At 54.5% G+C, this 243,793-nt stretch overlaps 6 protein-coding genes and 1 long non-coding RNA gene across 23 annotated transcripts; 4 read left to right on the top strand and 3 right to left on the bottom strand.

Annotated features, from left to right (window-relative positions):
- Positions 1-30,145: 30,145 nt before the first annotated feature.
- Positions 30,146-81,391, top strand: Slc38a10 (solute carrier family 38 member 10). Of its 5 annotated transcripts, none has more exons than XM_075989869.1 (17): positions 30,146-30,516; positions 33,677-33,794; positions 40,439-40,484; positions 41,299-41,392; positions 42,959-43,102; positions 44,153-44,277; positions 47,203-47,305; positions 49,944-50,126; positions 52,509-52,620; positions 53,448-53,554; positions 69,975-70,131; positions 74,770-74,937; positions 75,070-75,543; positions 76,076-76,180; positions 77,213-77,236; positions 79,295-79,471; positions 79,899-81,391. In XM_075989869.1, the coding sequence occupies exons 1-17, from the start codon at positions 30,418-30,420 to the stop codon at positions 80,939-80,941; spliced, it is 3,279 nt and encodes a 1,092-aa protein (XP_075845984.1). In that variant the 5' UTR covers positions 30,146-30,417; the 3' UTR covers positions 80,942-81,391. The 5 variants fall into 5 exon arrangements, with proteins under 5 accessions (XP_075845984.1, XP_075845988.1, XP_075845985.1 ...); XM_075989870.1 differs by having other exon boundaries at positions 30,156-30,516; positions 79,298-79,471; XM_075989873.1 differs by lacking the exons at positions 79,295-79,471; positions 79,899-81,391 and adding an exon at positions 77,531-79,276 and having other exon boundaries at positions 30,152-30,516.
- LOC142859654 (uncharacterized) lies at positions 81,385-87,641 on the bottom strand. The gene is made up of 3 exons (XR_012912226.1): positions 87,442-87,641; positions 84,450-84,508; positions 81,385-81,525 (listed from the first exon to the last, which is right to left on the bottom strand). It is a non-coding gene; the product is annotated as an uncharacterized LOC142859654 (long non-coding RNA).
- Positions 87,642-88,113: 472 nt separating this feature from the next.
- Ndufaf8 (NADH:ubiquinone oxidoreductase complex assembly factor 8) lies at positions 88,114-89,014 on the bottom strand. Its single transcript, XM_075989874.1, has 3 exons — positions 88,889-89,014; positions 88,693-88,803; positions 88,114-88,331 (listed from the first exon to the last, which is right to left on the bottom strand). The coding sequence occupies exons 1-3, from the start codon at positions 88,970-88,972 to the stop codon at positions 88,317-88,319; spliced, it is 210 nt and encodes a 69-aa protein (XP_075845989.1). The 5' UTR covers positions 88,973-89,014; the 3' UTR covers positions 88,114-88,316.
- Positions 89,015-89,215: 201 nt separating this feature from the next.
- Positions 89,216-98,304, top strand: Tepsin (TEPSIN adaptor related protein complex 4 accessory protein). 2 transcript variants are annotated; one of them, XM_075989875.1, is made up of 13 exons: positions 89,216-89,304; positions 90,785-90,857; positions 91,113-91,204; positions 91,289-91,382; positions 92,030-92,097; positions 92,642-92,717; positions 92,826-92,897; positions 93,688-93,879; positions 94,152-94,326; positions 94,824-94,937; positions 95,028-95,106; positions 95,924-96,058; positions 96,858-98,304. In XM_075989875.1, exons 1-13 carry the CDS (start codon positions 89,257-89,259, stop codon positions 97,326-97,328), a joined length of 1,689 nt encoding a protein of 562 aa, XP_075845990.1. In that variant the 5' UTR covers positions 89,216-89,256; the 3' UTR covers positions 97,329-98,304. The 2 variants fall into 2 exon arrangements, with proteins under 2 accessions (XP_075845990.1, XP_075845992.1); XM_075989877.1 differs by having other exon boundaries at positions 89,241-89,304; positions 91,289-91,398.
- A 3,854-nt stretch (positions 98,305-102,158) lies between these two features.
- On the top strand, positions 102,159-124,483 carry Cep131 (centrosomal protein 131). Of its 2 annotated transcripts, none has more exons than XM_075989878.1 (26): positions 102,159-102,346; positions 103,796-103,989; positions 105,749-105,843; positions 110,907-111,021; positions 111,263-111,384; positions 112,098-112,211; positions 112,695-112,841; positions 114,906-115,023; positions 115,471-115,587; positions 115,710-115,869; positions 116,230-116,324; positions 116,793-116,975; positions 117,234-117,410; positions 117,901-118,026; positions 118,124-118,249; positions 118,426-118,542; positions 120,407-120,509; positions 121,072-121,273; positions 121,927-122,034; positions 122,124-122,220; positions 122,331-122,405; positions 122,952-123,094; positions 123,197-123,374; positions 123,449-123,612; positions 124,075-124,135; positions 124,211-124,483. In XM_075989878.1, the coding sequence occupies exons 2-26, from the start codon at positions 103,813-103,815 to the stop codon at positions 124,283-124,285; spliced, it is 3,195 nt and encodes a 1,064-aa protein (XP_075845993.1). In that variant the 5' UTR covers positions 102,159-102,346; positions 103,796-103,812; the 3' UTR covers positions 124,286-124,483. The 2 variants fall into 2 exon arrangements, with proteins under 2 accessions (XP_075845993.1, XP_075845994.1); XM_075989879.1 differs by having other exon boundaries at positions 102,182-102,346; positions 116,793-116,979; positions 117,238-117,410.
- A 15,080-nt stretch (positions 124,484-139,563) lies between these two features.
- On the top strand, positions 139,564-179,019 carry Aatk (apoptosis associated tyrosine kinase). Of its 4 annotated transcripts, none has more exons than XM_075989882.1 (14): positions 139,564-139,898; positions 165,178-165,311; positions 167,454-167,601; positions 169,802-169,881; positions 170,176-170,294; positions 170,418-170,505; positions 170,970-171,103; positions 172,617-172,701; positions 172,788-172,909; positions 173,435-173,584; positions 173,868-176,472; positions 176,550-176,697; positions 176,826-177,026; positions 177,917-179,019. In XM_075989882.1, exons 1-14 carry the CDS (start codon positions 139,817-139,819, stop codon positions 177,955-177,957), a joined length of 4,137 nt encoding a protein of 1,378 aa, XP_075845997.1. In that variant the 5' UTR covers positions 139,564-139,816; the 3' UTR covers positions 177,958-179,019. The 4 variants fall into 4 exon arrangements, with proteins under 4 accessions (XP_075845997.1, XP_075845995.1, XP_075845998.1 ...); XM_075989880.1 differs by having other exon boundaries at positions 139,664-140,183; XM_075989883.1 differs by lacking the exon at positions 139,564-139,898 and adding an exon at positions 144,760-144,778.
- A 514-nt stretch (positions 179,020-179,533) lies between these two features.
- Positions 179,534-242,330, bottom strand: Baiap2 (BAR/IMD domain containing adaptor protein 2). Of its 8 annotated transcripts, none has more exons than XR_012912228.1 (15): positions 242,163-242,330; positions 227,451-227,526; positions 224,987-225,073; positions 204,877-204,938; positions 204,231-204,302; positions 203,604-203,741; positions 192,085-192,237; positions 189,458-189,682; positions 189,088-189,169; positions 188,514-188,715; positions 187,673-187,741; positions 186,987-187,149; positions 185,478-185,512; positions 180,758-183,271; positions 179,534-179,967 (listed from the first exon to the last, which is right to left on the bottom strand). XR_012912228.1 is itself a non-coding variant. In XM_075989887.1 (15 exons), exons 1-14 carry the CDS (start codon positions 242,214-242,216, stop codon positions 183,244-183,246), a joined length of 1,566 nt encoding a protein of 521 aa, XP_075846002.1. In that variant the 5' UTR covers positions 242,217-242,330; the 3' UTR covers positions 179,828-179,967; positions 183,224-183,243. The 8 variants fall into 8 exon arrangements, 6 of the variants coding, with proteins under 6 accessions (XP_075846004.1, XP_075846000.1, XP_075846002.1 ...); XR_012912227.1 differs by having other exon boundaries at positions 189,088-189,289; XM_075989887.1 differs by having other exon boundaries at positions 179,828-179,967; positions 183,224-183,271; positions 189,088-189,289.
- Between the last annotated feature and the right edge of the window lie 1,463 nt (positions 242,331-243,793).

Below are 243,793 nucleotides of genomic sequence, written 5' to 3' on the forward strand. Positions count from 1 at the left end.
GAAAGCATTCTCCTTTATGGATATAATAGATTAGATTTCACAACTTAATTCTCCGCAATGGCTCCGTTTAAGGGAGCTCCGGCTGATTTTATTACGCCGAGCCAAATTGGATGTTTGTGGTCTTAACGAAAAGTGATTGTGACATAAAATATATAATTTTAAAGTAAAAAACCAACGGGTTCGACCCTGTCCCCTCCCTCTTCGTCTTCCTCCTAACCCCTGCTTTTATTCCACAGTTTGGGAAATAGGGAATCGTTGGTGTTGGTTGGTTTCTGCCTGGGAGATAGGCGACCCCGGCGGTGCCGGGGCGGCCTGGAGAGTCAGGCACACGCGGTGTAGTTGAGAATATGGACACAGGCCGGGGAATCTCCGGGTACGCAGGACCTGAAGCCTCTGTCCACCTTGGTGACTTCACGGCTTTCCCAGGCTGGCGCAGAGCGCCGAGGAAGCGCGCTCTTTAGCCGCACCGAGCTCACCGTCGTAGGGAGTCTCCTCTCGACTGTTGCGGGTGTGGAACGTCTGTCCTCCACACCCAAGGCCATCGCCAAGGCTCTCTCTGCAGGCTGCCTGCCCAGAGCCGGCCCCAGCCGCTCTGTGTACCCCCACCTGAGCTCTCTCCACCTACAGCCAAGTGTGACCGGTGGGGACTGGGCGGCGGCTCGAGGAGCTCTCCAGCCCCCTCCTCTGCGCCCGGAGCCAGCCCTGCCAGCCGCAGCCGACAAGGACAAGGGTCTTTGGGCTCCAGCCGACCTGGCCTGCCAGCGCCCGCGGCCCACTCCGCCGTCACTTCTGATTAAGGTCGGGCTGTGTTCTCCTGACAGAGCCCCTCATTTCAGTGTGCTTTGTTGGCGGCTGATTTAGCCCCCCAGAAGCTCGGGGGCAGCAAGCAGCCGGAGTGAGGTCCGCTCACGGCCCCAGGCGACTGTGGGCCGGCCCCAGACTCCCTGCTGAGACGTCTGGAGCTTGGTCTGGTGTGCCCTACTCTCGGTGGCTGCAGAGACAGCCGGGTGCCCCCGGGTTCCCACAGGCTTCGACCCCCGCGCTCGAAGGACGCGTGCGTGCTGGTGCGTGGCCCGCAGGCCGCGGGGGCGCACCTTAAATTAAATCTTTGCAGCGCCTGACCTTGTTTTTTCCTGGGGCGATAACGGCAGCAGCTGTTTTTTTCCAGAATTCCTGCTGCTGGGGGAGGGGCGTTATTATTATTTGGGCTTGTCACTGCCTCCTGGAAATCTTCCATGGTTTGGGAAAGTGCAACAATAGCCCAGCGGATTTTTAGAGGAAGCCCCCTCCCCTGCATACTCCAGGGACCACGATATCCTCTGACTGAAGTTGGAGCCGCCCCTACTAGGACCAGTCTTCTCGGCTTTCAGACTCCAGTCAGGGTCCTAAGTCCACCTTGTCCCACTTATGCCTGCTGGCCACTGGTCACTCTTGGATAACGCTCTCAACCAAGAAAACGGGGTAAAGTTAGCTGTGCTCTCCAGCACCTGTGGGGGTATCCTATCCTGTGTCGGCTCCACGTGGTCCCCCCCTCCAGCCCTCTCTAAGAGGTCCCTTTCCAGCCCCTTTCCCAAGGGAGGTGCCTAGAACTGGGAAGAGCCGGCCCTGTTTGTTTCAGGGGTCAGGGTTAGCCCCGAAGCAGTTAAAGATTAAGAGGCCTGGGGGAGGGGAAGAGGCCTTCCAGGGACTCTGGCTCAGTTTTTGTCCCTCCTAGGCCCCTCCCTAAGAAACCTGGCCTCTGCCTACAGTCCCCCAGTTCCCCAGTGTCACTGCCCCCAGCCCCACCTGAAGAACTGAGCAGTGTGGACCCAACAGTTGCTGGCCCCTTGTGGGTGGTAGGGAGCTGGTGGCCCTGGTTATTGACCACCATCATGTGCTCCTGGTAACTCCAGCATGCCGGTCGTTGTGTGGAAAGATGCCTTGGCCCTCCTGGCTACTCCCCCACACCTGGTCCTGCCTGGGAACTTATTTACAATGTCTCACCAGGTTTGTGGCTGGATGGAGGATAGGGAAGCCAATTTTCACTAGAGATGCTGATGGCTCTGTGCGTCATTAATGGTTGTGTGGTAACAAAAGATAAAATGGCCCCAATTTGCAACTTAAAAACACTGTTCCCTCTCTGAGTACAAGGGAGCCTTTGGAGCTTGGTGACAGGGACCAGAGGTGAAGTGACCAGAGTAGCAGGATGGGTCGAGAATGCTGGGGCATCCCTGCCCTGAGGCAGCTCGGAGGAGACCATTATGGACTAGAAAGCAGAGAAAGGCTCTTCTGTGGGTTGCTCGGCAGGCCTGGGGTAGCATTCCTGAGCCAACATCGGGAAGACAGCGGCCCAACAGATACTCAGACCTTGGGCAAGGTGGCTTGCCTTTCTCGCCATAGGCTGCTGGGCAGGGTCCTTGGTCCAGAAGTAGCTGGAGAGATCTCCTTCTCTCCCATCATCAGAGACCTCTCTTGGATCTGAAGGGGTGAGGAGAAGGGGATAGCTCTCAGTCCATACCCTACTTTGCGATTCCATCTTGTGCAGTTAAATTGGATTGTTGGTTCCTCTAGTCTCTCAGAGAAGTCAGTGTCTCCTTCAGGGGCTTTTGCCTGGCCAGGATGCAGCATGCATTTCTGGGGCTTAAGAGCCTCTGCAGGTGTCACATTGGTCTCCTTGACACTCTGGGCCACTCCTGGATTCTGTTGGGAAGGGAGCATTGCCCTCTGAACCTGCCCCAACCACACACGAACCCTGATCGTGGCAGCAACGTTTAAACTCTGGCCATAGCGCCAAAGCAAACTGTCCCCCAGCAGTCCAGAGAGGTGGGGGGTCACCTGGAGAGCCTGGACCAGGGCTGGAGATGCTAAATAGTCACACAAGAACCGGAGAAAGTGAAGCTGGGGTTGTAGCTCAGAGTTGAGCGCTTGCTGGGCAGGACCTGGATTCTAATCCCAGCACCAAAAAAAGAAAAAGAAAAGAAAGAAAGAAAGAAAGAAAGAAAGAAAGAAAGAAAGAAAGAAAAGGGATAAAGTGTATGAAGGGCCAGACTGACCTGGAGATTGTTGGGTAGGTCATCCTTAAGTGCCTAAAGTACCCTGGCCATGGAGGTCATAGCATCTGAACCATGGTTGGTTCCAGTATTACAGACCAGCAGTAGGCCTGTCTTCAGTAATATCCACAGAGCCGTGAGAGCCAAGGGCCCCAGCCCCCCTCCTTTTCATTTGCAGAGTATCAGAGCCCTGGAGGAGCTGGGCTGGGGCAGCCTTACCCTTCCTTATCTGCTGTGGACTGGGACAACCTCCTCACCAGTGGCCTTGGCCTTGTCTGACCTGCTGCCCCTACCCCCGGGGCTGGTCTGGGCCTCTGCCTCCTTTTCCCTCCTACTCTGGGAGTCTTGGTGTGCTGAGTTAATTGGCCAACTTTCCCAGAAGTAAACTTGAGGGATGAGAATTAATAATTTTCCCGGTGTTTTACCCACTGCTAATCAGGGCAACTGGGGGAGGGGGCCTGCGCCTACGAGAGGACCCTGGAAAAGCCATTAACATGAGCAAGATCTTCCAGGGTTGAGGAGTCCCCCGTGCAATTTAGCCGTTCCGCAGCTCCAGTGCTGGGCACAGCAACATTGGGGGTTGGAGTGCTTTGGAATGAGTCCAGCCATCCCTGCCCCGGGGCCAGACAGCTTGTTTTCCCGGCCACATGATCTGGGTCAGCAGGTCACCTCAGGTACTTCCAGTTGGTTCTCTCCCTGACCCCAGAGAACCCCTCGCCAGTGCCAGCAGACAGGAAGGAGGGGCCCTGACAAGCTGCAGGCTGGGTACGGCTGCGCCCCAGAAAAGGGGCTAAGGAGAGCCAGAAAGACGCCCCCCCATACACTCAACCCTTGCCCCTCCTTCCTGAAACAGACGACCTCTTCCCTGCTCCCCAAGGCAGATGCATGAGGTGTGGCAGAACTGGCCTCCAGTCATCTGTTCTGCAGGGCGCACTGCCCCAGTGACTTGCATCCTATCCCTGACGCATCAGTACCCACTGGGCCTCTTAGCGCAGCCAGCAGGAATGGAGTTGTGTATGAGGCTCAGGTGGCCACTTCTCCGTGCCCTTAGGAGCCACAGCTGAGTTCCCAACAGACGTTTGCAGTCGGCTGCTTTGCCCACTCCCGGCTGCACCTTTTATATCCTCAGGGACAGCTTCTCAGGGACACATCTGGACAATCCGGCCTATCAGACACAGGTGTGGAGACTAAAGAACCTGGGTAGTTCTGACCCAGGCGGTCCAGGAGCCACCCCATAAGACCTGGACTGGACTGGACAGGACACCAGCATAGGGAGGGGAAAATCACACATATACATTGCGTGAGAGTGAAGGGTGGATGCATGGGTGTATGGATGAATTTTGTTTTGTTTTCCAAGACAGGGTTTCTCTGTAGCTTTGGAGCCTGTCCTGGAACTACCTTTGCAGACCAGGCTAGTCTTCAATTCAGAGATCACCTGCCTCTGCCTCCCGAGTGCTGGGATTAAAGGTGTGCACCACCACTGCCCGGCTATGGATGGATGGATGGATTAATGGTGGGGGTCTCTGAGGCCTGAAGGTGACCCCCTCCCCTGTTGACGGGCTACTCTGCTTGTTACCAACCAAGCTGACCTCCAGGCCTCAGCTGGAATTCTACCAGATACAGAGTCAACCTTTAGGGGATTATTCTGCGTGTTTACAGGGACAGAGTGCAGGCATGTGGGTGGCCTGAATGTAGCTCCACCTGGGTAAATGTGACCCTGCAGGAATTGGGACGTGCTCTTGGAGGCGGGAGGGAAGATCACCTCAGGTGTGGTTAGAGGTTTGACCTCCAGTTTCAGGCTCCAAGTGAGCACCACAGCAGGGCGGGTCATGACCTCAGACGTGCCGGTCCACCCCAGGCAGTCCCAACCCTCCTGGGATCTGCTGGACTTGCGGCAGCCCAGAGCTTTCTGGAGACTGGCAATCCTGTGTCCGTCAGCCACAGGGATACAAATATGAAGAAAGAGAAAGCTCTCATTGACCACTGCCTGGCTTGATATATCTACAGCAACAGAACCCCAGGGCCCCGTGGCTGTTCTGCAACAGAGACGTATCACTGCACAGGAGTACGGAAAAGGTCAAGTTACTTGGCCAAGGCCATGCAGTAGAATTTGAAGCAAGTCTGTCTGGCTGAGAAATGCCCCCTTTTTGCATGACACAATCTTAAAGATTAATTGGGATCATCATTGCACCTGACATATCCCTTCTTTCTAAAAGATGTATTTATGTGTGTGTGCGCGCTTGCGTGCAGATACACGCGTGCACACGCACGTGTAGCCTGTGGAGGCCAGAAGAGGGTATCAGATACCCTGGAGCTAGAGTTGGCAGCAGTTGGGAGCCACCTGACATAGACGCTGGGATGCAAACCCCCATTTCTCTGCAAGGGCAGCAATCACTTCCAACTGTCGAACCTCTTCAGCCCCCCAACAAATGCTGGCTCCTGCCCAGTACTGCATGTGGCCTTGGGGCCTCCAACTTTCCCAGCTTCTAAGCTAAGACGGTCTGGAACGGCATCCCAAGGGACAATAGCTCACACCCTGCCTGTCAGCTCTGGGGCCTGAGACCCCTGGGGTAACACAGCTGAGTTCGGACCTCTTCCCATGCTATGCCACCAGATCTGGAGGAGATCCCCTGACAGGCGGCTCTTGTACAGCGTTGGCTCCAGACCACAGAGACTTTGGTCTGCCCCTCTCTCACTCACCCGCTGCCCTGGGTGGCTGAAGGTCTCTGTGTCTCCAGCCTCAAAAGGATACTTGCCACTGACAGGCACTGGCAAATGCTGTAGCTCAGTCACCATTCCTAGAGGACATTAGAGCCCAGCCAGACCAGGACCCTAAGACCAGCCCAGCCCTCTTCCACGCTGGGGCCTCCCTGTCCTTATCTAGCCTCTGGTTTTGCCCCTGTTGTCTCTTTACACTCAAGGTCACTTCTCAGCCTTGTCTCTCGTGCCTCAAGGAGTCAGTGCCCCACTTGGCCCTGGCTTCCCTCAAACCGCTCCATGGCACTGGTCTTCGGTCCTGTCTGGCTTTACTGACCCTCCCTAGGCGCAGGAAGATCTTTCCCATGTGAAAGCACAGGGCAGCAGTGCTGGCCTGGCTTGTCGAGGAGTCTCAGGAACCGAGTGGACAGAGGAGACAGGCTCAGGTCATCCCCTCCCACCCTGTCAATGCTAGCAGGCCTGAGCCAGCCCATGTGGCTGGAGCCCTGGGTGCTGAGGAGGCAGCAGTGGATCCTAGGGCTTGGGAAACTGGAGCTACAGTTGTGAGCTACCGTGTGGGTGCTGGAAACTGAACCGGGGTCCTTGGCAAGCCTCCCCTCTAGTCTCCAGGATTAGACCTCTTAGCAAAAGTCAAAAAAAGGTCAAAATTCAAAGAACAGCTTTTGAATGTACCCCACTTTCACACCATCAAGAAGATAAAAATCCTTCCTCCCTCCCCTACTCCCTCCCTCCCTCCCTCCCTCTCTCTCTCTCTCTCTTTCCTCAAGGCGGGGTTTCCTCTGCAAAACAGTCCTAGCTGTCCAGGAACTAGCTCCGTAGACCAGGCAGGCCTTAAACTAACAGAGATCTGCCCTGCCTCCTGAGTTAAGGCACCTTTTTTCTTTTTCAAGGGGCCAGAATAGGGCATTAGATTCCCTGTACCCAGAGTTACCCATGGTTGTGAGTCACCATATGGGTTCCGGGACTAGAACCTGCATTCTCTGGAAGATCAGTCAGTGCTCCTGACCACTGAGCCTCCTCCCTCTCCAGCCCCAAGATGAAAATGTTTAAGTCAAACCATCATTAGTCTGGCGCCATATGCTTGTTACAGGTATTCCCAATTCAAAAACTAGAAAGTTCTCCAGGCAGTGGTAGCTCATGCCATTAATCCCAGCACACAGGAGGCAGTAGCAGTCAGATCTCTGTGAGTTCAAGGCCAGCCTGGTCTACAGAGCAATTCCAGGATGACAGAGATAAACCATGTCTGGGAGAAAACAAAAGAAAAAAAATCAAAACTAAGATCAGAAAGTTCAAGCGTCAAGATTTACAATACAGTGCCCAAGGATCCCAGCAAGGAGGTAGGGGCTGAGTTCTGTGTGGTCAGCACCCCCAAAGCCTGCCTACTTCTTCTAAGGAGGGTCAGCCTCTGGAGTGTGCTTTCCCCCACAGTGATGTGCTCTACCACCTCTGTTCAGTCACTGCCAGGTTTAAGCTGGGGGCCTTCAGCTCCTTCAGTTCACAGTGAGCGTGGAGAAGCCCCTAGCCCTCCGCAGGGCCTGGTCATGCCAGGATTGCCTTTGATATTTGTCTGATCCATGATGAGGCAGAAAGATGCGTATGGTAGGTCCAGGTCCAGCCTCCAAGCCTCCCAGTGTTTTCTGCAGGCTTCCCTGAGGCCAGCAGTTTTGGGCAGGTATGTGGCATCCTTACTCTGGGTTAGTCCTGTGACATGTGGGGTGTCCTTCTTCAGGACCACTCTGCTTGCTAAGGCCACACCAGCGGCTGACCACCTGGCCTCACCCCTCCCAGTCTCTTCCTAGTCCACTTCTGGTAATGCTACTGAGGATCTCAAGCCCTGGTCAGTGCCCTAAACAAGTAGGTATTATTTCATGTGTGTGTTCCCCTGGCAGCACCTGGCAGGCTCAGGAGAAAGCTTACATTCCTATTATTATGTGTGCATGCAAGGTGTATGATGTGTGCATGCAAGGGTGCATGGTTGTGTATGTGAGGGTGCTTGTGTGTGCATGAAAGGGTGCATGGGTGTGTGCATGAAAGGGTGCATTGTGTGCATGCGAGGGTGCATGGTGTGTGCATGCAAGGGTGCATGCAAGGGTACGTGCATGAGATGAACAAAGGTTAATTCCAGATATCTTCCCTTATCCCTCTCCACCTTATTTATAGTGTGTGTGTGTGTGTGTGTGTGTGAGAGAGAGAGAGAGAGAGAGAGAGAGAGAGAGAGAGAGAGAGAGAGAGAGAGAGATTGATTCCCTGGAGCTGTGAGCTGCCTGATGTAGGTGCTGAGACCTGAATCCTCAGGAAAAGCAGCAGCAAGTGCTTTTAGCTGCTGAGTCATCTCTCCAGCCCCCACTCTATCCTTTCTTCTTAAACATTTATTGATATCAAAATCCCTTTCTCCCGTTTTATATAATGATTAACCTTTGCTTTACCTAAATTTTTTGAGGCAGGATCTCTCACTGAATCTGGACTGGGGCTCACCATTTCACCCAGACTGGCCGGCCAGCAAGCTCCTAAGAACACACCATCACCCTGCCCCCTCCACCTGACTCCCACAGATCACAGATATTCTGCCATGCCTGGCCTTCACATGAGTGCTAAGGACTCGATCTCGGGTCTCCATGCTTGCTCGGCAAGCACCTCACCCACTGGCATCGTCTCCCCAGGCAGGAGTGTGTGTTCTCTGAGTGGCAGCCAGGCTGGAACCCAGGAATATAGTAGCTGCCCTGAAGTCATGGGGTGCTTTCTGTACTGGTGACGGAAGAGAGGCAGGGACAGAACACAAACCTAAACCCATCTCGCAGTCTGAGTCCTGCCTCTCTCCTCACCAGGAGTTAGGACACCCTATCACTGGATGCCCTAAAAATATTAGATTAAACCTGGGAGAGGGAGATGCTGGGCATGGGCCAAGGCAGCCGATAGGCACTGAGCAATAACCGTCCCCCACGGTCCCCAACTTGATCCCTGCAGCAGGCCGTATCTGGGCTGGGAGGAGCCTGTGCTTTTCCTCTGTGGAAATGCGGTCTTTGTCCTGCTCTCCTTTTGAAGGCTCCAGCTCCCTGGAACCTGGTGGTCCTAATACTGCAGGGTCTTGGGGTACAGTATCCTGGGGTGCTCTGCCACTTATCACCCCACAGTTTAGACACTGTTCCTGACCCCTCCACCTGGCACTGGCTTGGTTTCCTGACCCAGAACACCTGCCCTCATGATCCAGGGAAGGAAGGTGCCTGATTTCTGGGTTTGGGGGTAGGAGGAAGGAGCTCTGGGTCTTAGGGGCCCACAGGTGATTATGAAACCAATAAACCACCCAGAGGTAAGACACTGAGGCCCAGAGAAGGGGCAGAAGCTGTCCAAGACCACAGAGTTCACAGGTGGAAGGCCGCTCTAGTCCCAGGTCATGGCCAGAAGTCAAGACAGGTGGTCCCAGGAGAGGTAGAGCCTGCGATGAGTGCCCGAGGCCCACCCAGATTTCTGTTCCAGGCCTGGGGAGAGGCAGCTGGCGTTTCAGAGCTTGGGAGACAGGCAAGCTGGCCCCAGACACTGGCCCGAGGCCTGTGTGGGTGTGGGAGGGAGGCTGCAGCCAGCCACACCTGTCCTGCCGCAGGCTCCTCTGCTCCTCACTTCACCTGGGGCAGGGGTGCAGGGAAGGGGGCACCCAGCTAGCCGTGAATCATCCATCCACTAGCCTGACAAACAGGCAAAACCAGTGGGAAGGGTCTGCAACCTTTCTGGGGGCTGGGCGGTGGGGCGGGAAGCTCCCGTGGGACAAGTACCCTCCTCCCACCCCAGCCAGGCACCTGCATCATGGGAAAGGTGCCGAGCTGGAGGGGAGCCTCCCACATCTACGGTTACCCAGGCCTTGTGGCCTGCAGGTACAGGCAAGGCCTTGTGGTACATGCCTGTAATCCCAGCGCTGCAAAGGATGGAACCTAACAATAAAGAGAAAAACCAAAATCTGGGTTGACAAAAGGTTTGGTGTCACCTAAGAAATTCAACATAGAATGATCACAACTTAACAAATGCCTCCTGCGTGTAGCCGCCCAGACCTCACTGTCCTCTGCAGAGCTCCTCATTCACAGAGCTGAAAGACAGAAACAGCCTTCGTGCCCACCCACGGAAGAGAAGATAACAAATGTGGTGGTCCAGACACGGCAGTCAGGGCTGGAGAGATGGTTCAGGGTTAGAAGTGCAGACCGCTTTTGCAGAGGACCTGAGTTTGGCCCCCATCACTCTCTTGTGGGGCTTGCCTAGTTTGAAGCTGATGTGCCTGTACCTGTTTGTAATCCCAGAATTTGGGAGGTAGAAGCAAGAAGGTTAAAAGTTCGAGGCTATCCTCAGCTATATTGGGAGTTTGAGGTTAGTCATGACTACGAGAGCCTGTCTCAGAAAGGAAAGCAGAGGCCCATGAGAAGCAGGGGTGCTGCCTGAGGCATTTGCCTGGGTTCCCTTTAAGGGCTGGAAGTCCAGAGCCTCCTCCTAGCCCACCCCAGCTTTTATCTCTGCTTCAACAGGAGATCAAAGCAGCCCTGCCTGCTTTGGTTTGTGTCCAGAGACTGGAAGCGAAGGGGAGTTTGCCAGTAGCACAAATGGGGGTCTGGGGCCTCTGTGATTTCTCATGCAGTGTCCACTGCTAGGGCTCTGTCTTTGCTGCCACCCCAAGCAGCTTCCAGGACACTGGTCATGGACCAGGCTGGTCTCGAACTCACAGAGATCCGCCTGCCTCTGCCTCCCGAGTGCTGGGATTAAAGGCGTGCGCCACCATCCCCCGGCTGCATCTCTTTTCTGTATGACCCACATCTCACTGTTACCCACTTGCAAGGCAACCTCTTTGAAGAGGTGCTCAGCTCCATCCATGTGAGAGTTGCCTGTGGTGATCCCGAAGGCTTGTCCTGGCCCGTGACTTTGGGAGGCAGACTCCAGAGTGTGAGCTGCATCAGTGCCTCCTCTGTCTCTGCCCCCTGTGTGATGCCGAGCCGTGTTACAGCCCTTCTGGGCTGCCTAGTCTGCACAGAGCTGTTCGGATGAATAACTACCTCCACGTACAGACCCGAGACACATAGACTCACGGTGGCACCTGGAGACATTGTTCTCCTCTCTGCCAAGCACCCATGCCCATATTTCCAGCACCTGGAGGCACCAAGCTTCTATTGGTAGTTTTCAGACTTTATCCTGCAGCAAAGCACAGACCTCAAAATCAGCTGCTTCCTGGCTGTGCTGGTTCCAGGTGGATCGCTTAGCATCTCTGAGTCTCACGTAAGGATTAAAACCAAAAACAAGCAAAACAAACAAACAAAAAACCCCAACATTATCCTATTTTACACACGTGTATGCGCACCCATGCACACGCAGGTGTGTCAGATCTCCTGGAGCTGGAGTGTTTGTGAGTTTTCTGACATGGGTTCTGGGAACTGCACTCTGGTTCTCTGTAAGAGCAGCAAGGACTCTGAACTGCAGAGCTGTCTTTCTAGTCTCTCGCTTAGGGATCTTGAGATGAGGTCTTGCTGGGTCAGAGTGGTCCTTAAATCCAGCAGGACATGTTCTAATAAGGGGAGAGACGGAGGGAAGGGCCACAGCAGGAAAGAAGGCTGCGTAAAGTCTGGGGCCAGGGCTGGAGTGCCGGTGACAGGACCCAGGGTACTGGAGACTCTGAGATTCTCCAGATGCTGGGATAGACAAGAGCAGGTCTTCCTGGAGCTCCCCAGGGGCCGGCATTATCATAGCACCCTAATGCAGGACTTCTGCTCCATGCTCCTTAGAGGACAAATCTGTGTAAGCCCCCTGGGTTCCACATCCAGCCCTCCTTCTCAGCACGGTCCCCCAGCTCCCCTCCACAGCTTGTGGCCATCGCTGCTCACTCTGATGGCGTTTCCTTCTGGAAGGTCCCAAGTCCCTGTGAAGCGCTGGGTTGTCCCTCACCACCTACCAGTGTCTGTTTGTGACCTGTTTGGGTCATTGTTTTCTTGTTTCTCACCGCCTCTCACACCATTAGAGCTTAAGGTCTTGCTCTCTGTCCCCAGGAGGACATCAGAGGTGCTGGCCACTCTACCACTTGCTGGTGTTTCCTGTAACCTGTGCCCCTGCAAGTCAAGCTTCCAGGCTCCTTTATGGGGGCCTGTGTCTTGGGAGTGCAAGGTACCAGGCAGGGTCCTGGTGTTTACCACCCCAGCCCTCCTCTGTCATTGGGCCTTCCGTGGGCCTCAGTTTCCTTCTTGGCTAAGTAGAACTGTCCTCAGCTTACTCCAGCCATGAAGAAGGTCACTCCAGTCTTAAGTATGGATCGAGAGCTCTGACTTGGGGACCTTAGCAGCCTGACTTCCTGCTACTGCCAAGGACATTCAGGTTCAAGATCCTAACACTGCCACATTGGGATGGGTTGAAGAAAAAACAGTGCCATTCCTGGGCCACACAACCTGGACGTACCTTTGCTGACCAAGTTTGAGTTGTACTGCGGTCCCTGGCTCCCTCTCCGACCCTCTGAGACTCAGAGTGTTGAATTTCTACACCACCACAGGGCTAAAGGACCACAGGGAGAGTAAGAGCCCAGCCCCTTGTTTTGACCAGCCCTGCCCTGGCAGAAAGTAGGCCAGACAGAGAGCCCAGCCGTGGTGTGCAGAGCCCAGCCGGGGTGTGCAGCCCATTTATCCGGTAGCTTTGCAACTGATCAGTTGCAGGTGAATGGATGGCACGTGGTTTGTGTTGTAACAATATTTTGGGACAATTAGATTGAAACCACATTGTTGGCGGCCCTGCTGGCGGCTGGCCGCCACACTGCACTCTCTCTGCCCTTTGCGGCTCCTGGGCTGTGGAGCCACCCCCAGCTCTCTGGGGCCCAGGGCCAGGGGGGCAGAAGGGGGGAGTCTCCCACCCTGGTGGCCTCTTGGTGACCTCAGCCTCCAGTTGTTCCAGAAAACAGCTGCTGGAGCCTATGCATGGCAGTGCAAACCTGTAATGCCAGCGCTCAGGAAGCTGAGGCAGGAGGATTGCTGCAAGTTCCAGGCCAGGCATCACTGGGAGTTGCTTGGGACGTGTGGAGACAGGCAGCCAGGGGGCTTGAGTAGGATTTGGGTGTGGAGAAATGTCTAGCTCTCAACAGTCACACCACGGCTCCATCCCCCGCCCCCAAGATGAGAACACTAAACTCCTTCCTGCCCTACCCAGTGTCCCCATCCCACCATATCTTCCCAGGAAAGTGGATCAGAATCCTGCAGTGGAGACAGACCAGATGTCTGGTGGCATCTTCTCCTGCACACTCTCTTTACCCCTAGCACTGGGCAGAGGGACTGGAAACCGTAGGGGAGCCTCCTTTTCTGCTGTTTCTTCAGAGGCTCTGTCCTCTGAGGAGGGAGGTCCTTGGAATTATAGCCAACAAGTACTAGGCTTAGGGGTCTGAGTGGGAACCAGACCTGCCCCAGGCAGCAGGATCAGTAGTAATACCAGGACAGGGCTGCTGCAGTTGGGGTTCCAAACCCAGGGACCACAAAGCCCACTTGGATCTGTGGACCCATCTGAGGCAGGTGGAGGGATCTAGGGATAGAGGGGGTACTGTGGAGCAGAAGACAGGGGTGGGAGTCGGGGGGAGGGCAGGGAGTGACTGTGAAGGGGTCTAAGGTGTCAGGACAGGAGCACCCTGGGATAGATCCTGGGTGGAGTGTGGGAAGTTTGATTGCTTGCCAGGGAGGTCTCAGCATCCCCAGCCCCAGGCAGGTTTAGCATGGTGTTGGCTTCCAGTGAGACTCAGGCTTCTCCTTAGGTCTGGTGCTCGCTGCGGTCACTACGGTGTCCCGAACAGTAGCGACACTGTGGAACGGGTTTTTCCTGCAGTCCTTCATGTCCCCACCTCAGCCTTGGCCTCCTCTCCTCAAGGGTCTGCAGCTCTCTCTGCCCTTCCTGCCCAGAGAGCCTTGCTGTGTGACACAGACCCACCCGACCCAGAGGGAAAGTATGGGGAGGAGTTGAGGTCAGATGTGGGGCAATGGTGGGCTGAGCCTGTGTGTCACCACGGGGTTCCAGAGCCCTCACTCCTTGCTCCGCTATTCCCTCCTGCCTGGGGGCGACACACTGGCTCCATCTTGAGGGGCCCCTGGCTTTGGGGGCACAGGGCTTGGGCTGTGGAGCCAGCCTGCCAGCCTCTAGCTATCCTAACTTCATGAGATGCAGTAGGATCGGTATGGACATCGACGAGACTCCACTCAATCAGTCTTCAGGCCCAGGAGCAGCCTCCCTCCGTGAGACAGACTTTCCCTTCCCCAGCCTGAGCCTGGGCCTTTTCAGGCCTCCTCCAGGTGAGGGCCTGATGCTAACCCTGTAGAGCTGGGACTCCATACTGGGCCTGAAGCTTCCTTGAAGGCTGGTGAGTAGGGCTGACCTGGCTGTATCCAGTTCATCTTGTCCCTGAGTGCTACAGGGCCTGATCAAGTCTGACTTGTTATTTGAGGGTCCAGATCTGGAGACCCACTCAGGACCTCACGGCAGCTTATGAGACACTGATAAACTCTATGAGACAGCCCGAGTCCTGCTGGCCCTGCTGGCGTTCCATGAACTGAGCGCCATAGTCTAGGGTCATGCGCTAGACTTGACTGGGCCACCCCATTTCTGGGCCTGAGATTTAGGATGTGGGATCTCTGCAATCCTTGCCAGTCCCAGATCTGGGTTGGGTCTCTGCCTTCCTGAACCCCACCCTGACCACTGTCTGAAGCCTTGCTGAACTTGAAGGCCTATTTGACAGGTTCCGTTTTTACTTTGTGTAGGAGCTGGGACAGGAGGTGGGATGGGGACTGTGGGTAGAGACTTAGGGCCATCCGCTGAGGGTCAGGTTCCTAGAAATGGGTACGACTTGGTGAGTGAGGCAGCACTTCTGTGCTCCTCTACCCTGGGGACCAGAACACAGAAAGCTGGGGGATGTTTGTCCCTCTTAACAGGGAGTTCAGCCTGGAGGAGCCTTGGTTGGAACAGGACCTGCACTGCAGACCTGGCAAAGAACCCTTCCACTCAGATCTCAAAGGAGGTGATTCCCAGTGGCATAGGCGAAGCCATTCTACACCCCCGATGTCTCTAGGACTCCCATGAATGAAACTAACACCACCTCCATCCACACCCTGGTCCAGGAAGTAGATTCCATTCTACACCCCCGATGTCTCTAGGACTCCCCATGAATGAAACTAACACCACCTCCATCCACACCCTGGTCCAGGAAGTAGATAGCCATCCCCGGGGACAGAACCGCCCATTCTCTATCCCACAAAGTGGAGGAGTGTTTGTCACACTGCCTGCTAGTGTACAGACACGCTGGGTGTCCCAGGTACCCCACACTGCGCAGGAGAACAAGGAATCAGAAGTGGTAACCTAGGTCCGCTTTTGCATGTAGTACCCTGCAATGCTTTCTCCTCTGGACTGGAAACCAAACAGCTCTCTTGGGGTGGCTGTGCCCTCCTGACACTATCATAAACGGAGCATGCTTAGAGGCTTCTGGGTCAGAAGCACCTCCAACTCTGACTGGCCAGGGCTGGCGCTGCACAGGTGGGAAGGAGAAAGGCTTTCGCGTCCACAGGAAGAGCTTGATCCAAACAAGATAGCCACAAGACTGCTTTTCTTACTGACTGCTTCCTGGCTGTCCCTCACGGTGTCCTAGCCCACCAGCCTAGTGTGACCAATCAGAGCCAACTATACTTGAGTCCGGAGCCAATTAGCCTTTCCGCCAGAGATTGGGGTGGCCAGCAGAGGGCGCCATTTGCGGGTGGGTCCAGTAGTTTTGGGGGCTGCAGAGATAAGGCCTATGGTGCCTTGAATTCCATCTTCCTTTCCTGCATAGCGGAGTGTTGGATTTCTGGGGGTTCTAAGGATGCCCCCTCCCCGACCACCCCAGCATAGGTGAAGAGGGGATATTGGCAGGACCACTGTGCACCGTGTTGACGGCTCAGAGTATCACCCAAGCCCTGTTATTGCAGGCTCCAGTCTGCTCCCCAGACCTACGGAGTGGAAATGGCTGGGTGGGCCTGTATTTGGGCTTTGGTGTCGTTCAAGTCTGAACTGTGTTTGGGTGACAGGTGGGGCCCCTTAAAGTCCAGAAAGACTTCCAAGGGGCTGAGACTGGCGAGGCTGCACGGAATAGGCAGGTATTTTTGTAAGATCCAAACACAGGGCCAGGAAATTAAGAAATAAACATGTCTGAGCAATGCTCTGTTTGGCCAGTGTCTGGGGCCAAGGGAGGTTTGATTGGTTACCACAGAATGGACTGACCATAGGAATTCCTTCTTTAAGTTGGTTTTGTAAGCGTTTACTTTGTCTGTTTGTTGCTGTTATTGTTGTTTTTGAGACAGGGTCTCACTACATAGCCTCGGCTGTCCCAGAACTCGCTGTGCAGAAGATCAGTTGCTGTATGGATGCTGGCCAACTGACAATGGGTATACTTGGAACCGGTGTTTGCAGGCCTCTTGGGAGACTGAAGCAGAAGGGTGGAAAGTTCAAGGCCTTCCAGCTGCAGAGAGTTCAGGCTCAGCCTGGGCACCTTAACAAGACACCGACTCCAAAGAGAAGGTAAACAGAGAGGAGGGACAGAACTCAGTTGTAAAGCGCTTACCCAGAACCCGAGAGGCTCTGGGCTGATCTCTAGGACCAGAAGGAGAAGAAAGTAAGTTAAACAAAACCAAACACCAGGTTGTCAGTGGCGGGTAAGTGGGGTCAGACACATTCAAGGGTTCTTGCTTACCCCGTCCCCCATTTACAGAGAGAATGCCTAGGTGCTGGAACAACAGGCTCTCCACAGAGTTCAGTTCCTATTTTCTGTCTCATTGTGCTATCAGACTCACTTTGTGTGTATATGGATTTTATAATTTAAAAAATACATATTTTCTAGGAAGTGTGACCTTGATCTGCAGAGGCAGGTGGGTGGGGCCTCTGATTGACAGCCTCAGTAGGCAGGCTGCAGGGCGGGGAGTCCAAGGCTGAAGCCTTCCAGCAGGAGAGGAAGGCGGGAGGAGAGGAAGGATGTGTTAAGTTCAAGGTTGGGCATGGAGGCTGGAGATTTCTGTTCTCCTTTCTTTCCTGGGAGGTGGATCGGGGTCCTGGACACACCTTCCGGAGGTTGGCCCCTCCTGCTGCCGGCAGCCTTGGGATTGTTAAGCAAATTGCCTGGTGGGGCCCTGGGCCCGGCTAATTCCAGCGTCTTAATGAGCGGGAAGATGAGGTTTTATTCATCACTGGGGCCTTAAAAATTGCAGTAAAGTGGCCCACTTTATAAAGAAAAAATCAATCGCGAAAAGAAAACAGGAGTATGTAAATGGACGGGGTGACAAAAAGCGGGCCAATTACCCCCAAAATGAGCCGCAGTTATGGCTCCATTAACTCAATTATATTTTCTAAAGGATTTCTTACGAGGCCCCCACCCCACCCCAGCCGTGTGCCTGTAATTTTTACATCAACTTCAAGCCATTAAGTTGCATTAAACTATTTGTGGGAGAGAGCTGTGTATCTGGGAAGAAAGAGCTCCGGCAGCCTTGTCCAGACCCACTGAGGAAAAGGAGTCAGGTGTAGGCAAGGAGGGGCCCGGTGGCTAAGAGAGAATCTCAGGCTCAGATCTTCAGTCCTGAGAGAGGAGGGGAAAGAGCCCCTTGGTCTCCCTCCCTAGTGACTGAAGCAGAGACCACTACCCACTATGGTTCAGATCTTTGGTCTCAGCCTCCTTACCCACCACCTGCACTGAAGCCTCCCAAACCTGAAACACCAGCTAACGTGAGCTCCAACCTTGCAGGTTTCCTGAATTTTCTTTTCTTCCATCAGTTAGAAAACTTACAATTTTTGAGACGTAGAAAAAAATTAAATTTAAAAAGAAAGAAAACAAAACAAAAACAAAATTTGGAACCAGATGGGACTATGTCCTAGAGCCCTGGGCTGGCCAAGGACACTCAGGAACTCAGAAGGTCCCCAGTGACCTTGGCATGACTGTTTGTTCAAGCCCAGTCACCTTTGGGTTTTCTCAGACAAGCTGGACCGGCTCCACGTCCCAGGGTCTGTTCATGGCTATTCATTGTCTCTTAGCACATGCTGGCTTCAGGCGTGGTGGCTGAAGCCTGCTTTCCATGTCTGGGGCCCCCATGAGCAAAAGCTGCCCTACATAAGTCTATTCCTGGGCTGTGGGGAGTCCGGAGGCTGCTTAATATCCTGGAATTCAGATGGAGCTGAGGAAGAAGAGGAGAATGCGCAGGATGAGGTGGTCTGGCGGAGAAAAGGGGGCAGCTGGACTGACAGAAGGACAGTGACCACTGTGGGCATGCGTTTAGTCCTACGAGGTTCCCTCCGGCATTCTATTGACCAGAGGCTGGGCAAGAACGGAAATGGAGGAGGAGGGAGGAAGATAAGCAAAGGAATCGCCTCTACCCTGCACCCCAAGTAACCATCTTGTGGGATAAATGCATAGGCTTCATAACTTCATTGCCTCCAGAATATCCCATTCTTGTTGAACATACATACCCGCAAGACAAGTCTCCACGAACCTAAGGACACCCTCAACCTATGTGTGACAGCCTAAGAACAGGGAGCAATGGGTGTGCGGGTGTGCATACATACATGTATGTGCACATGTGTGCACTTGTATATATGCATTCTCTTTGAGAGAAGGATGCACACCCACTGGGGTCTAGGCAGAACCATGTGGCCATGTGGCACTGGGGAAAGAGCTGAGGAAGGAGAGTGGGTACCACAGGAGAGGCTAGGTGCTTCCAGGAAGATGGAGAAGCTGAACCTGGAAGCCAGGAGATTAGGGCTGTTTCAGGGTCCCAGAGACCTCAGCCTGGGAAGCTGGGAATACTAAGGATGAGGTATCAAAACCTGGACGTCTGGGGACCTTGCAGGTCAGTAATTAGGGGACAGCATTGGAAAGGCTGGGAGCCTATGGCTATGATGAGATGCCCTAGGCAGGTGCTAATCACAAGACCAATCAGATCTTAGAGCATCTGTGGAGAGAGCCTATGTTGGAGGTGCCTCCTTATTCTTGGCTGAGGGATGCAGGAATGAGACGATGGTGTGTGTTTGGTCCCCGGTAAGCACCTGCAGAGAGTCCAGGCTCAAATCTGGTGGGAACGCTGGTCCCGCTGAGCCCTGAGAGGGACGTACCTCAGCTCCCTGGGTGGAAGCTGTGTCATCTTTGATAATGCCCTCCTGACTGTACCTTCAATGTCCTACACCCAAGCCCCAGGCTGGTTCCAGAGCCCTCCATATCCAGACAGGGAGGCTTCAGGAGACAGGACGGAGAGGAGGGCTAGGCAGCTGTCTCCTTGAGTCTTAGAGATTCATCCAACACACGCAGGCTTGGGAGGACTGGGTTTGTGTGTTGAATTCTGCACCTGGGAGGGCACCTGGGCTGACTCTTGGCTTTGCCCAGCCCTTGCCTCTTGAGTTCTCATCTGTCTGTGTCTCTTGGTAGATCTTCAACTCCAGCTCTTTTCTGGTCATGTGGCCTCCATGGTCCGTTGCTTTGGTCACCCAGTCTTGCCTGGAAGATCATGGGCTCCATGGTTCCCTCTCCCAAAGTCTGGGAGCTTTGCTCTAGTCTGGCATCTTTCTTAGACTAGTCCAATACAACACTTTCTTCCTGATCTCTGGTCCCGAGGGAACCCTTGTGCTTCTAGGTGAAGGGTCTTCTCTCCCATCCTTTTGGGTTTTGTCACCTGGCCCCCCTAGAGGGTGAGAGGTGTATGAATATGGCCTCCTCAGGCATTGTGGGCCTTGTGGCTGTGACCTAGTGGCTTGAGGGATCAGCTAGGCACTCACAGCAGTGGAGCGCTGAGACCCTGGGCATTCATGAGGGACACAGATAGATACCACTACTAGCCACGGGCAACCTCCAGAGCTGCCTTTTCTCTACCTGAAAGGGGCTGAGAGCAAACAGCTGGGCTGCATTGGTAGTAATTTGCAAGAGGCCAGGCCCAGCCCTGCCGAGCTCCTGGAGTCCAGAGGTGTCAGCCTCCATTGTCCAGAGGGGTACATTGCAGAAGGCCCCTGCCCTTCACTGCAAGCCTCAAGGGCTCCATCCTAGGTGTCCAGGCCCTCGCACTGGGCAGCCGCAGGTGGTGGGTCACCTTGGAAGGGGAGGCTTCTTGCCACACCACAGACTGCCACCTTCTGCTCCCACAGTGTAAGCAGGCTCCCAACACAGATATCCAAGGTGAGAAGGGCATCCTTGCTGGCTGTAGCTGCCGCACGCCGAGGTCTGGGCACCAAGGTCACCTCCAGCGGCACAGGAAGCGAGGAGGAGTGACTGGAGGTTACGGTCTGGAGGGAGGGAGGGCGGAGTGGGGGAAATAGAAAGAGATTACATTTTTTAAAAGGCACTCTAGCTGTCTCCTGACACCATGCCTGGTCTCCATCCAGTTTACAGCTCGCAGGCTCAGCAGCTGGGCCTGTCTGCCAGGGGCGGGTGGAGGGGCGAGGGTTGGGAGCCAGGCGCCCCAGGCTGCCTGGGCCTTGCCACTTCTCCCTAGCGCCCGCTGGGCAGTGGCGGTCTGCTCAGTGTGGGGGCACACAGTGCAGGTGGGACCTCAGGGTGACTGGGAGCCACTGTGGAGGTGGTGCCGGGACTGCCCATCTATCCCCCTGACAGGTCAATTTTCTCCCGTGTTTTACAGGAGCTTTCAGGGCAGGAAATGTGATAGGGCGGCTGATTTATGTCCTCACCTGGTCTTTGTTCACAAACCCTCACTCCTGCCCCACCCTGTCAAAGTCTGAGGGCTCTTCTCCTGAGGGAATTCCTGCCCCAGCTCCTTCCAGGGACAAGCCCTGACGGCAAGGTGCAGAGGTCACTTCTGACACGGAACATGATAAAGCATCCACGGTGGCCCTCATGGCACGTTTTCTTTTTCTTTTCTTTAAAAGAAAAATTTTAAACTTTATTCTTATTTTTAGTGCATTGGTGCCTTACCTTCTTGTGTGTCTGTGTGAGGGTGTCGGGGTCTCTTAGAACTGAAGTCACAGACAGTTGTGAACTGCCATAAGGGTGCCGGGGATTTAAACCCCGGTCCCCTGGAAGAGCAGCCAGTGCTCTTAACTGCTGAACCATCTCTCCAGCATCCTAAAAAATTTGTTTTCAGTCAGGGTTTTGCTCTGTAGCCCAGGCTGGCTTTGAGTGTTTGTGGATCCTCCTGTCTCTGCTCCCGAGTGTGGGGTTACAGACAGATCCTACCACATTTTGCTTTGCAACTGTGTATTTGTCCAGGGGGTGTTTTTTTCTCGATAGTGCCTGGGATTATGTCACAGTCGGATTCCCCTTTAGCCTGGCCTGTGGGGAGTACTGAAGAAATGGTACGGGGGAAGTTTCTGTTCCTTGAACTCGAGCTCTCTGTTCTCCTGCAATACCTGGCCCCTGCCCATCAAAAGTGATAGACGAGCCGGGCGATGGTGGCGCACACCTTTAAATCCCAGCACCCAGGAGGCAGAGGCAGGCGGATCTCTTGTGAGTTCGAGACCAGCCTGGTCTACAAGAGCTAGTTCCAGGACAGGCTCCAAAACCACAGAGAAACCCTGTCTCGAAAAACCAAAAAAAAAAAAAAAGGGGGGGGAGGGGCTGGAGAGATGGCTCAGTGGTTAAGAGCATTGCCTGCTCTTCCAAAGGTCCTGAGTTCAATTCCCGGCAACCACATGGTGGCTCACAACCATCTGGAATGAGGTCTGGTGCCCTCTTCTGGCCTGCAGACATACACACAGACAGAATATTGTATACATAATAAGTAAATAAATATTTAAAAAAAAAAGAGTGATAGACGGACTCTTTCCACTCTTCTCTGAAGTGGGCAGCTCCCAACTACTCCCGAGAAAAAGGCAGTCCTTGGTTGGAGGCTCTGATCTTATTTATTTATTTATATTTATTATTTATCTTTGATTTTTCAGATCAGTATTTCTCTGTGTAGCCTGGCCATCTGGAATTTGCTCTATAGACCATGCTGACCTCAAACACAGAGATCAGCCTGCCTCTACCTTCTGAGTGCTGGGATGAAAGGTGTGTGCCACTACTGCCCAGCTTCTTTTTAATTTTTTAATATTTATTTTTTGTGTCTGTGTGTGTACCTGAGTGTATGTATACCACATGTATGCAGTGCCCCATGGAGGCCAGAAGAGGGCATCAGATTCGGAAGGAGTATTAAAGGCAGCTGTGAGTGACCTGACTTGGGTTCTGGGGATGAAACCCAGGTTCTGATGTGGGATTTCCCTCTGTGTGCTGTGATTACCATTGATTAATAAAGAAAGTTCTTTGGACCTATAGCAAGGCAGAACTTAGGTAGGTGGGGAAAACTAAACTGAATGCTAGGAGGAAGAAGGTGGAGTCAGAGAGAAGCCATGTAGTCGCTCCGGAGAGGAGACAGACGCTGGAACTTTACCCAGTAAGCTACAGCCATGTGACAATACACCGATTAATAGAAATGGGTTAAATTAATATGTAAGAGTTAGCCAATAAGAAGCTAGAGCTAATGGGCCAGCAGTGTTTTAAATAATATAGTTTCTGTGTGATTATTTCTGGGCTGAGCAGCCAGGAACCAACAAGCAGCCTCCTCCATCACTTGTCCTCTGCAAGAGAGTAAGTGTGTTCAACCACTTTCTACTGTGGGTCTAATTTCTTTTCTTTTCTTTCTTCAAGACAGGGTTTCTCTATGTAACAGTCCTGGCTGTCCTGGAACTTGCTTTGAAGACCAGGCTGGCCTCTAACTCACTGAGATCTGATTGCCTCTGCCTCCCAAGTGGTAGGATTAAAGGCGTGCACCACCACTGCCTAGCCCCGGTTCTGATTTCTTATGGAGCGGCACAGTCCATACTTAGAAAGTTATTAAGTGGATACCGGGAGGGAAAACGACTTGGCTCTGGGCAGACCCTTGCACAACCCTCTTCTGCTAGCGGATGCCCTAATTTTTCTCGAGGAGAATTCTAGAACGTAGGATGAAGATCTTATTTCTCCCGTAGCGGCTAGCTCTCTGTGGCTTGTCACCTCCTGAGGTGCTGAATGGGATTGTACTATTAAAGAAAAAACAAAAAAACTATACCAGGCGTAGTATGATTTCGAGGTTAGCCTGGTATACATAGTGAATGCCAGGACAGCCAGAAATACACAGTGAGACCCTGTCTTGAAAAACAAAAAACTAAAGCAAAAAAACAAAAACAAAAGAAGAAGAAGAAAGGAAGGAAAGAAGGAAGGAAGGAAAGAAGGAAGGAAGGAAAGAAGGAAGGAAAAGAAAGACAAAAAACAAAATAGGATCTCATGAAGTCAAGGCTGGCCTTGAACTTTTGATCCCTCCACCCCACCTCAATAATGCTGCTAGGGTTATAGACTTGAACACAATGCTCACTTGACTATCTTTCCCAGGCAGGGGAGACGCCACACTCAGCACATTTCCCTACGGCCTGAGATTCTCCTGGAAGGAGCTGTCTGTGTGCCCAGGAGTCCATAACCAACCAATTTCTGTCCTCTACTTAGTCATCTAACACTGGGGCTTTGTGGGCATATCCAAAAGGAAGGTTCGTTCCCTGCAGGGCTCCCTGTGAGACATAACAGACTGTCTGTCTGGAGACCCCACTATGGGGCACTGGGTTCTGCCTTGGGGACTGAAGGGGAATTCCTGACTATGAGAGGACCCTTGTAGCTGTGGGGTGTCTAGTGGGAAACAAGCAAGTGAGATACTGGGCTCACTTCCCTGCCGCTAGGACTCATATGTGACCCAGGCCTTTGCTGGTGGCAGATGTTCCATGGCTCCTGACTAAGCCACTAGGTGACATACCAGACAGAATACAGACCGGACAAGAGTCAGGGCAGGCCTGGCATAAATAATCTCCTGACATAGACTTTGCCGCTCCTAGGCCCCCTACCCACTGATCACACCCTGCCCTAAGCCTCCATACTTGCCACCTCCCCTGTTTCTCCAGCCCCGACCCCAGCGTCTTGGGGCCCTGTGTTCTCCAGGCTCCATCTGCTTTCCTATTCTGGCTCTCATACCAGCTCTATCTGCGTGGTCCTTGGCACATCTGGGGAGGCTGGGGAGCTGGGCCTGGGCCTGCTACATTCCTGCATACCTCCCTGGGGCTACTGTGCAGCCACCTTTGAGAGCAAGGGGAGGTGCAGGGAGCTCAGGGCTGCAGTTGCTGCTGCACAGGGACCTGGATGCAGCCCAACTGTGCCCCAGGACTCTCAGTTGTGTCTGCTTGATCCGTGGACCCCCATCATTGCCCCATCTCGCAGTCTAACAGTGAAGGGGCACCTGGAGAAGGCCTGAGGGTTTGACACCAGACGCTCTGACAGTGAGGATCCAGCAGACATTCAGGAATTCCCTCACAAGACTGGATTCTCTGAGGTCTAGCCAGCCACTCTGTACCATAGGGTCATTCCTTCCCTGGAGCTACAGGACTCAGGTTTTCTAGATGAGTCCTGACTGGGGCACAATTTTGTGGGAGACAGGAGAGCCAAGAGAGCTCTCTGCTCTTTGTAGATGGGATGAGCCAGAACTCAGCAGAATGAATCTTTCAAGGTCTGGAATATAGTTCAGTATAAAGTAGGTACCTAGCACAAGGTGAGACCCTTGGTGGGGTGGGGTGGGGGAGGAAGTGGGTAGGGACCCCAGGTTCTCCCCACCCACACCTCAGGAAACCTTGAGCAAGGCACGGGAGGCATCGGTAACCGGTTCTTTCTTAAATGCAGCTTCACGGTTTCCATCCACGGCCAGAGAGCCCTTGGGGCACTCCTGGACGTGTGTGTGTGTGTGTGTTGGGGGTGTCCACTATTACTTTCTGATCCCTCTATTCCACCCCACCGTCTGTGGTGCAGTTTGAGGAGTAGGAAGTCTCAGTTATGATTTTGTGATGTTTCCTCCCTGGCATTCCTGGGCCACAGGGTCCCTGGTGGGGGATGGGAGCAGGACACGGAGTGCATGCTGGATCTCAGCTATGACAACCAACCCCTCAAGCTCCGAGACCGAGGCTGGGCCAGGGTGGCCCAGCTGCCCCAGCCTGCTGCCCTAGCATGGGTAGGACTGAGGTTTCTGCTGGAAGCGGTATTTCTGGGCCACGGTTGTCCCTTGCTGAGGTTGTCAGGAGGAGAGTGCGCTCATACTCTGTCCTCTCCAAACCTGTGCCCCTGAGGCTCTGCCTCAAGACTCATGGCATCTGAATTTGCTGGGGCTGGGGCGGGGAGCTGAGATGGCACCCCTTCTCATCAGGATCTGTCTGCAGGAATCTCAGGGGCAGCTGCGTTTATGCACCGTGTTGTATCTCCGTGTCCAAGGAGCGGACGGCAGGCTGACTACACTGAGCCCAAGCCTTCTCCTTTCTCTCGCCTGGAATTTTAAGAAAAGGAGAAAAACATGTAGATGAAAGCAAAGCAGGTTTTCCATCTTGTGGAATTCCCAACGGCCCCCCACTAATTACAGCGTGATAATGGAAGGTTCAGGGGACATTTCTTCCTGGTGGCCAAGATTATAATCTGCAGCCTTTGTCTGAGCAGGGACATCTGCAAAGGTCACACTGTCAGGCTTCCCCTGTGTGGCTTTCTGGGTAGGAGTGGGGGAAGGCCACCCAAGCTCTCAGGCCCCACTTGGAAAGACAAAGACTTGCATCCTCTGGAACACAGCAACCTCCCACCCTCTGGGCCTGGCAAGGGCTTGCACCTTAACACCCCTGCAGAGGAGGCTGTTTAGGGCCCAATTCCCACTTCATTTGGAGGCCCAGGAAGTTGGGCCCCAAGGTCCTAGGCATTGCTCCAGACCAGCAGGATGGAGTCTGAAGGGTTAAAGGTGCATTCACTCTGTCCTCTTCTTCCCAAAGCACAGGGCACAGCCAGTGAGCAAGTGCACAGGGCAGCAGCCAAAGTCACTGGAAATGTGCTCAGTTTACGGAGAGGTTAGATGTGGGTGTCCCTACGGGGACGGCAACTGTAGAATCAGTGACCTGTGTGGTTAGAGCAATTTCTTAAGCTTCAGTTTCTCATCTATAGACATCGGGGAAGGACCCACCAGTGCAACTGGGGTGGAGGTGGGCTAGGCGGGGAGAGGATGCTGGGGACATCTTGGGGTGGACCGTGGACTGTGCAGGACACCTGCAGGGCCCTAGCTGGGGGTGTAAGGACGGAGACTAATGCTGGCTATCGTGGTGAGCAGAAGAGGCCCTGCAAAGCGAGGGCCAGTCCTAGAGAGGTGGACCTGTGCTGGTCAGCGTCCCATTACTGTGCAGTACATCCTGGATTACCAACCTGAAGGGTTTGTTTTTGGCTCCTGGTGTCAGGGGGTTCAGTCCATGGTCACTTGGCTTTGTTGCCTTGGCCTTGTGGGGTAAAGTCAGTCATAGTGTACCCCGAGACAAAAGGCATGTGCAGCCTTGCTTGGCTTTTTATGTGTTCTAGGGATTTGAACTCAAGTCCTCATGCTTAGTACCAAGACCTCTTACCTGTTAAACCATCTACCCGGGCTCTATTATATTTATTTATTGACTCATTCATTCATTCATTCATTCAGTGTGTGTGTGTGTGTGTGTACAGAGCATACATGTGCGTAGATCAGAGATCAGCTTTAAGCGTTATTTCTCAGGAGCCGTCCATCTTTAAAAGAATAAAAAATTTAAACTTTATGTTTCTGAGTGTTTTTCTCGCATGCGTCTGTGTGCACCATGTTTGTAATTCCCACAGAGGCCAGAGAGGGCGCTGGAATCCTTAGAACTGCTGTTACAGATGGCTGTGAGTAGCCATATGGGTGTTGGGAGTTGAACCTGGGTTCTTTGGAAGAGAGATTGGTTCTCTTAATCTCTGAGTCACCTACCCAACCCCACCTTGTGTTTCGAGATAGGGTCTTATTGTTTGAACTTCGGCACAAGTGGTTGCGCCCTAATCTGCTCTTTCAGCCAGCAATTGTGACTCCAGTTACCAGCTGGCTTCTCTAGAAGTGGCCTGGCTGCTCAGGTAGCCGCCTGGCAGGAATTCTGCTCCAGCAGGCACTGGCCCTGTTGCTGCCGCTAAAGGTAGCTTTAACTAAATCTCTATCGTTCTAATTATAAATAGGACTCGAGATTCAAAGACTGGGGTGAAAACCTACAAGCTCAGAGAGACCAAGAAGCAAATAGCAAACCTTCTCTCCTTGCTGGCTTCTTCAGCTCTGCCAAACCAGAAAAAGCTGCGACTCCTAATCCCTTTCTACTACTTCCTGTGTCTCTCTATCTCTCCCCATGCCCTCTGGTGCTCTGTGATTACTTTCTGTCAACTAGTTGCTCACTCAGCCTCCTGACCCAAGGTTAATTTTATTTAATTAACTTGGGGCTTACAGTGTGATCTAATATCCGCCCCCCTCCCCATCAGGGTCTCTCAGTAAACCTGATTTTAGTTCATTGACATAAATCCCAGGGATCTTCCCTCTGCCTCCCCGCTACTGGGGTTACACGCATGTGCCACCCCCACACTTCAGTAACTTTTTTACAATGGTGCTAGAGATTGAGCACAGCTACTCGTGCTCGCAAAGCAAACACTTTACTAACTGAGCTATTATTCCCCAGTTCCCAAGCCTCTTTGTTTTTATAAAGGTACCAGTCACACAGCAGGTAGCGAACACCTTAATTTAGAATGACCTGGTGACCTCATTTTAACTAAGGACATCTGCAAAGAACCAAGTTCCCGGAGAAGGTTGTATTCTGAGGTAACAAAGAATTCAGTGTGTGAATCCGGGGGTGCAGGTAGAGGCTCCTCATCAATGGTAGACCCTTGCAGACCGGATGGCAGGAAGCTTGGGGTGAGTCCTGTGGACAGGAGCCTGTCAATAAAACGCAGCAACCTTCCAGGAAAAGGACACAGCCCAAATCATGTCACAGGGGCAATTACAGGAGAAGAGCGCCTGGAAAATATGCACCCTTTAATTCCCAGAGCCCGTGAGAACATGTCCATGTGCTTTTGCATGCAGATTTTGCATATTTGAGGTGCTAGGCCCTGGAGACAGATTCTCTTGGATCATCTGACGATTGCAAGAAACCCTGAAATCAGAAAACTGCCCCCAGCTGAGCCAAAGATGTCATATAAAAGACTTGATTGTCTCTCCTTTGCTGCTAACTTGGAAGGTTGTGGTAGGAACCCCTGTACTAGGTACACTGGTAAATTCCTTCGGCTTTCAGTCAGCAAGAAAACGGCCCCAGACCTTAAGGAAGGAACCGAGCTCTGCCAACAGCCAAAGGAGCAGGAACCAGACTCTCCCCTGGGCTTCTGAGGGAACAAATCGTGCCAGCACTTTGATTTTAGTTCAGTGATACTGAACTGATTGCTGACTTCCAGAATCAAGAGATAATAACCTTGTAACCAGTTGCTAAAACTGTGTGTTCACAGTCACGTGCAGGTGGGCACACTTGTGTGAGGGTGTGTGCACGCATACCAGGTGTCTTCCTTCTCTTTGCCTTTTATGGCGCGTCAGCTTCTTACCTGAACCCAGCGTGTGTTGGTTTGGCTAATCTAACTAGCTATCTTGTTCTGGAGATCTCCTGTCTCTCTTGCCAGAGGGCTGGGATTACAGGCGGGCCTAGGGATCTGAACTCTGGTCCTATAGCACTGCTACATGCACTTTGACCCGCGAGTCCATCTCCCCAGCCCCTTGGTTACTGAATTTGCGATTGTCTGCTATAGCAACAATGAAAACCTAATGTGATGTTGGGAGACAGCAGACAAACCCGCACGGAGGCCACAGGGTTAGTTATCAAGTACATAAAAGAACTCAAAATTCCAAAAAACAAATTGCTAAAAAGAAAAAAAAAGCATGCATTTCACCAAAGAACAATGAATAGATGGTAAAAATATGAATAGATGATTAACCTTACTCGTGATTAGAAAGAAGAAATTCAAAGAACGAGATTCTGTTTGGTTCCTCAGATTGGACAAACTGATGGTGACAAGTGTTGGGGACACTACAGAGCTGGGGGCCCAGAGCCTAGAGCCCTTAGGCCAAATCGGGCAAGGCCTTGTTGTTATAAATAAAGTCTTACCTGCGTAGCCACCCACTTGTTTATGTTGCTTGTGGCAGTGTTTGAGCTACAGAACAGAATAGACCTTAACATCTGAGGGGCATACGACTCTTCCCAGGAGGCCATTCCCAAGGCAGTCCATTTCAGTGTTGAATTAATTGCTGTGCTGGGATCAAACCCAGGACCTAGTGCATGCAGGGCAAGTGCTGTGCTCCTGAGCTACTGTGGAAGGAAGAGGGGCAGTACCCATCCAACTTCAGCAAGACCAAGCGAGGTCATTATCATGCATGCTCTTGAGTCTGCAACTCTACTTCTAGGTTTACCTGAGACAAACTAACAGCCACACATTAATGGGACAAGTACAATTTCTGTTCACTTACAAAAAATGAATACAGACATTTATTTGTATTTAGATATACATTTATTTGTTTTCGATTACTCCTTACCCTGGTTTTTCCTCTCCCATCTGAGGAGAGTACAACTCTGTACCCAGAGGCTGCTCGCCTGATGCTTGAAGAATTTGCTCCTCGTCTAAGATGCATGCATGGCCTTGCGAGGGCGGCCTAGCGACTCTAGCCACTTGGAATTATTGTGGGATCTCTCAGACCTCAGATGCTGCCAGGTGCCAGTAACCCACAGACGCGATGGATGGATTTCTTTCTTCTCTAAGTCTCCTTAGTGTCCATTACTCCAGGAAGAATTATCAATAGTCCTTCAAGTCCAGAAGCCACCGTCTCTTGAAGTTCTAGCTTTCTCTGGTCTCTCCTCCCTTTCCTTTGCTTTTTTTCATATTAGGATAGCAGATTATTTCCTCTTGGTGCTCTGGGTACCAAGCAGACACATTCCCATGTTCCCTTCTACAAGTTGTTTGACTTTGGCGGAGTCTCTGATCCTCTCGGTGTCTCGGAGATTCATTCGTAGTAAAACACACATGCTAATTTTATCCCAATAAATTGGTTTTCAGTCTAGACAGTTACGGTTCCCGCCAACCGCGACCCAAAAATCCTTCCTGTGGGCTAAGACCTGAAAATAAACCCTTAAGATCCCACTTCTCACCCGGAGGTTAGTTCTTTAATTTCTCTCCTGTTCTTCCGGCAAGAGGCTGTGCCCCGCAAATCACTTGTCCTCCAGCGCCCCAGACTCCAGAGAAGGAGCAAAAGTTCATAGACTGAGCGTGGAACCCGGAACACTGACGTGTGGGCCCCGCCCTGACTCAGGGCCCGCCCACCGCAACAAACCCCGCCCATCACCTCCCACCGCCCCGCCGATCTAACCCCACGACCACGCCCATAAGCCCACAGGTCCCGCCCCTACACACCTCTTATTGGCTAGAGTTCATCCCGCCCCGCCTCAGGCTCCCACTCAAGCCACGCCTCCTCCCACCCAAGCTCCCTGCGTACACACACTCGCTTCTTGTTGGCTGGCGTCCCGCCTCATACCGCCCATGACACCGTCACTTCCTGGCAGCGGACACTTGGAAGGCGGAAGTTTGTGCGCCGGAGGCAGCGAAACGGAGCTGAGGTGTCGCTGGCGTTGCCTGCGGCTCTTCCGGGTCTCTGCTGCACTCCCGCGAGGTGGAGGCGGGAGCCTGGAACCATGGCTGTCAGGCAGCTGCGTAGCCTGGCAGGGTCTGGAGGCTGATCTCCGCGACGCCTGTCCACGGACCCCGTGCTGCGGGTGTAGGGTTAGCTAGGGTCGCGTTAGCTGTCCCGGCCCCCAGACCCTCAAAATGACCGCAGCTTCCACCTCCAAATGGGGGCTGATCACGAACGTCGTAAACAGCATCGTGGGGGTCAGCGTCCTCACCATGCCTTTCTGCTTCAAACAGGTGAGTCGGGATGGGGGGGGCCTTCGGTTTGAAGCGCTCGGCTGGTGGAAGCGTGTGTGAGCCCAGCGGGCAGGGAAGGGGCTCCCGGGCAACGTCCTCGCCGCGTGTTGTCGTCTGTATCTGTGCGCTCCGTGTCCACTAACAACACCCCACGGAAGGGCACACTGGAAGAGAAATTAGCGGATTAATGGTGTTTTTGTTCATCCTGTTGTTAAGTGACTCTGACCGACTGCACGGAAGCACGCCGGTCCTCGGCTCCGGCTTCCAACAGGGTTAATCAAGGTGATTTAAAGCATTGCCTAGGTTTGACTTCTTCTAAGAGCTCTGTTGCACAAACCCTGTACGTTTGGTCCGCTCTGTGCTTATACCACCCTAGTTGGAAAAACAGGCATACCGAAAAGTTTGGTGTTATTTCAGCGTTGAGCGCCACACGAAAAGATGGCCATTTCTACGTGGCTCTGTTTAATCTACCAATGCTTTGCGGAAGCCGATGGAAACGTCACATCGTGTAAAGACGTGGTGGGGCTTAGCCGTCTGCTCTCCACTCATTGATGCCACGTGTGCTGTGGTCCTCTGCTGTGGAGGCAGTGGGACCTCAGGGCAAAGACTCGCTACTTCCACCTGATGAACCGAAGAGGTGATGTGGAGAATGATTCTGTAATAGACGTTTGGAAGTGAAAATGGGTTGTTGATAATTTAATATTAGATTAAAACCACTTTGAATGTCTTCCATTTCACATCTCCAGGGTTAAAGAGAAAAAAATTTTTTTGATCCTCTGTATACTCTCCTGATTGAGACGGCATTGAGGTTCCCGTGTGGGGACTGATATGGTTGATGAATGTAGAAGGACAGAGCTAGACCCTCTGTGCTGTCATCTGTGTTGTGAACCCCAGTGTTGAGTCAGCCACTTCTGGGTGTTTCTGAAGTGTCTACGTGTCCCAGTGTCCATGGCAACTGGCCTGTCAGCAGAACTGCATCCTGGGATAGGGAGTGTTGGCTGGTTTCAAATCTCCACGTGAACCCTGTCATCTTTGCTGCCTGTCTGTGTAGTGTGACCCTTCCCTGGGCTCTGTGGTAGATGCCTGAGAAGGTAGATGTCCCGGGCCGTGGTGACTGAGCAGATTCGAGGCTGGACCATTGCTATGCATGGCTGCTAGGCCACTGCTGGAACCTGTGAAGATGAGCCACCTGGAGACTACTTGGAAAGAGCTTGAAATGTAGTAGGGGAGCCCGGTGTGCAAACCAAACTAGAAACAGTCACACCACTTGTGCCTGTCACCGGACTGGTATCTCCTCCAGGGACCTTGGGGCACAGCCATCTGATCCAGGGGAGAGAGTATTGGGGATGTGTGTATGTGTTAAAAAAAAAATCTAGGATTTAATGCTAATTTATTTAGTGATTCTGGCCATTTAAAAAAGAGAAACACTTTATGGTCATTCAGTGTGTAGAAAACAGCATACGCTTTTGGTGTACTCTTGAATTTTCATGAAGTGAAGGGAAATAGAGCACCTTGCTGTACACGAAGGAATCCCACCACGCTGGCACACTTACCAGTTGCTCCTGCCCGCCAGAGAACCACCACCTACCACGGGCTTGTGCCAGAGGTTGGTGGTTTGACCTGGAGGAGGTGGGATCATGTGTAGGAGTCAGCATCTGGTTGTCAGTTCATGTTGTGTGCAGACCACGCCTGTGTTCCTTTGGGAGACACGGATCTTGCCCTAGGGACCTAGGGGGTGAGGGTGGGGAGGCTGCCAGCACAGGTGTCCTCCGCAGTGTTTGGAGCCATACTGGTGAGAATTGGGTGTTACCTTGTGGTTTGTTGTTTATTTATTTGTTTATTTATTTTTAGCAGTTTCAGCTTTGTGGCCAACTGAGTAGAAAGTACAGGAAACTTTCTTCCCAGTTCCCCTTTTGGTAGCAGATTGAACTGGTCTAGTGGTGTTTTGTCTTGTTTAATTTTTTTATTTTGTTTATTTATTTTTTAAATATTTTGTAGTGTTGAAACTCTGATCCCAGGCAAACATTCTAGTGCTGAGCTGCACCCTCAGATCACTGATGTCGAGACAGGATTTCCTCTGTGTAGCCCCGCTGTCTTGAACTTTATCTGACGACCAGGCTGGCCTCAAATTCACAGACATTCTCCTGCCTTTGCCTGCCTCCTGAGTGCTGGGATTAATGGCATGTGCCACCACCAACTGGCTTTTTTTTTTTTTTTGAAACAGGGTCTCACCATATAGCCCTGGCTAGCCTGGTTTTGGCTATGTAGACCAGGATGGTCTCAAACCCACAGAGAGGGTTTTGTCCTCTGAGTCCTGGGATTAAGACTGTGGACCATCATGCCTGGCCCAGACCCCTGATGCCTTGAGTGTTAAGAGTTATTGAGGGTTAGTTTTCTTGCACCTGTTTCAGGGTGTGGTTTCTTGGGTTTTGATGTATGCATACAGTAGTGTTACTACTGTGGTCAGGACATGGAACAGAGTTCTGTCATCCCCAAATGTCACCTCTGCCCCTCTCTAGTCAGCAGCTCTCCCTCCCTCAGCTGCACGACATGTTGTCTGTCCCCACTATTAGTCTTTCCTGTATATGTGACAACACACTGTACACTGCCTTCCTGGCCCCTTCTCTCCTACAGCGTGGTGTATCCGTGCCATGGAAGGGTTGGGGGTTCTAGACCGAAATGCTAAGTGACATTTCTCTGCATGGCTGGGCTACTTGTTTTTCCATCACCTTTGAAGGCCATGGGCTTGCTTTCTTGTTTCAGGGTTATGGCTACTAAACTCACTGCAGATGTACAGGTTTGTGTGTGGACATTTCATTTCTGTTAGGGGAAAGGCCTGAGAGTTCGGTTTATAAGGAAGGTACACTCATTCCTAGTCCTTCTAGACCATGTGAGCTGGGTGTAGGGAGCATGGGCTGCTCGCTGACGGTCTCACCTGGTTGACCTGGGACTAACAAGCCTCTTTTAAAACAGTACTCCATGTTCGGGCTTGTATTTTAGGGAACCGTTTTCAGGTGCCACCCACGGGAAGTCAGGGCCTCCCATGGATGCAGACGGAGCAGTGAGGTCCTGCATGAGCACCGACTGCTATGGGTGTATGAACTGGAGACTTGAAGAAGGTCTGATTTTGCAAATGTGTCTTTTTCTCTCCACCCTACAGTGTGGCATCGTCCTGGGGGCCCTGCTCTTGGTCTTCTGCTCCTGGATGACACACCAGTCATGCATGTTCTTGGTGAAGTCGGCCAGCCTGAGCAAGAGGAGAACCTATGCTGGCCTGGGTAAGGCCCGACTTTCAGCGTGCTGGCGAAGGCGATTATTCTTTCTTGGGGAGTCTAGGGAAATCTTATTCCTCTGGTTTAGTTATTGTTCTTCTATTTCTTCTTCTTTTTTTCTTTTTTTTTGAGACAGGTTTCTGTATAGCTTTGGAGCCTGTCCTGGAACTAGCTCTTATAGGCCAGGCTGGCCTCGAACTCACAGAGATCCACTTGCCTCTGCCTCCCGAGTGCTGAGATTAAAGGCATGTGTCACCACTGCCCGGCCCTTCTATTTCCTCTAAGGAGTTTTTTGTTTTGTTTTGTTTTTACGAGACCTAGAACTTGCTCTGTAGACCAGGCTAGCCTTGAACTCACAGAGATCCTCCTGGCTTCGTCTCCCAAGTGCTGGGATTAAAGGTGTGCGCCACCACACTCCGGTTTTTTTTGTTTTTTTTGTTTTTAATTTTAATGCAAAGTGGGCATGATGGTGCCTGTCTGGTAATCCTAGCACTTGGTAGGGAAAGGCAGGAAGATGAGACATTCAAGGCCATCCTATGCTTGGCTTCACAGCCTGTTTGAGGCCAGCTTGGGCTCTGTGAAACGAAGTCAGGGCTGGTGAGATGGTACGTCAGTTGCTGCACAAGCCTGGCAGCCTGAGTTCAATGCCTGGAACCACACACAGGTGATAGCGGTAGGAGGTGAGCACCAGCTCCACAGATGTCGTCTGACTTACACGTCCAGCATGGCCCAAATACAGACATACATATGCACACACCATAATGACTACAACTAGAGAGGGTTTCTCTGTGTAACAGTCCTGGCTGTCCTGAAACTTGCTGTGTAGATCAGGCTGGCCTAGAACTCACAGAGACCTACTTGCCTTATATATATATATTAATATATATATATATAAATATATATATTAATTTTATTTCATATATATATATATATATATATGAAAGAAAATTAAAGCCACTTATTTTTTTCCTTTCCTTGTATTTTCTTTTTTTTTTTAATTGTTTTTTGTTTTATTTTGAACTATGGACCTTATCCATAGTTTTGATTTGGTTTTTTAAGACAGGTTTCCCAGTAGCTATGGAGCCAGTCCTGGAACTCGCTCTGTAGACCAGGCTGGCCTCAAACTCACAGAGATCCGCCTGCCTCTGCCTCCTAAGTCCAGGGCTTAAAGGTGTGCGCCACCACCGCCATGCCGTTTTTATTGAGCTATATATATTTTTCTCTGCTACCCTCTCTCCTCCCCCTCCCTGCCTTTGCTGTTTAAGTATTGAATAAAATAATTTTTTAAAACTTACAATTAATAACACTGTTCAAAAAGTTAAAAAAACAAAAAAACCCTGGCCGTCACAACTTAAATCCTAGTACTTAGGAGGCAGAGACAGGTGGATCTCTGAGTTTGGGGCCAGCCTGGTCTACAGAGTGAATTTCAGGACAGCCAGGGCTTCACAGAGAAATCATGTCTCAGAAGTGAACCGAGGCGAAGGGTACAAGCAACAGGCCTCTTTCTCGCCCTTGCACTCCTGCCTCTTTTGCACAGACAGATGCAATACCTGCCCTCCAGGTCCGGTAGACTCACTGTCCCTTAGCCTTCTGCTGCCTCTAGCTCCCAGTACCCTGAACCCTTCCTTGGGGTTGCTGAAAGGAACACCTCCAACTCCTAGAACTCCACGGTGGACGCCCTTCAGTCAGCTGTGGCAGGGACTCGGTGCCCACGGTGGACGCCCTTCAGTCAGGTGTGGCTGGGGCTTGGTGTCCACGGTAGACGCTCTTCAGTCAGCTCTTCAGTCAGCTGTGGCTGGGGCTCGGTGCCCACGGTGGACGCCCTTCAGTCAGCTGTGGCTGGGGCTCGGTGTCCACGGTGGACGCCCTTCAGTCAGCTGTGGCTGGGGCTCGGTGTCCACGGTGGACGCCCTTCAGTCAGCTGTGGCGGGGGCTCGGCGCCCATCTGCCCGAGGGGTAGGCTTTTCCCCCAGGACTGGTGATTGCGTTCTGTCCGTCTAGATCTTTTCAGTTAAGCAGTTTCACCCACAGGACTAAATGCTGCACTCCGCTTTTCTCTGGGTAGTTTGGGTTCAAGGGCACTGAGGGTGCCTTTGCTTCTTTCTGCCCACCAGGTTTGGACTTTCTTGCTGTCCAGCTCATTCTGAGATTCCTTGACCTGGGGGTCAGAGGGCCACTCTTCTGCTGTTGGAACTCGTGGGGGACAGTGAGAAGGAAATTCCCGGCCTCCTGGGGATGTTCCTGGCCCCCAGCCAGCCTCTGGACCGCTGTTCTTACCTGGCCTCTGTCCAGTGAGGAAAACGGTGCAGGGTTTGGAGTGAATGAGATGAAGTTGTTCTTGAGAACCGAATTGGAAGTGCAGAGAGAGGCGGGAGGGGCCACACCTCCACCTGTCCTCTTCTGGAGGTGCACAGATGGGCTTCTGCAGTGTGGCCGCTTTTTTCTTCCCAGCATGCTTTGCAGTGGCACCAGTACCCTGATGTCCACTCCTGGCCTCAGAACCCAAGGGATGAGTTCCTTCTCTATTGAGTTGACAGTGGTTTTCTCTTTTCCTGTCACTTGAGGAAGTGAGGTTTGTCAGTGGAACTTGATCCACACTGAGGCAGCCAGTTCTGCCTACCAGGACGCAGGGGTGAGATGGATGGGCATGCCCTTGGTGGTAGGGAGCCATGTTGCAGTGTGTGTTCCTTTCCCTCTGAGATCTCTGTCCATGTTTTGTAGCTGGGGTTCCAGCTCCTGTGTCCTCAAAGAAGACGTGAGGCCCTGGGCTGGGGAAGCCATGGCTTCTTACATTTGGCCGGCCAGCCAGTCATTCTTCGAAAGTCCCTGAGAGCTCAAACTGGTTTGTCTAGATGTGGGAGATGGAGGGAAAATTGTCAAATGGACACCTAAACGCTGGCTTCCTAGGGCTCGGGCTTTGATTGACTATGTGGTAACTTACTGGAAACAATAGAATCTAAATTCCCAGTAGTCTGACTTGTGCTTTTTTTTTTTCTTCCTTTTTTCTGTTCTTTTGAGACACAGTTTCTCTGTGTAGCCCTGGCTATTTTAGAACTCACTCTGTAGACTAGGCCGGCCTTGAACTCAGAAATCTGCCTGCTTCTGCCTCCTGAGTGCTGGGATTAAAGGTGTGCGCCACCACTGCCCAGATCTTGGACAACGTGGCTTAGTTGTGTGGGCTCCATGTGAGTCTCTTAGACTTTCAGTCTCTTTCCTGGGCCCTCAGTCTCCCAGGACCCCAGATAGTTCTGTGGGCCCTCAGAGCTCTCTGAACCCCTAGACAATTCCTTGGAATCCTGGTCTCCCTGGTCCCAGTTTCTAGGTCCCCAGACAGTCTTCAGGGCTGTCAGCTCAGCACTGTTTACCTTTGTCTATGAGGCGGTGTAACTAGGTGTGTGGGGGCCAGAGCAGCAGGGAGGAGGGTCTCCTGTGCCTCTTCCTGCCATGGCCGGCCCTACCAGCAGTGTGGAGCTCTCTCCCGTGTCCTTTGTCCTCTTGTTGGGCCAGGAGTCCCTGTGTGCTTATGCTATCACCTGTCAGGGTGCTCGGACAGTGAGGCCCTCATTCCCTCAAGGTATAGCAGACCCGACAGATGGCCTCTGTCTGGATGCATGAGAGGACCCTGGTTCGGGTCACAGACTGAGGCTCTGTAGATGAGGTGCGCAGATGGCCTGTGTCCTCATGTGGAGGCCATGGATGAAGGTGAAGAATGTCCAGGGTAGTGGGCGTGTCTTCAGCAGGAGCCTGTTAACCATTTGTGCTGCAGGGGAGTCTGGGGACCTTTCTCTCACATGGGCTCCTTTGCATTTAAGTCTTAGGTGTCACCAGCTGTGGCAGTGGCCGCTCTTATCTGACAGACACCTTCCCCTCCAGCCCTGGAGAATGATGTCTACAGGGTGGAGAGCCACAGCACAGTGGGGGTTGTTGGTGATTTGGGCACCAGTTTGTTCTTGCTGTTGCGATTGTCGGGTGGCTTCTGTGCCCAGCTTGTCACGGTCCACATGGCCTTTTGAGTTCATCTCATTTCAGAAGGTGTATTAGGGTTGCTAGTGCATGATAAAGCACCTTGGCCAAATCAGCTTGGCGAGGAAATGGTTTATTTTATCTTTCTGGTTTTCTGAGACAGGGTTTCTCTGTAACTTTGGAACCTGTCATGGAACTTGCTCTATAAACCAGGCTGGACTTGAACTCACAGAGATCCACCCGTCTATGCCTTCTGAGTGAAGGGATGAAAGGTGTGCGCCACTGCCCGCCCCGTGGGCGTGTTTTATTTTACAACTCTCAGGTTGTCTCTATCACTGAGGGAAGTCTGGGCAGGGACTGAAGCAGAGACCATGGTGGGTGCTCCTTACTGGCTTGCTGAGTCTGCTTTCTTATACAGTTCAGGACTGCGTGTCCGGTGTGTCACCACCCACAGTGAGCTGGGTCCTCCCACATCAATCGTTGACTAAGCAAATGCCCTCAGACTTACTGCGGGAAATCTGATGGAGGCATTTTCTCGACTGAGAGTCCTTCTCCTAGATGTCGTTGTGTCAAGTTGACAAAAAAAAACCCAACCATGATGGAAGATAACAGAGACACACCAGGGACTCCTGGGACACTCGAGCTTTAGACCCTGCCCTGGGAGTGTGTGCTCTGGCGGGGGACGCCACCTCTCTAGCAGTGGAAACTGTGTTCCAGTCCCCTGGCGTCTGGAGTTTTCCACGTCAGTTGTGGATGTTGCTGGAGCTGTGTCTCCATGACTCCTGGTCAGTGTGCATCTCAGTCTTCGTGGGCCTAGAGTGGTACCTGCAAGGGCATGCTGGGTCAGTGTCTCTTGCACGTCCTTGAGTGCCGTGGCCTATGTACCTGCCCTTTGGGCTGGTGAGCAAGACTGCCAAGTGGAGCTCTCTGACACCTGGTTTTTTATGCTGCCCTAGCCTCCTGGAGCTAAAGGTGTTTACTGTGCACCTGCCCAGTTCTGCTGGCCCCGTGCCCATGCTACAGTGGGGATCCTTCTTCAAGGCTGTTCCTCCTACACTGTGCCAGGAGTGGCTTAGTTAAAGTCACTGGCCAGCCTTCCCTGCCTTGTATTGCCCTAGTCATGAACAGCAGCCTCTTTCCTGCCTCTTCTGTGTCCCATCTTGAATAGCACTTCTTTCTCGCTTTGCTGTTGCTGGATATTGTGGGCAGGTGGAGGTAGAATCAGTTCTGCCTGGTGTCCTGTGGCCCTGTTTCTTAGGAAAGTTAGGGACAGGCATGGTGGGCAGAAAGCCTGGTCTTGGGCTGGGCCCTGTTGAGAGTGGTCTGGGAGAAGAGAGCGCTAGCTCCCTCTGGTCTTTTGGCTAGCTGATGACGGGAAGCATGTGTGTTCTGGAATTTTCTAGGGCAGGCTGTTCTGTATTTGAAGTGTGCAGTAAGAAGGCTTTGAGAGTGGCCGTTGGAATGACTGTGTCCTGTGCTGAGTGTTCTGGCCCAGGGCTTGGAGGGTGTCCTTTGACATGACAGGCAGCTGTGAATATCATCGCCTCTGGAGTTTAGTTTTTTGAAATTCTTGGTCTAGACCTTGGGTAACTTTCTGAACTGGGTTTGATGGGTATGCTAGGTTCTTTCCCAACTGAGTCTGGGAAAGGCCAGAGTGACCCCTGGAGGCCGAAGTCTTTGTTGTTCCCAGGCCAGGCTGAGGCTGGTGCCAACTGTCTGGCTTCTGCCAACTCTGCCTCCTCCTCAGTTAAAAGTAGCACGGATTTTGTTTGGTTCATTCATACCCAGTGGATGTGTGTTTCCTGCTGCTCAGCCTCAGAGGACTGCTGGCCCAGAGTGAGGGAGGAAATGGGCAGGAAGCTGGGGCTGTGACAAGGTTGAGGCCATCCTGTCACATGCGCTGCCTTTGGCTGCTCCCAGAAGAACAGAACTTCCCTTTGCCCTCATCTGGCTGGACTATGGGGAAAGCACTGGGTGACCGGATATCTGCTAAGGTCCTACGAAGGACCTTGTTGAGTCAGCTTTTGATTTCTCCTCTGCTGGAAACAGTTTTGGGTCAGGAGTGAAAGACAGAGCCCCTTCTCCTGGCGACACTGCTGTGCCATGCATGTTGGCCATGATCAGCGTCCTTTTACTGGCTGGCCTGGGCGCTGGCGAGTCTCAGAGCTCCTGTTCCTTCCTCCCGGAGCATCATGCTTGCAAAGGCTCCATTTTCTGTGAATCATAACCAGAGGACAAATACGAAGCCCTTGGCAGTATCCCTGTGATGCAGGGCACAAGTACCAGTTCTAGAGCAGGGTTGAACCTCCTGGGCCCCTCTTGTGGTCTCCCTCTTCCCCTGCCTTTAAATGGGGCTGTATTGGCACTGCTCCAAGCAGGCTACTCCAGCTGCCGTGGGCAGAACGCACTACTTTAGGGTCCTGGGTTCCTCTCCTCCTCTTAAAATCTCACGTGAAACAACGGCGAAAACCCCTGCCCATGCTTCCTTTGCTTTGTTCTGGTTCACGTTGTTTTATTTGAGGTTGGCAGTCCTAAAAAAGTCTAGGGACTAGAGTTTTAATGTATTTCCTTATCCACGAAACTTCTAGCTTACGATGCTTGTCGAACTTCATCCACAGCTTTCCTCGGCAGCTTTTTTACCAGTCTTTCTCACTGTGGATTGAGCTTTCTTCTCTTCTCTTTCCCAGCGTTCCATGCCTACGGCAAGGCCGGGAAGATGCTGGTGGAGACCAGGTAAGCAGTGAGCCGTGTGGGGTCCCACCCCTCTTCCTGCAGCAGTGGAGGGGCTGGAGCTGTTGGGAAGCAAGCGGCTGCTTCCCCTTGTGGCTTGACTCACCACTTCTGCCATGCTCCTGAAGAGTTACTTAGAGAATAGCTGGAATCCCTTCACTGTACCCCGAAATGATAGCTGTCAAAGCTGAAAGCCGTAGTTAAGTCTTGCTGAGACTTAGTACGTGAGAATGGGAAACTTGGCGAGCATAGCGAAACGTTTCTCCTGGTATAGCTAATCTCAGTGCTGTTCTTTAAACTGTGTCCCCAACTCTCCTGCAGAAGGGAGGCACTAAACTGAAATGTCACATTGTTTTCATTGAGAGTAAAATTTTATGAGTTGAAAAAATTGTCGGGGAATTACACTTTTAGGCTTCTAAATCAGGGAATTGTAAAAACAGAAGAAAATATTTTTTGGAAGCAGCTGATTATTCCTTTAACTTGTCTGACATCACTGTGAGTTTTTGTTGCACCTGGAAGACTTTCTGAAGCTCCTGTGGTAGGAAATTAGGGTACCCCGCAGAGAATAGTTGAGGGTGACTCAGTAGTCACCCCCAGTGCAATGGAGAGAGCCCCAAACAGCCAGCCCTGTGCGTGTGGACATATAAAACTGCCTCTTACTCAGCCAGTTTTCTGGCAGTGCCATGTCGGCACAGCTCTGCCCCAGGTGCCAGGCTGGCTGCGCCTGGGTCGTGCGTCTTGCAAAGGTGCTGTGTTCTCATCACCAAGCAGCGCTTTCTTTCAAGTCGATCCCAAAGCCTGGTTTCTGTCTTTGCAGCATGATTGGGCTGATGCTGGGGACCTGCATTACCTTCTACGTCGTGATTGGTGACTTGGGCTCCAACTTCTTTGCTCCACTGATTGGATTACGGGTAAGGCACTGTTAGCTGTCTGGTCTGTTTAAATGCTTGTGGTTGCCGCCCAGTGTCTCCTCTTCTGAAACCAGCTGAGACCAGTGTATGTGGCCCAGAGAAACTTCCCATGCCTGCCAACTGTTACTCAGGTTCCTGGCCTGGATTTCAGAGACTTTACTGGGGTAGTGTCTGAGAGGCTCCAGGAGAGGGAAAGCAGGCTGTGAGACAGCCTGTAGTGTGAGGGGCGGGAAGGAGGAGAGGCATGACAGGTCACACTGCTGTGCAGCTCAGGGGCCTCAGCCTTCCGCTGCTGCCCATCAAATGGCAAAAGAGGCCAGGTCCTCATGTGGCTGCTGTGCTTGGCCGTTGACAGTACGCTGAGTCAGGGAGCTGAGTCACCACCCTGCTGAGGAAGGCGTGAAGACACTGCCAATCCGGGCCTATGACGTAGCTCTGTGCATTCTCCAAACCTGCCGTTCCCTGTCCCTGGCGGACCCCACCTGTGAACTCTGCCCCACATGGTCTTCCTCCCCTACTGGGCAACAGCTGTGGCCAGTGAGTGGCTAGGGAGGGTGCACATGGCCCTGGAGGGTCTCTCCTGTGAGAGTCCTTCACACCTGTTTACCAGATATGACGATGGTAGAGATGGATTTAGTTTGTAAAGATGACAGCTGAGGGGAGGCCCTACTCTGGAATGCAATGTGTTGGATTTACACGGTGCTGGAGAAGTTTTCAGTGAGTGTCCTGTGAGCCTAGCCCTGGTCTGTGTTCTGAAGGTATCTGCCCAGTTTGCTTTCCATCCCCCCACTCTTCCTGTGGGTCCAGCGGAGCTACGGAGCAGACCCTCACACAGATGCTTGGGTCCTTTCTCAAAACCTCCTGACCTGTGCTGGGGCCAGGCATCTGAGAGACTTGCAGGACGGACAGTATTTCCCTCTGCAGCCTTGCAAGCCTGTCTGCCTCTTGCTCCCACGCTCAGCCGTGGGGTTGTTTTGGATACGCAGGCATTTGTAGCTGGAGAGTGGATGCTTCAAGGGTTTGGCAGAGTTCTTCACCTGCACCTGTGCCGTCAGCTGTGCAGAAGGACCCCGTCCCGGAAGTCAGAGTGCTGGCTGCAGCTGACTTAGATGGTAGATATCCCCAGACCTTTGCTTGCTGGCAGATGCTGTCTGGGGTTTTGCGATGAGTTTTCTGGATCAGAATTTCCTTCTGCAGCAGAGTTGGCTCTGAGTTATGTGGAGAAGTGGTGGTTCCTTCCCCCAACCCTGGGCGCTAGCTGTGCAGGGAATGCCCAGAGCAGGATGGTTCCTGCCTGCTCTTGTGTAACAGGGGAGTCTCATTGTGCAGCTTGGCTGGTCCACACCGGGGCCAGAGGTGGTTAGCACTTAGGTCCACATGGCACAGCTGCTGGGAGGGGAGCTTTCAGAGTGACATGCCAGGCTTGACCCCGCCACCTTCTGTGTAAGGCCTCAAGGTGCTCTTCGGCCTGCAGCGGCTCCTGTCCTGGCGCCACTGGCAAGCTGAGCCTTGATAGCGAGTAAGCTCAGGCCGCAGACCCAGAGGACTCTGCCGGTTCCCTTCCAGGTGACCAACAGCTTCCGCGTGTTCCTGCTCTTCACAGTGTCCCTGTGCATCGTGCTCCCGCTCAGCCTGCAGAGGAACGTGATGGCCTCTATCCAGTCCTTCAGCGCCATGGCGCTCCTCTTCTACACCATCTTCATGTTTGTGGTGAGCGCCACACACACTGCTAAGGGGGTGTCAGTGGCTTAGCCCTTCCTGTAACCTTAAGCGTTCATGCCTGAGTCTGGGGCAGCTATCAGCTACCTGTGGGGATGGGAGGGGGGACTCCGAGTCTTACAAGATGAGTTACTGTCATGTCACGGAGGCCGTATGTGTGTCCGATAGTGAGCATCTGAAGCGGGGCAGTTGAACAGCAGGACCAGGGGCTCTGAGACCACATCTCTCTATCAAGGCTCTGGAAAATGCAAGTGTAGCGGCTGTGTGTTTTATGGGAAGATCTTTCATGTGGAACATGTAACCAGATGTATGATGCCACCATGGTGGCATTTGTCATTTTCCTAAAAGCTTTGTGGAGGACAGCGTGGAAGATGACGTGTGGGGACCTCCGAGAGGGTCCTCACCCATTGCTGCCCGATCTCGCTGAACCCACAGGACTCCTTTTCACTGGCCAGGGGAGAAGCCGCCCCTCCTGAGAGCAGGGTCATGTGTCCTTGCAGGAGGTCTGTACTGATGGAGGCTGTAGATTTCTCACTGCAGCCGTGGCCTGCCAGTGCCCCTCACCCGCCCAGTGACAGTTAACTCCTCACTCAGGTAGCCACATCCTCAGTGGCTGACCTCCTAGAAGATGACTGTGTCTGCCTGGGTCAGGGTGAGGAGAGGGAGGACATGCCCTATGAAGAGGTCTGCATTCTGTTATTTGAGAGAGACATCAGGGCTGGGATGGTGAGTGAGGTTTTGCTTCTGTCTCCACTGAGAGACCTGACAGGAGGAGCTCCACCAAGTGCAGAGAAAGCCCGGCAGCCGGGTTCACCCCTCAGCAGTGCTCAGCTTGAGGTATGGACTGAGTATGAGCCAGGGTCCAGAGAATCAGATAAGGGGTGTCCCTGCCCTTACACACAGCTCAGCTTACAGAACAAGCCATCTCTAATGTAGAGAGGAGCTGCGTGTCTCCTGCCTCCTCTGAGGCATGCTGTCTGTCTAGTGGGCAGAGCTACACACTGACTACTGACCCTATGCCCTTGTTTCTCCTCGGTCTAGATTGTGCTGTCCTCCCTCAAGCATGGCCTCTTCAGTGGGCAGTGGCTGCAGCGGGTCAGCTACATCCGCTGGGAGGGCATTTTCCGCTGCGTCCCCATCTTCGGCATGTCCTTTGCCTGTCAGTCGTAAGTGCCACTGAGTGGAGGGGTGGGTATGAGGATGTGGAGGGGTGGAGAGCCCTGCTTTGCTTGTTTCTTGGGTTGCTTACTCCTGACCACTGAGGAATGATGACTTTTTCTAGTGGCCTGTTTCGTTTCCTCTAGGCTGAAGGAGAGTTTGTGCTCTCTTGGGAGTGAACTCTGCTGGACTAGCTGGCGAGGGCACCTAGTTTCCCAGCTCCCACGGGAGGAGAGCTGGCTATGGGGTGCGGCAGCAACCCAGCCATCTGATTGTGCAGAGTCCCAAGGGTTTTGCCAGAATTTAGCTGTTCTTCTTCCACAAACATTGACTTCAGGCTGCTGCTCGGATGGCTGAGGCTGTGTATGCAGGCGGGCGCTGGCATGTGGAGCTCTGTGAGCACAGAACGGGCTGCTCCACCATCGCAGCCGTGCTACCTTCCCCATCAGGGTGGCAGGAGCTTGTGACGCTTGCCCGGGTGGGAACAGTACGTGTAAATGTGACATCAGTGGGAAAAGACCATCGGCATGTGTGCTGGGGGGCTGGCAGAGAAGCCCCCCCTCCTGTGGTGTCAGTGAGCATGTCTTGTGCCAATCGTAAACCAGTGTGACAGAAAATTTGCTCACACTGCTGTGTTTACACCCACATGCGAGTTCCAAATCGTCATTCCCACTCACCGGCTCCCTCTTGGCAGCTCTGCCTCCGCCAGACGAGCTCCAGCCTCGCTGTGTAATGTCCCCATTATCGTCGGTGACAGAAGTTACATTCTTGTGCAGCGTACCTAGTTACCACTTGTCCCTTCTGCCTGCGTGTTTGCTTTTCAGAAAACAAGCCTACGGTTGGGCTTCTTTGGCGGTGGCCACCTAGCAGGCCGCGCACATCTGTGGGGTTGGTTCTCAGTGCAAATGACGGGTTCCTGGAGTGTGGACGCCCGCCACTGTCTAAGTGCAGGGTCCATCTTCCTTCCACGAAGGCCTGGGCTCATAAGTGTGCTCTCTTCTGCGCTGGTCACCTGCCGTTCCCAGGCTATAAGCCCTGGAGTGTTTGCTAGGTGAGGTGACAAGAGTTCTTCCCCAGTAGGCCTGTCCCTCCTGGGATGGCAGCCAGTGGCCCCCTTGCCTTCTGCCTGGTATAGTTCTTGCTGTCATCATCTGACCCTTTGATCTTTCTTGGTGGTCAGTGAATCTTGTGTTACTCAGAACCTTGATCATGGGTCTGGAGAAATGTCCACATAGGACGCAGAAAGCCTCGGTAGAAGAGAGTGCACCCAGAGATCTCACTTGCAGCCTAGGAGTAGTGAGGGCACCTCAAGAGTTGTGTGGTGCCACAGAAGCTGCTCTCTGTAGAGGGGGGTGAGGTGGGAGGGCAGCTGGGACCCAGTGGAAGCCTATGGGTCAGCTTTCTCTCTGTGTGAGGCACATCCACCGTGTCCCAGCACCGCAGTGCCCTGGCCTGTGTGTGCGTGTGTGTCTGTGTGTATGCACACATGCATCTGTGTGTGTGCACGTGTGTCCGGGTCAGCCAGAGGAGCTGTTGCTGGCCTCCGAGCTGAGACAGGGCTCATGCGCTAGCTTCCCTTCACTGCCCCTGAAGCTGTGTGGAGTGCGGCTGCCTCGTTTCCTCCTGGCTGACGACTCTGGTGGCCTCTTATGCTGAGGTTGACTTGGAAGCCTGGGGTAGACGGGATTGCAGCCTTGCCCTCCCACTTATTCTTGCTTGCTTTTTGATCAAGCTGGTTTGTCTCTTTGTTTTTCTTGGACTTTTTGAAGACATTTTTGGGCATGGCTCCACTGATCCTTGTGCCGATCTGTTATTGGTTGCTGGTTTCCAGCATGCAGATGTCTGGTTGCACACATGCGCAGACCCATTTGCCTGGTTGTTCCTAGTCCGACTTCCTTAGTGCCTTTGATCTTGTCCCGGAAAGCTATAGCCACCTGGGAAGTGCATGAGGGTGGCTACCAGGTTTTCCTCCTGTTCTAACTTAATTCTTTATGTGGTGTCCTGACCCGAGCCTTCTCAAACGCAGCTCCTGCTTCTCCTCTTAGGTCCTTTCTCCGGCCTTGGCTCCCCACACCTTGCAGGTGCCCCGGTTCTGTATGTGCTTATATGCTCCTCAGTGTTTTTTTTTTTTTTTTTTGGTCCCAAGTCCTCAGACATGCTGTTTTCAGAGTGAGAACCTTCATGAGGTTATCCCTGTCCTGCCAGTGATGTGGGTCCCTCCCACCTGTCCAGCGGAAGCACACTCCTGGCACCGGACCTAGGACAGAAGCCAGTTTTCTCGTCACCCTGATGAGAGGCTGTGAGTCAGGCAATGTGCATAGGTTGTTTCCTCGTCCTGCTCATCTTTGTGGCCGCGGCCAGCAGATTTGTGTCTGCTCACAGCCGAGGTGGCCGCGGCCAGCAGATTTGTGTCTGCTCACAGCCGAGGTGGCCGTGGCCAGCAGATTTGTGTCTGTTCACAGCCGAGGTGGCCGTGGCCAGCAGATTTGTGTCTGTTCACAGCCGAGGTGGCCGCGGCCAGCAGATTTGTGTTTCTTTAACTTTCCCATCCCTTGGCAGAGGTACTGCAGTGGCTTCCTGTTTGCTGCTTACAGATCTGCTTTCTGTTTTTGTGGGGGTGGTGCTTCTCTGTGCAGCCTTGACTGTCCTGGAACTCCCCTCTGCCTCCGGAGTGCTGGGATTAAAGGCTAGCTGTACAGGTGTCTGTGTGGAACCTTCCAGGGTGTAGGTTTGGGGTTTTACCACGATGCCACCCTCCGTGGTGTCACCCGACTGCTGCCTGTGGCACCATGGTCTGTGGAGAATGTTTTGGGAAGGAAGTGCCAGGGGCTTGTTGCCTGGATTGTTGTAGAGGGCCTAGGAGTTGCCAGGAGAGGGTGAGGCTCTGGAACCTGTTTGTCTGGAGTCTGTGTAACTCGCTTGTCTTTACACAGCCAGGTCCTGCCTACCTATGACAGCCTGGATGAACCATCGGTGAAGACCATGAGTTCCATATTTGCCTCCTCCCTCAACGTGGTCACCGCTTTCTATGTCATGGTAGGAGCCGTTCCACATTTCTCCTTGATGCGCATTAGCACAGCACACTGCCTCTCTTGCATGTAAGACCTCATGTTACCTCCACTGTCCACGTGTCCTCCACTGTCCACGTGTCCTCCATTGTCCACGTGTCCTCCACTGTCCCTCCATCCTCCACTGTCCACGTGTCCTCCACTGTCCCTCCGTCCTCCACTGTCCACGTGTCCTCCACTGTCCCTCCATCCTCCACTGTCCACGTGTCCTCCACTGTCCCTCCATCCTCCACTGTCCACGTGTCCTCCACTGTCCACGTGTCCTCCACTGTCCATGTGTCCTCCACTGTCCCTCCATCCTCCACTGTCCATCTATCCTCCACTGTCCGTCTGTCCGGGTTGCAGACATACCGTTCTCTCTCACCTTTTCCATGCCAGTATCTGCAGATGCAGACCCAGACCCAGAGCAGCTCAGATCCTCCGGCCCTGGCCTTCTGGCCTGGGCACCCATGAGCGGCTTCTGCCCTGGACCACGCTGCATCTTTTTTTGGTTCTTAAGACTGGGTCTTACTTTGTATTCCTGCTGGCCTGAAACTTGCTATGTATATGAGACTGGTCCCAAACTTGGGGTGCTCCTACTGCTTTTGCATCCTCAGTGCTAGGATCATAGTGAGCACCACCATGCCCCATTGTGTTGACATTAGTCTGAAGAGCTCCGGCATGTTAGTCAGGCCTCCATGTCCATTCTTAATTCTCTACCGAGGAACATTCCAGTAAAAAGAAATTAGGGTGCACGAGATACCAGTGTGAGAGAATATCCCAGTTCACAAACATTATAAACATCTCACCCCCCCCGCCATCCCCAAGACAGGCTTTCTCTGCGTAAGCCTGGTTGTCCTGACCCGCTCTGTAGGTCAGTCTTGCATTCAGCTCAGATCCGCACTGGGATTAAAAGCCTGCACCACCACTGCCTGGCTCTTATTAATAAACTGTTTTCTTTCTCTCTCCCTCTCATTCTGTATTTATTTATCTGAGACAGATTCTCGTAGTATAGCCAAAGCTGGCCTGAAGCTCACTATGTAGCTTAGGTCTTGAACTCATGATCCTCCTGTCTCGTCCTCCCAAGAGCTGGGATTACACCAGTCTGCCTTCCACAGGGCCAGGTGCGCAGCCTAGTGGGGAGAGGACTTGCCCAGCGTCCCTGCCTCCCTGGCTTTGACCCCCAGAGCTGCAGAGGGAAGATGCTGTCTGAAATGAGGGTGTCAGTGCTGTGGCTCAGTCCCTTCCTTTGCTGTGGTGTTGGTCTTCCGAGTGGTCACTGGAGCATCATCCAGCTGTGGGGGACGGGGCGTCTTCTGTCCTCTTCACTCCACAGCTGTTTGACTGAGGCAGGGTCACACTGTGTGGCCCAGCTTGGTGTGGATCTCTCTCTAACCTCCTGTCTCTGCCTCCCGAAACCTGGGATCACAGGCCTGTGCCCTACATCCAACTCCTGATTGGGTTTGAAATCAGATTAAGAATGGCTCTTCTGCTAGCTGATGGTGGTGCATGCCTTTAAGTCCAGCACTTGGAAGGCAGAGGCAGGAGGATCTCTGTGAGTTTGCCACCAGCCTGGTCTACAGATCAAGTTCCAGGACAGGCTCCAAAGCTACAGAGAAACCCTGTCATGAAAAGAGAGAGAGAGAGAGAGAGAGAGAGAGAGAGAGAGAGAGAGAGAGAGAGAGAGAGAGAGGCTCTTCTGAGCTAGGCTCTGGTGATACACAACTTTTTTTTTTTGGTTTTTTTTTTTATATTTAATTTATCTTATTAAAAGTAAGGAAAATATAACTGTCTTTTTTTTTTTTTTGGTTTTTTGAGACAGGGTTTCTCTGTGGTTTTGGAGTCTGTCCTGGAACTAGCTCTTGTAGACCAGGCTGGTCTCGAACTCACAGAGATCCGCCTGCCTCTGCCTCCCGAGTGCTGGGATTAAAGGCGTGCGCCACCACCGCCCGGCTGATACACAACTTTTAATCCCAGCACACGGGAGGCAGAGACAGGCCGATCTCCATAAGTTTGAGGCTAGATTGGTCTACAGAGTGAGTTCCAGGACAGCCAGGACCATACAGAGAAACTACCTTGGAAAACCAAAAAGAAAAAGAAAAACAAGGGAGGGGGGGGGCTGGAGAGACGGCTCAGAGGTTAAAAGCACTGACTGCTCTTCCAGGTGTCCTGAGATTAATTCCCAGCAACCACCTGGTGGCTCACAACCATCTGTAATGAATCTGGTTCCCCCTTCTGGCGTGCAGGGTTACGTTCAAGAAGAACACTGTATACATAATGAATAACTAAATCTTTAAAAAAGGAAAAAAGGCAGCTCCTCTGAAGGGCTTGGGGGCATTTTAGAACCTTCCTTTCCATATAGGCAGCTCCATTTATGCCTCATTTATGGTTGTGTTGACGTTACACTTCAACAGTTCACCTCTGGCTGTCAAGAATTTCATGACTGGGGAGCTGAGCAGGGCTTTTGTCCCCAGGCAGGTGGATCTTGTGCCAACTTCCTTGGGGAGGTCCTCTGAGGCCGATTTGGGACAAAGGCAGACAGATAATCAGGCAGGCAGGCAGCAGAGTGGCTGGTGGCGTTCTGGCAGACTGAGCTAGCCACATTGCTCTTTCTCGTCCTCTGACAGGTGGGGTTTTTTGGTTACGTCAGCTTCACCGATGCCACTGCAGGCAACGTGCTGATCCACTTCCCCTCCAACCTGGTGACAGAGATGATCCGAGTGGGCTTCATGATGTCCGTGGCCGTGGGCTTCCCCATGATGATCCTGCCATGCAGGCAGGCCTTGAACACACTTCTGTTTGAACAGCAGGTATGAGCTTTCATTCCCATGGGCTAACTCTGTTTTCATGACAGTGGCAGGTGGAGCCTTTTCTAGTTGTCAGTAAACTTTTATTACTGTTGTGGGGCTAGAGGTTGAACCCAGAGTTTGGTTTGTGTGGCAAGTGCTCTTCCCTGCTGGGCCGTCTTGCTGACCAATGAAGTGAAATGAGGTCTGGGGTTATGAGAGGAGTCTGCTAGTTTTCCAGGCTGGCCTTGAGCTCAGGGTTCTCCTCTCTCTCCTAGCACCACCTTCTAAGTGCTAGGATCACAGGTGTGTCCTCCATGCCCCGGGGTTTTTGTTTGTTTGTAATTTAAATTTTTTCTTTATTTAGTGTGGTAGTGGGGCTTACAGGCCTTGGTGTGTGAATGGAGGTCAGAGGGAACTGGTGGGATCCAGTTCTTTCCCGTCACCAAACTCAGGCTGTCAGGGTTGGTACCAAGTGCTCTTACCTGCTGGGCCTTTCTTGCCGACCCCAGCAGGAAGCTTTCAGTAGAGACCGTCATTCCTTCCTTCCTTTCTTTCCTTTTCTTCCTTGTTGCTAAGGATTGAGCCTAAGGTCTTGTCTATGCTCAAACACACTCACTGCTCTTGAGCTGTGTGTATTCCCTGACTAGGCATGGCTTGATTAGCCTTGGTAAAAGGAGCACAGAGGAGTGCCCTTTGGGCCATGCCGCCTATGTAGGCAGCTCAGTTCATCTCTGGCCTAGCAACCTCAAGTCAGGGAGACCCTGAGACTTGAGGACCGTTGTGGAACAGTCCTGGGGAGGACGTAGCAGGGTCACAAATCCCTTGGCTGACGTTGATGACAACTGGTGTCATGGGATGGGCTTGTGCTGTGTCTGTACTTTGTAGTGACTTCTGTGCGGCGCGTTGGTAGAGCCCCTGTACAGTGTGTGTGTGCACACACGCGTGTGTATGTGTGTGTGTGTGCCCTTCACAGGAAACTTTTAAAAATAATTTCGTGTTTGTGTGAAGATACAAAATGTCCTGTAACTGGAGTTATAGACAGTGATGAGCTGTCTGTCCTGTGGGTGCTGGGAATTGAACCCAGGTCCTCTGGAAGAGCAGCCAGTGCTCTTAGCCACTGAGCCATTTCTCCAGCCCCCACAAGGAGCTTTCAGATTACAGGGATTGAAATTGAGAGGCTCTGGTCCTTGCTTGCTGTTGCCCGTCTCAGCTTCCCACCCCTGTTCACAGGACCCCCTTTCCTGAATCCAGTAAAGCAGCCTCACTGGCTCGCCTGCTTCTTGTGATGACGTCTTTTACTCCAGTGTGTGACATCTTAGCACCTGGCTTGTCTGATCAGCCAGGACTCCTCGTGGCCACAAATACAAGGTCCCTCAAACACTTAGGGTCAGGGACACAGTGTTGGTCCCAGAGTGTAAAGTTGTGTGTCCATGGAAACCACAGCATCTCTATCTGTTGTTCTTCCCATCTTTAGATGCTCTCCTGCTGATGGTGTTTCTGCCTGTCTGCACACAGGTTCTCTCTTCCTCCCTTAGAGAATTTCTTCGTCACCTTCCAGTGCTATGACTGGGATTCCTGGGCTATGGATAAGCTCATCCCTATTTAACGAAGGATCCAGCCACTGCGGTTCATCCTGCATCATTGTCTGTTATGAAAATAGACTGCTTTGGAATTCTAGTCCTGGAAGGTTCATTTTTCCTAACCCAAGAAAGATCATTATGGTCATCCCTTCCTGTGTGTGTTCACATGAGGTTTAGCGGCTCGATGGGGAGATACGTCTGTTGTCAGAGAGGGGACAGCACACAGCCGGTGCTGACAGAGCCAGGGTCTCAACCAGGCTGCTACACCTGAGATGACTGTCCTGCACACTAGGTGTGGTGGGGTGCTGGGCTGTGCCACAGCAAATCCTTCTCCACTTTCCTCCTTCCTGAACTTCAGAATTGTTAAGTGCCCAGCGTGGATCTGTTGGGAATGGTGATAATAGGTAAGCGTGCATGTGTGCGTGAGTGCAGGTATGTCGCATGTGTGTATGTAGGGCTTCAACATGGACTTGGAAGCTGCACGCTGGTGATAGGCTGACTCACTCCGCAGGCCTGTCCCTCTGGAGTTTACTCTGCTGTCCAGTTTGTGTGTCTTTGCACTAAGAGAAAATATGAAAATGAAGAGCGTAATACTAACATTTCAAACCAAAGTTGTGAGATGTACTGCCCATGCCTGGAGCAAAGCTTATGGCTTCTTGGCAGTCTGCAGGCTCCCTCCACTAAAGCTGCTCAACCAAATCTGATTGTGCTGGAATACTCACCTGTCAGGTAGCTCCCACTGGACTCAAGCGGAGACAGGCTTGCTCGGTAGAGCCCTGTGTGGTCCTTTCCAAACTGGTTGTTTTTGCTTTCTTTCATGTAGCAGAAAGATGGAACCTTTGCTGCAGGGGGCTACATGCCCCCACTCCGGTTTAAAGTCCTCACCCTCTCGGTGGTGTTTGGAACCATGGTCGGTGGGATCCTGATCCCCAATGGTAAGCCCTGCAGCCTCTGGCCCTGCTGCCTCTTGTCTGCCTTTGGTTTCCCTCATTCTTCTTGTTGCGTGGGGAGCCCAGGGATGTCCCTAGCCTATGCTTAGCATTTAGCTAAGATTACTCCACAAAGTCTATGCCATTTTCTCTGGTGTGCTAAAAACTGCCTAGAAATTCAAGGTCCTACCCATTCCTCTTGTCACCAAACACAGGAGCAATGGCTCTAGCCAGCACGTCGTGCCCTTTGTCACACATCTTAGGACAAGGCACTAGGTTACTGCTGAGTGAAGACAGAGCAATGCAAGGCCGTGTGGAGCCAGCTTCTGATTTTGGTTGGAAACGCCCTGTGCTTGGCCTTTTATTTATTTGTTTATCTGTCTGTCTACTTATTTACTTTTTTTTTTTGAGTCAGGGTTTCTCTGTGTAACCCTGGCTATCCTAGAACTCACTATGTAGACCAGACTGGCCTCGAACTCGGAGATCTGCCTGCCTCTGCATCATTGCCTAGTTTGTTCTTGACCGTTTAAAGATGGGCTGTCAGAATTTCCCAGGCTGCTCTGCTCTGACAAATGTTAGTGTATGAGGAGGAGGAGAAACATGGAGGTGGTAGTGGACCCCATGGGTACCGTGGATGTCTGCTCACGGGCTCTCAGGCAGCCTTCACAGTGGTCCTGTCCACCTGTATGCCCAGTGAGAGGTGGTAGTGGACCCCGTGGGTACCGTGGATGTCTGCTCACGGGCTCTCAGGCAGCCTTCACAGTGGTCCTGTCTACCTGTATGCCCAGTGAGCACCATCTCCCAGTCACACCTTGCTGTCTGTTCATTTGCAGTGGAAACTATCCTTGGCTTCACAGGGGCGACCATGGGGAGTCTCATCTGCTTCATCTGCCCAGCTCTGATCTATAAGAAAGCCCACAAGAATGCCCCCTCAGCCCAGGTGAGTGTGTCCCTCCCCTCAGCTGTGTGCACCTGTGCCTTGGATGCAGGTGAATGTTGACCACACGGCCTGGCCCCTGGCCGTCAGTCTAGTCAGGGAGAGGTCCTTTGAATAGTCACCACCTGGGATCTTTAGACAGGTTCCTCCCCTCATTTTCAGTGTTTTATTACCAAAAGATACTTGGTCAAGGAGATGCGGGAAATGGGCCAGACAGGTGGCTCAGTCTCTGCCCCGTGTGTATCAGGGCTTTCCCCAGAGGGGACGATTACTCTTCCTTACCTATCACAGGACACTAACGTGTGTTCATGCTGTGACTCTCCGCCGCCCCTAGACCGTCTCCCACAGCGAGCACCACTGCTAGATTGGTGGCGGTCCCAGGATGACAGTGTACGTGCACACGTGTGGGCATGCTCCAGCGTTTTTGTTTGGGTTTGGTTTGTTTTTAGTAATACAGCTTCCTGCTGTCTTTGCTCAGCACCCATAGCCGGTTGCTGCTCAACCGCAGGTGTGAGCGTCCCTGCTGCCTTCTATTGTAGCTGATGCCCAGGAGCTCCTATAGGGAAATTCCATAGCCTAGTCTCCCACGCAGCCGTCCAGCCCTTTGCTGTTACAGTGCACAGGTGTTTCCATACACGGGACTGCGTTTATAGAAAGTATTCCAGAAATGAGACTCCTTTTGCCCTGTGCCTGGTGAGGTCACAGTTCCACAGTGTGTCTGTCACCATGTCTACATTGTCCTCTGCACTTTTGGCTTCCCTGAATGAGTGGAAGTGTTGTTTTGTGGACACAAATGCCACGTATGTTTTTTCTCTTTGTACTGCCTGTGTTTTGCTTCCTTTTCAGGGGAGTGTTGAATGTTTCCTTATTGGTGCATAGTCATAGTGCTTACGTGTGTGCCACTTGACAGTTCACACCTGTTTGTAACTCCTCTTCCAGGGACCGACACGCTCACATAGACATGCATGTAGGCAAAAGTACCAAAGAAATAAAATAAAGACAAATTATTTATTAAAAAAGGAAGAAATAAGGTGTGGGCTTGGACAGTGGCTTAGCGGTTAAAGCACTGTGCAAGTCTGAGGCCTGGGTGGGCCAGGCAGCTGCAATCCCAGCACTCAGAAGGCAGAGTCGGTATCCCAGGAGCACGCCAGGCACTAGAGTAGTTGATCAGAGAGCTCCAGGCTCAGTGAGAGAGACCCTGCATCAGTAAAGTAGAGAGTGGTTGAAGAAGACTCACATCTACGAACACGGAAGAAATGTACATGTGTGTAGAAAAGCATAGTTCTTACATGTAGCTTGACCTATCTTTGCAGGGTCAGTGTGACCCTAGCCAAAACCATCCAGGCAAGCTGGATATCCTGCCTCCCCCAAAGCTCCCTGTGAGCCCCTCTCGTCATCTCACCCGCATCTCACAGGTGACTGTTGTCTCTTCTGGAGGCTCCAGCCTGAGGAAGTGGCATCTCGTGCCTGTGCTGTGTGGTGGTCAGAGTCACTGCAGAAAGCCTTGGGCTTGCTCACTCGCTCACCGCGTTCACCCCCTGGAAACCTCTGGTAGGATGATAGTCTAGAGAAGGGAGCGTATGATAATGGCCACAGCTGTGTCTGGGTAGTCAGTCCAGCAGTGGCCGATCCAGGGAGAGCCAGGAACCTGGTAGTTGTTCAGTCCCTGAGGATGGCTGTCTCTGCAGTCCCAGTCCTGGGAGAGCTGCTGCTGGTCTGCAGTCTTCGAGGGAAGCCTAAACACTAAGGAAGATGAACTTGCCTCAGGGTGAGGGCCGCCAGAGGGTGTGGCACAGATTAGGGCGGGTCTTCTGCTTCAAATCTGATTAAGACAGTCCTACACAGGAGTGCACAGGATTTGAATTTCAGTCGATTCCAGACACAGCCAAGCTGACAACTAGATCGACCCTCACACCCACCCACTGCCATGTGACATGTCGTATATAGTCAGACTCTGATGCTAGGCTGCTCCCTTGGGCGCCATGGGTGAGCAGCTCTGTCACTCCGTACTTTCCAGAAGGTACCTGGGTCCTGTGGTGTCATAGTTAGCTTTTGTAGATTCTGCAGTGTTTGGGGTTCCAGCAGTGGTGCCTGTAGGTATAGCATTAAGAGTGACCCCGATTCCACACGTACCATTGTCCCCTTTAGAAATTGCCGGTGATGGCGCACGCCGTCAACCCCAGCATTCGGGAGGCAGATGAAAGTGGATCTCAGTGAGTTCGAGGCCAGCCTGGTCTACAGAGCAAGTTCCAGGACAGCCAGACGTATTACACAGAGAAACCCTGTCTTCAAAAACAAAAACAGACCATCTATTTTCCCCCTTAATTCCATTTACATATTTTGTCTGCCTGAGTGTGCATGTGCTCGTATGGGAGGCTGGAGGGTTTGTGGAGCTGTTTGTCTCCTTCCACTCTCTGAGGGTCAGAGTTCAACTCAGTTGTCAGGCTGTGCACCTTTGCGCAATGAGCCATCTCACTGGCTTCATTTAAGTTTTTAAAATTTATTATTGATTAATATGTATGTATGGGCGTGCCTAGTGTACATGGAAGCCAGAAGGTGTCAGATTCCCTGGAACTGGAGATAGAAACGATTGTGAGCCTCCATGAGGATGTTGGGAACTGAACCCATGTGTCCCTAAACTACTGGGCTTCTTTAAAACTTATACACACACATATAGTTTATTTATTTTTATTTTATGTACATTGATGGTTTGTGTGCATGTATGTCTGTGTGAGGGTGTCAGATCTTAGAGTTCCAAGCAGTTGTGAGCTGTTGTGTGGGTGCTGGGAATTGAACCCCGGGCCCTCTGGCATAACAGCCAGTGCTCTAACCACTGAGCCATCTCTCCAGCCACCCTACTGAGTCATCTCGGTGGCACCATCTCATTTTGTAGCCTGGGTGCTGGGTTACAGGGTTAGTTTACTTCACCTGGCATTGGACATCTTTTGGTGACAGAAGTTGTGAATTTTACTTTGGCCCAGTTTATTGACTTTTTCCCCCTTTGGTGCTTTTTTGGTTCTATTTAAGAAAAGTAGGAATATCTGCTTACCTTAAATTCTAAAGATCTATTCTGGTGGCTTTTATCTTTCACCCCACTTGGGATCAGTTTAAGTGAGGCAGGACTCATGTGGCTGTCCAGTTGATCCACTCTGACCCCTGCTGTGTCCTTCTCAGTCCCTGTTGTCTGAGACTCTTGGGGACGCCTGTGTTCACTGATATGCTGGTCCCCCATACCAGTTCTGCCTGCTTCATGTTCTGAGCCTTTGTGCTCCCCCCATGGCTGGTGGTGGGAGGCATACCACCCCATCCCTTCAAGATCTTCCTTCTCATCTGTGCTCCTTTGCATGCTTGGCCAGCTCCTGCAATGGCCTTTGGTTCTTCCAGAATAATTGCTGACATTTTTATTGGGGTTGCATCAAGACTAGATCGAAGATGTGACTTCATCCTTCAGCTTACAGTATTTTTAGAGATTTATTTTATTTTAAGTTATGTGCATATATGTGGGTTTGTGTGTGTGTTGAGTACGAGGGTGAACAAAGGCCAGAGACATTGTTTCCCCTGGAGCTGGAGTCACAGGCTGTTGTGAGCTATCTGTCGTGGGTGCTGGGGACAGAACTCAGGCCTCTGAGAGCAGTGTGTGCTGTAACTGCTGAGCCGCCTCTCGGCTCCTCACAGTGTTTTCTGATTCCTGCTGATTTCCTCTTGCCCACAGCCTCTTAGACTTCTCATCATTGCGACAGATGCCTCAGAGAGCAGCTTAGGAGGAGGGAGATATATTTTGTCTCACAGTCTTGGAGTTGGGCTGTGGCCCTCGGCCTCATCTTTAGGTATGAGCTACAGTTGTTGCAGTGATGGCAGGGTGTGCCGGAGGCAGAGAGGGCAAGCGAGATAGAGGGGCAGGGGCACCACCGCCTGGTGTTTCCACCACCTCCATAATGCCACCAGTGTCTGTCAGCGGATCGCCTCATCCCGATAGGGGCAGAAAGCCTTTGTGAGCCTGCTGTCCTTCATGGTCACCATCAGAGACCAAGCATTCAGCTCATGAACCTTCTGCGGGGATACTTCAAATACAAACCATAATAAGTCCTAGACATTTGGGGGTTTTTTAGCGCCTCTTAGAATGCACGCTGGAGAGTTTCGGCCCGTTACATGGGTTGAAGTGAGCTCTGTGGTCTGATATGTGGCCTACTCTGTGGATGCTTAGTCCTAAGGTCACACACTGAAGTCTTCAGTTTTGACATTTTGGTACTGATATTTTAAAAATCTTAGCTGGGCGGTGGTGGTGCATGCCTTTAATTCCAGCACTTGAGAGGCAGAGGCAGGCTGATCTCTGTGAGTTCAAGGCCAGCCTAGTCTATATAGTGAGTTCCAGGACAGCCAGGGGTACACAGTGAAACCCTGTCTCCTAAAAGAAAAAAATCTTATCAGTTATGAGAAATATAAAATAATTCCTAATTGTAGATTTATTTCTCCTTGTAACTCTTCCAGTTTCTGTTTTCAGCCGGAAGCTGTTATTAGTTGTGCGGTGCCTGTGAAGCATCCCTGTATCTGGGAACCCTTCCTCTGAGGCGGTGTCGTAGGTGCCTTCGTTCTGCTCTGCCCAGCTTAGCCTTCTCTGATTAAAGTGACTGTCAACAGGATCTAGAATCATCCACGAGACAAACCTGGGTGTGGCAAAACTGATGTGCCAAGAGCCACACTCTTCCCTGCCGTCTGTGGGCCGGGGGTCTGCGACTGACAGGGTCTGGGACCCACTGTCGAGGCCTGGGGCCGACGGAGTCTGGGCTGGACTAGAGAAGATGAGTGAGCTAAGCATCAGGCCTCATCTCTCTGCCTCCTGGTGCTAACACAGTGTGCCCAGTCGCCTCACGCTCCTGCCACCATGCCCTCTGCTGTGTTGGCCTACCCTCCATCTAGAGCCTCGATGAATCTTCTTGTCATTAGGGTTTTATCCGGTGCTTGTCCCAGTGACAGGGAGAGCAGCATAGGCCTCTGTGTCTCCTTCCTCCTCATACTCTGCTGTGCAGGGGCAGACGTGTGAGGGCCAATGTTGGTGCCCTGCCCGCTGCCTACAGAGCCAAGGATGCTGACTGCCGTTGCGGTCCCTGATTTAGGCTAGAATTTCCATTTGCTTTCTTTGTTTTGTTCTGTCTTTTGGGATTGGGTTTCTCTGTCATTACTCTGTAGACCAGACCACCTCTGTCTCCTGATTGCTGGGCTCAAAGGCAGCTCCAGCCACACCAGGTCATTATTCATCAGTGTGGGAGGTGGGGTGGGGGTGTATACATATGTGTGTGCTGTGTTTGCTAGTGTGTATGCAGGTCAAAGGTTGACTTCCGGCATCTTCTCCTCCATCTTCCTCTACCTGTTCTCTTACTGAACCTGGACTTTGCTGTTTGGGGAAGACCAGCCAGGATCGCAGTGCATGCCACCCTGCTCAGTTTTTACAGTTTCCAAACCTAGCACATGCTTTATCCACTGAGCCATTTCCCCTCTTGTGAGTGTGTATGTGTGTGCATGTTCACACTGTGTGTACATATGTGTGTGTGTGCATGTTCACTCTGTGTGTACATGTGTGTGGAGGCTAAGGCTGACATTGGGCGTCGTCCTCAGTTGCTTCCACCTTATTTTTGAGACAGGTTCCCCCACTGATTTGGGGATCCATATGTCTCTGGAGGTGGAAGTGTGTGCCGTTGTCTCCGGCCTTCCCCTCACTGCTGGAGTTAGAGCCCAGGCCCTCGCGGTTGTGCAGCAAGCACTTCACCAGCTAAGCCCGCTCACAGCCCCGCACTGTTACTGTTTCTGCTGTGGATGGGTTCTCCCAGCAGCCCACACAGCCTTTTGATTTCAGTGGTGTGAAGGTCACACACTCAACAGAAGCTGTGCTTGGAAGTTTGCTCTTCCGAAGCCAGTGATCTGCAATACCCTCGTGGCATTGTGTGAGGAGTCTTTCTTTGGACTGCCAGCTCCCAAGTGACAACACAGAGACTTCTTATTTATTAAGTGTGAAAGCACGAATGCTTGGCCTTAGCTTAGGCTTGTTCCCAACTAGCTCTTAGAATTTAACTTAACCCGTTTATATTAATCTTTGTTCTGCCACGTGGCTCGTTATCTCTCCTGGATACTGTACATCTCACTTCCTCCATGTCTGGATGGTGAATCCCCACCTCTCAGATTCTTCCCCCAAGTTCTTCTCTCTCCCCAGAAGTCTCCACATCCTCTCCTGCCCAGCTATTGGCCGTTCAGCTCTTTAGTCAACAAACCAGAAGGCAAGGAAGGACAGAGATACATCTTTATGCAGCATGGTCACATATCCTACAGTAATACCCCCCCCCCCCCCCCCGCTCGAGACAGGGTTTCTCTATAGTTTTGGAGCCTGTCCTGGAATTCTCTCTGTAGACCAGACTGGCCTCGAACACAGAGATCCACCTGCCTCTGCCTCCCGAGTGCTGGGATCAAAGGTCTGCACCACCACTGCCCCACTCCCCCCTTTTGATCTAAAATAAAAAGTAAAGCTCTTAACTCTAACACAGTGAAACCATACACAATAAGGACAATTATCAGGCAAGAATTACATTCCCAATGTCCTGTCCATTTGTATGTGGCAGATTCAGAGAAAGTATTCTATTATATATCCTATCTTGGTGAGTCCAAAGTTTCGTACCATAATTTGTGTCACCAACCTAAAAATATGCTTTAGGTCATGAAACATTTTCTTATATAAACAAGCTTTTATATCTCTTAACATTTATAAATTTTACATCTCTTTTGTGAGTTTCTTTTTTGAAGTTGGTAACAAAGAAAATGTTAAAACTATAACTATATCATCTTCAACCCCATCAGAGACCTGAGAAGGATATGATATTACCTGAGTAAACAGGAAGTACAGAGCAGGCAACTTCTAAAACTGTAGAAATGTCAGAGACAGTCACCCAAGCTTCCTCTGCAATTTTGGGGCATCCATCTTCAGCCTACAAGCCTAGGATATCTGACAGACTTTTCTGTGAAGCAGGGATTTTGAAAGACTGGCCTACCCTGTCTTGGCAAAGCTTGACAGTCAACTTCCTTGTGTACTGCTTGTCCAGTTTGCAGTTGAGGCAAGGACAGTTTCTTGCCCAGTGGCTAGCTTTGCCATATTGAAAGCAAACTCCATATGGAGGTTCTCTGATGCCCATCATCTTCTCTGGAGTAGATTGGTGCTGCCAGGAGCAGATGTATCTCACTGTCATGAAAAGCCTTATGTTATTAAAACATTTTAAACCCACATTCTGTAGATCTCTGAAGTGTTTGAAGATTACCTCTCTAACTAAAAATATCTGTTTAACCTTGAACACATACCTAACATAACTACAGGTTTGAGTGTCATAGATTAACTACTAACCTTTTTAAAAATAATTTATTTAAATTTATTCTGTGTCTATTGGTGTGAAGGTGTTAGATCCCCAGAACTGTAATTACACAGTTGTGAGCTGTCATGTGGGTGCTAGAAATTGAACCCAGGTCCCCTGGAAGAGCAGCCAGTGCTCTTAACCACTGAGCCATCTCTCCAGCCCCTAACCTTCATTTCCTAATTATCCCAAACAGTTTGTAATATGAGCTTTCAAGGACTAGAACTTTAGATTTCATTTTTAAATGAGCTGCATATGTACAATACCTTCAACAGGAGTAGATATATACAGTATGTTATAACAAGAATAACCTTAAATTTGTGCCAGTATACAGAAATCCATTACCAATGTAAAATATTTGAGACTGGTAGTTGCTTTTATTAGATTCAATAATCCTACCATTTCTGTATTCCCCTTTTCTTTCTTTTCATCCTTCATCCCCATCCTCACACAGTGTGGGCAACAGTGGCTGCAGCTCCCTCCTGGTCCAAAACAGAGAAGTCAGTGACTCTCAAGACCAGGGTGGTGTGACGGTTAGTGCTGTCAACTCAACAGCATCTGTAATCCCCCCCCCCACTCTCTCACTCTCTCATGCACAAACGCATGCATGCTTGCATGCATGGTGGGTTACTTAGGTTAGGTTAGCATCTGCATGCTTGTGAAGGATTCTCTCTCTTCAGTCCCAGTCTCCTTGCAGTAGTGGGCCAGGACCATCCTGGTCTTGGGTACTGGACTGCATGGAAGGGAGGAAGTGAACTGAACAAGAGCACTGTCCTCACTGTGCTCCCTGCCCCAGGATGGGGTTGATCAGCTACACACCTTGTTACGGTGGACCATACCCGAGAACCACGCGTGAGTCAGGATAAACCCTCCCTTCAGCTGCTCTAGTCAGGGCTTTTTATCACAGCAACAGGAAGGAAACGGAAGCAGGTGGTCAGCCCAAGGTAAGCTGCTATTCCAGCTTTACGTAGTTTCAGGTGATGTTGGCTTCATCACAACATAACCCATTGTAAATCTGGGAGCGGCTGCCCTCAGTTCCAGTTGATGTTTCTTTGCTGGTCCTTAGTCCTGTCTGCTGGCATGGTTGGTACTTTTCAGTCATTGTGTTGAAGAAACCATGCAGGCTCTGAGTGGTGTGGCCTCTGGTGTGCCCGATGACAGCAAGGTGGAGGTTGAAGCTGGGGTAAACAGGGCTTGGGTGGACTCCCTTTGCTAGGACCTTGGCTGCAGATTGTTGGCCCTCACTTAGCTTTCATCTTGTAGCTACCCTGTTCCCTATGTGCTCTGCGCGCTGCTGGCTCATACCTCAGAAGAATGGCATACACAGGGCCGCACACTTATGTGGGGTTGTTTCCTTCTTCAGGCTGCGGCTGCTGGAGCCCCCGCTCCCTGTTCTCAGTGCCAGCCTGGTGAGTCACTCTGGAGTCTAGACTGTAGACTGTGTTGTCTGGCGCTCCTGACTGAGTGTCCTGGATGCAAGTCTGGCCTCTCCTTGCATGTTTACCCGTGTTCCCTGGAGTTGTTTGCTCATGTCTTCAAGCGGGCTGACCTTAGTATTTTCGTCTAACATTGTAGTTAAATGGGAAAACCAGCACGGCACCGCTTTTCTGCTGTAGCTTGATGTAGCAATTTGATAGTGAGGTTAGGGAGATTAACCCATTGCCTGTCAGACTGCAAATGGTTTTCCTCGATTTTTTAACCCCATCATGTGGTCTGGGGAGAATGGGGTGCGAGGGAATCCTAGTTAGAAAGACTTTCTAGGGGCTGAAGAGCCGGGCCAGCAGAAGAGGTTTGTGGCTTTTGCAGAGGACGCAGCACCTGCATGGTGGTTCACAACATCTGTAACCTTCCGACCCCACAGAGCATGGGGCATGCACATGGTGCACATATGTGAAGGCAAAGCCCTCATACATAAAATTTAAAATATAAAAATTAAAGAAAGACTTTCTCAGGGCGGGAAGGTAGTTCAATGTTTAAGAGTATTTATTTCTTTTATTTATTTATTTTTTTTTTGGTTTTTTTTTCGAGACAGGGTTTCTCTGTGGCTTTGGAGCCTGTCCTGGAACTAGCTCTGTAGACCAGGCTGGTCTCGAACTCACAGAGATCCGCCTACCTCTGCCTCCCGAGTGCTGGGATTAAAGGCGTGCGCCACCATCGCCCGGCAAGAGTATTTATTTCTTGTTGGGCGTTAGTGGTGCACACAATTTAATCCCAGCACTTGGGAGGCAGAGGCAGGCAAATCTGAGTTTGAGGCTAGTCTACAACTACAGAGTGAGTTTTAAAAAAAAAAAAAAAAGGTCTCTTCCAGTGGACCTGAGACTGGCTCCCTGGTCCCCAGCACCCACATGGGCGCTCACAGAGAGAACTCTGTGTCATCTGATATATTCTTGGAGAGCGGGGTTAGTGGGGACATTGTTGTTTCCCCTGCACGTATGTCAGTGTGAGGATACCATATCCCCTGGGAGTACAGTTACAGACAGTTGTGAGCTGCCATTGGGGTGCTGGGAATTGAATTCAGGTCCTCTGGAAGAGCAGCCTTCTCTCTGGCCCTAGCAGGGACTTTAGTTTGCTGGTTGGACTCCCCTTTCTCTGTTGATTTTGTCACTGTGGCATCACAGACCTAGGGACTTTAGTTTGCTGGTTGGACACCCCTTTCTCTGTTGATTTTGTCACTGTGGCATCACAGACCTAGGGACTTTAGTTTGCTGGTTGGTCTCCCCTTTCTCTGTTGATTTTGTCACTGTGGCATCACAGACCTAGGGACTTTAGTTTGCTGGTTGGTCTCCCCTTTCTCTGTTGATTTTGTCACTGTGGCATCACAGACCTAGGGACTTTAGTTTGCTGGTTGGTCTCCCCTTTCTCTGTTGATTTTGTCACTGTGGCATCACAGACCTAGGGACTTTAGTTTCTGGTTGGTCTCCTCTTTCTCTGTTGATTTTGTCACCGTGGCATCACAGACCTTGCTGCATTTTATTTTTACTATTCTGGGTTTTGAGATAGGATCTTATATACCGCAGGCTGGCCTCAAACTTTCTGTGTAACTAAAGATAACCGTGAGCTTCGGCTCTTCCTGCCTCGGTCTCCCAGGTGCGCACCATCGTGCCTGGTTCACACGGTGCTAGAGACTGAGCCTAGGGCGTCATGCGTGCTGGACTCGATTCCTAAGTTGAGCCACATCCTTAGCCGGCTTCCTGCGTTTCCCTCTGTCGTTTGTTGTCTAGCCCTGCCTCCTCCTCTCTGTTTTGAGATAGAGTTTTCCTGCAAAGCCCTGACTGGCCTGGAGCTCACTCTGTAGCCCAGGCTGACCTCTGCCTCCTCAGTGCTGGGGTTAAAGGTGGTCGCCCCCAAGCCTGGCTCTTTAACACTAAGGTCTCCTCTTTCCTCGTTGTTCTTGTTAATAATGGTCTGGATGCTGTTGGATTTTTTTTATGAATGAATCTTTGTATCCGCAAATCTAAGAGATCGCAGTTGGAATTCCTGACTCTGCGGAGGAGCTGAGGAGCGTGTGCCTGTGTGGCAGCTCCTGCCCTGCACATTGCAGCTTCCTGTGCAGCAGGTGGCCGCGGTTTGATGACTCAGCTGTCAGCTCAGGTCTTCTGGACTTGGCTTCTGTGTGTGATCTGTTTTGTTGGCGTGCTGACTGGCTGTTTGTGTGCAGGGAAGTTGTGGATTTCCTGCAGTCATTTTTTCCTGCTCACTTCATTGAGCCCCCCCTGGATCTCTTGGTGCACTTCCTTCTTTCCCGTCCCTACATTTCCATTTCTTTTGTCCATTCTGTCAGAGTGTGCCTGTTGTCATGGTGCCTGTGGCAGGAGCGGGCACTGTGGTGTTGTCCTTACCCAGCTGGGCCTGCCTCAGTTGCCTGGCCTTTTGAGCTCATGTACAGGAATGAGCAAGCATGGCCACAGCTTGAGGTGCCACAGTTGTAAACACACTACATCATGCCAAGGCTTGATCTGTGCCTGTGTAACTATGTTTCTTAGGATTGAGAACGCTTGAAGTATCTTCTGACTGAGGTAGGAAGATACTGGTAGTTCTTCCATGAACGCACGCACATCCTCTATACTCTTCTCAAACAGGCCGGCTAGGGCACGTAGTAGCTGCCATACTGTGAGGAACACGCTCTGGGAGTGTGGCTGGGTCTGAGACACTTCTGGGAGCCAGGCCCTGTCCTGGGAACTCTAGCTGCTCTCTGCTTAGGGACCTCACAATGAGCCAGAAAAGGAGTCCATGTCTGCTGGCAGCTGGCGTGAAGATGGTGGAAGTAAGAATAATCAGAGAGCAGGACAGTGGGGACAACAAATCCTGAATGAGGCTGGGTGGCCTTGTCCTCTTCTGTCATGAAACCAGCAGAGGGTGCTGGAGCCCCAGGGAAGCTTACAAGAGGAGTAGATTCCTCTAGCAGGGAAGGCCCCGTAGGGGAGCACCATGTGGGTGCCTGCGGCCCCTTGGGCGAGTGTGAGTGGTGTGCACTGCACATAAAGCCGTGATCTAGCCTTCTGACCCACAGCCAGAGTGAGCTAGCCTTCTGTCCCACAGCCAGAGTGATCTAGCCTTCTGTCCCACAGCCAGAGTGAGCTAGCCTTCTGTCCCACAGCCAGAGTGAGCTAGCCTTCTGTCCCACAGCCAGAGTGAGCTAGCCTTCTGTCCCACAGCCAGCGTGAGCTAGCCTTCTGACCCACAGCCAGAGTGAGGCTGCCTGATCCTGGGGGCATAGACACCCACACTGTTGACTGGAGCCTGGTCTCGGCTGTATGTTCTGTCTCTGAACTTCTTTATCCTGAGTGAAAAAGTATGTCCCCTGCCTGTCCACTTCTGGGGCTCTACTGGGTTAGGAGTCAGGGCTCCTTGTGGAGCCACAGCTTCGGGTAACTGGGGGGAGGGGCTGTAGGATGTTTGTGGACCGCGGCCTTGGTCAGACCTCTTTTTCCCAAGCCTGAGTAGTGAACGGTAGGGGGTGGATTTGTGTCTCTTCTGCTGGCCGGCTCTGGACTACATTAGGATGGATCGATGCCAGAACTGCAGTCAGCAGGGCGCTCTGAAATCAGATGTCTGGCACACCGGATCCTGCTTATCGACCGAGATCCCGCTTCCAAAGCGGCTCTTCCGCTGCAGGAAGCAGTAGCAGAGCGGGAGCTAGGCTGGCTCTGAGGCCATGCCAGTCTCTCCCCGAGCCTGCGGCTGCCTGGGATGGAATCCCCTCCCTGACTTTTCAGTCTTCCTTGCAGCTGCTAGGCTGTTAGCAGACAGGGCTGGAGTCCAGAGGACTTCATCGTACATGGTCGGCAGTGAGGGGTACCGACCCTCAGCCTAGGACGGCTTCAGGAGAATCTGGACCCCTGGCCTCCCACACTGCCCCGGGAAGTTAGTTCCTGCTTGGCTGCGTTCACTAAGGGACGCCTGTGTCTGTGTCAGCGGCACTGAGTGCTGTCTTTGGTACGTTCTGCTCTGGCTGTGGCTCTGGCAGAAGTGTCGTCAAGAGCTCCCATAGGTGTTTGCTGATAGGTGCTGTCACCCTGGGTGAGAAGACAGCCTCTGTCTTTAGCCTTGTTCCCTTGGCTCTCTCAAGCTCTAGAGCTCTCTCTTGGGGTCTCACTGTCAGTGGTGAGGCAGTCCTGGCCAGCAGTTGCCCACAGAGCCAGCAGTTGGCAGCTTTGTGTAACAGGAGGAGGACAAGCCCAGCAAGGGGAGGCTGGAGACCATCAACGGGGCGTGTGTGTGGTGTCCAGCATGCAGAGCCTGTTTCCCTAGACTCCAGAAACAGTTTGATGTGCATCCCGCTGGCCTGTGCCCTGGGCTTACAGGAGCCAGCATCTGCTTTCAGAATGGAGCTGGGGGTATGTTGAGGTGGAGCGGAGTCTGTTTTCTGGGTTCCCTAGATTGTGGTTGGAATATACTGCACAGTGCCCTTTCCTGTACGGCCCCGGGGTAAGTTAACCAGAACTTGCTACTCTCTCACTGTGCCTGTCTGGTCTGAGCTGGCTCGCCAACCTGTGCCCAGGAAGTGGAGGGCAAGTGGGGACTGGGGCTTCTTGTCAGCTCTACTCGGTCGTGGGAACTTTGTACTGTGAACTCATTTTCCAAGGCAGATCCTAATGGGGATCTTTCATTTTGTTCTCGAGACAGAGTTTCTCCATGTAGTCCTGGCTGTCCTGGAACTGCTCTATAGACCAGGCTGGCCTTGAACTCACAGAGATCCCCCTGCCTCTGCCCTACCACACTGGGCCTTTGATGGAGTTTTCCAGGAAGCTGTCTCCCAGCATCCGCAGAGTTAACGTTTCTTATTTCTGGGTGATTTTATTTTTCTTCTTTTTGGTTAAGCTCAAAAAGCTGAAGGTTGAAATAAATCATTCAAAGTCACGGAGGAAATGTTTTCTTTCCTCGTCGGTCTCCGTGGAACTGGTAAATGATAATCCCCATTGAAAACAACCGACATAACATGACCAGCAGGTGCTTTTCTCTTTGGTTCAGAGCATTTAGGAGAGCCTACTTCACTGGGTCCGTAGAGGCAGAGCACCAGGGCCTACCAGAGTCCCCTGGGCTCTGTTCCCGTCAGGGATCTCTGACCCAGGATGCAGCAGCAGTCCGTTGTCTTCCAGCCCACGCTACGCCTCAAGGTCTTGCCTTGCCCACTGCTTGGTGGGAAGTGCATCTGGGGAGACGCGACTTTCCTTGTGGCTTCAGCGAAAAGTCATTTCTGCTGGAAGAAATACGGAATACATTGAGCTGGGTTAGAAAGTGACCTGGGAGGCTGGCTCTGGTTCCTGCAAGAGTTCGTGCCCATATGGAGAAGGGCTTTCCGGGCCCGTAGACCATGATGGGAAGGAAGCTTCTCTAGACTCCTTCAGTGGTTGATTTAACTTCCATCCAGGTCCTGGCCTCTGTGTCCAGAGCCTGGTTTCTGTTCCCTGCCATGGCGGTGCTAGGGGACTGGAGCCTTGAAAACGAGGGTAGCCTCGATACAGGACAGCCCATGGGGGCACAGCCGGGGTCATCAGGGCTCTGATGACAGCCTCAGCACCAGCCACCCTCAGTTGTGCAAGCTTTTGCCACCGGCTCCTTATGGAGCAGATGCCTGTGGAGGTTGTGGCCGGACCTGTTTTACTGTGCTGAGATTAGCCATCCCCATAAGCATTGTTCCCTGAGTCTTTCCTTTTTTGTGAGAAGGATTAGGATGCTGAATCTCAGGAAGCTGGGGCTGCACAGAGCTTAAGCAAGGAGTTTAGGGTGTGATGGGGGTCAGGGGCCCTGAACCCAGGTACTGTAGGACATAGGTGCTGACTTAAGGGGACACAGGTAAGATAGCATCCCCACATGGTTCCTGACAGAAAGGTCAGGGCTTCCTAAAGAGCCCCACACATCTATGAGGCACACCAGGCTCTGGCCTGCTGAGGTGTCTGCCTCTGCCTCCAGGGGACCTCTGCCTCCAGGGGATTAAAGGCGTGCGCCGCCCGCCACCACCACCTGGCTTCTTTGGTGCTGATTTTATTGATTTACTTTAAAGAGTAGGCCAGAGATGGCTCAGTGGTTAGGAATGCCACTGCTCTTAGAGAAGACTCAGGCTCCATTCCCTGGGGGCTCACAATTGCTTATAACTTGAGTCCAGAGCTACCTGGCACCTTTTGTCTTCTGCAGGTACCAGACATGCATGTGCCACACACACACGTGTGTAGGCACTCACACATGTGTGTACAAATAAATCTTTACAAGTCAGAAGCCATTTTTGAGTTTTGGCTCTTAGATATCAAAGCAGGGAACCAGTAAAGGTCCTGACTAGGCATGAGGCCACCTCGCTATTTCCTCTCACAGAATTGTGGAACCAGGAACCAGTGCCTCTCAGGAATCTTGAGGAGGCCAGGCCAAGTCAGAAATAGCAGCAGCTGCACTGGGGTCATCCCAGATGCCCAGTGGAGAGGGGCTTAGGTGGCGCCTGGGGCATGACGAGGGTCTGCAGTGCGGCAGAATCCATCGATTGTAGGCCCGTCAGGAGGAAAAGGCCCTAGGAAAGCCAGCAACATGATCACCCCACCTCGGGTGAGAGGTGAAGTTGTCTTAGTGTTTGGTCCGGTAGAGTACCCCCCTCGCCAGCTCACGTGTCCAGCTGTTATTGGCACTGCTGTGGGTAACATGATGGCTGGATGTGCAGTCTGTGTAACCCAGATTCCCTGCACAGCGCTGTGCTGTGTGGGGTCCTGTGGGAGCATGCACCCAAGAAACAGTGCACAAGGGCGCCCAGAGGGTCTTGCTTCCCGTGCCACAGTAGTTGAGAAACTTGACCTCAGCCTGACCTTGTGGTGCACAACTAATCCTCACACTCAGGAGGGTGACACCGGAGGACTGTGAGTTTGCCGCCAGCCTGGAGTGTGTAGCAAACCCTGTGTCAGGAAAATAAAAAGAGAGCCCCACTCCTCTAGGAAGCTTCAGCCTCCCCAGCTTCCAGCTGGGTCCAGGGACTGTCCTGACTCCCTGTCTTAGGGTCTGTGGTTCAGGGACTGTCCTGACTCCCTGTCTTAGGGTCTGTGGTTCAGGGACTGTCCTGACTCCTTGTCTTAGGGTCTCTGGTCCAGGGACTGTCCTGACTCCCTGTCTTAGGGTCTGTGGTCCAGGGACTGTCCTGACTCCCTGTCTTAGGGTCTGTGGTCCAGGGACTGTCCTGACTCCCTGTCTTAGGGTCTGTGGTCCAGGGACTGTCCTGACTCCCTGTCTTAGGGTCTGTGGTCCAGGGACTGTCCTGACTACCTGTCTTGGGGTATCTGGTCCAGGGACTGTCCTGACTCCCTGTCTTGGGGTATCTGGTCCAGGGACTGTTCTGACTCCCTGTCTTGGGGTCTCTGGTCCAGGAACTGTTCTGACTCCCTGTCTTGGGGTCTCTGGTCCAGGGACTGTTCTGACTCCCTGTCTTGGGGTCTCTGGTCCAGGGACTGTTCTGACTCCCTGTCTTGGGGTCTCTGGTCCAGGGACTGTCCTGACTCCCTGTCTTGGGGTCTCTGGTCCAGGGACTGTCCTGACTCCCTGTCTTGGGGTTTCTGGTCCAGGTTGTGCTCTGGGTCGGCCTGGGCGTCCTGGTGGTCAGCACACTCACTACCCTGTCTGTGAGCGAAGAAACCCCTCTGGACCTGACCCAACAAGCCCAAAGTGGCCAGCGAGGAGATGCCGAGGGCGGGGTGAAAGTGGACGCGGCCCGGCTGTCAGGTACACACACAGGCCCCACCCATGTCCCCTGAACTTTTCTCTGTGTGTATCCACGGCATGAACTCAGGATGGGGGTAGGTGGTGCTTTCCAAGAATCCCCTTAGTTTCTCTTCGAGGATTTTGCTTCCCTGTTGATGACCAAAGTGCTGTGAGTGATGGAGCTAGTGGGAGGTTCTAGCCTTGGGCCCCACTAATTCCATTCCATGAGGGTTTGCTCTCGACACGGGAGCTGGCCAGTGTGCTGCCACCTCTGTGCAGGTGACATGGGGATGGCACAGAGCCAGCTTGGGTTCAGATCTCCGCACCTGGCCATCATGGACACTAAAAGGTATGTAGATTTACGAGTGTTACCCACATTTTTTTTTTTTTTGAGGCTGTAAGTTTGAGCCAGTGTTGCCCTTGACAGGACCAGCTAGTAGTATATCTCAGCTTCTTTGCTGTTTCATGGTTTACAGTCTTGGCAGAATCACGAGTTCATCACACGGTGGCAGGCTACCTCAGCACGAGTCTTGGTGAGGCTCCATCACCCCCATCTGTGGCCACTGGGGTACAGAATGGATACTTCAGAGTGTCACTTTCTGTGTGTCTGTTTGGGGTGCATCTGATGTACCCCCAGGCCTTCCTAGGTAACACAGGGCCAGCATTAGCCATTGGGCTGAGCCCCTTGCCTGCCTAGTGGCTGTGAGTGGCAGTAGCTCTGGGCATTGCAGTGGCTATAGCCTTGGGTAACAGTAATCTTGGGCTTCTGTCTCTGGCAGTGGTGGGTGTCATACATTAGACTAAAGGTCAGTGAGGTTTGGGTCCAGATTTATGGAACACCTGTCTAGTTCTGGCTCTTGGGAGGCATGGGTAGAGAAAGACCCATCCTTCCTGGCAAAGTTGAGGCTGTTGTGTGGGTGCTGGTTAGTCGCATGTCCTGAAGACAGTGCCTGTAGTGTGCAGAAGAGAAGGTCCTGTTGAGTCCTCTGACAATGTGATGCACTTGCTGGATGCTCCTGAGATCCTCGGATTTCTGTCCTCTCTGCCGTCGCCTTAGTGGCTGCCCAAGGCGCTCTCCTGGGCCACCCTCTTCGTGCAGCCCTGGACTGGGAAGTAGCTGTGGATGCTCTCTCTGTCTTCTTGGATTGGCAAAGGCAGAGAAGAGTCCTCCTGTCCCAGATCCCGTGAATCAAGAGGCAAAGAAACACACAAGGTCACTGAAGGACCCCGGTGGACAGCTGGGATTCTCAGAGGTTGAAGACGGAATGCTGAGAAGCTACACGCTGTGGCAGTGGGTTTGGTAATCTGGACTGGGAGGAAGTCTGCTTGAGGAAGGAGGTGCGTGTGCATGCCCTCCCTGGCTAATGGACGTGTGCTTCTGGAAGAGCCGACCTGATGTCACCATCCATGCCACCGGGCAGAGGACAGGTGCTGGCATGGGAACAGCAACACGAGAGGAAGAGGTGTGTGGTGGTGAGGGTAGCGTCCTGAAGAGCCAAGGCGAACGTGGTGCCCCACTGGGGTGGTGGAGAGTTTCTCTTCAGTCCACACCCAGACTCCTGTGGCTGCCGCGCCGTGCAGCAGCTGTGTCCCATCTCCACAGCACGCATGGGCCACTGCTCACCTGTGCGCTCCAAGGCCACATCTGGTTTCCATTTCTTCACAAGGCTATAACAACACACGCGGCTCCTCTGAGAACCACACGCCGTCTGTTTTTAGCTAGCTCTGTTTTCTAGCCACCCAGCCTCTCCACTGAGGGCATGCCTCATTTGGCAGGGCTAGGGCTGGGGCTTCTCTGGCTCTCCTGTCAGCTGCACCGTCGTGTTTACTGGTCTCTTTGATGTTATGGGGTCACAGATAGTCTGCTTGCTCTGGTGAGAGAGCCCAGCATGTGCTGTGCCTGGCTGTCCCCTCTCAGGGCACACGTGACCATCAGGTGCAGCCTGGGGCCTTTGGTGAGCCTGGCTGAGCCCATCTGAAAGCTCGAGGAGACAATTATCCATTTAAAAAGTCTAATTAGGGCATTTGTCTCTGTGCCTGACGATTCCCTAGACGGTCCTGGGATGGATTTGGATTTTGTGGTGCCCCAGCTCCTTCTCTGGGTGCCACCGCATCCTGTTGTCCCCTTTCTTGCCCACCCACCCACCGTGTGTACCGTGGGGCAACAACACCCAGGCCTGCACCCCAGTCCCTTTCCCAGCATGGGAGCAGCACTGGTTAGCTGAAAGTAGAAGTTACGGGGACATGCTGTGCAAGCATGGGGTGACTTCAGGAGTCCTCCAGTGGGTAGACCTTTCCTCTGTCTTGCTATCATTCCCTTTCTGGGACCTTCCATGCTTTCTGTGTTTGCCTGCCTTGGCAACTCTTTGATAGTGTCTGGGAGAGTCCTGTTGCTATGGTCTCTCCTTGGCTGACCCCTTGACGGGCTCCTGTCACCTCTGCCTTGTGCCTTGATGAGGTTTTAAAAGTTCTTTGTGTCATGTGACCCTTGCTCTTACTCTAATTCTTGTTCCCTTTTCTGCTGGTGTGCCAGGAGATAGCAGTGGGCTCCTTCCACTGACTTCCCCTGAGGCGATGGTACTCACAGGACCTGCTAGATTAGAAGGGTTCCCATGGGCAGCTGCAGGCCTGGTCAGATCCAAGTGCACTGAGACCGTGGCGCTGCCCGAGAGGTGCCGCACTGGCTCCCCTGCCACCCACCACCCACGCCAGTTTGAGGAAGAGCCAAGAATGAAGAACAAGGGAGGCTTCCTTGCTGATGCCAGGGCTCCACAGTGCTGGTCCCAGCCATCAACCCAGCCCTCCAGCTCCAGGAGCTTATGGTGTAAACATATTTGGAAAGGTGAGGTATAGAACTATCTCCAGCTAAGCTCGGAAGTCAGACCTCAGCAAGTGACACTTTCTCACTGAAGTCTGAAGAACAAAGCAGCAGCTTCCCAGAGAAGTCTGGCTTTCAGAAAAGTGTTGGGCCATTTCTCTTGCTTCTTCAAGAACCCTGGATTGCTGAGCCCGTAAAGGTGGGGCTGTTCTTGCACATCCATGAGACACAGTATTTTAGCATCTGGTTGGTCACAGTCTCTGTCAGTCCAGTTCCTGTCCTAGAATATGGATGGGTGTGGTTCCTGCAAGGCCTCCCAGAGGAGCTTCAGGGCAGCTCCATGCCTGCATGGCCACTCATACCCTGTGCTGCTACGTGGTGCTTCCCCGGGGCTCCACACAATGAGCTGCTGGCTGCCCCTCACCTGAAGATGAAAAAGACACCATTCAGAATAGACTGTGCTTTGGTCAGGGGAGCATCTGTCTCCTTCTCCCTCCTGATTGATAGGTGCAGGGAGTTACTGTGTGATGAAGACTGGTGTGCTCCATCTGCCTGCACCACTGGGCAGTGCAGGGGAGCCCAGGCTGTGCCCTAGAACAAGTGAGTTCCTTGCTATTACGTAAGGTGCTGCTTTCCAGCATTTGGAAGGCTAGGCAGGTGGATCTCTGGGTTGGAGGCCAGCCAGAGGCCCAAAACAATCTCTGTGCCTCTTAGACTCCATGCTGGAAAGGCAAAGTGTCCTAGGGACAGAAATCCAAGGGATTCTTTTGTGGGGGTGCAGGGGGTTCACATGATGGCCCCTCAGAGTAGCGGATGTGGTAGGATCACCTCCCTTGGAGGAGGACAATGAGGAAAGCCGTCCAGGTGTAACTGGCTCTGTGTGGCCGGACTGACAGAGCTGGGGGATGCAGAACCATAGAACTGCATGCAGATGCTGTTGGGAGCTGGGTGTGCTAAACAGCGCATGTTCCTTTTTGTTTGTTTTTCAAGACAGGGTTACTCTGTGTAGCCCTGGCTGTCCTATAACTCACTCTGTAGTCCAGGCTGGTCTTGAACTCACAGAGATCCACTTGCCTCTGCCTCTCAATTGCTGGGATTAAAAGTATGCACCACCACTGCCATCTTGTTTTGTTGTTATTGTTTTGAGATATGATCTCAGGTAACCCAGGCTGGCCTCAAACTCTCTGTAGCTGAGGATGACTTTGAATCTATAATGTTCCCGAGTACTGGGGTGATGCTAGTTTATGCCATGCTGGGATTGACTGGGGTCTATGCATGCTACCAGCTGAACTAGATCCCCAGCTCTCAAAACTAGTCTTCTCAACGAAACGGGTTCTCCAGTCCTGTGACTCTACTGCTCCTGGTGGGGCATGAGTCCATGCATTTGTGGGCATGGGAAGGGAGGCTTTGGCAGCCTCTCCTTTTGTTCTCACCCTGGGGTGTGAATTTCATCACCAACAGCAAGAGGTTGACAGGCCTGCCCAACCATAGCCAGTGTACTCTTCCTTAAAGGCCTCAGTCTAGGCCTTAGGGCAGACAGTTGGTGCCTGCTGGGAGACCCTAGGGACATTGCCTGGCTGTGTGCTCATGCTGCCACCTGGTGGTTGTGGACACGTATTACATAGAGTGGCCATCTGCCTATAGATAGAAGTTGAATTTTGACCTTTTTTTTTTTTACTATGAATGAAAAAATATTTTCTTTGCTGCTTAGCTGATAATAATGACCGAAGAGGAAGAAACTCACCTCCACTCTGCCATTTGGCTTTGATATGTGGTCCTGATTTTAGGAGAACCACCCAGTCTGTTCTGGCTGCTGGCGGCTCACTGTGCTTTGCTTGCAGTCCAGGATCCGGTTGTCGTGGTCGCTGAGGAGAAGCCAAAGCTGCCCGAGGACAAAGAGGACAAAGAGGTACTGGAGCAGGCCCAGATTAAGGGTCCGGTGGACGTGCCTGCAGGGGAGGCCCCTAAAGAGAAGCAGGAAGCTGCACAGCTGGATCGGCCTGGCCAAGGTGAGCGACTAAAGCTTCAGAAGCCAGCGTCGTGCGAGGCCCGGACCACTGCCCGCTGCTGCTCCTCAGAGCTGTGGAGGTGAAGTGGGGCCTCTTTCCAGTATGACTCCAGCCTGTCCTGTGTCCTTCCAGGTATTGCTGTCCCTGTGGGCGAGGCCCACCGCCATGAGCCTCCCATCCCTCATGACAAGGTGGTGGTGGATGAAGGGCAAGACCAAGAAGGGCCAGAGGAGAAAAAGCCACCTCCCAAGCTCACAAATGAAGGGGACCCCGGGGACAGGGGCCAGGTGGCACCACCTCCACCTGGGTCAGAGAGGGAGGAGCAGGAGCCTGAGAGGGCAGAGGAAGGGAAGAGACTTGAGCAAGCCCCGGCAGTGGTGGAAGCCGAGCATCCCCAAAAGGTTCCAGAAGCAAATGGTCAGCCACCTGTCCAGCCCAGGAAGGAAGATTCCAGACCAGACACTAGGGATCTGCATCCAGTGCCCCAGTCCAGGCTCTCTGTGGGGCAGAATGCTGTGGTGGCAGGTGAGGGCGGTGAAGAGGCTGCCCAGAAGGCTGAAGGGGTCCAAGAGAAGCCCGCAGACAGCGACACCGAGAGCATCCTTGGTGAGTGGGGGCAGCTCCTATGGTTGCTGCCGCAGGAACCCGGTTAGTCCCTCTCAGTCCTCAGTCCGGGCTCTCTCATTCACAAGATTAGCATGTGAATGTCGCAGCCCCTTCAGCAGCTGCGGGAGTGGAGAAGAGCCTGGTGCCTTGACAGCTCCTGTAATATCTGTCACGCGGTTGTTTGCCAGACCACTAAATGTCAGGTGCCATGCTGTTCTCGCGTGTCTGGGCGCACACGGGGGACAGTGCAGGAACGCTTGACAGGTAACACATTGTTAAGTGCCCGTCTAAGAGCTGGTTAGGACGGTGCTTGCATTTTAATTGGCTTAGGTGGTTAACATTGGCTCGCTGCCATCAGCCTGTGAGATTGTTAAATATTTTTTTATTACTTTCCTGGTAATCATCAGGTTGAATATAAACTGTGTTGGGGGGGGCTAGCTATGGAGTCGTTTTCAGAAACATCTGCCAGCCCCTCACCCCACCCCTGACTTTTTGACTTTTCAACAAACCAGCTGAGTCTCCCTGTGTGCAGGTGGGAAGGCGGACCTCCCTGCACAAAGGCCAGAGGCTGCAGAGGAGAGGGAGCAGAAAGAGGCTGAGCAACCAGGTGGAGACCAGGCAGGGAGCAAGCTAGAAGGTGAGTCTGCACCGCCCCTCGGAAGGAGCCCCAGAGTGGGGTTGGGTGGGGTGGCCGCTCCTGGATCTCTCCTGCTCCAGGGTTTCTGTCCCTTGGTTTCTATGCTAAGGATGCACGCCAGTGACCCCTGCTATTTCCTGCCAGTGGCTTTCCTCCACACCTGTCAGGACTATTTTTATCTCCCCATTTTCCCCTTAAAGAAAAGTGTCACGTAGTTACATGACTTCTAATCTCCGTTTTCATTCCGTCTTAAAGCACGCGTGCTGCTGTTTACCCCACTCGTGTGTAAAGACAGCACCGGGTGTGAAGGCTCATCTGAAAGCTGTGCCTTAGGTGGGGCTGGCGTGGCGTTGGTGGTCCGCAGCATGGCCTGAGTCCTTGCCACACCTGAAGCGAAGGCTTGCCCTGGCACACGTAGTTTGCTATGGCTGACTTGCCCTGAGTTCACGAACTTTATGTCCATTTTGAATCTTTATGGTTGATCCCATAGTATTTTATGTACGGGGAAGGTGGTGGTCATGCCCCCCCCCCAGAAGCCCTGCAGTGACCACCTGTCCAGTTGTTTTCACAAAGCCCACCTGAAGTCTCACCCCTGGTCTGTTGTAAGGAGCAGGCAGTGAACTGCTTGGCTCTCCTGGATCGAACTCCCAGGACTACCCAGGCCGTCTCTGATCTGGGCCTGCCTTACGTGTTCATGGTTCACCTCGCAGTGCTGTGAAAAGATCCAGGGTTTGCTTCTCACTCAGCCCTGAAGGTCAGACTTGAGCGGCTGCTCCAGGCTGATGTCTCAGTGAAGCCTGGAAGGCGGAGCTTCTGGTTCCTTTTGCCTGGCTGCAGCTCCCAGATTGCTCGGGAAACTCCCCACGCTTGCTGTTTTCCTCTCTGGTTTTAGTCCGACTATATTTGCTGGTTCCAGTTCTGTAATCTGTCACTTGAACATGTTTGATTCTTTGTTTTTTTCCTTCTGAAGAAGAGACTTTTCATTATTCCCTATTGTGCCTCTCTTCCATATGCTCTCAATGGGACGGACAGCTGAGATTAAAAAGCTAGTAGCAGGTACGGCCCAGGACTGTGTTGTAAAGAAGCATGTGTGTGGAGGCTCTGACAGTGTGGGGACGGCACCTGGGTGGCATCCTACACCTGGGAGGGCCCTGCGTGAATGTGTGTCCGGCCCAAGGAGCAGCACCCCTCTAGATGCAGCATACCCCTCCAGGTGCAGTGTCCCCCTCCAGGTGCAGCACAACCCTCCAGGTACAGCGTGCCCTTCCAGGTGCAGCACAGCCCTCCAAGTACAGTGCACCCCCAGGTGGCGTCGCTGGCACTCCAGCTCCCTCTTCCTTTCAACTTCAGTTCTTCTCAGCCTGTGGCCCCAGAGGACAGCTGAGTGGCGAGACAGGGTGGGCTGCATGTACCTGCTGATGCCGTGTGTGGCTTGCACCCATAAATCCCACTGTGTCTGGTGTGAGGTCTTCATCCCATCTGTGCACCTTGTCCTGGTAGGTTCTGGCTGGGAAAAGCCAGTCACCATGCTGTCTGCATTTGCCACATGGGGCTTCCAGCTGGACATGGCTCCTTCCTTTCTCTGCTAGAACCAACTCGGCTAGTCCACTCAGAGCACTAAGCTGTGGGTTGCTCTTTCAGAACCTTGCTCTTCACAGTGTGGAAGCGCCACCAACATGTGTAGCTTTGTCTCCGTACAACTGCTGGTTATATGATCATGCAGTCTGGTGCCGTGTGGCCTGTTGGAGAGACGCTTTGAGCTTTCTATGGGAAGGGAGAAAAAGGAGTCCTGTGTTATGAGGCCTTTCCTTCCCAAGCCAGTGTCTGAATCTAAGGCACTGGCAAGAGGGAAAACTCTGTTCTCTTCATGGTGGGCCCCAGGATCCTCTCTGCTGTCCAATTTGTTTTTCTTTCTTTTCTTTTTTTTTCCTGAGGTTTCTCTGTAGCTCTGGAGCCTGTCCTGGAACTAGCTCTTGTAGACCAGGCTGGTCTCAAACTCACAGAGATCCACTTGCCTCTGCCTCCTGAGTGCTGGGATCAAAGGCCTATGCCACCACTACCTGGCCTCCAACTTGTCTTTCTTTCCTTGTATTGGCTACTGAGGGGTTTGAGGAGACCTAGGGTGTTCATGGGAATTTATCACTGCCCCTGGATGTCACTAACCATGACCTGCTTCAGAGAGTTAACTTGTGAGTGTGTGCCCTGCATCTGAGAGCTATATAGCCCTCGCCGGCCTCAGACTCGCAGAGATCTGCTTGCCTGTGCTCCTGTCTAGGATTACAGGCGGGCTCCAACCCACCTCTGCACAAACCACCTCTGCACAAACCACCTCTGCACAAGACGTCCCTAGGCTCTGACACCCACTCCTTCACCCAGCGTCTTCTCACGATGGCTGGTTTAAAACGTGTGACTTGTGGAGCTGACCTGCCCTGGCTGCCTGCTGTGGAGAACTGGCCAGTGCGGAAGTGCTTGTAGGAAAAGACCAGCCAGCTCTGCCGCACTGTAGGAGGCCTCCAAAAGCAGGGATGAGACTGGGCCACACCGCCAGTGTCGCATGGGTGGGACACAGCAAATGTGTCTAGGAAGACCCCCCCCCCCCCGGCTCACCCCCCTTAATAAGATGGCGTTCCCCTCCTTCCTGAGTAACCCCTCCCCCATGTCTGGGCCACAGTGGCAGGTTCTCATGCACCACCTGAAGACTTCCTTTGTTTTTAAGATTCTCCTCATCTTGAAAGAAATCTTAAAATATTAAAACATTTTAAATAGTTTTTAGGTTTTCTTTTCTCTTGTGCTAGTCCTAGAACAGCTGTGTGAAGCAGGAGGAGACTGGCCAGCTCGGGGAACCTGTAACTTCCTAGTCCTTTCCCTCTTCAGTTTTGTCAGCCAGCCAGGCGGGGAGCTGGTGAGGGTAAAAGCAGGCAGCCCTGTTGCTGGCCAGGAGGCTGTCCTGGAGGCCCACCCTGGCTAGGGCTTCTCCCTCCAGCCTTACTTAACTCCGTGCCTGGTGCCAGTGGGATTGAGGTGATGCAGACAGATGGGCGTGGCGGGGCCGTCAATCCCATGGGTTCTGGCAGTGATACCGAGAGTGCATCTGACTGTGTGTGTCCCCACCAGAAGCTGGCAGGGCCGAGATGCTGGACCACGCCGTGCTGCTGCAGGTGATCAAAGAGCAGCAGGTGCAGCAGAAGCGCCTCCTGGACCAGCAGGAGAAGCTGCTGGCTGTGATCGAGGAGCAGCACAAGGAAATCCGCCAGCAGCGACAGGAGGATGAAGAGGACAAGGCTAAGCCTGGTAGGTAGAACCCTGGGGAGCAGACAGCCAGCCAGGCCAGGTCTGGGGCTGGACCTCAGGCTGGGTGGCCAGAAGTGTGGGAGGAGGGTTTGGGTTTTGATGAGTGATCCTTTTTATTTATCCATTCATCCATTCATTTACTTATTTAATTTTAGTTTATTTGCATATTTTATTATGGATGTCTGTAGGCTGGAAGAGGATGTCAGATCACCTCGAGGTGGAGTTACAGGCAGTTGTGCGCTGCCTGAGTAGCTGCTGGAATGCAGCTCTGGTCTTCAGCAGTAACAGCGAGCATTCTTTGCTACTGAGCCATCTCTCCAGCTCTTAGTGATTCTTAGCTGCTTGAAAGTTCCTTTTTGGTCAGTGAACCAGCAGCTCGTGTTCCTCTCTCTGGTCAAACTGACACTCACCTTCATTTCATTTGCAGCTGACATGCAGCCAGAGCCTGGGGTGGCAGCGCTCAGAGGACAGGAGGAGGAAGCCGGGGATGAGCGTGCTGATGAGACAGTGGAAGGTGGCCCTCCACAGCCTTTGCAGCCTAAGGGTCGTCCTGCTTCCCCGCAAGAGATGGGCCAGCAACCCCCGGGGGAAGCTAAGGCAGCGCTGGGCAGAGACCTAGCTGACCTTCCTCCTGGTGGCCCTGACAAAGAGCCCCAGGGGGCCCAGACTAAGCTGAGAGAAGACCAGAAGGATGCTGCACTCAAGGTGGCTGGAGCTGTGAGGGAGCTGGTCCCTGGGGACTTGGAACCAGTGCTCAAGCCAGACTCTGCTGGGGCCCCCAAGAGTCCAGAGAAGCAGCTTGCAGAGGAAGTCGCCAGGCAGCACCAAGATGCCTTTGGTGCAGGTTCCCAAGGAAGGAAGAAAACTGTAAAGGAAGCGCTAGCCGCTGGTGCCGATACTCCCAAAGAGGCTGGGCAGCCCTTGGCAGGGGCAGAGGCTGAGGACTCTGGCACAAAGTCCAGGCACTCAGGACCCACCATGGTTTCAGCTAAGCCAGCAGACAGAGGCTCTCAGCCCCAGGCCAGGTTTCAGCAAGAACCCCAGGCCATCCCTAACAAAGGTCAGGATTCTCACCTAGAGGGAAGAAGTGAGGTTCCCCGAGGGGTTCACATACCTGCTGAGGGGCAGCAAGGAGGAAAGGGGGATGCTACCATCCAGGAGACAAAGAAGAGGCCAGATGTAGCTGTGCCGGAGGGTCAGAAGCCAGAGAATGTCAAACCCAACCGAGACCTGAAAGTGCAGGCTGACTCTGACCTCCGGAGGAGACGACGGGATCTTTCCTCTCACCCAGAGCAGGAGCTGGCTCCGAAGGATGGAGTCATCATTAGCTTTAACTCCCTGCCTAACGTACAGGTGAACGACCTCCACAGTGCCCTAGACTCCCAGCTCCGGCAGGCTGCAGGGGCTGCGTTACAGGTGGTACACAGCCGGCAAATCAAACAGTTGCCTGGAGAGCTGGAAGAAGCGTGAGAACCAGGCATCAGACAGTAGCTGGTGCTATCCAGCCACACCTGATTGGAGGCCACTTCTTATGTCCCCAGACATCTTACCACACTCTGTGGAACACCTGCTCCAAGGCTCCGTCAGGGCACTCACTTGCCCAAGTCGGCCTTGGAAAGGTAGCATCGAGGGTCAGCCCCACCGCTGCATGGTGGCAGCGCCTGCCTGTCCCGATTCACCAGCAGCAGCACTGATAGCAGTTACAGCCCGTCACAGCCAGATTCCACTCTGACTTGATGTCCCCTATTCTCCTTGGTGTGGGAAGCCTGCCATAGGCGACTCTGTCTCCCCACAGGGAGGCCCAGGATTGGGTATGATTTGGGTTGGGAGGAGGAACAAGGCCCTCCTGGTTTCCTGTCATCCGCATTCTTTGAAATTGATTATGAAACAAAAAATAAAACACCACTAATATCTAGTGAATCAGTTGTTTACCTAAAGGATCCTGGATGGCACCAAACGGGGCCTCGAGGTCATGGGGTCCCCTCAACTCAGATGGGTGAGCACAGCTGGGGACCCCACAGGCAGCTCAGTCTTCTGTGTCATGCTAATCCCTGCTGTAGGGAGGAGGTTGAACAGTGGTACACTCACCACCAGGACAAGGAGGTTGAACAGTGGTACACTCACCACCAGGACAAGGAGGTTGAACAGAGGTACACTCACCACCAGGACAAGGAGGAGGTTGAACAGTGGTACACTCATCACCAGGACAAGGAGGAGGTTGAACAGTGGCACACTCATCACCAGGACAAGGAGGAGGTTGAACAGTGGTACACTCACCACCAGGACAAGGAGGAGGTTGAACAGTGGCACACTCACCACCAGGACAAGGAGGAGGTTGAACAGTGGTACACTCACCACCAGGACAAGGAGGTTGAACAGTGGTACACTCACCACCAGGACAAGGAGGAGGTTGAACAGTGGTACACTCACCACCAGGACAAGGAGGTTGAACAGTGGTACACTCACCACCAGGACAAGGAGGAGGTTGAACAGTGGTACACTCATCACCAGGACAAGGAGGAGGTTGAACAGTGGCACACTCATCACCAGGACAAGGAGGAGGTTGAACAGTGGCACACTCATCACCAGGACAAGGAGGAGGTTGAACAGTGGTACACTCATCACCAGGACAAGGAGGAGGTTGAACAGTGGTACACTCATCACCAGGACAAGGAGGAGGTTGAACAGTGGTACACTCATCACCAGGACAAGGAGGAGGTTGAACAGTGGTACACTCATCACCAGGACAAGGAGGAGGTTGAACAGTGGTACGGTACACTCACCACCAGGACAAGGAGGAGGTTGAACAGTGGTACACTCACCACCAGGACAAGGAGGAGGTTGAACAGTGGTACACTCACCACCAGGACAAGGAGGAGGTTGAACAGTGGTACACTCACCACCAGGACAAGGAGGAGGTTGAACAGTGGCACACTCACCACCAGGACAAGGAGGAGGTTGAACAGTGGTACACTCACCACCAGGACAAGGAGGAGGTTGAACAGTGGCACACTCACCACCAGGACAAGGAGGAGGTTGAACAGAGGCACACTCATCACCAGGACAAGGAGGAGGTTGAACAGTGGTACACTCACCACCAGGACAAGGAGGAGGTTGAACAGTGGTACACTCACCACCAGGACAAGGAGATTGAACAGTGGTACACTCATCACCAGGACAAGGAGGAGGTTGAACAGTGGTACACTCATCACCAGGACAAGGAGGAGGTTGAACAGTGGCACACTCATCACCAGGACAAGGAGGTTGAACAGTGGTACACTCACCACCAGGACAAGGAGGAGGTTGAACAGTGGTACACTCATCACCAGGACAAGGAGGTTGAACAGTGGCACACTCACCACCAGGACAAGGAGGAGGTTGAACAGTGGTACACTCATCACCAGGACAAGGAGGAGGTTGAACAGTGGTACACTCATCACCAGGACAAGGAGGAGGTTGAACAGTGGTACACTCACCACCAGGACAAGGAGGAGGTTGAACAGTGGCACACTCACCACCAGGACAAGGAGGAGGTTGAACAGTGGTACACTCACCACCAGGACAAGGAGGTTGAACAGTGGTACACTCACCACCAGGACAAGGAGGAGGTTGAACAGTGGTACACTCACCACCAGGACAAGGAGGTTGAACAGTGGTACACTCACCACCAGGACAAGGAGGAGGTTGAACAGTGGTACACTCATCACCAGGACAAGGAGGAGGTTGAACAGTGGCACACTCATCACCAGGACAAGGAGGAGGTTGAACAGTGGCACACTCATCACCAGGACAAGGAGGAGGTTGAACAGTGGTACACTCATCACCAGGACAAGGAGGAGGTTGAACAGTGGTACACTCATCACCAGGACAAGGAGGAGGTTGAACAGTGGTACACTCATCACCAGGACAAGGAGGAGGTTGAACAGTGGTACACTCATCACCAGGACAAGGAGGAGGTTGAACAGTGGTACGGTACACTCACCACCAGGACAAGGAGGAGGTTGAACAGTGGTACACTCACCACCAGGACAAGGAGGAGGTTGAACAGTGGTACACTCACCACCAGGACAAGGAGGAGGTTGAACAGTGGTACACTCACCACCAGGACAAGGAGGAGGTTGAACAGTGGCACACTCACCACCAGGACAAGGAGGAGGTTGAACAGTGGTACACTCACCACCAGGACAAGGAGGAGGTTGAACAGTGGCACACTCACCACCAGGACAAGGAGGAGGTTGAACAGAGGCACACTCATCACCAGGACAAGGAGGAGGTTGAACAGTGGTACACTCATCACCAGGACAAGGAGGAGGTTGAACAGTGGTACACTCACCACCAGGACAAGGAGATTGAACAGTGGTACACTCATCACCAGGACAAGGAGGAGGTTGAACAGTGGTACACTCATCACCAGGACAAGGAGGAGGTTGAACAGTGGCACACTCATCACCAGGACAAGGAGGTTGAACAGTGGTACACTCACCACCAGGACAAGGAGGAGGTTGAACAGTGGTACACTCATCACCAGGACAAGGAGGTTGAACAGTGGCACACTCACCACCAGGACAAGGAGGAGGTTGAACAGTGGTACACTCATCACCAGGACAAGGAGGAGGTTGAACAGTGGTACACTCATCACCAGGACAAGGAGGAGGTTGAACAGTGGTACACTCACCACCAGGACAAGGAGGAGGTTGAACAGTGGTACACTCATCACCAGGACAAGGAGGTTGAACAGTGGCACACTCATCACCAGGACAAGGAGGAGGTTGAACAGTGGCACACTCACCACCAGGACAAGGAGGAGGTTGAACAGTGGTACACTCATCACCAGGACAAGGAGGAGGTTGAACAGTGGTACACTCATCATCAGGACAAGGAGGAGGTTGAACAGTGGCACACTCATCACCAGGACAAGGAGATTGAACAGTGGTACACTCACCACCAGGACAAGGAGGTTGAACAGTGGCACACTCACCACCAGAACGAGCCTTGGGATGCCGCATGCATCTGTGTGGCCTCAGACTCAGGATAGAGCTGTCAGGGCGGAACACATGATGGTGTTGTCTTTGAGCAGAGACAATATTTTGTTTTGTCAACCCCTCGCCCAGTAAGAGATTGAGGGACAAGAATCTGGTTTGTCCCCAAGCCCTGCCACGAAGGGCTTGGAAGGCCCCAGAGTCTCAATGGGGTCATAAGTGAGCCAGGCCACACCCCACTGTGTGTTCTCTCTGCATGCATCTCTTGGGATATACATACATATATATATATATATATATATATATATATATATATATTTTATTATGTATACAGTGTTTTGCCTGGGTGTATTCTTGTATACCAGAAGAGGGCACCAGAACTCATTGCAGATGGTTGTGAGCCACCATGTGGTTGCTAGGAATTGAACTCAGGACCTCTGGAAGAGTAGTCAGCGCTCTTAACCTCTGAGCCATCTCTCCAGCCCATCTCTTGGGATATATTTTATTACATTTTTTTAATTTAGATTTTTTTTTATGTGTATGAGTGTTTTGTTCACCCATATCTGCATCAGATACATGCGGTGCCTTGGAGGTCTGGAGCAGGAGCTACGAACACTCTGAGCTGCTGGGAATCAAACCTGGACCTTCTGTGAGAACAGTGCCCTCAGACACTTCTCTCTCAAGATGTCACTGGACAGCTTGAAAACCAGCAGATGGCAGCAGTGGAAGCTTCCAGGGGCCCTCTGCAACTGCACTAGGCGGACCAAGTGTGGCTCAGGGAGGGACCCGCCAATGGAAGGCAGGTCTCAGGCTTCCTCGCGGCCTTTCTGACTAAACACGCTTCCAGATGAGCGATTATTGGGTGGTTAGATGTCATCTTGTCATCCTCTTGGACTGTTGTAACTCTCGTCCCCTCGCTGGGACTGGGGTTTCACACAGCTTGATTTTCTTGACGATCCCCCTTGACACGGGTTCTTCCTGGTCTGCATCTGCTGTAGAGCAGGCGGCGCTGCCCCTGCCCCATCTCTGCCTCCTAGCAGCCCCCCTAGTCCTTGTCCAACAGCCTTCAGATGAGAATACTTCCTCCAGAAGGCACAGACCGGCGGGTGGGGGCTTACTGCTGAACTGCAGAAGTGCTGAAGGAGACAGCACCTCCATCTGGGTCCTGTAAGGCTGGGGCACCAGGGAGCCACCTGCCAGTGCAGTCTTTAGGTGTTGGGTCACCTGGCGTAGGCTACTGCGATGTGGTGCCTGCCCGTGATGGTTCTGCTATAGAACAGGTACTCTTGGTTGTCCTGCTACAGGCCAGGGATGCTTCTGTTCCCGGGGCAAGAGCAGGACAGGAACATAGAGGAGCTAAAGTTCTCAGCAACAACAGACGTGGCTGTGCACACCTTTAATCCTAGCACTCCAGGAGGTGGGCAGATCTCTGAGTTCAAGGCCACCCTGGTCTACAGAGTGAGTTCCAGAAAAACAACAAAAAGGAACAAGAGATCTCATCTGAGGCCAAGACATCTGCTGTGGTTCAGTGTGGCCCCTCTAAAGCTCGGGGCTTCCAAGTAAGTGTACCAGGAGGCTTTAAGAGCTTAGGATACAAAGGTACACCCTCACTGAGGCATCTTTTGTACTGCGTTCGTTGGTCCCCTGAACATTGAGCAGGAGGGCCTCACAGTACTGACCTTGACCTTTAGCCTCCAGGCTTCCAGGAATGCATCGCATTCTTTGTAAACCCCTAGTTCAGGGTTCTACTCACAGCCCAGTGGACAGGAACTGGGGATCAGGCACAACCTTCAAGAGCATGCCTGCAGTGACCTACTTCCTGAAATTTCTAGAATCTCCCAAAATAGAACCACTAGCTGGGGACTAGTCCAAGGGAATTGGGTTTGGGTGTGTGCAGGAATGTAATATTCAAATGATGATGGAGTGGAGGCCGGGCTGCGGAGTTTGTGGGCCTGGACTGTGCTGGGCCGGGAATGGCAGTGGATGTCTACCTGCCACTTCAGAGGGGAGGATGAAGAGACAGCAAGAGAGAACAGTTTGCCAGACAAGCTTGAGGGGACCTGAGCTCAGTGGGGCCCAGAGTTGGAAGACTTGAGAAAGGAGCTATACTCTGAGCTGTCACGAGGACTTCAGGATGCTGTGGAAGGCTGGGAAGTCTCAACAGTGGGGAAGAGAACACTGAGTAGGTGGTGCTTCTATGGAGGGCAACCTGGTATCCCTGGGCAACCGTCCAGTCACACCATCAGGTCCCTTGAGAACAGACACCACTGTCCATTGAGACAGAAACTAATTGACCTGGCTGTCTGCAATAGCCAAGAAGTCATGTCTGGAGGTGGACTCAAGAGTATCTATCACACAGTTTCCTAGAGGCTGAAGAGATGGCTCAGTTGTTGCTCTTAGAGAAGACCCAGGTTCGATTTCCATCATCCATGTGGCAGCTCATAACTACCTCTAACTCCAGTTCCAGGGAATCCAACATCTTGTTTGTGCTCTCCTTCCCCAGCCACCAAGCACACACACAGTGCACACACATAAATCTAAAACACTCATAAGCGTTAAATACATTTCAAACTAGAAAATCTGGTTTTTCTCAGCCTGCTAAGCCAGGTCAGTTCCAGAGTAGCAGTTGGATGCCACAGGGAGGCCGATTTTGGCGTAAAGCGTAGGGCACGCCGGCCTCTGGCCCCAGTCCCAGAACCCAGGCTCTCAGACAGGTGCAAACTGGTTCAAGGACAGCAGCACAACCTCCACACCTAGAAGTGGGACCGAGCACTTCCCATGCTCCCCAGCAGGTGGCACTCGCGCACGCGGAATCCCTTGCTGCACTCTGCTTTTTTGTTGTTTTGTTTACAGGGTTTCTCTGTGGCTTTGGAGCCTGTCCTGGAACTCCCTCTGTAGACCAGGCTGGCCTCGAACTCAGAGATCCGCCTGCCTCTGCCTCTGGAGTGCTGGGATTGAAGGTGTGTTTACACTTTGAATTTTTAAACTTACTATATGAAGAGGGGAAGAAGGAAAGCCAGGAGCCATCACCCAGGACAGGCTGCAGGGATGGCTGTCCCCGCACTGCAAGTCCGAAGCAGAACCTCCTTGTTTTTTGTCCAGAAAAGCCTCTGCCCAATTTCTGGACCGCTATCTGAACGGCACTTGTCACACTGGGCTCGCTCCCCTTGTGCGGTTGGTTGCTGAGGCATCTTCGGTGTTTTGCCCATAAGAAGTTGGATCCAGGTCCTGGTGTGCTAGACTGAGACTAAATACTTTTGATGAGAGAACAGTTGGATTTTTTAAAAAAAGATTTATTTAATCTTATGTTTTGCCTGCATTCCTGTCTGTACCATGGGTGTGCCTGGTGCCTGCAGAGACAAGAAGAGTGTGTTCGATGCCCTGGAACTGGAGTTAAGAGATGGTTGTGAGCTGCCATGTAGGTGCTGGCAACTGAACCTGGGTCCTCTAAGAAAGCAATGAATTTTGACTTAACTGTTGAGCCATTTCTCTGGCCCTTGGTGAGAACAGTTCTAAGTGGGATCCTTTGGCAGAGTTCTGTGGTCCAGACCTGCCACCTGCTTTTTTTTGGGGGGGAGAGGGGCAGGTGTGCCGAGGATACATTGTTATTGGGAGAAACCAGTTCCATACACCATGCTCTGCGTATAAAAACCTGAAACTGTGCCGAATTAAATAATCTTCATTGCTGTTTCTGTTACATCTTAATCGGAATCAGATCGATAAACCCTGCCCTGCCCAAGGTTCAAGCCTAGAAGAAACATAAACACCAGGACCGCCTCCTGCCACACCTTCTTTCAGTCCCCAAAGCTCTCCGTGTGTCATCAGTACAAGGCGCCTGTGCCCACAGCTCTTCCTAGGTGCCTCCATCAGGTCTTCTTGGCCTGAAAGAGAAAGGGTTAATGTCCACGTTAGCTATGGTTTAAAAGTCCCGACCACATCAAATACTGCAGTCTCCAAACACCTTAAAGAGCTGAGGTGCTGGTGTGTACGTGGGGCACCTGAGCTCACCTAAAAGATGAAAGCCTGGACCCTGTGACTGAGTGGACGTTCTACTGGGTGCTGTTTCTGCATTAGCCGCCCTCGGTAACACTCGTGGCGCTCCGGGAGGCGGCCAGCATTAGTGTCGTTCTAGGAACCTATCCTAGAATGAGGACCTAAGACTTCTGCAGTCCAAGTCCCCATTATCGGGCGGCACCCACCAAACATCGGAAAGGGAAAACCAAACGGGTCGCGCCCACCTACCGCGGCGGCAAAGCAGCTCCTCAGGGCCTCGAACTCGCGCGCGCACAGATCCTTCCTCAGGCGGCCTCCGGGGGCGGTGGAGGCCTGCACGCACCTGCCGTACGCCGAAGCCTAAGGGAAGACCCGACGGTAGTGCGGCCTCCCCAGGGCCACCATCCTCCCCACCTCCGGCTAACCGGCTCGGCCTGCTGCTTACCTCGGCCCCGCAGGCCGCCAGATGCTCCGGGAAGGCTCGGAGGCGGTTCCGCACGCGCCCCCAAACGGTTCCGTTGGCGGACATGAGCGATTTTCCCGGGCTCCTGTGGACGCCGCCATATTGGCTCCCGCCTCTTCCGGCGTCGAATCGGCAAACATCCGGCCCCTCCGCCCATACTGTTTTATGATTGGTCAGAGTCGCTGGCCTGTTCTTTAGTCATTGGTGTCAGTCCTTGTCCGTCTCTAACTGGGACTTCGGACGGCCCCCCCCTTCCTGAGGCCGATTGGCTGGAGGAGCCAGAGCTGCGCGGTGATTGGAGGAGCGAAGCCTGGCGGAAGCGGGGCAGGCTGGGGGGAGTTCCTTGGACCATGGCGGCAGCGCCGCCGCTCCGGGACCGCTTGAGCTTCCTCCAGAGGGTGAGTGAAGTTCGCAGGGGCTGCTGACACCCGGCGCCCGGGGATCTCGCTAGGTTAGCGGGGACGGGCTGCCCAGCAGCTGCGGAGAACGAGCGAGCCTGCTCTGCCAGGAGGACTAGGAGGCCAAGGGCGGCGGGCGATCTCCGGCGGGGCCCGCTCGGCTTCCCAGGCTTCATTCCTGAGAAAGATCCTGGAAACTCGCACATCTCTGGAGGACAGGAGGCATCTGGAAGGCCATAGCTACAGGGTGGGGAAGGTGGAGCCTGTTGTCAGTGTTATGCCCAGATCACGGAGTCCCCCAAAACCAACCAGGACACCCGAGTCCTGTGTAAAAGCAAAGGGCCTTTATTCTTACACAAGTTTGCAAACTCAGTCTCTCAGTGTGTCCAACGTATTGTAGGGGTCGGAGAGCCCCGAGCTCAGTTAGAGCTGGGTTTTTATAGTAGCAGAGGTGGGGTTGAGGGGTTTATAAGGTTCAGGACCCCTGGTTGGCTGACATTTGTCTATGGGTGTCCTGGTGAAAAGCGGTGGGTGTGTGCTGGCGGGTGACCCTATCCACAACAGGTTGGAACGTTAGGAATTCTCTGGACGGTCTGTTCCTGGGTAGTCTCAGTTTGTGGTCTTTGTCGGAACCAGGTGTTGATTGCCTCAGGGTAAACCACCGAAACTCAGGCCTCTGTTTAGCTTGTCAAGGCTGGGCCCTATGGTCAGCTGTTGAGTGAAACAGTCTGACTGCCCTAAGCTTCCTGACTGGAGCTTGAGGATACTGAGTGGCCCCGGGGATCCTTCTTAGGCAGCTAAGAAGCATGCTGCAGGAAGTCAGGTCTCTTATGTAGAGGCTGGGGCAGGTTCTTATGTACTGAACTCTGCAGAGCGCCTCCTCCATCCCTGTGGACAGAGAGCTTGGTGAGGTTGTGTGGGACCCTAGCAGTGTCTGTCTGAAATATTCCCAAACCCCACCCTCTTGCCCAGACACTGAGTCATGAGAAACACATGTTTACAGATTTCAACCAAATAAATATTATACACTTGCCAGCAGGCCAACACGGCCATGTTGCTGCATGACTATATAGAATTTAAGTTAGCCATTCTAGAGGAGCCACGAAACCCATCAGGCTGAGCAGTTCTAACTCGTTGGGTCTGGTACTGCGCCCATCCAGAACATGGAAAGCCCTGAGGTTCTTGCTGCTGCTGGTTGATAAATGGGTGTATTTAAAATATCCTTCCATTTAGGAGTGTAAGAGGCTGGGGCTAAACCTCATCTTGATCTTAGAGAGCCTGTATTGATTTCCCTCTTTCCTGGGGTCACTCATCCCTGCCAGAGCCTGGCTAAAGCTGTACTAGGGTGATTCTGGTCCCTCGTAGGCAGTCTCCTGGGTTTTTAGCACCAGTAAGCTTGAGACTTGCTTCCGTGTTATTTGGTGGCTGGGACCTACCCTGTGTAAGGTGGCAGCTCCTCACCATCCTCATTCCTCTTCAGCTCCCCATTCTCTTGAAGGGGACCTCAGATGATGACACCCCATGTCCAGGCTACCTGTTTGAAGAGATTGCCAGTATCCTTCTGCACTGTTTGCGTTGGCAGGGGCAGGGGAGAGTAAACAGTGGCACCCTATCAACAGCGGGAAGTGTTTCCGGGACAAGGGTGGGTTCTTCTGCTATCCCAGGAGCACCAAGTGCTTTTTCCCAGGATCCAGATGGTAATGATCTTCAGGTCCTGTGACCTAAACAGGGTCATGGTCACAGGAGGGAGGATTTGTCTCGCCTGGTGGGTGTCTGTCTGCTTCTTCCTTAACCCAGATGACTCTTAGAAATTTCCCACGAGTCCCTGGGCAGCAGCCAGTGCCTGCTAGAGTACCTTCTGAACCGCCTGGACAGTAGCTCTGGCCACGTGAAGCTCAAGGTGAGTCCCCGAGTAGTAGATAGCAGACCAGGGCTCAGCCACTGCCCAGCCAAGGCCAGCCCCAGGAATCTGTCCACTCTCCAGGTGCTGAAGATCTTGCTTTACCTGTGTGGTCATGGCTCTTCCTCCTTCCTGCTCATCCTCAGACGAAACTCTGCTCTCATCCAGGAAGCCACAGGCATGCAAAGACACAGGTGTGCCCAGGGCAAGCAGCCCTGGGTGGGGAGACATAAGCCTCTGGTGCTGGGCTTGGGGCTTGGAAATGTGTCTGGGCTGGAGGGGCCCACTAAGGGTCTCTGGGGAGTGGCTCCTAGCCCTGGAAGGATGACGCAGAACTGCCATGGACAGGGGCTGTGGCATGTGCAAGGGCCTGAGCCAGGGAAAGCTTGGGGGTGGCTTGGTGTGAGGGAAGAAAATCCGATTTTCCATGATGGAAGCTTTTTAGCAGAGGGAATTTAGCTCGGGCCGCACCAGCCTAGGAGTCAGTGTATAGATCCTACCTGAAGGCCCTGATAGAGACCTCAGGTCTACCATCCAGGCCCTGAGAAACCTCTGAAAGGTTCCTGCTGCAGGTAGGTGGGAGGGAATGGACCCAAGGAAGCAGTTCCTTCCAGTGTGTGTGGGTGTCGGCGTGTTCTCTGGCAGACAGAGTGACTGCTGTGGAGGTAGATGGTGGAGTTGCTGCTTCAAACATGTCAAGAGGCCATGTTTGAAGGTCCCGAGGAGGGTCTCAGGGTCACCCCGTCTGGGAAGGTTGGGTTTGGATTCTGTGGGTCGTAAGCAATGCCCAGGCTCAGCCTGTCCCGTCTGACTTTTGCCCTGCAGCTTTCTCGGGCCCCCCTGACCCTCTTCATGGGAACAGCTTGTACCAGAAGGTGCGGGCAGCTGCCCAGGTGAGCCCAGGACAGGACCAGAGCACAGAACACAGAGTGGAAGGATGTCTGTGAGGGGCCTGCTGTGGTCCTGCCACACGCAATGGAGGGATGTCTGTGAGGGGCCCGCTGTGGCCCTGCCACACGCAATGGAGGGATGTCTGTGAGGGGCCCGCTGTGGCCCTGCCACACGCAATGGAGGGGTGTCTGTGAGGGGCCCGCTGTGGTCCTGCCACACGCAATGGAGGGATGTCTGTGAGGGGCCCGCTGTGGCCCTGCCACACGCAATGGAGGGATGTCTGTGAGGGGCCCGCTGTGGCCCTGCCACACGGAGAGGAAGGATGTCTGTGAGGGGCCCGCTGTGGCCCTGCCACACGGAGAGGAAGGATGTCTGTGAGGGGCCTGCTGTGGTCCTGCCACACAGAACTGGCTCTGCTCCTCGCCGGGCCACAGCCCCTGTGCCTGGCGGGGCAGCTCAGGACAGGTGTCTAAAGCGACAGAGCTGGTAGGGATGGGCCAAGTGGCAATCTCAGCTGGGACTCTGAGCGACCACTTCTTCATTTAGGACCTGGGTAGCACCTTGTTCTCAGACGCCGTGCCTCTGCTTCCTTCCCAGCCTCCCCAGGCCCTGCCTCCAACAGGTATGCCGCTCTGGTGACGACCCCCAGACACCATCGGGGGTGGTCCCTCTTGGTACACGTGGGCTGGTCTGCATGGAGGTCTACACTGATGCCAGTGTCCTCTTTTAGGCATGGGTGCCCAGGCCAGACCTAACAGTGCTCTCCAGGGCTTCGGCTACACAAAGACATGGGGCCGGACAGGTATGGCGCAGGGCTCCTGGGTAGGGATGTGAAGGGACCAGGGTCAGACCTCACTGGTATCTCATGAGCATCTCCTAGCTATACCTGTGGACCCACCTCCCGGTGCGCTCCCCTGTGCTTCCTCTGCCCAGCTGGGAGGAAGGCAAGGCAGGCTGGCCGGCTCTACTTGATGGACAAGGAGAAGCTAGACTTAAGTCCAGCTGGCTGTGTCGGCCTTTTCTGCTGCTTGAGGGGCAAGGGTCCAGGCTGTGACAGGGACCTAGAGGGTCACCTGTGCAGGCTGTAACAGTGTTGTGTATGTGGGTACCTGTGCCATCAGACACTGGAAGTTTATTTGTCGAAGGTCTATAGAGTAGCACGTAACGGAGCAAGTAACCTCAGCTGTCCTTGGGGCAGAATGCGAGGCCGTGTCCAGCTGTGTCCAGCTGCGTGTTGTAGCTGTTACAGATGGGCCTTTGTGCATCTCCGGGGCCTCTGACTGATGCTTTCACTTGTCCCTTCTTCAAAAGCGAGGATGGGCCCCCAACACTTGAGTGAAGGGCCTGGGACATTTTCAGTTCCTGCAGCTCCCCTAGAACACCCTTCACCGTGGCTGCTGTAGACTAAGTGTCCAGACCACGATGCCCAGTATCTATGGTAACAGCTCTGGTACCCACAGCACATGCTTTTACCTCCCTGGATCCGAGCAGGCAGTCGCCCTGGCCTCATCCTGGAGAGCCTGGCTGGAGGTAGGGAAGGTGGGCCAGGGTGCGAGCACCCTCTCCTGCTGATGCCAGCTTGCTGTCTGCAGGCTCTGCGGGTGAAAGCTTCCTCTCCACAATCCAGAGGGCTGCAGAGGTAGTGGCTAATGCTGTGCGCTCTGGGCCTGAGAATCCCAGCACCCAGGGGCCCTTGCCACGCGGTGACACCTACCAGCCTGCAGTGACACCTTCAACTGGCCACACACATCCCAGCGCTGGGAATCTAATCCTTGGGGCCAAAGGTATGGAGGCAAGGGTTGCCTCTCTGTGGATCTGGGTCCTTCCTTTTTGTCAGGTGTTAGGGCAGGGAGTGAGACACTTTACAGGTGTGGAGATGAATGTTAACGCTGCCCTGACTGCAGGAGCCCCAGGCTTCTTACCCAGCAGGAAACACCCACCCATTTTTGTGCCTGGAGTTTCTGGAGTTCCCCTTGTCTCCTAGGCCAGAGCCTGAAGGAGGCGGTGTGAGGCCTGTGGAAAACCCTGGGGTCTTGTCTACCATTCTGTCTTTCAGCTGTGAGACACCAGCCTGGACAGGCTGGAGGAGGCTGGGACGAACTGGACAGTGGTCCCAGTTCCCAGAATTCCTCCTACACCAGCAACCCGAGCAGGGCCTCGGACTCAGGCAGTCGGTCTGGCAGCGACAGCCACTCTGGGGCCAGCCGCGAGCCAAGCGACCTGACCGAAAGGTGTGTGGGATACGTGGCCACCTGTCTCAGGGTTTCTATGGCTGTCAAGAGACACTGTGACCGTGGCGACTCTTATAAGGAAAACATTTAATTGGGGTGGCTCACTTACAGTTCAGAGTTTCAGTCCATTGTCATCGTGGTGGGACACGTGACAGCATGCAGGCAGACGTGGTGCTGGAAAAGTAGCTGAGAGTCCTCCATCTTGCAGGCAACAGGAAGTGGTCTGAAACACTGGGCAGTATCTTGAGCATATGAGAACTCAAAGCCACACTGACATATTTCCTGTGACAAGGCCACACCCACTCCAACAAGGCCACACCTCCTAATGTTTCCACTTCCATTGGGGCCATTTTCTTTCAAACCACCCCACTGCCTCTCCCAGAGGGGCTGCCAGCAGGTTCCTTGACTCCCAGTGTAGGAGCTTAGGGTCTGTTGTCCCACCCGTTTACCTGAGACCTTGATATCCTGACATGGCCATGTCATTTTGCTCTGTCCAGGGCTGAGGCCATGGCCCTAAATGACTGCCAGCAAGAGCTGAGCCTAGTGAGAGCTGTGACACAAGGATCGCGTGTCTTCCTGAGCCGTGAGGAGACCCAGCACTTCATCAAAGAGTGAGCTGTCCGCCTGCGCCTGGCCCCTGAGGGGTGGGGGAGCTGGCTATGACTGTCCCCATCCCTCCTCTGTGTCCCCTCCCTGTGCAGGTGTGGGCTGCTCAACTGTGAGGCTGTGCTGGAGCTGCTCCTCCGCCAGCTGGTCGGGACCAGTGAGTGCGAGCAGATGGTGAGGACCAGCCTGAGGGAGCAGGGGATGGGAGGATGGTGGGGATGCTGTGGAGGATGGTGGGGAGGATGGTGGGGATGCTGTGGAGGATGGTGGGGAGGATGCTGGGGAGGATGGTGGGGAGGATGCTGTGGAGGATGGTGGGGAGGATGCTGTGGAGGATGGTGGGGAGGATGCTGTGGAGGATGGTGGGGAGGATGCTGTGGAGGATGGTGGGGAGGATGCTGTGGAGGATGGTGGGGATGCTGTGGAGGATGGTGGGGAGGATGCTGTGGAGGATGGTGGGGAGGATGCTGTGGAGGATGGTGGGGAGGATGCTGTGGAGGATGGTGGGGAGGATGCTGTGGAGGATGGTGGGGAGGATGCTGTGGAGGATGGTGGGGAGGATGCTGTGGAGGATGGTGGGGAGGATGCTGTGGAGGATGCTGTGGAGGATGGTGGGGAGGATGCTGTGGAGGATGCTGTGGAGGATGGTGGGGATGCTGTGGAGGATGGTGGGGAGGATGCTGTGGAGGATGGTGGGGAGGATGCTGTGGAGGATGGTGGGGAGGATGCTGTGGAGGATGGTGGGGAGGATGCTGTGGAGGATGCTGTGGAGGATGGTGGGGAGGATGCTGTGGAGGATGCTGTGGAGGATGGTGGGGATGCTGTGGAGGATGGTGGGGAGGATGCTGTGGAGGATGGTGGGGAGGATGCTGTGGAGGATGGTGGGGAGGATGCTGTGGAGGATGGTGGGGATGCTGGGCCCCAGGCATCCTCTGTGTAGAGCCATGGAGAGTTGACTTGGCCACACCTCCACCCCGCTTCCTACCCACAGAGGGCGCTGTGCGCCATTGCCTCCTTTGGGGGAGCTGACCTCCTGCCTCAGGAGCAAGTCCTTCTCCTCTGCCGGCAACAGCTGCAGGAACTTGGTGCTGGCAGCCCTGGACCTGTGACGAACAAAGCTACCAAGGTGGGCAGTGGGCCCTGGGAACAGCAGAGTCTCTCTCAGCACCCACTGCCCTGGCAGTGGTCCCTTAGCTGGCCGCGATCAGTGTTTGGTGGGCGCATTCCTACAGCCCTGCTCAGTGTGTGGTGCCCGCCTACCCTGGGCTCTGGCACTGTGGGTGCCTTGGGCTCTTCCCCCGCCTGTCGGACACACGGTCCACCTTCTCCAGAAAGTCTCCCTCGGCTGCAGCTCCCCGTTCTTTCACAAACCAGGGTCTCGGCCATGTCCCTGGGAGTCTCCCTCATGCCCTTCCTGGCTATTTGGTTGCATCCCTAGCCGCTTCTGTTTTACCTTTCTGGACAGTGTAGCCCTGGCTGTCCTGGAACTCTCTTTGCAGACCTTGCTGGCCTCAAACTCCCAGAGTTGCCCCTGCCTCTGCCTTCTGAGTGCTGGGATTAAAGGCCAGCGCCACCTAGATGGGGTCTACTGTTTTCTCTGTCGTTGTTAAACTGCAGTGTCCCAGACGCTTAGTCCAGGTTGGCTATGCCGTTAGCACCTGTTAGCTCCCTTTTGGTCACGCCACCAAGTAAACCTGGGGTGACATCACAGGAACACATGTCCAGAGTGACCAGATACGTCGGGTCTCCTCGGGACCTTCAGTTCCCGTGATATCTGGAGGGCTCTGAGGCTGGGACTGCCCGTGCGTCTGTTCAGTGGGATCTGTTTCATGTGTCCCATTCCAGCAGCACACGGCTGGGTGTCTGCCTCGGCCTCACTGTTCCCAGCACTAAACAGGAACCCCCTCCTTCCTGTTTTCCTCTAGATCCTGAGACACTTTGAAGCCTCTTGCAGACAGCAGCTCCCTGCCCTAAGGCCCTGTGCCCAGCCCAGCTCTGCTGCTACCCTCATGGGCCCAGCGGATCTGCTGACCAGCCCTGTGCCTCCTCCTGGGAGCCAGGTCTTCCTCCAGCCTCTAAGCTCTACCACAGTCGAGCCCAGGAACCCTGTGTCCGCTCCTTCTCCAGACACCTTTCCTCCCGCTCTGGAGGATGCCAGTGCGGTCGAAACCCAGTCAGTATGTTCTAGTGAACAGGGGCCAGGATGTGAGCAGGACCTGGAGAGCACAGACACCCCAGAGGGAAGCTCCAGTACATGCCTGTGGAGCCCCAACTCTTTGTTTGAGGGGATGGAGCTGGTGGCCTGCCCCCGCCTGCCCTGCCCCGACTTGCAGGATCTCCAGCAGGGTCCACAGAAGACCACGGAGCCATCCGCTTTCTCGTTTCTAAACATGTGACTCTCTGGGCCCCGCCGTTCAGAGTTCCCCGGTCCTCATATTGAGGACTGAGAGGACCTCATGGCCTCGTGTCCACCACGGAGTGGTCCTCTCGCCCCCTCTGGCCCTTCTCTTTCACCTGGAAGCTGTGGTAAAGCAGTCTCTGAGCCAGCCGAGCCCCGTGGGGCCATCCAGTGGTCAGAAGAGTCAATGAAGAAGACATGGGCCCTCAGTGCTGACCAGCCAAGAGGGAAGTGTGGGAAAGAGGGTCATGGTGCCTCAGAGGGTGTCTAGATCCCCGTGGCTTCTTGGGAAGTTGACTCTGGCCATGCTCCTGGGATTGGCCTCCCTTGTCCTCCTGGCAAGAGGTCTGCCATGGCTGGAGCCACCTCAGAAGTTTCCTTCTTCATGTGGTACAACTCCAGGCCAGGGCTTCCTCAGGCCACAGCGCCTCGGCCCCATGCTGCTCTGACTCCAGAAGGCTAAACACAGAGGCGGACCCTTCCCTCGCCCCTCCCCACTACCTCAGTCCCTGTCCAGATGGTCCCTTTGCTAGGTGCTGGCAGTGGCTGTGTGGACCTGAGTTCCTATGGTAGCAACTGGCAGGTAGCAGGGCTGAGGTGCTGACCTGGGTGCCCTGGGCAAGCCCTGCCTGCCTGCCCCTCAGAAGTGAGCACTTGTCAGGGTTGGAAACACTGACTCTGTTCTGACTTCGGATCCTCCTGCAGGGAGGTCACAGCAGCTGGGAGCCACAGCCTTCAGGGTAGGGCACTGGGGCTTGTGCCTGTGATCCAAAGGTCTGGTTCTCAGCTTCCTTAGCCAAGTGCCCTGCGGTATGTCCAGTGTCGGGTCCCTGTCGGACCCTGCTCTGGATGCTCAGCTTGTCACAGTTATCTGCAGACCCTGGGAGAGTCCAGTGAACCTTCCTGTCCATCTCAGAAGCGGCTGTGAGGCGGCGGCGTGCACTTTTCCAATAAACACCAATGTTTACACTGACCGCTCTGGCTGGTGGTTGCTAATAAGGGGCGCACTTCAGGGACTCCTTTTCCTGAGTGAGACGGATGTTTTCTCCTTAAATGTTTGGTATTGCTTTGCGCTCACCCTCAAGGGGCTACGGGATGTTGTGAACGGAAGCTGTGGGTACCCCACTTCAGGGTGAGCTATGAACATGAGGTGTTGTCCCAAACCCCACCAGAGTCTCAGACACAAGTGCTGTTCCCCTGAACTGTAGTCCTAGCTTCATGTTTATGTAGTGAACAGACACCAGAGTTTACAGGAAACACTTCATGGGCATTGGTGTTTTCCTGTGGGTGTGTTCACGTGAGCAAGTCAGATCCACTAGAACTGGAGTTCCGGACAGTTGTGAGCCGTCATGGTGTTGGGAACCAAACCCAGGTCTTCTTAACCTCTAAGCCATCTCTCCAGCCCCAGAATACTACTTCTACAGTGTGGCTTTTTCTGGGAGTCTTTCTGTTAACCCTGGATACAGAAACATTTCCACACAGGTTCAGGTGGTGAATCAGGGTTCCATCGGGGTTGCAAGAGCAGAGGAAGGCTCGTGGGAACCGCTGGAGTGTCTTTTCTAGTAACTGCTGATGACAGGTTGGGGGAGGTGCTTGCGGTCCTTCCCCTCCTGTGAGAAATGGTAACGGATACGGTGAGGGTCTCCTGTGGCTGATTGGTTCACCACAGCTATGCTCGCCAAGACTGGCAACAGGTCTTAAACAAGATGATAGATCTACACAAATAGGGTCAACAACAGCGTCCTCATCCTGGAGGTGGAGCCTGGGGTGTTAGGTGCCCGCACGGTCGGTCACACTCCTAGTCAGGTGGCTCTCTGCAGCTGCAGGAGTTCAGCGATGAGGTAGTGCCCTCCAGTAGTGGGGCTGAAGCTGTCAATGTGTAAAAAAGACTTAAAACGCCTTGGTCCACCCCTCAGACTTAAAGTGAGCCTTAGCCTAAGTATCAGACACACTCTGTGGTGGTACACCCCTTTAGTTCCAGCCCTCAGGAGGCAGAGACCACTCTCTGTGGATCTGAAGTCAGCCTGCTCTCCAGAGGGAGTTCTAGGGCGGTCAGATGTCTCATGTAGACCAATGCGAAAACTTGTCAAGAACACGGGTCACTGTAATGCCAGGCTGGTAAAGGTGCTTGCCCTGTGCACAGCCTGGCACCTGCGTGGTGGAAAAGGAAAACGAGGGTCATCCTTTGAGCTATGCTGACTGTTCTTGGTTGTCAGCTTCTCTGGAATGAGGTACAATCCAGAATAGGAGGTTTTCTCCCGAACCTGAGGGAGATTTTCTGCTGGTTTGAAGTGGTTGAGTCCACTTCTAGTCCAGACCTCTGAGGTGGGAAGACAGAGAGGCCTTTAATCCTGATCTTTTGTTGTTGTTTTGGTTTTGGTTGTTTGTTTTTCTAAACAGGGTTTCTCTGTATAACAGACCTGGCTGTCCTGGAACTCACAGAGATCTTCCTGCCTCTGCCTCCCGAGTGCTGGGATTAAAGGCATACGCCACCACCACCCTGCCACTCGGCATGATCCTGATCTTGAAATGGGAAGACACAGGCCTTTAATACGGGCCATCTTTCTGCTGGACGTCTACAGAGGATATAGAAGAAAGCTTTCTCTCTCTGCCTGCTTGCCTTGCCGGCACATCCATTCCCTCAGATTGGAGTCCACTTTTTCAGGATCCCAGCATCTACAGAAGAGCAGCTGGGACACCAGCCTCGTGGGACTGAGCAACTGCTAGATTCTTGGGCTTTCCCTTCCCAGCCAGCCATTGTTGGACTAGCAGCCTGTAAATTATTCCAATAAATTACGTGTGTGTGTGTGTGTGTGTGTGTGTGTGTGTAGAGAGAGAGAGAGAGAGAGAAAGATTAATTTGTTCTGTGAAGTCCGTGGCCCCAGAGAACCTAGACTGACCCCCACACCTCTACATGGATCCCATGGTGTGAACTAGAAAACCACCCAGATTACAGTGTATAGAAGATCTGGACAGACGTATGCAGGAATGTGTTGGAAGCATGGCAGGTAAGGGCACACATAGATCATCACCATCTAAGCAGGTAGCTCAGCTAAGCCACGTGACTTACAACCGCTCGCCTGTTAATAGACTAAAAGAACAGGATCTTAACCTCCAAGAGCTGAGGGGCACACACCAGCTGGAGCTCATGTGACACCGGCCATGCAGGGTCTGGAAAACAACTCGGCAGCTTCTCAAATAGCACTGATTCCTGTCCTAGGAATTTGCGCAGACACGTGAAAAGCTATATTTATACAAAAGTCAGTCCTCACCCGCTTCCACCATATTTACTCAAACATGGATGAAACCCTGGGTCATTCTAGAGATAAGAAAGGTAACGTCATCACGGGCTGGAATATTGGGGAGAGCGGCAACTGCATGCGCCCCAGAGCTTTCCGGTGGGATGACAGGAAGACACTATGTGCTGGAAGTGGGGCGTGAGACAGACTCCACAGGGCTGTGCATGGAGGAAGAAGAGTGACTGCGTCTGAGCGGATGGGATGGTTTCCGCAACAAAAGGATGCGAATGTTAATATGTAGAAAACAAAGCTTTCTGTTAACAAAGAAGCCACCAATGTTTAAAAGCATACACTGTTCCTGCATAGGACCCAGGGTTTGGTTCCCAGCACCCACATAAAATTTTACAACCATCCATTAACTCCAGTTTCAGGATCCAGCACCCTCGACTCGGTGCAGAGACATACATGCAGGTAAAACACATACACTTTTTTTTTTTTTGAGACAGGGTATCTCTGTAGCTTTGGAGCCTGTCCTAAAACTCGCTCTGTAGCTCATGCTACCCCCAACTCAGACTTTGTCTCTGTCTCCCGAGTGCTAGGATTAAAGGCATTCGCTGCTACCACCGCCTGGCTACATAATAAATCTTAAAAGGAGTTGGAGGAAGAAGAAAGAACGCAAAGGCCAGGTGTGGTGGCACTTTGCCTGTAATTCCAGACTTGGGAGATGTTCAGCATCATTCTCAGCAACGTGGTGAGTTTGAAGCCATGCTGAGCTACATGAGACCCTTTTTCTTCCTTCCTTCCTCCCTCCCTCCCTCCCTCCCTCCTTCCCTCCCTCCCTCCCTCCCTCCCTCCCTTCCTTCCTTTTTGAAACAGGGTTTCTCTGTGTAATCCTGGTTGTCCTGGAACTGTCTCTGAGGACCGGGCTGGCCTCAAACTCAGAGATCCGCCTACCAAGTGCAAGAATTAAAGGCGTGTACTACCACCCTGCGACCTTTCTTAAAGCAAACTTGGCTGAGGCCAGTGGCAGAGCCCTACTTCAGCATGTGCAAGCCCCTGGGTCACCATCTCAAACACAAACACACACGCGCGCGCACACACAAATCAATAACTATATACGGATAATTTTTTTAAGCATTTGAATTTATAAACTTGTTATTTAACTAACTTCTGTTGAACTGGGCAGCTGAGCTTCGGTGTCCTGAGACCTTTGGGCAAAGGGAGGAGAGCCCACAACTGCACACCTGGCAGCGAGTGGAGCCACCGGAGACTCGGCAAGCATTTTTGAAAGCAGTTAGGAAAGAATGGAAGAGGCGAAAACAGACACCACCTCGTGGTCCAGGGAGGCCCGGGAGAGGACACAGGGTGAAGCGGGAAGCCTGGCTTTCTAGAACCCCAGCCTCTGGAGGTGCAGGAGCCTGCAGGCTCCGCCCCCGCGAAGCCCCGCCCCTCCGCCAGCCTCCTCTCCACCTTAGCTTTCGGCTGCTCCTCCCACGTCGGAACTTACAGGACAGCCTAGCGGCCCAATGAGCTGCCGGACAAGCCGAGGGCGCCCGGAGAGCCAATCCCCGAGCGGCGCGCGTTGTAAAGGCGGGCCGGCGTGACGGACAGCGGAGGAGGCGCCAGGCTGGTTGCTAGCCGCCGCCACTCGCCCCTGCGGACGCCTCTTTATTGTCACCCACGGCCGAGGCCAGCCCCGTGGGGCCCCGGGTGGCTCTGCAGTCGTACCCGCCAGGCAGAGCCCACGAGCCCTGTGCCCCAGGCCGGGCCCGCGCAGGTGAGGGGCATCGCGCGGTGAGGGATCGGGCCCTGCAGCGAGGATGGCCTGTGCGCAGTACCCCTCGCCCCCGGAGATCGTCGTGGGGTCCATTCAGGCGGCCCGCAACTCCTGCCTCAAACCCCGAGAGGCCTGGGAGATGCGGGTTGCCTGCGGAGGAGCGCAGCACTGGACTGCTCAAGGGCCCTGCTCGGGGGTCAGCTGACCCCCCGAGGGCCTGGGAGCAGGCTCCTGCCCCTCTGGGTCCTGCGGGCTTGCGGCACGGTTTTGTCCAGGGTGAGGTTGGCCTCACCAGCCTTTCCTTCATCTGGCTTGGCGGTTTCCAGGGAGAGGCTATGTTTACCGCCCGGAACCTCACTGGCTGCACGAGGGGTTGGGAAAGCCATGTCCATCAGCTCAGGAGCCAGCCAGAGTCCACCCGGGTGTGACCAGTGCCAAGAAGGGGAAGGTGTTAGGTTTCACCCACACAACCAGAAATGTGTAACTGAGGACGCTGGCCAGATTGATGGCAGGACAGCCTCAGAGTAGGGACCCTGTCCCGCGCCACACACACCTGGATGTTGGGACCAAGGCAGCATCGTTTTGGACCATAGTGAATGTATACTCTTGACCCTTGGGCTCTGCAAGGGTCCAATCACTTAGCATGTGCCCCGTGTCCCTATCTCTCACCTGAGAACTCACCACTTCAGTGCGCCCCACATGCCAGGGGCTGAGACCACCCGATCCCTGCCCTTTCAAGGGTGTCCTAGAGAGCAAAGTCTGATAGAAGGAAATCCAATGGGCAGTGTGGGGGCAGGGGGATTGCAGGTGCAGAGGTGTGTTAGGATGTACTACATAGGTTTGGGGAGCGGGTACATAGGACAAGGTCAGAGCTGGACATGCCAGGTGCTCAGAGAAGCCGTTTCCCCTAGGGTGTGGAGTAAGCTGGACACAGTTCAGGAGAATGCCGGTGACTGATGTGAGACTGAGCCCTGGCCAGCACCCATGAGCCCTGTTCTGTGGTGGGGCAGGCATGGCAGGACCAGGCAGGACTATATATAGTGTAGGCTCAGATCCTCTGGTCCTGGAGTTACCAGGTTTAATGAATTAGGAGGTTGTAAAATAGGAACAGGGATTATCTTTTATGTTAAAAAATATGAATATGCAGGTATTATTGCCATATTTTAAAATGCATGTTTGGTTGTATCCCTCTAGAAGAGCCGCAGGCACTCACCAGGTCGCGTCTCTAAGCCCCATCCCCATTGTTTTTAGACAAGGTCTTTTGTAGCCCAGGCTAGCTTTGAATTGAATTTACTATATATCTGAGAATCGTCTTGAATTTCTGGTCCTCCTCCCCCCACCTCTGAGCACCATTATTACATGCATATCCCACCATGCTGGAGATTAGCCTAAGCCACATCCCTGGCCCCTACGGTGATGTCTCATTGTGTCTCTTCGTTTCTCCCTCAGGGCTAGCCTGGTCCACCATGAAAGGTTCACGGACTATTAGTGCTCCCCCCGAAGGCAGCCCAGAAGGTATGGACTTGAGTCTGGTTGGGCTCCCTCCGCCCGTGTCCCAGCGGCCCAGCAGTGCCTCTGCTACCAAGTCTTTCGTCCGATCCGTGTCTGTGGTCACGGGCAGTGAGCCGAAGAAAAGGGCATTGGTGAGTGTGGGAGCCAGGCCCTTTTGGGGTGGCATCTGGTCTCTGATTCCTCACAAGAGCATCTGTGTCATATCCACGGTCATCCTGTGGTCAAGCCTAGCGAGCTGCCCTGGGGCAGACCCTCATCCTCTGTCGTTGGATCCTGCCTTTCCTACTCTACTGCCTTTAGGTTCTCTGAGTCGGTGGACCACTGGGAGGGTGACAAGCTACTGTGGCCTTGTAGAAACTGGGTGGGTGACAGATGGGCAGGAACTGGGTCTTTGGGGACAGCTACCTTTCCTTCCCCAGCCTGTTCCTGTGGGGCATGGGTCAGGGTGTCACTCAGAGATCCATAAGGTGACCATGAGTGGCCAAGCTGGGCTCCTGCCACCTAAAGCTGCAGTCTGCTAGGCATTGTAGCCAGGCCAAGTCCTTTGGGGACCAGGGCTGTGCCTGAGTCTGGCCTGAACTTCTAGAACAGGGAGGAGCCTGGGCGTGGCCTGGATGCTGGCTGCAGTCTGTGACTCTACCTGCGAAGAGGTCCTTGCTGAGGGTGAAGGGCTGGTTGACAGTCTGAGCTTCCTTCCTAGATAAAAGGCTCACCTCCCCCAACTTCCTGAAAGAACCATCCCTGTGTCAGGTGGGGTAGGCCTACATTGCTCAGGCTGAGTTCTGGGATAGGGAGAGCCATCATCCCGTAGAGGACCTTTGGTTTGGACAGGTTCCTGCAGTGGAGGAAGGACCTGAGGCGTCAAGGCAGTCAGTAGGCATTTCAGGTGTGTAGCCCATGACCTTCTTTATCTAACGTACACTTCTTCTCCACTTTGGTGATCACAAGGCTCGCCTCTTTTCTTGGTGTGAAGAACTTAAACCTGCCATCAGGAAAGTGGAAAAGAAAGGGGGGCATCCCTGAACCAGCTGCTGTGGTGCTGATGCTGGGTGTTGATATATTCAGCAATTATTAACAGTAGGTCAGGCCAGGCAGTGGTGGTGCACACCTTTAATCCCAGCACTTGGGAGGCAGAGGCAGGTGGATCTCTGTGTTCAAGGCCAGCCTGGTCTACAGAGCAAGTTCCAGGACAGCCTGGGCTTCAGAGCAAGTTCCAGCACAGCCTGGTCTACAGAGTGAGTTCCAGGACAGCCTGGTCTACAGAGCAAGTTCCAGGACAGCCTGGTCTACAGAGCAAGTTCCAGGATAGCCTGGGCTACAGAGCAAGTTCCAGGACAGCCTGGGCTATACAGATAAACCCTGTCTTAGAAAACCAGGGGGAGAAACAAAAGGGTCGGTCAGATGTGCTGCTGTTTAAAGTGCTGAGGGCCAGAGAAGGGAGAGGTGAGCCTGCTGCTAGGGTCCCCTAGCCAGTCTTGGCCTGCAGACGGCGCATGCTCCGCTGTGCTTTCTTTCTCTCCCTGTCCCGGCACGCAGCTTTTCCACCACTGATGACTGCAGAGACGCACAGCGCACAGGTCCTAGTCGGGCCCTGTGCTTCTTCCTGGGCCCTCCCCGCTGCAGGGGCGAAGGGCTCCCTACTTTGTACAATATACCCAGGCTCTCAGAGGCTGGAGCCCAGTGTCCCACACCCAGTGATCGCTGGGCCTCACACTGCTTTCTGCCCATCCTGTCCTGTGACCATGTCCACCGTCAGAGACTCCCAGCTGGTTTGGAACCCAGAGCTTTCTTTTGTTCCCCAGTGATTTCTCTAAGGCTTGGTCTGGCTGAGCATCCTGGCAAGTGTCTAAGGTCCTCTCTCCTAACTAGACTCTTTTTCCCCTTCTACAGGAGGCCACGGGGCCTGGAGGCTCTCGGGCTATCAACAATCTTCGAAGATCTAACAGCACCACACAGGTCAACCAGTCATGGACCGGCTCCCCCAGGTAATCTGTTGTAACTCCGGGTCACCCACAACTGCCAGTTACCTCTTCTTCCTCCAGCTCTATCGGCCATGGTCTCTGCTGGGCAGTGGGGTCTGGTGACCTTCACACTGCTTGGCCTTGGTGGCCCACTCTGTTCTCTTGAGCTAGGAGGGTTGGGGGCAGTAAGAGCATTCATCCTCTTCCGCTACCTCTGTGCTAGACGTTAGATCCTGGGCGCTCTGGGTTGGTCCCTCCTGCTCCTCCACCTCTTCTCTGTCCTACCTTCTCAAGAGAACTCAGTGAGGTTGGTTATGCAAGTGAGGTTGCTTGTGGGTCTTTATCTACACATCTTTCATCCGTAGCCTCTCTTGGCCTTTGGATGTCAAAACCCACTTTTAATAGGAGGCATTGGTATTGGAACATTTCTGAACCTTCCATCAGACCCCCTGCCTGTTTTCAACCAGCGTAGCTGTCTTGGAACCTCAGTGCTGGGAAGGCCAGCAGAGAGCCAGCAGTGGCCAGTGCTACTGAGCTGAGAGGGTCCAGCAAGGCCCTCATGCATGAACTGTTCCCAAGCAGTGAGAGACTCAGTGAGACTCAATCATATGCTCATAGGTTCTGAGCCAACAGAGATGAGCTCTCCCACAAGAACTGCAAATGCAGGCGTCCTCAACACCACAGTGTCCACCAGGCAGCAACCTCAGGGGCCAGGGTGTCCACCAGGCAGCAACCTCGGGGGCCAGGGTGGACTTAGCAGAGAATAGGCTGGGACTGTTGCTGGTACAGTGTGCCACAGTGTGCCATACTCAGGATGTCCACTCTGCCAGATTGCCGGTGGCTGAAAGTGCAGGATCCACTGAGGGTGTTGGGTGGGCACACGCGACAATGCCAGATGCGGGATGCATACATGTACATGTCTGTGGCATGTGGGTTTGTAGAGTATGCTTCATGTGTGGCGTGAGCATTCATAGTTTGTGGTGTGTTTGCGTGGTGTGGGTGGGGTTATGAATGTGCAGCTGCGTGGTGTTTTGTAGTGGGCTCGGTATGTGTAGTGTGCGTGCGGGTCTGCCCACGTGTGTGTGTGGTGTGTGTGGTTGCGTCTGTCTGTGTACATGTGCATGTGTGTGGTCTGTGGTTATGTCTATTAAATGACATCCAGGAAACCCTTTGCAGACACACCTGCCCTTCTCGGGCTGGTGGAGAGCAGACCTGGTTGTGTGAGCAGTTGAATGTCTGGCTTTGTTTCTTTCCTGTTGGTTCTTTTTTTTTTTTTTTTTTTATTTATTTATTATGTATACAATATTCTGTCTGTGTATATGTCTGCAGGCCAGAAGAGGGCACCAGACCTCTTTACAGATGGTTGTGAGCCACCATGTGGTTGCTGGGAATTGAACTCATGACCTTTGGAAGAGCAGGCAATGCTCTTAACCACTGAGCCATCTCTCCAGCCCCCCCTGTTGGTTCTTAAAATACCCTGACAAAAAGCCATTAAAGAAGAAAGTGTTCATTCTGGCTCACAGTGCAGGGGTCCAGTCCATCACTGCAACGGAGCCTGAAGCAGCTGGTCACGTCACCTCTGCAACTGGAGGAGGGTAATGGATGCCTGCTTCTCAGCCCCTTCTCCACGCATATAGTCCAGGACGCCTGCTTCTCAGCCCCTTCTCCACGCGTATAGTCCAGGACGCCTGCTTCTCAGCCCCTTCTCCACGCGTATAGTCCAGGACACCTGCTTCTCAGCCCCTTCTCCACGCGTATAGTCCAGGACACCTGCTTCTCAGCCCCTTCTCCACGCGTGTAGTTCAGGACTGCAGTCACAGAGCAGTGCTACCCACATTGGGAAGGAGTGGGCCTGTCTCCCTCCCTCACATTAATGGATCACAGATAATCTCACATGGTCAGGCTCACAGGCCCAGTTCCCAGGTGACTGTGGATTTTGTCAGGCTGACGACAAACCCTAGCACAGCTCCACCCCTCATCGGCGTGACAGCCAAACACATCACTTAAGCCACGGTCTCTCTCCTGATCCTCGTAGGTTCCTGACCGTGTCCTCATATAAAATGCTTTCAGTCCAACTTTACTTATTTATTTATTTATTTGTTTTTTTGAGACAGGATTTCCCAGTAATTATGGAACCAGTCCTGGAACTTGCTCTGTAGATCAGGCTATCCTTGAACTCACAGAGATCTGCTCACCTCTACCTCCTAAGTACTGGGATTAAAGGCGTGTGCCACCACTGCCTGGATTCAGTCCAATTTTAAAGGTCGCTATAAATTTAACTGTGAGCTCCTGTAAAATAAAAAAACAAGTTATATATATCTAATACGTGAGAGCACAGAGTAAGATTACAATTCCAGGGCTGGAGAGATGGCTCAGAGGTTAAGAGCACTGGCTGCTCTTCTCAAGGTCCTGAGTTCAATTCCTGGCAACCACATGGTGGCTCACAGCCATTTATAAAGAGATCTGGTGCCCTCTTCTGGTGGACAGGCACAGATGCAGACAGAACATTGTATACATAATAAATAAATAAATCTTTTAAAAAAAATCCCTATTCCAAAATGGAAGTGCATAGCAAGAAACAGTCACAGCAGTGCAAACCGCAACCCAGCAGGGCAGACAGCGAGTCTTGCAGCTGTATCTGGTATTGGGGGCTCATAGTGTATTCAGTTGGACTTCAAAAGGCTTGGTTCCCAGACACACATTCTGGGTCCACACTGCAACGTAGTCTTCACCATGACGTCCTCATACGTAGCTGGCTCAAGTGCTCCATGCACCCTCACTTCACACAGCCTCCTTGACCATTGTGACTCTTGCATTCCGCATGCTATAATACTGACACCATGAGGCCAGCGCCAAGTTCTGCCAACTCCAGGTGTATCTGGATTTCATAGGGCCTCAGCAGCCAAATGCAGAAAAATGCCTCCCTAGCTGGTTGTTTGGGGCAGGGCACCCCTGAGACTCTTCTGCAGGCCTTTTCCCCCCACTAGTTTTCAATGTAAATCTGACTAAAAGTCTCAGCTATGCTGTCATGATATTTCTCCCGCCAAATACATTAGTCTGTTGCTTTTGAATTGAGCCTCACCTAGGATTTCAGGACTTAGGCAAAATGTAGCCATCTCTGTCGCTACAGTGTAACACAGATAGCCTCCGTTTGACACAAGGTCCTTGTTTCCATTTGAAGCCCCTGGAGCTGTCTTTGCTATCTCCATCAGCATTTTGGGTCTGCTGAAAGCATCCTAGGGCTTCTCTTGCCGACAGCCCCAAATCCAAATGTTCCCACACCGGTTCCCAAGGCCAGCATGGCTCCGTTCACCACAGAACAGCCCCCCTCTTTTGTACCCATTCTCTGTGTTCCTTGTGTGCCGCATGGCTGTCACCAGACAATGGGGGCTTGGGATGGCAACTTCGTGGGCTGTGGCCGACAAGAGGTGAGGAGGAGCATGCTGAACAGGAAGTGTGACCTTTAGGAAGTGGGTCCGCCTGGTAGGAGTATGTCAGAAAGGCTGGGCCTGCTGACCCACAAGCTGGGGACTGAATGCATGAGGGACATTTCGGATTCAGACCACAGTGTTCTGCTTCCATAGTGCCGTGGCCTCTGGAGGGCCTCATGTCTTATCCCCGGCACTTTGTGTCTAACTGTGCCGGCCCCATTCTGTCTCCTGTCCTCTGTAGCCATGCTTACTAAGTAGAGAAGAGCCTTGCTTGTTTCTACTCCCGTGTCCCCTCTGATCCATCTTCCACCAGCCCAAGTGTTCATGAGAGTCTGCATTTTTCTTACTAGATGGTCTAGGGCCTTACATTGCTGCTGTTGTGTGCTGGGTCTTCTTCACCAGTATCTGATGGGCTTGAGGGTTGATTCTGTGCCCAGCGGCCATACTGAATGTCAGCACTACAGTGTGTCTAGTCTCCTCCACTGTTTGTGACTCAGGACAAGTTGTCCCTCCCCTGTTACCTCCCTGCCTTGTGTGTTCATGCAGAGTGAGACCACCCCTCTCCACAGGGAAGTGGATTTTGTGGTACCACCTTCTGTGGCCTGGAAACATGGCTGTTGATGCCAATACCGTGCCTCGGTCTTTGTCAGGGGTGCTGTGTGACGTCTGTAACAGTCCATCAGTGTGGTGGTCTTGGCAGGGGTATGTCTGGGCTGAGAAGAGACAGGCCACAGCCAAGGGGCCTTCTGGGAACTGACTGCCATCCCTCACTTTACCCTATAGAGTGTAGACATGGCAGCCTAGAGCTGGGGGGTGTGGATATGGCAGCCTAGAGCTGGGGGGTGTGGATATGGCAGCCTAGAGCTGGGAGTGTGGACATGGCAGCCTAGAGCTGGAGGGTGCCACCTTTGCTGCTTTTTGCCTGTCTACTTTGTCGGGATGTAGCTCTTGTGCCGCACAGCTCACCTTTCGAGGGCACCTCACAGGTGTGCTAATTTGTTGGTGCTGGGGATGGAACCCAGGGCCATGCAGGCACCAGGCAAACGCTCTGCTACTGAGCCAGACTCTAGTTTCAGTGTCCTGTCGAGAGAGCTCATTACTCCAGGTCTGCTAAGGCCGTCTGTGTCCTCCAGCTCCTGCCGGCCACAGTCTGCATCCTGTCCCTGGGACGTTCTCATAACCAGAGTCAGACGTAGCGTAGCCTCCGGTGTCTGGCCCTTCCCTAAGTGTCGTGCTTTCCAGGCTCGAGGCGACAGCACCCGTGCTTCGCCTAAGCATGGCTGCAGCGTGCCACCCTGTGCGCAGCCTGAACTTGCCATCAGGTTCATTTATATGAGTATATGTGCTCACATTTGTGCTTGCTGCCCACAGAGGCCAGAATAAGGTGTCAGACTCTCTGGAAATGGAGTTACAAAGGGTTGTGAGCCTCTGTGTTGGTGCTGGGAACCAAACCTCCTTGGTCCTGTGCAAGAGCAGCAAGTGCTTTTAGCCTCTGAGCCAACTCTCCAGCCCCCAAGAAACAGCTCATAAACCGGCCTTGAGACCAGACTCCTGCCATGAAGCCATGCCCTCCTACTTTCTGTAAGACGCGGGCCTGTCTTCCTTCCTGGCATCTCTGACGACTGACTTTGTGTGCTGACCTCCCTTTTGACACAGGCCAGCAGAGCCCAGCGACTTCCTGATGCTCTTTGAGGGCGGCACCAGTGGACGAAGGAGGGTGGCCAGTCTCAGCAAGGCTCCCAGTGAGAAGGGAGCCTCATGGAATGTCCTGGTAAGGGTAGATTGCGGCAGCCGTGAGTCCTGGTATTCTCGCCAGGATCACCATCCGGTTCCTTCCACACTCTTCCCGTCTCTGCAAAGAAAGGGGCAACAGCCGCAGAGAGGGTGTGTCTTGGGCTTGGTGAGCTTTGATCCTGACACTGGTCCCTTGGGCTTCGCAGCTAAGGGCCCTCTGTTGGTATTGGGCTGTGTCCCCATTGTCCCAGGCTGAGAAGTGTCTGTGTGGTCCACAGGATGACCAGCCTAGGGGCTTTGCTTTGCCAGCCAATGACCAGAGTCCCAGCACCCTTGACTCTGCCTTGGGCCCACGGAAGAAGGAGTGTACCCTGGCTCCCAGCTTCACTGTTAACAACAGGTATCATTCCACGGGACACTCCTGGTCCGGGAGCTCTGTCGTTCCTGTCTGTCTTGTATGTCGCTGGATGAAGCTACTTTGTGATGACTGGGAAAGTCAGTGACTGAGTGGCGGAGGGGCTCTCAGGTGGTATCCCGCACAGAAGGGACCTCCGGGAATGCCCCTCTTCTATCCTTCCTTCTAGAGGCCAGAGTCACCCAGCTCTGCTTTCCAGAAATTTCAGGTCTAGGAGGCTCCCTCAGAGCCATCTATACCTGACTTGGAGGCTTTATCAGGTTTGGGGAGGTGGGCCTGTGTCACCTCGGGGCTCCCAGCCTGCCTGCCAAGGAAGGGTGAGCCTGTATCAGAGCTATGCTTGTCACTCTTGGGGTCAGGCCCAGCAGGGACACGACAGATCAGAGCCTGTCTGAGAGCAGTAGCCAAGATGGCAGTCCTGGTGCAGTGGCCTCCCTGGTAGACAGGAGAAGCCACACACGCTAGGCCACCTACAGAGCAGTTGTGTGTCCCTTGACCTTGGGGGTCAGGGGACACCATCCCCCTCCTTTGGGTACAAGAAAGGGCTTTTCTAACCCAAAAAAGGCTTGGCCACTGGGGTGCAGGCCATGGGGTCCTGGGTGTGCTTGATCATTGCCGCGGTATGCACCGAGTTTCTCCATCTGTGTGTGCTGCAGACAAAGCCTGATTGTGTCCTACCCGCCCTGTCTCTCCGGCAGGAGCAACAAAGGCGCCGTGGGCAACTGTGTCACAACCATGGTGCATAACCACTATGGCTCGTTGAAGAAGGTGTCACCCCCCAAGAGCTCCAACCAGACAGCCCCCTCCCTCAAGTAAGGCCTGCATGCATGCACACAGGAAGCATGTGGGCTGGGCTGGGCCCCAGGTAGGGTGCACAGCGTGAGCACAGGGATACTGGCCTGTGACAGGGCTCTTGGCTCTCAGTGATGGTGCCGTTCCCTTCTGGGCTAAAGCAGCTCCCTAGGGAGAACAGCAGCTGACTGGGGAAGCCAGGCCTCTGCTCAGGGTAGAGCCCTGGAAGGAAGCCCCTGCCCACACACAGAACCAGAAAGGGACCACAGTTTGGGGTAACCGAGCAGCAGAGAAGCCCTGTACCCTTGCCAGGGCTTTACTTAGAGTCAGTGACCCTCAGAGTTCCTGAGTCTGTCTGGCTCTGGACACCTATATGGAGAACCTCTTGCTGTTTTAACATTTACCGGGGTGGCAGTCAGTGGGACTTGGAGCCATGGGATGATTCAGGGACCCTGCCCGGAGCTGGGGACAGAGCTAGGGTCCTTTTTGTCCCTTTCTGTCAGCAACCTCATCAAGGCTGCAGCCCGCGAGGGCAGTGAGGGCAGCGACTTTGGGAAGCCGCGGAAGAACTTCTCTGGCGGCATTCACTCCATCAGGGGCGCCACCGGCCTGCTGAGGCGGAAGGAGGTGACCGAGGAAGAAGCTGAGAGGTGACTGCTGGGTGGAGGGCAAGGGGCAAGGGTTTGGTACCTATGATTCCAGTGATCAGGGTTTCCACTTGATGGGTTTTAGACAACAGGGATGGGAAGGCCACACTTGGTGAGACTCCATGTGTATAAAATGCAAAGACAAGATGGTTATGTAGCGGGGAGGGGGGCTGCGGTTGCCTGGGACTTGGCAGGAACCAGGATACCACAGGGATTGTTCTTAGGGTGATGGGAATGTTCTAGAATTGGATTGTGCTGATGGATGCACAACCCTGTAAATTTGCTGTAAAGAGCATTGAATTGTACGCCACAAACGGGAGGGTTTTATAGTGTGGTAATTGCACCTCGGTAGAACTGGTAATTAAAAACACATTTAGCAGAAAGAAGATAAAAGACGGAGCAGAACAAAAACACCTGCCTGTGGGGCTGTCCTTGGTAGTGCCTCTGGGGCTACAGGGGTGGGCACAGGCGGAGAGGTCTGTAGCTACCATGGAAGCTCCCTGCCAGGCCCCCTTAGCGGGTGAATAGCTGCATTGGAGCCTCCTAGGTGGTCTCGGGACTTCCACCCAGACCACCTACCTGGCCTGTGACTCAAGACTGAGTATAGGGGAGGGGTCCTGCGAGTAGACAATGGGGGGGGGGGTGCCGTGGGCTCCCCAAAGCTCCATCTTGGTGTTCCTCTGTGGTTGGGCCTTGTTCCACAGCCAGGGCTGCTATTGCAGGCAGCCGAAAACACTTGGACCTCTGCTGGCATCTGTGGTAAATGGATCTACTCCGCCCTCTGTCAGGGTTGACGGGTTTTTGTTTAATCGGTTTTCTTCCAGTGCTGGGCTGAGACCCAGAGGCTTGCACGTGCTCAGCAGGGGATACACCACTGAGCTCTGTTCCCAGCCCGTGGGGTTCAGTTGTAGGATGTACCCACTTGACAAGCGTGTGTGGTGGTGCGTGCTCGCACTCCCAGCGTTTCAGTGGTAAAGGCAGGAGAATCAGGAGTTCGAGGCCATCCTCGGCTACATGGTGAATTAGAGGCCATATGGAATACACGAGACCGTCTCAAAAAACAAATAAGAGGGGCTGGAGAGATGGCTCAGAGGTTAAGAGCATTGCCTGCTCTTCCAAAGGTCCTGAGTTCAATTCCCAGCAACCTCATGGTGGCTCACCACAACCATCTGTAATGGGGTCTGGTGCCCTCTTCTGGCCATACACACAGACAGAATATTGTATACATAATAAATAAATAAATAAATATTTAAAAAAAAACAAATAAGAGACCATGGGTGGCACACGCCTTTAATCCTGGCTCTCAGGAGGCAAAGGAGGAGGATCTCTGCCAGTTCAAGGCCAGCCTGGGCTACGCGGACCCTGCCTTAAAAAATAAACAAACAAACAGCACTAAAATAGACTATTTCATCTCCCCTCAGTTCCCTCAGCCCACCCACCCTTTGTTTTCTTTTTTTTCTTTTTTGGATTTTTCGAGACAGGGTTTCTCGAAACCTTTTTGGTTTTTGGTTTAGCTTTTTGGTTCCTGTCCTGGAACTAGCTCTTGTTGACCAGGCTGGCCTCGAACTCACAGAGATCTGCCTGCCTCTGCCTCCCGAGTGCTGGGATTAAAGGCGTGCGCCACCACCGCCCGGCCCACCCACCGTTTGTATCTCCTGGTCCGCCCTGACCTCAGCAGCCACGGACCTGTTTTCACGTGCTCTGACGTTCTGGCCTCTCTGTGGCCCCAGGGTTTCTGTACTTAGCACGACTCACAGGTGCTTGCCCTTGCTCCCGAGCAGTATCCTGTGGCCTGGAATCATCCCTCTTCACCCTGTGGTCAGCTCTCATTGGCCATTTTCCCTTTCTGATGATAAGCACAAAGCCAGCCGGGCAGCTTCACAGGAGGGTGGGTTTAAGTTTGAAAGGAGTCCAGAGGGGCTGGCTTTCCACATCCTGGCCTGGTGGGAAAGGACTGTGTGAGCCTCTGGTGTTTCTTTCTGCATGGACTCTTGACAAACTGGTTCTTGTTCTAGGGCACAGGGATTTGGGGACCCCTTCTGATCCTGACTCTGGTTCTTTGGACAGGTTTATCCACCAGGTAAACCAGGCTGCAGTCACCATCCAACGCTGGTACCGCCGCCAGGTACAGAAGCGCCGCGCAGGAGCAGCAAACCTTGAACACCTGCTGGCGTCCAAGCGAGAGGTCAGTGTGATTGTGTAAGCCAACCTAAGCTCACCCAGGGGCTGGGCATGGATCCTCAGGGTCTCACAGCACACAGTGGAGTCGTTAAGACAGATCTGGGATTACCCTCAGGCACGTACCCCCTCTGTGGGCCTTGCTTGGTTCCTGAGGCTGCTGCTGGGGTTGATGTGTCAGGAGACCGGCTCCTGGCAGGATGATTCCCTGAGCAAGTCCTGGCTGAGGGGTACAGAGCTGTCACCCTGCTGTGCCTCCCTGCATCTCAGGGTGGGGCTGGCTCTCTGTTGAGCCAAGGTGGCAGGTCCAGTGCCCTTGGCTCTCATTTCTTCTCCACTAGTGAACTCTGCAGATTCCCATGACTCTCAGGATCCTGTGGAGACCTCCCAGCTCGTTCCAGGGCTCTGTCATCCTCCAGTTCTGTAAAGTTCATGGCTTCGGCTTCCCTGGCAGGGGCAGAGGCAACGGCTGGGCAGCGGGAACCTTCTGGACTTGCACCGGCAGGAGGAGGCGGCAAGGAAGAAGGCCCGGGAGGAAAAGGCTCGCCGGGCCAGGCAGGCAGCCATTCAGGTACCGGGTACCCCAGGTAGCATCCCACGGCCCATTCTGCGTGACACCGATGCTTGGGGACACCGAGCCCCAGGGCAGGTGGGCTGCATAGGGTAAGGGGTCACGCGGCTCTACTCTGACAGGAACTACAGCAGAAACGAGCCCAGAAGGCCAGCGAGGCTGAGCGCAGGCTGTCTAAGGACAGACCCGAGACCAGAGCACTAGGGCAGCCTCCACCCACCCAGGAGCCACCGCTGACGCTGGGCAGCGGCACGCACCAGGCCCCCAAGGCCAACAATGCTCGTGAGTGGTTCTCAGTCTACCCGATTGTGGGAGAAACTGTGCACTCTGCTGGGCTTCAGGCCTCATGTGGCCAGGCTTGTGACTCTCCCTGCAGAACTGGGATATTGGCCTGCTCCCCGCCTGCTTCTGCCTGGTCACATGTGGTGCTGGACTGGAGAGTGCCCAGGCCTCGACAGATCATCCTGGCAGTGGGGCCTCTCAGCTGAGGCCCGGCATTGTGGGATTGTGCCTGTTCCCCTCAACTTTATACCCTGGAAGGCCGGGGGATCCCTCAGTGTCTCTGAGCTTATACCGGACTCCTTCCCGGGGCATCATCATGTTTAGGCCCCGGGAGAGATGACACAGTGTTTGGTTTTACAGATGCCAGCATCTGCCCCACAGGCCCTGGAGACCCCTGCCCTCCTGTCTCTGAGTCATCCACAGAGCCCCAGCGGCCTCCAGAGGACAAGCCACAGGTCTGGACACAGTGCCTTTTCCTTTCCCCTCTGATTTTGGCTTTGGGGCAATGTCCATGCCTAGGTGACCTAAGCTGCCGTTCCCCTGCCCTCTCTTCAGTTTTGGGGTTCCTTGTGTCCTGAAAGGGTGCCCGGAGGGCACATGTTTGATGCCAGGTAGCAGCCTGGTGGTCTCACCGGGGTGAGGTCTCACAGAATTGCTCTGGAATCCTGCTAGGAGTTCACATTGCTAGGGAAGGATTCCTGTGTCCCTTCCCATCAAAGGGGAGCAAGGCCGCAGGCTGCTCAGTGTGAGACTGGGCGGGGCCTTTCTCCCGATGTGTATCAGATGCTACATAGATGCGCTGACCACTGGGGATGGGTACAAAGGCTCCTGCCCCTCCGCACTGGGTGGGTGGGCCTTGTATGTGGGGCGGCTCTTGGTCTCCACCAGCCTTGCTGGTCTCCCTCCCTGCCTCTCTGCTATAGGACGTCCCGTCCCAGGATGGAGCCAGAGAGGACTTGGGAGCGCTGGGCACTTCTAGGAGCATGGCCAGGGCCAAAGCTACCCTGGATGAGCTGCTAGATACACTGAGGCTACTGGAGGAGGAGCCCGAACCGCTGCCCCGCCCCAAGACCTATCACAAAGACAGATATGCCTGGACCGACGAGGCGAGTAGGCCCTTGGCGCTGACAACCATCTGCATAGGTCGAGAGGCCTCCACAGGGGTCGGGGAAGTCTGGTACCACCATATCCCTGCTATAGTCAAGGCCCTAACAAGGGCCAGGTGTGGCCTATTGACCTCTACTCTCCCTTCCTGTCTGGTCCTTGAGGTTGAGACACAATGACCCACCTCACTGCCCGCTGTTCCCGAGGGACCCCAGGTACTCAGGCTTCCCTAACAGCCTCCAATGCTGGGCCACCTGCAGGAAGATGACACCAACTCCCTGACAGCCGACAACCTGGAGAAATTTGGGAAACTGAGTGCACTCCCAGGCCCACCTGATGACGGGACTCTGCTCTCGGAGGCCAAGCTCCAGAGCATCATGAGTTTCCTGGATGAGATGGAGAAGTCGGGGCAGGACCGGCCGGCATCCCAGCGGGAGGTAGCCAGCCGCCAGTCCCGGGTGGTGCCCAGTGGGACATGATCACCTGCAAGGACCTTATGCAGAAGGCAGTCCAACTGCTGAGTTCTTGTCCCTCTCGGGGCTCCTGTCTAGACGGGGTTATCCTGTCCAGGTGGGTGGTCCTGACATCCTGTGCTCTGGTCTCCTGGGGCTGTCTTTCCTGAGCGAACACCAGAGACAATGATAAGTGATGTCTTGTTTCCGTGGGGGCAGGAAGGTCAGGGGTGAACAGATCGCTCCTATCTGGTGACTTGTGTTAGTGTCAAGGCTGCAGCCTCTCTCTGCACCAAGGAACAAGTACAGTTCCCAGGGTTGGCTTGTCACCCACTGCCCCTTGACCAGATGCCCTGTGTAGGTGTTGTTCCCTCACAGCCGGGTGGAGCTGTGACACAGTGACTCCCCGTGGAGGGTGGGCATCAAACGGGCAGTAGCTGCTGGGTGGCCTGCCTGAGGCTTGTCGTGTATTTAGGGCCTGGTGCTGGAGGCGGGCCCAAGGCCCCCGGCACTGGGGTCTGAGGGGAGCGCATCCATGATGCGGCTGAAGCTGGAGATGGAGGAGAAGAAGCAGGCCATGGTTCTACTGCAGAGAGCTCTGGTGAGTGCGTCAGCCGTCACCCCAGGGTGCGTGGGCTGGGGTCTGAGCCATCGTCACCCCGAGGCTATGCCCCACATGGTCTGGTGACCCCCTGCAGGAGCAGCAGCGTGACCTCACCATCCGACGTGTTAAGGAGACAGAGAAGGAGCTGAGCCGGCAGCTGCGACAGCAGAAGGAACACTATGAGGCCACCATCCAGCGGCACTTGTCCTTCATCGACCAGGTGACCAGCTCTGGGAGGCCATGTGGGGTGACCTAGGGTTGGTGTCACTGTCCCGAGATTGGAGCGTAATGCTGACCGCAGGACCTCTGCGGCCGAGGCCCCAGCGTGGTTCTCCAGTGGGCCTGTTAGAGGTGCCTTGGGGTGGCATCAAGAGCCTCACCCCACCCCCATCACAGCTGATCGAAGACAAAAAGATTCTGAGCGAGAAGTGCGAGGCAGTGGTGGCTGAGCTGAAGCAAGGGGACCAGCGGTGTCGGGAGCGCGTGGCCCAGATGCAGGAGCAGCACGAACTGGTGAGCCCCCTGGCTGGTTCCGGGCACACGGCATCATGGCCTGAGGATGCAGGTCAGGATTGCCAGCGCCGGTTCCTTTGTTCCTGTTCCCCTCTTCTTGAGATTTTGTTTGTTTGTTCGGACAAGGTTTCTCTATGTAACAGTCCTGGCATCCTGGAACTCACTTTATAGAGCAGGCTGGCCTTGAGCTCACAGAGATCCGCCTCCCTCTGCCTCCTGAGTGTGCAATTAAAGGCCTATGGCACCATACCCAGCTTTTTTTTTTTCTTCTCTCCCTCTTGAACTGTATCCAAGTTCAACAGGGACAGGTCCTAAGGTGTGGGCTGCCACATCCCGGGCCAGCATGCACGGCCCGCCTGGCCCTTCTCACAGGACAGTGGCCTGCTTCTCACAGGAGTCCAAGCCTGGCCTGCTCCAGTCAAGTCCTGAGTAACAGAACCCACCCATATTCGCAGTACCAGGCACCTCAGCTCCCACCTGATTTGTAGTAATATGGAGCGGCGGCGGGGCTACGTCCCCAAAACCCCAGCCGTCTGCCTGGCTAGCTTATGCCCCGAAATAATTACACGGACACTGTATTCATTTAAACACTGCTTGGCTCATTTCTACCTAGCATCTTCTAAGCTAACTCTCCCACCTGGACTAGCCCATTTTTTATCATCTGTATAGCACCAGTCTTACCGGGAAGATTCTAGCCTAAGTCCATCCTGGGTCGGAGCTTCATAGCATGCGTCTTCCCTGGAGCAGGTAGCATGGCGTCTCTGCTGAGGCGTCTGCTCCTGAGAAGGGAGCTGTCGAGTCTGACCTCACTTCCTCTTCCTCCCGGCATTCTGTTCTGTTTACTCCTCCCACCTATCTCCTAACCAATGAGAGCCAAGCAGCTTCTTTTAATTTTAACCAATGACCTTCCTCCATCACTGATTGGCCAGCAGAAGCTGGTTAAAAGTCTGTCTCAGCCACCTGGCTGCACTTCTCCCCAGAGCATAGGCCCGGCATCCCCGAAGGCCCTGTAGGCTGGAACCCAGACCCAAGTGAGGGTGGGCTGGCTCTGTTAAAGAGACCCAACATCCCTAGCCCGCAGCCAGGGTTGGAGACTGCAGCTCTCAGGCGGTCCTGGGTCCTGTCGGTAGTGGCAGGAATGGAGTCATTGCTCCAGACCATCCACGCAGCCCAAGGAACTCCCTCTCTGCCTTGGTCCTTGGCTTCCCTGTAGAAAAGAGCTTTGGTATCCATCAGAGTCGGGGTTTATTAGAAGGCTTGTAGATCTTAAGGCCAGAAGTTGATAGAGGTGCTTGAAAGACCTACAGGTGTGAGCGGCTCCTGCAAGCGGAGCTGGGCTCTCTTCACAGTGGGTGACTGTAAGAGCCCGCAGTTTTCTGCATTACACCGTGAGAGTGTAATGTGCAAGGCTGAAGGAAGGGTCAAAGAATTTCTTTCTTAAGTGAGGTTGCAGAATGAATATATGAGGCTTAGATTTCGGGATGAGAGAGAGCCGCTAAAACAAGGTCGTAATCGTGTTTGCCTTTAGTCTCCTTGCTGTCTTTAATGCTTCTGTGGGCGGTGTCTTTAGGAAAGCTTGCTTCGTCCCTGTGGTTAGCATCTGTCAGCAGGAAGGGCACAGCAGCTCCCAGACAGAGGGGCTTTTCCTCCCTGTGTCCCCTTCATTGCCTGTCGGTAAGGTCTCAGCTCCAGGGTGTGGTGGCATCCCTCTCGGGGATGAGACTTCTCCAAGCCAGTGGCTGTAACCGCCCTACCTGGGGAGAGGAAGGAGCTTGCAGAACACAGGCCCAGGAGAAGGCAAGGGAACAGGGCTCGGGATGCCCCCCTCATCTCTGCATCCCAACTTCCTGTGGTCTTTACCCAGGAGATTAAGAAACTCAAAGAGCTCATGAGTGCCACTGAGAAGATCCGCCGTGAGAAGTGGATCAACGAGAAGACGAAAAAGATCAAAGAAATCACAGTCAGAGGTGGGGCCTTCACTCCTCATTCACTTTACAGAGAGAATGGTAACTCCTGTCCCATGTGTTGTGGTACCGAGCAGAGCTGTCCCTGGCTAAGGCTGCCGGTGGCAGGTAGATACAAATTCCATTTCAGCTGCTGACCCTCAGTCCCAGATGCCTGAGGGGGGCCTCCACCTTGTGGAGGCTTGTGCGGGAACAGCAAGGCAGTCGTGTGGGTCACGCAGACATTAGAGAAAACCATAGGAAAGAAGTTCCAGGACCCCTCAAGCTGACAGAGTTGGGATGTGAAGAAACTATGGACTCTTAGGTGGTTTTAGGGAGCACTCTTAACCTGGCCTGACCAGGATCCTAGGCACTGTGCCATTGGGAGACACACCAAGGGGCTGGGGAGCCGTGCATACCGCAGGCTGGGAAAGCCACTGTGTTCAGGACACTCCTGGAGGTAGGTTTCTGGGATGCAGTCCCTGTCTCTTCTCTCCATAGTATACCAGGCTTGCTATGCTTTGAAGCCGTGGCTGGACGGAGGGGCCTTGCAGCCCTGTCTCCAGTGCAACCTCCGTCTCTGCAGGTCTGGAGCCCGAGATCCAGAAACTCATTGCGAAGCACAAGCAGGAGGTGCGGAGGCTCAGGGGCCTGCACGAGGCCGAGCTGCTGCAGAGAGATGAGCAGGCTGCACAGCGCCACCTGCGCCAGGCAGAAGAGCTGCGGGAGCATCTGGAGCGGGGGAAGGAGGCGCTGGGCAAGCAGGAGCGGGAGCGAGCCCAGCAGCGGTAGGAGGGCACTGGAGTTTCCCGCGGGCAGCAGCAGCCTGGGTAGAACTCATGCAGTCCACCTACCAGGCCAATGCTGTGAGGTTCCCTCATGGGGTCACATGAGATTGTGGTTACAAAACTCAGATAGCCGGACTTGCTGAGCTGAGCCCAGAGTGACGTGTGGGTGACGTGTGGGTGACGTGTGGGTGATGGGTAGGCTGCTCTGCTGCCTCCTTTTCTCAGCCCGAGGGTTCACCCCCTACAGTGTGACCAGGCTGTGATGTCCAGCTTGGGCTTGGTGGCTGAGGGACCAGTGAGCAGTATATGACCCCTCCTCCACTGGCTGTGCCTCCAGCCTGGCTCCTCCCTCGTGACCTACTGGCCCTTGAAACACGTCTGGCTGACCTGTGCTCTCCCACTTTCGGGAAGGACAAGGGTACCAGCCATGGCAGGGGCTTGCTCGGATCAAGTCTCTGGTTGGTCCCTGGCTCTCCTTCGAGAGTGGAACTAAGCAGAGCCAGGCCAGTGTGTGGAACACAGCGAGCCACCGGCTGAGGCCTTTTCCCAGCCTTGAATGAGACTGCAGCTGAAGGGGGCTGCAGCCCCCCAACTGCAGACGCTGACTCCCGTGGCCGCCCACTGTGGGTGTAAGCATCCTCACCATCCTGCAGGTTTGAGCAGCACCTGGAGCAGGAGCATCGGGCCCTGGAGCAGCAGCGGCGGCGGCTCTACAACGAGGTGGCGGAAGAGAAGGAGAGACTGGGCCAGCAGGCAGCCAGGTACCACTGCGGGCTGTTCTTTCAGCTGCCCCTGACCTGCCCAACCCCTCTTACAATGGCCCGTTGTTCCCTGACGCACTGGCCTGCAGGCAGCGGGCAGAGCTGGAGGAGAGCAGCGCCACGCTGACACGAGCCCTGAGAGCCGAGTTTGAGAGGAGCCGAGAGGAGCAAGAGCAGAGGCACCAGGTTAGCGAGCTGGCCTCCAGTGGAGGACGGGTCCCTTCTGCCCGACCCCTCAGCAGGGTGACCGGGGTCCTGGAGTGGCCCTCAGTCTGCTGACAGCCTGTCCCCTCCAGATGGAGCTGAAAGCCCTGAAGGACCAGCTGGAAGCTGAGAGACAGGCGTGGGTGGCCAACTGCACCAAGAAGGAGGTAGGACCAGCAGGGTGGGCTGCTGTTCAGGGCTCTCTGGGCGCTGGCTTCTGGGGGTCACTCCTAACTGCTTGGGGGGCATGGTGGTTCATCCCCAGCTGTGCCATGCTGCCCGCTGCCTACATAGGGATCCAGGAAGGTTAGAAGCAGAACAGGAGGAAATGGGACCTGAGAGGACGTGTCCCTCTCTCCAGGAGTCACCCCACCTGTGCCCTTAAGACCCTGTGCCTCTTGGCCACAGGGCAGGTTTGCCACCTTGGCTCGGCCTGTCTAGCAGGCAGTAGTAGTAGTTGTCTCGGACTCCAGTTACCTGAGAGAGAGGAACAGCCTCCTTAGCCAAGGCTATCCCATGCCTCTGTGCTCCCAGGAAGTCCTGAAGACATGACGCTGCCCTCTGGGGGTCTAGGCAGCCTGGAGGCGTTCACCCCTGACCTATAGGTGTATTTATTTCCCTGTGGCTCAAAGCAGGGACCATTCCCTAGAGCCCGCGAGGCTGTTCTGCCTCTGTCCTGGTGGCGGATTCTCTCACCGCTGTGTGTCCCGCAGGAAGCGTGGCTGCTGACCAGGGAGCGGGAGCTGAAGGAGGAGATCCGAAAAGGCCGAGACCAGGAGATTGAGCTGGTCATCCACCGGCTGGAGGCTGACATGACGCTGGCCAAGGAGGAGAGCGAGCGGGCCGCCGAGAGCCGGTGAGCTGCCTCCTGCCTTTGGTTCCGCCGATGGGGAGGGCCGGAGCTGGACTGTGGGAGCTGCAGTTCATCCTCATACCGCCACCTGCCTCCGCCTGCCAGTGTGAAGCGTGTGCGGGACAAGTATGAAGTGGAGCTCTCCGAGTTGGAACAGTCCGAGCGGAGACTCCAGGAACGGTGCACGGAGCTGAAAGGGCGCCTTGGGGAGGCCGAAGGGGAGAAGGAGCGCCTGCAGTCCCTAGTGCGGCAGAAGGAGAAGGAGCTGGAAGACGTGCGGGCGGTGAGTAGCCTCAGGCCCCTTCTCCATGAGCCCTCCGTCCCTGCAGCCCGATCACAGCCTCCCCTGCCGTCCAGGTGAACACACAGATGTGCAGTGAACGGGCCAGCCTGGCTCAGGTGGTCCGGCAGGAGTTCACAGACCAGCTGGCAGCCTCCCAGGAGGAGAACCAGAGGCTGAGAGCGGAGCTTGCTGAGCTGCGTGCCCACCAGCAGATGGAGCTAGATGAGGTTCATCAGAGGTGGGTGGTCAGGACTTCAGGTAGGGACACGGGGAGCAGTTACGGTGGGAGCAGTCACGCGTCTTTCTACCTGAAGACCTGACACTGTCTCCCGCATTCCGTAGACATAGCTTCGTGTTCAGGAACGCTGGGTGTCCTCCGCCCGAGTGTCACTTAGTTCAAGGGCCCACATGTACCTCTCCAGGGAGGTAGGCAGGGTCTTGGCCGGAGCACCCAGACTCTCAGTCCTTCTGAGGCTGCCTGCCTATGTGACCAACAGAGAGTAAGGCAGAGCCATGAGGTGACTTCTCATCTGTCTTGGTCTGCGCGGCGCCATGCCCAGCCCCCTCCTAGGGCCACTTTAGCATTGGTTCTCCTGGAGACAGTGGCCCAGGGCTGGCTGCTCAGGTCAGGGTCAGCAGGGCTGAGACCAAGCGGTAGGAGACAGCCCCCAGGCTGACCTGGGACTGCACATCATCACAGGGTGAAGATAGCTCTCGCGAGGAAGGAGGAGGCTGTGAACAGTCTTCGGAAGCAGCATGAGGTGGGTCCCTCCGTGGGTCTGTGATGGTCTAGCCTGGGGTGGGGGCATCCAGGGCCTGACTGGACTGTGTCGCAGGCTGCTGTGAAGCGGGCCGACCACCTCGAGGAGCTGCTGGAGCAACACAGACGGCCGTCCTTGAATGCTAAATGACACCATCCTTGGGACGGAAACCCAGACCTGAGCAGACGCTCAGCCCTGCAGCTGGTGTCCAGGGCTAAGGGTAGAACAGCGGCTGGCGTGAGAGGCCCACCCCTCCCCTCCATGGAACTCCGGGGCTCAGGACGTCACTGTCAGCGTCCTGCAGCTGTTTTATAGTAAAATAAGTTAGTTTTTTAGGTTTTTTTTTAATGTTTCGTGTCACCTGTTTGTCTTTTTCTACTGGGTTGGGTTTGGGGGGCAAGGAGCTGGAGACCCCAAAGAGCCCCCTTTCGTAGCCATAGGACTAGCTCTGACTCTCGCCTCTCCCTGTCCCACCTGTCCAAGCTGGCAGGAAAGTGGCCTGCAGCCAGCCTCTCTGCTCCCAGCGCCAGTCCCCAGCAGGCAGTGGCCATGTGTCCCCCCCCACCCCCCGTGACCTCTCCAGAGTGTAGCGGACTCACCTGGAAGGAGCTGTGTCTCTAGCCCACTCCAGAAACCTCAGCTGTTGTTTTGTTTGGTTTTTGAGACAGGGTTTCTCTGTAGCTTTGGAGCCTGTCCTGGAACTAGCTCTTGTAGACCAGGATGGCCTCGAACTCACAGAAATCCGCCTGCCTCTGCCTCCTGAGTGCTGGGATTAAAGGCGTGCGCCACCACCACCTGGCAGTTTCTTTTTTAATATTTATTTATTCATTTAAAAAGTTTATGTGTGTGTGTTTTACCTCCATGTATGTCTGTGTCCTACCAGTGTGCCTGATACCTGCAGAGACTAGAAGAAAGCATAGGACGCCCCTTGAACTGGAGTTACAGACAGTTGTGAGCCACCCATGAGGGTGTTGGGACCCCAGAACTTCTCGGTACCTTTTACCTTGCTTGGTGGGCTGTTGTTCCTTCCCAACCTAAGTGGCCTGCCCACACAGTTGGGAAGACTTCGGCCCACACACGGGAGGCAGAATCCTAGAGCCTTGGCGTGGCCAGGGTCTTGTGAGCAGGCCTCACTGCACCAACGCCTTCACAAACTGGCATGGCCCTGGGCCAGAGCCCTGGAAGGCTCTGTGGGGTGTATAGTAGCTTTAGCTGGCTACCAATCCACTCTGCTGTTTCCTAGAAGCTCCTACCTGTGCGGACCTGACGAGTCCACGGCTGCTCTACGAAAGGCCATCTGCTGACCGAGCCCCTGGCCTGCTCTGTGCCGGGGCTCCTCAGAGATCATGTGTGGTGTGGTATCATATCCCCACACCCCGTCTCCTTGTAGCTCAGTATGTGGGCTCCAGGGCCCTCAGCTCAGGGGTTCAGACCAGAAGGAAGAGGCAGGACCAGGGTGAGGCTGCGCCCACAATCTGGAGGCAGATGTGAGTTCAGGGCACAGGTAGTACTTGAGGGCCTGGGTACAGGGGGAAACAGAGGCCAGCCTCAGGGTGCCTCAGAGGCTGCAGCCTGATTCTGACTTGCGTGTGGTTCTGGTTTGGTTGGCGAAGTGGCTTAACAGGTAAAAGGCTTGTCACATAAGCCTACCAGCCTGAGTTCAACCCCCAAACCCAAATGTCTCAGTTGGACTGACTACTGCCACCGAAACACCGTGACCCAAAAACAATGTGGGTAGGGAAGGGTTAATTCAGCCTTCATTCCCACACGGGTCCTCAAAAGACAGTCAGGACAGGAACTCAGACAGGGCAGGGACCATGGAAGGGTTCTGCTTGCCGACCTGCTCCCATGGTTGCTCAGCCAGCTTTCTCGAGGAGCCCAGGGGCTGTGTGGGGCGGCGCCACCCACAATGGCTGGGTCCTCTCCGGTCATCACTAATCAAGGAAATGCCCTGCAGACTGCCTCCAGCTGATCTTGTGGAGGAGTTGTCTTAGCTGAGGCTCCCGTCTCTCCAGTGACTCTAGCTCATGTCAGTTGATGTAAACTAGCCAGCACACCATGGAAAGGCGGAAGAAGAGAACCTTCACATGTACACTGTTACACACACGCGTGCGTGCGCACACACACGCACACACACACATTTACGGGGAGGAGGGGTGTTAAAACACAGCCATGGGCTGGGCACGGGGCTTGTGATTAGCGTTCGGAAAGGTGGCTGGCAGGACGAGCCGTATCCAGGAGCTCTGGTTTCAGTTAAGAAATCCTGCATCAGAGAAGAGCGCCGGCAGTGACCAGGGAAGACCCCATCAGCGTTGTGCCTCCGCATCCATGCTTGTATGTGCAACCACACTTGCATGTACATGTGTGTGAACACGTTTACAAGCAACCATACCACACACACAGACACATGCAAAGAGGAAAATAAAAGAATAAGCTACAGTTTTGGATCATAGTGCGATTCTTACACCCCGTGTCTCCAAGGCCCGGCTAATTCACTGCATTGAGACATCTGTGGCCTTCCTGATTCCAGCTCCTCAGTTCGGAGGAGAGAAGCTCTCACCTACTGTATTCCCCTCAGCTACTCTGCTTTTGCTTTAGGCTTTGAAGCCCGGTTCATAAGTGTGCACACATTTGAACAGCTGTGAGCCCCGTCTCTGGCTCCCTGAAAGTCTCGTTCCCTGAGCCAGCTCTCTGTGTTTTGTGTTTGTGTGGTGCCCGCCGTTCTGGGACCCGTAGTTAAGCATCGGGCAAAGGCAGCCGTAGTTTGGCTGTAGTGTGGTGATTCTGGGTCCGGTGTGCTCTCCTGCTTTTCATCTGCCCGTTTTGTTGTTTTGTTTTCTGAGGCAGCTCTCACCGTGTGGCCCAGACTGTCCTGGAGTTTTCCTCCTAGGTGGTGGTGGTACAGGCCTTTCTTTAATGCTAGCGCTCAATTCCCACGAGCAGAGCCAGCGTGCCCTTCGCCCCTGCTGCGCACCTGCTGCTTCTGGACAGCCAGAGTGGACAGGCTCCTGTCTAGGAACCGTCAGCCTAGAGGTGGTGTTCCTGCCACGAGACAGAGCCCACTGCGGGGCCGAGTGTGCGTGGATCAGAGGCCCAAGGACTGGTTGCCAGGGTCTTGCCAGGCCTAAGAGTCCAGAAGCCAACTACCTGGCGGCCACACGCCGCTTGGCCTCTGAGGCTGCACTTGTTGGCACCTACCCTACCAAAGCCACTGTACCAGACCCTTCTGAAAAGGTGCCCTGAAATCACCTCCAACTTCTCAGTAGGGAAACTGAGGCATGGAACAGCTGAAAGCCTGAGTAGACCCCACGGTCAGCTGACTTTTAAAACATTTATCTTAGCCTGGTGGTGGTGGTGGCGCACGCCTTTAATCCCAGCACTTGGGAGGCAGAGGCAGGCGGATCTCTGTGAGTTCGAGACCAGCCTGTTCTATAAGAGGTATTTCCAGGACAGGCTTCAAAGCTTCAGAGAAACCCTGTCTCAAAAAACTGGTGGTTTTGCCTGCCTGTGTGGCTGTATGGAGGTGTTGGACCCCTTAGAAATAGAGCTACAGACAGCTATGGGCTGCTGGAATTGAACCCAGGTCCTCTGAAAGAGCAGCCAGTGCTCTTAACCATTGAGCCATCTCCCAGACCCCAGCTGCCTTTATTTTAAACCTTGCAAGTTGAGATAATGGCATTTACTGGGCCAGGTAGGCAGGGATGGGCCACAGCTGGGTAGGGCACCCTGGGGACTTTTTGCTCGTGGCCGCTTCATATGCCCCAAGTAGGTCCCTAACAGCCCCTTAGGTTTGTGGCCAGCATGAAGGCATTTGCAACATGAGCCAGATCTCGGCAGCCACGGAGATTCCCAGGCTGGCTCTGCCCCAACAGACCTTCCCAGGCCTGCAAAGCCAACTTCCCCTGCTAAGAAACCAGGCTAGGGAAAACCTGCACCATTCCGCATCCCTGAGAGTCTTTCTCCTGTCCGTTAGCTGCTGTGAGAGTCCATCCAGGCAAGGCCTTCACCCTGAAGCTGCTTGGCTCACCCCCTCCAGACCGTCAGGTCAGTAGTAAGGGATAGACAGGCATAAAAGGGGGCAGGCATGGCAGCTGCCTGGGCAGACCCTGGGCTCTGCTACCACGGTTACCTGATCTCATTCCACCCAATCAAACACCCTTGTCCCTGTCCAGGGTCTAGAAGTTCTTTTGGGTGATGCTCTCCAGAGGCCTGGAATGTCTGCATATACTCAGGGCACTTGAAGTAACTGAAGGACGCTGTAGGCTCTGGTCACCTGGCGCCAACCTCTTACCCGCTACAGGGCAGCCTTGTGGGTGGCACTGGACCTGGGGCCAAGGATAGGGACCCTCCCCATTGGGCAGGGTCAAGTTGAGGCACGGGACTATGGTATCTTGTGTCTGAGGATGTGCCCACGGCTAAAACCATCTTCATTGGGGTGAGCAGTCCTTGTCTGCCCTGCCCTGATGGGGCAATAACAGGTGAGCAGCCATCTCCAGTCTCCTGATATGGCTCTAGGATGGGGTCCTACCTCCTAACCCTGGGCGTGAGCGTCCCAGCTGCTGTGTGGCCTGGGGAAGGAGTGAGATGGTAGTGACCAACAGACCTGAAATTGGTTGGGGGATGGGGACAGGTTGGTACACAGCTCCCAGGGTCAAATCCTCCCTTGAGAGTTAAGGACGTGTGGTCAGTGAGGACTCTCGAATGTCAGAGGTCTCTTCTGCAGGCAGGAATGCCTGTCTGCCATGAGACATGTCCCTTGTACGGAGGTAGCTAGACCAGGAATTGTCCTGTCACTGGAGTGCCTGGTGCTCCTGGGTGGTGTTGGCTCTCTGCCCACTTTCCATTGGACTGCTGCCTGGGTGCCCCTTCTCCCACGGTGCTGGAAATGGGGTCCAGGACCTGGGGTCCAGCAACCAGGCCTGGGTGGACTTTCACTGGCTCCCCACCTGCAAATAGCCCCAGATCCTTCCCAGATCCCCATGCCTCTCTCTGTACCTAGGAAGCCTCTCCTTTTCCTTCTGTCCCCCGTCAGCTGGCACCATCAGAGCTGGCTGGTTCCAGAGCCTGCCAGTCACTCCACAAATCCTCAGCAGCAATTCCGTGAGAACCCCAGACTATACAGAGATTAGTTCAGCCTCACTCTCTCCCCTGGCTGTCTGTGAGCACCAGTTACTCATCTTCTGGATCACTTCACCCTGCACAGAGCCTGGCACCTATTGGTGGTCACTCTGAGCTGACAGGGCTGTGTCCTCGGAGGAGCGTGGCTTTCCTTCAGAGGACCCTGGCTCATGGGTGACTACCGAGCTGTGGTATAAGGGTTCCGTAGTTACTAAAGAAGGACGCATATGACCACAGCAGAGGACAAGGAATGTCCACCTAGGCCTCAGCCACACTCACAGCAGCCCCCAGGCAGCCTCCGTGGTCACTCTTGCAAGAAGGTAAGAAAACAAGCCCCATCTCGGGTGCCCGAGGAGACTGAGGCCCGGCCTAGTCACGTTTAAGTGGGGAAGGGAGCCACCCAGAGATGCAATGAAGACTTCAAAAACAGTTCAGAGCAGGGTAGGGGACATCAGTTTGTCCCCGCAGCTCAGAGAGTTGAGCAACTTCCCTGTCATAGCAGGAATGCAAGGTTTAGGTGTCAGTGATGCCGGAGTCACATGTAGCTAGGTGGTACCCAAGGTGTGGTCCATCATCACTGTGGATGCGAGGTTTAGGTGTCAGTGAGGCCGGAGTCACACGTAGCTAGGTGGTACCCAAGGTGTGGTCCATCATCACTGTCTCAGCTCCAGGTTCTGCTGAAGTCCAGACGGCCTCTCCTGGCTGCCACAGGCTTCATCCCTTCCCTCTCCCAGAGGGAGATTCCTGGGGAATTCCAGTCCCCTGGGATTTCTTGTTTCATACTCTGACACCCAAAGGGAAGGACTCAGATGTCTCTTTAGAATATCAATGTCTTCACTCCTGCTAGGCTGGGTACAATCCATTTACTTCCTCTTTCTCCTCCTCCTTTTTTCCTCCTCCTCCTTCTCATCTTCTTCTTCTTCTTCCTCCTCCTCCTCCTTCTTTTTTTGGTTTATCGAGACAGGGTTTCTCTGTGTAACAGTCCTAGCTGCCCTGGAACTCGCTCTGAAGACCAGGTTGGCCTTGAACTCATAGAGATCCACCTGCCTCTGCCTCCTGAGCGCTGGGGTTAGAGGCGTGACGACGAATCTTCCTTTTAGACCACGACATTGAGCTCATTCACAGCACTGTGTAGCCACCGCCAGCCAACGCCCATCCTAGAGCCTCGCCCTTTCCACACGAATAGTCTGTCCCTGTTGAATACTGTACTCTTCACCCTTCCCCTGGGACCTAGAAACCTGTTTAATTCTCTGTCTATGGACCTGACAATTCCGGGGACCCACACACACCTTAGGTAGATGTATGGCATTTACCCATCTGTGGCTGGGATTTCATTTGTCATAATATCCCCAGATTTATTTATGTTGTAGTGTGTGTCAGAACTGTTTGAAAGATTTCAGTTGTATTTATGTTGGTGCCTTTGGAAGCCAGATGAGGGCGTGGGACCCTCTGGAATAGGAGTTACAGGTGGCTGTGAATGACAGGATCACCTGGCCCAGGTGCTGGGAACGCGGTCCTTTGGAAGAGCCGCAAATGTTCCCAACGACTGAGCATTTTCTCTAGAACCAAACAATTCCATAATTGGTTTTTGTTGAGAGTTTGTCTTTCCCCTTTATGCCAAGCTGAGCACTGCCCCAGGGTTTCGTGTTTGCTATGAAGAGAGCAAGACCCCCAACCCTCAGCATTGTTTTTAAGGCCAGGTGAGAGTCCACTGCATGGACAGCGTTGAGATTTTCTGCACCTTTTGGCTCTAGGAACAAGGCAGCCGGCATTTCCTGGAGCCCATTTCTGTTACGAGATAATGGAACTGCTGATGGTTTAGGGGTCCAAACTTTAGTGTCTGGAGAGGTTGGTGTTCTTTTCCACACTAGCCACACCAGTTCACATCTCACCAGCAGTACACAAGAGCTCGGGTTGTCCGTGGCTTGCCCACACTGGTTATTTCCTGGGTGTGTTAGACTCTGCCTGGTGGGTACAAGGTGGGATGTTTGGTCACTTTTGCTGTTCCCTCGTGGCTGAAGGTGCTGGGTGACTTTGCTGTACTTCCAGGCATTTGTCTGCTTCCAGCATTTCCCAATCTTTGTGGTTCAAGGCGATTCTAGTCCTTGCCCATTTTGTCTTATTCTGTTTATTTTTAATTTAAAATATTTATTTTATGATTTTAATTTAGACCCTGACAGTTCCATACATTTATATAATGTATTTTGACCAGGATCATCCCCTCTGTTCTCTCTCTTACCCTCTTCTACTCTCCTACCCTTTCTTCCCAACATTCCCCTGGCCTTCTTTTATGTCTTTCTTTGTTTTGAGACAGGGTTTCTCTGTGTAGCCCTGGCTGTCCTGGAGCTCACGCTGTAGACCAGGCTGGCCTCGAACTCACAGAGATTCAACTGCCTCTGCCTCCTGTGTGCTGAGATTAAAGGTGTGCACCACCAATGCCCAACCTTTTTTATTTTATTTTATTTATTTATTTTAAAGATTTATTTATTTATTATGTATTCAGGGTTCTGTCTGCATTTATCCCTGCAGGTCAGAAGAGGGCACCAGACCTCATTACAGATGGTTGTGAGCCACCATGTGGTTGCCCGGAATTGAACTCAGGACCTTCGGAAGAGCAGGCAAAGCTCTTAACCACTGAGCCATCGCTCCAGCCCCTTTTATTTATTTATTTATTTATTTTTATTTTTATTTTTTTTTGGTTTTTCGAGACAGGGTTTCTCTGTGGCTTTGGAGCCTGTCCTGGAACTAGCTCTGTAGACCAGGCTGGTCTCGAACTCACAGAGATCCGCCTACCTCTGCCTCCCGAGTGCTGGGATTAAAGGCGTGCGCCACCATCGCCCGGCTATTTATTTTTTTAATCACCCGTTGAGTTGAGTTTAAGTAGGATTGCTTGTGTAGGTGAGCGTAGGCGTGGGGCTATTTAGTGGAGTATGGACAACTTGTCAGTGCTCCACTGGGGTTAACTAGGGACTGACATTAGTGAGACCTTGGAGATTGAAACCAAGTCACCCTACGTCATAGAGCCACCCAAGAAGCGAGAGTAACAAATCATTAGCCTCATGGTAAAGTATAAAATCATAGAAATGGGTTAATTTAAGATGTAAGAGTTAGTTAATGAGAAGCCTGAGCTAATGGGCCAAAGTGTATGTAATTAATATTAAGCCTCAGAGCAGCCAGGGGGTAGTGGTGGCACGCTTCTTTAATCCCAGCACTCGGGAGGCAAAGGCAGGCGGAGCTCTGTGAGTTCAAAGCCAGCCTGGTCTACAGAGCAAGTTTCAGGACGGGCTCCAAAGCTACAGAGAAACCCTGTCTCTCTAAAAACAAAACAAAAAAATTAAGCCTCAGAGTGATTTTTTTTTTCCGAGACAAGGTTTCTCTGTAGCTTTGGAGCCCATTCTGGAACTAGCTCTTGTAGACCAGGCTGACTTTGAACTCACAGAGCTCTGCCTGCCTCTGCCTCCCAGTGCTGGGATTAAGAGTTTGCGCCACCACCTCACTGATCTTTGCACAGGTCACTTGCGGCGGCACCCTCCCCATCGCGTTCGTTTCTACGTGTCACCTGGTGCAGAGCTGCCAGTCTTGCTTCTGTCTCACAGGTTCACACGCTTCGTCCTCCCCAGGCACCAGCAGCTGCCTCGGAGACACACAAACCCATACAGCCCAATTCAACTGTGGAAGGAGTCAGTCCACCATGCACCGCCATGTGGCAGAGCCTTGGGAATTCCGTGCCGAGTGAAGGAGCCAGGCAGGAAACACAACACGCTATAGGACTCTATTTATAAGTAATGTCCAGAATAGGCAGATCCACAGGGACCAGGCAGGGGTCACAGCTGCGTGGGGCTCAGGGAGGGGGATGGGCCATGGGTTTTCTCCAGGAACAGTTCCCTTCTGGGAGGAGAGGACGGCTCTGCAGGGGCAGTGGTGATGGTCACACAATAGTTTGAGTGTGTAAATACTAGGAACTGCTAGTTCCTCTGCCTTGAGATGGTTAATTTTATGTTATGTGGGCTTCACCACATAGCATGCAGAGTGGGAAGGGATGCTTTTATTTCCTTTTATTATTTTATTCTAGTTTAGGCTGGCCTGTATGCAGCACCATGCTTGATTTACAAGGTACCGGGGATGGGACTGGCGTCCTTATGAGTACTAGGCAAGCTCTTAACCAGCTGAATGACACCTCCAGCTCTTTTATTTATTCTTGTTCACAGGGACAGGGTTTTGCTATGTAGCCCTGGGTAGTCTGGAACTCGCTCTGTAGAATAGGCTCAGCTTGAATTTGCAGCAAGCCCTCAGCCTCTGTCTTCTCAGGGCTCTCCAACAACTAGGCTGATGTCTTCAGGAAAACAAAAGTCAAAGAAACAAGTGTCCCCAGGGGAAGATGTAGGAGCAGCACCTGGCCTGGCCAAGAATGCCAGGGAGGAAATGATCTCAGGGAGGGGAGGCAAGAGACAGGCACCAGGCAGCCCTTCAAGGGTCCTAAAGCTAGCCTTGCCCTCAGCTGACAGATGGCCTCTCTCATAGCCTGCCTCTCTCTCTCTCTCTCTCTCTCTCTCTCTCTCTCTCTCTCTCTCTCTCTGTGGTTTTTCAAGATAGGGTTTCTCTTCATCGCTCTGGCTGTCCTGGAACTCACTTTGTAAACCAGGCTGGCCTCGAACTCAGAACTCCGTCTGCCTCTGCATCCCAAGTGCTGGGATTAGAGGCGTGTGCCACCACGTCCAGCCCTGCTGGCCTGACTCTTACGGGTCTCTAGTGTCACTGTTGCTGAAGCTGCTCCTTTGGTCACTGCTTGGCCTTGGCCCACAGCAGTGGAAACACCAGACTGTTATTTCCCTGTCCCCCTGGGGAAGCTGTTAAGGAGCTCATACTGTACACGCTCTCTTCTGGAGCAGCCGATGCAGCCTGCCCCCCGACACCAGTGTCCCCAGCAGCCTGCCCTACTGGAAGGGGAACAAGCTCTTTCCTAGGGAGCTGTCCTCTGGCTCCTGCCTAGCCCTGAACTCTGAGCAAGGGCTTTACCTTCCTGGAGAGGCTAAGGAGTCTTCGCACCTTTGGCAGATGTCCCTGCCATCTGGTGTCTCTTTGGCCATGCCACCAGCTTCTTGGACACCAGCTTCTGTGATAGGTGAGGCTTTTTCCAGGACTGAGGGCCATCTCTGAGAATGTTGGGACAAAGACAGTCCCCTCCCCGAAGACAGGGACAATATGAGTGCAATGGTCACCGTGCATCCTTCTTGTCCTCCTAGAGGCTATACCCCATGGTGTCGGCATCAGCAGTGGGCTGGGACCCCGTGGTGTCGGCATCAGCGGTGGGCTGGGAGCCCGTGGTGTCGGCATCAGCGGTGGGCTGGGACCCCGTGGTGTCGGCATCAGCGGTGGGCTGGGACCCCGTGGTGTCGGCATCAGCGGTGGGCTGGGACCCCGTGGTGTCGGCATCAGCGGTGGGCTGGGACCCCGTGGTGTCGGCATCAGCGGTGGGCTGGGACCCCGTGGTGTCGGCATCAGCGGTGGGCTGGGACCCCGTGGTGTCGGCATCAGCGGTGGGCTGGGACCCCGTGGTGTCGGCATCAGCGGTGGGCTGGGACCCCGTGGTGTCGGCATCAGCGGTGGGCTGGGACCCCGTGGTGTCGGCATCAGCGGTGGGCTGGGACCCCGTGGTGTCGGCATCAGCGGTGGGCTGGGACCCCGTGGTGTCGGCATCAGCGGTGGGCTGGGACCCCGTGGTGTCGGCATCAGCGGTGGGCTGGGACCCCGTGGTGTCGGCATCAGCGGTGGGCTGGGACCCCGTGGTGTCGGCATCAGCAGTGGGCTGGGGTCATCTTGCATTGTACATGTTGCAGTGCCTCAGTTTCTCTCTGTGCTCTCAGGAGGTTGAGTCCGCGATGTGCCTGGAGGTGCCCATGGTGGGGTGTGGACCTTCCAGGCATGGGATGTCCACTGTGTCCACTTTATCCAGCACACAGGTTTGTCTGCTCCCTCGGGGAGCCTAGCAACCACACAGAAATGCTAATGTGTTGGGGTTTAAATGCTCAGCGTGCCCAGAGAGCAGTTGAGTGCCCAGAGAGCAGCTGAGTGGCCAAGCGTCTGCATAGAAAGCAAAAGGCCCTGGGTTTCGATCCTAAGTACTTCTGTACTATACACACTTACATATACATACACACACAGAGTGGGGTGGGGAGAGGTCAGTCTAAAGTACTCTCTAAATCCAATAACCTCAGAGGCAGAGGTTGATGCCACACTGAGACCTCCAGCCAAAGAAGGAACAGCTGAATTCCAGGAGAACAAGGACCCTGGCCAGAAGCCCTTGGAAAGAGTGTGGTCCTCCTGACACCTCAATTGGAGACTTGGAAAGATGAGTCCTGTGGCCCCAAGCCACCATTGTGTCCTTTCTCTCTGGCAGCCCCAGGACACTTTTGGGACACCCTCTTCCCCATGCTCCTTCTCCATGCCTTCTTTTCCCCATCCATGCCTCCCCCCCAGCACCGTGGTCTCAGTTGGTCTCAGGGGACCCTGGTGGAGCATCCCAGGGCAGGAGGAAGGCAGGATGCAGGATGGTTTGGATCCTATGCTAAGAAAGGACTTCTTTCCACTGGGATGGGACCGTGGGGCCTAGAAGGTCTGGAAAGGTGACCGAGAACACTAGGCCTCCCATGCTCTGTCTTTAGCACGTGCCTTCTGCTCAGAATGGCCAGGATGAAGGTGCAGTGGATTCTTGTTGGTGGCCGTGGTCTCAGGCTCTGGGGGCTCAGCTGTCTCTCTGTTCTTGCAGTTACTAAAAAATGGAATATTTCACTTGTCTTGTTTTTTTATGTTCTTTAACATAAAAATGGCCTCCTGGAATACTGCATTGGGACATAATCACTCTATCCCTAGGTTCCTACCAACTTTACTAAGATGTCAAAACCTGAGACTCACTGCCACTGTACTGGGCAAAGAGCTGTCACTGCCTGTGATCCCAACACTTCTAGAAGTAAGGGCACAAGGATCAAAAGTTCAAGGTCAAGCCAGGCTGTGGTGGTGGTGGTGGTGATGGTGGTAGAGGAGGTGGTGGCCCACAACTTTAATCCAGCATTCTGGAGGCAGAAGCAGCTGGATCTCTGAGCAGAGGCCAACCTGGTCTACAGAGAGTTCCAGGACAGTCAGGGATACACAGAGAAACCTATCTCTCTCTATCTATAGATTTATATATATATATGATTATATATTATATAAAAATTATATTACTATAATTAAATTATTACATATAATATGTCATACATAACACATATATATTATATAAAAATTATATTACTACAATTAAATTATTACATATAATATGTCATACATAACACACACATATTATATATGTCTATTATATCATATATAGATTTTTATATAATTATATATAAATTATATTATTATAATTAAATCATTAATATGCTATGTTATATATAACATATATAATATTTTATACACACACACACATATATATATAAAATAAAAAAACAAGATTAACATTGGCTATATAGCTTGTGTCCAGTCTGGGCTCCCCAACACCCTGTTTCAAAAATACATGAAGAACACTTTGTCGAACACTTTGTCGTTTTGTCTTTCCAGACTGGGTCTCTCTGTGTAGCCCTAGCAGTCCTGGACCTCACTCTCCTCTCGAACTCAGGGATCCACCTCCCTCTGCCTCGTGAATGCTGGGATTGACAATGTGCGTCACCACCGCTCAGCTTGAATGCTTACATTTTAAAGTCTGTAATTCAGGGATGGCAAGATGACTCAGTGGGTAAAGGCACTTGCCTCCGGTCCTGCTGACCCGAGTTTGATCCCAGAAACTCACAGAAGAAAGGAGAGAAATGACTCCCAAAAGCCGTTCTCTGACCTGTACGTGTGCTCCATGACAGGCATACCCGTGTGCACACACGCAATAAATAATGGAGAATCTTTTTAGAGTTGACAGTTGGGTGGGGCTTTGTCGATGCCTCCACTTTTGGTTGGGTCGTGCTGGTCGGTGGGTTCGTTGGGCTTGTAGCTGCCATTTTTACCCAAGTCCAGCACATTTGTCCTCAGCTCCACAGGAGCTTCTGTGGACCAGGCTGCTCCGGACATTTGTTCCTGTAAACAGAACCACAGCCCTGTGACCTTCTGACTGGCCTCCTCACCGAGCAGCCTGTTTCTGCGGCTCATCCCCATCGGGACAGCACACGTCAGCGTTTCAAGTCTGACTGGACAGTGTGATGTAACTGCATGGACATGACTGCTAGGTTTTGGGGTCCCCACCCCAAATTTTCTCTGAGGTGGGGGCCTCATTACCTCACCGTCTTCTAGGTCTAGCCTCGCCCTCTCGCTGAAGGCTCCTAACCTGCTCATCCCCCTCTTTCTCAGCCCGGCCTTCTTCTCCAGGGCCTCCTCTCTGCCTTCATTCCTAGATGTGCCTGCCACCTCTCCCATAAGCCTGGCCCCTGCCAGGCCACGCTCTTGAAGTCAGCTGCTTCTAGGGACCGCATCCCCTCTTGATTGGGGGCGGAACTACAGAATGTCCTCTGACATCAGAGTATACACACTGAAGTGTGTGGGAACTCCACGGCAACCCTGGCCAAGGAACAGGGAAGAGCCACACAGCAAGGTCCTCTTATCTAGACCTTGCTGCCCGTCCCCCCAACCTGGGATGAAACTAGTTCATGAACCGATGATCATTGGCGACTCCAAGAATACCGGGGCTGCCTCGACCACTTTTCCATGGGATTCCAAAAGGACCACAAACTCAGCCATAAACTCAAGGCCAACCCCAAAGCCCGCTGGCCCTCCAGCTGAGCTGTGTTGCTTCACCACGGCTGACAACATGGGCAGAGATGACTACCCCAAATTTCAAAAGCGTCATGTTGGAAAAAGCAGGGTGGACCCTGATCTCTCTGACTCTGCTGACCCTAACCATTCTGCTGCTCGGGTCACTGCGGACCCTCTGCTCAAACACTCCACTCTCTCAGGCTTCCAGATAGCATAATCCCCTTGCTCTCCAACTGTGGACCCCAAGGGTCTCTGTAACTGGCCCGAGAATGGATGAATGAGTGACCGTATGACTGTCCAGGACCCCAGAGCTGCAGGTGACAGCCCCTTTTCGTGCCTCCGCCTACTTGCTGCAAGGCCCGCAGCTGCGTCGCAACGCTGCAAGATGGCGCTGCGGCGGGAAGAGGAGGGGCGCAGGGCACAGCAGCGTCCGTGCCCGGCGCCGCCGCCCGCTCCAAGCGCCCTGGCCGATCTGTGGGGGTGGGGGCGGCCGTTCGTCGCAGCGTGGCACAGCCGCAGGCGGTTAGTACAAAAACAGCTTCCCCCGCCTCCACCAGCGCAAGCGCCTCCCGACAAGCCACCCCCCAAACCTGCGAGTGACCCGGTGTCCCCAAGCTCCTGGGTGCCCCCATCTATCTCCGTGCACCCTCCGCTACTCAGCAGGACCCGGGCTCCGCACCTCCATTCCACTCCTGTCCATAACCTCCTCCATGACTCTTGGCCTCTGTGACAATCCCCACGACCTCAGTGACCTTTTGAGACGCCCACAGCGTCCATGCCTGGCAGGCTTCCAGTCTCCCCCTCATCCAGGGCTGGATCTCCATCTCAGGCCCCTGAGACCTCCGACCTCCGACCTTCATGCTTCCCGCCTCTGCCGCAGTTCCCTGCTCCAACCCCACCACCACCACCCACTTCCGTGCCGACCCCTTCGGGTCCCCACAGCTTCGGTGCCCCCCACTGCCTGCATCTCAACACCTCAGTGTCCCTCCCCTCTCTGTGCCCTCGTCTCCATCCCGGTAGCCCAGGCCTACAAACCCCTTCCCTCCGCCCACACCCTTCGTCTGCTGGGACCTGCGAGTCCCTTCTGTGCTTGTGTCTCCACTCTGGGCTCCACAGATCCCGCAGCATCAGCCTCGGGCCCCTCTACATCCTTTAGTGTCCCACAACCTGTATGCCCCTCTTTCTGCCTCTGACCCCTCTCATTCTCCCCAGTCCCTGTGCTCCCAGCCTTCATCCCTCTCTATAGCCTCATCATCTGTGCACTCCTAACCCCTGCCTCCGTGCCGCTCAGCCTTCATCCTGCCTGCCCCCTCCCATCACTTAGTGTCCCACGACCCACGACCCTCCCCTGCCTCTGTTCCCCACTCCTTGTCCCCAGCCTCTGTGCCCTCAATCTGCATCCCCCTCATTCCGTAGCCCCCCTGCCTCTGAGACCCCTCTCCTTCCCCCATTGTCCACGACCTGCATGCCCCTTCCCTGCTTTGTCCCGGCTCCGTACCCCCAGAACCCTCGTACCCTCTCCTCCATCCCCCCTTCCACTCTGTCCCCCCCACCTCGCGCGCGCTCCCGCGTGTTTTCGGACTGCACCAGCCGGAGCCCCGCGGCGCCGCGGCGGCGGGCGGAGGCGCCTCGTCTGTCGCCGCCCCCACTGGTGCCCGCGCTGCGGCGGTGGCTGGGGGCGCTAGGAGCGGGGGACCGTGCGCTCCGCACCTGCGGAGGCCGCTGGGCGATGATGCCGGGACGCTGGCCCAGGCCGCGGGCGTTCTGAGCCTGAGCGCATCGCCGGCCCCGGGAATGCCCATCGCGCTGCTGGCCCTGGCCATGTCGTCGTCCTTCTTCAATCCCAGCTTCGCCTTCAGCTCCCACTTCGACCCGGGTGAGTCCGCGCGGCGCCCTCGGAGGCGGCCTTGCGGTTGCAGCTGCCCCCCCACCTGTCTTCCCACTGCCGACATGATGCTGCTGGAGCCACGGTTTCCCATTTTGCCTGGAAATTAACCCTTTCTCTGCCCTGAGTCCCCGCAGAAGAACAGGGACCGGCGAGGACCCACTACAGGTCTCCGGAGGTGGGCAGGCCTTGGGGCCAGACCCTCTGCACAGCCGGCCCCTTCAGCTCTGGCTGGCAGCATCAGCCCCTGTCTCTTTGGATGCCTCCCTGGCGCAGGTAACTGGGACAAGAGGGCCTGTGTTGGCCCCAGGTGTCCCGGAGAGAGGTTGCCAGGACTCAGGGCCCTGGGGAGGTGAGGGGTGTTCTGCAAGGCAGGGTAGGAGCCCAGGCCCACTGTGGGAGCTTGCTGGTCCATGTTTTGGTGCAAAAGGCCCCTTCCCAAACCTGCGCTGGTTTCTGCAAATCCCTGTCCAGCCAGTCCCCCACCCCCGCCCCGGCAGCTTGTGGTGGGTGTGGGGGGGTCAATGAAGACCCCTAACATGAGCCCACCTGAGATCCCCCTCTGGAGAGGTGGTACCGACCAGCTGGCCGCACAGGACCTGGGGGGTGGGCCTCTTGCTCCACCTGGCTTGTGGACACAGGGATAATGTGTTTACCATGGCTGCCCGAGCAGGGTGGACAGCTGTGGAGGGCAGAGGGGGCTGTGGCAGCTGTCTCTAACGAGTATTCTGTTTGCTTGTCCTGAGTGGGAGGGTAACTAGTCCCACCCACATGTCCCCCTGGGCTTTGGCTTGGGCTGCACAGCCCAAACAAAGCCCAGCTCACACGTGATGGCTCTCCTGGGTCTCCCTCCTGGAGTGGGGCCAGTGTGTGCTGTGATGCACCGAGTCCCCCGGGCAGGACTCCATCTGAAGGCATTTGCTCCTAGGGAGGGGGGCTGATGGGCGCTGCCTACTGGGCTTAGTTAGGGCTGTCATGTCCCTTGCTCAGAAGTGACTTCCTGGCTGACCCAAGGGGCTTGAAGGTCATCATTTACTGTCCAACCAAAGGCACAGAACCTAGCCAGCAGCAGTGATTGTGACCCACTGAAGCTACAGCAGGAGTGGAGATGGCCTTGAGCAGCAGCTTCAGGCCCAGACCCCCTTTAGGGACAGATATCCCCATCATCAGGGCTCCAGGATGTCCCCCATGGCAAGCCTTACCCAGCACTTGGTCCTTCCAGACTCCAGATAGGTGGCCCTGGAGCTGTTTGGATAGGGGTGGGGCCTAGGCTGCTGACAGGAGGGAGGGAGGAAGCCCTGCATCCTCCCATCTGCCCGGACTCGCCCGCCCGGTGGCTTATCACCCCTTCCTCCTCCGGGGTACCCAGGACAGAAGCGCCCCTCCCCCACCTCGGAGCGCCGGCAGGACTGCAGGCAGCTCTTGCGCAGTTGATCTGTGTAATTACAGTGTGTTGGTGTAACGATCTAGCGGGACATGAGAGCTGTGTGCCCGTGGGCATGGTGCCCTTGCTGCCCCGGGGGCTTGGATGGTGGCGATGGGGGACTTAGTGGGGAGCAAAGCCAAACCTGGGTGCTGGAGGGAAAGACTGTGCTCACAAGCCACTCTCTGCCATCAGAGTCCCTGTGTCTGCTTCTCTGGGCTTCTGCTTCCCCTTTTGGAAGATGGCATGGTGATGCCTATGTCTGGGTCTGGGTTGGAGGAGGAACCTGGTGAGCCATTTGTGAGGGTGAGGAGGTATGGGCATAATTGGTGCCTGAAGGCCCCTGTACCCGCAGAAGCTGAATGGCTTTTCTCCCTCTTCACAGTAGGGAGAGAGAGATGGTCTAGCTGATGTTGTCAAAGTTAGAGCCACCAAAGTTCAAATGAAGGCTCGTGTTTGTGTGGTCGAAGAGTGTGTTTATGGGTTGTCCAGTGCTCCCCGACAGTCCCCTAAGGAGCCCTTGCACCTATGGCCAGGTCTGCAAGCATCGTAGGACTGACAGGCAAGCTTGAAGTGGCAGCTGTTAGCATGCTGGGCCCTCGCTACACAGCCACCCTGTCCCTGGACAGGACAGGTTGCTGGGGCTGAACATAATCGTGGGGTGTCATGGCCGGACAAGCGCCCAGACGGGCCTGCTGTGAAGTCTGACTCTGTGCCCCATTCCCTGTCACCCAGGATGTGGGTGACCATGAAGGATTTCTTGGCAGACCCTACCCAGTGGCCTCTTGGCTGTGTGCTCTTCGGCCATTCCTTAAGTCTCTCTGAGACCACTCTCCAGGCAGACAGAGCATGATAGTCAAGGAAAAGGGGCCACAGGGGGTCATGGAGGACAAGAGCAGCTGGAAGGGGTAGGAGCTGATGACCTCGAATGAATGGCAGTCAGCTCGCACTGAGGCAGGGGACTGACCTTGTTTCTCACTCTCCTCCTCAGTGTGCCTGGTGCAGCTAAGGGAGCTAATATAGGCCAGGGAGGTTTGCTGGGGCCTGGTACCGTCGCTAGTGGCCAGGGCCCTTAGCAGTGGTGTAGGGACTCCAGTGAGGTGCTTCCCTTGGAGGAACCTGCACTCCCACGATACTTTGGGACTGCCCTCCCACGCTGGGGCTGGGGGAGCCCTAGCGTTTCCCCACACTATTTGCTCACTCCCTGATGTCTGACCCTCTCTGGTCCTTAGTTTGCTTATCTGTAAGGTGGGTCCACGTGGTGCTGTGGAGTACTGGGCACCGGGCAAGGCTGGTCAGGGCGGCCTCTGCCGGCTTCCTGTCTGAGGCGGGGGGTATGGAGCTGGCAGCCACCCTGGCAGCTTGCAGAAGCGCAGAGAAGGCATGGCTGTCCCACTCCGCTGTCTGCCATTGCCCGCTTACCCTGCACGGTGCCCGCTGCTCGCTGTCTCCAGCCTCTCAGCCTACATCCTGGTCCCTGCTCAAGTCTTTACCCCACAGTGGGCTCCGAATGAAGACCCTGGCTGCGCCCTTCTGGGAGTTGTTTCCTTGGTGTCCACATGGGACAGGGTACGGGACTGGCGTTCCTGGGCTCATAGTGACTGTGGCAGAAGACCTGGATCTGAGTGGCACGGGGATGGGTGTACTTGGGACTTGCGACAAAGGCGGCCCTGAAAACGAGCCAGGGGGTCCCCAGGAGCACTAGTCCCTGGCTCACAGATGGACTTGGAATATGGAAAGTTGTGACTCACTGAGTGACAAACCTGGTCCGTCACTGGACCTGGTTGAAGCCACAGACTAGCCAGGCCTTCATAGCAGCTGAATGTAGGGTCCAGGGTGCTGTCTCTGGCTTGTCACCCTGCCTGTGGGCCCCGTGACAGGAAGCTATGGGCCTAGATTTAAGGCCGACCCTACCTCAGTATGACCTCTTCTTGATGAGTCATTAAAGCCTGTAGGTTAGGGGTGACCAGTCTGAGAGGTGGCGTGCTGGCTATATACAGGCTGCTTCTCTGGAAGCAGTTCAGCGAAACCACCAGAGGGCGGTCACAGAACCCTGGGGCAGGGGCAGGGGCAGGGGCAGGAGACATGTGGGGTTTCTGCTGCTCTCCCCAATATTCCCTGGCACACACAGACATGGACACAAACATACCTGCAACACGCACCTCCCACATGGCGAATGAGACAGGCATAGTCGGACTGGCAGGACCTAAGCGTGTCCATGTCCAAGTGTACCTGCACACATGGACCTTGTGTGCACATACAGTGTGCAGGCACTTCCGTGGGGGAGTCTTGTGGGTGTGAGCTCCCGATCTGCAGGACACAGGGTTCTTTGCCGGAGCTTCACTGTCCTGTCTCAAGCGTTCTACAAGTGTGTGCTCACTTGAGAGGTATCACTGGGACTATGACCCCCCGAACCTCAGAATGGGGTGAGCCCTAAATCCAGTGGCAGATATCCTGCTAAGAGGACACAGAAATGAGGGGTGTGGGGAGAGGTACTGGAGTCAAGCAAAAGCACTACAAGCAGAAGGCTGCCGACCCCAAGCTGGAAGAACCAGCAAGGCCTTGCCCAGTCCTCACCGAACACCTGCCTGCCACTGCCAGACTTGTTCGGGGCCAGGAAAGAACCATTCCCACAGAAACCGCCAGTTTGGGATCTTTACCCAGGCAGCCAAAGAATTTAGGTATAGTACCCCTCAGGCCCAGGGACCAAGGAGGAGCTGGCAAACCCTCAGTCGGCCACGCATCTGCGTATACGTGGTCGGTCCTGGTGGCTAACATCCTTGATGTCTCTGGCACCTGTCCTGGACTCATGGAGTACTTCCTGAGGGTGGGCTGTGCCCAGTGCTCTGCCAGGCCCTCCTCCCAGGACTGTGGCCACCTGCCTTTCTTTCATGGCTATTGGGACAGGGACGGACTAGGGTTGACTGGACGGAAGCCCGAGGCAGACCATGAGGGGACCCGCTCTTATTGTTCAAAAGACAGTGGTTCTGATGTCTGTTCCCAGGTAGGCTGAAGGCTATGTCTATGGTGGGGAGACCCCTGTGTCACCCCATATTCTTGTTGTGTGATAATCTGGGTCATAGTGCCTGTTGGGGCTCTGATTTCAGGTCCCCGTAGTCTGGGCCTTGCCTGCCTGTCACAGAGGAACTAGTGGCAACGGGACCAGTGGCTGTGGCCTTCCCCACCCCCAGCTCAGGAAGCCAGCAGAGGAAATGAGGGCAGTGGCTGAGGCCGGAGCCAGTTCCCAGGCTGACTGTCTGGGTGGATGGCTGCCTGAGGACTGTCACAGGAGGCTAAGTCACGTGGCATCCCCTGCCTACTTCCGTCAGGGCCAGAGCCAGAGCTAGGGTCAGGGGCTGGGACTTGAGTGGGGTGGGGTTTGGAGTTCTCAAGAAGGCCACTGTGGGCGGAGCAAAGCTGGGACCTCACAGGAGCAGCACCGCAGCCGGTATGTGGGGACTCCGGAGGGCTCTGGCTACTCTATCCCTGTTGGACTGGGGGTGGAGGGAGGACACATAGTTCATCAGAACTCAGGTCCAGCAAGGACCCTACCAGAAGTCCTGAGCAGTCCCCAGAGTGGGCAAGGCCTCTGCAGTCGGTGGGCGGGGCAGTCTGTGTCATCGGTCACAGGTAGATGAGATGAAGCAGGCACCTTTCGCAATGGGGATGGCCTTGCCTCTCTCTATACCACCGCCCCAAGGTTTGCATGAGCCACCACCTTCTCTACGGGACAGAGTCCAGCACTGTTTACCCACCCAGGTCCCTGGGAAGGTCTCCTCTTGTCAATGGCCTAATGACTTGGGGACATGACTTGGTAGCCCTGACCAGCTGGTTTTGGGTCTCCTGTAGGGCTCACCTGCTTGCTTTGTGAGTCCCAGGCTGGGCACTCAGGCTGAGCGTTGAGGTCTGTGGATATCTGTGGACGCTGCTGTCCTTTATCTTTGCAAGGCTGACAAAGGGTCCATTGCTCACTGGGACTTCTGGCTTCCCATGTGTCTTATTTCCTAAGCTTCTCCTCCACTCTCTGTGGCCCTTAGCGGGGACCCTAGGAATGGTGTGTGCCCATTGGGAACTCATCTCTGAGCTGCAATCTGGCCCCGAAATTGACAATAGCCAGGTGCATTCCCTTTCCCCTGCACCCAGTCAATCCCTCCCAGCACCCAGCCGATCCCACAGCTCGTGCCTCGCTCCGAGCAGCAGCAAGGGTACCTGAGTGAGCTGACCTAGGCAGGAGGGCTTCCGTGGTTCTTTGATTTGTCAACTGGAGACACGGGGCTATTCGTGGACACCACATGCGGGATTTTCTTGAGTTCCCCACCTATTGCTAAATGGTGCACGCATGCTTAGGTGTTGATGAGGTTCTGTGGCTTTGGTCCAGCTGGACACAGCCACGAGGCCACACTCTAGGCCCTGGCAGCCCCCTCAGCCTGCCCCACGGAGCCACGTTCTGGCTGCCCCAGGCCTCTGCCTGCCCCACGGAGCCACGTTCTGGCTGCCCCAGGCCTCTGCAGGTCAGCCACACCTTAGGAACAGAGCACCAGAGGCGGCTGCTCTGGAGGTTAGCGTTGGATTCTGTCCACTTTGGGCCGTCTCTTGTGGCACTCCTGTGAGTATTCTGGAGAGACAGCCAGCATCCTTCATTCCCTCTTTCCCTTTCTCCCTCCCTTCTCCCCCCCAACTAGCGTGTTCCACCTACGTCTGCTTGCCCCTCTCTCCCCTTTACTGTGACTTCATTTGCATACCGTACACTCATCTGCGAGAACACAGAATTCATGGCTTTTAGTATTTTTAGAGTTGTGCAGTCTTTACTATAGCTCATTTTGGACATTTTGTCTCCTTAGTAATCACCCAACACCCTGATGGTCATGACTCCCCATTTCCTCTTACCGCCCTGCCATTCCTGTTCATCTCATGACAGCATAGTCCCACGTCCTGTGTCGCTTGGCCTCCCTGGTCTGTTTCTGATGAGGACATACCACAGGAGCTGACCTTGACACTGTTCTGTGGCTCCCCATACCCCTACATAAGGTCTCACTAGGCACTGAGAGCCTCTCCAAGGCTGCCTGGCTACCCCGTGGCCCTGTGTGGAGTCTACCCCGTGGCCCTGTGTGGATTCTACCCCATGGCCCTGTGTGGAGTCTACCCTGTGGCCCTGTGAGGAGTCTACCCCGTGGCCCTGTGTGGAGTCTACCCCGTGGCCCTGTGTGGAGTCTACCCCGTGGCCCTGTGTGGAGTCTACCCCGTGGCCCTGTGAGGATTCTACCCCGTGGCCCTGTGAGGATTCCACCCCGTGGCCCTGTGTGTATTCTACCCCGTGGCCCTGTGTGGAGTCTACCCCGTGGCCCTGTGTGGAGTCTACCCCGTGGTTCTGTGTGGAGTCTACCCCGTGGCCCTGTGTGGAGTCTACCCTGTGGCCCTGTGTGTATTCTACACCGTGGCCCTGTGTGGAGTCTACCCCGTGGTTCTGTGTGGAGTCTACCCCGTGGCCCTGTGTGTATTCTACACCATGGCCCTGTGTGGAGTCTACCCCGTGGTTCTGTGTGGGTTCCAGAAAACCTTGGTCGCTTTGGGGACACATCTGTAGATTTGGTTCGCCTTCCTCAGTTGTGTGCGTGGTGACAGCTGCTGACCTGTCTACTTCCTTGTCATCCTGGCCTGTCTACTTCCTTGCCATCCTGACCTGTCTACTTCCTTGTCATCCTGACCTGTCCGACGGCTGCGGTGCAGTGTAAGGCAGGGTGGGCTCCTCTGGCCAGCCTGATGGCCACAGTGGGAGTGTTTGCTCCGGACACTGGCACACTTACGCTCTTTATTCTAGGGAGCCTCCCTGACCACTCCACTAATCACTTCCTGGACACCAGTGGGTACCGGTCATTGTCTATCCTGAAGCTGCATTCACTAAGCTGAGGGGCACTTCTTGGCTCATGAGGACGGATGACAGGAAGAGATGACCCGCTACTGCCCTTAGCCTGTCCCGCCCACACAGGCCTTCTCCTGCCCGTCCTCATTCTCTACCCAGCGCCTCCTGTGACCGAGGGTGGCGCTGTGGCCACTGCTCAGGAGCAGAAACTGTTGTCTGTGTTTGTTTTGTTTTGTTTTTTTCTTACAAGTCCTGTCCAAACATAACCAAAGCCGGTGTGTTCGGTGGGTTTTTCAGTCTAGCTGGGTCTCTTGCTTGGCCAACCACAGCTTAGGTTGGGCATCTCACGTGTGAGAATTAGAGAGTTCCAAGATGACCAGGGGTGTGATCAGGCCAAGGGGTGTGTGTCAGAAAGCTGAAGTTGGCGTGTGTGGAACAGGGAACTTGGGAATGGAGCTATGGGGACCTTATATGACCTGAGCTGGGTGGTTGTCGGGGATTTGGGATGTGGGGCACAGGGATATGCTGAAAACCGCTCCACCTTGGACTTGCCTTGGGGTGGGCCCTGAGAAGCTAGAGAAAGGAGTGACGGCTGGGAGGTCAGACTTGGCTTTGGCTTTGATATCTGTCAGTGGAGGTGACGTCACCTGTGAACAGCATGCCATGAAACTTCTGTCTGTTCCTGGTCCTCTTGGTAGACTTGATTCCAAGGTGACCTCTGGAGGGTCTGGGAAGGCAGGCATTGGGGTCTCGAAGGAGATTGCTAGGAGACCCTGTGGGGGTCCCCGTAATGAGTGGATGCTGTATCCAGTCCAAAAGTAGAGGGGGGGTGCTGACCCCAATGAGTGCTTCATGGAGACCTTAGAACGAGAATACATGTGTGTTTGTGAGCACTCCCAGGGGATCCCTGTGAGGAGGTCTGTTGGGGGAGTGCTCATGTGAACACCTGTGCACACCTGTATGTATGCGAGACGTGTGCATGTGGAGCACAGGTACTGTGAACCTGTGTATGCATGAGGGAATGTAAGCGTGTTGTGAACATGTATGTGAGCACAAGTGCATGATGACCCAGGGATGGGGCGGGTGAGCACGTGTGTAGCCATTGGGTACACATGTGTATCCGTGTAAGTGCATATGTGTCCATGCATCTGACTGCAAGTGTGAGGACGGAGGAGTGAGTGCCCCCCAGAACCCTTCCACCCTCCCTGTCCCGAACTGCTCTCTTGGGCTTCTCTGTGCAGATGATCATATTATTCCATGTTCACATGGGTGGCAGAGAGGGTGCCAACACTGGTCTTACAAATAACCTGCCCTCCTGGAGCTGATCCATGGTCTGGAAACAAAGAACCAGGTCAGGCGTTCATGTCTTTTTTCTTGTATCCACCTGCCAACCAGCTGTCTCTGTAGCCCTGCCAAGCTGTGTCTGTCTCCTGCAGCCCCTCCTCACCCGACTGCTTGCTTGGAAGCCTGGCTGGGGGTCTGTCTGCAGAGGGGTGGTCCTCAAGGCGGTGGGCTGTGGTCTAAGGATACTTTGTGCTTATTTGCACCTCATTTGGCAGAATACTGCAACTTTGTAGCCATTGGGCCAGTGTGGTGCTATTTGGGAGAGGTTGCTCTGTAACTCAAGCTCCCCACCCAGCAGCCTTGCTCACTGCCCAGCACTTCGTGTGAGAGCCTGCGCTGGGGAGGCACCAGGTGGACAGTATTAAAAGTCTTTGACCTACCTGGCAGGGTTGGCACACACCTTTAATCCCAGCACTCGGGAGGCAGAGGCAGGGAGCTAGTTCCAGGACAGCCTCCAAAGCTACAGACAAACCCTGTCTGGGAAAATCAACCAACCAAACAAAAAAGTCTTTGGCCTTTGATGGCACAGCCTTCTCTCACAGGCCCTTCAAATACTATCTTACCTTCTGGGGGACAGCTACACCTTGCTACATCTGCCTCAGTTACCCCCTATTGGTAGTCAGGGCAGAAGGAGAGCCTAGGAAAGGCCAATGATGCTGGGAAAACATTCTGGGCATCTCTGCTCTGAGTCTGGGATGTCCTGTGGAGAGGACCTGAGTCCTGGTGGCCATCAGGACTGAGAACAAGGAACCAAAGAGCTGATGCTGTAGGAGAACACAGTGGTGCTGATGTTGTAGGACACTGTGGGGCTCATGCTGTAGGGGACACAGTAGGGCTGATGCTTAGGGGACACAGTGGGGCTGATGCTGTGTGGGACACAGTGGGGCTGATGCTGTAGGGGACACAGTGGTGCTGATGCTGTAGGGGACACAGTGGGGCTGATGCTGTGTGGGACACAGTGGGGCTGATGCTGTAGGGGACACAGTGGTGCTGATGCTGTAGGGGACACAGTGGGGCTGATGCTGTGTGGGACACAGTGGTGCTGATGCTGTAGGGGACACAGTGGGGCTGATGCTGTGTGGGACACAGTGGGGCTGATGCTTTAGGGGACACAGTGGGGCTGATGCTGTAGGGACACAGTGGGGCTGATGCTGTAGGGACACAGTGGGGCTGATGCTGTAGGGGACACAGTGGTGCTGATGCTGTAGGGACACAGTGGGGCTGATGCTGTAGGGGACACAGTGGGGCTGATGCTGTAGGGACACAGTGGGGCTGATGCTGTAGGGACACAGTGGGGCTGATGCTGTAGGGACACAGTGGTGCTGATGCTGTAGGGGACACAGTGGTGCTGATGCTGTAGGGGACACAGTGGGGCTGATGCTGTAGGGGACACAGTGGTGCTGATGCTGTAGGGGACACAGTGGGGCTGATGCTGTAGGGACACAGTGGGGCTGATGCTGTAGGGGACACAGTGGGGCTGATGCTGTAGGGGACACAGTGGGGCTGATGCTGTAGGGGACACAGTGGGGCTGATGCTGTAGGGGACACAGTGGGGCTGAACTAGTGTCTGTGTCCCTACTTGAGCAGGAACTCTTCCCACCTGGGGGAAGGACTTCCTTCCTCCTCTCTCCTCTGCCTAGGACCCCTGACTTCTAATACATTCCAGCAGGCACAAGAAGGGGCTTCTGGGACATACACTGGGCCCTGGCCTTGGTCCTGGACACCTAGGACGTCTGCTGCCTGGGTCTTCTGGCTCAGTCTTGTGTCTGCTTTGGCTGCTGCTTTCTTACTGTTTGATGTTCCCTTTGCATCACAGGGGAGAGTGGGGTTGGGGTCTGGGTCCTCAGATGTCTGGGGCCCCCGGGTCTCACTCCAGGTGGAAGCAGGCTGGAGCCTAGCTTCACTGGCAGTCAGGGATGTTGTGCCCTTGGAACCCCACAGTGGCACTGCCACAGACTCCAAGACCCTAGGTCAGGGGTGACTTTTGTTCCTCCAGGAAGGGAGTCCCCATAACAGCATCTGTGTAAGTGTGGCCTTTGTTCTGGGAGATTTGGGTGACTTGTTCTTTTTTATTGAGCTCTACATTTTTCTCTGCTCCCCTCCCTGCCTCACCCCTCCCTCCTTCAACCCTCCCCCAAGGTCCCCATGCTCCCAGTTTACTCGGGAGATCTTGTCTTTTTATACTTTCTACTTCTGATGTAGATTATATCTATGTAAGTCTCTCTTAGTGTCGTCATTGTTGTCTAAGTTCTCTGGGATTGTGGTTTGTAGTCTGGCTTTTTTTGCTTTATGTTTAAAAGCCACCTATGAGTGAGTACATGCGATAGTTGTCTATCTGTGTTACATCACTTAAAATAATGTTTTCTAGCTTCATCCATTTTCCTGCAAAATTCAAGATGTCATTATTTTTTTCTGCTGTGTAGTACTCCATTGTGTAAATGTACCACATTTTCCTTATCCATTCTTTGGTCGAGGGGCATTTAGGTTGTTTCCAGGTTCTGGCTATGACAAACAAAGCTGCTATGAACATAGTTGAGCACATGTCCTTGTGGCACGATTGAGCATTATTTGGATATATACCCAAAAGTGGTATTACTGGGTCTTGAGGAAGGTTGTTTCCTAATTTTCTGAGAAATCGCCACACTAACATTCAAAGGGGCTGTACTAGCTTGCACTCCCACCAGCAATGCAGGAGTGTTTTCTTTTTCCCACAAAATGCTTAACCTCTCCAGCATAAGTTGTCATCAGTGCTTTTGATCTTGGCCATTCTTACAGGTGTAAGATGGAATCTCAGAGTTGTTTTGATTTGCATTTCTCTGATGACTAAGGATGCTGAACATTTCCTTAAGTGTCTTTCAGCCATTTTAGATTCTTCTGTTGAGAGTTCTCTGTTTAGGTCTGTACTCCATTTTTTTAAAAAAAAATTGGATTATGTGATCTTTTGGTGTCCAATTTCTTGAGTTCTGTGTATATTTTGGAGATCAGACTTCTGTCTGATGTGGAGTTAGTGAAGATCTTTTCCCATTCTATAGGCTGTCGTTTTGTCTTGTTGACCATGTCCTTTGCTTTACAGAAGCTTTTCAGTTTCAGAAGGTCCCATTTATTAATTGTTTCTCTCAGTGTCTGTGCTACTGGGGTTATATTTAGGAAGTGGTTCCCTGTGCCAATGTGTTCAAGTGTACTTCCCACTTTCTCTTCTATAAGGTTCAATGTGGCTGGCTTCGTGTTGAAGTGTTTGATCTATTTGGACTTGAGTTTTGTGCATGGTGATAGATATGGGTCTATTTTCATTCTTTTACATGTTGATATCCAGTTATGCCAGCACCACTTGTTAAATATGCTTTCTCTTTTCCATTTGATACTTTTTGATTTTTTTGTCAAAGATAAGGTGTTCGAAGATGTGTGGATTGATATCTGGGTCTTCTATTCGGTTCCATTGGTCCTCCTGTCTGTTCTTATGCCAATACCAGGCTGTTTTCAGTACTGTAGCTCTGTAGTAGTGTTTGAAGTCAGGGATTGTGATGCCTCCAGAAGTTCTTTTATTGTTCAGGATCGTTTGGGCTATCCTGGGTTTTTTACTTTTCCATATGAAGTTGAGTACCGTTCTTTTGAGGTCTGTGAAGAATTTTGCTGGGATTTTGATGGTCACTGAGTTGAATCATCCTGCTTTTTATATCTTTGGTTGTGGCTACTTCAGTTAAGTGTTTTCAGCTATTGTGTTGCATATACATGTTCATGTTTATGTGCACATGTATGTGTGCACACGTGTGTATGGAAGCCAGAGATTGACATGAGGTGTCTTCTTCAATCACTCAACAGTTAGTTTTGAGACAAGGTCTCACTGGACCTGACGCTCACCAATTTGGTTAGGCTGGTTAGCCAGCAGACCCTCCTGTATCTGCCTTTCCAGTATAGGGATTACAGGTGTCTTTTATTTTTTTAAAGAAAAAAAAGAAAGAAGAAAAGAAAGAAAGAAAAATCCAGCATCCTTTGCATGTGTGTGTGTGTTTTGCTTCTGTGATATTTAATTTCACATTCTACCTTCCTTGAGGAAGCTGGGCCAAGGTGTGGCTCAGTGGTTTAGCAGTCAGTGAGCCTGCAGAGGCCCTGGGTTCATCCCCAGAGCTGCCGAACACCTGTACACTGGCTCCAGTATTCCCTCTTTCCTGTGATCCGCGGAGACGTGCTGTACAGTTCAGGTATAGGAGCTTCCGCCGCCGTTGTCCCACCAAGTGCTGGTTCTCTGCTCCAGCCTGATTGTGTCTGTTCCCTGTTAGATCCCCTTGAAGCGTAGCCTGTGTCATGTGACAAGACAAGCACCCTGTCTTATCCCTTGCTTCCTTCCTTTTTAAAGGGTATAGACTCCTGTGACTGGCCGCCTCTGCAGCCCACCTATGGGCACAGTGAGTGTGCAGGATGCTGACCCCCGTCCTCCCGTCCTCTGCAGCCCACCTATGGGCACAGTGAGTGTGCAGGGTGCTGACCCCCGTCCTCCCATCCTCTGCAGCCCACCTATGGGCACAGTGAGTGTGCAGGGTGCTGACCCCCGTCCTCCCATCCTCTGCAACCCACCTATGGGCACAGTGAGTGTGCAGGGTGCTGACCCCCATCCTCCCATCCTCTGCAGCCCACAGACTGCAGCAGCACTCCCTGGGGTCCCCCACGAGCCCTGAGGGTGACCTTGTGGACACCCTCTTGCCAGGAACCCCGACCCCTTGAGCTCCATCTCTTGCCTCCTACTTTACTATCCACATGGGGCACTTAGAGGGATACTGTAGGTGTGGTCCAGGCCGAGTCTGTGTCAGGGGACCCTAGTTACTAAGGCCACACCAGGCAGAAAGGAGGGGAAGCCCTGCACCATCGATGAGGGTCCTCATGTCACTTGAGGGTGCTCCCATGCCCCTGGAGGGGACACTCCAGTCATTGAAGGGGAGTCTCGTGTCCCAGGAGGGGACCTGGTGTCATTGGAGGGGAGACTGGTGTTATTGGAGGGGAGCCTGGTGTCCCTGGAGGGGAGCCTGGTGTCCCTGGAGGGTGCCTTGTGTCCCTGGAGAGGAGTCTCGTGTCCAGGAGGGGAACCTCGTGTCCAGGAAGGGAGTCTTGTGTCCCAGGAGGGGAGTCTCGTGTCCAGGAGGGGAGCCTTGTGTACCTAGAGGGGGGCCTGGTGTCCCAGGAGAGGAGCCTTGTGTCCCTGGAGGGAAGCCTGGTGTCCCAGGAGGGGGTTTGGTGTCCCTGGAGGGGAGTCTTGTGTCCAGGAGGGGAGTCTCGTGTCCAGGAGGGGAGTCTCATGTCCCAGGAGAGGGTTTGGTGTCCCAGGAGGGGAGTCTCGTGTCCAAGGAGGGGAGTCTCGTGTCCCTGGAGGGGAGTCTGTATTACTGAAGTGAAGCCTTCATCAGCACAGATGGGAACCCCTATCACTGTCCCTGAGGAAGACAGATCTCTGATTTTTGGAGAGTAGTCTTCTCTTAAGCACAGCGAGTTCCAAGTTACCGGGGCCGACTCCCTGTAATTCACCTCATGTGGAGGGGTAGCCCCTTGTCTCTGAGTAGGTAACATGGATGTCATCAGACGCTTCCAAGGGACCCCAGAGCTCCAAGGTGCTCTTTTCTGTGGTGGCTCCCCAGCACCTGCTCTGGTATGAGGGGAGCGCGTGACTGGAGGGAGCGTACTTTGGCCTCCCAGGCCTGGCTGGTGCCCACTCTAGGCTTGCCCTGCCTAGGAAGGCCAGGCTAGAGGGCTCACACTGTACTGGAAGCTCACGGCTCTGCCTGATGACCAGGTTCTCCTGAAGACCCTGAAGGTCAAGGACCACGGAGGCGAGATTCCAATTTTGAAAGCCTTGCCTTTCCGCAGAGGCTACCAGGCCAGCCTCCTCTTCTTGGGTCCCTCCCTGATGAAGCCTAATGTGTAGGTGGCCCGCTACAGGCCTGCAAGGAGTGGACTTGGATCTTCCACAGAGGATTCTCTGATGCAAAGAACACCCTTGGTAGATGTGGTCCTGAGAATAAACCAGGCAGAGATGCGGCAGGCTAGGTAACCTGTCTGGGGCACCCTGGACAAAGTACCCAGAATGTATGCCCGCATCTGTGGGTGGGTGACCAAGTCCTCCAGCTCTACGCTCTTGCTATCTTCATGTGTGGATATCTGTGGGGTGCTTACTCTGGGAGATCTCAGGGCAAACAGGCTAAGTTTAGACAGACCATACAAGGTAGTGGTGGTATCCAGGTCCCCAGCTCTAAGCATGTGGCCTGTGTGTGTCTGGCTAATCCTTCATGTGGTGCTGAGCAGACAGGAGTCACAGGGCCCTGGAAAAGGGCACAACCCCTTGCTCTTGGGGCTCAGGGCTCAGGCCCCAGGCCAAGCCCCTCCCCCACCATCGGGGGCTGCACTGAAGAGGGGTTGGGGAGTGCCTATCCTCTCATCTGAACTTGTCCAGGACACAGGGGACTGATGTAAGCCTTGCTCTCAGGTAAGGCAACAGGGCTTTCCAGTATGGGGAAACTGGGGTAGAGGTCAGGCCCAGGTGACACCGAAGGTGACATGTTTTTATTGCTTACTCAGCAACCCTGGTAATACAGGATCCTCCGTCTGGAGAGGAGGCTGATCTAAGGGCCTCGTGGTGGGAGGTGGCAGTCCTGACCTATACTGGGCTCCGGCACCAACTTCTGCTCCACCTGCCCTTCTAGCCTGGCAGGACGTCCTGGCTGGCGGGCCCCAGGTAGAATGGCATTTGCTGGAGTGAGCTCATCCCATCCTGTAAAGGACAGGTGGGTATTCGGGTATTCACCTCCGCTCTGAACAGGAGCCTCTCTGTCATCTGTGAAAAGACGTGGAGACCAGTGGTCAAGCAGCCTTTTACACACATTTCTTTTTTTTTTTTGGTTTTTCGAGACAGGGTTTCTCTGTGGCTTTGGAGCCTGTCCTGGAACTAGGCTGGTCTCGAACTCACAGAGATCCGCCTGCCTCTGCCTCCCAAGTGCTGGGATTAAAGGCGTGCGCCACCACCGCCCGGCTTACACACATTTCTTCAGGGGCTGGTCCCTGGAATGGATGAAGGACACTGAGACCACAGTGACCCAGGACCCTGAGACCACAGTGACCCAGGACCCTGAGACCACAGGCGGCTTCTTGGAGGCGCCACGGCTTTATTCGGTTGAGGTTGCCCTAAACACCTTTCCCTGGTCATGCATGTTGAAGTCACTGGGCGTGGTGAGCAGACAGCACCTGCCAGCAACCCCTGGGCCCCACAGGCCTGGGAGTACTGCCCCTCCCCGGGGGCCCTCAGAGGGAGCCTGTCAGGGAAGGGACCGGGCTCTGGGTGCCATCCACCACTCTGTGGGGTCTTGGCTATCCCTGCTCTTCTGAAGGCAGTGTCTGAGAACCAGGTCCAGGGTGTTTGATGGCAAGGCTGTGGAATGGGGGGCCTGAAGGCATCTGGTGTGACAGATGACTACACAAAGCAGGTGACCATGCAGGTGGCCCCAACTGGCAGAGTCACCTCCCAGCTGCCTAGGAAGTACTCTGTGCCAGGATGCACTCCAAGCTCCTGTCCTTGACCCCTGCCCTCCCGCAGGCCACTCTCTGGTCTGCCCACACATTAGATACCGGGGTTGCATCCGGCCCAAGGCGGCCTCCGGGTTCCTCCACACCCCTGCCAAGTAGTTGAGAGGCTCTTGACCCCACTCACCCGTTACTGTAAAATGTCCAGGCATCGCCACCTGGTGGCAGGAGTGGGTATCGGCTGTGACCTAAATTGGATCTGTGCAATGAGGAGACCTGGGTGGCCTCCTGGCCCCCAGATATTTTGGACTGTAGGTTACTCAAGAGTGTAGCTGTGAGTTTGGGCATGGATGCATGGGTAAGGGCAGGAGCATGTCGGATAGACCCGGGGAGGCAGAACCAGGCCAAAGCTGTGCTCCCTCTCAGGGGCTCCAACTATATTGCAGGCGTCTCCCTGGCCTTTCCCCATGGCCTTGGCCTGTCCTTCTTCCCCTTGCATCTCAGCTGCTCCCGGAATAGGATGGTGACTGAACACACACGAGGGGCCAGTCTGGTCAAGCTAACACGCATTTGGCCCAGAACCTTCCAGGTAGCAGCATCACAGAGCGTCTGCCCAGCCTACAAAAGAAAGGTGGGGGGAAGGCCACACCACCCACATCAGCGCTGGCTGCCGGCCAGCCTTACTCATCACATTCTGAGCATCGCCTGAATCCATGGTCCAGTCAGGGCCCCCGTGGACCTGCCCGGCTAGCAAGGCACGCCTGCCTGTTTATGGGTACCTTCTCCTCCCCTTGTGGCCTGTCCTGTGTCACCTGGCAGGAGAAGGAGATCGGAGGCAAGCGCTACCTCTGGCTTGCCTGGGAGACTTTTCTCCCCTGAGGTGGAAACCAGCTGCAAGGGCCTCTGTGTTTTTTTTTCATTGGCTGCCCTGACAACTGGGGTCAGAAGGTTAAAGTCACTTCCATTGGCTGGCACGGAAGAGTGCAAGGGCCACCCTGGAGGCTGTGGGAGGAGCAGGTGGGCAGCTTTGCAGTTGGCTCTGCCAACCGCAGGTGCGCTTGTACCAAATCTGGGCATTGTGAGACACAAAGCCAGTCATTATCTCAACATGGTTCAGTTCCCTGAAAGTCTAGGAAGCTGTGAGGGGGACGCCCATGGCAGGAGAGAGAACTCGTACTCCGAGGGCCGAGACAAGCAGAGTGAAGGGGGTGGCCAGCTCCCTAGTGTAGGCCACCTCGGAGCTACGGGAGTAACAGTGACATGGCTGCCCCAGGGAATCTGAGCTGTGGAAGATTTGGGTGCAAGTAGCTGAGTCTGGTAGGAACTGGATGAAGTGTTTGGGACACTCACCCCCATAGTCAGGTCCTGCTGCCGTGTGGACGTGGCCCTGTGAAGCCACATCCTTCCCCCTGAGCACTATTGGAGGGTACCGATTCCTGACTTGGGAAACACCATCAGCCAAGCGCTGAGATGGGGCATGGAGGATGGGTGTCTGTGGGGATGGCTGGATTGGGGGTGACTCTGGCTAGGTCTCCTGACTTCCATGTGTTCCGGGTGTGGGTCTCTGGGGCTTCCCTGAAGGAGCAGGGCTTCAGAAACCCAGGCACACGTGTAGATTTGAGAGTTCAGTCCCTGGCTGTTGGGTGGTGGTGGCGCACACTTTTAATCCTAGCACTCGGGAGGCAGAGGCAGGCAGATTTCTGAGTCTGAGGCCAGCCTGCTGTACAGAGCGAGTTCCAGGACAGCCAGGGCTACACAGAGAAACCTTGTCTCGAAAAACAAAAAACAAAAACAATAAAACAGACTCTCCCTGGCCATGTGGTTCCTGCCAGCCTGTTTGGTTGCCTCCTTATCCTGCCTATCACCCTCAGGGACTTGGGCACTGTACAAAGGACAGGCCTGTGGAGTCTCTGTGACCACCATAGCCAGTGGAGTGATGATCTGCAGGACACAAGACGCGAGTTCAGTTCAGCATGGCTGAGCAGCTGGTGTTGGTTCAAACTCCTAGAGAATGACCCCAAGTAGTTTATTTTAGGCATATTTTTTGTTGTTTGTTTGTTTGTTTGTTTTCCAGTTTTTCAAGACAGGGTTTCTTTGTGTAACATCCTGGCTGTCCTGGAAGTTGCTCTGTAGACCAAGCTGGCCTCAAACTCGCAGAGATCCGCCTACCTCTGCCTCCTGAGTGCTGGGATTAAAGGCGTGCGCCACCACCACCTGACTTATATTAGGCATATTTAGTGCTGCGGTTTAGTGAAAATTGTCCTGGTGATAATTAAAGCAATCCATGTACGCAGTAAAGCTGAAAACATGAGTACATTGCAAAGTACATGCGACATCGTCCATAAAGATGGGTTCTATAGATTGACAAGCTCGTGATAACTGCATGCGACATTGTCCATGAAGATGGGTTCTATAGATTGACAAGCTCGTGATAACTGCATGCGACATTGTCCATGAAGATGGGTTCTATAGATTGACAAGCTCGTGATAACTGCATGCGACATCGTCCATGAAGATGGGTTCTATAGATTGACAAGCTCGTGATAACTGCATGCGACATCGTCCATGGAGATGGGTTCTATAGATTGACAAGCTCGTGATAAGGGTCTGGGGGACAATCTGGTGTGGTCTCAGCCACACAGGTAGCGCAGAGGTCACCAGGCCATTAACCAACCCTGAGTGGTTAACATTCTTGGTTCCCCCAGTGCCTATCTGTGAGCACAAGGACCTCCATGTCGCCCATAACGGCCTGCTCTTCCAAAGGTCCTGATTTCAATTCCCAGCAACCACATGGTGGCTCACAACCATCTGTAATGAGGTCTGGTGCCCTCTTCTGGCCTGCAGGCATACATGTAGACAGAATATTGTATACATAATAATAATAATAAAAAGGTGCAGCTTTTATCCCCCCTCACACACACAACGCCTTCGGATTCTGCATCGAAAAGTTGAGAATTAGCACGTAACATAGTCAGTAAAGGTAACAATCATTTCTCCGTCAGTGGTACTGTGTCCTTGCCTTCTCCGCAAGTTGCCGGCTTACTCTTCCTCTTGGGACATCTCGTCTTGATGGGTTTGCCTTGTACCTCCAGACACTTCATCTGTGCGGTGGTCTCTGGGATGCCATCCTGGTTCGATGCGTCAGAGTGGGAGCCATCTGAGACTGAGTTCATTTTCTGGAAAAAGACAACCATAACCTCACTCGGATGTTAGAACATCAGGCCTTTTCCATTGATTAGTTCTTATGTCTGTCTGTTTAACATGCGTGTTCGGCCGTGTCCCCTTTAGGGCAAAATGCTTTGGGGCAGTAGAAGAAGCATTATTCTTTAAAGTTGGCATGCTAGACGTAGCCTAGCCTGTGGGGATTTAGGTGGTGTCTATACCCTTTTTTTATTTCTAAAATCCTGTTTAAGTATCGGATGGTGTCGTTCCAACATAGCTTGACCCTGTGGATTGTAAGGAATTTCAGGAACATAATTAATATTCCATAAATTGCAAAATTCTCTACGCCGTGCTCAGATACATAAGGCCATTGTCAGCTTGTAATTGTAATGGGGGAGGGGTTCTAGAAAGGGAATGCATAGAGAGCTATTTGACAAAGCCAGGTTCCAGATGTGACACAATGACATTTTCCTGGAGCCCCCCCACCCCCGCCCAGGGGTCCATGTCACGCTTGGGCCACGCTCTGCAGCTAGTCAGGGAGGGGGGAGGAGTCAGGGTTAGGAGCAGCTCCGTGCGAGTTTACTGCATCACGTGTCTCTATATACCCGACGGCAAAGAAGGCCCCAGACGCTTACACCCTGGCTCCCGACGTCAAGCTGATGTGAGGATCACTGTATGTACAGGAGCTGGAATACTGTGTAAAATGTGCCTCTGATGTGAGGATCACTGTATGCACGGGAGCTGGAATACTGTGTAAAATGTGCCTTATAGAGGCCAGGCCCTCGTGAGCCCCCTCTAACTTCTGCCAGAGTCTGATCGTTTATGTCAGACCAACGGCAAGCACAAAACTAAACAGCAGACAAACTTTTAAAATTCACAATGGTCATTAACATCTAAAGGTTTAAACCTAAGGCTATTTACTTATGATCTGGGATCTTCCAAATTCAGGGCAATTTTAATTCTGAGCCCAAGAAGGCTCTCCTACTATGTCAGGATACTTAGAAGTACCCAAGAAAGAATCACGGAAAATCCCGAAGGAGAAAACAGTTGTGCATACCAGCCAAAGGAAACAAAATCGTGAACTTTATCACAAGTATAATAGCTCCGTGGAAGAAGAACGTGCTGGAAGGTTCTAGTTTACTACAGTTCGCAGGCAGTCTGATGTAATGGATTCTCAGGCCATACCATAACTAAGTTTAGGTGAAAACTTCAGAATCAGAAAAACCCAGTTTTAGGGCAGGATTCATTGCAGAGATGCCGAACCTTTCTTCCGTTTCTATCTGCAAGCTACTCATGTCCCACTCGTCCCTACTTCCGTTTGCTGGACTCCCTTCTCGAGGGCCTCACCCCAAATGTTTCCATCCCCCCACTCCACCCCTCCACATCCACAGCCCTCTGCAGCGTCCCATTCTCCATGCCTCTCTGTCTTTCGTGTGCTAATTCATACGCGAAGTCGGTTCATGTGGAGCCTCGCGAGGTCTTCCTTCAGGGTAACCCCTTATGGGTGAGGATATGCACACTGCGGCTCCGAAGCTACCCATCGTGACTGGAAGATTCTGTCCTCCTCAGTCCACCCAAATAAGCTGCCACCTGAATTTAGACAGACAGAGGAATTTGGTTTTTGAAGACCCATTTCTGCCTCTCAGATTGGAAGAAGCGGAGTTGGCAGAACAGGGCCTCCCTGGGAGCTTGGAGGGCTCTGAGCTCTGCCCTGCCGAGGCCTGCCAAGGTGGGTACGGCAGGGACATTTTCTTTTCTGATCTTCCTGAGAGGGCTCAGTCAAGTAATGCATTACTGTAGCCTATCCTGCAAAATAATTGATAGGGATTTGACACCCCCTCTTTTTTTTTCTGATACAGAGTTTCTCTGTGTAGCTTTAGTTATCCTGCCTGTAGCTGGCTCTGTAGACCAGGCTGAACTCCAACTCACAGAGACCCATCTGCCTCTGCCTCCCTAATGCTGGGATTAAAGGCGTGCATCACCACACCTGGCTGATTTTATCCCCCGTTTCAAGGGCTGTTTTTGCAGCAGTGCCCACGTGTTTCCGGTTTCAACACAAGGACTGAATTCACAGTCACTTCTGAACAGAGCCGCGGAACCTTGGCTCTGAGCGTCTCCTCCTTTGTTCTTAACGAACATCTCAGTAACTGTCTAAAATGCTTCGCCTCAAGGATTGAAAAGGAACCATACTATTTGACTCTCACTGTCCCCGACTGCTTGGGTGAGAGACTGAACTCCTACCCCCTGCTTTTATTTAGAGACAAATTTTCCTACCTTCTCTGAGAGCTGAGCCCCACACTGGGTGCCAGCTGCGGGGTTATGCCTTCCTTTTTTGAAGGAACGTTCTGGTCCCCCTAGTGCTTATCTAGTGCATAAGGGCCTCCGTGCTGCCCAGGCACGCCCACCAAGTGCTTCTTAACAACCAGCACATTCCACACCCCTCTGTGGCCCTGACCTGCTGGAGGTCAGAAGGGACCCACAGAAAGGCCAGTGGCCCTGATGCGGGGCCAGGGCAAGGTTGCAATGGAAGTTGAGCTTAACCCCTTCCAAGGCTGCTTCTACCTGGCATATGCCCACGCAACCCAGGGAGTTAGCAGGGGGCGAGCTGAGATACCAGATGTGCTTTTGAAGACTAGGAGACCAGCCCCAGGCCTTGGGGCCATTGGTGGGCCCATGAGTGCAGTGGGTGTGGGAGGGGAGCGTGCTGGTACCATAGCAGCATCAGATGGAGAGAGGAGAGATGGCTCACCATGGCAACGGCATGGTCCGCAGAAGGAACACAGCACACTCACTCATGTATCCCCCCTGTTGTGGATTCTACACATGTGAGCAAGCACACAGTGCCGTTTGCGTGGTATGGGGGTAGTTCACACACATACATACAGGGCCACACGTATGCAAGGCACACACATGTTCAAGGCACACACACGCAGGAATGCCCAGAAACCCTGCATGTCAAGGCCACGGGAAGATCATTGATTCAGGATGTGGAACTGATCTTTTGAGAGTAGCTGCCTCCTGTGGATTTTTAGCTCCTGTTTACCCTGCCATATCCTTATCACACTCTGCTTTGGTGGCTGCCCCGTCCCCTTGTTCTTTAGCCCTGCCTGGCCTCTACTCCAGTTCACAAGGACTCTCTCATCTCTGGGTGTAGAGTGGGAAGTACTCACGGGCTCCCAAGTAGAAGTTCTAGCCTGTGTTTGTAGGCCTCTTGGCCCTCAGGTTCACTCTTCCTCCAGGCAGCCCTCCCAGATGCCTTGTCAATCCGCCAAAATCTGCCAAAATCCCTGGCAGAAGCAGAGAGCCCTCCCCTTTGCTGAGCCGTGGTTCTCCCAAGTGCTAAGGGTTTAATGAGAACCCATGGAGAGAGAAGGTCTTTGGGGAAGAGGGTGACTCAGAGTCTGTGTGGCAAGGAAGGGCAGGCCCGGGAGGCAGAGCCGTTCCCAAGCATATGTCTTCCCGTCCAACGGACACACTGGGCTGGCCCCAGAAGCCAGCTGTAGTCACCACAGCTGGTCCCCCCTGCCGTAGTCTGCTAAGGAGCGCCAGTTTGGGAGCCCAACAGTGAGGGGTTGGGGAGTCATGTTCTGCTGTCCTAAACACCTCGGTTTTCCCATCTGAATGTGGTGGTTTATTGGCATCAGGGGTAAAGAAGGCTCCTCCAGTTGGAACCAGCACCACGGGACTTGGGGGACAAGCAGAGGAGGTTTGAATACGGGGCGCTCTACTGCCCAGCTGAAGCAGGGACACTCTCAGTGCTAGCTGGCTCCCTGCACCTTCGAGAACCAGCTCCTTGATCTCCTTGCCTGCCTGGGCCCTTGGTGTCCTTCAGCCCCAAAGAGGGCCGAGTGGTGGAGCGGATCCAGCAGGTGGAGACACGAGTGCGGGTCTAGCAGGTGGAGACACGAGTGCAGCAGGTGGAGACAAGAGTGCAGGTCCGCAGGTGGAGACACGAGTGCAGTGCAGGTGCAGCAGGTGGAGACACGAGTGCAGTGCAGGTGCAGCAGGTGGAGACACGAGTGCAGGTCCAGCAGGTGGAGACACGAGTGCGGGTCTAGCAGGTGGAGACATGAGTGCAGCAGGTGGAGACACGAGTGCAGCAGGTGCAGCAGGTGGAGACACGAGTGCAGATCCAGCAGGTGGAGACACAAGTGCAGGTCCAGCAGGTGGAGACACGAGTGCAGTGCAGGTGCAGCAGGTGGAGACACGAGTGCAGGTCTAGCAGGTGGAGACACGAGTGCAGGTCCAGCAGGTGGAGACACGAGTGCAGGTGCAGGTCCAGCAGGTGGAGACACGAGTGCAGCAGGTGGAGACATGAGTGCAGGTCCAGCAGGTGGAGACACGAGTGCAGTGCAGGTGCAGCAGGTGGAGACACGAGTGCGGGTCTAGCAGGTGGAGACATGAGTGCGGGTCTAGCAGGTGGAGACATGAGTGCAGCAGGTGGAGACACGAGTGCAGGTCCAGCAGGTGGAGACACGAGTGCGGGTCTAGCAGGTGGAGACATGAGTGCAGCAGGTGCAGCAGGTGGAGACACGAGTGCAGATCCAGCAGGTGGAGACACGAGTGCAGGTCCAGCAGGTGGAGACACGAGTGCAGTGCAGGTGCAGCAGGTGGAGACACGAGTGCAGGTCTAGCAGGTGGAGACACGAGTGCAGGTCCAGCAGGTGGAGACACGAGTGCAGTGCAGGTGCAGCAGGTGGAGACACGAGTGCAGTGCAGGTGCAGCAGGTGGAGACACGAGTGCAGGTCCAGCAGGTGGAGACACGAGTGCAGTGCAGGTGCAGCAGGTGGAGACACGAGTGCAGTGCAGGTGCAGCAGGTGGAGACACGAGTGCAGTGCAGGTGCAGCAGGTGGAGACACGAGTGCAGGTCCAGCAGGTGGAGACACGAGTGCAGGTCTAGCAGGTGGAGACACGAGTGCAGGTCCAGCAGGTGGAGACACGAGTGCAGGGGCAGCAGGTGGAGACATGAGTGCAGGTGCAGCAGGTGGAGACACGAGTGCAGGTGCAGCAGGTGGAGACATGAGTGCAGGTCCAGCAGGTGGAGACACGAGTGCAGCAGGTGGAGACACGAGTGCAGGTGCAGCAGGTGGAGACACGAGTGCAGGTGCAGCAGGTGGAGACACGAGTGCAGGTGCAGCAGGTGGAGACACGAGTGCAGGTGCAGGTGCAGCAGGTGGAGACACGAGTGCAGTGCAGGTCCAGCAGGTGGAGACACGAGTGCAGGTGCAGGTCCAGCAGGTGGAGACACGAGTGCAGTGCAGGTCCAGCAGGTGGAGACACGAGTGCAGTGCAGGTCCAGCAGGTGGAGACACGAGTGCGGGTCCAGCAGGTGGAGACACGAGTGCAGTGCAGGTGCAGCAGGTGGAGACACGAGTGCAGGTGCAGGTCCAGCAGGTGGAGACACGAGTGCAGTGCAGGTCTAGCAGGTGGAGACACGAGTGCAGGTCCAGCAGGTGGAGACACGAGTGCGGGTCCAGCAGGTGGAGACACGAGTGCGGGTCCAGCAGGTAGAGACATGAGTGCAGATCTTATTTTTTTTAAATAAAATTTCTGTGTGTGCAGATGTTTTTGCCTGAGTGCGCGTCTGTGTACCATGTGTGTGCCTGCTGCCAGTGAAATCCAGATGGGGCACTGGATCCCCTGGGACTGGAGTTGGGGTGGTTCCGAGCCACCATGTAGGTGGCTAGGGTATTGAACCCAGGTCCTCTGGAAGAGCAGTCAGCGCTCTTAACTGCTGAGCCATCTCTCCAGCCCCAATAGTGAGTCTTCCTAAGACCTAAGACCCTGCTGTAGCAGAGAGGTGTCCATGAACCTTGGAACTGGGAGCTGAGCTCACCCTGGCCACTTCGCTAGGACAGTAGGCTCTGGCTAACAAGGCCATTCCTCCGTCCCTTAGTGTGAGGCCGTGTCCAGGTGCAGGGTTGGAGCATGGGGTCACGTGCTGAGCTGAAAGGAGGCGTGTGTTCTACTTCCTTGCAGACGGTGCCCCGCTCAGTGAGCTGTCCTGGTCGTCGTCCCTTGCAGTGGTTGCTGTGTCCTTCTCGGGGCTCTTCACGGTCATCGTCCTCATGCTGGCCTGCCTGTGCTGTAAGAAGGGCGGCATTGGGTTCAAGGTGAGGAGGGCGCAGGACCCACCGAACCTCTCGTCTGGTATCCCATAGCCCCTCTTCTGGGGGCTCCTGGGACCCTATCCCCTGCCCTCCATTTAGGGACCCCCCCTTTGTAGATATGGCCCCACACTGTCCCATTCCAGCATTCGGGCCTGTCTGTGTCCAGGGAGGCTGAAATGACCATAAGGAGCCTTTAAGGGCTCTCAAGCGTGCTCTCTCTGGCAGCGAGGAGACCCTCAGTGAGTCACAGGGAAAGCAAAGCCACACAGACCCCCTTCTCCAGCACCCAGACCATCATCTGGGAGCTCCCTAACTTGGGCATCTTCTGCTCAGAGAGCATCCATCAGGATCCAGAGACAAGGGCACCTGTTTGTAGCTCCAGCCGCCATCTTGTCTGTGGCGTGTCCCCTGAAGGCCTCCCCAGGACTAGACTCCTCAGCCAGACGCCACAGCTGAGGCCTCCACTCCAGCGACAGAGGCCCAGGGGCATCCCTCATCTGTCCAGCTCTGCGGTCACTCCTGTCACCCTGTGGCTCTCAACAAGGAAGACAGGACAGAAAGCACAGAGCTGACCCCCAGAGTAGGCGCCACCCCGGCCTGTGAGGGCTACAGCCTTGCCTGTCAGCACACGGAGGCTTGGCCAGAGCCCTTGGCATTCCCGCACCCACGCTGGGCAGGTCAGAAGGTGGGGTTTCCACACTGCAGAGGTCAAGGCAGAAGGAGGGCTTGTGTACTGGGGGACACCTCCTACTGGGTACCCTGCACTAAATGCTGTTACCCCTTTGTAGCACAGGCCCCCAGCCAAGCAGGGGAGTTGAGTACTTGAATGGCAATGTGGTGGCTCCCAGAGGCTGCAGGTCTGCACTGCCCTGGTGCCTCCTACCCCAGGGGCAGTCTCCTGACCACAGGCTGGACAATCAAGGAGAATTGCCTTCCTAGAGGACCTTGTGGGGGTGGGAATGGGAACCCAGGGAGCGGCTTTGGTGGCCATTGTGTAGTAAGCCCCTCCTGGGGCACTGAGAACAAGGCCCCACACAAGGGCTAGCGGTAGCCCCTCCTACCCGTGCCCTTCTCACCTCCTCGGGAACATGGTGCCCAGAACATTCCAGCACCAGTGCAGAGTCACCGTCTCCTGCGTCCACAGTGGGCTCCCTGCCGGAGGTGTTCTGGGCAGGGGCTGGCAGCCCCTATGCTCACTCTGTGTTACCTGATCGCCCGCTGTGCTGGGGGAGCCCAGCTGGCTTGGCTGGATCTCCGGCAAGGGAAGGTAATGGCTGGAGCCAGAACAAACGCAGAGGGGCAAGTGGTCATCTCAGGCTTGGGTGTGTGGGACCAGAGGAAATTCTAAGGAGGTCTTCTAGGTTCTGGGGAGGGAGAGCTGCCACCCAAAGCGCCGACCTGGGCTTGCCACTAGAAACATAGCAAGACAAATGACCTAGAAAAAGAAGAGGTCCCCGGGGTATGTTTGTCTGCTTGTCCACAGGATGTGACCTGGAGTGGGTAACAGGCTCTAGTCAGTGCCCGGCCCTCAACCCTCAGATCCTCAGTTCCCCACCTGGGCAGGGGGTGCGGACGGAAGACTTGCCCAGTGCCGGGGACAGGCTGGCCTTGTTCCGCTCTATCGCTGTTTTGGTTTTTGTTTTGTTTGTTTGCGGTTCTCGACAAGTGTTCTGCCACTAATCCTGTCCTTGCTTGAAACTAGGCTGCGGCCCATCCTAGACTAACCCTGTTTGGACCTTGCTCCAGATGCAGTGGGGGTGGGGGTGGGGTGATCTCTGTTCTTCAGAATAGCAGCCTGTCCTAAGAGTAGCCTCCGGGGTACCCAACAGCAGGCTTTTAGGGGATCTGGAGCACTGGTGGTGGTAAGGGTGGTACAGTGGGGTGAGGGTACACCCCTGCCTAGAGGCAGGTAGTAGAGACAGGGATGGTGAACGTGTCCCTGGGTCCCTTGCTCCCTGTAACAGCTAGGGATGGGAGCATTAGTTACTTGAACGGGTGTGCAGAGGCCATCAGACAGAAGCACACACCTGGCCTAGCTCTGTGTTAGTCCTGTCGAGCTCCCAGAGATGAGCCTTTACGCCCTGTCCCGCCGCCCCTGACCCGCTGTGGTGCCTGATCGCCCCCCTGTGCTGGTCCAACCTGCAGGAGTTTGAGAATGCTGAGGGGGACGAGTATGTGGCCGACTTCTCGGAGCAGGGCTCCCCGGCCGCAGCTGCACAGAACGGCCCGGATGTGTATGTCTTGCCCCTCACGGAGGTCTCCTTGCCCATGGCCAAGCAGCCGGGTCGCTCAGGTAAGTGGACCTGTCTCCCTCCCCACATTGTGTCTTGGAGTCCACAGGCTGTGGAAGCCTGAGAACTCAGTTCTGGCAGTGGGTACAGTGGGGGATGGGGACACAAAGGGCGTATGCGGTCGAGGCCTCCTTGGCAGCATCTCAGGCTGGCTGTGTTAATCCAGATCCCCTTCTGGATCTGGCGGTCAGCTGTCAGCAGGCTTGAGAGTAGCCTTGTGCCTGTCATTTCTCACCCAAGGGACTGCTATGCGAGGGGACAGTAACTGGGGGCAGGTGGCCCAGCACTCTGGTTCTGGGATTATTTGCTTTTCTCTGCTGTTTCCCGGATACTTACCCTAGACTCCTGCTCCCTCATGCCCAACCCTAGAGGGACATAGCCTCATTGTGCCTGCTGGATGGGGACTGCCCACACAGCAAAGGGCACATGAGCAACAGGAGGGGTCTGGTCCCACCTAGAGGGCTAGTGTAGGCATGGCCCCATCCTATGGCCTCTTTGCCCTCTGCCTGCCTCTCCCATTTGCCTTCCTCCCAGAGTCTCTCCCCCTAGGCCGGCCCCTCCCTCCTCCAAGCTCTAGAGGTGACAGGTAAATGGGGTTCTAGAACCCCAGTTCTGTCTCTTGGGACTATGGCTACCTCTACGGCAGTCAGCTCTTGGGCTTTTCGAGCCTGGAAGTTTCAGCCAAGGGCTGTCCCTCTGGTGTCCAGGGATACTGAGATGGGATTTAAGCAGAGAGTGCTGCTGGCCCCAAGGTCTCATTACTGTGTGTGACAAGTGGGTCACTCTCCCCACCTCCGCCCTGGGCCAGCCCCCCAGATTCTTTCCATCAGGGGCCCAGCCTCCATCAAGGGCTAGGGAGCCAACAGAGACTTAGACCCTCCGGCCACCAGCCTGGCCCAAGGCTGCATGCTCAGTGTCCCATCCCATTGAGTCTCATGGGGGAGAGCTCAAAAGTCAGACAGGATGCGGCATGGAGGGCCTGAACACATTTACCTGCTGATTCAGAGGCCCGCAGCCATCCCTAGCATCTCCTAAGAGGCAGGCAGGCTTGGCCACACAGGAGCCTGGACCTTCCCAGAGGCCTTGGCGTCGCCTAACTGTGGACGCTGCTAGGAGTGAGTGGGGAGCCAGGGGCTGGCATGAAGTATTGCTACCCCTGCACTGGGCCTGGAGAGACCCCACAGATCATAGCTGGCCCCACTCCTGGGAGAGAGAGGACAGGGGTGGACAGGGGCCCAGGAGAGGTCATGCTTTCTCCACTGTTCAGCTTTGTGGTTTGGGGGGGCATCTTCTCTCAAGTTGGGAGAAGGCTAGAGTGAGGGTGGGTGAAGCCGCCTGAGCCTTCACCCCTGCCTCTATCTCCTAACGTGCAAACATTCTTCCGCCCCCGTGGTTGTCCTGGTATCCATTGTCCGGACCCTGAACCTGCCCAGGGATAACCAAGGTCCTAGAGAGCCCCAGTGTGGAAGGCAGGCATCCAGAAAGACTGGGGTCAGTGCGCTAGTCCTGGGACACAGGGCCCAGTGAGACTCTCCCATAAATTGGGCATGAAGCCGACATTCCCTGAGGAATGTCCCTGAGGGCTGCCCCTTTCCCTTGGGTCCTCCCAACAGCTCCAATGCTGGCCTTCTGGGCTATTGGCGTGGGAGCAGAATTCAGGGAATCTGAGGGGGCATGAGTGGGTACAATGAGCCCTGGCCCTTTCCTTGCTGCCCACACTGACCCTTCCTCTCCACTGACTTCACTCAGCCTGGCCTGCAGGGAGAATGGGCCTAGTGTGTCCCGTACAGGGCTGTGCCAAGCAGCCCCCAACAAAGGCGCCTTTGGTGTGGCTGGTGTTTGGATGCCAGCCTGTGGCAGGGGTGGGGGGTGGGCCACTCTGGTGTCCTCACGGGCCTCAGTACCAGCTTCTTGCCTCACCCAAAACTGCCTTCCAGGCCCTGCCGTCTGGGCTTGACTTATCCCGGTGGCTCTGAGTACCCTTCCCCGGGATTGGTCAGAAGTATGCCTGGATGCGGATTGAGATCTATGACTCTGCTCATAGCAATCACTGCAGAGCCCGAGAGACACCGGCCCTGGATGGCAACCTGCAAATGCGGCCTCCAAGTTTGCAGAGCCTCCCTAACTGGGGGCTTGGGGTAGTTCCCGGGGAGAGGTAGCAGTGGCTAAGTAGTAGTTCCTGAGTCTCCCATTCTGATATAGTGCAACTCCTCAAGTCCACGGACCTGGGCCGGCACAGCCTCCTGTACCTAAAGGAGATTGGCCACGGCTGGTTTGGGAAGGTAAGTGTAGCTCAGGGTGGTGGGAACAGCATGGTGTGGGCTTGCTTCTCCTGGGAGTCCCCTGGGGAGGGGCTATTCTCACACACACCCCTAACTGGACTGTGCACCCAAGTACTCCTTCCTCACTGTGAACCCCAAAGAGTGGGAAAAGTGGGAGACTTGAGGTGGACCTGGGCTGAGCGTCCCAGCCAGAGGTTTTGGTGGAACCCTGGCTGCATCTGAGGCACTAGGAGCCAAATGGCCTTTCCTATGGAGACCGGAAGGGGCCCCGGTGATGCCGGTCCCATCTGGCAGGTGTTCTTGGGGGAGGTCCACTCGGGTGTCAGCGGCACGCAGGTGGTGGTGAAGGAGCTGAAGGCCAGCGCCAGCGTGCAGGAGCAGATGCAGTTCCTGGAGGAGGCACAGCCCTACAGGTGGGTGGGCATTGGGGACCAGCACGGTGGGAGAACTGGGCAGTCGTGGGAAGGGGAGAGTTGTGCTGGCGCCTGGCTGTTCCCCTTCCTGCCTTCTAACTCGGATGTCTGGGGCTCTTCCAGGGCCCTGCAGCACGGCAACCTGCTTCAGTGTCTGGCCCAGTGTGCTGAGGTGACCCCCTACCTGCTGGTTATGGAGTTCTGTCCGTTGGTGAGTGGCAGTCCGTGGGAGGCAGTTGTCCTGAAGGAAAGTGGGAGGCCTTTTTGAGCAGGGCTCCTCTCCCGTTCTGTCAAAGTGCTCTGTCTAGTAGCTCCAGGCCTGCACTCTCTCCGAGGAGGCCTGCTTAGCAAGGATGAGCCTCCAGCTGCAGCAGGGGCAACCCTGTCGGGGCTTGGCAGTTCAGCATGAGAGCCAGCCACTGGGCTCACACGGATCCTGGGGTTTTCTCTTTACCCTCGGGCCCTGGGTCCCTTTATATGCAGTTTTGTGCAAGCTGAGGCTGCCGTCTTGAGACCGCTGTGGCGGAGTTGGGATATAGGCTCTGCTGAAATGGCTGTGAGTGCTCGGGATACCAGCTGATGCTCAGGCCACCAGACCCTGGTTCTCTCAGGGGTGGGTTGCCGTGTACTGGAGGCGATCGACTGCTAGCAGGTCACTGTGTGCTCTCTCGGCAGGGGGACCTCAAAGGTTACCTTCGGAGCTGCCGGGTGACAGAGTCCATGGCCCCTGATCCCCTGACCTTGCAGCGCATGGCGTGTGAGGTGGCCTGTGGGGTCTTGCATCTACATCGTCACAATTACGTACACAGGTGAGGGCTAGTGAGACCACACAGACCATGGTCACCAAGCCCTGGTCCCTCAGGCCTCATGAGCTGAAAAGTTCATCTACATAACATCCAATGGCCACTCTGCAAGGACTTTTATAATTCTTAAAACTGTGAAAACTAGCTGGGCGTGGTGACTCACACTAATCCCAGCACTCCGGAGGCAGAGGTAGGCGGATCTCTATGAGTTTAAGTCCAGTCTGATCTACAGACTGCGTTTCAGGACAGCCGGGGCTGAGTAGAGAAGACCCCGCCTCAAAAAAAAATGAGTAACAGTGGAAAAGCCTGGAGTTTGAAACTCACTTTGTAGACAATTAAATGAAGGAATCCGTATTGTCTACTATCGCGGTTAGTCACACTTGGGCCTCAAACTCAGCCCCAGCCAGTTCCCTTTACCGCGTAAAGGGAGCGGCTGGACCCGCCCTGCAGTGGGAGGGGTGGCTCTGCCCTGCCTCTGGCCAGGATGCTCAGCCTCCCATGAGCCGGGGGACACGTGCTGGAAGAAGTGGCGATGGACAAGTGGCCTTGCCAGCCCCGACGCTGCACAGGCCGTCCTCCCCAACAATATCCTGGTGCTGAGTGATGACTCAGCTGACTCCAGCATCAGTGATTTTGTTGAAGAGGGCAGCTGCCAGCCTCCTGCCCCGCCCCACCCCGCCCTTGCCTCGCCCACTCCCCGGCCCCGCCCCGCCCCCGTCTCCTGCCCCGCCCCTGCCCCACCTCCTGTCTAGCCCTCCTACCCCGTCCAAACGCAGGGACCCAGGCCTCCCCGCCCTGCAGCTGTCCCCTGGCATAGTCCACCTAGGGTCGAGGCAGACCAGGATGGCTCCATCTTCACCCAGAGACCCTCTGCATTGCGGCAGTGTGGCCGAGGCAGGCACATCCCATGCCGCTCTGTTCTCCTGTGCCTCGAACACTCACATGGCCTCCTGACCAGCAGGAGGATAGAAGCTGGCATCCCAGGCTTGCCACCGAGTTGGAGGAAGTCCTGGTTGGCTGCTTTGTGGCCCAGCCTGTTCTAGACTCGAGTTTCAGTTCCGTGTAACAGGGCAGGCCTACACTCTAGAACATGGGCTCTGACAGTTGCAGGACCCACGTTCCCTGTGAATTCTAACCTCCTGAGGATTCGGGTGATGGTGTAGTGGGGTTGGAAGGGTGGTGGTCCTGGAAGGGCACTACAGACACACAGAACCAGGAAAAGGGTAGAAGGGGCTGAGTTTTACTGTTGGTCAGGCAGCAACTTGCTGGGGGTCCTCGAGCCTCTTTGAGCATTATGTTTTCATGTGCATTGCCACGTTCAAAGTGCCATCCACGCAGGCCTCCCAAAATAGCCAGTGTGGGGTATGAAGTCAGAGCTTGAGCACAAGCCGGTGGCCCCTCAGACATCCCTTCCTGCCCGGAGCCAACCACACAGCTGTGGGTAAAGGACCCGCAGTGCTGGACACCCCCAGGCCGGTGGGCTTTGCTGGCTTGGCTGACGTTGCCTCCTACCCTGCAGCGACCTGGCCCTGAGGAACTGCCTGCTAACGGCTGACCTGACGGTGAAGGTCGGCGACTATGGTTTGTCACACTGCAAATACCGGGTAAGTGAGGGCAGATGGAGCCTGCGAGCAGGGGTGGCCGCCAAGCGGAGTTAACCCCATCCCGTCCCTGTCCCTGGGCGTTGCAGGAAGACTACCTCGTGACTGCCGACCAGCTGTGGGTGCCTCTGCGCTGGATTGCGCCAGAGCTGGTGGACGAGGTGCACGGCAACCTGCTGGTGGTCGACCAGACCAAGGCCAGCAATGTGTGGTGAGTGCAGGCCTGGCTGCAGGGGGGGGAAGGGGTGGGGGCCAGAGATGCCGCCTGCCCGGATGCCACCAGGGATGCTGACTTTCAGCTCTGGCCCCTGCTTCAACACTCCCCCTTCCTTCTCTGGCTAGGGACAGGCTGAAACCCAGGGAAAGCATACTCACGTCTGCCACCATGTGGCCTTGTGAGGTCACTCAGGGACTACTAGTTCCTGGTGGGTTCCTGAGGTCCCTGCATTGGCAGAGGAACGGCCGGGCAGTCAAGGATGTGGGGCCTTCAAGACAGGACCAACAGACACTCACCAATACCGGGGCCAAGGTGCATGTTAGGTTAGAGACCCATCATGAGATACTGTCGTAGGCCCTGTGTCCTTACGGGATATAGGGCCTTAACTTGCACCTGTGCCCCTAGAGGGGGCAGCTACGGCACAATGGGCTCCTGTCCTGGAGAGACTGGCCTGAAGGCAAGTGTTCAGGGATCCTGCGCAGCTGTGCTCAGCCTGGCCTACTGTGGCTACCCTTGCAGGTCCCTGGGTGTGACCATCTGGGAGCTCTTCGAGTTGGGTGCGCAGCCGTATCCCCAGCACTCGGACCGGCAGGTGCTGGCTTACGCCGTCCGAGAGCAGCAGCTTAAGCTGCCCAAGCCCCAGCTGCAGCTGAGTCTATCTGATCGCTGGTGAGGACCCCACCCCCCTGAACAGGCAGGACAGAGGGGCTACAGCTTGCGGCTGGTTGGTCCACCTCTCCATGGCTTCTGGGTCTCTGTAGCCTAAACAGGCAGGGAGATACCGCACCCCAGACCCCTTCCCGGGCTGCTAGGTCCGCCTTGGGAGATTGCCTTAACTGCCCCCAAAGCACCCCGAGCATGGGGGACCCGAGTATCCCAGGAGGGCAGGTTATACTTCTGGCCAGTGTGCCCGTGGATGTGGCCAGGGCCACCTATGAAGGCCTCCCGGCAGGTACGAAGTGATGCAATTCTGCTGGCTGCAGCCGGAGCAGAGGCCCACGGCTGAAGAGGTTCATCTACTGCTGTCTTACTTGTGCGCCAAGGGCACCACGGAGTTGGAGGAGGAGTTTGAGCGGCGCTGGCGCTCCCTGCGGCCCAGCGGCAGCACGGGCCTGGGGTCAGGTTCCATTGGCGCGGCAGCTGCCGCCGCTGAGCTCGCCGCTGCCTCGTCTTTCCCGCTGCTGGAGCAGTTCACCAGTGACGGCTTCCACGTGGACGGTGACGACGTGCTGACAGTAACCGAGACAAGCCACGGCCTCAACTTCGAGTACAAGTGGGAGGCGGGCTGTGGCGCGGAGGCGTTCCCACCCCCAGGGGGCGGCGTTTCGAGCCCAGACTCCGCGGCGCGCCTGCAGGAGTTGTGTGCACCCGACAGCTCACCCCCAGGAGTGGTGCCAGTGCTCAGCGCCCACAGCCCCTCGGTGGGTAGCGAGTACTTCATCCGCCTTGAAGGGGCAGTACCTGCTGCTGGCCATGACCCGGACTGTGCTGGCTGTGCTCCCAGTCCCGAAGCTGGCACTGACCAGGATAACAACTCCGAGGACAGCACCGCCACTTCTCTCGTTATGGAGCCACTGCTGGGCCACGCACCTCCCTCTGGGGGCCTGTGGGGCTCCTGTGACCACCATTCGTGTAGGAGGCAAGAACCGCCCAGCCACTCACGCTCACCCTCTCCTGGGACCCCGATGTTGCCGGCTGAAGACATAGACTGGGGTGTGGCTACCTTCTGCCCACCCTTCTTTGATGAGCCTTTGAGTGCCTCTCCCTCTGGGAGTCCTGAGGCCCAGCCATCCCCCAGCGACGAGGAGCTGGAGGAGGAGAAGGCGGGGAGGGCTGCTCACCGCGGACACTGGAGCTCCAATGTGTCAGCCAACAATAACAGCGGCAGCCGAGACCCAGAATCTTGGGATCCCGGCTATGTGAGCAGCTTCACAGACAGCTACAGGGATGACTGTTCCAGCCTAGAGCAGACCCCACGGGCCTCCCCTGAGCTGGGCCACCCTCTGTCCCAGGAGGATCCCAGAGAATTTCTGCCCGGGCTTGTGGTAGCAGCCTCTCCCGGTCAGGAGTCAAGCCGCTGCTTCAGCCTGCTCCCTCTGTGTCCTGCCAAAGGCCTGGCACCTGCTGCTTGTCTGGCCACACGCCCCTGGACAGAGGCAGCTGTAGGTGGGGGTGAGAGCCCCCAGCTGGAACCCAGGCTTGCCCAGGAGGCCGAGGCCTCTGCTGAATCCCAGCTATCCCTTCCTTCTGTCCCCTCCCCATCTCACGAAGGAGCCTCACTTCCTTCAGAGGAGGCGAGTGCTCCCCACATCCTGCCTGCCTCTCCCACACCCGCTGCTGGCAGATGGGTGACTGTCCCTAAGCCAGCCCTTAGTCTGGACAGCTGCGGCAGTTCTCTGGGGCAGGAGGCACCCAGCAGTGAGGACGAGGACACTACCGAGGCTACGTCGGGAGTCTTCACCGACTTGTCCAGTGATGGCCTTCACGCTGAGAAGCCAGGCATAGTACCAGCCTTGCGCTGTCTGCAGAAGCAGGTGGGGACCCCTGATTCGCTGGACTCTCTGGACATCCCGTCCTCAGCCAGCGATGGTGGCTGTGAGGTCTTGAGCCCATTAGCTGCTTGTCCCCATGCCGGGCAGCTCCGTGCCGCGGACAGTGGCTATGATACAGAGAACTATGGGTCTCCAGAGTTTGTGCTCAAAGAGGCCCATGAGGCGAGCGAGCCTGAGGCCTTTGGGGAACTAGCCTCAGAGGGTGAGAGCCCAGGGCCCGAGACTTTGCTGTCTGTCTCCCTTGGTGGCCTCAGCAAGAAGAACCCCTACCGAGACTCTGCCTACTTCTCGGACCTGGATGCTGAGTCTGAACCCACCTTTGGCCCTGAGAAGTGCGGTGGGGTCCAGGACTCCCAAAAGGAGCAAGACCTAAAGAGCCCACCTAGTTCAGGGCATCAGTCTGGGCAGGCTTTTCCCGGGCCTGAGGTGCCCAGGGAGGCCCCAGCTACTAACCCCAGGGAGGTGCTGCCCCCACCACAGCAGCAGGAGGAGTCCTTGCTGGATGGCCCCAGGCCAGAGCCTCTTGGGGCTCAAGGCCCAGTCGAGGGGCAGCCTGGACCCAGCTCTAGTCATTCCAAACGCTTCCTGCTGGCCTCAGTCCCACTGAGCTCAGAAGGCAATGGCATGGAGCCCCAGAACCCCCCAGGGCCAGCCCCGCTTGGGAGGATGGGAAGTCCTAGCGTGCCCAGATCCCCACTCTGCCTGGCCCTACCTGGCCGCCCAGGGGCTTTGGAGGGCCGGCCAGAGGAGGAAGAGGAGGGCAGTGAGGACAGTGATGAATCTGAAGAGGAGCTTCGATGCTACAGCATCCAGGAGCCCAGCGAGGACAGTGAGGAGGAGCCACCCGCGGTGCCTGTGGTCGTGGCTGAGAGTCAGAGCGCCCGCAATCTGCGCAGCTTGCTGAAGATGCCCAGCCTCCTGTCTGAGGCCTTCTGCGAGGACCTGGAGCGCAAGAAGAAGGCCGTGTCCTTCTTTGATGACGTCACGGTCTACCTCTTCGACCAGGTGGGCTGTTGCCGCGGGTATGCACGGGGCTGGGAGAGGGTGGGCAGCCCAAGTCACACGGTGCTCTGCCCCTCCAGGAGAGCCCCACCCGAGAGACTGGGGAGCCCTTCCCCAACACGAAGGAATCACTCCCCACGTTCCCGGAGGGTAGCCCCGGCTCACCCAGTGCCCCGGGCCTGCCGCGGCGGGCTGACCACTTGCCCGACAGCTCCACTCCTGAACAGGGTGAGCAGGTGTTGGGGACCAGATGGTGACATCACTGTCACGCGAGGGCTGGGTTCAGAATGTGATGTCACCTGAAGTGGGGGCTGGGAGGTGATGCAATGAAAGTGACGCTAGGGCCTGACTTGCAGGCAGTAGGTTCGAATGGGATGATGAGTTCCCACTGGTGCCTGGCAAGGCTGCCTTGGTGACTGCACTGGACCCAGTGGACCCCGTCCTGGCCGCGCCCACCACGCCAGCTGCGCCCTTCTCACGGTTCACCGTGTCTCCCACGCCTGCCTCCCGCTTCTCCATCACTCACGTATCCGACTCGGAGGCCCAGTCGGTGGGAGGTGAGTGTGGCGGGGCTGAGGTGGAGCAGAGGGACATTGTGGTTAGGCACCCATAAGGAGCGTCGGCAGGGGGAGATTTGGTGGCCCCTGGTCTGCTGGACATTGCCCTCTTAATGGTGTTTGGTTTCTGGCCTTTGGGCAGACACTGTGTCCAGGTGCACTTGGCCTACGGCCTCCTAGGTCCCAGGACCTGCCCACTCTCTGCCCAGTCTACCCTCCACAGCAGGCTGCCCACCCTCCGCCCAGTCTACCTTCCACAGAGGGCTGCCCACCCTCTGCCCAGTCTACCCTTGCTCTTTTCTTCTCAGCCCCACCCTGGCCTCCCACAACTTACAAGACCAATCCGAGCATGGTGGTCATTAATCCACTGGCTTACCTCTGGTTTGAGGTTCTTGCTAGGTGTCCCTATCGGGACTGTGCCCAAGTGGTGGTGCCATAGCCCACACTGTCCAGTCATGAGCCCCCTCCACTTCCCGCATCAAGGCAGGCTCCTCTCTGCCAGGTTCCCCGTACACAGTTTTGACAAGCTCTTTTTGCCTACTCCCCCTGCCCACGCACACCTCTTCCCCAGTAGCCCTGGCTGTGGTAGGCAGCCTTGAGAGAAGGACTGTCACCCTCAGCCCTAGCTCGGGGAGGTGACTATATGACACTGACCATGCTCTCTTTGTTTGGGCCTCAGTTCCCTTTGTTCAAGGACTCAGGGGGGGGGCATTTGCTAAGCATTGCCGGCTCTGGATCAGGGTGACATGGGGAAAAGAAATGGGTCCATCTCCTGCCCACCCACAGGTCCACCACATTGGACAGGCCTGTTGGCGAGCCAGGCGGTTGCAGGGGTGGGAGAACCTATCTGGTTATGGCCTCACGTACTCACACAGCGCCCCCTTTACCAGGCCCAGCAGCAAGCACTGGGGGCCGATGCACAGAGGCTTGAGGCCCCGGTAGTTTCGCCCTTCGGAGGCTGGCGTCACTGGAACCCCTGCCATCCTGTCCGGGCAGCAGCAAGGATGGTGACTGGAAATGAGTGGGGACCACCGACCCCCCCACCCCACAGCTTCCTGGAGAAGCAGGTGGATGAGAGGCCTCTATCTAGCTCTGGACGTGTGGGGCCATGGTCCTCCTGTGCTACCTGATGGGAGAATGTGTCCTAAGTGGACACTGGGGTTTGCTGCTAGCCCCTGGACATACCTGAAGCCCGAGGGCCTATGGGTGTCTGTAAGCGTATACATGCACACTCAAGAAGGGCCCCCGACCCCTAGGTGGCTCTGCACTCCTGGGCAGACCCCCCCTCCCATCACCTCCCTGCAGCCACTCTTCCTTATATGGCTGATGGTGGTGAAATGGCCTCCGGCCAGGACCATGCAATCCAAGGGCCTGCATGCCCTGTTGGCTACATCCTGCCTCGTGTTCAAAGGACACTTGGCCAGGTTTCAAGGCTTTAAGCCTACAGGTCCCTTTTGGGTCCCCCACATTTCTTACTTGGGTCTAGATTTGCTCAGAGCAAGGTCGGACCCCTGGGCTCCAAGCCCTTATCTCAGAGTCTGTGGCTGGCTCCCCTTTACTTTGTCTGCAGAAGCCCATCCCCATAGGGGCCTAGGTCCTGCTGCTCAGCAGAGGCTTCCAGGCTGCAGCCGGACGGCCCCAGAGATGCCCTCTACAGGGTAGTGTGGGCACTCTCCCTCCCAGAGCAGAACCCTGCCCCATACCCTGGCCAGAGGAGAATAGGGTGTACCCTACAGCCACTGTGGGGCTCCTGCCTGCAGGCAGGGCTGGGAGAAAATAGGGCTGGGGTGGGCTGCACAGGGAATATTTTTTGTAATTTGCTGGAGTGAATGGAGACGGGGTGATTCTAAGTTATTGTTGCCAAAGACCTGTAAAGTGTATCGTCGCTTTGGGGGCGGGGCAATGGGGTTTTGTTTTTGTTGTTTTTAGTTTGAGGCTTAGGATGCTGGTGCAATGATTTTCTTGTTCCTTGTTTTTTAAGAGAAACCAAGCTAAGAAAAAAAAAAACAGCGTTTGTGCTCGGTGTTTTCTTTCCGGGTCTGTAGCTAACACCCCCAGGGGGATGGCAGACGGGAACCCAGCAGTCATCTCTGTTCTTCTGCCCCTCAGCCCTCTCCTGTCTCTCCAGAAGGTTCTCTTAGGTCAGATGAACGGGCACCTTGCAGAGTATTCCTCTGCCCACCCTAGCCTGTCCTCAGGCGGCAGTGGTGGAGGGGGGCAGGGGACTGGACTCCCCGCTCCTCGCTTTGCCCTGTGGGGGAACTAGCCCATGTGCCCATGGTGAGCAGGCGGATCCAGAGGTTCCACCTGGGTCTTCTCTGCACCCTAGAGCTCCTGCCATGGACTCAGTTCACCGCACTGCTCCAGACAAAGATCTGATGTGGTCTCATAAGGGCCTGCGTTTTAACTGAAGCGGGGAGGCAGAGGGGAGCTATGCTCATGATAAATCACCCTTATAAGGGTGCCCTGTTCCTGGTCATGCTCCCAGGCTAACAGAACACACCGCAACAGGTGGGTACATGTTTATTGGCCGGACACACATGTGGGCTAAAAAATTAAAAATAAAAAAAAAATTCAGCATGGGAGTGGGCCCCCTTCCAGCTACGGGCTGACAGACTGTCCTCTTCTGCATTTGGAGGCACTCGAGGTTCCACAGTTGGGGTCATAGATGCCTGCCATTTAAGTGCTGGTCCTCTGTTGGGGCACATCCATGGACTTGACCTCCTGAGGCAGCCTCCTCCCCAGGAACACCTGGGATCCAGCCCAGGCTGGGCTGACGTGAAGCACTGTCAGGGAGTGGGGCAGGGCTGTCTTCTCCGGTTGCCCTGGGTGGCGTGGGTGGTGGACGCAGCGGTGACAAGTAGCAGCCCGTCAGCTGAGGAGAGGGGCTGATCTGTCGTTGGTCACTGTCGGCTTCAGATGGACGTTGGCGAAGGGATTCCTGGGGAGAGAAGAGCAGGTTCAGTTTGGACAGGCGCTTCGGCTAAGCTGTGCCATCGAGCTACTCCTGAGACCCCCAGTACTAGACCCCAACGGCTTATTCTTGGAGCCAGGCGGAGCTGGGTGCCGTCTCAAGACCTGTTAGCCCCTAGCGTGACTACCCACTGACACCTTACACGCTCCACACTGGATGACAGAGTGGGCATGATGGGAGGACCAGCTGTTCCCTTCCCACCTCGGGCTGGAAGTCCTTAAGGACTTAAGCCCCCACCCCCAGGCCGAGCCCAAGGAGTGGTTCTCCCATGCACAGAGGACACAGCTCAGCGGGTCACACAAACCAGCCCAGGCATGCAGGGCGCCGCAGGAGACACACTGTAGACACGCAGACACGACAGACACGAGGCGCACGCGCCCTGACTGGACACCACGGCCACTGCCTTGGCCAGGTGGCAGTTTCCTCTGCCCAGGGACTAGCCACCTCCCTGAGTGGTGGCTGAGCCACCTGAGTGCCCCTCAGGCCACAGCTGATACACGGGGACAAGACTCAAGACAAGTAGTGGGGATGGAACAGATGAGCAAGAACGGGCTGCGGCAGCCCAGCCCTCCCAGAAGCCTGTCCTGCAGTCCCTGTCAGGCCTGGGAGGACCCGCTCAGGCGGGAACAGCGCAGGGCAGTAGGTGGGAGGGGTCAGGAAGCTCCACAGTGACAGCACGGATGGCGTGTGGACACGGGGACTCGCGAGGCACAGGACTGCACTTCCAGGGAAGCGTGCTTGGCTCTACAACCATTACCTGGAATGTCACCTCTGTGCCTGGTGGGGTCTCAGAAGCCCAGGGTGGGCGAGCAGGCTCTCCATTCAGGGTCCCCAGGAAGACCTCATAGGTAGAGTCTCTCTCTACATTTTCCTGAAGATTACATTTTCTACAGATCTGAAACACTCGAGCTGTGAAGGTTTGAAAGGTGGAGCCCGGGGGTGGGGGCAGGTCCCTGCTGGCTGTGGGCTCTGTTGCTGCTCACCTCTGCTGAGAGCCAGAGGTTAGGGGCCACCACCTGCTCTGCCTGCAGCTTGAGGTCCGCCCCACGCCAGGCTCCTCTACTCTGCATCCCCTCCCTGTGAGACTGGACCCTGCCATCGCGGGGAGGGTGCTAGCTGCAGGCTCTGGCATGGCCAGGCTGTCCCTGCCTCACTCCACACTCTACAGAAGGGTTCTCAAGCCGGGCAAAGGCAACAGCTCTGGGGAGACTTGGAATGAGGACAGGTCTTTCTGTTGAGGGGATGGGACAGAGCAGAGCAATGAGCAGGTCCCAGGGCAGGGTTATGGTGGGACCAAGCCTGAGCAGAATGGCTGAGGTATTCACAAAACACGCCCGACGACTGCCCACTGGCTCACATCCTAACTCATGGAAAGAGTCATCACCAGCTAGGACCAGAGTGCCCCACCCAAAAGGCTCTCTGTTCTTAAACACTTTATTCTCTCCTCCCCCAAAGGGAGGAGTTCACAGGGACAGTTCAGAGCACAGAGAACCATCCAGAGACGCCAAAAGCCAAAGCAAAGTCTTACTCTGCACATGTTCTAGTTAGCAGTGTCCAGGGACACGCTTCCTTTCAAAGACGCTCAAGGGAAATTAACCTGCAGGGGACATGGCCAGCACATGGGATGCCCAGCAGCGGCTATCGCCAACAGTGGGAGGACCCGACAACAGAGCCTACACCAATAGAGAAGGAGGACCAGCCATCCAGGCCTGGGATCCGGGAACAACAAATGGCATTTATGCAGGATGGAACCGGCTGAGGCAGAACGGTGAGACACCAGCTGGGTAACCACTGGTGCCAACTCTCTCCCCAGCTCTGCAGACAGCCATCCATGAACAACACACTGTGATCAGAAACCTAGAGAGACTCAACTCCCTGCATCAGCATGGCCTGCCTTCCCCTTCTCCGTTTTTCACGATTTTCCTCAACAACTATGGGATGAGAGGCTGGCTGCCGCCAAGAACAGTCCTGCGCATACCTCTGGGCTTACGTAGGTCTGGGTACCCCCAGAACCAGGCCAAGGGTGGTAGCAACCCTCCTACAGTCCTAAATTCAGGGTGAGGCTATGTGTGGACGGACACCCCTCAACCACAGGCAGCTTAAGAATACCCCTTCACCCCGGCTAGGTACGCTGGAAGGCTAGGGGACTGTGGCTGGGGAATGTCCGGGGGCCATGTGACAGCACTGTGCAGAGACTCCAGATCCGTTCTGTTCTATGTCTATTGCACCCAAGTCCCAGGCCTAGTGCACACGGGACCCGGTCCCAGGAAGAGCTGCTCCAGTCTCCCTGAACCTTTCCCCATGCCGCTGCAGGTGAGGACGACATGGCCCCTAACTGGGCAGGAGATGCAGGCCTCCCAGAGAACATCTTGGGTGTGCAGTTAGAGGCAGGAGGAAGTGGCCGGCCCAGAATCAGACAAGGGCATCTCACGCTCTCTGCAAATGTCAGCGGAACTCAACTACAGAACGCACTCTACACAGATTCCCATCTGCCCGAGTGGCCTGGCTGCCACTGTACTCTCAGGAAGGTAATGACCACTCCTGTTAAGGGACACAGGTCCTGGTTTCTCATGCCGCCTGTCTGTGGTGTGGTGAGGGAGTAAAAGCTCCCTCGGCCGTGGTGGACAACGTGGAGCAGTGCCCTCCTCCCTGCCCCAAGTGGCCCACGTTGGCCCACTTCTCCAGCACCAAGGGACACAGGCCTGGCCAGTGTCTTGTGGCCATGTGAGGAGATGGAGGGAACCAGAAGAGGTAAGAAAGATCAGAAGGCAGAGGTCCACATGACCCTAGGCCCGGGCTTGGTTCAGCTGTGGCACTCAACAGCTGGACTCATACCCACCCCCCACAACGCCCCAGGAACACCCAGGTACAAGCTCAGTGATTGGGGGAGGCTGTCCCCCAGGCCACCCTTTGATTGTGACGAAGCACCTAGCAGGGAAGGAGAGGATAGACGTGGGCCAGCTCCGTCTCGGGCAGCAAAGGCAGTCACGGGGCAGAGTTAGAACCACAAGCCTCCAGGCAGAAGGAAGGTAGGGGAACCACAAGCCCGAGGAGGGAACCAGCGGAAGGAAGGCCCAGCTCCCAGAGCGAGACAACTCTGCAGACCCCGGGGCCCTGCCAGGCAGCAGATTCCCCCTGCAGAGGCTGTCCTGATTCAGGCCAGAGGGTCCAGCCATAGCCGCTGCAGGTGTAGACAGATGGGCCCAAAACCAGGTCAACTTACTAACTCTAGTCAGGGGCAGCTCAAAATCTGGCCACTTCGACATCAACACTGTAAGGAAACACAAGGCTTATTGTCAAACTGGAGCAGCGGACGCGTGTCTAAGGACCCTGGGAAGCAGAAGGCCAGACAGGACGGACACTGGGTGGAGGAGGTGCAGGCTGCCAGGAAGGGACCTGCAGTCCTTGGGGACACAACTCTACCTGCTGGGCAGAGGGGGGGGGATGAGCCAGCACAGGCTGAGTCTGCACCAGCCAGGGTGCCGTCGAGCTGGCCAGCTGGGGTGCACTGAGGTGCGGCCTGGTCCACGCAGCCCCCACACATGCCGGGGAGCTGGAAGGAGGCACCAGACCAACTCAGTGCAATAAATAAAACCTTTATTCCAACAGTTGACTGCAGTACAGGGCACAGTTCGGATTTTTAAAAAAAAGGAAAGGAAAAAGGAAAAAAAATATTTTTTAGCACTTGACATCTTCATACAGGTTTGCTGTTTGTGTCTACATTCATCCATTGCACATGGAATCCCCTGGATTGGAAACTTTTAGCAAAATTAGAACAACACAGAAAGTTCTTTACACAGGTCCAAGTTCTGGCTGTGTTTTCCTTAAATATAAAACAGGGTCTGTGTCTGAGCTGCTGCGGCAGACTCGACCAGCCACGCCCTAGTCCTCGGCAGGCTGTGGAAGGGTTTTGCTAACCACATCAGAGGCGCGTCTGCAGCTTCCCAAGGGCTCCCGCCAGGTGCAGGGCTGAGCCCGCTGGGCCTTGGGCTCCACAGCCCAGAATTCAGTGTGTGAAGAGACAAAACCAGTAGCCACTGAGTCCAGTGTGCCTGTTTCTAAAGTCACCAAGACACACAAAAGATGAGCGTGCCTAGGAGGAGCTGGGCCAGGGCCTGCCTCTTCCCTGGCCCTCTGCAGCCCAGGGGCAACAGGGCCGTGACTCCCTCAAAGGCTGGTTATAGAGGTGATTCCCTAGAAGTGTGTGTGTGGATGGATGGGTGGGGTTGGTCTCGATGTCTTTGGAATGTCCGCATGTGGCCGGGCAGCACCTGTTCTTGTCCCCAGCTTCCGCCAGGGCACTGGCACGAGGTAACGCCACCCTGGGTAGGGGCGCCGCACTCCGTTCTACATATACCTGCCCAGCCGGATCTGCCAAGGAAAGAGGCCCAGTGCCTGGCCTTGGGGTGGGCAGGGCCTGGCTGGGGGTGCAGCCTCCATCACAGGAGTGGCCAGCTTCCTCAGGAGGCTCCCCGGGTGCCCGTGTAAGCCCCTTTACTCGGTGCAGCCCTTGGAAGGGGCCTGAGGCAGGCCAAGGTCCCCGGGCCTGAGCCCCCAGGGCCCTGAGCCCCTTCCTGTCCTAGAAGACGCCAGCACTCTGGCGGTCAGATGCAGAGTAACAGTACGTACACCGGAGTCCATGCATATCTGTTTTTGTTTTTAGGAAAAAAAATATAGTCCTTTTTTCCTGTTTTTCTTTTTTTCATTTTTTTCTTTTTTTTTTCCTTTTTTTAAAGATTTTTCTTTTTCTTCAAACTCTAGACCTGGCTCATAGCCAGCCTTACAAAAGGGATGTGCATCGTGAACACCACGGGGCTAGGGCAGCGGGTGAGGGCACTGCTTTGCCACCCAGCCAGCAGGCCCCGCCTGGCAGTTAATGCTCAAGACTAGGGACGCCTGTTGGGGGCATGAGCACAGGGGGCGCAGGGAGCAGCACCATGGACCCTGGGGGAGTTCAGAGTCTGGGATCACCAACCAAAAGGCAGGAGCGGGTGGGAAAGAAAACAACCTGGGAACAAACCAACGAGAGCTGAGGAGGGAAACCGGAGGAGACGGGGAAGAGCTCTTCAGAGCAGCTGCCCGGGGTCAGCGTCCTCACACTGTGGACACCAGCGTGCCACTGCCACTGTGGAACAAAGCACAGGACAGCTGCCCAGGTGCATGCCCGCCGTCAGCCGCAGGCTGTGCCCAGGGACGGCGGCTCCAGCCCCTCCCCGACCCTGTCTCGCCTGCTGGGATGGACAGAGCAGGCCCAGACGCCAAGATCAGCAGGATAGAGGATGTGCTCGCTCTACTTAGAAGAGAACGGGGTAGGAACCCGGGAAGGGTGGGTGGGTCCGACTCTGGTGGCAGGCTCAGGGTCAAGCCTTGGGTTCCCAAAGTAAGAAACGCCAGTTTCCGGGCCCCAAGAGAGAGGTTACTCTAACCAAGCCCGTGGTCACCCACCCACAGTCCCAACCAAGTCTGAAGCCTCTTACCTGCTCACCGACCGTGCCCCGTAGTCATCCAGACCCTGGGGAGCAAAGACAGAGCAATCACGCTGGGCCCCAGTGACTAAGACTCAGGCCCTTACTGACAAGGTTTCCCCGGCACAGTCCTCATAAAGATGGCTCTGCCCATGTTGAGGTACAGGCTGGGGTCCCCAGAAAGCCGGCTCCTTCCCCACCACTCCCTATCCTCTCTTTAGTCACTGTGGCTGGGGAATATTATTCCAAGCAGCAAATGGACGTGGTGACCTCACAGATTAACAGGGACACCTCCTGGCCAGTGGTAGACTGTGTGTTCTCTGTACCTAGGGGACAGGTGACTTAATGACATCACTGCAAATGCCTTCCATGCACTGGGGCTCCTCCAAGAAATAGTTTCTGTGGGGACAGTGAAGAGGGGTCAGAGGGGTCGCATTCCTGCAAAGCCAGGGACTTTGGTGGGCTGAGACAGAAAGGTGAGCAACAGGACGGATGCTCTAGGAGACCACAGATTACCACCCTACCTCACAGAGGCCTGGGCTGGCTCCGGGCTGGGTCTCCTGCCCAGGAGGGGACACTCTGGGCACGGACTAACACTAGCTGCCATCTCCATCCAGTGGTGGACGCACTGTCCTTGGTTTTCCCAGCCTTGAACCAATCCCTTCCCAGAGGCTGGCCAAGGTCCATTACTCCACCTGGACACCCCGCTGCCACCGCATGCTTCGAGCGCCAGCTCCAGGGTGGTTCTGATGCAAGTGAAGGCTCCAGCCAAGGACATTACCGTCTAGACCCCCAAATCAGTCACAGCGCCTGAACCGCAGACTCCCTGGAGGGAGCCCTTCCAAAGCATCCCCGTCCCTCTAGGGCAGGGTGGGTACAGCCGAAAGGAGGATCTCTTCTGCTTCACACGTGACTGCACACCCTTGTCATACTGTCAACAGTGTGATTCTGGGACAGCATGATGCTCCTCAGGTGGCCCAAGAAATGGACATAGTGGGCTCTCTTTCTTTCCCCGTGTCCAGGTAGAGGTAGGGCCGGATGGAGCCACAGACAAGCTGCTATCCCTTCTGCCCAAGGCTAGAACAGACCGATCTCCTTGGCATGGGAGTCCCAGGTTCAGGTTTGTAGGAGCCACTGTCCAGCCCCACGGGTCTGTCCTACACTCAAAGCCAGACCCACCTCGGACACGCTGACTGCTACCTGCACAGGGGTTTGCCAGGGACCCTCCTCAGGGCCTCGAGGCCTTAACCAGCCACCAATGGCTTCCCACTGACTAGAAAGCTCTGGACAGCAGCAGAGACACCTAGCACCCTGCAGCCTTCAGGGAAGGAGTTTGAAGCCCTGATCCCCTGGCCCCGAGGTCCCCAGGTCAGCCAAGCCCACTGAGCAGAAGGGTGCTGAGTACATCAAGTCTGGTAGGAAGTGTGGCTAAAATCCCAAGCTACAGAGCCTCTGTCTCAGGCCTGTCAGCGGAGAGGCCCAGACACCAGTTAGTACCAGGTGCCAGGCCCCAGGGCTCACCTGAGAGAAGGCAGGAACCGCCACACTGTAGGGTCTCTGCTTGAAAGTGCCAGCCGTCTGAGTGGGGAAGGCCCGGGAGGATGTGCCGTAGTCGGGGGGAGGAATGGCCAGGTCATCCTTGTCCAGAAGGTTGCCTGTGCTGCTGCTCTTGCCCTGCTGCAGGCTGTGGGGACAAGGGGCTCGGGCTGGCCAGTGTCCTCTGGAGATACCCGTCCCTTCTCCAGGCCTCGCTCAGCTGCCCTGGGCTGCTGTCAGCATCCAGTGACACTCTTAGGTCTCCCCTCCCTGCCGAGTTTCCCTGGACTGTATGGACAGATGTGGGGGAGGGGGGAATGGCCAAATGCTTTCTGGGGAAGCCCTGTGACACCTTTCCAAGAGCAGTGGGGATTCTCCAAGGGTCAGGAGACTCTGAAGACTCAGGGGCCCTCCAACCCCACTCTCGGAGGTAGGTAGTGAGGTGTGGCGAACTCACGATGGGCCAACAACTGCCCCCACACTGCACCTGTTCTTCTCAGGGCTCCCAGGGCTCTTGGGACCCCCACCCCTCAGAGCACCCCCTAACACCGCAGCAACCCACACCCTCCCACGTATGATCTCAAACATAGAGCAGGGCCTATGAGATGGCGCCGTAGAATCCCTGCCCGGTTTGTTGCCCAGGGGCCCTGCCTAGCCAGTACACTACTCACCTCATGTGCAACCTGTCACTTCCATCGCTGTCCAGGACCCGAGTGTAGGAGAAGGGAAACCAGCCCCGCCTAGAAGAAAGGCCCCAGGTGAGAGAGCCCTATTCTATATAGAATAGAATCCATTCTATAGGCTCTCCAGATGCAGCATAGTGGCCCCTGCTGACCGCTGTCAGACCCCGGGTCCCACTGGTTCCAGGGAGACCGTGATGTGACGTGGCTGGAGCTGGCTCTGCACCTGGCCCCAAGAGTGAGGCAGCCTAGCAGCTCTGTTTGGTGGAGCCATGGGTCTGACCACCTGTACCTCACCCGCCACACAGCCCACTACCATGATGGGTCCAGCTCCAGACCACTGGGACAGGGGCGACACAGCTTCCTATTCCTCAGAGACCTCTCGCAGGCTCCCTGCCCAGTACGCAGCTGCCACTGGGGCACAGCAAAGCTCAGTTTATGCCTCGATTTGGCTACAGCTGCTTAGCCATATGGGTCAAAGACAGACCCAGATAAAAACTACTGCTTTCCCGGTGACGTGGGCCGCCTCTGGGTGGTGCCAAGACTTGGTGACATTGCCGCAGGCTATTCAGGCCTACAGGAGAGTTTGGGGGGAGCTGTCTCAGGTGGTCAAGTCTGCTCCGCCACATATTTTAGGGAAACCATACCTAGGCTCCCATCTTGAATATGGCCAAGTGTGCCACTGTGCACACACATTCAGAAAACCGTGTCCTGTGCCAAAGAATGAGCATTCACAGGGACACAGAAGTAACGGGCAATAAAGATGGGGTCAGTGGGGAAAGGCCCTGACTGGGCCACCCCCTCGTGTGCCGCGCCCTGCAGGTGTGCTCACATCTTCGTCTTCTCGCTCTCGCCGTAGTGCCAGCCGTCCCGGGCCTCGGGAACCAGCAGCGTGATGAGGTCGCCCTCCTTGAAGCTCAGCAGAGTGCTGTTGTCACCGGCCGCGTGGGAGAAAATGGCCTTGACCCGCATGCGGCCATTACGTTCGAGGCCAGCTGCCATGGAGCTCGAACGTGGCAACGTCTTGTTCTCAGCTGCCGGGACAACGTGAGAGGGCTGTTCACATCAGATGGAGCCGGGGTACAAGCATTCACAACCGTCACGGACCAAACACAGGAACCGTCCCATGACCAATGGAAGCCCCCTCCACCCTCTAGCCCGTCTGCTGCAGACGGGGCTCTGGTCTCTCCCACCATGCCACAGTCCCAATCAATACGCACTACATGCTCGCACATGCGTAACATACCCGTGCACAGGTATCTGTAGACATGCACACAGGCATATGCACATACATGCCATGCAGAAACGCGTGTTCATATATATACCTACATACATACTCCCACAGTCATGCGCACACACGCACTCACAAGCCTCGGTTTCTCAGCCTAGCACCCTTGGGCCCTTACTGGTGGCATAGCTGTTCTTCGGGGTCACGCTCTTGCGCACGGGGAGTGTGTTGGAGTACGAGTCACTCAGCTTGCTTTGAGACTGCGGAGGAGACAGGGATTTGGGCTGGGCAGCCTTGCGGTCAGCCCAGGGGTTGTAGTCCTCGCTGTCCGGGCCTGCGACGCCATTCATGACAGGTACATTCTCCTGAGCAGACATCCGCTGGAGGAAGAGGCAGGGGCAGGGCGTCGCTGGGAGCCAGCTTGGGAGTACCCTGCACCCACCACGGGGGCCTGGGCTCAGCACACTGGGCTTGCCCTTTAGAGAAGATGCTGCCACCCCTGGCAAAGGGACTCCCCCCCCGTAAGCTTTTGAAGGCCCAGGACTCACCCCCACAAATGGTGCCAGCTCAGGTGGCACTGGCAAGGGTTTGGCTCCAGGAATGGGGTCTGAGATGACCAGGTTGGACTTGGAGGCTGACAGGGAACTAGGGAGGATGGAGCCGTTACTGCTGGTTATCTGCTGCATCAGCTGGACGGCACGGTCTGGAATCTTGTTGGGGTCAGCACAGGCTTGCTGCCACAGAGGCAGCTTCTGGGCTAGCAACTCCTTGCCCTAGAGTAGAAGACACAGGACAGGAAGGGTGTCAGTTGCAGCCCGGGTTCCTGCAGCGGGGCACAGTCCAGAGGTGTCTGTCTGAGCAGCACCACCTTGCATGCATGTGGCCTGTCCTAGCCCCAGGGCTGTCCTTCATCGGTGGTCCCTCGAAGGCCATCTGCGAGGACTAGTGTCTCAAAGGGGGTTCCTGCTAAAGGGCCTGGCGAGCACTTATGTGCTAGGTCCCCGAGAGGACACCAGGCATGGAATCAGACCGAGGCAGGCCCTGTTCTTGAAGTGCCTCCTCAGGGACCTGGTGGGGGGGGGGATGGACGGGCTCACACAGCCAGCCCTTTGTAGACAAGACTACGTAACGTCAAGGAAAGAGCCATCTGGCAGGAGTGAGGGGGTTAAAACTGGAGACAGGACAGAGCTGCCCAGTCATGATCAGGCCAGGAGGGTGGAGATGTGCAAAGATGGCCCCTGCCCGGAGACGGGCTTGGCTTGCCTCTGGGGCACATGAAGGCCTATCTCGTGAGTGTACAGGATGCACAGAGGATGAGGGGGCATAGACACGACACTGAATTCTGCTTTAGGGTCTTGTGTCTACTTGAAGAGACTCAAAGGCTTGAATGGGCAGTGCACTGTGCCTGGCATCTGGACACAGGTGAGGCAGCCCCTGTCCCTGCTACCCATTAGGACAAGTGGGCCTCCAGGGCGGTAGTGCTGCAGACGGTCAAATCCTTTCATCCTGGGATGGCCACACTGGCAGACCAGCATCAAGACCCCTGTTCAGAGCCTGTACGCAGCCCAGCGTGTGGCCAGCTGCCCAGATAGGGAAGTTAGAGCTCTTCTTCCGGCCACAGCACAAAGTCTGGTCCCCACTAGAGGGCGCAGATGCCGCTGCCAGCCTTAAAGCTCTGTGCTGGCCCCTGCACCAGGCAGTTGAAACGCCAGCAGCTCTGGGAGTGGGGAAGTGGGGACTGAGGGCACAGTAGGAAGCAGGCACAGACAGCGCGTCTGCACAGGGGCAGTCCTGGCCTGGCTGTGTACCTGCCTCTAGCAGTCTCTGGCTTTTCCTGGTGCCAAAGGTCCTGAGGACCAGAGCAGAGATGGCAGGGTCATGTGTGGGAAGGACACGTCAGTGTGTATAGTGCCAGTTTCTAGACCACCTTCCCTCACCGGGGCAGGACCCGGGTCTCCGTGGTTAGCTGGGCTGCGTAATCACACTAAGCTCTTTGAATTTTCTTGAATGTTCCAGGGGACACAATCTGACCCCAGTTTATCTCCTACAGATATAGTAAATGACAGGGTTCCACTCACCCCAACATGTTTCCAGCAAGAGTCTATCACCTGAACATTCCCTATCCCAGGGGGTTATGTCAGCCCTCTGAATGTCCTGGGCCTCTGAATTCTGACTCCCAGGCCCAGGCCACATAGCCAGGGGCTCGGGGCAGCCCGTCCTGGAGGAGGCAGCTCCTCACAAGGACTTGCTTTGTTTAGCAAGGCTGGGCTAGGTCTTGGAATGTGGCCCAGGAAATATGTGTGTGTGTTCTAATGGGATAGGCTGTAAACAGGGAGAGGGAACATGGGGTGTCTAGGAGGGGCCCTCATTCGACTTAGTGGAAAGAGGTTGGTTTCTCAGGGGTTGTGGAGGAACCAGGAATGCCTGAATACATGAACCCCACCAAAAGCCTAGTGCTAAACAACACCAGAGAAAGTGGGGGCAAGGAGGGACTCTGAGGACACCCATGTGACCAGTCTGGGCTCAGAAGAGGCCACCTGGAGCAGTGAAGGGGAGGGACCTACAGCTGCCTAGGAGGTGCGGTGTGGGATGAGGGTGACCAGTTCCATGAGGGACATGGCTGTCTATGGGACTATGGCAGCTGGCAGACATTAAGTCATGCAGGTCGGGATGTCAGGTGACGTGGTCCAGCCTCAGAGGCCAGGAGTCGTCAATATCAGAGCCCCGGCCCAGAGGCCACCCAGGTGTTCAGATGAGCAGGTAACAACGAACACTTCCAGAAGCCAGGAGGGCGTGGGTCACTCCTCTCAAGCTGCCACCAGTCTGGCTAGACCTTGACTGGAGCAGAAAAGCCAGGCGGGACTTCAGGAAGCCCTCAAACCTATCCCACTGCGAGTTCTCCTTAGCAGGCAGTCAGCTGCAGTCAACCAAAATGCCCAGCCATTTCTAATGCAGGTCTTCAAAATGCCATGCCCTCTGACCCGGCAATTCTCCCTCTAGAAGTCTGTTCCCCAGGCTGAGGTGTACAAGGATGCTCGCCCCAGTGTTACAGACTTCTCTGGGAGCTCAGACGCTCAATAACACTGTCTGGGTCCATGACCAGCTAGTTCCCTCCTGCAAATGGGGCCAGTTGCACGGAGCAGGCAGAGACCATGCAGCCACGGCATCAGCTCACCTTGGAGTGGTAAGCAGCGGAGTTCTTGGCCACAGCACATTGCTTTTCCACCAGGAAGCAGAACCTCCTGCGCTCCTCGGTGAGTGCTGTCTTGTAGCCGTCAGACACGTAGTTCTCCAGCTCACCCTGCTTGTTGCTGATGGCGTCGATGTACTGGGGGCAGAGGGGACAGGCTGGTGAGCCGAAGGCAGATTCTGCTTGGGTTTAGTTATGCAATTAAGCCTGCAGGCCACTTTCGGCATGAGTGTCCATGCGGCCCAGGATCTTGTCTCCTGTGGAGGACCCGGGTGACAGATCTCTGGGTTGATAAACACACAATGTGAATACCTACACATGCACATGGAGCAGAAGATTGACACTGGTGTCTTCCTTGATACCCCATTCACTGAAGCATGGTCTCTCATGGAACCCGGCGCTCCCCAAGCTACTGGTTTAGCTTGCCCTGGGGACCCTCTCTCCACAAGTGCTGGGACTACAGGTACATGCTGCCATGGTCACCTGGCATTTGTGAGGGTGCTAGGGATTAGAGATGTGGCCCTAAGCCAGGCAGTGGTGGTGCATGCCTTTAATCCCAGTGCTCGGGAGGAAGAGGCAGGCGGATCTCTGTGAGTTCGAGGCCAGTCTGGTCTAAGCAAAAGCTAGTTCCAGGACAGGCTCCAAAGTTACAGAGAAACCCTGTCCTGAAAAAAACAAAATAAAACACAAAAACCTACAACAAAAGGCGTAGGTAGTGCTGCCTGCCCGTATTCTCAACATTCCTGAAGGTCTTCTGAGCTATACAGGGGGTCTGAGGCTCACCTAGATACATGGGACCTTGTCATTCTTAGACCAACCTATCAAAGAAAGCGCTTCCGCCGCTGAACTGTTGACTTAATGACTAAGAAGCGGTTTCTATCAGTTATGTGTAGTTCACAATTTGAAAGAAAGTCTCAAAGTAGATACAAGCCATCCTCACAGAAAGAAAGTACTGGTCAAAGAGCCACACTGTAAGAAAGTCAGCCATAGGCAAAAGAAATCAGGAAAGCACCGTCTGAGAGAAAAGCTGTGGCAGCTGGTGTTAGAGCCCCAGGTCAGGGGCACATGTGGGTTGCACGCACACACCGGGCCCAGTTTTCCTTGAGCCCTTCCAGAGACGGGAAGGCACACACACCAGTGGCAGGCCAGTCCAGGGCTTTGTCTCTGGAAGGAACACGCCCACCCCTCGAACTTCTCTACTGGTCTTTCCAGGACAGCCGGCTGGAAGGGTGTGCACCCAAGGCCCTGTAGCAGCGCATGGAACTGTTAAACCTTAAACCCAACTGTGATGATTGAACTGCCTGAATGCCAAGAACAGATCTATTCACACACAGGTATCAGCCGGAATTGTCCATTACAAAACGCTGAGACACCTCTCCAGTGCACACCCTGCACAGGCCCCACTAAGGCTGAACTCCACCAGCCCAGAGCAGAGAGCTGGGCCAGCCCTGCTGCCCAGCAGCAGCTGTTGAAGAAGCGCTTCCCGGCATGGCCATCTTCCAGCAGGGGGCAGGCCTGAGCTGTCAGGGTGCTCACAGCTGACTCACAGCCACCTCGGAGCTCTGACTCAGCGTGGGTGGGCGGCTGAGCCGTGGGCGACAGAGGGGGTTGGAGCAGGCTGTTCCCTTAGCATCTCCCCACACAGGGCTCAGCTGGAGGGACAGAAGAGGGGGAAGCCCAGCTGGGTGGGGGCTGGTCTTCACAGTGGCCACCGGACCAACTCTGCCTAACAGCCAGCAAGAATCTCTCCAAGGTCAAGGCCTGCCACACCTTTGTCACCAAACCCACACGACTCGCAGCTTCTGCCCCTGTGGCCCCACATTAAACTCCAGCCCTCTCCCCTGGCAGGACCAGCCTGAGTGGGCCCTGAGAATAGGTCTTGGTCTTCTGAGTAGCAGCAGGGCCCAGCCGCCAGGTCTGCAGGGTGGGACTTTCTTTCCCTGTAAAGGGAGATCAGGATCCTGGGTGACAGCGACTTTTCTGCCTGACAGTGGGTTCTGCTGCTGTGATGGCGGAGCCATTACCTCCTCTCTCGGTTCCTCCTCTCTCTCCTCCACAGCGTCAAGTACTTTTCCTCTGGTTATGCAACATGCGCCTACCAGGGCTTCCTGCTCCCTGAACCTCCCCTGCACTCCAGGGTCCTCTGGGAAGTAGGGGGTGGGGTATTCAGCCTTGTTGCCCCCAGAGGAGCTGTGCTGGGAGGGACTCCAGGGAGCCCTAGAGGAGGCTCAGCCTGGGTGCTAGCTCCTTCCTGCACTTCGGGAAAGGCTGGGGAGATGAAGTCAGGCATGACCAGGGTCAGGGAGGAGGGGGCTGCTCTCCAGGAGGGCAAGGCCAGCACTGGCTTTCCTGGGTCCCACTCATTCTGCCCCAGCCCAGCAACCGTCTGGGACTTGGGCACTCTGGCCTTCAGGGCTCAACCAGGCTGTGAATAGTTTCTAAGATCTGACCTCAGGCACAAGGATATGGATACAGACAGGTGGACACGGACACACACATGTACACACACACACACACACACATGTACGCGTGCGCGCGCAGGACACAAGCACTTGCAGGCTCTCCGGCTTGGTGGCCAGCTCAGGAATGTCCAAGGTCCTTGAGGCTAGGGTGGATCCTTGGGCCACCGCCCTCCTCCAGAACCTTCTCAAGGACAGTAGCCAGAAGGGCCCAGCAGAATCTAGCTAAGGTTCTGGCTGGGAGGGAGAGACCTGGTGATAATCTGCAGCATTTCATTCTCCAGGGGACTTCAGAAAGAGGCTCCACTTGGAACTGTCACCTAGGACAGCAGTATAAACCAGGCCACGGGGCCCCCTGGGTCTCCCTGCCCCGAGAACAGCACCTTCCAAACTGAGGCTGAAGCCAGCCCACCACTGGCGGTTTCTGGGTTTGTAGGCTGCACACTACCTTCACACAGAGCATTCGGCTCCCTGGGGTGCAGGGTACTGGTATGGGGCCCGGCCTCATTAGTGGGTCTGGCAGCCGGGCAGTTAGGAGAGCACGGTGTTTTACTTTGAAGATTTTCACTTACTTATGAACCCCCGGGATTAAATGTAACCGCACAGGTCACGCCTGGACACCTAGGGTTGGTTCGAGGAAAGGGGAGACACCGCCCCAGAACAGTACATTGAGGGACTATGAAGAATTCCCAGCTGGGAGGCGGGGAAGAGTCCTGGACCACACGCCCGTCTGGGCTGACATCATCAGCTCCAGTCCGACCTAGGAGAGGAGGCATCGGGCGAAGCCTGCCAGTGACAAGTGGCTGCCACTTCTGTCTAGGAATAACCACCGACTTCCCTGACCTCCTTTTCCAGGCCACTGACTCCTCACAGACAGACCACAGTTTTACTAGGAAGATCCTGGAAATCTGGGCCAAGTTAAGTGTCCCTTTGTGAGGAAGACGGTAGAGGACAGGGGACAGGTGGTGGCTGCCCTTCAGGTCTCCGAGTCCCTTGACTGGTGTTGTGGATGGGGCACTCTGGTGTGGTGGAACTTCTACGTTCTCTGGAAAGCACAGAGGACAGAACACAACCCCAGCCTGCACTGCCAATGGCTTGGCATCGGGCCATTTAAAATGGCATTAAGCCTGTCCCCACAGTGGCCAGGCTCCTGCTGTCCCCGCCCGCCCCACGGTGCGGCACAGCTCCTTGCTTAGCTGGGTGCTATGGAGACGGCACTATAGAAACGCCCAGCTGAAAGCATTTGAGACCCACAGAGAACGGTTCCCACTTAGTCACCCGGCACAGCAGCCCTGTAATCTGAGAAGGCAGAAGTGATTGGAAAGTGTGTCTCCTCTGCTCCAGAGCCAGCCTGTGACTCAGAGGGGGGATGGATGTTCTAGAAAAATCTGAAATTGCTGTGGTTCACCCTAACCCACTGAGGCTTTCCCACAACTGTCGGATCCCTGGACTGCCCAAGGTTCCCTACGGCCCGTGAGGAGTTCGTGAGGCTTGGTCCCACTGTTACACTAGGGCCAGGACTCCCAAGGAGACAACTCAGAGCCCCCGGGCTGTGCTGGGGAGCTGACACTCCATGTTGTCTGAAGCAACTAGAGAACAGAAGCCAAGGAAAGGCCTTCCCAGTTTGAAGGGCCTGGCATCCAGGGCAGTGGACAGAGCAAGCAGATTCTGACCATGGGAGGACAGGGTTGGGGCTACTGTATGGTGGGACTAGCTATTCTAATGGGGACATATTAGTCCATGCAGTGACTAAAACACCCCCAAAAGTTAATGTGTTAGGAACTCAGTCTTCAAAACTGTCTGTCAATGGAGCCAGGTGGTACAGGCCAAGGCTGTCCCTGGGAGACCCCAAGGGATGGGTGTTGGTATGGGGTGATCCCCAGGACCTGGCAGCAGTACTCATCTGACCATGTGATGCTATAGGGTGAGGCCACATTGGGTGCCAGGCCTGCACTTCCCCACTGTCTGCCGGAGCAAGGGCACAGGCTTGTGCCACATCAGACTCCGGCGGGCCAGCCTCTGCTATTGTACTGTGAAGATCTCTGCTGCGGTTATTTTATCTTTACTTTGTTAATTACACAGCCCTTTAAACAGAAAGAATTGTTTCCTTCTCTCAGGCCCCTGGAACAGACAAACCCCACAGAGGGACGCGAGTGAGAGGTCCGGAGTGTCGAGCCACCAAAGTGGCCCTGTGTCTAGACCCAGGGATCCCTGTGGGAGTACTGCGGACACCCCACCCCACCCCACAGGCTGGCACCCACCCAGGACCTTGACCACTCCCCCCGTTTTACACAGCTAGCCTGTACCTGCTTACCTCCCCAGCTCAGGGAGGACCAAGGTCAGCTGGCCTGGACAGGGAGCCTGGCATGCTCCCTACCAACAGGAGGACCCTGTACTGACAGGGTCGGGTGGAGGAGCCCTTCCAGAGCCTTCCCCAGGGTCAGACCCTTCTCAGAGTGTCTTGGATGGGGTCAGGCCTACCCACAGCCAGTTGCTTCTCTCTGGACTCTTACATGGTTTCTGGGGCTTTGGCACGAAGCTGCGTCTCAGCTGTGCCTCCCTCAGTACTCAGTAAGCACAAGGGTGTAGGGAAAGACAAACTGCCCCCCCCCAGCCCAAGCCCAGCACACACCTAAGGCAGCACACCGGCAGGCTCTGCCCAAGTGTGTCCTAATCCCCGTTTCCCCACATGCCATCTGAGGGACAGGACGGCAGGGTCACCCAGCAGGAGAAGCAAAGGCCGTGCTACACTCTCAGAGGCTGTGATTTGTAGACAGCCTCCTACCTGTGCTTGTCTTGTTCTAACAAGAGCTAGATTGGGGGAGGAGTCAAATGGGGCAAAACCAGAAGGAATCAAGGCCTGAACACGACGGCACACCCAGCTCTGCTGGGTGCTGGGAAAGGGTGCCCGTGAGGGACATGTGGAGAGAGAGGCATATGCAAGAGTCCCGGGATACCGGCTGGTTGGGCGACACTATGGAGTTAACGGAGGCTTTGCGGCTACTGGGCCAGCACGGCCCTCACCACCTCATCCCTGGGGGAGGAGATGCCACGCATCTCTCATATTCTGGGGCTTCTCTCCCCTATCACCTCAGGGGGGCTGAGTCACCCCCCAGTTTCTGAGACGGTCACTGTACCCCTTTCCTACCTCACATGTGCTTCCCAATGCCTGGTGGCAATCCTACGGTGACGGAATGTGTTGGAGGGAAGGGCAGTCCCTCAGGCCATGAGCAAGGGCTCTCAGAACTTCCCCTTTTCTTATAAAACTACCCGTCCCAGTTAGTGCCCCAAATGCTTCTGAGCTCCCATTCTCTGACCTATAATTAAAATTAGTTTTCTCTGGCGCTCTCAACATGCAAGTTCAGTTCTGAGCAATTCTCACCTGCAGACCGGACAGTGCTGCCGTAGGCGCCATCCCCCGTGCGGAGTCTGGCCACCTCACACCTCCCTAGCGCCGAGCAGTCCCGTCCCCTACAACATCCGTGTTCAGTGACCACCCTTCTGGTATGGTCCAGCCTCACCAGAGGCCATGAGTGAGGTCAGCACAGGGTGGGGCTGCGTGCCCAGCCAGCACTCCCGAAGGCTTGGGTCTGTCTCTGTGAGTTCCTGATGCCCAACAGCCTTGGGCTTGCCTGTGAGTTCCTGTTCCCAAGAACTCTAAGAACCCCGCATATGCAGCCGGGCTGTGTCCGCTGTGTCCCAGGCGCCAACCACACCAGGGACCCTACTGGTACATCGGTGAAAGCGGGTCTTGGGACATTCTGCTCACTTCTCAGGGACAGGGAAGGGAACCATGCTCAACAAGCACAAGCTAAGGCCAGCGACGTGCATACCAAGAACAGGGCTGCTGGGACCAAGGTGGCCAAATACAAGCACCCCCTTCTCCAGCAGTGGCTGTTGTTGGGCCCCCGGCTTTGGTAAGGCTTACAGATCCCAAGCTGGGCCTCTGTGCCTGTCCCAGGATGTCTTCCACACAGGAGACGTCCACACTAGCCTACATTTGACTTTCTGAACCTGAGATTTACCATGGTCTGACCCTGCTTGGCTCTGGCCAAGCCAGTGAGGGGCATGCAGAGTGGAGAAACCTCAGATATACAGAGGGCATGTCAAGGGAGCGGGGAAGCCCTTCCCAGGCTGGAGCAACAGGTGGACCTGGTCAGGGCCTCTGTTTCTATGTTTCTTGTGGTCTCAAGACACACTCAGGCCATCCCAGAGCGTGGGGTCAAGTCCCACTTCCCGGTTAGCTTATGAAGCAGTTCCAGCAGCCCTAGAAGACTAGAATCCTGCCCTCACCCAAGGGCAGAACATGGGCGTCTCTGATAATGTTGCTAGGCACCTAGAGGTCCAGTGGACATGACATTACAGGAGCCAGCAAAGACCTCTGAGCCCCCAGCTGACCAGGGCTCAGCTACTAGACCCACTTGTGGGGCATCTTTGGAGGAGTTAAAAAAACAAAACAAAACAAAACAGGAAACCGTGGGAGGCAAAGGATCTTTCTGTAGTAATCAACACCTGGCTAAAGTCTTTAGATCCACAACAACCCTTGTGAGGCCAACCTGGAGTGATGGGCCTGAGCAGGGATAGGGCCACCGTGGAGGGTCTAGAGCTGGCAGAGGAGTGGGGTTCAGCTCAGCTCAACTCACATGCTCAGATATTTCCTTCCCTTGAAAGGGAAGACGCTGCCATGCCGAAGAGCCTCAAGCTCCTGCTTAGCTGCCGGCAGCCATGCTCTATACGTAAGTCAGACGGGACCCTTGGCTGTTTGCAAAGCACTGGGAGTCGGTAGGGCCTGCACCAGGGGCAAAGGTTCTCAAGTAGCCTGATTTGCTGGAGCAAGGCTGACAGGGTACTCCAATATGGCAGTCAGTGCACCTTCACTGAACTCAGAAGAACCAGGGCAGCCATACACCCAACATTCTCTACTCTCAAAGGTATGAGGTGAGACACGCCAAGAACATCCCTGCCTGTTTGCTTGGGCATCAGGAAAGCAGTCAGGGCTGGTGGTAGCACAGCCTGCACACAGCTAGAGGAGGCAGACGAATTCAAGCTCATAGACCTGTCTTGAGTTGAAGGGTGGGCAAGCTCCCCTCCTCCGAAAAAAACCCAACTTCTCTATAGATTCAGGTGTATAGACAGATATGGCTTAGAGGCAGAGCACTTGCCTCACATATATAAGGCGCTGGGTTCAATCTCTAATACCCTGTCCCCCCGACCCACAGCCTGCCAACAGCAGCAACAATTCATGTAAATCCAAACCGACACAGCGAGGTAAGTACAGGCCATCCACTGAGGGGCCAGAGGAATACAGGGCGTGTACAGGAGTCAAGAGGCAGCTGAGTAAGAGCCCTGGGACTTGGGCAGAGAAGGGCCTGGCAGAACTCTATGCAACCACGCTCTGGGACAGGCCAAAGGGGGCCTTGGATAAGGCTGAAACTAGAAAGAAGTTGGCGTGAGACACCTCCAAGAGAGAAAGCCAGGAGGCACCCAAGCCCAGGGTGCTATCACGGCCACAGCACCTGCTTGCAGTGGACTCACTGGGAGGCCACCCTTCCAGTCACCTGAAGCCCAGAGAGAGCCATGCTCTCTCACTGTCTCAGGCAACCAAGGTTGGGCAGAAGTCACTGTCCTTCCCCAGTGCACCAGCATCTGCTCTGACCTCTGAGGACACCCACAGAAGGGGCAGGAACACCTCGTCCTGTCAGACCTAAGCTGATGTACTCAGATGCGGGAGCCTGAGGGGTAGGCATCTGAGTCTCGGGTTACACGCGTCTACCAGGAGACACCTTCATACGATCAGGATGACCTCCCACAGCAGCGGCAGTTCCAGGGAAACAAGCTGGGTACCTACAACATCCTCACAGGTGGTAGGAGCCGTGATTCACGTGTGTGAAAAAGAGCGATGAACTCATGATCAACAGTAGGGAAACCATGGACGGCCTTGAAAGCCGTGCAGAGATGATCTCATGATCAACAGTAGGGAAGCCATGGACGGCCTTGAAAGCAGAAAGTCAGGCACAAAGTCACATGGTATGACTCAGGGGCTAGGAAGCGAAAGACCTCACCTTGCTCAAAACCACAAAGCCCATAAGCGCTGAAGCAGGGCAAGATATCCAAGTCTCCACCACCACCTAGCTTCTGTCAGGTCAAACCAGGACCCACTGGGGAGGTGGCCACTATAGCCCCAAGGGAAGCAGGCACCCAGAAAGTCCTGGGCAGCCCCTGAGGGCCGGAGTATACAGTAGTCAGCAGGCCTTTCTACTTGCAAGAAAAGGCCTTGCCGGTGCTATACAGAAGTCCAGAGCCACAGCCACAGGCAGCTGAGGGGAACAAGCTCTACCCTTGGCTCTGTGACCAACAGCAGAGACTGGACTGAGTTTTTCTCGAGACGGTTGACATTAGTGGGGTGGGGAAGAGGAGGCCTGAGAGAAAGAAAAGGAAAGCAAGAGAGAAAGTGGGGAGATGAGCCCTCTGAGCCACACCTGAATAAGATGGAAATGGAGCCTGCAGCTCTGGCCTTCACACTTAGCCTGTCCTTCCCTGAGTCTCAGGATACCCTCAGCGAGGTCCCAGTCACATTGCAGCCTTAGATGGAAACTCACAGTGATTTCGCCCCAGCGTGGGCTGCCTGGGCAGCGTGGGCTGCCTGGGCAGCGTGGGCTGAGAAGAAAAGGGATCCGCCACCCTTGTCAAGGCAGGCCACTCAACCATGGACGGGAGAACACTGACTTGGCAAGAAGAGATTGGCGGATTCGTGCTCAACATGGACAGACCTTGAAAACAAGCTCGGTGCAAGAAGCCAGACTCAAAGTCACATGGTGTGACTCAGTGGCAGCTGATGTCTAGAACACGGAGATCCACAGAGACAGAAAGCAGGTAGGTGTTCTCGAGTGGGGAGAGTAGGTGATGGGTGGGGGTGGGGGCCACGGGGGTGGATGCTGCTGGCTACGGGCTTCTTTTTAGGTTGGTAAACTGCTGCAGATTGGTGCGATGGTTGTACAGTTCTACCGATCTACTAAAGCCCGTTGTACTATAGGTTTTACGTGTATTCTATAGTGTCTAGTGTCTAAATAAGGCTGTCACCAGGGGGTAAACAAGATAAGCCCATCACCAGGCTGCTAAACTGGTGCCTCGAAGGTTCCCTCTAGGTTGTGTGCTCACAGATGGAAAGCCCTCCTGTATGGCCCATGCCTGCACTAAGGAGCCATCCCACTTGCACACACCTGCACGGCCCGCACCTGCACGGCCTACACCTGCATGGTCCATGCCTGCACTGAGGAGCCATCCCACCTGCACAGCCTGCACCTGCGTGGCCCACACCTGCACAGCCCACATCTGCGCGACCCACACCTGCACAGCCCATACCAGCACTGAAGAGCCCGCTCCCCTCTCAGGCAGCAGGGTGATGTCTGTTGGCCATCTGAGAGTACATTGACAAAAGGCACCAACAGCTGGACACTGATGAATGTATATCTGTTCCTTAATCCTGCAGCTCACCTGAGGAGCTGTCCACAAACAACCCCAGAAGGCTCACAGCGTCCCCTGTGTGACAGCCTCAGCCTGAACAAGTCCTTGGAGGCAGCCATGGATCACAGAGGGTCATTAAAAATACTAACAACGTAAGCTGGGCGGTAGTGGTGCATACCACTGATTTATCCCAGCACTCGGGAGGCAGAGGCAGGCGGATCTCTGTGAGTTTGAGGCTAGCCTGGTCTACAGAGTGAGTTCCAGGACAGCCAGGGCTACACAAAGAAACCCTATCTTGAAAAACAAACAAAAAAAAAAACACGGCTGGGAGCTGTACTAGGTCGATAAAGTGTGAAGACCTGAGTGTGGGCCCCAGAACCCACACTGAAAAACACACAATAAACCTAGGTCTATACTTGTAATCCCAGCACTGGGGAGCAGAGACAGGTGGATCCCTGGGTTCACTGGTCAGTCAGCCAGACTCTTAGAAAGAAGGCGGAAAGAGTCTAAGGAGGAATGACCTAAGGTTGTCCTCTGGCCTCTGCACACACATATATGAATGTGTGCCTGTATACACATGTACCTTCACACACACAAACATATACAGATAATCAAAACAAAGACCTGGGACTCAGGAAAATGTGCCTGAGGTGGAAGGCATCCTGTTGCAAAAGCTGTACATGTGAGATTGCAGTGGCAGGTGGCAGGGACCATAAGCTTCCTGCTATGGCAACCCCTTCCCATGAAGAGTGCCGTCCAGGTCTGCTCTCTTGTTTAGGACAGATGGACTCGGGGCAGAATCCCCCATGGGCCTGTGAAATTCCCCATCAGGACTGCATGTGCTTAGTGACAACTCTCCTAGGCCACCTTGGCATCCTCAGCCCTCCCCACTCCCCTGGGCCTCGGGGAGATGCCAGGGGCACTATGGGCGCAAGAGGAAAATCACATGTCTTGGGCAGGAACGTGCCTGGGTGGTGGGTGCTGTCTGATGCTACAGGTAAGAGTGGGGACCCCAGGCCTTGGAGCACACCTTGTTCCCTCCAGGCCCTGGGTGTCCTGCGGTACACCTTTTTATCTGTGCAGCTAGGCCTGCAAGAGTAGGTGAAGGGTTTGTCGGTCTGCTCAGTCTCAGGACACTGTCCTAGATTCTGATGTAAGTGGCAGAGAAAATGGCCGTGAATCCAGCCCTTGGAAGCCTCCAGGGCCATCTGCCTCAGATGGCCTTGACTGACCAGCCTGGAGTGGGTGACCAAAGATTGGTTAGAAAAGCAGTCTGGGGTATGGCTCCTAGGCAGGAATCCAAAGGGGTCAAGGGGAGGGTTAGCCTGAGCCTCTGCATGGTAGCCGAGAACCTTCCCAACATCTTTGCTGAGTTAATCACCCCTCTGGCTCAAGGACTTAGGCTGTCACTCCAGAAATCCAGCCCTGCCTTGCCACACCTGGGGGCTTCCCCCTCCCTTGACAGACACCTAGTGAGCTCATGGGAAGATAGGGAAGCTCTTCCTTGCCAAGAAAGGGGCATGAAGCCACAGCTGCAGCCTGGAGTTTTATGCGCCCGTGTGCTGGCAGCTGCCGCCCTACCTGCAGCTCCTTGTCCGAGTACTTCTGAGGGTTCTTGCTCCCTTGGCTCTTCTTGCGGAGCTTCTTCAGCTCTGCCTGACACTTGTCCAGGGCATCACCTTTGCTCCTCTGTTCTGTCTGGTACTTCTTCAGTGCAGCCTGGGGAACCACGACACAACCGTGGATGCCTGTGAGTGCTGCAGACTGCTCGATGCCCCGTCCTCCATCCTCCCCACTCCCTAGCCACAGCAGGTTCCCGCTGGCCAGAGTGAGGCAGGGGCCACAGCTGCAGGCCCCCTCCTTGTCTTCCTCTGGCAGATCCCTAACCTCCAAGACCAAAATCAGACCTGGAAGCAGCCTGTCCTCATTCCCTGGCCCTAACAGTAGGTGCAAGGCCATAAACTTGGGTGGTGGGTACTGGACTTGCCTGGGCTGAGCGGCAAGGACAGTGAGGCACAGACTAGGCACTCAGTGGGTCCTACGGTACAAGCCAAGGGCTTATGACGAGAGGCTGAGAGGCAGGGGAGCTGCACACGGCTCTTCTCTAGGCCACTAGGGTGGGAGTCCAGCTAGGAGACAGATCCCCAGGAAAGGCAGAGGCAGGCCTGGCAATGGCGGCCCAGCAGGCACGGCGCAGGCTGTACTTACACTCAGGTACCTGGAGTCCAGCTCTACCTTCTGTTCCAGCTGTGTGAGCAGCTCATTGTGGAAAGACTTCAGCTGGAGGCAGGGAGGAAACACTGTTAGGCAGCTGTGAGACACGTTGCAGGCAACGGGAGCAGAGCCAGCCTGGACACGGTACCATGCAGGCCCCAAGGGGCCAGGAGGCTCCCAAGGGTGAGGATGGGACAGGAGTCTTTCAAGCCTGGACACCCCATTTCCACCACCCTCCCTCTGACGGATCATTCAGGTAAGGGCTGAAGGAACTGAACCTGAATCGAGAGAAAACTGACTTTGCCACCCATGAGCAGCAAGAACGGGGACCTGGCTAGGGCTATCATCAAGGCACTAGTGACCCTTCCACGGCTGACCTATCACAGGTCCCCGTGGCCAACCGAGCATGAGGCCCTGATTTCCTTTCTTTTCCCGGGACCCCAAGACAGTCATCTTCCCGGCAGATCACTGTAACTCATGTGACCTGTGTTCCTGTCTCTGAGTGCTGACCGCATAGCTACGGAAGTCCCAATAGACACACAGATAAAGCACATAGCTGGTCCTCTTCAGCTGAGGACCCAACTGCTCACCCATGTCTGCTCCTGGAACCCAAGGTGGAGGTCCCAGAGGCCACACTCACCATCTCTTCCAGCTGGTTCTGGATCTGCCGGTGGACTTCGGCCATCTGGAAGAGGACGTCCCCTGGAGGAAAGAAAGTGGGTTAGATATTTCCCGTCACTGAGCCTACACCAGGACTAAACACTGGACACCACAGAAGGTCCGTGACTCTAGACAGAGGAGCTTCTGGAAAAAAAAGCCCGGTGGGAGGGGAAAAAGGAACAGAAGAGTCTGAGTTAGCGTGCCTGGCATCCTTATGGGCAGCTCAGGTGTCCACATGGAAGCACACACATAGGGCAGGGACATGTGGCAGGAGGCCCTGCGCAGACAGGCTTTTAGCCGCGTGCATCACAAACGGCACCTACACAGACCTCACACCAGCCAGTGATGTACTGATCCACACACCAGAGCAGACACACCTCCTGTGCAAGGCACAGAAAACCACCCTCTCTGACCCAAGGCCTCACTGCCAGTTTGCATGAGAAAGGCATTCTGGGCCCTGGGTCCTCAGCTGGCATGAGTCCCAGGAGGACAAAGTGGTCTCAGAGCCACTTGCCCTGGAAGAATGTGCCCTTTTGACCCGTGGTGTCAGCCGAGCTGGTGGACTGGTGCTGTGGACCGGCTTGGCAGGGGCCTAGGCTCACGTGCCACGGAGCACTGGGCATCGCTACGGCTCCATAAATGTTTCCCCAGGACACCAATGCTTCGGGGAACTGATGTGGCTTGGCCTACACGTGAAGGGTAGACTGAGACAATAGAGGTTCATCAGTCAATACCATCCAGGGCCTTTCTAGCTGGAACATCACTTGTCTGGGGCACACATTCCAGGCTGGACTAGTGTCTGTTTGCCCAGCTGAGCTGAGCCCCGACAGTCTACAGAGCCGACACTAAGCTGCCAATAACCACCTCCTGCTTTTGACAAGCACACAACAGAAGAAAGTAGAAGGGAAGAGCCTTGAGCACCAAGGGCCCCGCACACTTTCCTTTAAGTCCAACAATGAGCAAATCAGATCCGGGCACCTGCCTCCCACTCCACACCTAGGGATGACGGCTCAGGCCGGGCAGGCAGTCGGAAGGGTCGTGGTTAGGAGCCCTTGACCTGTCATTTATCTCCCGTTGTCAAATGAGCACAAGTTCCCCGCTCCCTTTCTTTTCCAGGGGCCTGAGACCCCAAGTCATGCTCAACTGGCCACAGGAGACATGTAACGAACGGGTCGGGCACACAATGCCTCTAACCAAGACCAACAAGGCTGCCTGCCCTCTCTGCCCCGGGCCATCTTGCCTGCAGGGCAGACTCTCTCATCTCCTCCTGTGTAGAGAAACCCAGTAGTCTAGTTCCACTTGCCTGCCTGGCAACTTTTGGGGGAGTCCGGGACCCTGGCTGGGTGCTATGGACAGACACGGAGAAGGAGGCCCATGTCTGTGTCTGGAGGCTGGAGTGTATGCTGCTAAGCTGCTCCTCTGGTCCTGCCGGGCGCAGGACTTTTCTCCCCAGGAGTCCCTCTTTGTCATCCACTGTCGCCAACTGGAAACCAGAAGAAATCCTCTGACAACAGAAGCCCTAGCTGGAGGGTGCCTTCCTCTGGGACATCAGTTTCCCCTGGGGAGTTCAGCCAGGTCTGGGAGGCCAGATTCTTGGGGAACCCTCTTCGGCCCATGAGCTATTGTTTTAATTCCAATGACCACAGGGACACTGAGCACTGACTTAAGATCGGGTGTTGCACAGATTTCCTACACCAGTTAGCATCGCGTGTGAGGCCACACCAGCCACCGTCAGTAGCAAAGGACTCTCCAGGTCAGCAGGGTGGGCAGTGGCCAGATCTACGACTCACCATAGCAGCCCCACACCGCTTGCTGACCACCGCCCTGCAGGTCATCCTTTGTGGGCAAAGGGCAAACACAACAGCTGGCGGGAGCTGTGAGCAAACCACCTGGGTCACCTGGATAAACGTACCGTGGATGCCAGGGGTAAAAACAGCACAGGCGTCTGCCCGGCACCACGCCCTGAGTGTATGACCACAGACCTGCATGAAGCCTAACACTTATGGCAAGGGGACAATGACCACCCCAGAAACTGCATCCCTGTCATAACTGTGTATGGCCAATAGGAAGCTGTGGTCACAAAGTCAGTGACAACTTATACACCAAGGGTCAGGGCAAGTGGCCTCAGGTTTGCCAGACCCCTCTAAAGAGGACGGAAGTCCTACTCCTGGCCCACTCTGGACCTGGACTCCCTTGTGCCTGAAGGGACTGGGGAGCACAAGGGGACAGAATTTATTGTGAAGGAACCTGGTCCCTTATCGCTGCTGAGATAAACAGATGAGGCCAGGGGAGAGGTGGGGCCATAGGCACGGTCCCCATGGGGACGTGGCCTTGGTTGCCACCAGCACACGTGCCCAGGCACGTCGACTGTTCAGCGGGTCACCAGGGCAATGTCCCACATGCTCAGAACAGGGCTCGTGGGAAACCTAAAGCCACAGAGCTTTCTACACTCAGACCAGAAGCCACCAGTGTGCAAGCAAGAAATACAAGCCCCCGAGTAGCAAGTCCTAGGGTCCTTCGTGTTATTCTGCATCTGTAAGTTCCATAGGATGGAAACCCGCTGCCCCAGAGACAAGGAAGGACCCAGAAGTACTCTGGGCTTTGCTTGATCATGTTTTCATGACTCAGAGGGTCTGGGGTCTATCTCCTGGCTCTTAACATCCCAGACACCTGGGAATGAGCTATAACTACACCCGGGGGGAAAGCACGCGACCACAATGGGTATGCAGTCTGGCCTGGCAGGGGAACCCACCTGAGTCCCTGGCAGCACTGGCCTTACTCTCTCACTTTGGATTACGTCCACTCACCCTTCCTTTGGCCTGTGCGACCAGCCCCTCAAAATGGCTGTGAGGTCTACATGAGGAGGAACGGGGCAGCGGCGACCAAGCGCATAGCTAGAGATCTCCTTATAGGTTGTTGCTCTTTCCTCTGACCACATTCTTTAGGGCCAGAATGACGAGTCAATGTCAAGACCAAACAGAGAGCAGTGCACGCCAGTCCAGGAACCTCAGAGAGTGGTGTGATCAGACAGCAGATCCTTACAGGGGACTCCCGATACCCACGGGTGTGTGAAGGGTCTCATAGGATTTTTTCTGCTGATGGGTGTCAGGCCCAAGAGGACAGCAATTACTGCTCCATCTGGGATGTGTCAACACTCAGACACAGAGCAGTGTCCTGGTCCACTAGAACCCTCAGTTCAGAGCCCCAGCTGGGTAGCCTGTCCCCACCCCCACATATGGTGGGTATGCATGCAGGGGCCCACCTAGGCAAAGGCAAAGAACAGGGTACACGTGTGCATGTGTGTATGCATATGTGTGAGAGAGAGAGAGACAGAGAGAGAGAGAGAGAGAGAGAGAGAGAGAGAGAGAGAGAGAGAGAGAGAGAGCGCGAGCGATGCAAGCTGGTGCCGTGCAAGATCAGCCCACATGGTGAATTTTAAACTGCATTTTACAGGCAGCTGCAGGAAGCCACGTGCAGTAGGGCCTGAACATGCACAGCCGCCAGCACTTAACCCCTGGAGTACCATGAGCACAACATGCAGGAGAGGCACAACTAGCCACCCCGAGCACCCCACTGCAGAGGGGGAGTCTGCAGCCAGGGGTATTGATTTCTGCCAGAGGCCACGAGAAGTTTTGTCCATTGGCCCTTGTGCACTTCTTGCATCTGAAGGACTGCAGGCCAGGAGGGACAGAGAAAGAAGCAGGGCTGGGCCCTCATTGTGGGCTCTAAGATCTCCCACCCTCTCCTTTCCCAGGAAGATCCTTCCAGGTGCGCTGTGCTACAAGGAAGAGGCTTGCTTCCTTTTAGAAAAAGATGTTTTATTGTAATGATGTTGGGGGTATGTGTACACGAGTGGAGACCAGATGAAGGCATCAGATCCCTGAGGCTAGAGTTACAGGCTGCTGTGAGCTGCTGACATGGGTGCTCAAAACCAAACTTGGGTCCTCTGTAGAAGCAGTATGGACTCTTGACCACGGGAAGAATCCACCCATCTCCTGGGGACCTAGAGCGCCAGGGCCACAGCACAGGTGGGCCCCAAACTTGAAAAACCGGATCAGATTGGGAAACGAGGCCCAATGTGCCAGAGCAAACAGTGAATGAGGGAGGTAAATCTTTACAGCTGCCACCTCATGAACCTCTCCAGGGAGTGGAGTATCAGCAGGGGTGACTGGCAGCAGGTGGCCCAACCCAGGGCCCTGGCATGGCAGATCCCAGAGAGCCGGAAGCCCCTGGCATGCCAGGGTAGTGAGTCAGCCTTTGTGCATCAAAGGAGGGAGCAGTAACCGAAGAGGGTGGCACTGGGGCTAGGACAGCTGGACACAGGAGGGTTCCAGGACCCCAAGTATTGGGGAACATAGGAGGTAAGATCCCCCCAAAAGCACATGTGGGTGCCAGAGACACCACATTTGGGATAAAGTTGAAAAACACAGGTAGCCATAGCAGGAGACCACACCTTCCTCAGCCTCTACCAGAGTGAGTCAAGCAGCTACAAGGTCTGAGTCACCCTGCATATCACCCCAAAGCCTCAGTTTTAAAGATTTCTGGAGAGGAGATTTCACATATTTCATTCAGGCTGGAGTCAGGAGCAAATTCACTATATAGCCTTAGAGAGCCTTGAACTCCCGATCCTCCTGCCTCTGCCTCCTGAATACTGGGACACAGGTGTATGCAACCACATCTAGGAGAATCCCTTTCCTTGGCCAATTAACATTCTTTGGGTGGAAAGAACACGTATCTAGGCTGCCTGACTGCTTGCACTCACTGGCAAGTCCATCCTTTCACTGACATTAGCATCTACTTCAGGATTCTGGTGCATACTGAAGACCAGCAGTGACATCCAGCTTGGATTCTAGGGCCTTCCAGTGGTAGGTAGCCATTGTTGGACTAACTGGACCACAGCCTGTTCCTCTCTCTCTATATGGAGTCATTCTGTAAGAGCTCTTCCTAAACCCCACTCCTGGTGTCAACTTCTGTTGTATTTAGGGTCACTACTGCTGTGATGAAACATGACCAAAAGCACCTGTGGGTTTATTTGATTTACACTTCCACATCATCAAAGTCTAACCTTGAGTTCATCATGAAAGGAATTCAGGACAGGAACTCTAAAAGGGGAGGGACCTGGATGTGGGAGTTGATGCAGAGATCATGGAGGAGTGCTGCTTACTGGTTTGCTCTTCCTGGCTTGCTCAGCCTGCTTTCTTATAGAACCCAGGACCACCAGCCCAGGGCTGCCACCACCCACAACGGGCTAGACCTTCTTCCCTCATCGATCGCTAATTAAGAAAATGCTCCACAGGTTTGCCTACAGCATAATCCTATGGAGGCGTTTTCTCAATAGAGGGTTCTCTCCGAGAGCTTGGGTTAAATTAACACAAAACTGTCCAGCTCAATTGTTCGCATCCAGGGCAGCTGTGGCGGAAGGCCTACAGGGTCATGACAGCCCTAAGTATGACCTCATGTGATCAGTCTTCCTGCTGCATGCTTTTAAACACTGTGTGCGCGCGCGTGTTGAGATATACAGATATCTGTGCACCACAGGTGTGCCTGGTGCCATGGAGGCCAGAACTGGCAGTTGAATATACTGAACTGGACTTACAGATGGTTGTGAGTGGCCATGCAGGGGCTCTGGAAGGGCAGCCAGTGTTCTTAACCTCTTAGTGAGCTCTCCAGTCCTGTGATATACCTTCTTTTGTCATTGTTGTGAGACATGGTCTCACTATGTAGATCTGGCTATTCTGGAACTGGCTATGTCGACCAGGCTAGCCTTGAACTCAGAGATCCACCTGCTTCTACCTCCTGAGTGCTAGGAAGTGTGCCAGGCATGACACACGTTTTTGAGGCCCTCTCAGGTATACAGCCGGAAAGGGTACCGGCAGCCAGAACTTAGTGTATGGGCAGACTAGGGGTCTCACTTCTGCCACTACGACATCTCTGCCAGGACAACGGCCATCTGAAGACTGCAGGAACTTTAGAAGACTGAGGGGAAGTTTCCCCACACAGAGGTGGAACTTGCCAAGGTGGCCAAGGGGCTTGAACTGGTCTGGATTTCCCCTAAGAACCCTGTCCTTGTCCCTGCCCCGGCTACTCCTAGACTATTCTGAAGATAAAGCAAGAACACAGTTCTCCCTGGAGACTCCACATCCTCCCAGAGGGTAAACTAAGTGCTTGCTCCTGGAAACACTCGATTCATCTTGGCTTGGACATGGAAGACAGTGCCCTGGAGGTGGCGGGCACTGTGGGGATGACAAACGCACATGAACAGGTGACAGAGGTGGTGTCTTCAGAACTCTGGAAAGATTAGACTTGAGGGAGCAGCCTATGCAGAGGCAGACCTCAGGCGTCTCCACCCAAACTCAGGTGCTTAAAACCATCTGGACTGAGAGGTAAGAGGGCCTGTGATACATTCAGAGAAGCCTGGGAAGGCCGGCCATAGAGACTCGGAACAGAACGGGGGGGGGGGGTGCGGTACGGGAGAGGGGTGGGGCATGGGTTCTGGGGAGTGGTACGGGAGATGGGGTGGGGCATGGGTTCTGGGGATACCTGTGGCTGACAGTGGCTGATGAGGCCTCAGGCAGCAGCAGTGGGACCTGCCTTGCTGCTCCTCCCAGTTCTAAATAGAGCAGACCTCACCTTCCACTTGAACTTGGCAAGCACCAGGAAGTCTCCTCAGACTCTGAGTGCTGGCAGTGCGGACTCAGCCACACCATTGGCTGCAGCTGTGGGTGAATCCTGGGTAGGCTGGTTCTACAGCCACTCCCAGGAGCTCCCATGGTGGGAAGCTGCCTGGAGATGAAAGGGGGGGATGCTGTGGCTCTGTGGCTGGGAGGCAGGCACACGGTCTCCCCACCCCACCCTCTAGAGTCTATGGGAGAGCCACAGAGACAGTACAGCGGACAGCGCTGGTTTTGCCACAGTTCCAAGTGTTAAGGCTCGCCCATTGCTCAGTGCTCCTCCTGACGTTAAGCACGTGCATGTGATTTTTCTGAGCCAGTTGCAGAGACTGTAACTGCCTCGAGCTCAGTATCCCAGTTTGTGTCCTAGGAGCAAGGATGTCTTGCCACATCAGGACATCTTCAGTGTCCTGACAGTAGGGTTGCCACGGGTCCCCTTTAAACCCACAGAGCAGAGATGCAGCTGTTCCTGTTGCTCTTGCGGGCAAGCCAGCACTCCATGTCATGTGCCAGGTCTCCTGATTCGGGGAAGAGGCTGGTGAGCAGGGGCTGGATGACACCTGCCTCCAATACCACAGGCACAGCACCCCTGCTGAGGGCTGGTCCTTGGACGGTCCCCTCTTCAGAGCAGCCAGAGTGGGCGAGGCATGAAAAAAAGAGTAAAGAGCCCCCAGGGTCTCTAAACAGCAGGTGCCTCAGTGCCCTCTTTCTAGAGGAGGTTGACATGCTCCCACGGGGATGAGTGTCGTGGCCAAGTTACAGGGATTTCAGCTAGACCCTATGACATGCTCACACAGTCAGTGTGGAGTCTAGGGAGAACTGCCCGTGTCGTGAAGCTCAATGCGATCCTTGGACCAGGCACTCTATCTGCACCTCATGGGGGAGCCTCAGTAGATGGTGGGAATCAAGGAGAGCTAAGTTTTCTTTATACCATCAGGACTCTGCCCCTGGGCCCTCCCCGGAGCAAAGCATAGGAAAATGGAGTGTCGGGGCAGACCAGCAGAACATGGTGAATCAGTTAGATCCTTCCGGGTCAGGAAACTGGACCCAGCAGCTAACGAGCCCTGTGAGCCCAACCTTATCCAGAAGGAAAGACAAGACAAGCACAGCTTGACTTGGAAGCTGTAACAGTGGCAAATGGGCATCGTGCTGGGAGAGGGACAGCCTCCCTCAGGCCCGCCTTGGCAGGGAAGTGCCTGACATGCTCCCCATATCCTCAGCAAAGCCTTCAAGGGTGGAGACAGGAGACAGGCTCCTGGTAGCCTACAGACCAGGTGAGCTTTGCAGGGCCTGGAGAGGGGGCGTCTGTAACCTTCAGGTGACCCTAGCTGCCGCAGCCCTCCCGGAGTTAGCTCCAGTCCCCAGAACAGGGGAGAGAGCCTGAGAGCAGAGCGCTCGTGTTGTGGAGTGTCATCAGGGGGTACTCAGGCACAACATCCCCTCCGCGGTGGCAGAGGGGCCCTATGCCAGGGGTCAGCTGCTCAAACTTGGCTGTAAGCACACCTCCACCTTCCAGAGCCTTCTGGAGCAAATATCCATAATGTTCAATTATTCTGGTGGCTTCCAGAGCGGAAAGGCACCTCCGAGAGCTAATTAACATAGCCTGAACAAGGCCCCGATATAGAGCTCTCATTAGGTGAAGACAGACAGAGGGGGCTGCCAGGGCACCATGCTGTTAAAACCGCTGGGCGGGAAAGGGGCGGACAGGAGGTGAGACAGTCAAGGGGCCCCCTGGACAGTTGCTAATCCTGCCTTCCCTCAGCTACTCTCCAGACGCCAGTTCTTCAGAAGTACAGTTCCTCTCCCACCTATGGAAAGGCCAGAGTGGAATGTGGCCAGGGGGTGACCGAGAGAAAAATCGATGGCTGTGTTGCCATGGTGATGGCAGCAGACAGCAGCTCTTACAGGCATGTTGTTCTGAAACAAAACAAGTACAAAGTGTCACCTGGATGTCCATGTTGTCTCAACAGTTGGACCATGGGTGCTCGGACTTTGAGAAAAGCAGGGAGAGGTAGGGCCAAGCCCAGGCTCCAATCCAGTGTCCACTGTCCTGAGTCACTGGCCACTATTTGCATTCTGCCTGCTCAGACCCCTGGTCCAGTGTCATCCAGGGGACTGCTCCCATCTGGGAATTTTCAGTGCATCCTGGTTGGCCATGGACCACATGCTTCTGAGTCATGGTACACAAAGCAGCTATAGGCTCTCTCTGATGTGGCTGTTGCACAGAGAGACAAAGATGGTGGGACTTGATCCAATGTCCTCCCCACGTAGATGAGTGGCCCCATTCACTAGAGAGCATCTTAGCAAGACCTGTCCATCTTCTCTTGGACCTGATGTCTGTGAGGACCACAGAGGGCAGCTGCCACGTTCCCACTCCTATTCATGGTGACCAAGCTCCTTTGGTAAAGCAAACTGGACACCAGGCCAGGAAGCTGTCTGACACCCTCAGTATGAGAGCTCAAGCTCTTGCCCGCAGCTTAGAACAGAGTCTATTGCATTCTTTCTGGGCTAATTTCCCGAGAACCAGCTGATCCAAGGGAACGAGTGTATCCCCAAAGACCCTCGTTAGCAATGTGGCTTGTCAGGCCTGTGTGGCGCCATCTCGGAGTCCTGAGGAAACACCCCAGCACTGGCGACCAGAAATGCACTCAGTGTTACCCCGAAACACACCGGCCAGGCTTGGGGTGGCATGAGCACATGTATATATAATATATATAATAAATCTAAAATGTATATAATATATACATGCAATATAATATATAATGCAATATATTTTATATATATGTGAGTGTTTTGTTTGCATGTGCGCATGTGTATGCAATATATATTTTATATATGTATATATATATATGAGTGTTTTGTTTGCATGTGCACATATGTACACATGAACATCGCCAGATGGTTGGAAGTCACTGTGTGGATGCCAGGAATTGAACCCAGGTCCTCTGCAAGAATGGCAAGTGCTCTTCACTGCTGAGCCATCTCTCCAGCCCTCTTTCTTTTTAGTTTTGTTTGTTTTTTGAGACAAGGTTTCTCTGTGTAGCCTTGGCTGTCCTGGAACTCACTCTGTAGAGCAGGCTGGACTCAAACTCACAGAGATCTGTCTGCCTCTGCCTCCCAAGTGCTGGGGTTAAAGGTGTGCACCACGGCCTGGCTTCTCTTAGTCTTTTGACACAGGAACTCATGGAGCCCTAGGCTAGACTCAAACTCTTGATAATCATCCTGCTTCGGCTTCCCCGGTGCTGGGATCATAGGCGTGAGCCGCCACACCTGGATGCTTCTTCCCCTCCCCTTTTGGTGCTTTTGTTTGATTGCTTTATTTTATTTTGAGACTGCTTTAAACTATGTCACAGAAACCTATGATCTCAGAACCCTTGGATTGAGGCCACCTCACTTCCCTCCTGCGCACAGGACGTCCATGACCTAACCCGTGTGACAACCGCTCTTCAGGGGACAGGGCTACCCGGACCTCTTCCATCTCTGACTGGACTCTTGACCAGTCCTGCCACTGGCCCTGAAGAACCCTGTTCTAAGTTTGCCATCTAGGGCTACTAGAAGACCCCTGACCCTCTCTGTACCTGCCCACGTTTCTTATTGCATCCAGTGGCCCATCTCTTCCCAGCGCAGTCTGTATGTAGGTGCCTGATGTGCCCATACTCCTGACAGCCAGTGCTCTGGGGGACCCAGGGAAGGGCAGAGACCTGCCCACAGAGGCTGCTGGCCACGCCTGGAGCACCCTGTGCCAACTGCTGACCGAGAAGTGAGCAGCTGGTGCTCTCCCTCATTAGCCCTCCCTGGAGTCAGAGCGGATGTGATAAACAGGTTTTTGACTTCAGGGCACAAGGCTGACCACAGATCTGTGAGTCTTCGAGGGGCTCCCAGAGCTGCCATTACTCCTGGGCAGCTCAGTCCTTAGGGTTTGGCCTTATGCTCGGGGGTACCCCTGGGGGCCTTTGAGCTGCTGGAAGGGAATGTGAACCCCACCTCTAGGCAACCCTGGGACCCTGGTAGAGCCAAGCTTCTCAGAGCAGGAGCAGAGCCAGCAAGGAAGCCCGCTGTCTTCGCAGGGCCCCAGGCTGGGCTCTAAGCCCGCCCTACTGCAGCCAGGTGACACTGCTGTTCCGTAACAGCGAGGACGGAAGGCACCAGTCAGGAGGCCCCTGCAGCCACCAGCTCTGTCACTGCTGTCCCCATTGATATTCCCATCACACAGCAGCCCAGGAGCTGAAGAACACGGACACCTGCTGCGTCTCCCCTGGCTGTCACATAGTCACTGCCCAGGATTCAGCAAATCCAATTCAGACTGCTATTAATCTCTCCACAGCCTCAGTGAGGCCCCGCCGGGCTCTCGGCAGGGTGGCCAGGGCTGCCACACAAGAGGTCTGGCCACCTGAGCCTACCCTGCTGGCAGCCCCAGAGCCTCAGCTGAGTCAAGGTGCCCAGTAACTGCCCAGCAACGTCCACAGTGTACTTGGCATGGTAAAACATGGGGCCCTGCACTAGGGAGGCAGAGGCAGGCAGATCTCTGTGAGTTCGAGACCAGCCTGGTCTACAAGAGCTATTTCCAGGACAGTCTCCAAAGCTACAGAGAAACCCTGTCTGAAAAGCCCCTCCCCAAAACAATAACAACGACAAAAACAAAAAACCATGGGACCCTGGCTTGAGTCTAAGGGACCTCTGCGATCCTTATTTTTTACTGTCGAGTTGAGAGGAAGTGTCGTTAGCTGGGAAGGGGAGCCCCACTCACTTCAGGCATTGCCAAGCCCTTCATCCCTTTATTGTCCTAACCTTGACAGGCAGCTGGCCCAGACAGGACCTCAAGAGTCAGGCTCCTCAGGGATGGACAAGAGTCACAGCTCCCAGGGAGGGGTTTCATCAAGACCTCCAACAGTGCCTCTCAGGATTTAGCAGACTCTAAGATGGATCCTGCCCTGTGAGGTTCTGACAACTGGTAACACACCCAGTTGCTGTCACGTGCCCCAAGGAGGGGCTGGGACCACAGCCTCTTCTCTGAAGTGGAAGGCTGAGATACTCCAGCTCCCTGACCAGATGTGGGTGGGCTCCGCCTGACCTAGGAGCAACAGGATGCAGTCAGACCACCTCACAGCCTCACAAAAAGCGGCAGCCCAACAAGCCGGCATCTTCAAAACTACCTAGGCCAACAGGTGCCACTGGGGACAGCTGGAAGGCCTCTTGGGGTAAAGGTCTGAGCCCCCTCCATTCCAGAGCTGGATGCCTGGGGCCACACAGTGCAACTGGCTGAGCGAGCCTGATATGGGAAAGCAACCACGCTATAGCCTCAGGGCAGTCTCAGACCACTTGAGAAGACAGGACACTTCAGACAGGACATGACTGCGTCACACTTGCTCAGAGACCCATGACGGAAGCCAAGCCCACACTCTGAGGCAGGGCGGAGCTGCCTGTCTTCAAGCATCCTTACTTGGGGGCTGTGGTCAGCACAGACCATCTGCTGGTTCCCCCAGGGCCTTTTGAGACTCAGCAGCCAGGAGGGCCCCAGCTGAGGCACACAAGTCCCTGTGATCACAAACAAGCCTGCTGCAGGCCCCAGCAGGTACAAAGCAGCCCTTTAAAGCAAAGCACAGGAGAAGCCTCCAGAGACAGGCAAGGGGTTGAAGAACAGTCAGTTCAGGGGACAGCCCTGCGCAGAGCCTTGGGAGAGACTGCCTCAAACAGACCTGACCACACGAGGGACATGAGGGTCCCTTGCTCACTGCTTAACTTCGGACATCACACCTTCCCAAGTCCACAAGGCTATGGAATGCCAAGTCCATACAGAACACCTGAGCACGTGCCCACCTGTTCTGGTGTGCGCACCCTACCATGAACATCAGTGTTCCGGTCTTCTCCCCGTGCCAGATCCAGCCCAGTTCTAGGCCCCGGTCATCTTGGGATGGAGAGCTGCAGACAGCTGTCCAGCAGGCTGGTGAACAGTCAACTGTGGGGGACAGGCTCCATGATGCCTTCCACATACACAGAGCACCAGCGCCACAGCCATGGTGGGCACCCAAGGCCCAGAAATAAAGGAAGGCATGCGGCCATTTATGGCCTGCTCTGGATCCTTCACGCCAGCCCTACAGCTGCCGGACAGCAGGGTTATGGATCAGAGAGGCAGGTGCTATCACATCTTAGCCAATTCCAGATTTCAGTCACGGGCGAAGGGGCACGAGCCTCTGTGGGAGCTCGACAGATGCACAGCGGAGTTGCTGGCTCCAGGTGCACCTGCCCAGCCCTAGGCCACCACCCAGGGCTCCCTGGCCAAGGGAACAGTGCATACCTCCGCAGACTCATGAATGGCTTGGAGCTCAGACCTGCATGGATACTCTCATCATCCCAAGTTGCTGGTCAGCCCCAGTACCAAAAAATCCCAAGAAAGCAGAAGTGGCAACCAAGCTCACATACAGATCACACACAGTGACGGGAGCACAGGGCTCGCCTGCTCAGAGCTGTTTCTGGCACCAGGGCATCTCTGACAGAGACAGAGACAGACACAGGAGATCCAGAGAGGGGAGGCCACCACAGACCAGCAAGTGAGTGGCTACCGGCTAGGGCATCAGAAGGGCTGTGAGGATGCGGAACTCAGAGCTACCCTCCAGTCCTGACTAAGCAGCCTGCTATATCAAAGCAGAGCTCTGACAGGCTGCAGACTTTCTCACTGCAGGGGAAAAATAACACTCCAAGTGGAGATGAGAGGATGGTCCCTGCGTGAGTCTGCAGTCTCCAGCCCTTCCCTGGCTGGGCGGTCAGTCTGTAGTACAGAGAGATGGAGGATCAAAGGCAGGCCCTGCCCAGGCCACTCGCTTACTCCAAAGGGGGAAAAAAGGAACAAAGAGGTGTCTCTAGGGGACCATCTGAAGCAAGAGCGACTCCCTGGACATTCATTGTCCAGCATGAGGGGGGACTCTCTGGAGAGACTGGTGTGTGTGTGTGTGTGTGTGTGTGTGTACGTGTGTGCGCACGTGTGTGCGCATGCATGCGTGTGTGTTTACGTGTGTGTGTGTGTGTGTGCGCGTGCGTGTGTGTGTGTGTGTGCAGGGGAGGGGCTGCGTATGACCCTTGTGACCCATGAGAAGAATGAATGAAGCACAGAGTTCCAGAGGGGACTGGGGTGGGTGGGAGGGGCAGATGCCCACTGCCCGTGAAATGCTACACAATCCTAACAAGGCTGTCTTCCTAGAGCAGAGCCGGAGACATGGGCAGCTCACCCTGGCCATCACCCTATGTGGGAGAGCAAAGACAAGAAGCACTGGGAGGAAGGAAAGGGGTAGGGGTTGGCCAGAAAGAGCAGGATGGAAAGAATTAGCCTGGTTTGGTCTCCTGTATGCTTGACAACCAATCCCACCCTGTGCAGCCAGAGCCGGGGCCAGAAAGGCCTGGAAGGAAGTCCATAGTGAAGAGTGGGCTTTATAGGCTCCACCAAGATTGGATCACTAAGCCAGGTGGGTTGAAGCACACCTCTGGTCCTAGCTACTTCACAGGGGGGTTGAAGCACAACTCTGGTCCTAGCTACTTCACGGGTTAAAGTTTAGGGAGGATTGAGCTCTTGCACCCAGGAGTCCAAGACCAGGCTAGACAGCACAGCATAACTTTGTCTCAAAAAAGAAAGAGTGACCCCTGTAAACAAGTAATTAGGGACAATAGAGGATGGTCTGGGTAGTGTTTCTACATTTGGACAGACCTGAGACCCCTTCACCCTGGACGACATTCCCTGAGGCTCTGATTTACCTCTCGATGGGGACCTTCCATATCTAGATGAGTCTGTCTTGGACATGCCGACCAAGTGGTCAGAAATGAACAAAGCTGTAGACAGGAGGAGGAGAAAAACCAAATGGTATTAAAAATAGACTACAAGTCTGGTGGTGGTGCATGCCTTTAATCTGAGTATTTGGGAGGCAGAGGCAGGAGGATCCCTGTGAGTTCAAAGCCTGCCTAGTCTATAGAGCGAGTTCCAGGACAGAGAGAGATACAAAGAGAAACCCTGTCTCGAAAAAAAAAATTACAGATAAGACTAAATGATACAGAGAAGGTCATCTCATGATAACGTGGTCTACCTCACCAGCACACGTATGCACTTGATAGCACAGCCTACAAACATGTGAGAGAAAAGCACCGAGCTGCCTCTCTTCGGTACCAGGAAGCAAGCAAGCAAGCCCTATTTCACAGCACTGCTGCCAAAGGCCACAGAGCATTTATCTCCATTTCCCATGAACCAGCTCGCTCAGAACAGCAACATCCAGTGTGAATAAACTCAGTTATAACCTAGAGAAGACCAGAGAAACGGATGGTAATTCTGCATTCGTGGAATATTCTACAGCGGTGAAAATGAACATACCCATTGCTGACAGTAATACTGAGGGCTCTAGAACAGAAAAGCAGGCTGTACATATCAACCTTCCTGTGGTTGACGCTCGTGGCAGGAGGACTACAAGGCCCTGCTTCTCTGAAGCTCTGCTCCCCTCCCGCTCAGGCTCACCTCCCCACTTTAGATTATGGACATTTCTGTGGAAACGCACCCCCCCCCATGGGTGGCCCGTGGTCCTCTTTACCTAGGGTGCTCATACACCACCCCCACTACTGACACTGTCACCATTCCCAGCCCCACCCCTGAGTGCAGCTAGATAACTTAGGAGCTCCCGGGAAGACTGTAATAGCTTCCGGGGAGTAAGGACCAAGAACACAGAATCAGGGGAAAATGGCCTTGAACTCAGCAGCACCACTGGAAGCTGTTACAGCTGAGAGGTGATGCTTCAAACATGGCAAAGATCCTTCCCCACCTGGAACCAGCCAAGCCAGAGAGAGACAGGAAAGCAGCAAAACCACTCTCCCAAGAGCAACACGGGAACAAAACAGACAGGCTATCCCGAGAACAGGGGGAGAAGCCAGGTGACCAGAGGCTCCAGGGAGAAAGGAGAAACAGAAGGAGGATGAACCCAGAGAATGGACAACAAAAATGATTCCAAGGGCAGTCAGAGGCTGGGGAGCAAATCAATTAACATCAATAAAAATGTGAGGGGTATTCCAGAGAAAAGAAAGTTGCTATAAGAAAAATCAATAAGCTGGGGCTGGAGAGATGACCCAGCAGTTAAGAGCACTGGCTGCTCTTCCAGAGGACCTGGGTTCGATTCCCAGCACCTGCAAGGCAGCTCACAACTGTCTGTAGTTCTAGGGGGTCTGACACCCTCGCACAATACACATGCAGGCAAAACACCAATGCACATAAAATGAATCATCAAAATTTTTTAAAAAATTAACAAGCTACCAAACTAAAGTTAACAATTAAATTCAAAATTAAAATTGACCTGTTTCTCCTCCTAAAAATACCAGGAGGCCCAGCTTGCTGGTGCATTCCTGTAATTCTAGCTCCTGAGAGGTGCAGGTAGGACAAGTAAATGAAAGACCAGATCAGCAAGATAACTAACTCATCAGGATATCATGTCACTAAGCTTGACAAACTGTCAGCTCTCGGGGACACAGTTTGTAGAAGAAATCAACTCCTAGAAGTGATTTTTGAACTGTCACACTAGCTCACCCTCCTCACCAAATGAATAAGTATAATAATCTTTTAAAATATTTATTTATTTTCAAGACAGGGTTTCCTCTGTGCAGCCCTGGCTGTCCTGGAACTTGCTCTGTAGGACCAGGCTGGTCTCCAATTAAGAGATCCACCTGCCTCTGCCTTCAGAGTGCTGGGATTAAAGGCATGCGCCACCACACCCGGCTCAGAGTCAATGTTCTCAAGATAAACCCTGACACAAGATCTAAATTGTGGAGAACCTTCCAGAACCCATTATAAAGACAAGCACCCAAATAAAATAAAGGATACAAGCCCTTGAATTTAATTTTACTAAAGATAAATAAACGGCAAATAAGCACCTGAAAAAGATGATGAACATCATTAATTAGAGAAATGTAAATCGGGGAATGACCTAAACCAGGACAACCTGAATAGCACTCAGCAGACAAGCATACAATGAGCTGTACGGAACCCCAGACTACCAGTATGGCGCGACCTACGAGCGTGCGACCTACGAGCATGCGAGGGGGCCAGACGACGAAGCCCGCCATGCCCTGATGGCACTGCATTGACACCAGTCCCTCAATCACAGTGGTGGCCTGAAGATGGGGGGAGGCCCAACAGATGCGCCATCATGCACACGGGAAACTCTCCTCGCGGTATGTTCCCAAGTGCGCAGCTGATGCCTCATTCCCCGGTAAAGCAGTGCAAGCGAGCGGTCCCAATGGATTGTGGGTCTCAGCTGGGAAGAGGGCGTTTACGACTATCATAATACACTGTATTGATTTTAGCAGAGATTTTAATAGTTATACGGGGTAAGGTAGAGGATGGCACCAGAAAGCAAACTCCGCCCTAAGCATCCCTTGGCGGAAAGTTAAGAAGGGACAGCACAGACCTGTCTTTTAGACACTCGGAAGCAAGCAGCACATGGAGCGGAGCAGCTGACTGAGTGGGAGACGTGGGCAGGGAGGGGGCGGGTAGCAGGGCTGACTTATTTTTAAAGCAAAGCACTGCTGTTTTCACACAGACTCCAACCATTTGCTCTGCAATTCCACTCCCAGGTATCTGCCCGAGAGAAACGAAATATAAGCCCACACGGATACTTCACGCTCACGCTCGACACGGTGCTATTCACAGCAATCAGGGCAGAAGTCACTCCACCAGCCGATGAGCAGGCCAGGTGTGGCGACACCCGCCTGTAATCGCAACACTACCAGCACTTGGGAGAAGGAGGCGGGAGGATTGGAGTTCATGCCAGCCAGGACCAGAGGGAGATAAACAGACGGGGTCCACCATACAGTGGAATAGTGTCTGCAGTGGGAATTACCGGGTATCACAGTGTGCCCAGGCCTGTGGGCTCAGCTGGCAGGCAAGCACAATGGGGTGGTGAAGGCCTTGACTGTGGGGCCTCATTGGCAGGGGTGACCAGGTCTGGGTTTGGTGGCCACATGGAGGTCCCACAGGGAGCTCCTGAACCAAGGTTCAGGCTCGTAGGTCTGGGAAGCTACCCTTCTTCACAGTCTAGTTTTTTTAACTCCTCAGGACACCATAGCAGCGTATGTGAGCCCTACATGTCTACAGTAGAGCTTATAGTCAAGAAGCATGACGCCTGCCACCACATGTGAACCTCGAAAACATAGGCTGCCGGAGAGTCAGACATGAGCTCACACACGAGACAGTTCATTACAGGAAACGTCCAGGACAGGCGAATCCAAAGGCGGACCACAGGTGGGCAGCTGTTTAACAGACACGGTTTTCTCTGGGAGTGATGGAGAAGTTGGAGCTAGAGAGTGGGAACAAGCTCACAACACACCAAGCCCAGGAAACCGTTCACTTTCGGCGGCGAAATGTACGGCACATGAGTCACACCAGAAAACCTGTTACCGAAAGAAGATCTGAGCCAGGCCGGCACCGGCTGACCAGCTCTGCAGCACGCAAGGAAGGATGCTCTCCAGTCACCCCGGGGGACTGCAGAGCTCACACAGACAGCAGCTCCCTGGTTCCGATTGAGCTCTGAGCCTTTCTCCCCTGCCGCTCCCCGAGTCCTGCAGTGTCACAGGAGCCCAACAATCACCAGCAAGAAATTCTGGAATTTCCCAGCGGCCCCAGGAGCACACTGCTCACTACAGGGCGTCCAGTGCCTGGCTTTTCTCTGACCACACTCTCGCCCTCCATGTGATCACAGAGAAAACACTTGGTGGTCTAGCACAGAATAAGAAAATGACCCCTCCAAGTGGGGCGGTGGTGGCGCGCGCCTTTATCCCAGCACTCGGGAGGCAGAGGCAGGCGGATCTCTGTGAGTTTGAGGTCAGCATGGTCTACAGAGCGAGTTCCAGGACAGGCTCCAAAGCTACAGAGAAACCCTGTCTCGAAAAACCAGAAAAGGCCGGGTGGTGGTGGCGCACGCCTTTAATCCCAGCACTCGGGAGGCAGAGGCAGGCGAATCTCTGTGAGTTCGAGACCAGCCTGGTCTACAGAGCTAGTTCCAGGACAGGCTCCAAAGCTACAGAGAAACCCTGCCTCGAAAAAAACCAAAAAAAAAAGAAAAACCAGAAAAGAAAATGACCCTTCCACATAGACATGTATGGCTCACATAACCTCCTACAGTGCCCTCTGAGGAATTAAAAAAACCAGACTGTGAAAAAGGGTAACGTCCCAGGCCTATGAGCCTGGAACTTGGTTCAGGAGCTTTGTGGGACCTCCATGTGGCCATGAAACCCAGAACTGGCCAATGAGAACAGCAAGCTGAGCCTGCAGGCCTGGCACCTGGCACCCCCACTGCAGCCCTGCACCCTCACTTCTCAGCCTGTGGAGGCTTTCGGTTAACACTGCACCTCAGAGACAGAAGGGCCCCTAACAGCGCCACCAGCTGGCCAGAGCAGTCAGTCTCCTCTCCCCCCATTTCAATGACTGTTATGGAGGCTGGAAAAGGCACAAAAGGACAAGGGGGGCAGAGCAGGCAGAGCTGCGTACACAGGGTCTCTGCCGGCAAGCTCAGAGACACATCTTTGAGCTGAAATTAACACATACACAGAGAAATCCGGTCCCTGACCCGTCCATATAACCCAGACCTCTTGTCCGTACAGGTGAGCTACTGATCCCAAACCTGGCCCTTCCAGGATAGCCATCTGCTTCCTTCTGAACACCTCTACCTGGCGTCCTTGCTAGCAAGGCACAGGGACCACATTCTGGAATGGTCCCCGTAGGGAGGCCTCCACGGACAGGGAGCCCAGATGCAGAAGCTTGTCCTCTGTGCTAGAAGAAACTAAGCGGTTCTAGGCCAATTTAGTTTCCTCAGTGTCCAAGGACAGGCTGGGAGCTGCAGATAAACAAAGCCAGCACACTGTAGCCTGCCTCACAGCCCAGCATCCCTGCGAGGGAAGAGAGATCTCAGCCACATCAGCATCCTGCCCCCAAGCCCAGCTTGCAATGTCACCTCACTGGACACGTGAAAACACAGGCAGGCATAGGAATAAAGACCTCCTGGGAAGTTCCACCTTCAGGCGCTTCCCGAGTCTCCTGCATTACGAGGTTTGCAGACGGGGCGGGTGCACCCTCCAAGGGCTCCACCCTTTCCACTTGCTTCAGTGCCGTTAGTGACCATGTCAGTCCAACCCCATCTGTCACTTAAGCCTTAGCCTCAGTGCCTCTAAGTGTGGCTTTGCCAAGCCCTTCAGGGAAGACGAGCCCACCAAGGTGAGCTCCCAGCGGGACGCTAAGGCTGCACGGTACGTGCCACTTTCCATGGAGAACACCCTCACCAGCTCTGCCGTTTTAAAACTATTTTTCTTATTTAATAGATAAAAGCTAGCTTCCAGCCTGGCACCCAGTTCTCCAGACCTGCCTGGGTAGATCCTCCAGGCCCTCTTCCCAGCCAAAGGTCTTACCAAGTTCCTTGGAGCCCTGGCTCTCACTGGCCAGCTCCCCCATCTTCACCAGAGCATCGAAATAGCCTTTGGCGGCAAAGGTGACACCTGCAGAGAGAGGAGAGTGGGGTTAACTCCTTGCACGGAACCCAAGAGAGAGCCGCTGCCGACAAGGACAAGGACAGCAGCGGCGCCCACCCCCTACCTAAGCCTGGACAAGTTCAAGGAGTGCTTTAGCTTCACTGTTCCTGCGGACGCTGCTGTTTCTTGTTGATACTCTTATTCCACTGCCATCACGAGGGTTCCTTTTATTTGTAAGAACACAGTGTACTGTGCAGGCCCAGAGCTATTCAAGTAAAACTGCGGAGCGTGGCGCCCTGTCATGTGCTGCTTGACGAGGGGGAGGGAGTGCAGCTTCGGTGTACTACACCAGACAGAGCACCTACAGACCCTGGGAAAGATCTAGGCGGATCTGGAAGGCAGGCAGCCACTGGTCTATCCGAAGATTCCAAGTAGGAAGACAGTCACTGTCCTCTCTGTCTCAGAGAGGGCCCCAAGCAGGAGCAGGTGCCCCCCTCCAAAGCAGGCTAAAGGCATCACGGGGCTTCTGGGTATGGAAAGCTCAGCATCCACCTGTTCCTCCCACCAGCCCAGTGGCTGCTGCTGACAGCACACGCAGCCCCAGCCGTCAGGTCTAGACTTCCTTGGAGTGCCTGGCACACTCCTTCACCTGAGGGGCCCCGACCACTGCTCAAAGGAGGGAGGATCGAAGAGGCCCCTAGTTCTGGAGAGCAGGGCCACAGAAAGCAGCCAGACTACAATTTCTAATTTGTTTCCTACACAACTCTGTTAGAGGGTGGTAGCTGGGCAAACTTTATATGATTTTCAATTAAGTGCACACAATTGGTTCTGTGATACAAGATCACATCCCTGGGGGACGGAGGAGTCTCAGTTGCCTGGGAGGGCGGGCCTCTTAAAACAAATGGAAGGAAAAACAAAGGAGAAGTTGGGCACTTGGAGGCTGTGGGGCTGAGCGGTGCGGGTAGTCTGTGAGACAGAGCTCAGCCTAGACAATCAGGGAAAACAGGAAGAGGAAGTAAGCATCCAGCCTGTCCCACAGGCAGCCTTGACAGGAAATCAGTGCCTGAGCGTCAGGAGCTGGAGGGCAGCATCAAAGGGGAGGGACTGCGACTATACTCAATGACATCCACGGGGAAGGAGAGCCCACACCTCAAACGCGAGACACCTGGGCACTGAAATCTGCCCACGGAGGAAAGACTCCTAGCACCACACAGAACGGCTTTGGAAGGGGACATCACTGCTGTGGAATGTGTCATTATGGCACACAGCCATCCAAGCCTTCCAATATACCAGACACAGTCCACCCGAAATCAGAGCAGGGCAGAAGCAGCTGGTTACATTCAAGGCCCTAGAAAGTTCTCTTCCTGGGAGAACTGGCGCATCGCGTGCTGTGCCTGGAGATAAAAGGGTCACTCAGGACGTGGGACAGAAGCCTCATTGTTGGTCTCCATGCTGCCTTCCGCGTCCGGAGGCTTCTTCCATGGGGGCTGCAACCAGGCACAGAGAGTCAACTCCTCTTCCCACAGAAAGCAGCTGGGGGAGGCCAGGCTCAGAGCAGGAGAGCAAGGGGGGTGGTGAATGTAATCTCGATACTGGAGAGGCCGAGGCAGGGTAGCGGAGAGATTGAGGCCAGCCCTCAGGACTTTGGGCCTGTGCTGTGAGTTCCAATCGACCAGGATCACGGGATGGTCTCCTCCCACACCTCGCCTTGACGTGGCCTCAGTGATGGCTGGGGATATGCGGGAGACTGTTGCCATGGTCCTACTATAGGGTCATCCCTCCTCGGAGCTATTCTACCAACAATAGAATAGACCAGGGTCCCTGGGAGGACTCAGGTACAGGGGCCACTTGGCAGGACTGTTTGACTACGGTGGGAAAGTCCTTGTTCCCACACTGGGTAAGGCAAGAAGGAGGGGACAATGGTGGCTTGACAGTTCCAGCCGGACAGTGTGACCAGGATCAAGTTCTCAAGTGACCACCAGCTTCAGGGCGCAAAACAAGACCCCGCTCACTAAACATGGCTCTATCTGCTGCCTTGAACTTGAAACCTGTAACTGAACAAGGGGCTCATCCCACACGTGGGGCCACAGCATGATGAAGCTGTAGGAGAGAGGATATGGTGCATATGCTTTACATGATGGGGGGCTGCCGCAGCCCTGCCTTCATAGCTGAGGTCACAGGTACAGTGACCACAGGGTCAGGCCCAGGAAGAGTGACTCTCTTGATGCATGCTAGGACCAATGGTGGGTTTCAAAGTCCCCTCCCTCCCAGAGCTGGGGGTGGACGGTGTTGAAGAACCTGGGAGCCATGGGTCCAGCACCGCCGCACCAGTCCCCAGAGGAGCGGCAGCACGTCTGTTCACCAGAGTGAGGGCGCTAGCCTTAGACCCAGGGGCCAGCTATACCTGCCAGTGCTTTCTCGTAGTTCTTCCCCATGGCGATGAAGTTGCGGAGGCTGGGGTTGAACTGCTCCATGATGGTCTGGAAATGAACAGAGAGAGCAACGTTACCTCACCACCATCCACCCATGGCTGGGAGGGCTCGGCCTGGATGGGATCCAGAAACGCTGCCCCATCTCCCCAAGTCGAAGCCACAGCTCTGCCCACTGTGAACACTGCACCCTGGGGCGGGCAGGGGCCTGCTGCAGAGAGAGCTGTCTGCAGAGCAACAAGGGGTCTTTGCAGGGCCACATGGCACAGGCGGCACTCACAGGCATGGCTTCCGAGGCGCCAGTACTCAGCTGGCGGGGCTGAGTCAGCCGTGGGAAGCCCCCCGTCGGCCACACACAAATGTTCAGCGACGCCCCCATGCCACCACCCTAACTCAATACACCAATTACCAGCATCAGCTCTGATTAGAGCCGCGTACAGCCTGATTTACAAAGACCGTACTATGAATAATCCAACAGGCTCCGGATCTGCTTGCCCGACGGACTGCAGTCCCGTGCCAATATCGGCAGTTCTTAGACTCAAGAAATTAGATTTTCACTGTGAAGGCCAAATAAATGTTTTAATTACATGGCATAGAAACAGGCGCACACAAACAGCAGCCAAATGAGAATCCTACTAGTGGAATACCCATAAACTGTCAACAGCCTACGCCAGTCAAGGGAGGACCCCAGGAGGAACTTTGAAAGAAAACCTCACCAGACCATATCCTAAGCCTCGGGGAGGGTGCCACGCTGGGAGCCCACGCTTCCTGAGGATAACAGGAAGGGACGCCACCTGGCTTTACACCAACTCAGGCCAACCTGTGACCCCCGTAAAGAACCAACATGACAAACAAGGACATTTGAGGACACCAGGGCCCGTGCGGGCTCCAAAACACCCAGCACTGGGCACATTCTGCACTGGCTGCCCTGAGGTACGGCAGGATACCCTCACCAAGAGGCACTGAGACCCTCCCTCACTCTTGGGGAAAGGAGTTCCAGTTCTAAGCTGCCACCACCCACCCTGTCCCTCCAGGAGGGCTCCTCGCCCACAGGAACCTCAACAGCCACACTTCTCAGCCAGATCCACAGAGTCGGTGGCCTTCTCAGCCACCTCTGCATGCTAGACCAGAAGCCACATGCACGACCACTCAGCAACCAGGGAGTGAAGGCAGAAGGGGCCCAGCAGATGGCACAGGAGGGCAGACTGTCAGGACGAAGAGGAGGCAGGCAGGTGAGGGCAGTGAAAACGCCCCAGGCCAAACCAAGATGTGCAGTAAGGGCTCAGGGCTAAGAGGAGAGGAAGTGAGTGTAGCTACATCTCTAAGACAGGACAGGAAGCTGGGAGGATCTGAGCAGGGCCATGCTGGATACACTAGGAAGGCCCTGGTTGCAGATTTTAGTCAAGGGTCAAAGAGGAAGTGGCTAGGAGCCTCCCTGCTGCTTAACCCTCTGACTAGGAAGGGAGGAAGGAGGCTCCTGCCAGGACTGGATTCCTGTGTTCTGTACACCAGGCAGTGACCGAGGACAGTTGGGACTTGAATGGGGAGACCAGAGAGGCAGACATGGGGATAGGACATTAAGGTGGGACTGGATGCATCTCGGGTAGGGTGCAATCCAAAGAGGGCCTGAGAACCAGACAGGAACATGACATGAGCAAGATGCCGGAGATGCTGAGTCTAGAGTAGACCCAAGAGCTTGGACCTAGGACCCTTGAGGATCCTGGCAGGACGAGGAGGCTCAGTCCAGATCAGTCCTGTGAGCCCCAGTAACACCCAGAAACCACCCAAGGCCAAGGAGAGCAGCCTGTGGAGGCACCTGTTGTGTCTTCTGACAGAGAGGGCAGCCGGAAGGTTTCGCTTCCTCAGTGCTGCTGAGCTCATGCAGGAGGAATGTTAAGAGGGAGTTAGCTGGCCGGTGTGGGTGGTGAAATGCCAGCGGGGACACCTAGGCATGGCCACAGCCTCCACCTGCTCCAGAGCAGGCAGTCAGCTGGGGACACACTGGTACTGCTGTCTTGGCCTGGAGGCAGTGGCAGGGATTTGAATGCCATTGGGCTGACACCCTGAGGGAGGGCCAGTTTCTTTCCAGGTCTACATAGCAACACCTGCCCTGCCTGGAAAAGTGGGCCTGCGCTGAAGGAGCCTTATTTCCAGGCTCCTGGCCAATGTCATAACCTTTCTTTGGGTCACTTGACTTTCAGCTACCTTAAGAAATCCAGTGGCTCACCAAGGGGGGAATTCATCCAGAGTGTGTGTATACAGGTGCACACATACACTGGTGTGTGTCAGGGTCCCTCTGAGCCCAAGTCCATCTCATTGTTCAAGGGTTCATGCAGAAGTCATTCTGACGCGGTGCACCACGCCTGGCGGCGGGTCCTGCCCCTCCTCATCCAGCTCCCCGCCTGCCTGCTATAGACTGGCTGGGAGAACCAGCTCCTGCCTGGGACTGTGAAGGTGCTAAGTGCAGCACTCAAAGGGAGAAGAGATCATCTTCCTTATCAACAACGTGGGGCACAAAAGAGAAAAGCAGAAGCTGCAAGTTTTGATCTTGCAAAAATAAACAAACTCAAGATTCCCAGGAAGGAAGAACCTCCCATTCATGAAAGCCTGAAGCCTGGAAGCCTGGACTCCAAGCACAGGGCTGGGTGGCCCAGAGGCAACTCTCAGGCGCGTGCTCTCTCTCTCTCTCTCTCTTTCTCTCTCTTTCTCTCTCTCTTTCTCTCTCTTCTCTCTCTCTCTCTCTCTCTCTCTCTCTCTCTCTCTCTCTCTCTCTCTCTCCTGGCAAGACAGAATCCTACTCAATAAACAAGTACCTTCAAAGCCCATGCAAGTGACCTGCCTGCTCCAAAATAGGCCGTGGCTGTGCAGAGGCTCCTTGGGTAGCTTTCCTGGACCAGGAACTATATTTAGAACCACAATTCTTTTACTTATTCACCTGCTCAATCAGTATTTATTAGCAACACCTTCCACACACCACATAAGGCTCTGGAGTACCTGCCAACCCACAAGAGACATCCTACAGAACCGGGGCCTCAGGAAGCCCACCGAAAGAGCATCAGTCCTCCAGCTAAACTTACACTGGCCTTTCACAGGCAGGGTGTCCTGTGGTCACTACAGCCTTGCCCCTGCCCTCTTTAAAGAAAAGTTTTCATCATGTAGCCCTACCTGGCCTGGAACTTTTTTTGGTTTTTGAAGACAGGGTTTCCCTGTGTAACAGCCCTAGTTTGTCCTGGAACTTGCTTTGCAGACCAGGGTAGCCTCAAGCTCACTGAGATCCACCTGCCTGTGCCTCCCCAGTGCTGGGATCAAAGGCGTGCACCACCACTGCCTGGCATTGGAATTTTTTATCTTATTAGTCCAGGTCGGCCTGGAACTGAGAGCTCACCCCGTCTCTGCCTCTTGAGAATTGGACTACAGGTGTGTGTCGCTACAAACTGCTCAGGCCCAGCTAACTCACTAGAAAGGCAGGCATCTGCTCTGCAGTCCAAGGCACTACCCAGGAGAGAGGGAACCCCACACACCCGTAGCTCCAGTGCAGGTTGACCCAGCAGGACCTGCCTAGGACGTCACATATCCAGGGAATAAAATCAACTCCAGGTATTCAGCGAGCACAGGGGCTTGGCCCTGGGCTGTGCCTCTCTTAGTTAGAGTCAAAAAAGGTAGAAATGTTTATATATTATTTTAGATTTTAAAAAAGACACGGGCTCCTAGAAGGAAACAGGCCTTCTAGAAAGGGAGCATGAAGTGGGGCAGGAGTCTCGGACACAGGAGCAGGGCAGCCCAAGCAGAAGCCACCTGCCTACATGCCTCACTTCTACACAGTGTCCAAGGCAGAAGGAAGTTTGCTGTGGCTGAAACATTCTCCATTCTGGGCAGGAGAAGAAGAAATAGAGATACAGAGAGAGAGAGAACACTCATGTGCACACAGGGTCTCCTCGGCAGGATGTGGGCGTGTGAGGCAGGAAGAGAAGCCAGGACTGTTCCAGAGCAGAGGGCTGGATTCCTTGCTCCTCAGGGAGCAATGGTTCTACCAGAACCACAGGGCCAGCTTCAGTTCCCTAGGGTGCTTCAGGGTCAAAGAGATATATTGTAGATAGACAGGTAGTCTTCAAACACTTCAGATATCTACAGAATATGGTATTTAAGATATTTTAAGAACACTGGTTCTTTTTTTTTTTTTTAACGACAATGAGACATCTCTGCTCCTGGCAGCACCGATTTACTTCAGAGAAGATGGTGGGTATCAAAGAAACTCCATATGGAGTTAATTTTCTTTGTGGCAAAAATTAGCCACTGGGCAAGAAACTGCCTTTGCCTTGACTGCTGACAGTATGCACTCCTAATGGACAAGCAGGACAGAAAAGAAAGGACTGCTGGACTTTGCCAAGACAAGGTGGGACAACCCTTCAAATATCCTGCTTCACAGAAAAGTCTGCCAGATAGGTCTGTAGGCAGAAGAACCTTGGGTGACTGTCCAGGCAGCCAGATGTCTGTCATTTCTTATTTTTGGAAGGTGTTTGCTCTGCACTTCCTGTTTACTCAGGTAATATTATTTCCTTCTCAGGTCTCTGATGGAGTTGAAGACTTTATAGTTAGATTTTTACTTGTTAACAAATTCAGAAGAGAAACTCACAAAAGAGGTGTAAAGTATATAAGGTTGACAGACATAAAAAGATAGTTTGGGGTTGGTAATGCAAGTTAGGATAAACAGTGGATTAGGTACAACACTTCAGACTCACCAAGACAGGATAGATAATGGAATAATTTCTCTGAATTTGTCAAATACAAATCGACTAGACATTGCTAATGTAATTATTGCCTATATATTTGTATATAGTTATTGTACTTATTATATATAGTTTTTCTGGGTTAGTTAAAACCCTTGCTTTTTGTTTAGACAAAAAGGGGGAGATGTAGATTTTGTTTATTTTTTGACAAATAAAGCTTGCCTGGAGATCAGAGCACAAGTCACCAGTTAACCATAGAGGCCAGGCAGTGGTGGCACACACCTTTGATCCCAGCACTAGGGAAGTGGAGACAGGAATATAAGGTGGGTGAAAACGGGACTTGGAACCATTCGGGCTGAGGATTCGTAGAGACAGGGTCTCCTCCATTCAGTCTAAGTATTTGTAGAGGTAAGAAGTCTCTGGTGCTGGCTGTTCTGCTTCTCTGATCTTTCAGCTTTCACCCTCGATATCAGACACTGGGGTTTTATTGTTAAGACTAATCAGGATTCGTGCTTCATCGGTGGGCAAGCATCAGAAGAGAGGGACAGACCTCAGGACCTTTCAGGAGCTGCAAGGGGACCCAGACGCCACATAACAGGTTCCCCTGGAGGAGCTGCCAAAATTAAAAAAGAGACTCTGTCTTTGGTAGGGTGTTAGACTGTGATAGGAACGGTGGCCTCGCATCAGGGAGAGCCAGAAGGCCTTCTTCCTCTCGCCCCAACTGTCCCCCAGGAACGACCCCCTGAGAAGGCAGCAAACACTTGGCTGAGGACAGGCACAAACAACACTCAGCCTGCTTTTAGCAGGCCTTACAGCCCTGAGAAGGACCACTGAGTCCTACAGTCTGAGCTCACTGGGCCCAGAGCTTCCAAGCTACTCTCCTGCTGAGAGTTGGTAAGAGGTGAGCACAGCTGTCCCAAGCTGCTCTCTCTCCTTTCAGAGATCTCTGACATCTGAACCCCTCTTTCCCAGCTTGTTTCTGGAGACTCTGGAAGCTGCTGGGCACTCTAAGACTGACCTCTCCTGCACACGATTCCTAAGGCTAGGGCTCCCAAAGGCAAAAGCCACACCAGAGCCTTGCACCTCGCCTAGGCCCTATGAAAAGAAACCCTTGGTCAGCTTTGCTGGAGGCGCTTGGTCAACAGGCCCCAGGAAATCCAGAAGCCAGATCCGTACCATCTGCCCCTGTGTGACAGCCACCGCTACAGGAACTGGTCGACACCCATCATTCCAGCAGCCTGGACGTGAGACCAAACAGCTTAACCGTGTCTTTCCTGTCTGTGACAGGAATGTCTGCTCATGCCAACCTCCACAAAGGCACAGCTTCCCAACAGACAGCTCCCGAAGTCGGTTACTCTGGTCTGGGTCACAGACTTTATCCTCAGGAAGCCGGGCGGCTGGTGCAGGGAGAGACATGCAAACTATTAAACTGAAACCAAACTCCTGTTTTGTTTTGCTTTTTCACAGGGTCTCTCTACATAGCCCTGGTTGTCCTTGAACTTGCTACATAGAGCAAGCTGGTCTTGAACTTACATAGATCCTACTCCTGCCTCTACCTCCCTAGTATTAGAATTAAAAGCATTCACCACCATGCCAGGTTCCTGGATCCAAATTCCTGATTGGGTCCTGTATAATGACATCACAACATGATACCCTGGGGACTCAGTGACATAAGCTGAGGGCCTCAATTTGCTTAAATTGGCAGGAACAAGAAATACAATTAGCCTAGAAAGACAGGTCACCATGATGGAGACAGCCAGCCTCCGATGGCACTCCCTCCAGCTGTGAGGCAGATGTTGCCATGGCTGCATGCGCTAAGCCTGTCCTCTAGGCCCCACTGTCTGAATTTGAACCGTCTTTCAAGAGGTCACTAAGGTGAAACTAGGTCCCTAGTGAGGGCTCTAGGCCAGTCTGGCCGGTGTCTTTACAGAAAGGACCATGATACAGATACGGGGGTGGTGGGGGGGGTGGTGGCCATACGAAGACACAGGTATCAGGTCCGTCTGCTGGCCAGGGAGAGGTCTCATCTCCTAGGGCTATCTGAGGACCATTGCTGGGCTCAGGTCATCAATTTCAGAACCGAGCCGGCCAGTGCTAGGTCACTCCCACATCCAGCATGGCGGGGCAGGAGTCAGTCTTCCCATTACTTCAGATGACAGAAGAGGTCTGATCACTGCTCATCTCTGAGAACACACAAGGCCACTCGCTGGCCCATCTCTCCCTTGAGTATGCTGGCCGAGGACCAGATTCCCTGAAGCCAGACCCCCTTGGAACTGTCCCTCAGATCAGGCCTGACAGATGCTGCTACAGACAGGATTGCAGGACCCTTGGTGCCCAGGTATCAGCTTGACACCCTTGCCTGAAGCCCCGACAGAGCTCTGAGAAACCTTCTGTCCCATGGGATGACGGTACCGGTGGGCAGTGATAAGGTAGGGTCACAGGAGCGGAGGACCTCCTGAGATACCAGAGCCCAAGTCTGGTCTAGTCTGAAGCCCAGCTCAGTCTCCTACCAGTTAAAGAGCGCTGCCCTAACCCTAACCCCAGGGATGCTCCCTCACACAGCAGGCATGCATATGAGACTCTGAGAGCTGTGTCTAGGGAACAGTAGAAGGCACCCAAGACAGTCCACGGACAGTAAAGCTGAGGCCTCCACAGCCCAGAGCCACAGGACCGAGTGGTGACACACCTGGCCCTCTCCTGAAGCAGGGCTGGGACTCAGGCTACTGGTCTGACCACAGCCCAAGACTCCCAATACCTGCACCCTGGTCATCAAAGCCCAAGATTCCAGTCCCAGGGCAGGATGGGTCTACCAAGGGTGAAGATGGACACCAGGCCTCACCTACCTGACATGGTCACCCAGGGTAGAGCCAGGCTCCATAAGCCTCTATAAAAGACGAAGAAGGGTGGAGGGCGCAGAGGGAGGGTCCAGAGGGACCGGGGTTTGGTCCATTCCAGGCACCTCTGCCTGCAGCTCCCTTTCCCGCAGTATAAAAGCCCAGCGGTAAATAGTCGTGCGCTTACACAGTTAGGAGCAGGCTCTACCTGGCCTGACGAGGGTCCAGGAAGACTAAGGCTCCTGTGGGTGGGGCGCCTGCCTCCCAACATCCCATTCCATTCCACGGGCACTGTTCCGTCACCCGCGGCAGCTGGGGCAGCTGGGGGTTACTCGGCACACTCCTCTTTGACGTTCCCCTGCTATGAGCGTGTCTCAGCCTACGAACCGCTCCAAGATCATGAAGAGGAGGAGGAGGAGGAGGCCTGGTTGCTGGCTGGACACTAGAAAGTAACCAGCAACAAAATGGTAGCACCTTGGAAGCTTGAAAGACAATCCCAGAGCCACCCCAAAAGTGTTTTATCATTACCCCTGAATGTTGAGGAGTGAGTGTTGGGGACCCTCAGATGATGACACCCCCAAGCTAAAATGCAGTTCAGAAGGGTCTGATCTCAAATGCAAGTAAGTTTTGGAGAATTCTTAACATTAAAAAATCTAATATTTACACCCCATCCAGGTTGTGGGTTTTTTGTTTGTTTGTTTGTTTTTTGTTTTTGTTTTGTTTTGTTTTTGAGACAGGGTCTCACTCTGTAGCCTGGCTGACTTAGGACTCATTATGTAGCCCAGACTGGCCTCAAACTCACAGGAATCTCCTGCCTTGGTCTCCCAAACACTGGGATTATGGGTGTGGATCTCTGTGTTCAGCTCCCCGACCCCTCCACCCCCCAGCACTGTGTGGGGTCTGGAGCATGCTGGAAAAATGCTCTGCCTCTGAGTTCTATACTCAGCCCCTACATAATCCTAAAGGAACTGCTGCAGGGCCCGAGTGGTGGCCCAGGCCCGGGCAGGCAGAGGTAGGACTGAGACCCTCTGTCTCTCTGTCTCTGTCTGTCTGTCTCTCTCTCTGTCTTTCTCTCTCTCTCTCTCTCTCTCTCTCTCTCTCTCTCTCTCACACACACACACACACACACACACACACACACACACACACAGTCACTGCAGTAAATAATTCCCAAGCCAGAGGAGAATGTTCTCGCTTGCTCAGGGGTCTCCTGTATCTAGACCAGAGGGTATTCTCTGTGGAACTTCTCACACCCTTTTCCACCAGAGGGCACGGGACTCAGGGCCTTCACCTCAGGCTAGGACATCAAGACTGGCTTCACCGGGCCCTGGAGCATCCACGGATCCTAGTGTTCACGCCACAGCCCAGGTCACACAGGACCAGACACCGTTTTATGGCAGCCCGCTGTGGAGCAGGCAGAAAGGGGCTCAGCTGCAGGATGCCCACACAGACACAAAGCCTGGGCTTGCCCCAGGTTCTCAAGGTGACTCCTTGGAAACCATCAGCTAATGTCCCGCTTCTTCACCATCTCCACGCCACCCTGGCCACTCTGCCCCTTCCCACCCTCTACTTCCTCATCTCTCTGGCAAGGGAGCAACTTCAAGGGACTCCAGGACTCAGCAGGACAAAACTTTTGCTGCTAACGTTCTGACCTGTCTTGCCAGCCACACACCTGGGTCATCACCTCCAGGGAAACGGCACATGCTGGGCCCAAGCTCCTCAGACCAAGGGCTGAAGAGCTGTCCCTGAGTGTGGGCAGATGGTAGCTCCAATGTCACCTCTTCAGAACCTAGAAATAAAATTTACTCAGACCTAACTGCTGTTGGGTTCCCATCAGAACCCAGCCAGGGCCCTGGGGATATATCAGGGAGATAAGTCACCCTGGTCACAGGGATAAAGGGGTCCTGAGTTTCCAAGCCTGGGCCTTGCGAGTGCACAGCACGGGCAGGAGGATTTATGAGTGGTTCAGACTAGCCATGCCAGCCTCCCCCTGGACCTGCAGGCTGAAGCTTCCTAGCATGTGGTTCGGGGATGCAGCTGTACCCCTCGACCTCTCTGCCACCCCAGGTTGAGGCTCCTCCAGTCATCATGCAGCTGTACTTACACAATTGGGCTGGGGATGACTCAGAGCAGGGGGTGGCAGGGGTTGGAGGAAGGTGCCAATGGTCCACGCCCGTTGGTAATTATTCCAGGCGCAGGCAGGGAACACAACACAGCACCGTGTAATGCTGTGCTAAACGGGGTAAGCTGACAGTTGCCCAGGTGCCCTGAGCACAGGCCTTTCAGGGAAGTGAAGCTTCTCTACCTCGAGGCCTCAGCAGAAGACCAGGACAGGAGGGCAGCATGGGAGGCCCTGGGTATGAGCACCAGGAACTGAGACCCAGCACAGGAATCAGACCTAGTCAGCAGCAATCAACTGTCCGGGTATCGGCACAATGACAGCCACAGGCAATGCTGGTCCAGGATATTTAGCACAAAGGGGACCATAAGGGGCTAAGCAGAGACACCTTCCCTGCTCCCGCCGTGACACCTAGCTGTCTAGAGCAGGGCTAACATTTGCTCATCAGCGAGAACATGGGCTGTCCCTCAGCCTCCCTGTGGCTTGCCTCCTCAAGAAGCTAGGCCCTCCCCTGCAAGACCCTTTCCCTATGCCAAAGGGCAGGATGCAGACCTCAGGGGCTGGCCCTTCGGAAACTGCAACCCAAGAACACGACAGCAGCAAGACTTGAGCCCCCAGCAGCACCCACTCAGCCCCCTCCTGTTGTTGACAGCCTGGGAGCGGCACCAGCCTTCACTGTGACCTCAGGGCTGCGAACAGTAAGTCAACCTTCCCCCAAAAGACTTACTCCAGCAAAGACCAACCACTCGGCAGGCACAGACAAGCACTCTTGCAAGCCAACCTGGACACAAAGATGACGATGCCCAGATGCCACTGGAACACCACAGTCACCTCCACCAGCGAACACCAACTGCACACAACAGTGAGCTAGGCACTTCATAAGCTAGCACTCTGGATGGCCTACAGGACAAGGCCTGGGGACGTGGGCTGCAGAGCTGGTCAACTCAGAGGTCAGTACGGCAAACAAGATGGTGCCTTCTGTCACCCTGCTGAACTGAAACGGAGACAAGATCTGAACTGCCATCCCTAAGATTCTGGCGGTGGGCAAGGACAGGTAACGCTTGAAGGGAGTGCTCGCTCAAACGACAGGCCCAGACAGGTCCGCTCCGTGAGAGCAGACCCAGCCTCCCCACTGATAGGCCAGACCCGGAAGTGCCTATAATACACGTGTGCACACAGGAAAGAACACAGCACTGGCAGTTAGTGTCTGAGAAACTCTGCTTCACGGTCACTACCCAGCCCGCCCTTCTTAAAACAAGGGAAGAGTACCACTTCAGTGTGTGTGGAGAGCTTATGGTCCCACACTTCCATGGACCCCCAAAACATCCTTCTAGAGAAGTAGGAGGGATTTAGGAGGAATGGTGGGGGGCTCCTCCCTGCCAGACCTGACCAATCATAATACGAGTGGCCAGCTCAACTGCTCCAGGAACCTTTCGGTACCTGCTACCTTCATTGGACGGCTACATCGTGGCCAGGTCAGCTTTCTGCCAATAGCCACAATGTGAGGAAGATGACAGCCGCTGGGAACAATCCCAACCATTTGGCCCACGGCCCTGGGACCACAATACCAAGAGCAGCTTCTGCCAGGTTGCAAACCAAAGGAGAATGTAGCACCGTTCTTGAAGGAGTGATTGTCACCCTCAAGGGTCATGGGGTTACCCAGGATCCAGGGCTTCTCATGGGCTATCATCCTTGAGAAAACACTTAGCCAGGCATAGAGCACAAGCCTATAATCTTAGCACCTGGAAGGTAGAGGTAGGAGAGTCAGGAATTCAAGGTCATCTTCAGCTGCGTAGTGAGGCTGAGGCAGGTCTAGCCTACCTGAAACCTTGTCTCAGAAAACCAACAACAAACCCTACGAGATGGCGCAGCAGGTGAGGGTGCTCACCACCAGCTGGCAGCTAGAGCGCGGCCACAGTCCACTTGGTAGGAGAGAACACACTCCCACAAGTTGTCCTCTAACCACCACGTGGGAGCTGTGCGGCACATGCATGCACACACACGCACATGCATGCACACACACACGCACACGCATGCACACAAATAAAAATTTGGAAAGAAAAATGCCAGGCATGGCGATACACACCTTTAATCCCAGCACTGGGGAGGCAGAGGCAGGCGGATCTCTATGAGTTCCAGGCCAGCCTGGTCTACATAGTGAGACCCTGTCTCAAAAACATCAACAAATTAGCTGATCTGACCCTCTCTTCTCATCCCACCAGGGTGTCATCAAGCTGCTAAAGAAGTCACTTCTGTATACTCAGAGGGACCCAAAATGGCTCTGAGGCGTTAGCCTGACTTATTCTGAAGAGCACAGATACTCTTTCTTTCACCTGGGCAGAAGACCCTGCCTCCGGAAATCTAGGCCCAATCCAGGTACCACCCAGGGTAGACACCAGTCAGACTCCAGTTTCTGTTGCCTGTGCATGGGGGGGGGGGGGGGGCGGCAGGTCTTCTTTGCCTAGGGCTCCCCTTCTCCACAGGGCCCAAAGGCCTACGGATAAGCTCCTGGTGAACAGCATGAAGCTGTCCTGTTTTTCTTTCCTTCATCTTTCATGAAATTCCCCGAGGACATAGCTCCCAAGGGAACTGAGCCACCAGGAAAGAGGTCAAAGACTGCGTTCTTCCAGGAGGAAAATCAAAACTGTACATTTTATTCTTGAATCCTTAATCAGCAGGGCCAAGGACAAGCATCTCTCTCTGCCAAGGCAAACACCGCTCAGAACTGCAGCCGAAGTGATGCAGGGGCCAAAGCAAACAGCGGAGCTGCATGGCGGGTGACACGGAGCAGAGCCACGTCCCAGCCTTCCCAAGAGGTCCTGCCAGCACAGGAACAGCCCCTAGCAGGGAGTCAGTCACCACACGTCCCAGGAGAAGACACATGGCAGACTGGCTGGACCAGCCTACAGCTGCACACTGGCAGCTCTGGCTCTTCCCCGACTGTGCCTCTGTGTGGGCCGGGTATCTCCTGGCCCACACGCCAAAGCTGCCCAACCTGTACCAGCGGCACCACACACCGTGGAGTTCTGAGTAACAAAACACAACGTGAGAACTGAGCACTGGTGTCAAAGACTCAGTATTGGGCCCCTAGAGGGTACGAGAGCCACTGGCTTACCCGGCAGGAAAGTCCTTCGGACGTCTGCATCCTACCTGTGCCCAACACCTCCAAAGCTTGCCAAGATCTCACGCCACATGTTCACCCGGAAGGAGCGCCAACCACTGCCCAAACAGCAAACGACCCACGAGGAGTCCCCCCTGAGTGCCCAGCCTGCTAGCCTGCAGCCACTGCTGGACGGCCCGCCCCGAGGGCCAAGATCCAGAGAGTTTCTCTGCCACTGCAGCAGCTCTGACTCTGGACATCCGATGGATTCCAGCAGCATGTGGGGGAAGCCTGGAGCTGGGAGTGCAGGCTGACTGCCCAGACGGGAGTCTTACTAAGGAGGACTGTGGGATACTCCTCACACCCTGCATATTCTCGACAGGGAAGTTCCTGTTTAATGGTTCCAGTGCAGAACCAGGAAAAATGGGGAGGTGCAGACTGTGACCAGGACTTCTCTCCCACCCCTGCAGTAAAGAGCAAACTGTAATGGAACTAATGACTAATAATTTAATAAACCTCACTCCCCTGACAGCATGTGCTTGCTTCCACAGAGCACACCAAGGAGTCTTTGGATACTAAACAGAAAACCCAAAGGCTGCTCTGAATTCCGTTTGCCGGTGGCTCCAACACAGCTTTGGAGCTCCTTCAGCCCCTCCACCCACCCTCAGGATTCCTCCAGACCCACGTAGCTACAACTTTAAAGCCTTTATTAAAGGATAAATTAAAAGTATAAACTGCCCCCCGGACTCCAGCCGACACCTAAGGGGCCACCCTAGAAGCTTCCATCTGCTGCCGGCAGAGGAGTGAGCACAGCTAAGGGGGTTTCACAAGCCGCTGCCTAAGAAGGCGCAGCCATGGCTGGTTCGTACAAACAGAAACTGTTGTCCTGGAGCAGAGCACGGTCTCATTCAGCCATGAACCAGCAGCTCCATGTAAAAACCAGAGTCTGATCGCAAGCCTTCCGCTGACCCTTCAGACACAGTTTTGAAATAATGCCTGGCTTTGTAAGAGCACTGCCACGGACCGGTCAGGGCAGGGATCTCTCTCTTGAAAAAAAAAAGAAAATGTCCCTGGGAACTGCAGTGAGCCTGGTGCCATCAGGGAGCCCCAGGCTGTGTTATTGGAGGTGGGGGGCCAGGACTGTGAGAACCCATACTGAAGAAACGGGAAATGGCCCGTCCATCTGGACCCAAGGCACAGACATAACACGACAGCAGGGGGCTTGTCGAGGGGGCCAGAGGAAGGCTCTGCAGTTCTATGAGAAACTGTCATCTCACAGATGAGAATGTGCATGCGACTCTTAACACATATCAGAAGCAAAAGCAGGCGCGTCAGCCTCCTACACAATTAGTCTTCTCCCTCTGCGGTTACATAAGATGATGGATTATCTGTCCACCCATCCAACCTGCCTGCGCTCGACCTCCCACTTGGGGCTACGTCCATTAACAGCCGTAAAGGAGTTGTGCAAAGGGAAAGCCTGTTGAGGAGAAAGTGCCCAGAGGCTGGCATAACAGCGCCTAGGAGAGCCCTACGGTGCCAACGCGCCAAGCAAGCGCAGGGCTACGGACCGCTGCAGTCTGCAACCCCCACGCCGCCCCCGCTCCCTCTTCCCCTCACTCCGGGGTGGCAGAGCAGCCCAGGCTTCGCGACGCTCGGTCCCTCTGGACGCCGGGGCAGACAGGCGTACCGAGGGAGCACGCGCGCGCGGGGGCCGAGAGCCGTCGGGGGTGGGGGCGCCCACTCGTGCTCGGGGACTGCGCGGACCGCGGCGGGCGCAAGGACCCTGGGCGGGCGCGGCCACCTGTGACCAACCGAAGATCGGCCCACCCCACCCGCAGTCCGGGAGCCGGTGTCCGGCTCGGGCCTGAAGACTCAGGGGCGCACTCGGGGCCGCGCTGGAAACTCACCTTGTAGACATTTTCCGTGAGCCGGTGCATCTCCTCCGAGCGTGAAAGCGACATGGTCCTGGGTCCCGGCTACACCACAGACCAAAGAAGGAGAACAGGCGGCAGTAAGGAAGGCGACGGATACAGCAACAGGAAAAGGCGCGCAGACCAGGACCACAGAGCTCGGCGCCCGGTGGCCGTGGCTTTTATAGCCGCTCAGGCCCCACCCCATTTAGACCCCGCCCCCGGGCCCCGCCCCCGCCGCGCCCGGATCACCGCCCCCGGCTGTCCGCCCCCGCCCAACCCAGCCGCTGCTAGGCAACCGCCGGGCCCGCTCCGGCGCCGTCCTTCCCATTGGTGGGTTTCGAAGGCGGGGGCGCAGGGCGGGGATAGAGGCGGGACTCGGAGGCCGGCTGCGGGCAGCGATTGGCCGGCCGCCGGGAGGCGGAGGCGCGGGGCGCGCCGAGGCCCTGGAGCAGCCTGAGGGGGCCGGAGCGACAGCCGGGCTGGGGGCGGGAAGCGGGGGCGGGGTGGCGCAGGAAGGAGCGAGCGCGGGGTGTGGGCGGTGCGGGGGGCACTCGGGAGGGAGGCAGCGATCGGGGCTGCATGCCCGCGAGGGTCCCGCAGGAGTGCGCCGGTGGCTCCCGCGCTATTGCAGGTGAGTCGGCGAGGCGTGCGGTCACCCCGGACGGTCTTCCGGAAGGGAGGACTCCCGGGGCGGGAGTGGGTGGAGACAGAGGAGGGTGCTGAATTAGAGGGAGGATCCTGAGCGCAGGAGGGCAGGCGCTGGACGGAGGTTTAGGATTCTGAGGACCCAGGAGAGGGGCGCGTGGGGCGTGGAGAGAATCCTGGAGGGTGGTATGGTAGGGAGAGGAGTGGGGGCGGGAGTGGGGTGGGAAGCTCCGGGGGAGGAGCCTCCCAGCCCAGCGGCTGGCGGTATCAGGAAGGCTTGGCGGAGGAAACTGACCAGGTTGGCACACGGGGTTCCAGCACAGTTCCTTTGGAGAAATATTTACATAAATTAAGCGAGCATAGAGCAATTATTTGCTTTACATTGTAAAACACCAGAGCTGAATGTTTCCTTTTAATTAAACATAACACTCCAGCATCCATTTCCTGGACAGCTGGTCACTCCACTGCTTCAGCAACCCAGAGGACTCCGTGGCGCGGCTGTCAGACAGTTCACAGGGACTCAGACGGTCCCGTTCACTCTGCTACACGTGTAAGAAGCACAGGGAGGGATTTAGAAAGCACAGGACAGAGATTTGGCTTCCTGTTCTTTCAGCCACTGGCCCTAGTGTCCTCTTTTTCTTTATTGTTTGGGTCATTTTAATCTCTATCCCTGTGTATCTATTTTCTCGGGCTCTTTCGGTTGTAAGTGGCAGAAAGCCAACTTAAATTTTATTTTTGAACTTTAATTTTTCATTGACTCTTGCAACTGGTTGGTCACAGTTGCCCCTCCCTCCCTGTATCTGTTGATCTAGACCAGCATGGTCTATCCCGCTCCATCCCGCCACACATTGATCCCTCCCTGATCTGAAGGCCAACAGGGAGCTGGTGCACAGGGGTAGAGGCAGCCCCTCCGTGCTTGCCCCCAGAAGATCGGGGCCATAGAGGAGAATGAGAGGCAGAGGTTGGCAGGAAAAACAGGA

Source organism: Microtus pennsylvanicus, chromosome 11, assembly GCF_037038515.1.
Source record: "Microtus pennsylvanicus isolate mMicPen1 chromosome 11, mMicPen1.hap1, whole genome shotgun sequence".
Taxonomy (NCBI): Eukaryota; Metazoa; Chordata; class Mammalia; order Rodentia; family Cricetidae; genus Microtus; species Microtus pennsylvanicus.

What these genes read in the sequence shown, in the direction of transcription:
- Baiap2 (XM_075989885.1), bottom strand. Translation starts at nt 242,216, where the DNA reads ATGTCGCTTTCACGCTCGGAGGAGATGCACCGGCTCACGGAAAATGTC. An exon ending in TCACGGAAAATGTCTACAAG is followed by an intron (nt 227,527 to 242,162) that starts GTGAGTTTCCAG and finishes GTTCATTTCCAG; the next exon opens with ACCATCATGGAGCAGTTCAA. An exon ending in GGGGCACGGTCGGTGAGCAG is followed by an intron (nt 179,968 to 185,477) that starts GTAAGAGGCTTC and finishes TTCTCTCCCCAG; the next exon opens with GAATCCCTTCGCCAACGTCC.
- Slc38a10 (XM_075989869.1), top strand. Translation starts at nt 30,418, where the DNA reads ATGACCGCAGCTTCCACCTCCAAATGGGGGCTGATCACGAACGTCGTA. An exon ending in AAGATGCTGGTGGAGACCAG is followed by an intron (nt 40,485 to 41,298) that starts GTAAGCAGTGAG and finishes CTGTCTTTGCAG; the next exon opens with CATGATTGGGCTGATGCTGG. An exon ending in CGACACCGAGAGCATCCTTG is followed by an intron (nt 75,544 to 76,075) that starts GTGAGTGGGGGC and finishes CCCTGTGTGCAG; the next exon opens with GTGGGAAGGCGGACCTCCCT.
- Ndufaf8 (XM_075989874.1), bottom strand. Translation starts at nt 88,972, where the DNA reads ATGTCCGCCAACGGAACCGTTTGGGGGCGCGTGCGGAACCGCCTCCGA. An exon ending in TGGCGGCCTGCGGGGCCGAG is followed by an intron (nt 88,804 to 88,888) that starts GTAAGCAGCAGG and finishes GTCTTCCCTTAG; the next exon opens with GCTTCGGCGTACGGCAGGTG.
- Aatk (XM_075989882.1), top strand. Translation starts at nt 139,817, where the DNA reads ATGCCCATCGCGCTGCTGGCCCTGGCCATGTCGTCGTCCTTCTTCAAT. An exon ending in CAGCTCCACTCCTGAACAGG is followed by an intron (nt 176,698 to 176,825) that starts GTGAGCAGGTGT and finishes CCTGACTTGCAG; the next exon opens with GCAGTAGGTTCGAATGGGAT. An exon ending in GGAGGCCCAGTCGGTGGGAG is followed by an intron (nt 177,027 to 177,916) that starts GTGAGTGTGGCG and finishes CCCCTTTACCAG; the next exon opens with GCCCAGCAGCAAGCACTGGG.
- Tepsin (XM_075989875.1), top strand. Translation starts at nt 89,257, where the DNA reads ATGGCGGCAGCGCCGCCGCTCCGGGACCGCTTGAGCTTCCTCCAGAGG. An exon ending in TCTCATCCAGGAAGCCACAG is followed by an intron (nt 91,383 to 92,029) that starts GCATGCAAAGAC and finishes TTTGCCCTGCAG; the next exon opens with CTTTCTCGGGCCCCCCTGAC. An exon ending in CCAGGCCCTGCCTCCAACAG is followed by an intron (nt 92,718 to 92,825) that starts GTATGCCGCTCT and finishes GTCCTCTTTTAG; the next exon opens with GCATGGGTGCCCAGGCCAGA.
- Cep131 (XM_075989878.1), top strand. Translation starts at nt 103,813, where the DNA reads ATGAAAGGTTCACGGACTATTAGTGCTCCCCCCGAAGGCAGCCCAGAA. An exon ending in GAGCCTCATGGAATGTCCTG is followed by an intron (nt 111,022 to 111,262) that starts GTAAGGGTAGAT and finishes TGTGGTCCACAG; the next exon opens with GATGACCAGCCTAGGGGCTT. An exon ending in TTCTACTGCAGAGAGCTCTG is followed by an intron (nt 118,027 to 118,123) that starts GTGAGTGCGTCA and finishes GACCCCCTGCAG; the next exon opens with GAGCAGCAGCGTGACCTCAC.